A 263,845-nucleotide genomic window follows, 5' to 3' on the forward strand; every position below is an offset into this window, starting at 1 on the left:
TGAGTCCTTACCTAAAGAAAACAAAAACACTAATTTGAAAAGATATATGCACCCCTCTATTTATTGTAGCATTATTTATAATAGCCAAGATATGGAAGCAATCCAAGTATCTATCAGTAAGTGAATGGATAAAAAAGATGTGCTATATATATATACATTGGAATACTACTCAGCCATAAAAAAGAATGAGATATCACCATTAGCAAAACCATGAATGGATCTGAAGGTCTAAGTTAAGTGAGATAAGTGAATCGGAGAAGGACAAATACCATATGACTTCACTTATGGGTGGAATTTAAGAAACAAAACAAACTAACAAAGAAAAAAGAGGCAAAATATGGACTCTAAATACAGAGAATAAACCGGTGCTTGCCAGAGTGGGGGGGAGGTGAGTGAAATAGAAAATGGGGATTAAGAGTACACTATCTTGATGAACACTGAGAAATGTATAGAATTGTTCGATCATATTGTACACCTGAAACTAATGTAACACTGTATGTTAATATCATATGTTGAACTGAAAAACAAACAAAAAAATGAAACAACCAAAAAACACCCATCGTACTACATAGATCTTGACGAGGACACTTGTTAACAGTTTGAGAGCTGAAATCAGAAGGCAGAGTGTGTCTCTTGTTTGACCTCATCTGGGAACACCCATATCAGGCAACTCATTTTTTTTTTTTTAACCATTCTATTCTGCACATGTAGGTGCGAATTGTTGTTTTAGGTGTTACAGATAATTTTTAGCAAGTAGGCAAATTTGGAAATGAAGAATCTGTGAATAGTGATGATCAACTGTATACTGTTTGGTAAACTTGGAAAGTCCAAGAAGGTGAAGAGGTTGTCAGACATGATTGGATCTAAGAGTTCTAGGTCTCTGTTTCTCTTTCTCTATCCATCTCCTGCCTTTTCTTGGCCTCATCTCTGAACAGGGTCCCTCTACTAGGTAGCACAGCAGCTGCTAGTAATTCCAAGTACATAATTCTCACTTTACCCACAGACTGAGAAAAGAAAAAAAACTCCTTTATCTCCTGCACACTATGTACGGGATGATTCTATTTGGTTCTTCTTGCACCTGTTCTCCTTTTGGCAGGAGGGAGTGTGTCAGCCTCACCTGACCCACACGGACAAGACTTCTCACTGGGAAGGGGGCTCTGGGACCCCAAGAAAGAAAATGGGCTCAGGTGGGCAAAACCAACAGGGATTTATTATAGTTGACACATTTTTAGAATTTCCTGCAATGAAAAATGAACAATCTCTTAAAAATATAATGTTTAAAAAGTATAATTTTAAATTATAAAATTATAAAATTATAAAATCAACAGGGATTAATTATAGTTGACACATTTTTAGAATTTCCCGCAATGAAAATGAAAAATGAACACTCTCTTAAAAATATAATGTTTAAAAAGTATAATTTTAAATTTTAAATTTTAAAAAGCATAATTTTAAAAATAGTATATTTTAAAAATATAATATTTTAAATATTATTTAATATTTATTTTATTTATCTATTTATTTATTTTATTTAAATAGTATATTTTATTTACTATATACTATTTATTTATATACTATTTATTTAAATAGTATATTTAAAAAATAGTATTTTAAATATTAAAAAACTATATTCACTTGGCACACCACTTCACATATGTTCCACATGAGGCAGGCACAGTTCTAAGCATTTACATCATTAACCCCTGAGGTAGGTCTTATTCTCATTCCATCTTAGATATGAGGGAACTGAGGCACAGAGAGGTAGAGTGAAGCATTCCCAAGTCTACATAGCTAGTAGGCAGTGGAGCCAGGATTCAAACCCAGCCAGTCTTTCATCTACCACTCAGTGCTATCTCTCTTAAAAAATCCAAAAATAATACAGAGACAGCTATGCATCTAGATCAAATATATCTTTATATTTTGCCACTTTTACTTGAGAGCAGTTTCTTAAAAATATACAACTGGGGTGCCTGGGTAGCTCAGTCAGTTAAGTGTCTGCCTTTGGCTCAGGTCACGATCCTGGAGTCCCAGGATCAAGCCCCAAGTCTGGCTCCCTGCTCAGTGGGGAGTCTGCTTCTCCCTCTGACTCTCCCCTTCGCATGATCTCTCTCTCTGTCTCTCTGTCTCAAATAAATCCAACAATCTTAGAATACATATATATATATATATATATATATATATATATATAAAAACAGCCGCAGCACATGCCCTGCCCTGGCCCCATTCCTTTCTGTCTCCCCTTCCAGAGGCAACTACTATTCATCGGTGTTTTCTACTTGGACTATATATGAACGTATCCATTAAGAATATATCAATATATCAATTACTCTGTTTCTAAATTATATATAAATATACCCTAGTTTGTAAATTATTTTGCAACTTGCTTTATAACTTAGCATTATGTATTTTTTAAAGTATACAAGTTGATACATGTAACTCGGATTTAATTCATTTTTTTTTTTTTTTTTTTTTAATATTTTATTTATTTTATTTGACACAGAGAGAGAGATCACAAGTAGGCAGAGAGGCAGGCAGAGAGAGAGGGAAGCAGGCTCCCCGCTGAGCAGAGAGCCCGATGCGGGGCTTGATCCCAGGACCCTGGGATCATGACCTGAGCTGAAGGCAGAGGCTTAACCCACTGAGCCACCCAGGTGCCCCGGATTTAATTCATTTTATCTGTTGTTTTTTATTCTGCTATATGAATAAATGAGTTTATCTGCCCCATTGCCAAAGGAGAGTTAGAATGATTCTGCCAAATTTTATTAATCTACTATTTCAATTTCTATAATTTCGTAGTGCATCTTGTCATCTCAATGTAGAGCAAGTCCCCCTCAAAATATGTCTACTATTCTTAGGCCTGTACTCTTCCATTGGAATTTTTTTTTTCTCAGATTACATCACAAACCTGGCTATGGGTTTGAGTCTAACTAGAGTTATATTGAATGTGTAGGTTAAGTTGTGATCACTTGACATCTTAAGAGGGTTAGTATTCATACTTAGGGACGTGGCAAACCTTTGCATTTATCTAGGGTTTCTTTAAACTTCAATAAAGATTTTAAATTTATCAATAAAGATCTTGCACATCTCTGCTGGATTTATTTATAGCTATCTAACTTTTCTTTAACAACATTTGTCAAACTGTTGCCATGCCATGGGGAATGCAATGGATTTACTGTATTTAGCTTAAATCAGCCTTGCTAGACTCTCATTAGTTACAATCGTGTCTTGGATTTTCTGTGTAGATAATCATATCATCTATGAAGAATTACCTTTTGCTTTTCCCTTCCAATCTTTACACCTATTTTTCTCTTGTCATCTTCTTACTACATTGGCTGGATCTGTCAAGATAATTTTGAATAGAAGCAATGATGTTGAGCACCAGTCTTATTAGGTCCTTTGAAATATTATTTCTAATATTTCACCATAAAATATAGTATTTGCTATACATTTTTATAGCTATGTTTTATAAATGTAAGCAAGTTTCCTATTCTGAGTGCTCACAGGGATTTTTTTTTTTTTTTTTTACTTTATCTAACTTACCACTTTTAAATTTAACAACTGGATTTAAAAATATATTTTTAAAATCACCTTGAGATTTTTTTTTTCTCACCCTTTGCTTATTTCCTCCCAACCAGATCACAGACCATTCAGGTCATTGATAACCTTAGTAAACATATCTCGTTTGGAATCAGTTTGTACAAGAACTCCTTTTCTCCTGCATCTTTAGGAGGATCATACTGTTTTTCTCCTTTAACCCACTGATTCAGTGGATGTCATTAATATGCTTTCCTTCTATTTCTAGCACAAATTCTATTTGATCTAGAGTAAATGTAGTCATCCTTCACTCTTTGTCTTTCCTAATCCACATCCAATACATTAAATCCATTTGCAGACCTACCCAAATGGCGCTTCCTTCAAAATATATCCTTGGGGAGCCTGGGTGGCTCAGTGGGTTAAAGCCTCTGCCTTCGGCTCAGGTCATGATTCCCAGGGTCCTGGGATCGAGCCCCTGCATCGGGCTCTCTGCTCCGCAGGGAGCCTGCTTCCCCCTCTCTCTCTGCCTGCCTCTCTGCCTACTTGTGATCTGTCTGTCAAATAAGTAAATAAAATCTTAAAAAAAAAAAAAAAAAAAAAATATATATATATATATATATATATATATATATATCTTTAATCTAACCACTTCTGATTATCTCTGCCATTGGAATTAAAGTCATCATCATTTGCTGCCTGGATTGAATCAATGATCCATTCCCATTGTCTCTGCCTTATGCCTTGCCTCTCTGTAGTTGACTTTCAAATTGCAACTGTAATGATCCTTTTGAAATGTAAATAAGATTATGCCCCTCCTCTGCCTAGCGCTTCATAAGACTTCCCATTTTCCTTAGCATGAACTCACAGTCCTTTCAGTGGCCCACATCTACTATTCTCCCCTGTTCCTAGTTCTTCCAAATCAGCCCCACTGGCCTCCTCGCTGTTCCTTGAACATACCAGGTGCACTCCCGCCTCAGGGCCTTTGCACTAACTGATTCCTCTGTTTCTGCCTGGGAAATTCCCTCCCACAAATGTGTACATATTATCTCTATATCTACACATATACTAATATATGGATACATACTGACATACTAATAGATACAAATATACTACACATCTATATTCATATAATACTAACATATACATACATAGTAATAAAAGTCTACATTTATACATGTCTTCGCATAGATGTCTACATATAGGTCTGCCTATTTTTTTTAAAGATTTTATTTATTTATTTCACAAATTGAGAGAAAGAGAAAGTGAGAGTACAAGCAGGGGAAGGGGCAGTAGGCAGAGGGAGAGAGAGAAGCAGTCTCCCCACTGAGCAGGAAGCCTGACATGGGGCTCAATCCTAGAACCCAGGGATCATAACCTGAGCCAAAACAGACACTTCATCAACTGAGCTACCCAGGCGCCCCTAGGTCTGCCTATATGAGTATGTTTACATATATGCCCTCAGCTTCAGGTTTTCGCTCAGATAACACCTTCTGAGTGAGATGTTTCTGATATTTTGGAGAACTGCAATCAAGCTCCTTTATTCCTTTACATCCTTCCTTGCTTTTTCTCTATAGCAGTAATCGCCATCTGACATACGATGTGTTTGCTTATTTGTTTATTGTGTTTCTCCCCCATTAGAATATTAGCTTCATGGTGGCAGAGATGTTTGCTGGTTCTGTTCCCTGTTACATCCCCAAGGGCTTATAACAGTGCCTGCACACGCCAGTCACTCAGTAAATATTAAATGAATGGGCTATTGTTTTATTCACTGTTTGCCTCAAAATCTGCCTCCATCTCCCCCCATGGTTGTCAGTTTATCAATATTTTATTTAGGATTTGGGGAGCTATGTTTCTTACAGTTATTAATGCCTTTTCACCATATCTCCTTCAAAATAGAGTTTTAGTATTTTACTTACTTTTGTTAAATCATTAAATGTAAGGAAATGCATGATGTTATTTTAATTTGCATTATTTATTTACTAAAATTGTGAATATTTTCTTGGTCTACTCTATATTTTTTCCTGTAATGAGTTGTTGGTTAATACCCATAGAAATTTGTTAATACATGAAGAATGCTTTGACAATACTGGTATATAGTAAAAGTTCCAAATAAATGTTACTTGTTCTCCTTGTTATTCCTGTTAAAATATTTTATTCTTTTTTACTGTAATTGTCCCTGTACTTAAAGAGGCTGGATTTAGCCCATTGATTTTTACCAAATTTCTCCTTTCTCTATTTATTTTTAATATATTTTAATTTTTTACAGTAGTTTTAGGTCCACAGTAAAATTGAGCAGAAGGTACAGAGATTTCCTATATACCCCCTGCCCCAACACATGCATACCTTCTCCATTATCAACATACCTCACTAGAGTGATACATTTGTTACAGGTGGCAAACCTACACTGATGTGTCATTATCAGGCAAAGTCCATAGTTTACATTAGGGTCTTCGTGTTGTACAGTAAATGAGTTTGGACAAATACACAACGATATACAGCCATGGTTAGAGTATCATACAGAGTAGTTTTACTGCCCTTAAAATCCTCTGTGTTCTGCCTAGTCATCCCTCCCTTCTCCCTAACCACTGGCAACTAGAGATTTTTATCGTCTCCACAGTTTTGCCTTTTCCAGAAGATCCTATAGGTGGAATCATACAGGATGTAGCCTTTTCAAATTGGTTTCATTCACTTAGTAATTAACACACATTTAAGTTTTTGCCATGTATTTTCATGGCTTGATAGCTCATTTCTTTAACACTGAATAATATTCCATTGTCCGAATGTTGTACCGCAGTTTATCTGTTCACCTGCTGAAGGGCATCTTGGTTGCTTCCAAGTTTTGACATTTGTGACTATGGCTGCTATAAACATCCACATACACATTTTTGTGTGGACATAAGTTTTCATTTCCTTTGGGTAGGCACAAGGAAGATGACTTCTGGGTCCAATGGTGAACATGTTTAGTTTTGTAAGAAACCACCAAACTATCTCCCAGAGTGGCTGTCCTCTTTAGCATTTCTACCTGCAGTGAATGAGAATTCCTCCACATTCCCTTCCACATTAGCTGTTGCCAGTTTTCTGGATTTTGGTCATTCTAATGTGTGTCTAGCTATTCTCATATGTGTCTCATTCTAATTTTCATTTTCCTGGTGACATATGATATAGAGCATCTATTCATATGCTTATATGCCATTTATTTTTTATTTTTTTAAAAGATTTTATTTATTATTTATTTGACAGACAGAGATCACAAGTAGGCAGAGAGGCAGGCAGAGAGGGAGGAGAAAACAGGCTCTCCATGGAGCAGAGAGCCCGATGAGGGGCTCGACCCCAGGACCCTGGGATCATGACCTGAGCCGAAGGCGGAGGCTTAACCCATTGAGCCACCCAGGCGCCCCTTATATGCCATTTGTATATCTTCTTTGGTGAGGGTCTGTTAAGGTCTTTGCCCATTTTTTAGTAATTAGAAGTATGCATTAAAGTTTTTCTCCCACATTTGCCCCATCCACCTCATCTCCTCTATCTTCTACGAGCTGATCACTTTTATTGGTTTCCTATGTTTTTTCCAGTGCAGGTACAAGTGAGAAGTGAATGCATTTTTTTTTTTGTATTTGAATAATACCATGTGTGTGTGTTTGTATGTGCATGTGTGTATGTATTTTATTTTATCATCTGATGTTAGTCACCATACAGTAAAGATTAGTTTTCAATGTAGTGCTCCATGATTCATTGTTTGTGTATAATACCCCGTGCTCCATGCAATATGGGCCCTCCTTAATAACCATCAGTGGGCTCACCCAACCCCCACCCCCCTCCCCTCTGAAACCTTCAGTATGTAGAAGGAGCCGAGATGACCTTCAACAGATGAATGGATAAAGAAGATGTGGCCCATATACACAGTGGAATATTACTCAGCCATCAGAAAGGATGAATACCCACCATTTGCATCGACATGGTTGCAAACTGGAGGGGATTATGCTAAGTGATGTAAGTCAAGCAGAGAAAGAGAATTATCATATGGTTTCACTTATTTGTAGAATATAAGGAATAGCATGGAGAATATTAGGAGAAGGAAGGGAAAAAAGAAGGGAGGAAAATCAGAGGGGGAGACAAACCATGAGAGACTATGGACTACGGGAAACAAACTGAATGCATATTCTTTACCTTCTTTTGTTTCATACAAGGTTGCATGCCTCAGACCTGCCTCTGCAATTTGTGTAGACTTGTGTGTGTGTGTGTGTGTGTGTGTGTGTGTGTATGTGTGTGAGTTTTTCTAGTATCTTCCTAAATATGCCCCCTACCCTACCTACTACCAACCAGTTTTATTTTCTGGTCTGAGTGATACATTTAGATCACAATTAATGCGCTGGGTTGTGGAGATGAACATTTTGAGACTGGTCAAGTAATAAAAAGTATATGTTTGAAGCACTCAGTGACTCATTGTCCACACGTTCCAGCATGTAAAAGATCAGGTCAGAAGGCACGAGTCCCCATCTTGGAACCGAAGGTATCGTCTTATTGAACTGATTGCTCCTGGTTAACTATGCTAAGAAGCCTGATCCTTTGTATACCTGCCTAGGGACTCATTCCTTCCTTATTTCCTCCGTGTTCTCTGTCTTCCTTTCCTGTGCCCTCCTGGGTTGTGTGAGATCTCTTTTACTGGCTCAATTTCCCTTATGGAAATGTGCTTCCTAAGTTCCCAACCACTTGTCCAATTCTTCAGGGCATAATCAGTCTGTCTGTGGCTCCCTGCCATCCCTTCCCACTGCTCAGCACTCTCGTACTCCTTCCAGACACATTCCTGTTCTTATATAGCCTATGTGGTCTTTAAGAATTCTACTCCTCCCTGCAGATTGACCCTGCGGAAGAGACATGAAGCCCCTGATACTCAGGAGCTGGCTTTACGTTCAGCGGGACCAGGGCTTGGTGCTCCCCTGTTGATCATACACAATTTCACAGAACGACAATATCAGACAAGGTCACTCTGTGACCAGGATGGACCAAGACAGAAATAAGCCCATGCTGTAGTCACGTCTGTACACAGAAAAAACATGAACATTGCCCGAATAACAAAAGTGACCAACCAAACCTGTCTTCCCCAATAGGAGTGACTGCGGCTTCTTCATCAATTTCAGCTTTAGCTTTCTTCTAGTCTTGCTCCTTCCGGATAAGATTCACTAAGATACTAATTACAGGTAACGTCCTGCTTTCTGACAGCCTCTAGTCTAGAGCAAACTCCCAGTTCCTTAAACTGTCCCTAAAATCACCTAACAAGAGCCCAAATCTTATAGTAAGTCTTTTCAAAAAAACCATGGTTACTGAGACACACACCATGGTATGCTGTCTCCCTCACCCTAGTTAGAAGCAATTAACCTGACTGTTCTGCTTCAGGGGCATTCCTACTAGTCTTTGGCTGGAGAACATGAATGTCAGCAACCCTGATTCAGCATCCGTGGTCTTCAAGATCACTCCCAGGATCAAGGAAAAGTGGTAGGCACTGTGTTCCCTGCAGGTAATCTCTGGCTCCTGCCTCACCAGTAGGGGCCAACAGCAGGACTCAGAGGTGAGCTGCAGTGTCTGTTCACCTGTCCATTAATGGACACTTAGGTTGTTTCTATGGTTGGCTATCGTAGATAATGATGTGGTGAACATGGGCGTGCATATATCTCTTGGAGATAGTACTTTCATTTCCTTTGGATATATACCCAGAAATGGGATTTGGGGATCATATGATAGCTGTAGGGAACTCCATACTATTTTCCATAGTGGTTTACACCAACTTAACGTCCCACCAAGAGTGCACAAGGGTCCCCTTTTCTCCACAGCCTCACCAACACTTGTCTCTTGTCTTTTTGGTACTAGCCATTTTAACAGGTGTTAGGTTATATTTCATTGTGGTTTTGATTTGCACTTCCCTAACATAGTTGAACATTTTTCACACACTTGTTGACCATGTATATATTTTCTTTGGGAAAATGTCTACTTAAGTCCCTTGCCCATTTTTAGAAATGAGATCATTTTTTTTCCTATTGACTTCTTTGAGTTCATGATATATTTTTGATATTAATACATTATCAGATAGATGGTTTGAAAATATTTTCTACAACTCTGTAAGCTACCTTTTTATTTTGCTGATTATTTCTTTTTCTGTGTAGAAACTTTTTAGTTTTTTGTCCCACTTTTTTATTTTTGCTTTTGTTGTTTGTGCTTTTGATGTCACATCCAAAAAGTCTTTGCCAAAAGCAATGTTAAGGAGTTTTTTCTCTCCGTGTCCTTCTGGGAAGTCCTTCTTGACAGTTTCCCATCTTATATAAATCTTAAATCCATTTCAAGTTATTTCTGTGAGTACTATAAGATAGGGTTCCAACTTCATTCTTCTGAATGTAGTTATCCAGTTTTCCCGGCACCATTTACTGAGGAGACTATCCTTTCCTGATTGAGTCCTCTTGGCTCCCTTGTCAACTATTAATTGATTGAACTATTTCCATTTTGAAAGAACAAAAAGGCAATGCAGGGTGAAAATACAGGGGAAAAATATGAAAAACTGGCCCTGTGATGGCTTCTGAATGTGAAAAGGAACTTCCATCCTAATCCAGCATTCCATAAAGTATGTATTTAGAGAAAATATAGTCATCTAAGCTCAAGTGAAAGAGACTGGTTTGGCTAACCAACTCCTTATGGAGCTGTCCTCAGTGAATTTATGTTCTGGAGAAAGAGATAATTAAGTGGATCATATAAATTCATAAATAATATATCATCTTCTATTTTAGAAACTGCATGTCCAGGCAAGCATTTCTAATCCAAATTCAACATGAAAAAAATGTTTGCACAGGGGCGTCTGGGTGGCTTAGTTGGTTAAGCATCCCACTCTTGATTTCAGCTCAGGTCATGATCTCAGGGTTGTGAGGTCGAGCCTATATCGGGCTCTATGCTGAGTGGGGCGCCTGCTTAGGATTCTCTCCCTCTCCCTCTGCCCCTATTCCCCCTCCGTCTTCACATTCTCTAAAAAAAAAAGTGCACTCTTGAGTTTGGAGAGTTAAACTTTGTTATCACTCACATGTAGAACTTAAATATGAAGCGGGGGTGGGATTTACTTCTTTTCAAAAAATTACAATACAGGGGCACCTGGCTGGCTCAGTCAGTAGAGTGCGCAACTCTTGATCTCCGGGGTCATGAGTTCAAACTCCACGTTGGGCACAGAGCTGACTTTAAAAAAACTACAACTCAATGAAACTGCATATAACAGTGTGTGTGGAAGGTGTGTGTGTGTGTGTGTGTGTGTGTGTGTGTGTGTATTTAAAGACCATTGATTTAAAGTCTTTTTCTTTCCTCTTTTTTTTTTTTTTTCTCATTTATCAGCTAGTTTACACAGGGCTACTGTGCCAAAGAGCTGATTTCTTTATGTTGCATAAATGAAACTATTTGTACATTTAAAAAAAATTTAAACCCCTAGATGATTCATTACTTTCTTTGTTAGTTCTTCCTACCATATATAATCTTCTAGAATGATAAAAAGATTGAAGTTCTACTCACAATTAGCTTCAGCTGTCAGGAATAATGAAACATCTTCCTTATTGCCAGGAAGGGTGTGAACCAAACAGAAGACAACTATACACGTTAGGCTGGTGGTTTCCCTCATTTTGATGCTACAGTGCATCCCAGCTCTGAAGAGGAAAACTGCATTCTGGGATAGAGAAGGGGATCAATTTTCTGCCTACTCTGAGGTCTTCCAGCAAGAGTTATTTTGCTTGAAGTTTTGTTTCCAAAACATGTAGACATCAATCCTCAAATATAAAATTCTAAACACGAAAGTCATAAATTATGAGGGATTTTTGAGGCAATCATTCTTCATAACCATCTTTCTTTCCTCTGCTAGCATGGATAATTTGGAGTTAACTATAGAGCTGATACTTAGGAAGTAAATCCCACATGATTTTCAGGTTAAAGGTGAGAAAAAGGGGGAAAGGGCACTTCCTATACTTTGATGAAACATTTTATTCCATCTGCAGAAGTAGCTGTAGCTCACACACATGACTCACATTGAAACAGAGGACTAGCATAAAAAGGCATCACGTGCTGGCAAACAGTGTGAGATGACAGGCCGTTATCTCCCTGAGCTGACACAATCCTGGAATTTCCTGAATTGAAATGCAATTTAGAACCAGAGGGAGAGGACTTGGCTCTATGGAGGTTAGCTGATTTTGTCTTTTTTTCCTTTTTTTTTTAAGTCTGTTTTCTTACATGTGAAGTTGTAATTGCTAAAAATTACACTGTGTCAGACACTCATCTAAATGTTTTACTTTTTTTACCTTCATAACACTGCTACCAGGTAGGCTTTCCATTTTACATATTAAGGCAACTGAGATTCAAAAATCCTATGTAATTGCTTTAGGTCACACAAAAGAAAATGTAGGACTCTTCTTTTCTTTTCTTTTTTTTTTTTAAGATTTTTATTTATTTGTTTGACAGAGAGAGATCACAGTAGACAGAGAGGCAGGCAGAGAGAGGTGGTGGGGGGGAAGCAGGCTCCCTACTGAGCAGAGAGCCCGACGCAGGACTCGATCCCAAGACCCTGAGATCATGACCCGAGCTGAAGGCAGCGGCTCAACCCACTGAGCCACCCAGGCGCCCCAGGACTCTTCTTTTCAAGACCTCTGTTTGAGCATCTTTGCCTTCAGTGCTCAGGTTGTGTTTAAGTCTGCCAGGAAAGACCAGGCTCACTGTGAGCTCTGACAAACATGATATTGCCACCTCAGTAAACTCAGTGCCGTGGTTATCCATTTTTCAGCTCAAAATTGGAGCTTTCCTTTAGGTATATTAGAATTTTATTCTTTTAATAAATGATTGTTTTGGACTGCTTTTGGTACTTCAAGACTGTCGTTAGGGTTTTATCAGAAAAGGGTCACCATCTAAAACCTGCCCACCTTTTTAGGATTTAAAGAGTAGGGTTGACTTATTTACTATTTGAGGTTTTAAGATTATCTTCAGGAAAAAAAAAAAGGAAATGATCCAGTCTTAACAATCTTTTATAACTCATTATTTTGTTCTGGGTTTAATACCAATATTTATATAAATACAAGGCTAGAAAAAAAAAACAGATAAGGAATATATTGGTTTGATGATTAACTTCAGACTCCACAAAATTAAAAATCTGTATGCCCTGCACTTCGTATAGGAATGGAAGAACCTATTTTCATACAAGAATGAAAGAAACTTATTGTCATATAAGAACGGAAGCAGGGATGCCTGGGTGGCTCAGTGGGTTAAAGCCTCTGCCTTCAGCTCAGGTCATGATCCCAGAGTCCTGGGATCGAGCCCCGCATCGGGGTCTCTGCTGAGCAGGGAGCCTACTTCCCCCTTTCCCCTCTGCCTGCTTCTTTGCCTACTTGTGATCTCTCTCTCTCTGTCAAATAAATAAATAAAATCTTTAAAAAAAAATAAGAATGGAAGCAAAGATGTAATGGGGCCATGTTAATGATGGATTCCATTTGGCCTTGGATATTTTGGTTCTACCTGGTAGATACACCAATCTAAATTACATACGCCCACTGGCAATCCACTAGGAAAGCAAGAAGCACAGAGCAGGTATAGACTGATTGCTCAAACGTACTACCTGGATCCCAGGTGTCTAGGACAGACCACCCCCTAGCTAGGGATAGAATTAGATACTCAGAGCTAATTCTCGCCTGAATCTCTTTTACACCTCCTTTACTCCTGAACAGAGTTCAACTGTTGTTCCCACATGTTCCTGGAGTTACTAGAATGTTTCAAAGGTTAATGTCAAGATTCCTTGACCTCACCTATAGTGCAAGGTCATTGTCCTTTAGGACCTGTGGCAAGTACTACTTCAAAGTTCCTTTCTCATCTACCAAGACTTATATTTGTTATGTCATTTCTAGTGAATGGAGGATAGACAGAACTCCTCTAATACAACTCTTATATTAGAATATAAATTCTGATTAAATACAAAGTATGATTTCTAATTACATATATACAAAGAACCCAGCACAACTGATTCTTCATTTATTGCTTATTTGAAGACAAATTCCCATCTCTCCCCATCCTGTGACATGTTAAATGTAATCAGTAGACTTACAATTTTAAGATGAAATAGTATCTATAAGTGGGCCTACTGATGGAAAGTGAGCTCATTTGCCCCAAAGAATCGTGGAAATGCTCAGGAATTAGAAGGGCCAAGTACCTCAGAAGGTAGAGGGTAAGGTGTGTGAGTGAGCACATTTGTATTTGTGTGTGTGTGTGTGTGTGTGTGTGTGTAAGGAATAAAAGCAGGGGGTTGCTTGAAAGTCTGTATAAGTAACAGTCAGATTCCCAGGTTATCATCCACACTCCATGTAGTCAGCCCCCCTCCCCCAACGCTTATAGCAAAAAGGATGCTTTGGAGAAACTGGACCAGAGCCTGTGGACTTGAGGGCATCAGGAATATAGTAGAGTGTGTATGAGATGGTATTTGAAACAAGGTAAGTGATTTTCTGCATACTTAAAGGTAAAACCTCTTTCTCTTTCCCCTACTGGGTTTCAGAAAAACAATAACCATTTTATAAACACCGGCAGGAGATGGAAGCATGGACAGCCTTAAGAAAAAATGTCTATGTTTTGGGGGTTACACAAGGAAGAAGGCAGCTGGCCATGTGACTGACCTAGAGTGAAGACTATCAACCAACAAGCACTATTCATTCGTATTACTTGAAATAGATATGAAAAAAATACATGTAAATATATATACATTAAATATGTGTGCACGCATGAGCATATCACAGTCAATAATGTAAAATACTGAAAAATGGGTTTAACCAGAATTTTTGAAAAAACTGTATTGGAAGGGGCACCTGGATGGCTCAGTGGGTTCAGTCTCTGCTTTCAGCTTGGGTCATGATCTCGGGGTCCTGGGATCGAGCCCCACATCGGGCTCTCTGCTCAGAGGGGAGCCTGCTTCCCCCTCTCTCTCTGCCTACTTGTGATCTCTCTTTCTCTGTCAAATAAAAATAAATAAATAAATAAATCTTTTTAAAAAACTGTATTGGAAGAATAGATTAGGAGAGAGTGGGGGAGTATAATTCCTTTTCTACCGTGATAATGGATAATTTAGAATAATCTCCACAATTGATGAATAAATAACAAAGTTTGCATATTATTTGGAAATATGAAAGTAAACGTTAGAAGAAGCATAAGGATAAGAATTAAGGAGTTATATCTAAGAATGAGAATAAGATGAAGAAGGCAGAGGATTTTTGTTTTGTTATATGCTTCTAACAATTATACATTATTTTAAAACCATGGACTAATATTACTTTGAGGAATGAGATAAAATATGCAGTTAGTAGTAAATTAGACTATTCCTTTTCATTGGATAATTTTGAGGGTGGAACTTTAACTAAACACATCATAGGTAAAATAACCCTGTTTCTTTGCAGAAGGAAATAAATTGCCCTCTTTAAGGATACTTCTCATACAGGGGCTAACCCTTTAATGAAAGATAAAGAGATTTCCCAGTAAAGTAATTCTGTGAAGACACAAGAACCCAGAGAAGGAAAGCAGAAGACTATCTTGCAGTTGATGCATCTACTCTTTCTAAATTGCCTGGATATCTTTGCAGTAAGTTGTTATTATATACCTACAAATTCAAATTCTTCCTTATTGAAAAGTGTTATTGAGCTACAGTCTAAGGAGATAAATTTAAAATTGCGGAATATCACGCAAACAAAAATATTTCAAGTCTTTGATTAAATACATTATTTCTTCATTAACTATACAGGGTGGAAAGATTGGAGAAAATCCGTAGGGTCAGGAGACATAGGTCAGGGCTTTCTTATCTGGTTATTCAGTACAAAGTCTTATTTAAAGACCCCTTTGAAGAAAAATGGATAGTTTTTTTTAGACTCTTCTTCTCAAGGAGTAACTAAACATTATGACTGAAGTGGAGATCCAAAGAGACAGGCTGGTAAATAAAATAAGTCAAACATACTCTATTTCCTCATAAATTCACCAAAACAAATTTTAATTCAATTGACTCATGTCTTTCCCTATAAAAATGATCTCCTAGTTTAAGTGGAGGTTCTCTCTACTCTCAGATTATAAAGTGATCTTAAATAAATCAGAATAACCAAATGTGATGAGCAAATCTCTAACCCCAGACATTTTGATAAAACCTTTAAACCATGACTCTGTTTAACACCATCTTTCTGTAGTGGCTTTGCAAGATATGTTAGTAAAGAAATGGTTCATCAGTGCAGGGCTTGAACTCATGACCCCAAGAACAAGACCTGAGCTGAGATCAAGAGTCAGCTGAGTCACCCAGGAGCCCTTCATCAAATATTTTTCCAAGTCATGCTGTCATTCATGAAGTAGAAAGGATCAAAATAAAGCTCTATAGTCAGTAATAATTTCAAAGTATAAAAATGTCTCAGCATGTTTGTGGGGTATACTGAGATAGTATTCGGAGATTTTTACCTTGGATTTGTCTCTGAAAATCACTATTGATTTTCACGTCTCCACACGTCTCCACTGAAAACCAGTTGGATAATGGCATTTATTGTTCAATGAGGGCAGACACTACCTTCAAAGAAATAATTCAAATAATTTAATTGAAGGGCGAATGGATTTTTAAATTCACACCTGGCAAAAAAGTCTGAAATTACAGCATTTTGGATTTGTATGAACCAAGCCTTTGATGTAGAAATGGCTTTGTTTTGAATTCAAAGAGGGCTTGGTTCCAAAGTTTGAACCAGATTGGAGGATCAGAGTTAGGCTTTTTAAAAAGCAACCATAGAGTAGAGAATAATACACTCTATGACTCATGGGCAATTTTTCAAGACCCAGGCAGGAAAATCAAAGAAATTTCCTGGGCTGAGAGAGGGGAATCAGAGAAAGAGGGAAAGGAGAGCCAGAAAGCTCCCATGTACAAAGGGGCCCATTTTCCCACTCCCCTTCTGGGAGCAGTCAGACCTGTGGTGGGGGCATAGGTTGATGAAACTGGGTTCAGTGATCAGAGCAGAAGGAGCCTATGCCTCACTTCCCACTTGAGGCCCTGATAGGAGACCCCGGCAAAGGGCCCACACCACCTTGGGTAGCCTCAGTAGAGGAGAAATGGTACTGTGATACGTTTGGTAGATGAAGACATCCTGAGTTGTCCGTCTCCCATGACCTAGAAAAGATCCATGTTCCCAAGTAAAAGTGGAACTCAGAACACACAGACCAGGTGTGCTAAGTGGAGTTACACACAGGATAATGAGTGGAAGAAAGGAAAGAACACATTCTATTTAAAATTTCTTTCTTGGACTCTGAAGAGTTTTTTAAAAAACTGAATCTATTTTCAGAGAGTTAAAGACATAAAGCATTAAGCAAATTCATAAATCAAGGCAGGCCGTATCAGTGGAAACTTGGGGGATATTTGGAAAGCCTTGTCTTTGGGAAAAGAGACAAGATTTTATGGCTAGGCTTGAAAGAGAGCCCATGGCTAGTGACGTGGAAGCTGAAAAGACCTGGGGCATTCTGGGGAGGTAGAGTGGACACAAGGGGAGGTCACATGGGCCTGGGGAGAGTATTAGCTAGGAGGTGCCCACAACTGTTTCTTAGCCACAAGCCAAGGAAGATACTGCCTCCAGAAGGGAGAAGAGAGCTTTGGGTTAAAAATCAGCCCACACTTTTTGTTGTTCTCAAGGAAAGACAATAGCTCGCCTTATTCACGTGAAGGGAGGGTCACCATGTACAATCATACTTGAAGTGGGGGTCATACATACAGACTAGGACAAACGTGATGCCCAGGACTGTGCAATGTACATCCTGTACTCCTCTACTTTGGGGTCCTGTCTAAAGGCTGCCTGAACCTTGCCTCCCACTAGGGAGGTCTGTCTACACCATAGTTCAAGCTCTCTGAGAGCTGGAGGTCAGTGGGAGAATAAAGGAAAGCCACTGATGAAGGAATGTGAGGATTTTACTTTAGACTAACATCACCAAGGTATGCCTAGAGGCCTCTAGAGAAAGATACAAGACAGACTCTACGTAGAAGCCTTCTGGAACTGGGCACATCTAATTGAGTGTAAATGTCTTTGTGGGGACCGTCGACAATTCACTAAAAGAAGAAATTAATTTGGAATTTTGTATGTTACTTGGAAATTGTAAATGAGTATTTGTTTTCTTTCCAAAAATGATAATGTTGCCTGAGGATTCTTTACTCATTAGAATGGCACTCACTGCTTTAGGGAAAGGCCTATTCAACTAAAACAAAGAAGTCCATTGAAGGGCTGAAAGGTAGTGTGTGTGTGTGTGTGTGTGTGCGCGCGCGTGTGCGTGCGTGCACGCGTGTGTGTGGACATGCATGTGTGTACATGCATGTGTGTCTGTGTTCTCTGTGTGTGTGCAAGTGTGGAGTCCGCATGTTTAAACTCAGAGCAGGCACAATTGCCTGAAACCCTGCCTGTTTAATATGTTTGAAGTTTATGGTCATAATGACTCAGATGGAAAAAAATGTAACTTTTTTTTAATTGTCAATAAAAATAGAAAGAGCCCCTCATTTCTACAAATGGTGGGAAACATTTCATTCTGTCCTTTTAAGGTAACTCAGACATCTCCAGTTTAAAAGTTCATCTCTTTTGCAAAAACTAACTGAAGTGTGGCAGAATATCTCACCCCTAAATATGCCACTTTGGCATAAGGATTATTTTGAACTGAAGGCAATTAAGAAAGAGATATTAAAAAAAAAAAAGCTCCCCCATTCCTCCCCCTATTTGCCTAAAAGCAGGACATACATTTATAAAGGTGTCCCTCCTCCTCTCACTACCAGGAAGGACAAAAGTTAATCTCTGGAGACTTTAGACCCTACCAGCCTGGAGATGTTTCCAGAGGAATCTCTGTAACAACTTTACTACCTAGCCTTTATCTACCATTAGTTTCCCCTATATTTGCCCCTACAATTTGCCACCTCTGGAGACTAAACGTCTTTTAATTGTCACTTCTCTAAAATTTTTTTGTTCCTTTGCTAAGACACTCTACAAAGTCAAGTTCTAACCACACCTTTGAGTTGCTGGGGAGGGGGGGTCACCCATGCATTACACACATGACACACACACCCATAATCTGTCTTCTCTCATTACTCTGTCTCCTTTTATAGGAGTCCTAGCTAAGAACTTTGAAGGGTAAAAGGAAAATTATTTTTCCTCCCCTATATAACCAGTTCAGGATTCAAATGTAGTTGATTCAAAGTCAAACTCCATATTTAGGCTTTTCTAAATCTTCCTACCCTTTGTCCCCAGGGCTGCACCCAGGGCCAGGTGGCAGGTGGCACGCAGCCAGGGTTGCGTTGTGGGGAGGAAGGAGTGTCTGGCCCCCCTGCAGATATGCTGGCCTTTGTGTCTTGCTGGCCAAAGGTGACACTTTGCTCAACGGAGGTGTCTTACTGTCTGCTGGGTGCACCACTGGCCACCACCTGCTTGGATCCCCTGCTATGTGGCCCTGCCAGAACCTGGTTGGAAGCCCAGGGCGCCTCCTTGGCCTCCCTGCTCCGGTTGGACGCCATCCTCCACTGGAGTCCAGTCATTCCCCAGGAACTTCCCCTCAGCAGTTGTGCAGCCCACGTGGAGGCCTGGGCCTCTGGTTCTTGTCCAGGACACACCCAAACCCAGAAAGCCCACAGAAAGCCACAATCACAGATTGTTTCTGGCCCTAAACACCCCACCCCATCATTTCTACTCTACTGTCATTCTTGTGTTGATGTGGAACATTCTTTAGGGTGGCATCCTTCCAAATGTTCAGACAGAACATCGCGTATGAACCCCCTGCTCTAGGAATCTCAAGCCTGAGCCCCACATAACCCCATTCACTGTGCTCCCTCCTCAGCCTTTTCTCCAAGTTCCCCTTCCTAAGCCAGGAAGGATTTTTATTGCCTTTTTGTGTGACAGGAAATTGCCATGACCTCATGTCCTAAACCCTATGGTTTATATTAAAAACTCTAAACTTAGCCATCCATGCTTTGGATCTAGAGATTTAAAGAGAATGTTTTAGAATTTAAAAACAAAACAGAACAAAACCTTGTTCTATCTCAAATGGCTGGCCTCGGTAGCCGGTGTGCAGATCCCGGCCTGTTTGCTCTCCAGTCTTGCCCTGCCTCTACCCCTTCTCTGGTCTGGGGGCCCCATGCCTGCAGGCCCCTGGAGGGGGCTGGTTCTGGCTGGGTTCAGCCCCTGGGCAACACTGGCAGGGGGTGGGGCTAGGATAGGAACGGAGAAAACTATTTCCCTCTGCCACAGACGTGTCTCTCGCAGGAGCAGCCTTCCTCCTCTGTGGACCTAGCTGCCTGCAGGAACAGTCTCTTCCTAGTCTCCTCCTGTCTCCAGTCTTGCTGATGTTCGTAGCTAGGTGATGTCACCTCTCTTTGGTTTCTCACTTCTCCATCTCCTGTGAGTCTAATTACCTCTATTAATTCTCCTCTATTGTAAATCTGTAGATAGGTTTCTGTTTTCCTGTTTAGACCCTGACTGTACACCCAGCTGTGAGACTCTTGCTTTTGAAATGAGAGTCAAAGAGTTAAACAGTGACTCTGTGTTGCTACGGTAAAAATTTTTATTCTTCTTAAGGCAATGGAGGTTAAATTAGGGGGAGCGTCATAGTCAAAGAGGTACAAAAATTAAAAACACATTCACATATTTTCTAAAAGATTTTACATATTTTATTTAAGAGGGAGAGTGAGAGAAAAAGAGCAGCAGAGGGAGAGGGAGAAGCAGGTTTCTTGCCGATTAGGGAACCTGACATGGGGTTTGATCCCAGGACCCTGAGATCATGATCTGAGCTGAAGGCAGACGCTTAACCAACTGAACCACCCAGGCACCCCACATTCATATATTTTAAATTATCTCACCACCAAAGCATCCACTGTTATTGCATTTATTGTATTGCTACTTGGATACACATTTTTGCTGTCCTCATATAATCATAGGGCGAAGTTCTCAGGTATTCCAATAGTCATAGGCTCTTTCTTGGGTCCTACACTGTGACTCCTACCTCTCACAAGAGATGATACCTCTCACAACTCACTCAGCTTAATGAGGTAATGGCAAATATACTCAGTTGTAACAAAATTAATTTTACATACTAACCAAAAGGTGGGTGCAGGAAAGTTCAGAACACTGAAGCGTAATGACTGGTAATGACTAGTCCGACAAAGATACTAAGATCTGCAGATCTAAATGCGCAGACACAGAAATCACACAGATCAGATATCTCTGGGGCCAGACAGGAAACACAAATGAAAAAGTAGATCCTGTGTATTACATAAGGGCGCAGTGGAAACTGGAGAGCACTTATGTTATTGAACAGGGAAGTGTTCCCTACCCAGCTCCAGCTGATTATCCCATGTTAAAATGGAGACCTCTTGCTATGAAATTTTACAGTATTTGAAGAGAAGCCAGAAACCTACATTGCAAGAGAGAATCTCATGGTCTGTAAAGTAACATTAACTCAAAAAATTTTACATTGTGCAAATTTAAAACATGCCTTGCTCTAGATAGGACTTCAAGTCAGCTAACAGGACATTACACTTTGGAGCAACACATACTATGTATTCAAATAATGCTGTCTCAACTCAAAAATATTTGTGGATACTTTAGAATTACCTCCATGACATGGATTATTCTTTTGAATATTCTCATTCATGTGAAAGATACATTCTTTAATGGTATGCCAAATTTTTGAAAATAGCCAAAATAATAATAATAACATGAATACCTTGTAGAAACAGAGAAAAAGTAGGGCTAGTGAATCGGGCTTATTTTTTCTCACTTTTATTTTATTATTTAAAGATTTTATTTATTTATTTGACAGAGAGAGTGAGAGAGCACAAGCATGGTGGACAGTGGAGAGAGAGAGGGAGAAGCAGGCTCCCTGCCAAGCAGGGAGCCCAATGTGGGGTTCGATCCCAGCATCCTGGGATCATACCTGAGACGAAGGCAGACGCCTAACCATCTGAGCCACCCAGGCGCCCCTTTTTCTCACTTTTATTGCCCTCATACATAGTTTATTTTAAAACTAAAACATCTTTTTTTTTTTAAGATTTTATTTATTTATTTGACAGACAGAGATCACAAGCAGGCAGAGAGGCAGACAGAGAGAGAAAAGGAAGCAGGCTCCCCACGGAACAGAAAGCCCGATGTGGGGCTCGATCCCAGGACCCTGTGATCATGACCTGAGCCGAAGGCAGAGGCTTTAACCCACTGAGCCACCCAGGCGCCCCTTAAAACTCAAACATCTTTGAGTTTTAGTAATATCTCTGGTATCTGAATGCTACCATCCCAGTTCAAGTAATGAACTCTAGCAAACCTTTCAAATAACTTTCATTTCTCTGGGCTCCCAGGCTTTCTTATATGCATCTTATTATAGAGCAGCTAACATGTACCTAGCACAATGCTAGGGACTCAAGGAAACACTGGAAAAAGTCTCTGCCCTCCAGAAATTCACATTCTAGAAATTCTAGTAGGTAGGAGGGCTATGTCTTTGGGGAGGAAGGAGTCTCAACTCTGCCTGTAGGAGAGAATGGGGTTGGACAGAACCTGGCTCATTGACCAGTCCCTCAAAGAAACCGGGGGCTCTGCTATCCCAATCACTGATTGAGTTAGTTATAAGCTGTGCCTCTCCGAATTTAAAACAATACAGCCTTGTATTTCAGGTTTTATCTTTGCCAAGAAAACTGTACTGCTTGGTGTTCCATGAACACATAACCATGCTTTTCTGCCTCTGTGTTTATTGACGCAGCACTCTCCACATTGGCCTGCTAAAATGCTGCTTGAACTTCAAAACTCAGATACTACCTCATCCAAAAATCTTCTGCTAACTTTGCGTTAGTCTCTCTTTTGAGTTTCTACAGAACTTCTTGACTGTATTTTGACACTTACATTCTGCATTGAAATACAGATTCTTGAGTTCTGGTCTCATCCCACAAGCTGACAGGGACACTTGAGTGTCATCTGCCTCTCATTTTTGATCACCTGAGCACCTACTTGGCATTCAACTTTGCACAGAGTAGACGCTGGGAATTTTTCTTGTATTGGTGAGGAGGTGAGTTCTCCATCTAGTGGTAAAACTGAAAAATTGCATGCAGCTTTCGCCTTAGGTAACACAATTATGATTACAATACACCGCCACCGCCCCCAGCCTCATTGATAGTACAGATTGCTTAAGCTTTAATCTATATTGAGGAATGCACCTTGTTACTTCTCAAGCAGACATAAAGCTCTCTTAAAGAATGTTTGATCAAAACATTCAAATCAAGGGGAGCCTGGGTGCTCAATTGTTTAAGCATCTGCCTTTGGCTCTGGTCATGATCCCAGGGTCGTGGGATAGAGCCCCTCATTGGACTCCCTGCTAAGCGGGGAGCCTGCTTCTCCATGTGCTCCTCCCACTGCTCCTCCTTTCTCTCTCTCTCTCTCTCAAATAAATAAAATCTTTAAAAATTTCAAATCAAAACAAAATCAACCAATATCAAAACAAAAATAATTGTCTAACAAATTTCTCTAGATGATAAAAGGTGATACAAAGAATCATATAGATCCCTTTAAATGGGCAAATTTTCTTTACTAAGTCTAGGTAAGTGTCCCCATTGCTTTCTGACCCATTACATAAATATCTGAATAAATTCAGATAATCTCAGACTCTTCAAGTTCAGCAAACTTGTATTTGTGGGAATTTGTGAACTAGAGGATTCTCTACAAGTTCTGGTTCTTAGTACAGTTCTAACTGTTGACCATTCAAGGACAGGTCCAGAAAAGCTAAGGTTAACACTCTGAAATGTAGAGTTTTGTCTTTTTTAAAAGATTTTATTTATTTATCCGTCAGAGTGAGCACAAGCAGGGGGAATGGCAGGCAGAGGAAGAAGCAGGCACCCTGCTGAGCAAGGATCCTGATGTGGAACTCCATCCCAGGACCCTGAGATCATGACCCGAGCCAAAGGCAGAAGCTTAAACAACTGAGCCACCCAGGTGTCTGAAATGTATACTGTTACAGAAGTTTTTAGAGCAGGATTTCTACTAAATCGGGACCTAACCAAAGATCAAGAGGTTTTACCTGCTTGCTGCTTTCCTATGACACTTTCTTCTTATTCTCTTTTCCCCAGGTTTAACAGGATTTCAGGAGAAAATAGCTCTCATCAGCAATGGTGTCCAGACGGGGTGACTTGAGACCTGAGAAAATGTTTGGTAACTCATAAAACAGTTTGGAACACTACTTCAGCATTTGATATCTTTCTTTTAAAATGGGCTTTCCAAAAACAAAGAAAAAAGAAAGTTAAGGTCATTTTGATATTAGGGCTAAAATAAAATGATGATATAATGCTTTCATGAGATTAATTTTTAAATTTCATATATTTTATTCATAGACATTCAATCTAGTTCTGCTGTATTTAGCACTTATAATTCCTGGGCAAAAATGTCTGGAATTTGACTACAATTTTTGTGCTGTGGTGATAGATTAAAAAACGATTTTCAGCTTTTCTCATCAGTAAGGTAAGAAGAGAAACTATTCAGTTCTCTGCTAGTTCCCCATCTCTTGAACCCAGTTTGCTATTTGACTTGCTTTGACCAAGGGAGGGGAGAGGCACTGAAGATTGAATTAATTACCAATGGCCAATGTTTTAATCAATCATGCCTACAAAATGGAACCTTCCTAAAATGCCTAAACTATGGGTTCACAGGTGCCTGGGGGGCTCAGTCAGTTGAGCGTCTGCCTTTGGCTTGGGTCATGATCCCAGGGTCCTGGGACAGAGCCCCATATTGGGATCTCTGCTCAGTGAAGAGTCTGCTTCTGCCTCTCCCTCTGTACTCCCTCTGTCTCTCTCAAGTAAATAAATAAAATATTTTAAAAACAAATAAATAAATAAATAAATAACATAAACTATGTGTTCAGAGAGCCTCTAGGTTGGTGAACATGTCCAGGTGCCAAGAGGGTATACACCCAGCTTCGTGAGACAGAAGCTCCTGTGCTCAAGACTCTTCCAGACCTCACCCCATGTTTCTCTTTCTTTGCCTGTTACTGGTAATAAACCAGTAATAGTAAGTAAGTGACCAATTTCTTTGGGTTCTGTGAGCCATTACATGAAATGATCAAATCTGAGGAGGGGGTCATAGGAACTCCCAATTTGCAGCCAACTTAGAAGGAGGTATGTATATCTTGGGGACCCAAGAAGCTTGTGATTGACATCTGAAGGTGGGGGCACCCTTGTGGGACTGAGCCCTTAGCCTGTGGGTCTGCACTAACTCTGGGTAAGTAGTGTCAGAATTGAATTAAAATATGGGTCACCCAGTTGACATCCACAAGCACTGGGTGGAAAACCTACACACTAGGTATCAGAAGTGGTATGACTCTACAAACTATTTTCCTTTAGCCAGGAATCTTCCAGCTCTTCATCTGGGTAGCAGAACATCTTTCCATGTGGCTTGGAGCTCTAAGAGGGCAAAAATAAAAGTTGCACAGTCTTGTAAGACCTGGCATAATGTCCCTTCTATTGCATTTTATTTGTCAAAATGAGTCACAAAGCCAGTCCAGATTCAAGGGGAGGGGAAATAGACTCCCATGTCTCCATGTGATGAACAGAAAAACCATCTTTAATCTTTCATCAGCCACAGTCTACCTTACGGCCATAAATTATTTGTATTTTTCCTGCAGGCAAAATCTGTTGATCTCCTCCCTAAATCTCCCAAAGTCTCATCCAATATGGCAGCAGCTCAGCGTTCAGAATTTCACCATCTGGATTAGGTGTGGATGTAAATGAGGTGGCTTGGGTGTGGCTTTTTTCAAACTGGAAACTTGTGAACTAAAAATTCAGGTTATCTGCCCCCTCCCTGCTGAACCCCATACACAATGGTGAGAGAGGGATAACAGCGATTGACACCATTTGCAGAGGAAGGAAACTGAAGGCACATGGCAGCACAGGTCCTTACCAATTCCAAAAACCAGCCACACAACATGTTGCCAGTTCCCCCGATCCAGGGACTGTTACTTGATTAGGGCCTGCTTCTGTTCCCAGCTACTATTCTTGGCTGTTGGCTCTGTCCTCAGCTATCTTTTTCCTTTTCCGTTAGAACTGGTGCATGTTTACAGCTGAGTAATTTCTCAGTCTGCTTCTTGCACGTGAAAAGTTAGGGGCCCAGGAATCTCTTCAGTTTGAATCAACTTTGTTCCTTTAGTCTGTGTACAATTCCTTTAAAAATGCTGTGGATTGGGGCACCTGGGTGGCTCAGTGGGTTAAAGCCTCTGCCTTCAGCTAGGGTCATGATCCCAGGGTCCTGGGGTCCAGCCCTGCATCGGGCTCTCTGCTCAGCAGGGAGTCTGCTTCCCTTCCTCTCTCTCTGCCTGCCTCTCTGCCTACTTGTGATTTCTGTCTGCCAAATAAATAAATAAAATCTTTTTTTAAAAAATGCTGTGGATTTTCTGTACATTAAATTTTAATCTACTTCATTGGACAAAAGTCACTTCCCCATTGGAGACAGGCCCTCTCTACTTTGGACTGGAAGGTCTTAAAGGAGGTCCTACAACCACAACCTCAACTTGGTCATGACTAAGGTCACATTTAGCTGGTAGCATCCTCAGGCCATTTCTAGCTCTGAAAAATGTTGGGGGGCGGGGCAGGAGAGGTTAAGAAGAAGAAGAGTTTTTCCAACCCAGTGAGCCCGGGGTTGCAAATATTTTCTCTAAATTCTGCTTGAATACTAAACTGCTCCTTCTTTTGGTTCATGTCTCCTCCCATATTTTATCATGGGCAGTGAAAGGAAGCAAGTTAGCCCATCTGGCACTCTACCTTGAAATATCCTTAGGCCAGACCCACAAGTTCATTAAGTACATTTTCCATCTTCTATATTACCGCAGTCATGCTCTACTCCTTGTTCAATTAAAAAAAAAAAAAAAAAAAAAAAACCACAAATCAGGGCACCTGGATGGCTCGTTGGTTGACTCTTGATTTTGGCTCAGGTCATGATCTCAGGGGCCTGGGATCAAGCCCCATGTCTGGCTCCACACTCAGTGAGGAGTCTGGGGTCTGCTTGACGATTCTCTCCCTCTGCCTCTCATGCTGCTGCATGCTCTCTCTCTTTCAAATAGATAAATAAATAAATCTTAAAAAAAAAAAACCCAAACCACTAATCAATCTCTCCAGCCTCTAATCATAATTCTCTCACTGCCTTTGCCACACTTCAAGCCTTCTGCTGTGGCTCAGTCTCAAAATCACTGTTTTTGGTTTCTGTCACAGCAGCACCCCAACTACAGGAACTACTTTCTGTTTCAGTCACCTATTGTCATGTCATAAGCCATCCCAAAATGCAATGGCTAATACCAGTGATTTATCATTTCTCACCATTTGGTGGGTTGACTACAATTCTGTGGCTGCATTCACCTAGCAGTGGGCTGGATCCACAGTGCACTCTCATCCTTCAGAGTGTGTCTCCAGGTGGCCTCCTACCACTTGGTGGTCAAGCCTAAGTCACTTTACAGCATGATGACTATCTTCCAGAGAGCATTCCAAGAGGACAAACCCCAATGTGCAAGAGCTTATCAACTTTCCTTCCATCACACAGGCTAATGTCCTGTTGGCTAAAGCAAGTCATACAATGAAGTCCAGAGTCAATGTGGAACATGATACCATGGGCATGAATACCTAAAGCAGGATTTATTTGGGGGGGGGTCATTGTCTACCACATTCTCCAGGTTTATGTCTTACTTGTTTCTCCCTTGTTCACTATGCCAAACTTAAACTGTGTACCTAGCTGTTTCCTGACACAGAAGTCTCTTCCTTGCCTCAGATTATTTGTTTTGATTTTCTCTACCTAGACTACTTTATCTCCTCTTCAAACTGCTGTTTCTTTTATATTCTTCTAGTATCAGCTGAAATGTCACATCTCCCCCCACCTAGGGGTGCTATCATATTACCTTGTTCCTTTCTTTCTTGTCATCTGAAATGATCTTGAGTTTTCTAAAGTGTTCATTTTTTCCTCTCTCTAACAAAGCATCAGATCTGGTGGTGGGTGGTGGTGGGGTGTCTTGTCTACGTTGTTCACAGCTATAGTCCTACCACTCCAAATAGGGTGAGCACATAGTAAGTACTTAGTACATTTTTCTGAATGCATATAAACACATGGGTGGATGAATGAATGAAGCAACCAAATCTTGGTGAAAAGGAATTTATCAGTAAATATTTTTAGTTTTACAGAAAGTATATTGAAATTTTAAACAGCTGTTGACTACTAAAAACAAGGAGTGATCTAAAAAAGCCTTTTTTGAGAACTGAACTTAATATCCATTATAGCTTCTTGAGTATTTAAGATAAGTGATATATTTGGAATTTGCTTCAAAATAATCTGGAGGATGTGGGGAAATGGGTTGGGGTATGGATGAAATGAGATTGATTGAGACTTGATATTTACTTAAGCTGGGTTAAGAGTACATGAAATTTCATTATACTGTTCTCTTAGCTTATATATTTGCTTGAACTTTCCATGATAAAAAGTTTTAAAATTACATGTAGATTATTAAGGAAGTAAAAACCATTAGAAAGATTCCAGAATTTCTCACAGCTATGAACTGATTTATTAATATTCCCACTTTCCCTACTTCTTTTAAAAAGAGATTTCTAGGGGTGCTTGGGTGGCTCAGTCATTAAGCGTCTGCCTTTGGCTCAGGTCAAGATCCCAGGGTCCTGGGATTGAGCCCTGCATTGGGCTCTCTACTTGGTGGGAAGCTTGCTTCTCCCTCTGCTGCTCCCCTTGCTTGTGTTTCTGCTCTCGTTCTCTCTCTCTCTGTCAAATAAATAAATAAAATCTTTAAAAAAAAATTCTATCCTCATTTGATAGAAGTAGGCATTTTTAAACATCGTCTAGAAATGTCATTGGCTACATGATTTTTATTTAGATATTGCACATACACTGTAATAGACCTCATTTTAAGATATTCCTGGAACTTGGCACACAGAACAGATTTTTGTAAAGCAAATCATTTCCCCATTGATTTTTCATTCAGTTTTGAAGGAATGCTCTCCGACCTCCTGTTGATTTCCCTGTCTGCCAATTAGAGCTCAAGGCAGGAGATGGGAAATGCAAAAGCTCACGTAAGCTGTGACATTTTGCCTTGATCTGCAGCTCAAGGCAGGTATCTGATACAAAAAATTTTTCGTTCTGTGCCTGGATCAAGAATAACCAGGAGAAGAGGAATTTGCTCCAACAGATGCTATCCTCAAGCTGACAGTCACTTTGCCTGGGTTTGGTATCAATCCAAGGAGCTGCTCAGCTGTTGGAAGAATTCAATAAATGAGAGACTTCAAATTATTATACACCTTTCATACAAGTCTTAATTTGGGGGAATATAAAAGAAATGTGTCTTTGTCTCTGGTGTCAATGAGCCTGAAGACTAAAAGACTTCAGGAACAAGTCCATCCTTAAAGCATTATCTGATATTTTCCACCCAGAACTAGAAGGAAACCAATATATGGTTGAGGACTTCCATATCCTGAGCATTCACTTAAGGAAAAGGTACCCTGGGGCCAAAATCCTCCAACTACAGAGCCTACTCACAAATGAGCCATGGAATTGAAGATACAGTTGTTTGGACAGAAGACCAGGTGGCTGGTTTCCAGACAGAGCAGGATGTTGGCTCTTCTACTCCTAGAGACCCCCCTACCCCAGACTTATTACCAGGAAAATGCATTCAGGAAGACCATTCTATTGGGCATCTCTGCCTCTGGAATAGAGATAAGGAAACAAACATGAATTTGTTTAAATGGAAGTCTCTTTGCTAGGACTTGTCCTCACCCATAACTCACACACCCCCTTCATACTATGCTGTCTGATTACAAAGGAGGAAAGGTAAGACGAAGAAATGGAGGAAAGAAAGCTGGGGTCACAGGGGCACATCAGGTGATGGTGATTTTGGCACTAAGTAACAGTGGACTATAAGTGTGGGTTGCTTCCTCTAGTGTCACTTTCCCAGGCAGCTGCACATTCTCGGGGAGGCCCTGAATTTGTAGCAGAAGAAGCACTGGTCCCAAGGCTAAGTGGTCAGAGTATCGGTCTTGACTTACTAATTTCCAAACACTGCTTTCCCATCTGAACAAGGAGGGAAACTTCTAAATTCTCTGAGATATCAAGTTCTAAAAGTCCAGGAATCAATAAATAAGTGCAAGGTAAAAACTTGTAGACTACTGGCAAGGGGCAAATTTAGGAAGGGTTTGCAGTAGGGCCTCTGGAGAACAAGAGCTTCCTCCAGGTGGGGTGGGTAGCAGATCTTTGCAGTTGTGTTCAAAGACCCACACTGACCTTGGCTTTTTGCAATAAGTTAAATGAAGGTATCTACACAGTGTTCAATGAATGTGAGTCTCCTACTCCCTTCCTATGGTGAAGCCAACCTTCCCTCTGTAGGACCACCTCACCAGACAAGAAAGAGAAATACTACTGATTTGCAGATGCAAATGTAGGTCTATGTCAAGACTTTTTCAGGGTGCCTGGGTGGCTCAGTCGGGTAAGTGGCTGCCTTCAGCTCAGGTCATGATCCCAGGGTCCTGGGATCGAGCCCCACATCAGGCTCCCTGCTCAGCAGAGAGCCTGCTTCCCCTCTCCCTCTGCCTGCTGCTCTACCTACTTGTGCTTTCTCTCTCTCTGTCAAATAAATTTTTTAAAAAATTATTTTAAAAAAGGCTTTTTCAAAAAGGGGCTTATTAAGGGGCACCTGGGTGGCTCAGTAGGTTGGGGCCTCTGCCTTTGGCTCAGGTCGTGATCCCAGGGTCCTGGGATCGAGCCCTGTGTGGGGCTCTCTGCTCAGTGGGGAGCCTGCTTCCTCCTCTCTCTCTGTCTGCCTCTCTGCCTACTTGTGGTCTCTGTCTGTCAAATAAATGAATAATCTTAAAAAAAAATTTTTAAAAAAGGGGCTTATTAAAATTTTTTTTAAAAATATATTTGCATAACATAATTTTACAAAGACTATAGTAGAGTTCAATCACCAGATTAAAAATTAAACTATACAAATATATTTTGTTATAATTCAGTTGGATTTGAGAATGTTACCACTCAAAGACTCACACGATAAAATAGTAGCTAAATCAAAGATTCATTTAATGCAAATATTTGGCCTCCTACCAGAAAGACCATAAGGCTATTGTCAAATCAGTTAAATTTCTGTTACAAGCAGTAAGGGTGGCCATCTGCTATGGTTGGCAAAGAAATGAACATATTTCAAAATGTAAACACATCTCAGTCTTCTACCCCTACAGATCTCGAAGCAGGCATCTTGGCTATAGACAATTAGGATATAATATTTAGTATTCAATTGAAATTATAGCCAATGTCTTTAAGTAGGCAAAAGTTATTAGATAATAAATGTCTATTTATTTGCTATTATGAAGGTTGACAATTTCTTAGCTTGATACTTTGTGCCTTCTTGAGAAAACTCTATGTCAATTCAATTCAGTATACAAAGATGGTACCGCTAGAAGTCACTGGGCTCTATGCTTTGAGGCATACAATGAAAGGGCCCTTTAAGTGGCTTCCATTTTAGTGGGGGGATATGGACACACACCTTTGCCCACACACGGCAGAATACTACCGTGGAGGCCTGAGTCCAGTGCCCTAGGAGTCTTCTTATTTTATAGGAAGTGGTGGCAAAGCTTTCCCCCTCAGATGGCAGTTGAGATGGATTTTGAAGCAACGTATGACTGTTATTATCAAAAACTACAGAGAACAGTCTGAGCAAGAATTAGAGGCTTAGGAGTATGTGCTTTTCTCAGGAAACAGCAAGTGGTTTTGTTTGGCAGGATACATTTTGTAAGATGGAGTTCAGAAAGTCACGTGGGAACAACAGTGAGAATCTATTGTGTTTTTTGCCTGGTTTTGACTCTGTTCTGGAAATAGCATCCTGATTTTCCTTTAGGGAAGTGATACCTGCCCTCTTTTCAGCTCATGTAACTTGAAGGAGTTGATAATACAGTGCCATGAAATCCATCCAAGGGAGCTTGGACTTAAATTTTTATATTTTAAATCTCTTATTTAATAATGGGGAATCAGAAAAACCTTTTTAAATGAAAAATGTTCATATTCAGAAGTAAAAAAACCGAAACAATGACTCTCTATAAACTCATATCCAGCCTAAACAATTATCAAGATATTATCATTCTTTTTAAATCCTCCTCTCTTTTACTGAAGTTTTTTTTTTTTTTTTTAAGATTTTATTTATCTACTTGACAGACAGAGATCACAAGTAGGCAGAGAGTCAGGCCGAGAGAGAGGAGGAAGCAGGCCCCTTGCTGTGCAGAGAGCCAGATGCAGGGCTCGATCCCAGGACCCTGAGACCATGACCTGAGCTGAAGGCAGAGGCTTTAACCCACTGAGCCACCCAGGCGCCCCTACTAAAGTAAATCTTGGACATCCTGTGTTTTCACTTCTACATATTTTAGAATGCATCTCTTTTCTTACAAACAAAATGCCATAATCACACCTTATGATTCCTTGGGATAGATTAATACCCAGGCCACATTAAAATTTCCCTGATTATTTTGGGGCACCTACGTAGGTGGCTCAGTTGGTTGAGAGTCCAACTCTTGATCTCAGCTCTGGTCTTCTTCTTCTTCTTCTTTTTTTTTAAAAAGATTTTATTTATTTGTCAGAGAAAGAGAGAGCACAAAAGCAAGGGGAACGGCAGGCATGGGGAGAAGCAGACTCTCCCCTGCTGAGCAGGGAGCCCAATGCAGAGCTCGATCCCAGGACTCTGGGATCATGATCTAAGCCAAAGGCAGATGCTTAACTGACCGATCCACCCAGGCATACCTCAGCTCAGGTCTTGATCCCAGGGTGATGAGTTCAGGTACTTCATTGAGCTCCCTGATTATCTCAAAAATGTCTTCTTAAGCTGGTCTGTTTGAATCATGTTCTAAACAAGGTCTACACATGGCATGTATTTTTTTATAGCTCATAAGTCTATTTTAATCTATAGCAGCCCTCCTCATCTCTCTTTCTCTTTATGCACTTGACTTGTTGAGGAAACCATGTTCAGTTTTCTCTTAGAATGTTCTTGCTTCTGGATTGGTCTGGTTGTTTCCCTGTGGTGTTAACTTGTTTCTCAATCTCCTGTATTTCTTATAAATGGAAATTACCTGATGTCTGCTTGTCCCACATTTATTAATAGTAATCCTAAGACTGATCAGTACATTCAGGTGGGGACAGCTGGATCCTTCCAGTACAAAAATTCTTATCTATCTACTACCTATTGGTTTCATTCATTGATGATCTTTGCCTGAATCTTCTGTTTCACTAGGGGTTGTATAGTGGTGATTTTCTAATTTTATCACTCTTTCCATACTTATTACCTGGAATTTTTCACTATAGAAACATTTTTTCTGGGTCATATAGAGCTATTGGGTTATCTTAAATACAGTTGATATAGGAAAGGCAAATTTCCTTATATTGTCAATTTTTAACACATTAGTTGAAAAAAAATTAAACTGCAAAATATAACACAGATATGGAAAACCACATAATATTAATGCCTTAATAAATTGTTATAAGAAAACACCCTTGTAACCACCACCTGGATGAGGATATAGAACTTTGGTACCTACCTCAGAAACTGTTTGTGTCTACTTATTTTGATTTTTATGGTAACCATTTCCTTGCTTTTCTTTGTATTTTATTACTTTCCTGGACTTTGGATTTTACTGATATATCCCCATGATACAATGTTTCATAATCTATATACTTCCTATTAATTGGTAATTGGATATACAAACTCGATTAGATTTCAATTTAATTTTTGGAGGTAAGACTACCTCACTGTGGGTTATGTTCTGTTCTGAGTCATATAACATTTGTTTGCCTTTGTTTTTGTGAGGTTAGTAGCTGTTGATGCCTATTGTTTAGATCATTTCAATTCATTAGGGATTATAAAAGGATGCTTTCTCAATTTTATCACCCTTCCTCATTTTGTTAGCTAGAATATTTCTGTACAGAGGAACTCCCCCTCATCTATAATTTGGTTATCCATTGATACAGCTCACATAGGAAAGGCAGAATAAATATTTTATTTTTTCCCTTTACCCAACTTTAAAAATAGTGCTTGGTTGACTATTATCTCTAAGAGATCAATTAATTTTCTAGGATCATTACAACTCATAGATTAAAACATTTAAAATATGTTACACTGAAATTATTATCCTCACTGAACAATGATCTCATCTTTGGCCAGTGGCAGTTTCTTCAAATTGGCTCCTCAGTCCATCTGACATGGCCTCAGTAGTCTTTGAGCGCTTCCTTGCTCTTGTATGGCAAGATATCCCCTGAGTTCTTCCTGATACTTTCAATTCACAGTCAGACTATATTGTTATTACTTAACATCTCAGGGACCAGAAAACGGTAGAATTAGACCATCACCATTATTGTTTACATTGTCTTGCATTGTACACACAACAGTCTCAGCAAAATCACCTATTCTACCTCCACCAACATTATCTCAAAAGTTAAAAAGTTGTTTGCATATACCCCTCCATTTTCTACAGTTGTATTTTATCAACATTTTACAGACATATATTCAATATATAGTATATTCTTTCTAACCCTCGTGTGGTCTCTGTTTTATAAGTAAATAGCTATTTAATGCTCACCATCAATCCTTAGGTCAATGTCTGTCTAGTCATTTGGATGTCTGATGTTTGTTCTCCAGTAGATTCCTCAGGAAATGTGCAAGGAAACAATATTGAGTGGCCATACCAACACAGTGTTTCCAACAGAGGATACTATAACCTTAGATTTTTTACAAACCTGATAGGTGAGATATGGTAATGATCTAGTTTTTTTTAAGTTTTTATTTATTAACTTGGTATGGTTTTATTTTTATGTTCCCTTTTTATGAGATTTTGAACTTTTTTTTCATGCTTAAGAAGTATTTCTTTTTCTGTGAGCTGTCTATTCATATTTTTGCCCACTTTTCTATTTGGTTGTAGGTTTCCCTCCTTCCTCTTTTAAGAGCTCTTTCCTAATATTAGAGTTATTACCCCTTTTAATGGGATACAGTTTACAAATATCTCTTCCTACAATTTTTTTGTTTGACTTTACTTACAGAATTTTGGTATGTGATTCTATAATATGCTTAAAACCTTGTAGGATTATTCCCTCAAACACTGCTTTTTTTTTTTTAGATTATTTTTGTGACTATAATTATGTTCTCATTTTAAATGTATATTTAACCCATCTAGTTCCAGAAAATACTCATTCTCATTTTTGTTGGGATCATGTTAAATTTAACAATTAACTTAGGGAGAGTTGATATCTTTATGATATTAAGTCTTTCCATCTAAGAACATAGTCTCTCATCTCATTTTCTCTGGTCTACCTTGTGTCTTTCAGTAAAAGTGTTTTTAAAGTTTTCCTTACATAAATTGTGCATGTTTCTATTAATTTCATGCCTGGATATTTAAACTTTTTGGTTCCTACCATAGAAAGGGTCTTCTCTTGCATTGTATCTTCTAACTGGTTACATATATGAAGAATACAGACTTATGAATATCAAAGTTTTTTGAGTTAAATATTTCTATGGTGTCACTCTTCAGAAATTACTAGAGAAGTGAGGGGTCAGTCATTAAGCGTCTGCCTTTGGCTCAGGTCATGATCCCAGGGTTGGGCTCCCTGCTCGAAGGGGAGCCTACTTCTCCCTCTCCCGCTCCCCCTGCTTCTGTTCTCTCTCTCTCTCTCTCTCTCTCTCTATCAAATAAATAAATAAAAATTTTTTTAAAAAAGAAATTATTAGAGAAGTAAGAGAGAATATAGTGTTTCAATCAAGAAATGATCCATGTACAAGGCAAGGATCAGGCGGGAAAGGAAGGAACAAAGAGGTAAGTACCTCAAAGGTACAGGACTGGGAAACTAAACTGATGTTGAAGAGAGGATGAAGGAAAGGGCACATGAGGTTTCAGTCGGGTGACTGCAATAATGATAATATTGTTAACAGATAGTAGGAAGAGGGGAAGGTTGGGAGAAGAGAGAATGAATTTCAAATTGGAAGCATGTAGATTTTGAGATTAAAAGTCAAATCTGTGAGAGGTCAAGTCTGAAAATTTAGATTTAGAAGCCGTTGGGTAGAGCTATAAGAGTGTGTGAAATGACCAAGGAGAGAGAGTAGAATAAAAAGAGAAAAGCCAATCATAAAACATCAAGAGATTTCTATATCAAATGATAGGCAGTGAAAGCCGATCCCTGAAAGAAACCAAGAATGGCAAGTTTGGAGAGGAAGTGAATCAGAATACAAAGTCATAGAAATGAAAGAACAATGTCACTGGGTTTACCAATTATGGAATCACCAGTAATTTTCGAGACAGTCATTTCAGAACTCTTCTGAGGGTGCGGTAAGTTTGTGAAAAATTATGAAGAGATCATATTGAACTAGGGGTGGACTTGTACAGGATATTTAAATCGTACATATGTCACATACGTGAAATCCAAATACAAGAGGTCTCATGATTTAAATAATCTATGTAGATATCAAACAAATGTGCTCCAATGACAACAGGTTGGTCTAAATTTTATAAAGTTATTACTTGTTTATGGCCATATACCTCAAAACAAAGTTCAGCCCTTTGTCTGAATATACATTTTTATTTTAACTCCTGATGGATGTGGGTTTGTGGCTTCAAGTAAAACATAACACTTATGTGCTAAAAAGAAAAATATTTTCCCTCTTCTAGATAAATGTCTGCCCTTTTGTAACAATCATAAGAGCTTATACGTAGGCTTTACAAAGTATTGTCATATCCTACTAAACTTCTTAAAAGATTCTTGGAAGTAACCAGTACAGTGGCCATTATTCTTAATTAAGTACAGAAAGGGGGAAAGAATGACAGAACCAGGTCTAGATTTCAGATGTTCTTGACTCCTACAGGCATATGCTAAGAGATAAGTGCAGGAAATGCTTATTCTAGGTATTTTAAGCAGAAAAAGATTCAATGCAGGGAATTAGGTGCTTATACATAATTCTTAGGCTTTGCCTCAAGAAATCACTCCCAGAATAACCTGGTAGTTGACTATTAAAGGAATGAGTTCATACCTGGAATCACTCCAGAGACCACGAAGGTAGACCAGGAAGCTGCTGATATTGCTTGCTGCTACCATCACTGCCACCACTTGACTGAATCTTGACATTCACAGAATTGGTGGCTTGGCAATGGAATGTGGACCCTTGATATGTAAGAATCTCAAGAATGAACTGAAGAACACTGCTGCTGGAAAACTTTGTGACTGTGAGCTTCTTTGCAAGGAAGTCACTGGAGGCAAGTAGGAAGATAGCTTCTGCTTCACTTTCATCTTCCAGATCTTTCAGGAATGCACCTGATAGATGGAATATAATTCATATTCAGAACCTAAGCTGTGAAGAAGTCAAGAAAATGTAGTTTTTGGCTTCCCAGGATCTGCATAGCAGAAAAACTCTGGGACAGAAACTGAGCAAGCCTGCTCACAATATTTACCATAGAAAACATTGTCTTCATTCAAGATATTGGCAAAAATAACAAATGGTCCAGAACCATGTGGGCCACCACTAGGAAATACTCTCCAGATGGATATCATAACTCATATCTAAGTAACTTGCCCAGGTTATAAATGGCAGAGCTGAGACTTAAAACCAGGTCTGAAACCAATGACCACAATGTTGTAATGCCTTTTACTTTGATTCATTAATTCTCTTCAATTATTTAAGTAGTCTGTAATCCCCCTAATCTTATCTTTTATCCTTCTCTGTCTCTGTCTCTCTCTCTCTCTCTTTTTTGGACAGCTATGAAACAGTATTCAAGTGCTGTGCTAAAATCAGGGTATTCTTTCTTAAGAGCCTCTCATAATTTACCAGTTCCAATGAAAAAGAGATGCAGTTTTTGCCATTCTTGAGGGGAATCCATGATGGTTTAGTGATCCTCAAGCTAATCTAATATTTCCCGTCACTGCTGAAAACTTGTTATAATTTGGATTTATGTTTTGACAGAACAGTCAAAATAACTATATGAGTTAAACCAGTAAGAAATTTCTCTCTTGGGGTGCCAGGGTGGCTCAGTCCATTAAGTGTCTGCCTTCGGCTCAGGGGGGAGCCTTCTTCTCCCTCTGTCCCTCCTCCTGCTTGTTCTTGCTCTCAAATAAATAAATAAAATCTTTAAAAAAATTTCTCATGTAAAACACATTCAGAGGCAAGCTGTCACGACTAGCAGGCAGTTTCCCTGTCATGAGGGCCTCGGTCTCCTTGTCATTGTCACTCCATCACCTGTAGTGTGTGGCTTTACCTCAAAGACCAAGGGAACTAACCAGAGTTCTAGTCATCACAGGTGCTTTCCAGGCAGCAGGGAAGAAGGAGGGCAAGTACACTTCAAAGAAACTTGCACACAAATCTTTTGATGACATCCTTCTGGTTGAGCACTTTTAAGTGGCTCCACTTAACAAGGGACGCTGGTAAATGTAGTCTTTCATGCAGATGGCTAGGAGGATGTCATCAGTGGCAAACAGCCGTCTCTGCTATAGTGAGCGCACTGCATCCGGCAAGTCTGTTCATTTGCTTCATCATTATACTGTAAAATCTCAAAATGTCTTTTTTAGCAACTGGCAAAGAGACTGACATATTTTAGGTGCTTTATCATTTATTCAACAAACAGCCTAGTTTTTATTTCCTGATGAAATGTTAAGTGGTTTAAAAATAAATGATTAGGTATACCTCTAAGAAATGTACTTGCAGGGGCACCTGGGTGGCTCAGTGGGTTGACTCTGCCTTCGGCTCAGGTCATGATCCCAGGGTCCTGGGATGGAGCCCCACTTCGGGCCTCTCTGCTCAGCGGGGAGCCGGCTTCCCCCCACCTCTCTGCCTACTTGTGATCTCTGTCAAGTAAATAAAAAAAATCTTTAAAAAAAAATGTACTTGTGAAGTTGTGTGTAAAACCCAATTTTGTGTGTAAATCTTATTTTCTCCCTTGACTTCCAATACATTATGGCATGTATTTCCACGCTGGGAAGGGAGAAAAACGAACTAAATAATTTAGGGGAAAGTTACAAAACACAGGTGAAATCCCAAAGCAACAGAAGTGAAAAGGAAGTATAAGAGATAGAGGATTAGAGGTTTAAGAGAAATAAAATCCCCACAAAATCAAACCTAATTCTAAATTTTAGATTATTATTTTTTTTAATTTGACAGAGATCACAAGTAGGCAGAGAGGCAGGCAGAGAGAGATGGGGGGCAGGGGGAAGCAGGCTCTCTGCCGAGCAGAGAGCCTGACGTGGGGCTCCATCCCAGGACCCTGAGATCATGACCTGATCCGAAGGCAGAGGCCTTAACCCACGGAGCCACCCAGGCGCCCCTAATTCTAAATTTTAAACCAGAAGAAAATTTTCAAAAAAGCCACCAAATAAAACTACGTACTACCACAGTAGGTAGTTTGAATACATATCTTAAGTATAGTATAATGGTTACAAATAGGCTTTGGAATCAAGTTATAACCCTGGCTCTTCCTGCTATTAGCTATTATCCCTACCAGTTAACCCCAAGCCGAAATTTTCTCACCTGAAAAGGTATTCTTTCAGAATTATTCCGAGGTGAGGAAATGAGAATATGTGCAAAATACTTAATAGAAGGCCTAGTGCAAGAAAATATTCTATATATAGTAGTGATACCATTGTCATGATACAGTTGTAAAATTTTCCCTTCTCTCCAAAATGAAGTACTTCTTAGAAAGAAAATCTATCTTAAAGTTTGTAGTCAGTTTTTCCCTTTCCATCCTTAGATGCAGACTATAGCTCCAGGGCTGGTCATATCCATATTTAGAAAAAATCTCAGATTATGTAATATTGATAAATGATCCCATTCTAGTTATTTAAAAATTCATTTATGGCAATGGACATAAAAATCAATCTCTGCTTCATATATTTAACAAAATAAAAATTTTGGTCTTCTATCATGGTAACAGGTGCTTATGCAATTTGCATTTATGATACTAATACCTGATTCTTTAACTCAGAGAAGGCAGGATATCAGTTAAGGGTTTACACCAGTTAACAGCTATTTCTAAATGTAGTCCCTATACTATGAACCTTCTTTTGTCCTATTCTTAGCTCCTCAGTGTGAACTGTCACTTCTGTTCTTCTATACAGCATATTGTATTGGGACATACATAATTATGAAAAGTATATACACGTAGTTTGAGAAGTACATGTAATTAGTTCTTTAAAAACTGTGAGCCCCTCAAAGGTGGGAACAAGATCTTGAGGCTTTGGTATCTTTCCTGTTATGGAACTCATTAGGTGGATGACCAGAGATGGGCCCCTTCCTCTAGTTACAGAAGGATGAATCAAGCATCTAAACTGATCGGCTTTCAGGTGGACCTTTGAACTTGTTTTGTCCAAAGAGACTAAAGAGGGCCTGGAGGGTGAGGAGGCAGTTGCAAATGGGAGATTCTGGTAAGGATTTTTTCTCTTTGACCAAAGGCTGGGAGCTGCCCTTACCACCTTGTCTGGGATGTATGAAGATATAAAGCTTGGAGCTGTGATAGGCATCTTGTGACCACCATGCAACACACAGAAAAGCAAAGCTAATGATGCAGCAGGAAGAGTTCTTGAGAATACTGAGCCCCTGAATGAAACCCTGATCTCCTGTCTTCAAAATTAAGCTAAAAGTAAACGTCTTTATGGTTTAAGCCAGTGTTGGGTTTTCTGTTACATGCAGCCCAGAGCACCTCAGATACTACACAGTATTCCACCCACCCCCCGACCTCGATTTTCTTATTGGTTCACTGTAACCACTGGCTCTTGTTTGCTTGCTCTTGACCGTTTAAAAAAAAAAATGTCACTGAGGATCCTAACATATCTATTTTAAAGTTAACATCCAGGTAGCTCATTACTTTTATCTTAAGTGCTGATGGTCTTTCTTAGGATTAGTTGTTTTCTTCCAGTACTTTAGAATTTTGGTTTGTAGGCTCATTTTGTGTGGGAGGCCTCCTGCTTCCTATCTCTGCCCTTCTCAATCGCTACTCTCTTCTTTCCTCTTGTAATTGCTGCTTCCACCTGTCCACAGTCAGGGTTGCAGTCCTGGGGTGACAGTGGGGCTATCCCGGTTCTACACAGATCTGCATACACAGATGAGCAGACTGTTTGGCTCAGATCCTGACTACAGGAGAAGTTATGGTCCCAGGCACTGGTTATTGCTGCATCTTAATCTCAGGAGTGAGGAATCTCCATCTCAGATCCTGGTGTCATTACTCTGGAGGAGTTGAAATTTCTATCTGCTCATTTCTGATTCCACACCTACAACTCCTGGGTCCTGCTTCATGAGTTTCAGTGCATTTTGTATTTTCGAGTTCACCAAAATGCCTATGCTGCTTTGGGGGCACAGCTGTTCTTTAGAATTTTCTCCACTTTCCCTACTATTTTTCTATTCAAAGCTTCAAAATTATACATATCCAGGTACTCCACAGACTAGCTGTTGAAAGTAAAACATTATGTGAATAAGCAAAAGCAGAGATTTTTTTTTTTGGACAACATGAAGCTCCATGCCATGTCCAACTCAACAGTAAGAGGACAGCAGAGTTCTGATGAATAAAACAAGATCTGTGTATCCTTCTGGATTAATAGTAAAGAGCAAGGTGTTCAGCCTTGTGCTGATTTTTATCCATTTTTATGAATTTCATGAGACCTAAGGAAGAATGGCATCAGGTCTGTTTGAAAATGGCACGCTGCCTGTATAAGATAGATCCCACAAATCACCTTAAGACCCAGTCAGTTTAATATAAAATGTTTTTAATTGTTTTTGAAAACATTTAAAAAACAATTTTTGAGCACTTTCAATAAAAAAAGAGAACTGAAATGCTACTGCAATATTCAACTACTGTAGTTTCAGCAGGTACAACAGACAACAAAACACTGGGGAAATCTGACTTTTTGCACTAAATGAAAACATGAAACAGGGCTTGTTTTTTTGTCATTTATGGTGTAGTAAAGCACATTATAGTACAAGACTATTATATGAACCTCAGATGCACTGCACAAAAAAAAAAACTTTCCTTCTTTTCAGTTCAAAAGTCAGTGCTTATTGCAATTATATGCAAAATTATTTACTTCATGAAGTCTTATCATGATAAACAGTATGAAAAATGTTTTAAACATGAAAACAATGAAAATAATTTGAGAAAAAAACATATTCAACAGTAACTAAGCAGAATTAGTAAACATAAAAAAGTAAATAACTTGTGAATAACTATGCTTGCCTGGTTAACACTGAACCAGTTTTAATACAGCCAAGAAAAAAAAAAGTGGTTACAGGAATACCTAGTACTGTACAAGATAAGTCAATAACACTCATGCACATTTTGTGATCATGTATTAACATGGTGAAGCAAACTAAATTAATTCTTCCTGCTGTAATATTCTCATGTAAGAGAATAAGAAATAGAAATATCTCATTGAGATCAATGCACATTGCTACATAAGACAATTTTATCTGTCACTTTGATGACATTTTGTCTTTTCATAATGAAACACATTTAAAAAGTTTAATCTGTGGACTGTATTGGTTGCATTTATCCTAAGAGATGTGCCTACCACAGGTTCAACAAATTTAGTGCAATATATGAACCCCAGAAAGTTTGCTGGACGAATTCAACCAAATTTAAAGTGTTTGCTGCAATACTGTACAGAGGGTTAAAAATCCTCCAGTCTTTTATATTTTTATAAAAAAAAGATTTCCATTATTTTTATATTAGTAGGAAGCTAATAATGTAAACAAGGGATTAGAATGGCCTCAAAATCTCCTTTTCAGAGTATCTCATATAGAAAGGCTCCCATCATTTGTTAAGAGAAATCACACAGTTTCCTTTGGGTATTGCATACTTTGGTGTGCAGTAGTGCTGTGTCTCAATGTACAGTGAAGAAATAACTAGCATCAAGAAAAAATATCTAACAGATCATTAAATCAAGATAACAGCAAACACACACAAATGCCAATAACTAAGACATACCAATATATAAACCTCTGAGCCAACCCTAGCACCGTTTATTTATCAAAATATGTTAATACCCTACCTTGCAAATTTATTGAACAATGAAACCTTATTAAATTAAACCCTTCATCACATTTGTTAAATATTCATTGATTGTAGTCTTCTGATTGGCTTACTAATTAAGGTAAAGGAAAGCTTAGCTAGCTAGGTTCAAGGTAGCATAGCAATGATTTAATGTTAGCTTTAAAAACTTAATGGCAATTTTTAAATCTATTTGAAAGTAACCGTAACTTCACTCAAATGGAGCTGTCAACTAGTGAGCAGATTTGTGTCAACAAGAGATTCATAAATAATTATTCATAAAACAAAATGGGAGCCATACAGAGAAACATTTTAAAACACATCCTGAGTGCTTCTTTTGCAATTGTGGTTATCACAATAAATAAATTAAGCATGTAATAAAATGCTCCTCTTCTTCAAGTACTATTGATATCCCCTTTGTTTTATCAGCGACATAAAGATTGTGGCTTCAGACCTCAGGTGGTGAAATGTTTTTGTTTGTTTTTTCATGTTATCTCCCTCCGGTTTATTTGTTTTTCAAAGGGATCCCATGATCAACTTGTATTACTATATTCAGGAGCGAAAGAGTCAGTCACTAAATCGAGGACTTAGGAATATTATAATTAAAAACTTCAAATTAAATCTTACATAGAATTTTAATATCTGCATTTAGCCACTGTGATGAAACTAAGAAAATGCTTTTATTTTCCCTCTAAATTCTCCTACCTCAACTACCAAATAACAAAACATAAAGTATTTTTCTAACACGCTTGTATTTACTCTATTAAATTATAATATTTGGAGTTATTCACTTGTCTGTGTGTGTGAGCACACATACACACGTCTCTGTGTGTTTGCTGGCTCCATATTAAAAATAAATTTTAAAATAAGACTAATGCAAGGTCACAAATAGAAATGGCTACTAGTTTTTCCTTTAAAAAATTTTAGTGCAGCTTTTGCTTTCCTTAAATTAATATTTAATTTCCCATTATTTTCTCCTATTTAAGCCCTTCAAAATGCAGGTGCAAATGGTACTGAAGTCCCAGAAAGTCCTACAGAGATTTTTTTTTTCATTCTACAGTAGCTCTATGCTTCAAGCCTAAATACCGATAATAACCTGAATATTATCCCTGCTTCAAGGAAGACCTTCTTGTCTACAGTTTACCTTAGCTATGATTTCATATCTAAAAGATAATGCCAACAACAACAAAAAATAGCCTAGACCTAAAATCAATGGTTTCCTCTACATTCTGTGCAGATCAACCGATGAATTAAAACGAACTTATACAAAATAAAGATGGAGACTGTTCTTGTAAAAGCTGGTTAGTCAACTGTTTACTAGCAAACAATGTGATTAAATGGGGAAACACTACAAAATTTAAAACCTAATACTTGCTCTTCTACAGCCTACTGTCTTCAGAAACTTGTTAAGAACTGAGGCGAGTCTAACCATTTCCTACTGAAGAAGAAACCACTTCTGCAGCAAACTCTTTTAAAATGTCACAATTAATAGTTAAGTGTTTCTGCTGCGGGAGGCACTTCCATTAAGACAAATACAATACATATGTCTTTAGATACAGTGTGCTACATATTACAAAACACTATTTAACCCAACATTTCAACAGTAGGATGGTCCTTGCTTTCTATCCACTCAAAACCTGATGAAGTCATAGAGCTCATGGATTCACTGCAAATTTGTTGAAATAATGGGTCATTCTTTAATTCTTCCAGTGTAGCTTCATCATCTTGTCCCTGCTGACGACCTGGATCAAACAGTAGGTTTGGGTCTAAAGTGTTCAAATCATTGATGCTGCCTGAGAGCTCAGAAGACAACCTGATATCACTAGAGAAATCAGATGCAGTATTAGTGAGATCAGATGCTACCTGACCTACCAGCTGCTGGTTGGTTTGCAAGCCGTCTCCACTCAACAGGTCTTTAACAGTGCTATTGAAATCTAATTGTTGCTCTCCGATTTCTGATTGTGCTTGATTATCTCCAGGAGAAAAACTGATCTGATCGGTGCTATTACTTTTAGTGAGGTAAGATGGTGTTTGGAATTCATAAACAGAAGTGCTGGAATCGATCATATTCTGTGGATTGGCACTAGGAAAAACAGTGGAAGTTTCCAAAATCTGAGTGAGATTCATGCGGGCTGTGTAATTGGAGGGCAGGTTGTTCATGCCCAAACCTCTCACTGCATCGTCATTGTCAGAATCAAGTTTACTCAACAAAACGTTGGTTATCTTTTTACTGTTTGTTTGCTTCTGAAGAGCATTCGGGAAGGCTGTCTGCATCATGACTGTCAACGGAACTGACTGACTTCTTTGAGCTATGTTGTTGGCACATGCATCTGTGTGAACATTTGTGAAAACGTGAACTTCTGGGGTTACCGGACTTCCAAAGGGGGTCACATTAGACCGGGGGATATTAGATACTGGATACAGGGTGCTTCCACTAAGATTACGTTGGCGATGAACAGCAGGGCTCACACTCCGGCATCTGAAGTTGCTGCTGGCAGATGAGTTAGTTCCTTTATTATCAAGAGGGGCAGGAACTGCAAAACCCTCCTGTTTGTTGGTGTTATTTACAGTGGCACCTTGATGCTGCACAGGAGAGACAGGAGTCAAACGACCGAAATGAGTGTCATGATGTCTGGATTGAGACTGGTAAGACTGTCCAGGCACAGCAAAAGCATGAGGTTTCCTGAAACGGTCTTCCACTAGTTCCTGATAGCTTGGGAGAATGCCATGGCCAGAAACCGATGAATTACTAACCCCACTATACCCATTATTCATCCATTCAAGCTTGGTTTTGTCAGGGTGTGTGGCCATGGGTCTTTGCATCGGTTTCACAGGACTACTTGAGATAATGCTGGCATCATGGTACGCCATACTGGAGCTTATTGGGGTAAATGCAAATGGATTCCTGCATTCAACAGGGCTGGGAGGGACACTACTGCTGCAGTTAGAATGTGGAGTACCGATGGGTGTGTGTCGGCTACTTCCTAAAGCACTATCCACAGGTGTAGTCTGGGCTAGCCTGGAGCAAGGGCTCTCCCGTGACAGACTCTGAGAGCCAGCAATCATTTCTGACGTTGGGGTTGGGGTTGGGGTCGGGGTCGGGGTTGGGGTAGGAGTGGGTGTGGGTGTGTGGATTGGAGTGCCATTGCTATGGATTGGGTGATAGAAGTGGGTACTGGAGGCATGAGATGACATTGGAGCTCCTGGGGTTACAGACTGACTCTGAAGGCTCATTCCCAAACAGTTACCGTAAGAATGAGAATTGTTCATTGATATTTGCTGCTCCATAAGCACCAGCTCTTCCACAATACTATCTTGTGTAAGCTCATCATCAAAAGGAAAGTAGCTTTCATTTGTTTGGGAAACAGAAGGCTCAAACTCTTTCAGTTCAGACTGTAGAGGTAACTGATCTGAAGACTGTGCTTGTATTTGATTCAAAGAAGATTCTTGTATCTGGCTATGCAGCTGCTGGGTATATGTGTCCTGTGGCATTCCTTCTAATTCCCAAACAGATTTCTCTAAGTCATTGATATCAGAGTGCTCAGGAATTGTCATAACACTGATATCTTGCTGTTGTTCACAGCCGGCAGATATAAACTCAGAATCCTTACTGACCTGTTGCCATTCATTTGAATTAAAGCTGCCATCTGGTTTTGAATCACTGTCCAAAAGAAAGACATTCCCTTCAAGTTTTACTTTTATATCTGGAGATGATGATGGTGTTTGCTGTTCTGAAGCTGAATCACCGGCAATGGGAGCAGAAGAATTCAAGGGTCGATTTGCCACATGTGAGTTGACATCTATTGATACCTTGCTAGGAATCTGAGCACCGGCTGTTGAACTTTCTATTTTCCCTGAATGTGGAACCTTTTGGTCCTTCTCAACACTGCCTGGTTTCTGACCTTCTACGATAACTGCAGAAAGCTGTTCCACAATTGGTTTCTTTATGGGAGGCACCTGGGACTGTTGCAATGCAGAAGACAGTCGCTTTCTTGGACTTTTAGTGCATAATTTAGGGTCTTTATTTATTGAGTCACCATTAGCTGGTGAGCTGGTGCTGGTGAAAGTTAAGTTCTGAGTGGCAACTGAGAGGGTGACAGTGCTTGGATTATTGCCTGTTGAAGTGCCTGGCTGAGTTTCACTACAGCGACTTTTACATTTGGTCCTCTGGTCACAGACCTTAGTTGCTTTTACTTCAAGGACACCTTCATTTGAAGGTTTTTGCATTACTCCATCTGTATTACTTTTCTGTCCCAGAAGGGCACCAGCTGCTGTTTTGGGAGCTTTAGTACCTTCAGAGTTCTCTTGGCACTGCCCAGGATGCTCATCTGATGGTGTTTCAGGTTCCATTTTGACTTCCACGGCAGATACTCCCCCGCTGCTGCTGGTCCTGGACCCCGGTGACTGAAGCGAAACAACAGAACCATTCTTGATCTGTGGAATGGTCCTTGATTCTTCTGTTGTTCCTGTAGCACTGTTTACTGAGGCAGAATGTTTAAGAGGGGCACTACTGTTGCTGGGCGTGAGGGATATTGCTGTCATTTTCACCACATTTAGAGAACTCACATGTGAAGTGGGTACAACAGCAGTTTTGATGGGACTGCTAGTAAAGAGGACAGTAGTTGGGGAGCGAATGGTGAGTGCACTGGTGTTGGCTGGTTTGGGTAAGATCTGAGGGTAGCGGTGCCGGGCAGAACGATCCCCACCAGGACTGGCCGGAACATTCTGAGGAGTCTTTGGTGCCTGTTTCACAGACTGCATGTGCTGAGTGACCACTTGTACATTGAGGGGAAGAACTTTGCCGTCAGAAGAACTCATTGGACTTGGTGAAGTTACCAACTGCCTGGTTCTCTGGACCTGTTAGAAGGTAGAAAACAAAAAAGATTTAACAAGTCTAGGATACAAACAGTAATTCACATATTTGTATAGTATTAAGGCATTTAATAAATGTAATGTTAAAAAGAACACTTCCTCTGTTAGACAAGAGTTCTATATCTATTTATCTATCTAGATATCTATAGGTATCTCTATATATGTTAGATCCAGTTCTATACAGACACATAAATATAAAAACTGCAACACAGTGCAATATAGTTATAAAATATAATAATACATAAGAAAAACATTAAGCTACCTTTCAAATAAACAAGATTAAAAACTTCACATTTGTGATGAATGCTTGCCAAAATCATCATTTTTAAGGTTATAGGAAGAGAAGATAAAATCTTGAAAAAATATGCAACTATGAAGGTATCTACCTCTGGGCCAAGAAAGTGACTCACTCAAGGGGGGACTGTCATAATGTCATTGCACATTAGTAATTAAACCACTGTGGATACGGCCTCAGATAAAACTACTGTCTTCCCAAGTTTGCTCTACAATGAACAGCATACGAGTGTGGTTACCACATACGCAATGTTTTATTGACATGATGATTATGATGATAAGAAAAACAAAGATAAAAAGATCTCCTTAATGATATCATCAATAATAACATAAAAAACCACCTTGCTTTAGCATGATGCCCTCTCATTTTAAAAGCCCCTTCATCATAACCTCAGTTGTGTGAGACAGGAAAGGAGACTATAACCTCTGTTTGGAAATAAGGAAACAGATTCAGAACAGCTAAGGGACTTGTCTAAGGTCCTATGTCCAGCAAACCATAGCAATACATCTATATTACAGTGTTATCAATCTCCATTACAACTCTGCTCCATCTGAATGTTAAAAAGAAGAAAAGTTTAAACCAAAAAAAAGTTTGCACTTGATCATCTTGGCTTAGCTAGGGATGACAATTCTAAAAATGAGTCATCTCTTACATAAAGCTCTGACTGGTTATGTGTGTATACTGTGCACGTCTCAAATCTTTGTATTTTCACTTGTGTTCATTTTATAGCTTGCTTTGTAATCAACATCATATATTGCGAAAAAACAACTGACAGGGCGCCTGGGTGACTCAGTTAGGTGTCTTGATTTCAGCTCAGGTCATGATCTCAGGGCAGTGTGATCGAGCCCCGGGTCAGGCTCTATACTGAGTGGGAAGTCTGCTTGAGATCCTCTCTCTTTCAGTCTGCCCCTCCCCCTGTTCATACTTGTGCACATGGCTCTCTCTCTCAAATAAATAAATAAAATCTTTAAAAGACCACTGACGGAAGCTGAATCTATCTGTACTCACAAAATCAGTCTGTAACTGAATCTGTACCCGTACTTGCCTCCTTCTCATGGGCCACTTTTAATTAAACAAATGATCTCCCACCATCCCAGTGAGGTCTAACACTATTTAATAATGATATTACCGGAATGGGACTAGGGACAGCTGCCACAACGATACCAATAGGCTGAGGAGAAAGGATTGCAGGATTTCCATTAGAAAGATTAGTCACTCCATTGGTGGTAGCGCCTTCTGGTTTTTTGCCTGAGGATTCTCCTGGCAAAGGGGACTGTAGTTTCTGTTCTTGCTGCTTCTTCTGAATTTTCCGTTGCAATTGCTGTTTAGCATCAATAGGAGAAGGCAAAGTCTTCACTTGAGGCTGAAAAGAATTACTCTCAGCTGTAGGTATAAAAGCAGACGGCTGAGTAATTCCTTTAATTCCTGAAAATAAACAGAAAAGAAAGCTAAAATAAATACTCTGTTGTATGGAAGGCAGTCACGACTCAATTTCTTTGACTATATAGCCATCTACCAGCTATATAAATCCAAATCAGCAAATTTTAACTCACAATCTCTTTATAAAGCTTAAGTGTTAGACTTCCAGTTTAAAAACATTTGCCAATATGGTTTTAAGTGACACATTAAAATATGGTTCAACTCAGAGGATGTTTCAGTTAAATCAGCAATAACAGATGAAGATTTTGAAGAGTAGTAGCTATGTTCTAAATATGCAGAAGTTAAGATAAATAAATATACCAAGGGAGCATGTTTCACATCTTATCAGATGTCAGAAATTTTCTTCCCCAATTCTCTAATTAGAAATGCATGCATTTTTGTGATTTAAATATTCAGCTTACATGGGGCATTCAATAAATATCTGCTGAAATCATTCACATTTAGAAAAAAAGCATATAGGGAAAATAAGTGTTTAATTCTACCAATTCACAAAGAGGTACTATTTTAACTGTTACTATACAATTATTCCAGTATGACACAGGAGTAGTTAAGCAGAGCTTCTGCATAAAACTAAGGTTAAGATATTTTGAAACAGTGTCACTGAGAAAACTTTTCAAAGCAGTAGTAAAGAGCAACACTGAGAAAAAAAGGAATGATAAACTAAGCAAGAGATACATTTTAAGAACAAGTGATGATACAATACAATTAATTTTTTGAAAAGCTCATTTCACATTTAGGGTATATCATTACGATCATCACAAAGTAAGCTGTGGCTAGTAAAAACAGTGGAGAAAAAAGGGGAGGACCACACCATCCTTCTGGTATACCTTCCCCTGGCCCACTTTTTGCTTTTCCTCTTGTGAGGGGGGACAGGAGGGAGAGAAAGAAGTGACTTAAACTCTTTCCCACATACTCACTCCTCAATAATCCCTCATCTTTTGACCCCCTTTTGATCACCTAAGTACCATTTTTTCTCTTCAAATCCACCTCAAATTGTACTGCTCCCTCTTGGCCCCCAGCCTAGGCTCTGGCTTCTCAGCACCTGCACCCAAAAGCCTCTGCCAATGGCTCAAAGCTCAGCTGCCTCCCTCCTGCCAGAGTTTCTGGACAGGAATGATTTCCAAGCAGCTGACTTACAAAAGGACATTTGTAACACAACCTGTTCTTAATATGGAGACTATATTTATAAAAAACCAAATTCACCTTCAAAGGATAAAGATTAATCACCAAAGGTATTAAGAAAAAATATATGGCAGTGGTTGGGAACAAAACTTTAAGAGTCTAAAAATGTTTTGAGTAATGATGTAATTGCTAAACTACTGAATACTTTCACAAAGTGAAACATGTTTACATATGAAATTTTTAGTATTTTTGTTTAAAAACACCCTTCTTTACACTTACACTTTAAAAATTCATTCATCCCATCATTCATCACTTCTTTCAGTCAAAACTTTGTGAACAACGAGGAAAATAAGATGGAGATGTTTCTTTTCCCATGATCTCCTCTAAGTCCTCAGTTTGTTCAAGTACTAATTTGGGTGTCAGTAGGGGTAAGAAAGAGAACACAGGAAGCTGAAGGGCCCTATCTTTTAAAACCCTATTTCACCAGAAGATAAGAAGACAGCATGATGTAATGCAGTTAACCTGGGCTTTTGAGACCAACAAACTGGAATTCAAATCCTGGTCCCACTGCTTATCTGGCCACGCACAAATTACTTAACTTCCCTATGCCTATTTCCTGATCTGTAAAATGGGACTTAATATCACCTGTCTCAGAGGACTACTGGGGGAAGAAATGAGGTAACATATGAAAAGTTACCTAGCTAGATAAGGCTACCCAAGTGCTCTCCTGTTCATGTGTAAGTGTAAGTGAGCAGATTTAAGTCACACAGTTTACAATCTAGTCAAAACCATGACAAAATTATTGTCAGAGATTATTTTGCTGAATCAAGTCCTCAAATGACAATAAGGTGAAAGGATAAAACACTTATATACCGCCCCCACAAAATACACAAAGCTTCTGATAAATATAAACTGAAAGAAAAAAAATTGTTAAAATTATTAAGATTTTTAAAAAGTGAAGTTATTTAAGAAACTATAATTCTGGCTGGGAGAAATCTATTATGATTTTAAATTATTTATATTTAATAATCAGAAGACTCATCTTTGGAAAACAAGTTTCAATTAATATATTTTCACAGAAATTATAATTTCCTAGAGTAATAATAAAACTTACTTATTCTTCCTTAGGTTTATAAGGCATTACCGAAATGAGATATTTAAAAACTGCAACAGAACAGGTACTTCACACAGCTACTAATTTAGGAGGGAATTATTTATTCCAGTACTGTCAATTCCTAAAACTATCAAATGAAAAAATCCCTATTTGAACAAAAATATTCTATCTGAATGTGTATTTTTTAAAAAATCACTCTTGCTATTTTATAAAAATGCCTCATATACTTTGCTTTTTGACACTAAGGCACCTCTCACACTATCCAAAGATCATTTTATTTGTAAGTATTAGTTTCTAACAAGAAGACAGCACATCATTTTAAAATTTTAATCTTATCTAATATTTATTAATTTAGATACATGTATATTTAAAAGTACATATACACACATTCCTGAAATTTTAAAATAGCAATGGAAAAATTAATGAAATATCAACTGGTGTATCATAGAAGTTTCATGTTTTAGCAGAGCAATATACTATAGAAAAACTATAGCTTTAAGCTTTATAATGAAATAACTATAGCTATTAATATTTTTGTTAGCTCAATGAACCATCTGAACTTAGAGTTCAGTGAAGTGAGGGTAAACTCACACAAACACTAAAAAGACAAGGAAGTTCTCTGGTGAAACTCTTCTTTTGCTACCAACTCTAAAATGCAGTAACACCTCTGTCCTTTTTAGTGTTAGCTTGTTAGTGGTAATTTTGTACCTGGTGGTGCTGCTGCCATTACCGTTAGAGCTGCCATCGACTTGGTACCTATATAATGACTTTTTACAAGGAAGCGGGCTAATTCCAAGACTGTGTCAAATGGCTGGCTTAACACTTTCTGGGCCCATTCACACACAAGACGGCAAGCAGAAGAGATAACTTCCTCATCAATATTTTGAAGCTGCCCAGAAGGTTCAGTTCCTTCCAACTAAACAAAGGAAAAAGGAAAAGTTAACTTATAAAAGTTCAGAGCAATTAAACTAAAGCACATCGAAGACATGTATTCTTAATTAGAAGATGTAATCTAGATCTGTCAGGTCCAAGCTGTATAAAATGCCCTGTTGGCAGGCATAGAAAAGCTATGCAAGTACAAGGCCTATGCCTACACCACCCGCCAGGGCACAGCCGCCAGCAGCACTGGGACTGGAACACTGAAATGCTCGTTAAATATATATGAAGGCTAAGGGATCTTAAGAATCTTTCTAAAAGCCTTTTCTGACATCAATAAAACAAACTTTGCTACTAGCTGTATTTTCTCTTCTTAGTACTTCTGGCCACCTCAAGTCTTTTGTACACCTAGGTGGTATTAGATAGATAAGTAAATCAAAAAGGGGGAAAAAAAGATATTCATACTATATTACCCTACAACTTAATTCTTCCTCTTGACAATATATATATTGTCAACATACATCATGGATATATTTCAAAACCAGTTTAGACCTATGTTCCTCCTAATTTTGTGAGCCATGTTGACTTAAGTCAGATATGTTAAACATTTTCAGCCAGTGTTAAATTTTTTGTCTCATTTATTTTGTAAAAAGCATAGTTCCTGGCCCCTGGTTTTACCCAAATGAGACTATGCAGTATGCATTTCAATGCTGATATTGAAGTATAATTCTACTTATTTAAAAGGAAAGGCAGAATTCTTACCCCATCTCCAGTTTTGTGAAAATCAAGATTGGGCAGTGTTGGCATATGAACAAAGGCTTTTTTCCTTAGTCCACTATAGCAATATGTAATAAACAGTTAAGGTTTAAAGCATTCTAAATTGAATAAACTGGCTTATATATAATTAGCACTTGAGAAGTAACCATATATGAAGTAAGTATAAAGTCAACATGAGATAACATCTATTTCAGAATTCTTCAGTAAGAGAAACCTCAATATTATAAATTCAGGACATTTTCACTCTTTTGAAACTGGAACAGTCTTTGTAGAATGGTTATTCTCTTAAATGAAACAAAAATGATTCTCATCTGTTATAAATTTTATGAATAAATGTTCCTAATAGGTTGTGCCAACCAGCAGTAACAAACAGGTCAGAAGGAAAAGAATATCCAGATGGAAACCTGGCACAGCACAGGGAAACTTTAGCCCAGGGCACTGGGACAAAAACAACTCTTAAGAGTGTCACAAGGGCTTTAACCTTTTCAGTTCTTTTTCCACTGAAACATGCAGGATTATCGCCTCTAACATGCCAAAGACCCATCAGGACAATTTTGCTTGCACTCAGAAAATAAGGATGGGTCATGCAACAAGTGAGCAGAAAGCACCTGGAGCTGTTCTAGAAAAGGAGTGCCCCCTTCTTTCCCCCCTCTCCTCTCATCTCCACATCAACGGGTTTCTGTGCTTTGAAAAAGGCCAAGGGCTAAGTAAAGAGAAATAGTATTTTTCTAATACAGAGACCCTCTATTTTACAATCTTCTGCCAAGAGTCGGAAGGACTTTAATAAATTCTTCATTTTCATCTCCTTCTGTTTGCTTATACTAAATATGTCTCTGTCACAAGAGGGATCTTTCCTATGCTCTGGCTTTAATTTTAATGCAGGCTTTAAATGGCTGGCTGAAAAAATACTTAAAAGAGAATATAATCTTCTAGGACAAGCTCCACAGGAATTTTTTCCTGAATGGTGTATATTTTGCCAAGGAGATCCTGATGTTTCTAAATTACAGGAAGAAGATAGCTAACCTCTTTCTTCACTTTTATTGATATGATTTACAGTAGCTGCCCTGTGACCTATCTCAATTAATTCTTATTGTTAAAGAAAAGAAGACCAGACCATGAAGAACACACATTACAGTGACAGAATATGGTGACATCTATCATAATCCTAAAACCACTATTTGTTATTTCTCTTGCAGTTTGATATGTAGCCAGGAAAACAATGTCTACAATTATTCTACTAAGAACTTCGAGTTGTTTATATTTGTTGACTTAAATTTACTTCTAAATATAGTTGCCAGTTGACCTACAACAGCAGATGTTCTAAGTGATTACTAAAGCTATTACTAAAAACCATTCTGGTAAAGGATATTTAGATTTGCCTCTTGTGCCCAGACGACGTGCCTTCATGTTTGGAAAGACATTTTTCATGATCTTTCCAAAGTCAGCAGCACTTAATGGATGGTAACCAAGATTGTCACAATAGCTCCTGAAAAAGAAGGAGGGACCAATTTAGAGCAACAGAACTCAGAGTTACACAGGACAGTGCTATAATATATATAATTTGACCACTTTAACAAAATTTAAAACCACATCTTCGAGTCACTCACCACAAATTTCACTGGCCATAACTTTTTGGAGACTAACTCAGGTTTAGTTAGCTTGTTTCATCCTCAGGGTACACAGTACTCCTGCTTTCAACAGCATCCCAAAAACTCACTGTAAGAGATAACCCCAGTAGAAAGTCGTCCAATTACAATCCAACCCTACACTCTCTAGAGTATGTCCAGCTTGACCAGTAGGGCTCTACACTTCCAGAGAAGTATCAAATTCATATACTGAGATAATTTCCAGTGTACACATTATGTAAGTCAGAAAAAAGAAACAAAACTATATGGTTTAAAATGTAAACATATTGCTTAAAAGGGACCTTAGGGATCATCTATACCAACACTCTCATTTTACTGATAAGGGGGAAAAATGGAGGCACAGAGAAAGATTCTAAAGGTCCAGTGTTCTTTCTTCACCCCTACCACTGCTATTATTGCCAGGAAAAAGTACTTTGTAAAGCAGTAACTTCAAGTGGGAACAGGGAAAAAAGCCAAGTCTTAACTACCACTGGAATCAGGTGTTCTGTTTTTCTCTGCATCTGCCAGTCATAGGTAAGAAGCCAATCCCTCCTTTGCCAGTTCAGCAGCAGGCCAAGGCCACGTCTTGACCTGGCTACCAAGGCCTTTGAGAGAACCACTGCCTGAGCAACACCAAAGAGGAAGTCAGAGGAACTCCCTGGGAATCCAGTGCTATTTCCCTACCTCACCTCTTTTTCAGCACTGACCAGAGCAGCTTCTTGATAATATCATGAAGTGGAGAGCCAAAAAGAGATTTAGGAAGAAGGAACAGAGGAAAACAACTGGAAGGCCTGTGAACAGGGTATAATGGTAACTGGGACTTTAGTTCTTAGAGACTGCTGAATATGCTAGCTGTTGCTAGTATATGAAAACATTATACATACTTATATGTATATTTATATTATATTGTATTATATATGTAATAAAATATATATAAGTATATACTTATATAGTACATTTCTGAAGTGACCTAAATTTAAGTCAAATTGGATGAGACTTAGGACGAGGTAGGGACTCTGGGAAGCCTTAACAGAGATACTAGGGGCAGGTTTTGGAGACAGTGGTATTATTCTTGACTGTGCCCCTCCAATACCCACACCAAATTCCACATACCCCTGGTGCAGGTGTGGGGAGAAAGGAGCAGCCCAGCAAACACATTCCCAACAATGTTGAAGAGGAGGGAGAAAGGAAAGGAGCTAACATGTACTGACAATTCCCTTTACAGGAAGTATTAGATTAAATATGTTATTTTTAACTTGAGACTACATGTAATACTCTGAGTGGTTCAGGGGTCAAGGTTTAAGGTACAAAGTGAAGAGGTGACTATTTTCTGGTGCTGACAATTTAAATGAATTGTATCAAATCATAACCATTTCAGTATGAAGTTAAATCAGTCAATTTTATGGTTTAAATCAGCACAGAAAGAAACCGTAGATGAAGTTCTTTTTGCACCTCAGGGACTTGACACGTCCCCTCTACCTGGAAAAATTACTTTTCTTATTCTTGAAGTCCCAGCTGAAATGTTGTTTCAGAAGTGTCTCTTAACAACGACCCTATTGAAAGCAGCACCCTCCTATGACACCCTCACCGTATTTACCTATCAGTGTACTCTGTTTTTTTCTTTTCATGACTTATAATATTATGTAACAGCCAATTTCCTTGTTGTCTCTGTCTCCTCCCTTAGGCTGTATGTTCAACCAGGGCAGTGACCATAACTATATGGTTCACCACTATATTGTCAGCATTAAGAACAAGATTTAAGGGTCACATTAAGTCTTAACACGACATTATGTCATACTTAAAATAAGAAACTTTAAAGAAACACATAAGGCAATAAGGAAAACACAGTCCACTGGGCTCCTCTGACAGCATTGGCGTATATGGGCCTAAAAAACCTGACACCAAATAAAGAGAAGGAGGGCAGTGAGTCTAATGAGAAAAGTTATACAGCTATCCTATTCTCCCTCTGGGATTTAGGTTTTAATGCTTTTTCATTACACTAGTATACCAAAATTCTTTACTTTGGCAAAAGGGATGTGTGAAAGGTCAGCAAAGTTAAGTATCAAAATGACCAATGCAAAATTTGCTTGTTAAATTCTGGGTGTGACTTCAGAATGTGACATATTTTTTGATTCTTATTTATTCCACTAAAAGAGGAATTCTGGGGTGCCTGGTGGGTTCAAGTGGTAGAGCATATGACTCTTGATCTTGGAGTCATGAGTTTGAGCCCCATGTTAAGTGTAGACATTACTAAAAATTTTTTTCTTTAAAAAATAAGGAGGACATGTAAAAGAGAGGAATTCCCCTTCTGGAAGAATGCTTATTATTATTTTTTAATAATGAACTTATCTTTAACAAACTCTTTAGTAGATAGGTATTAAAAAGTACCTTGCAGATATATAAACAGCTTAAATTATTCCTCCTAAAAAAATAGTAGGCACTGTTAAGAATAAAATTGCTAATAATTCAAAATTCTATACTTTGACATCTTACATGTCAAAGAGAAAAAAAACAGAGTCCCAAATTAAAAGCAACCATAACTGGAGCAGGACCTCAATTTCCTTAACTTTATGAACTCTCAGAACTGGCAATGAGTTTAGAAGTTGTAGGGTTCAACTTCTTGATGGATGTGGAAATGCCATTCTCCTAACTAATGGGTTACATCAATGTGAATACTTCCCCTGAGAGGGAGGACTCTATATTGTAAGATGGCCTATTCAATTTGTAGTGGTTCTAATTTTCAAAGAAAAAGTATTTCCTTATCAGGGCCCATTCTCCACTGGGAAGATACAGATATTCAATGATTTTGTTTTAATCTGAGGAAATATTTTTAGATTACTTATTCATAATTTTGAAACCAGTGCTATGTAACAAGTTATAAATTACTCGAGGTCATGTGGAGATCTTAGTTAGTTTACATCTGATTTTCCTGGTTCATAACTTAAACTGCAGGTTGATCAAGCAACATATGGTATCAGGTATGGTCAGAACGGCTAAAATTAACAACTCAGGAAACAAAAGATGCTGGCAAGAATGTGGGGGAAAAGGGGAACCCCCTTATACTGTTGGTGGGAATGCAAACTGGTATAGCCACTCTGGAGAACTGTAGAGGGTTCCTCAAAAAGTCAAAAATAGAAATACACTACAATTCAGCAACCGAACTACTAAGTATTTATTCAAAGGATATAAAGATAGTGATCTGAAGGGCACATGCACCGCAATGTTCAAAGCAGCACTATCCACAACAGCCAAAACATGGGAAGAGTCCAAATGTCCATCAACTGATGAATGGATAAAAATGTGGTGTGTGTACACACACACACACACACACACACACACACACACACAGAAATATTACTCAGTCACCAAAAAGAACGAAATCTTGCCATTTGCAATGATGTGTATAGAACCATAGTATGTATATATGCTAAGTGAAATAAGTCAGTCAGAGAAAGACAAATACCATATGATTCCACACATATATGGAATTTAAGAAACAAAACAGATGAACATAAGGGAAGGGAAGAAAAACTAAAGACAGAGAGGGAGTCTCATAAGAGACTCTAAACTGTAGAAAACAAACTGAAGGTTGTTAGAGGAGAGGTCAGGGGGGATTCGGAGTAACTGGGTGATGGGCTTTAAGGAGGGCATGTGATGTAATGAGCACTGGGTGTTATCCGCAACTGATGAGTCACTAAATTCTACATCTGAAGCCAATACTCCACTACATGTGAACTAACTTGAATTTAAATAAAATCTGAAAGGAAAAAAAAGAAAAGATTAAGTGTCAGTTGATACCTAACTCAGTGTCAGATTATATTTACCCAAGACTTAAAAAATGGGAAGGAACAATGGTCCATTCACAGGATAACCAACATTCCATTGCCATTCTTAAAATGAGATTTTTTTTTAAAAGGAAATTAAAAAAAATTTTTTTTAAAAATCTCATTTTTTTTTTAATAGTATGCTTTTAAGACTTTGAAATGAAGCCCAATTTCAACATGATCATCAACACATCACTCAAAATCTTTGGAAGCAAGTGAATCTTTAATGTTTATTCATGCCATTTACAAATTAACTATAAAAGTTAAACATTGCTTAAAGTTACAAAAATATAAACAAAAGTCATGGAACACTAGGGGCAAAAATACAGCCTTAGGCTACCTTAGCTTACACACCTGGACATTTTTGAGTGCTCTGTATGCATTACATTATTTAATTCTCCCAATGACCTTGAGGCAGGTTTTTGTTTTTTTTTTTTTAACCATGCAGAGTTGTTCCTAAACTCCTCTGAGACACTAAGTCTCAAAACCATTAAATAGGAGCTCTAGTTTTCTTATAGATGTAAAAACAAACAAACAAACAAAACAAACAAACAAAAAAACGCCATAGCATAATTTATATGAAAACATGCACACACATTTCATTACATGTAAAATATGTATGCATTATTTATAGTGCTGGAATTCAATAAATGTCAATGATGAGGATGGTGAAACAACAGTCTCTAAAATGCACTTAATTAAGCTGTCTCACTGCAATAGCACATTACCACCTATAAAAAATGTGATGCAAAAAGGTTACCCTACACTACCAGGTAGAAAATCAAGGAAGAGAGTATTGCATGTGTATAAAATGTTATAAAGTATAATTACTTTTACTTATAAGAACATACACTTATTTTGGGTAGCAAAAATTTGAAAGGGAATAGTGTCAGCCATGGATGGCTATAATTCATGGCATACTACTGTCTTCACGCAAGATTTCAAGATCCACACTTTTGATCCCCTTCACCCATTTCTCCCACCCCCACCAACCCTTGCCTTTTTGCAATCACCAGTCAGTTCCCCGTATCTATGAACTATTTACTTTTTTATTTTTTTAAGGTTCCACATATGAGAGATTATATAGTCTTTGTCTTCCTCTGTCTTAATTCACTTAGCATATTGCCTACAAGGTCCACCCATATATTGTCTGAACTGGCAAGATTTCACTTGTTCTTTGGTGAATAATATTTGTGTGTGTGTGTACACCAGAATTTCTTCCTCCATTCACCCATCAATGGAGACCTAGGTTCTTTCCCTATCTTGGCTATTGTGTAAATAGTGTGATGAACACTATTTACTATTGAGTTGGCTTTTGTGTATGGTTGAACATAGTAGCCCAGCTTCATTCTTTGACTTGTGGCTGTGTTTTCCCCACACTATTTACTGAAGAGACTGTCCTTACCCAATGTATATTCTTGGCTTCCTTTGTCACATTTTAATTGACCATATATGCATGGGTTTATTTCTGAGCTCCCTACTCTGTTCCACTGATCCATGTGTCTGTTTTTATGCCAGTACCATACTGTTTAATTACTAGACTTTTTAACAGAGTTTGAAATCAGGGAGTGTGATGCCTTCAGCTCCGTTCTTCTTTCTCCAGACTGTTTTGGCTATTTGGGGTCTTTTGTGGTTCCATACAAATTTTAGGACTCTTCATTCTATTTCTGTGAAAAACACCATGAGAAATTTCAACGGGATTGCATCAAATATGTAGATTGTTCTGGATAGTATAGACATTTTAACAATATTATTTCTTCCAATCCATGAGCATGGACTATCTTTCCATTTGTTTGTGTCTTCAATTTTTTCCTTAATGTTCTGTAGTTTACAGTATACAGGTTCTTTCACCTCCTTAGCTAAATTTATTCCTAGGTATTTATTCTTTCTGATACAATCATAAATGAGACTGTTTTCTTAAGTTCTTTCTGACAGTTCATAATTACAGAAACATAACAGATTTTTGTGTATTGATTTTATATCGTGCAACATTACTGAATTTATTAGTTCTAACAGCTGTTAGATTCCATCAAGACTGATGGAGTCTTTAGGGTTTTGATATATCATATCATATCAACTGCAAACTGTTTTACTTCTTTTTCAAATTGGATGCTTTTAATTTCTTTTTCTTGCCTAACTGCTTTGGCTAGGACTTCTAATACTATGTCGATTAAAAGTACCGTGAGTCTTGTTCCTAATCTTAACAGTATGATTCTAGCTGTGGGCTTGTCATATACGGCCTTTATTATGTAGAGGCATGTTCTCTCTATACCCACTTTGTTGAGGGCTTTTTTTTTTTTAAATCATGAATGGATGTTGAATTCTGTTAAATGCTTATATTGCATTTACTGAGTCAACCATGATTTTTATCCCTCAATTTATTAATGTGGTATATCATATGTTGACTGATTTGCAGATACTAAACCATCCCTGCATCCCTGGAATAAGTTATTGATAGGAATGTACTTAACGGCCATGTTGTTAATTGTTTTCTGGCTGTTTTTGTAGTTTCCCTCTGTTCTTTTCTTCTTTCCTCACTCTCTTTGTGGTGTGATGGCTTTCTTTAGTAATATGTTTATACTGCTTCCTCTTTATCATGAGTATTTACTATAGGTTTTTGCTTTGTGGTTATCAGAAGGCTCACATATAACAACGTATCTGTACAGTAGCCTATTTTAAGCTCATAACAACTTAAGTGTGATCACATTTTAAAGCTCAACATCTTTACTCCTCCCCCTCCATATTTTATGTTTTTATATTACAACTATCTAATGTACCCCTTAAATACTGTAATCATAGTTATCTTTACCTTTGTTTTCTATTCTTCACACTAATTTATGATTATTCCACTATGTTTAGTATATATTTGCCTTTCCAATGAGATTTACTCTTTCATATGTTTTCTTGTTATTAGTTAGTATCTTTTCTTTTCTACTTAAAGATGTCCCTTTAACATGATTTAGTGGTGATGAACTCCTTTAGCTTTTGTTTCTTTAGAAATCTCTTTATCTCTCCTTCACATCTCAATGATAACTTAGCCAGGTAAAATGTTTTTGGTTGGAAATGTTTTTCTTTTAGCACACTGGATATATTCCACCACTCTCTTCTGGCCTGCAAATTTTCTGCTGATGAATCTGATGGTAGCCTTATGGGGGATGTGCCACATACATCTTTTGTATGTAGCAAGTTGCTTTTCTTTTGCTGCTTTAAATTCTCTCCTTGTCCTTAGACATTTTAATTATAATGTATCTTGGTGTGGGTCTATGAGTTCATCTTAATTTGAACTCTCTGAATTTCCAGGATCTGGGTCTCTGTTTCCTCCTCATGTTTAGGGAGGTTTTCAGCCATTATTTCTTCAAATAAAATTGCCCCTTTCTCTAGCTCTTTTCTTCTGTGACTCTTATAATGTGAATGTTAGTCTACTGATTTTGTCCAGTAAGTCCCTTAAGGTATCATGGTCTCATTCTTTTTTTATTTGCTGCTCTGATTGGTCAAGTTCTACTGCCTTATCTTCAAGCTCACTGATCTTTTCTTCTGCTTCATTTAGTCTTTGTTGAACCCCTCTAGTGTATTTTTCAGTTTGGTTATGGTAGTCTTCAGCTCTGTGACTTCTATTTGGTACTTGATTACATTTTCCATCTCTTTGTTGAAGTTCTCACAATGTTCATCCATTCTTCCCCCAAGTTCAGTGAGCATCTTTATGACCATTACTTGAACTCTTTAACAGGTAAATTACTTACATCTGAAAAAGTTCTTCTTTTTCTGAGGTTTTACCTAGTTCTTCCCTTTGGAACATATTCCTCTTTTTCATTTTGCTCTACTCTGTATTGGTTTCTATGCATTAGATAAAACAGCCACCTCCCCCATCTTGAAGGAGTAGACTCACGTAGGTGAGCCTTGTCATTCAACTCTGCCCTACTTCTTGGCTATCTCAAACTTCTGTGTTTGTCCGAGTAGTCTGTATAATTTTAATAGCTTCCAGTAGTTAAATATATGCCAAGACCTGTCAGTGCCCCCAAAAGGAGGATTTCAACACCTAGAATCAAGGTAGTGGGTGGGAAGCCAGATCCTTAGGTAGCAGCTTTTAAAAGTATGCAAACATACATTGTCCTATGAAATTACAAGTGTAGCCCCACTGCCTATCAGAGCCAGCAATGTGGAGGTATTCTTTGGGGGACAATTGCAAAAATTACAGCTCCTGATAAGTTTGAAACCTCTTTTCTGAAAGATACTAGTGAGCTGTTCATATTCTGGAAGAACAATATTATAAAGCCAAGTCTGGGCATAGCTGAAGTCCACTGGGCTCTGGCATTTGGAAAGAACACTTAGAGAACACCAGAGAAGTGCATAGTGTAATGTATGTGATGGTTTGGTGTCTCAGAGGACAGCATACTGGAAAAGCACAGTGTAAGTTTGTTAGGTTAATTATAGTGTCTTTTAGCCTAAACCCTATAGAGAAATTTATAGAGTTGTTAGTAATATTACTAAGTCAAGCTTAGAGTAAGATAAAATATCACTTTTGAAGTTCAGGTAATCTTATTTTTGTGGTAAGCAACTAATAAAGAAACAATGTATCTGAAAGATTACTTTGAAGTCAACAAAACTAATTTTTAAAAGAGTTAAATTATAATGTACATGGAAGTAAGTATTATGTATGATCATATTAACCAGGTGTTTCCTTCCAACTTGTCTTTCCTTTTTCAAGGAATTAATACCCATGATTTTAATTCTTTTTAAAGGTTTATTTATTTATTTTAAAGAGAAAGAGAGCGAGCGTGTGTGCACAGGGGGAAGTGCAGAAGGAGAGAGAATCTTGAGTGCAGAGCCTGATCTCATGACCTGAGACAAAATCAAGAGTCAGGGGCTCAACTGACTGAGCCACCCAGGTGCCCCAATTATTACACATGACTTTGGTAATAATTCCAAGAAAAAAAAAGGAATTTGTGTTCTTAACTATTTAATCATTGTAAAAAAGTATTTGGGGTGCCTTCATCTGAGGTCATTATCCCAGGGTCCTGGGAGACACCACATGGGTCTCCCTGCTCAGTGGAGAGTCTGCTTCTTCCTCTCCCTGTGATCCCCTCCCCCAGCTCATGCTCTCTCTCTCAAATAATAAAACCTTTAAAAAAAGGTCAATAGTTCTTTTATTATTTCTTTTTTTTTTTTTCTTTCTTTTATTATTTCTTAAGAAAGGCTTGATTTCTGACTATTGCCTATGAGAGCTACTTAAAACAACCATTATTTTGGTCAATTTGGATAGTATCTTTTTAAAAAATGAAGACATACACACACACACACACGTGAACATATATATATATACATATACACACATACATATATATGTTGATCACACTCTGTATGTAATGCTAACTTTTTTGGTACCCTTACTTTTATTTTTGAATTGCTTCTGTTCTTCATTTTAAATTAACTTAATATAGGGGCACCTGGGTGGCTCAGTGGGTTAAAGCCTCTGCCTTCAGCTCAGGTCATGATCCCAGGGTCCTGGGATGGAGCCCTGCATCAGGCTCTCTGCTCAGCGGGGAGCCTGCTTCCTCCTCTCTCTCTCTCTGCCTGTCTCTCTGCCTACTTGTGATCTCTGTCTGTCAAATAAATAAATAAAATCTTTAAAAAAAATTAACCTAATATAAAATGTTCAGATTATATGAATATAGATAGTAACTGCCTACAGTTTAAAAACGAACAAAAACATTGAAGTACCAGGACTTGGCTCAATGAATTCCTGATTAACCATCTCTTTTCTCTCAATTTCCATCCAAATCCAATCTTACTATACTAATAGTTCTTCAATAATTTCAAATATTTCTGAACTGTTAGTAAGAGGGTAAATTCAGACAGAAACAAGGTTGTCTACATTAACAACAACAACAAACCAATAAGCTCCATATCACTTTGTATAATCATACCATTTTGTAGATGAGGAAATTAAGGAACAGAGGAGTAAAGACGATTTGCAAGGGTAGTTAATTAGTGAATGGTTCTTTATACCACTAATGAGCCAGTTTTATGTAATAGGTATTTCATACATAACAATGGCGGCACTGCAAAATCTTCAAAAGGCTCCTTCTTCTTCCCTTTTTCTTTTTTTTTTTAAAGATTTATTTATTTGAGAAAGAGAAAGCTTGCATGCAAGTGAAGGGAGGGGCAGAGGGAAAGAATCTCAAGCAGACTCCCTGCTGAGTGCGGAGCCCCACACAGGGTTGGATTTCACAACCCTGAGATCATGACCTGAGTGGAAATCAAGAGATGGCTGCTTAACCGAATAAACCACTCAGGTGCCCTAAGGCTTCCCCCGCCCTTTCTAAAGAAAAAAAACATTTTATTTATTTATCTGGGGTAGGAGGAGAGCAGAAGCATGAGCAGGGGGAGGAGCAGAGGGAGAAGCAGGCTCCCTCCAGAGAGCCCTACATGGGGCTGGTTCACAAGATTCTGGGATCATGACTGGAACAAGGCAGACACTTTCCCAACTGAGTCACCTAGGCTAGGCAACCCCAACAAAGCTCCTTCTTAATAATACTCATCAGTTTCCAATTAGATTTGTTGCATAAAATCTCAAATCAATACATACATATAGATAAAATATGTACAATATGGCATTCTTCTAGAAACTATGTTAGCAGAAAATAAGTGAGATATGTTTAACCTGCCTTTAATGTTTACACAGATGAGAAAAATGGGCAAAGACTTAAATACATTCTCAAAAATAGCATAGAGCTAATTGGCCAAAAACACATATAAAAAGGCCCTTAACTTAAGTTCAAGGAAATGCAAATGAAAACCCAAATTGGGGGGGAAAAAGCCCCCATGTTCATACACAATAGAATGAACAAAGAATATATATTCATAAATGGAACAGTGAACAGCTATTAGAATGAGTCAAAACCACACAAAACAAAATGCATGAAACTTATAAACATGTTGAGTAAAAAAGAACACAGATACTAACTTCTTGTATAATTTCATTCATAAAATTTTGAAAAAATAAACAAAGCTAATCTGTGGTGACAGAAGCCAGGAGAGCAGTTACTCTTGTCAGGTTTATATAAAATAAGATTTGTATCATCTAAGGCCAAAATGTTGGATTGTGGGAGTCTGAATAATAACAACTGCTGCCACATATTGAGGGCTTACTATGTTCCAAGCATTGTGATAAACATTTTACATATATAATTCTAAACCTTAATGAAAAGAGTATGATATTTTACAGAATGACAGAAAGCAAACTGACACTAAAGGTTAAGGACTTGCCTACACGTACAAACCCCAGCATATGTCTAAATTAGGATCAAACTCAGATGTGGCTAGTTTCAAAGTCTAAATCTTTCCCTACTGTAAAATTATGCCTTTCTCTGAAAAATAAAGGCTTTGGACTTCATTCTGTAACAAAGGGAACTATAAAATACAATTTGGAAGAAGTCCTTATTATAGTTTACACTTTTTTATAGACCTTTAAGAAAGTCTTTATAGAGGTTTTTGTCTTCCAGGTGAGCAGTTTTTATTTCTTATGATTAAAATGGCTATTCCATTTGCTGGCTCATTTCAGTTAACTTTTCAATGAAGTGTTGTGGTTAGAACTGCACATAACATTTCTGGTCCTTTAACATTCATGGATTTCAAAAATTTGCCCTGTTAAAGAGCACTGAGATCCACTTCTCCATAAAACAGTGGCAAAACTGGCAAAGCTGGTCAATATCAACTTTTCAAAGCTTTGGAAATTAACCCAAGACTTGCAGTAAACTGGAGAGCATTTATCCAAGAAAAAACAGGCTGATTTTCAATAAGAACAGCTTTGTATCATTTTAACTTGCCTTAATCTGATTCCCTCATGATCAAGCGGTAGCCTTGAAAAGTAACAGTCCAATATTCCCAGTTCAGTCTGGTGGTCAGAATGAACATAACACAGCTGGAACTCTCTCAAGGCCACATCCTAAAGAACTGTCATTATTTGTCTCCTGTGGTAGATTCTTGTAAGACCTCATCTTTGGCTATATATGACCTGTCTCAGAACTTGCCTACTCCAAAAAGCTTTCTCTCTTGAGGAGATGGAAGGGTACAGAGGGGAAACTGTTAAAAAGAACTGTAGGCAGGGGTACCTCAGTCTGTTAAGTGTCTGACTCTTGATTTCAGCTTAGGTCATGATCTCAGGGTTGTGAGACTGAACCCCAAGCTGGGCTCTGCGCTGGGCGTGGAGTCTAATTAAGATGCCCTTTCTCCCTCTGCCCCGCCCCTCCCCCTCCTCTCTCTAAAAATAAAAAAATAAAATAAAATAAATTGTAGGCAAATGTCTTAACTTTAGTGGATAATAGTTGGGCAGGTAACAGACTAACCAAAAACCTTAAAAGGAAAAACTGGTAAGTAAGATTTCCACAGAAGCTTTGAAAAGCTCCATTTTATTCCTGGGACTCTAGAAGGTGATGCATATGCAAAGGGCTGTGTGTGTCGCAAGATCCTAGAAGACCCCAAGCTCTCAACTCTGGCTAAATCTGAGGCTCTACAAATGTAGGAAGTGGAGGCTAAAGAAGGGCTGTCAATTGCACGACTGAGTGTTTACAGCATACCCCAACATACACAGAGCCCTTTGGCAAAGACTGGGAGATTTATTGCTTTAAGGTGTTTAAAGGAATATCTGTCCAATCAATACCTGACCACTTAGCTAACTGAGTAGAGACTTCAATGGTCAGACAAAAACATCAGAGAATTCATCACCAGCAGACTGGTTCTACAGGAAATACTAAAGGGAGTCATTCAGGCTTAAATAAAAGAACACCAAACAGTAACTTAAATCCACATGAAGAAATAAAGAGCACCAGTAGAGGTAACCACAAAGTAAATATAAAATTCAGCCTAAATGTATTTTTTGCTTGTAACTCCTTTATTCTCCTATCTGATCTAAAAGACAACTGCATAAAACACCAAATACAAATCTGTGTTGATGGATGCATAATTCGTAAGATCAGTGGGGGTATGGGAGAGTGTATATATATATATATATATATATATATATATATAAATACACACACACACATAAACAACAGATACACATATATAGGCAATAGATTTTGTATACTTTTGAAATTAAATTGGTATTAATCCAAACTAGCTTTTTATAAATTGAGGTGTTAACTACAATCTCCAGGATAACCACAAAAGAAAATAATTTTATGTATCTATATATCTATATCTATATCTATATCTATATCTATATCTATAGAAATAAGGGAATTAAAATGGTTCATTATAAAATACCCATTTAATACAAAGTCAGTAATGGGGGAATTGAGGAACAAAAAGAGACATAAAACATACAGAAAATTAGCAAAGATGGAAAATGTACATCCTATCTTATCAGTAATCACATTAAATGTAAATGTATTAAACTCTTCAATTAAAAGCAGGGAGAGGCAGAATGGATTTAGACTAAAATATTATCAAACTATATGTCATCTACATATTACATATATATTTTAAATTCAAAGAAAAAAATAGGTCAAAGTAGAAGGTCAGAAAAAGATATAGGATGCTGAAAGCAACCGAAAAAGAGAGTGCCTATACTAATATCAGAGAAAATGCCTTTAGAACAAAAATTGTTACTAGAGACAAAGAAAGGAGTTTTTCATGATGAAAGGGCCAATCTGCCAAGAAGATGTAACAGTCATAACCTATTATGCACCTAAGTACAGAGCTCCAAAACACATAAAACAAAAGTAATCAAAATTGAAGGGAGAAATGGATAATTCAACAATAATAATTATAGATTTCAAGACTCCATTTTCAGTAATGGATAGAACTAAGAATAAGATAAATAAGGAAAGAGAAGACATAAATAACAGTATATACCAACTACCTAAGAGATACTCATGGAACACTCCAATACCCAGTGATAGAAGAATGTATCTTCTTCTCAAGTGCACATGAAACATTCTTCAGGACAGATTGTATATTAGGCTGTAAGATGAGTCTCAACATGTTTAAAAGGAATAAAATCATACAATGTATTTTCTCCAACTATAATGGAATGAAATTAGAAAGCAATAACTAAAGGAATGGGAAATTCACACATATGTAGAAATCATAAATGGGTCAAAGAAGAAATCACAAAAAATTTTAGAAAATTCTTCGAGGTGAATAGAAATGAAAACACAACATACCAAAACTTATAGAACAGTGAAAGCAGTGCTGAGAGGGAAATTTATAGCTGCATATTTAGTACATTTAAAATGGTCTCAAATGAATAACCTAATCTTCCATGTTAAGAAATTAGAAAAGAGGAAGCCAAACCTAATGTAGGCATAAAGAGGGCATTATAAGGATTAGAGTGGAAATAAATGAAATAGGGGATAGAAAACCAATAGAAAAAAAATTAACAAACCCCAAAGTTGAGTATTTAAAAAGACAACAAATCTAATTAATAAGCCTTTAGCTAAATTGATCAAGAGTAAAAAAAAGAAGGCTCAACTAAAATCAGAATGAAAGAGAAATATTACTACTAATCTTATAGGTAAACTTATAGAAATAAAAGGTACTATAGAAGAGAATACTATGAAAAACTGTATGTCAACAGATAGGATAACCTACACAAAATACATAAATTCCTAGAAACACACAAGTTACCAAAATGGACTCAAAAAGAAATAAGGCAATCTGACCTATAAAAAGAGACTGAATTAGTAATTTAAGAAGTACCCACAAAGAAGAGCCCAGGCCTAGATGGTCTCACACTGTTGAATTCTACCAAACAGTTAAAGATCAAAACCAATCCTTCATAAATTCTTTCATAAAAATGGAAGATGGACTCTTTCCCTCTCCAGCCGCTTGAAGCTCGGCCACCATCATGAACGACACAGTAACTATCCAGATCAGGAAATTCATGACCAACCGACTACTTCAGCGCAAACAAATGGTTATTGATGTCCTTTATTCTGAAAAGACAACAGTATCTCAGACAGAAATTCGGGCAAAACTAGCCAAAATGTACAAGAACACAACAGATGCCATATTTGTATTTGGATTCAGAACCCATTTTGGTGGTGGCAAGACAACTGACTTTGGCATGACTTATGATTCCTTGGATTATGCAAAGAAAAATGAACCCGAACATAGACTTGCAAGACATGGTCTATATGAGAAGACCTCAAGAAAACGGTGAAAAGTACACAAGAACAGAATGAAGAAAGGGGGACTGCAAAACCCAATCCTGGTGCTGGCAAAAAGTGAGCTGGAGATTGGACAACAGAAGGAGTAAAGATGCTGCAGTGGCTTTATCTGTGGTGACTGTGCAGATTTTTCATGAGAGGATTAATAAACTAAGAATGTTAATTTGTCAAAAAAAAAAAAAAGAAGAAGAAGAAGATGGAATAGTTCCAAAGTCATTCATTCTTTAAGGTCAACATTACCCTGATTTCAAAATCAGTCAAAGATATCACAAGAAAGAAAAATAAAAACCCAGATCCCTTATGAATATAGATACAAAAATCCTTAACAAAATATTAGCAAATTGAATCTATCATCATATTTGGAAGAGTATACACTATGACCAAGTGTGATTTATCCTAGGAATACAAGATAGGCTCAACATACAAGAATTAATCAAATCAGTAATATAATATACTCTATGAATTGCATAAGGCAAAAATTTGATATGATCACCTCAACATTTGACAAACTTGAACATCAATGTGGTAATGGAATGTAAGTTCCTCAACCTGATAAAGATCATCTAATGGAAAACCCACTGCTAACATTGTACTTAATGATGGACACTGAAATCTTCCCAATTCAAACTGGGCAGAAGAGAAGGATATCTACTCTTACTATTTCTATTCAACACTGTACTAGAGATTTCAGCCAGGGCAATTAGGTAAGAAAATGGAATAAAAGCCAGATAAGAATGAGATAAAGCTATCTTTATCCTCAGGTGACACAATATTATATACAGAAAAACCTAAGGAATATACTAAAAAAACTATCATAGAGGTAACGTTCAGCAAGACTGAAGGACAGTAGATCAATATATAAAAATTTCTTATTCCTATACACTAGCAACAATCAAGAATAAAATTTAAAAAGTAACTCCATTCACAATGTCATTAAAAAAAACCTTAGAAACAAACTTAATAAATAGAATGAATCTGGAAGATTCACACTTTCTAATTTCAAAACTTACTGCAAAGTTCAACAAATCAAGACCGCAAAAGACTAGTATAAAGAAAGATATACAGAACAATGGAACAGAATTCAGAGTCTAGACATAAGCCCATATATCTATGGTCAACTGATTTTTCATAAGAGTGCCAAGACCATTCAATGGGGAAGAAATAGTTTTTTGGACAAATGATGCTGGGACAATTGGGTATCCATGGGAAAAAGAATGAATCTGGGTACCTATGCCAAACTGTGTACAAAAATCAACTCAAAATGTGAAGACCCAAAAGTATGAGCTAAAACTATAAAACTCTTAGAAGGAAACAGTATACATCTGCATGACCGTTGATTAGGCAATTAGACCGTTTTAGGTATCTTTAGATCTGATACCTAAAAACACAAGCAACAAAAGAAAAAATAAATTGGACTTAATAAAAATTAAAAACTTATTCGTTTGAGGATACTATCAAAAAAATGAAGACAACCTACAGATGGGAGAAATATTTGCAAATCATAATATACCTAATAAGGATCTAGTATCCAGAATATATAGAAGAAACCTAACTAAACAATCAAAGAAAACAACAAATAAAAATGGTAAGAGAATAAGTATTTCTCAAAGAGAAACGATTATTTCTCCATAGGAAGAGAATGAATTTCTCCACAGAAAGTATAGAAATGCCCAATAAAGTATAGAAATGCCCACGAAAAGATGCTCATCATCATCAGTCACCAGGAGAATACAAATCAAAACCATGGGCTATTACATCACATGCGCTGGAATAGCTATAACAAAAGAAAAATGTGGGCAAGTAACAGCAAGAATGTGGAGAAATGCAATCCTCTTATGTTGTTGGTGGGAATGTACAATGGTGCTGCCATTTTTCAAAAACAGTTCGGTAATTCCCCAAAAACTTAAAACATAAGAGTTACCATTTGATTCAGCAATTCAACTCCTAAGTATATGCCCACAAGAAATGAAAATACATGTCCATACAAAACTGTAGCAACTTCATAAGCAGAAAAACTTCAGAGAAGCATTATTTATAATACTAAAAAGTGGAAACAACACAAATGTTCATCAACTGATGAATGGATAAAGAAAATGTGGTATATTCACATGGTGTAATGTTATCTGGTTACAAAGGCATGAAGTACTGATATATAATATAATATAGATAAACTGAAAACATTTTGTTAAGTCAAAGAAGCCAGATAGGAAAGGTCACATACGTATGACCCATTTATATGAAAGGTCAGAAAAGGCAAATTCATTAGCCATGAAGTAGTTATTTGTTGCTAGGTCCAGGGAGGAAGAATGGATAATGACTGCTAATGGATATGGAATTTGGGGAAGTAAAGAAAATATTCTGGCATTATGGTGACTGATGCACGACTTTATAAATGTACTAAAAGAAACCCATTGAATTGTGCAATCTTAAAACAGTGAATTTTATAATATGTGATTTTTAGCTCAAAAGATAGATTCTAAAAAGCTAAACAAAAATTTTTAATTTCACCCATCTGTGAATAATTTTCTTAATCTATGACATACAGTAAATTGAGATTTTTTTTGCTGCTACATAAATCTGCATCATACGCTTTAAGATAGAAGTGGAAGTGACTCATTTGTTGGGATATGAGCTAGCCAATCATATTTGCATCTCAGTAAGGTTTCACTGTTCTCAAATCATTAAGACATGTAGTCTTCAAAAATGACAAAAATGTTTTTTCTGTGTTAAAAATAGCTCTAAACCAGAGAATAGATGGAATGTAGAACTGTTAATTTTCTTAGATGTGATAAAAATATTATAGTTATAAGTAACTGTCCTTATCCTTAGGCATATCCACAACTTACTTTCATATGGTATAGGAAAAAAACTTAAATCTAGGTGGAGAATATCTGGATATTCTTATATTATTCTTTCAAATGACCCAGCAATTGCACTAGTGGGTATTTACCCCAAAGATATAAAGGTAGTGAAAAGGGGGCCATATGCACCCCAATGTTCAAGCAGCAATGTCCACAACAGCCAAACTGTGGAAAGAGCCAAGATGCCCTTCAATAAATGAATGAATGGATAAGGAAGATGTGGTCCACATACACAATGGAATATTGGCCATCAGAAAGGATGAATACCCAACTTTTGCATCAACATGGATGGGACTGGAGGAGATTATGCTAAGTAAAATAAGTCAAGCACAGAAAGTCAATTATCATATGGTTTCATTTATTTGTGGAACATAAGGAATAACATGGAGGACATTAGGAGAAGGAAGGGGAAAATGAAGGGGGAGAAATCGGAGTGGGAGACGAACCATGAGAGACTATGGACTTCGGGAAACAAACTGAGGGTTTTAGAAGGGAGGGAATGGGGGGAATGGGTGAGCCTGGTGATGGGTATTAAGGAGGGCACAGACTGCATGGAGCACTGGGTGTTATACACAAACTATGAATCATGGAGTACTACATCAAAAACTAACAATGTACTGTATAGGGACTAACATAATAAAAATATTATTCTTTCAAAATTCTGTTACATTTGAAATTTTTTATAGTAGGATGTTAGAGAAAATGCCTTGAAAACAAAGCTATTCTTCAAAGTAGATGATGACAGTAATGAACAGAAAGTGAAGACATCTAAAAGAGTAATGATATTCCCCAAATTAAGAATTTGTTAAGATCTTGCAGTGTCTACTTGGCAAAGTACCTGGCAGCATTACGGTTTTCTAAGATGGTGAAATGTTAGTTTGCTGGTTTTGTGTTTTTCTGATGGTATCCACTATAGTTGATCTTTTAGACATGGCACAACACTGGGCTGCTCTTTCCAAGAAATTAATGATAGTTGAAAACTTTCTATCCTGTAATATAGCTTATTTTCTTAAATATACATTCATATTTGCCCACAGTGAATTTTCCTGATTAAAACGGCTTATGTGGTCTTTCCCCCCCCAACCAAAATGGCTTAAGACTTTTGTTTCTATAGTTAATTCACTGTTGGCATTCTTGACTTACTAGAGCTCAGTATAATCTGCTTCTCCTCTTCCATGGTCCATGGAGGACTACCTTGCTGTATGTACTTCTCCTTTAAACATGTATTCTTTTCATCCTTGTTTAATTTCCCTATCACTTAGTAAAGTGATCCAGTAAAAATAAATAAATAAACAAAAATAAATCCAAGCACATTATCTTGTTAAAGTCTTTTTGGAAAGTTGGGAGTACCCTTTAACCTTCAATCTAAACACAACAATATGACCTAAATACAACAGCAAATTTAAAAGAGTAAAATAAAAATGCTGAAACAGTGCCTATGTAATTTCTTAGACTACTTTTATCTTAACTGCAAAAACTTACTAGGCACATAGGATATAATGGGGGCAGAGAAGAAAAATTCCACATCAGGAATAGCCCAAGTTAGAGAGCTATCCAGTTAAATGAGTTTGACCTTGTCAGCATCTTTCTTCCTTTTATCCACACCTATCATTACAGAGCTCAATTAGATAGACAAAAACAATAGAGGGCATTTTTCTTAAGTTGTTATAATTCAGTTTACCATTAGCATTCCTTCTCACCAAATTTTCTTTTCATTTTTTATTTTAAAAGATTTATTTATTTTAGAAAGGAGGGGGGAGAGAAAACACATAAGCAGGGGGAGGGGCAAAGGAAGAGGGAGAGAGAGAATCCTCAAGCAGATTCCCCACTGAGCACAGGAACTCTGAGATCATGACCTGAGACAAAGTCAAGAGTCAGCAGCTTAAACGACTAAGCCACCCAGTGCCCCTTCTCACCAAATTTTCTGAAGTTAGGCAGCAATAAATAAAAATTCATAGATACTTTAATGTATCAATTAAATTTTGAATAATTATGTATATTTTTTCAAAACAGTTCATTTCCAACCATCAAAACAGCTATTTGATAAAAAGAGGCCACTTAAAACATGCAATGAAATAAATATGAAGATTCCTGATTATTAACATTATGTTACAATTACATGGTTAATTTAGTTAACTGGCTTTTTAAGAGCATCAATACCAAGGAAAAACAAAGGACATTCAAGGTTTAAAGAGACTTAAAATATCAGTGATACTGCTATCACCTATATATATATACATATATATTTATATCTTAAGTCTCTGAGATGCCAGGCTAGAGTCACTAGAGAATACAGAGTATCTAGCTTGAACAAATTCATAGATTCAGTAAGAGCTCCAATAAAATGGTAATTGCTACAGAACTGTATGAAGCAGGTTTCTTAACAGCAAACTACTGACATCTGGAGCTGGATAGTTCTTCATTGTGCGGAACTGTCCCATGCTTCGTGGGAAGATAAGTAGCACACTTGGTCTGCACCCTGTAATAGATGCATGCAATAAACTGCAATTGTGAAAACCAAAAATGTCTCCAGGCACTGCTAAATACCCCCTGGGGGGCAAGACCCCCTTCAGTTGTCAACCAATACTCTCAAGAAACAGGTGTCAATCTTGGTTTCGTGGTAAAACACTTGGTGAGCTTTTAAAACTCCCAATGTCCAGCTGCACCCCACAAAAATTAAATCAGAATATCTGGAGGGAGGGGGTAGGAAACAGACTTGTTTTGAAAGCTCCCCAGGTAATTCCAATTCTTAGCTGAAGTTGAGATCAACTACATTAAAGTGACAATTTTATCTATATAATACTCTCTCCACTGCAGGGTAACTACGAACTCTGACAGAGTACAGGTGCATTAGAGTCCTGAGCAGACTCTATGCTGAGTGTGGAGCCCATACAGGGCTCAATCTCTCAACTCTCAGATCATGACCTGAGCTGAGACCAAGAGTCAGATACTTAACTGACTGAGCTGCTCAGGCACCCCATCCTAACACATTTTTTAACCAAGTATTTTGAAATTCAACAGTATTGCTGCTTATGGTCAAGAAGAAGGGGGGGTTCTCTGGTGGTGAGGGAGGGGTGCTGGAGGTAAAGTAAATTAGGAATATATTTCCAAAGATATGCAGGGATGTTGTTTCTTGATAATAATTTCTTTCCATCAGGTGTGAGAGAAATGCATACAAACATGCAACTAATAAAGTTAATTTAAGGTTCTTCCGCATACATTTATAATGCTTTTACTATATTATCTCATCAAATTCATGGGCTTGAATTATTAAAGAACTTAATGATCTCAGCCTATAAAAGTTTAGTGAAGAGAGAATGCAGTGAGCTACAGAATAAACAGGAGGTGAGGAAGAGAACTCTACTGTAGGACCCAAGCCTGTTAACAGAATTGTCTCACAGATCTAGAAGTTACTCTGCCTTAGGCTGTCAGGATATTCATTTAACTGTTTAAGTTGTCTACAAGGTTACTATGGGGAGTTAAAATCAGTCTGGAAGACAAGTCTGAAAGACAAGAAAACTTGAGATAGTTATATAATCACATGCTGTGTTGTACTTCCAAATGCCAAAATAAAGAAGGATTCTGTCTAAATATGATGGACAGATCATATGCTTAAAAAAAAAAAAAAGACAAAAAGAAAGGAAAGTTAGTGTAAGGAGAAAATACCCCCCTCTCCCCTATTCCTCAAGGCACAGAGTAACAGCAGCCAGAAATAAATTCCTCAGGCAGGATAACAATACTTTGGAGAAATTTTAAAGGAGTGGGTAGAAGTCAGAGACAGCAAAGGTGAAGTGGAAATCTAAAGCCAGTTTGGGTGGCAGTGGGGAGGGGAAGAGGGAATACATTGAGTGTGTAGATGTGTTTAAAGTCTACCAAAAAAAGAGTCCATCTTCCCCTTCCCAAGGGGGTCCAGGGTCCAGAACTGCTACCAGCAGCCAGTGTGTGCTTCCCAAACAGAACTCTAGAGGGAACTTTCCGAAGAACTGAATGATCCCTGGAGAACATACAGACATCTAGAAATCTCTCAATATAAAGCTTGATCACCTAAAAGTCAAGCCCAACAGCAGATAAGCTCTGGCTATATATGGAACTTAACCTGCCATTTAAAAATATGAACAGATAGGGGTGGCTGGGTGGCTCAGCGGGTGAAAGCCTCTGCCTTCAGCTCAGGTCATGATCCCGGGGTCCTGGGATTGAGCCCTGCATCGGGCTCTCTGCTCAGTGGGGAGCCAGCTTTCTCCCTCTCTCTCTGCCTGACTCTCTGCCTATTTGTGATCTCTCTCTCTGTCAAATAAATAAATAAAATCTTTAAAAAAAAAATACGAACAGAAAACAAAGAACCCACCAGACACACTGAAGAAAATCTCCAACACGAAAATTAAAAAAAAAACCCCAAACTTCCAATAACAAAAAAAACACAGAAGACGCAGAGATAATACAGGAAAGATAAAAAAAATTCACATCTCTATGTACCGAGTAACTTTTATCTAAATTAAAAATGCACAAATCCTTAGTAATTTCACATATTCAAATTTCTCACTGATATACCATATTTATTCATAACAGCATTGTTAGTATTACCAAAAGGCTAGAAACAACCTAGATGTTCATCAATTGTGGTCTACACGCATAATTCATAGGACAGAATAAGATGCAGCCATTCATGATTAATAATTATGATTATGTAATTATAATTATTTAGGTATAATTCATGCTCTGTTATGGAAAGATCTCAGGATCTGTTGCCGGGTAAGTGCAAAGCACAAAACCAGGTAAATAGTATGCCACCGTTTTTGTTAAAAAATGGGAAACTAAAGTATCTAATAGTACTTACTTGTATACTATTACAAAATATTGCTGGAATGATACAAAAGAAACTAATTAGAATTGTTGCCTATGGGGACAGAAAATGGGTGGCTGAAAGGCAAAGGTGAAATGCAATTTCTTCCTTATATATCTATATCTTTTGACTTACAATCACATGAATATAGTAACTACTCAAAAATTAAATTAAAATAGATAAAACTACAGGGGCATATGGGTGGTTGTCAGGTAAGCATCTGACTCTTAATTTCAGCTCAGGTCATGATCTCAGGGTCATCACACTGAGCCTGGAGATGGGCTCCAAGCTGGGGGTGGAGCTAGCTTAAGATTCTCTTTCTTCCTCTGCACCCCTCCCCCAACCACTGTGCGCACAAACACGCTCTCTCTCTCAAAAAAAGATAAAACTATAGCTTTTGATCCAACAATTTCCCTTCTAAGTAGTCCATACTTCAGTGTTACTTTTATACAAGTACAACAATATATAATTCAAGGTTGCGGAGTACAGTATTATTTCAATCATAGAATGTGTTTGTAAATAAAGAGCCTAAAAAACACACACCATGGAATATTTATGAAATACTGTGCAGCAGTTAAAAAAAAAAGAAAAGAAAAGAAAGAAAGAAGGAAAAGAATGCAATAACTCTCTATATATACAGGCAAAAAAAGCTACCTAGGACATATTGCTGTAGTGATAAAAGTCAGGCCTATATGTATGGTATAGTTTAATTTGAGTTAAAAAAAATAAAATTTAGGAATAACTGACATTACGTCTATGTATCGAAATATAGAAAGATGGGGCACCTAAATGGCTCCATTGCATCAGACTTGGTTTCAGCTCAGGTCATGTCATGGGATCAAGCCCCACAAGGGGCTCTGTGCTTGGAGGGAGTTTTCTTGAGGATTTTTTCCCCTCTGCTCTTCTCCCCACTCACAAGCACATGTATGCCCACTCTCTGAGTAAATACAGAAAAATAAAGCTATTGGGAATGTTATAATCTCAGGGGGATGTGGGATGAAGAAGAGTAAAGAATGATTTTTTATTTGATGCTATACTTTTAGACTTGCAGTTTGTTATAATGAGCATACATCTGTATATGATTATAGAATTAATAACAAATTAATTAATTTGAGTGTCTTATACAAGCTGTTAATATCCAGGACATAAAAAGAACTCCTACATTAAATTAAAGAACTCAGTGACATTAAAAACAACCTAATAAAAAAAAAATGGGCAATGGGCTTGAATATATCTCTCCAAGTGCGTACAAATGGCCAACAAGCACAAAACATACTCAATACAACCTCACACCCATCAAAGCGTCACTATAAAAAACCTAGAAAATAACAAGTGTTGACAAGGATGTGAAGAATCTTGTGCACTGCTGGTAAGGATATATAATGGTGTAGCCATTATGAAAAACAGTATGGTAACTCCTCAAAAAATTAAAAACAGATGATCCATCAATTACATTTCTGAGCATAAAACCCAAATGATCCATCAATTACATTTCTGGGCATACACCCCAAATAACTGAAAGAATATTGTGAAAATATATTTGCACATCCACATGCATAGCAGCATTATTCACAATAGCCAAAAGGAAGCAACTTAAGTACCCATGAATGGAAGAATGGGTAAACAGAATGTGGCATATACACACAATGGAATATTCTGACACGTTATAATGAATGAACCTTGAGAACATTGTGCCGAGAGAAATAAGCGAGTCACAGAAGGGCAAATACTGCATGATTCCCTTTAGATAAGTGATTCCTAAAGTAGTCAAATTCATGAGATAGATAGCATGGTGGTTTCCTGGGGCAGGGGAAATGAGAACAGGTAGAGTTTCAGTTCTATGCATAGAAAAGAGTTCTGTCGATGAGTGGCGGTGTGGTAACACAACAATACAAATGCACCTAACACTACTGAACTAACTACACACTTAAAAATGGTTAAGATGGCAAGTTTTATACATTTTACCACAAATTTAAAAAAGTAACAGAAAACATTGTGGTTTTATTATAAGCAAGGCTTAGTGTAAGGTTTAAAAAGTAACTTGCCTATTTGGGAAGAGGAAACAAACATTATATTTAAATGGCAATTTAAATAGAAAAACAGCAGAATATGACAGAATGATTAACTTTAAATAAGTATCACAAATCAATGATTTTCAATCTTTTTCTTCCTTCCTTCCTTAATGCATCTGAATTTTAAGTCATTTATTTTTCCTATCAGCCACAGTAGCTCATTTTACTTTATTTATTTTTTTAGATTAGCACCTTCACAGTAGCTTATTTTATTTTACATTAGCATCTCCACAGTAGCTCATTTTAGAAGGCAACAAATAAAACCAGGCTAAGGCTTATAGGTGGTAGAGTAGGGATTCAGAAGGAGCCTGGGTTCCCTGCTAGTATCACAGAGCTGCTAAAAGGAAAACTGAATTCTTTCTTCTTAAAACTACTGTTCAGGGCCTCCCGGATGGCTCAGTCATTAAGCATCTGCCTTCGGCTCAGGTCAAGATCCCAGGGTTCTGGGATCGAGCCCCGCATCAGGTTCCCTGATCAGTGGGAAGCCTGCTTCTCCCTCTCCTACTCCCCCTACTTGTATTCACTCTTTCTCTGTGTCAAATAAAGAAATAAAATCTTAAAAAAAAAAAAAAAAGAAAGAAAGAAACTACTGTTCATTGAATGTTCTGTTATATACAAATGAATTTAATCTTTACTGGGTAAGACTAAAAAATATATATATATATTTGTTTACTCCCCCCTCCCCCCACTTCTACTTCTTCGTTCTCCATCCCTTAGAAAACCCATCTGTACTCACACCTATAAACCTTTTAGAGCATTGCAATCAGGCTTCATTCCTCAGTATAGTATGTAGACTGCTCTGGCAATAGATCCCAGCGGCTTATTAACTCACATATAACATGGCTCTTTTTCTTGTCTTCCTTTTACTTTAGCTCTCTGAGGCACTGGAGACTGGACTAAACTCCTTAAAATCTCTCTTATCTGATTATAACATGCTTTCTTATTTGTGTTTTAAATTCTTACCCATTTTTGGAGAGCTCATGTTCTTCTGCCTAACCCCTAAATACCAGTTTTCTCCCTGTCCTTATCATTTCTTATTTTCTGAGATACTATTCTATTGTTTAAATTTTCAATAACTCTCCAAGACCTACACATGGAAATAAGTCTAATTTTCTTGGCCTGGTCTCTGAACTCTGACTATAAGCTATCATGCATTTAATAATACACCTTCCACTTAGAATGTCTTTCTGAATCCCTAGTCTGCTTGGTAAACTTAGTTTTTACGATTTTACACAACACCTCTTGTGTGATGCTGGCCCTTACTCTATCAGGTTGATTTGGAAACTCTGTTCTTTTTATTTAGTGATCTGTTTCTCCTATTTGAGAGTAGGGACTATGTATACATGATTAATGCATATACATATACATGTATACATGTACACATAAATTAATGCACTCAAATAAATTTACTTTAAAATCATTTATTTTAATTTGTTGATCGCACTAAAGCACTACTAATTTCTTCAATGATCTCTTTGTCCTTGGGAGCGGTAATGCTTAAGTCTTAATTGCCTTAGTTTAAAGAAAAGTACTAAATATCTCCCAACTGCCATTAATCATGCTGGGGCAGATAAAAAAAGTTAAGGTAGTAAGAGTAGTGACAAACTGATAACTAAAGATTCAAAAATATATAATGACTGGGCTCATAGTCATATATGGGTGGGAGTACTGGAAAAGACTCTGATTTTAAATTAGGAGACTTGTTTTGTATTTCCAGTTATGACTACAATGTATTTAGTACGGTGAGTGTGATTTGGAAAAGTGAGTCAACCTTTCTACAACTGTGTCATATAAGAGAACCAGTTCCTTCCGATATAATATCACTTTTTTGTGGCTCTATTCTGCTACTCCTCTATTATTTATACTTTTTTTCACTAAAGAGTTAAGAAGTTAACTGAGGAATCTGTGAAAGTACAATTGGTCAGAAACAGAGAATGTGAGGAAAAGCAAATGATTTAACTATCCCCTTGAAAGTCAAGTCACAGAAACACAGAGAAAAGAGAAACTGGGATAAAAACTTGTAAGAAATAGACCATACCAAGCAAGTGTGGAAAAAAACAATCTTACCTGAAAAGTAATAATTTAAACATTAGACAAAGTACTTAGGATAACAACTCAGACACTGTTAGAATAAATTTCAACGGTAGAAATCTTAAACCAATTTTTATCTTAAGACATATTTAATATCCATATTTAACTGTCAAATATGAACAAAAAGTAATGTTGAAAAAATTTATCTCTTTTATGCTTTAGCTTATTTCTAACCAGTTAGAAATCTTTAAAATATAATTGCGGCATGGCAAATGCTGCTCCAAAAATTTTAATTTTAAAAAGATCATCTGGAAAAAGTTTCTAAATGTCATACGGATTAGTGCAAAAAGAGCCAGCCTTGAAGTAACAAAACCTAGGTTCAAATCTGCCTAGTTATTTCATTTCTTTGAGTAACCCGTAAAGGGAGGGATGGATGGTATTTGTTTCCACTTATTTTATACAGATGCTATAACATTAAACAATATATTATACACTTAATAAATTTACAAATTATGCATACATGCTTAGATTTAACATAGATTTAAGATAGGTGTAAAACATTTATGTATCATTTAACTTATGAAGTATTCACTATCTTAACACCTTTTTTTTTTTTTAAAGATTTTATTTATTTGTCAGAGAGAGAGAGCACAAGCAGAGGGAGAGGCAGGCAGAAGGATAAGCAGGGTCTCCACTGAGCAAGGAGCCTGATGCGGGGCTCTCGATTCCAGGACATGAGCTCAGCCCAAGGCAGATGCTTAACCAACTGAGCCACCCAGGTACCCCATCTTAACACTCTTAAAACAAGTATTTGTAGGATCTGTTTCTGTCTTCAAGGTTGTCCTAAAAGTTTCATTTACATTAGTTAACAGAACAGAAACCACAAACTTAGCTGGTAAGCACCAAAGTAACATACATATAAAATTAATGTTTATACACAAAATGGCTATATAAAATTAATGTTTATACACAAAATGGCTATATAAAATTATTTATACACAAAATGTCTATATAAAATTTATATTATACACAAAATGGCTATATAAAAAAATTAACACAATCAGATTAATTAAAATATTAGAGAGAGTTTTTTAAAAGGGATTTAGAGAGAACATTTGTGTACCAGAAAACACTGCAGCCAAAGTTGTGAAGTTTACAAATCTGAGAGTTTTTGCTTCTACCCAGAATGAAAGCAAAAAGATTTTCAGGAGTACTAAAACAGGCCATGTATTATTTAGTAAGAAATCCGTTTAAGATTAATGCTTATGTTCTTTCCGAGGCAACAGGAAAGAGCAGCAGCAGCTACTACTATCCCTATGGCTAAGTGTTTCTAACAATACAGACTTTCTAGATTGGTTCATTCTATCAGCTTCTTCTATTGCTCAGATTTCAAGACCAGAAACAACTTTAGAAACGTAATATAAAACAGCTTACATAAAATGACACAAATGGCTTGAAAAAAAAAAAAAGATGGGCAAATATATATATATGACAGATACCCAGAATGGGTCAAAAATATTCATATCATAGGAGAATTTAACACAAAATACACTTAATATGACACGGGATCATTTTTTGTTGACAAAACGCCAAAACTATAACAAAGATAAAAATCATGAACCTTTTCTTCTATCAAACAGCCCAGAAATCTATAAAACAAAACCCATTAAAAATATTAAGAGGAAAAAAAAAATTAAGAGGAACTGTAAGAAATGTCACTTTTGTAAGAGATTAACATACTACTCATCTTCAACTGATTAAACAGAAAAAAAGGATTTCACAGAATTTGTAGGATTTGAAAAATACAAAAAAGTGGATTTAGCACATATCAATATACTTGAATACACAGTGATATAAAAAGAATGTCCAGAAGTACTTATAGAAACTGATAATTCGTTACGCTGAAAGTAGACCTCAACAAATATAAAAAATTCAGAAATTGAATGACTTTCACTCTTTGGTCACAATATAATGAAGCCACAAATTAATAAAGTGCAAAACAAAAGAAAATGAAAGAACTCTATTAAGCACATGAAAAGTTAAAAAAAAAAAACCACCAAACTTCTATTTTGGGTCAAAGAAGAAATTAGAGCTATAAAAATCACACTATAGAACATAATGGTAATTTAACAAATCATATCCATACCTAAGGGATACAGCCAAAACCATAATCAGAGGCAAACTCATAGATATAAATGTTCATATCTTAAATATGAAAAGAATGAAAACAAAGAATTCCATTTAAAGAGTAAGAAAAAATCCCAAGGAAATCAAGAGAAGGAAAAGAAAGGCACCTAATAAGTAAGAAAAAGGACAAAAAATCCACCCAAAACCAAAACCAAAACCCACTGACATATCTTAACTTCATTTTTTCTGGGAAAAAAAAAACCAAAAAAAAAAACAAACCAAAACCCCCAAAACAAACCAAACCAAACCAAAACAAAAAAACAATAGAAATAAACTACAACTAAGTATAATTTGAAAAAAAAAAGGGAAAATTCAAATGTTTAAAAACTAGAAACACAAAAATAGATATAAGAGATACAGAAGATAACTCAATTTAGGAGAGAATAATATATGTAATGCTATGCTGATACATTTGAAAATGTGACTGAATTCAAGGAAAAACAAATTACTAAATTTGACTAATGAAGTAAAAACCTAACCAGAAAAAACCCACAAAAAATTGTCAAAGAATTACCTCCAACAAAGGCTCCAGGCCTAGATGGTTTTATAGTTGAGTTCTTTAAAACTTTCAAGAACAAATAAGTCCCATGCTATATAAACTGTTCCAGAGCACAGAAATTTAGGGAAAGAGTTCCAATTCATTTACGAAGCTGGCCTAACCCTGATATCAAAACCTGACAAAGATAGCACAAAAAAAGAAAATTACAGACCAAAATATTCACTCATAAATATAGATGCAAAGATCCTAAATAATATACTTGAAAACAGAGATCAACAGCACACTAAAAGGTTACACATCTTGATATGAAGAGAACATTCATTCTAGAACTAAAAGAAGGGTTTATATGTTAGGTAATATCTTTATATATCACATCAATAGGTCAAAGAAAAAAGCACTTCATAATAATCTCAATAAATGCCCAAACGCATCTGATAAATTTCAATATCCATTTCTTACAAAATAGCAAATAAAGTCCTGATAAACTATAAATGATACATCCTTAACATCAAAGAACTGTAAGAGAAAATGATGCCTATCATTGTTATTATTTAAAATCAGAAGGAAAACCCATTACATGTAATAAAATAAAGAGAATGAAGAACACATACAGAATAAACTTTACTTGAGTCAAAAGTAACAACTGAAAAATTCAGTAAATATAAAATGTACAACATAAATAGAAGTCTACAGATATCCTATAAATCTAAACAAATCAACAGTAAAGCAATAGAAAAAATATTTTTAATATAAATAATACTATAAAAATTACCAAGGAATAAAACTTAATCAGAAAAACAAGTGGACTTAATTGAAGGGAAAAAACTGAAAAGGGCACGAGAAAGATGTAAATTAAGAAACATACTTCTAGCTCTGAAATTAATTTTTCTAATATAAGATTTCGCATTTAATGTATTTTGAATCAAAATTCCTTTGAGGTTTCCTTTTTTAAAGTTAGAAAAGTGATCCCAAACTTGATATGAAAAACATTAACTGGTCTGAAAATAAAACCAAGGAAATTTTTAAAAAGAGGGATAGGATAGTAAGAGGAGACTGGTCCTACCAGTTTTTTAAATAGTTAATAGTTAAAATATAAAAAATGATATGGTACTGGAATAAGAACAGAAAATATCAAAGAAAAAAACCGAGGCCAAAAAGGGCTTTAGTAAGTTCAAAGTTATATTACAGATTACTGTACTAAAGAGAAAAAAATCATTCAATAAATGAGGCTGGAATAATTAGTTAATAATATTCAGGAAAAAAATGAAATTAGTGCCTATCTAATGGCATTCACCAAAATAAATACCAGATGGACTAATGGATTATACATGAAAAGTGAAATAAGAGATATCTTTTAAAAAATCTAGGAAAAATACATGGGTATTCAGCTGCTAGTGGCATGGGGAAGTTCTAAGCATAACAGCAATGCTACAAGCTGTAAAGAAAGTGGCTAAATCAGACTACTTATAAAGAGATTTTAAAAAAAAGAGAGTAACTAAAACAATAAACAGTAATCTTGAAAAAAATTTACATTTTAATAGTTAATATCTTTAATATATAAAGGTCCATAAGCCAGCAATCTCAATTTTGATAACATATACTGAATTATATCATCAAGAATGTTCACTGCAGTGTTATTTGCCACTGTTCCCCCTTCAAGTATTGTGTAAACCAGTGGGGCCAAATTTAGTTAAACAATAACAAGAACATATACACAAGAAGAAGGTATTAGAAAAAAATAAAAAGAAAAAAACCAAAGTGGTTATTTTTAGATAGTAAGATTTACTGGTACCAGTTTTTTTTTTTTAAATACATTTATAACTCTTCCCCAAAACTGTAATGATGAATACATACTACTTTCATTATTCAAAAATAATATAAACACATTAATGATCATTTTCATAAACATGAGATTATCAGAATTCAAAAGTTTCAACAAATATAAAAGTTCAGGATCATGTGTAAATTAAGCTGTTTTTGCATGCTGAAAGCCCCTTAAAGCTTTCTGTTCCTATTAGTACTTAATTTAGCATGAAAATAGAGTTAAAAGAAGTCAGTCAGTGCTGTCTTAGATTATACCTTCATTTTTTCTCTCAAAGGGATTTTGATTTTAATGACTGTAAAAGGGATTAATTTCACAAAAAAATACATCTGAACATCACTGCAATAAATTATACAAGGGTCTATATACAATAGAATCGTTTAAAATAAAGGTATATTTAATAACATTTTTTTCAGTGAATATTTAAAATAGAATCAATTTAAGACTGGTCATTCTATGTTAAGGTTTTTTTGCAGGAAACCTCATTAAGGTACTCCAAATAGGAAGATGATTAATTAGTCTAAAAGGCCATTAGGGAAGGACAAAATTTCTCTAAAAATATTTTCAGAGAAAAATGCTATTTTTTGATTAACTGAAGTCTCTTCTGTGATTTAAAACTCTTGTACTTAAAAAAAAAATGTAGTTATACTACATTTTGCTTTCTTTGGACAATACACTTAAAATAATTTAAAAACTTTTAACGAGTTATTTCCTGATATGTTGATCTTGCCTGTCTATAGTCCTCCCACATTTTTCATCTCTCAAGTTTTTTAAACCCACATGGAAAATTATGGTTTAGGCAATGGATAATCAAATGAAAGAATGATTTGAATCCGGAGCGCCCACGGGCTATGAGGATGTGGCCCCACAAATATACTTTCTTCTCAGCCCATGTCATGCTAATACATGTTACTGTGCTATATCTCTTATCCCAGTTGTATTATTTATAGTATGTATACTAACTGTATGTATACTAATTCGTATTTTGAGCAGATTATTTATTCAGCCTAAGGAGAAGTCATAGCCAACTTTATTTCTAAATACTTGACCAACCTTTTCTACCCAAGCAGTATGCTATCACTCAAATTTAACAAGTGTGCCTTCTCACCCATTATGAAACACTCACGGAACCTGAGTTCTAGCCCTATATTGGCCCCTAACTAGTTTTGTGACACTGGGAGAGTCACCTAACTACCCTGGGTTTCAGTGTTTTCATCTATACAATGGGGACAAGAATACACTAGAAGACTTAAGTCTCAAAACACTGAAATTTTATTATCAATGTCAGGGATCAGAGTCCATTCTAATTGCTCTTAATATTAAATTAGTGTCTAGTACGTGGAAACCCTGTAGGGAATACAACAGAAAATAAAGTATATTCTTAGTGAAATGGTTTTTGAACTAAAATACCCAGACTGAGGTATAGTACTTTATAGTATTCTAAAGAGGCATAATCATTACCACAGTTCTTTCACATTCCATAAACAGAACATTTCTTTCCCAGTCACATTATTATAAAAAATTTCCCTAAACTACTACTTCCCCTTTCAACTCTAGTCAAGGTCCCTTTCTTTTATCTGTGCTGTTCTCCACTACCACTGCAACTTAATTACTCAAAATTGAAGCTCCCACTGCTTTCACACAACGATGAAATGCTTTATTTCTTTTTTGTTTAGGAAAAACCTGTAACTTTTCAGAATGAAAAGAATTATGAGGGTCTTTGGGAATCTCAGAAAATGATTTAATAGAAAAATAGAACAATTCTTTGTCAAAGGCAGGAAACCTTTAGGAACATAAGGACTGCTTTAATGGGCCAGAATCACAGTTCCACAAAGACAGGGTACGGTCTCTAATGACAATGCAAAAAAGGGTTCTACCGTGGAAAGATGTCATTTCAAAAAAATATATGAATACTTCAAGTTCTCTGATTAATTCATTATGAAAATGTCATATATTATTTTATCCATTTTTGCCTTTTGGGAAACTAGCAAGACATCTCTGGATAACTGGTTCCTCAACATTTCCTACTTCAGACAACTTTTAGAGAATTTTAAAGCTATAAGAAACCTCATACTTCTTCAATTGCCTCACTTTATAGATAATGCATCTGACAAAAAGAATTGTTAAAACAACTGTCTAGGTCACAACTTTAATGACAGAATCTATTCTGTTGATACTCAGTCCAGAGTTTCTTCAACACATCACATGTTTACTGATATTAACACCCTTTTAATTAATATTTGCTTCTTTGTAGTTTTATAGGGTTATCTGTTTTAATTAGTTAGGTTTAGTGAAAAATTAATACTTAGTATAAATACAAACATATTTTTCATGAACGAGAGGAGCTGTCTCTTATTCATTATATCCTCAGCACTTATACAGGGTCTGGCACGAGCAGATATTCAGCAGATTGTTATAAGTTAAGAGAATGAACCTTATTATAGACTTGGGTCACACGCATTCTTAGCTTTAATTTTCTTAAAGAGAAAAAAATCTAAAGCTCTTCAGTTTCACGTTGTTCCCTTGATCATTTCAGACATTTGTCTCTCGACTTTCTCTAGCTCCATTATGTTCCTTAAAGTGAGGGAATCAATTTTGAATGAAGGTAGAGGTTTTCTTTCTAGATACCAAAATCTCAGTAAGTGTAAGATCTTACAAGTGTATGATCTCAGCATGATCTTACACTGGTTAACAATAGCATTTATCTGACACTTTTCTTTCAAACTGTATAAATACAACACATGAATGCTTGCTGGTTTGACACTTAAATACTCTTAAAATGTTGGTTTTATTTACTCTGCCAGAATAAATTCTGTCAAAAATGTTAAACAAAACTAGACTTAGCAACCATTACATTGTCTTTATCCAGAAGGCCCATTAGTCTCTTTATTTTTGTTTCCTGTATTTAAATAAATTATCTGTACAAATGACATTATTTGAATGTCTAATATGTACAAGCCACTGAACTCCCTCATTCATGAATAAGTATTTCACAATATTCTAGAAACTTAGTTTTTTTTTTTTTTTTTTGGTTGGTATAGAGAAGCATTAGAAAAGTTTTGGACATATGAAAAAGGAAGTAGGAAGTCTAAATAAAAAACATGTTTTAGTTTTCCCTTACACACTGACTTATTTATTGCCTTCCACTATTCTTCTAACTCCAGACATACCCTTCCTTTCATCCTTAAGAACTCTATAAGATCCCTTTCATTCATCAATCCTATATCATCATCATTCTACCCTCAAACATCCCTCCTATCATCCAAAGAGAAATCCTTTTACTCAGTAATTTGTCCTTGACGATATATGCTACCAGAGAAGCTTAGAGATGGAAAGAACCTTAGAAATCTCTAAGTCAAAATCCAACATACCACTGTGATATTCACTAATGATAAAACAAATTATTATGGCCAATTATAGTACTTAAATGGTTTAACACATCAGCATGCTTAATGTATGCACATGATACTTACTTATACTCATCATAGACTTCCTGTTTGGGCAATGAAGTTTCAGGATGTTCTTCTAGCGTATTTCGAATCCAGGAAAAGGCATGCATTTGCTGTGCCCGACTAGATGACACGGCATTCTGATCACTGATTATAAAACAAAAACATGTTTTAGCTGATCCAGACAGCAACTGATTGATAATTTTTGAGCCAGGCCTATAAGTTCCATTAAAGAACTGTGTGTAAACACACTATAAATGACCAAACCAAACTCAAACCGTACAGCAGATGCCCAGTTATGTATATGCAAATTGCCCACCTGTGGTTGTGAGCCGTTTTCTACAGCTAGTGACTGACTGAAGTTATTGCTCTGCTCCATCCCTCCCGATGGTCTCTATAGAGGCACAGGTGATGGAGCACTGACAATGTAAGGTATTCGTTTTGGTGAAAATGACCTCAAAGTGGTTATTTGTTCACTTACTTGCCTGTTCATTTGCCTAAATTTGCCAAATCATCAAAGTTTTAAAGAAAGCTATAGAAAAAATACCTTCTATTTGCTTAGTATTTTCAAGTAACTACCTTTGAGCCCTCCACGCTCCAGAATGCAATTCACACCAGACATGTTTTGAGAGGACAAACTTCCTCCTACGGTCAGTCCTTCTTATAACGTCCTGCAACAGTCCTTCCCCAGACCAATACTTCTACTAAACATCCTAAGTTTTTACTATATGGCAGAGTCATTTATAAACTAAATCCATAAAATGGACACCCAAGATAACATAAGGGAAGATCCTCTATTGATTCTGACATTCATCCCAGCTAACTAGAACAATAACTTATTTAATTCCAAAGAAGATAGTGAGCAAGTTTCTGGAAAAAAAAATGATTAAAATGGTTATAAAATTTGGTTTGAGGGAGAAGGGGTAAAAGCAACAGAATTTTCCTGCCGTTTCTTTTTATACACAATTTTAAAGTAACAGAATTTTAAGTATAACTTACATGAATGAAATGAACTTTGAGAAACTTAGAAGAATAATGAAACTTTTAATAGCATGCATGAGCTAACATCTTTATTTTCTACATGAAATTATTAAATATTTTGAGTAATGAAAATACAGCAATATTCTCAAACACACTTAAAGTATCTTATATTTACAATAAATTCATGTTCCATATATGCAATTTAACTTTTTCTTTTTGATATTCTGTCAACTGTTCACCTAGCAGTACTACAAAAACAAAACTCCTGTAGCTTCATTGCTTATAATATGCATTATTTATTTTTTGCTTTTCTGCCTAATTTTTACAATCCTTCACACTGCATAAATATATTGATCTGTTTAAAAAACAACCCAAATTACATTTCATAGCATTTACCCAGATGTAAAAATGAATCAGCAAAAACTATAAGTAAACACTTAACCAAATATGATCAAAGACTAAAAGATCTACTATTTTGCCATTCTGTTTTCTGATGATTTTAGGAATAGCACACAACAATAACAACCATGACACACACCCCACACACCATAGGGATGTCCTATTAACACTATAATTAAAGCAAAAGCAAGAAGAGATATACCTTTTCTCTCCATTGCTGAGACCAGAAGGCAGCTGAAGGTAGAGGTAGAGTTTCTCTAGGTCTGTAAAATTCTCAACTTCTTTCTAGTTACAAAAGATGAAAAGGAAAACATTTTTAAAACCTTGTTTATCCCTCAACAAAATTTACTAACACCCATGTACTGTTGATAGGAATGTAAATTGGTGCAGCAATTGTGGAATACACTGTGGAAGTTTCTCTAAAAAGAGAAATACCATATGACCTAGTAATTCCATTGAGTATTTACCCAAAGAAAATGAAACCATAAATTCAAAAAGATATATGCATCCCTATGGTTACTGCAGCATTATTTACAATAGCCGAGGTATGGAAGCGACCTAAGTGTCCAGTGATAGATGAACAGATAAAAAAGATGTGGTATAGATATACAATGGACTATTACTCAGCTGTAAATAATAATGAGATTTTGCTATTTGCAACAACATGGATGGACTTAGAGGGTATTATGCTAAGTGAAATAAGTCAGTCAGAGAAAGACAAATACCATGTGATCTCACTCCTATGTGGAATCTAAAAAATCAAACAAACAAAAAGAGTAGGAACAGACCTGTAAGTACAGAGAACAAACCGGTGCGTGCTAGAAGGGAGAGGATGGGCAAATGGGTGAAGGGGAGCAGTAGATACAGGCTTCCAGTAATGGAATGAGTAAGTCATAAGGATGAAAGATACAGCATAGAGAATATAGTCAATGGTATTATAATAGCATTGTATGGCGACAAACGGTAGCTACACTTGTCAGCATAGCATAATGTATAGAAACTTGTTGAATCACTATCATACACTTGAAACTAATGCAACATTGTGTGTCAACTATACTTCAATAAAAAATAATAATTAAAAAATACTGACTGTGTATATTTAAACCAGATGGAATGAATCACCTGCCAAAGAAAAAATTTAGGTTTTTTTCTCATCAGTAAAGTAATAGTTAAGTTGTTTGATAAATTTATTGCACATAAAAAGTTACTAAGAGAAAATGGTAATTTCCTTTTTTTCTTTTAAAAAAGATTTTATTTATGTATTTGACAGACAGAGATTACAAGTAGGCAGAGAGGCAGGCAGAGAGGCAGGCAGAGAGAGAGGAAGGGAAGCAGGCTCCCTGCTGGGCAGAGATGCGGGGCTGGGCTCGATCTTAGGACCCTGGGATCATGACCCAAGCCGAAGGCAGAGGCTTTAACTCATTGAGCCACCCAGGCACCCCTGGTACTTTCCTTTTAATTCTTATACTCTAGATACAAATAAAATCAATGTTTAGACAAAAAATTTCTCAGTTTTAATCACATTTAAAGAAGGAGTACTGCACAGGATTACAGGAAAAGTTCTAGACTAGAAGTTAAAAGAATATTCATTAGTTAGTCTTAGCTTAACCATTTAACAACTATGAAGATTTGGTGCTCTGTCAAATTTTCCTTACAAATGCAAAATGGGTGAGATGACTTCTATGATCCTTTTCTAATTCTCAAAAACCTAGAACACATGACTGATGATGCTACTGACACATGGAGATAGAACTGAGGTGTAAAAATACTGAAGTACTACCAACAACCCTTTCCACACAATGCAGATGTGATTATTCACAGAGCTGCAGCAGGAGCTGCTATTTGGAGGACCTATTTGTAAGACTCTCTATAGCTTTTCTGCAACTATATCCTTTAGTCTCTAAACCTATCCTTTAAAATAATTTCTGCTATACTGAGGACTGTATATAGCTTTCTTTCCCAGCTCTGTTTGCAACAAAGTAGCTTTAAATGTGCCACAAACCCCTGTTACAGTAAAAATATCATAGTGAAATTCTGGTAGCCTAATTCAAGCGAAACTTCATTGCAACTGAAAACGTGGACAAATTATTGGCATTCCTGGTAACAGAATTTATCTTCACATAATAAAACACAGCTTAAACACAGATCCAATTTAAAAAAAAGTTTAAAACAATGTAACTTAGCCTATTCTTACTCTCAAGAGAATTCATCTATAAAATAATTTAGTCCTAGAATTCATCCACAAAATGATTTAATCTATCAATTACATGCAAATAGCTCCCAAATCTACTTTTTTTTTTCCATTCCACTGTCTTATGGGGTCTTTTTCCAATTAGCTCTCACTCCAATACCTAATAGATTTATCAGCAATATCCTGTATAACTCTCCTCTCAAAGAAAATAAAACAAAACAGGTATTTTCTTTCCCAACTGTTACTTAACACCTTCCTTTCTTCAGTTCCCTATTGTGTTCAGTTTTAGAGTATGCTTAATTTTGTTCCTCATCATACACTCCACTTTATTTAGCCCTCTTAACTCTTTACCCCATATACTTCCAGGCTCTTTATTTTCCTTGTCACTATGTAAGTCTAGGTGTTTAGCTTTCTTTTAACAGTAAAGAATTCATTTACTCATTTATTTATTTACTGATTTTATTTACTGCCATGTTCTACAAATGATTTGCAATAATTACAAATTCAAAATGAACCTACAAAGACTGGAAATACCAAATGAACAACACGACAGTCCTTGCCCTAAGGAACTTAGAAAGATTTGTAATCACTAAAAAGTACAACACGAGCTGGTTTCCCTATCTCCAACCTTCCCTTACTTGAATCTATCTTAAATATAGTTCCTAAAATACTTTCTGTTCAATATTATTAACAATACCCACCTAATCTCAACAATGTCTATCATATTAAATCCAAAGTAGACTAGGTTACAACCCACATAAGAAGTTAAGTTCTCAAAGCAAAGTTATTGAAACCAATTTCAAGTTTAGGGGAAATCTCAAATATTACCAAGTTAGTTGAATGAACTAAGGTGATAATTTCCTACTATTATGGTTGAAGACCTTTTCTTCTTCTTCTTCTTCTTTTTTAAAAGAGGGAGAGAGAAGGGGCAGGAAGGAGAGGGAGAGAATCTCAAGCAGGTTCCACACCCAGCTTGGAGCCCAACATGGGGCTTGACCCCACAAACCTGAGATCATGACTTAAGCAGAAATCAAGATAGGACACTTAACTGACTGAGCCATCCAGGTGCCCCAAAGATCTCTTCTGAAAACTTATGAGGACTTTTCTCACACACATCTCAATCTTTGTAAGAAGATACACAAAAGGATATCGTTAAAATAAAGTTTGATTTAAGAAATGTCAAAAAAACCTTCCAGGAAACCACCTCAAACTTAATTTTGCATGTGACCTAGTTAGTGCTTTGCTCTTTCACATCCTGAACAGAAAAGCCTGTAGCAAACAATCAAATTCAGCATTCAGTTTGATATCATGTAATCCTGAGTGGGGGAAAGGTATTACACAAGATAAGCAAAATCAAGTTACTTTTGGAGGTTCAACATGGAGTTTGGCGTTCGAGAGCTACCACTGAAAAATTCCCTTCCCCTCCCTTCCGAAGTTTTGGCTGATAAAAAATATTCATTCACACCATGAACTAGTAGCATGGAGCTATCTAATTCCTTCTATAAGGTGCAAGTAAAGTGCTAAAGAGAACATGAAACAGAGACACTGCTCATCAACATTCCATTTGCTCACCTACATTTCTCAGTTTCCTTTGCAGCTAGTATAGGACCATGAATGGAGCACCATGATATATTTCATTTCTCAGTTAACAGAATTAAGAATCAATGTTCCATTCTCTTTCTCCCTTTGTGCACCTTGGAAGCCATGTCTTTCACTGGTGAAACGACACCATGCCAGTGTCTTAATGTGGGTTCCCAAGGGACTATGTGGAGCAAGGACCTCCAGTTATCTTTGCTGTACATATGATGTGAAAGAAAGTAAATTTTTGTGCTTACGCTACTGGTATCAGGCTTACACTGTTATGGCAGCACAGTCTAGCCCACCCTGATTAATACAGAAAGTTAGACCTTTCTCTCTAGCACTTCTGAGAGAACTGAAGATCCCTGTTCTATATGTAGATAAAAATGGGAGAAGGGGGAAAGGACTCTTCATTGTAATCACAAAATCTTTTATTCAATTAATTTTAGAATAGCATTTATTCTTCTTAAATTTATTTATTTTTATTTTTTAAAAAAGATTTTTATTTATTTATTTGACAGAGAGACAGACAGCAAGTGAGGGAACACAAACAGGGGGAGTGAGAGAGGGAGAAGCAGGCTTTCCGCTGAGCAGTGTGCGGGATGTGGAACTTGATCCCAGGACCTTGAGATCATGACCTGAGCTGAAGGCAGACGCTTAACGACTGAGCACCCAGGCACCCTAGAACAGTATTTAACTTATTGTGAAATTTCAAATTAAATTAACTACAAATATAAAATATTTATCAAAATGGAATATGAGCTAAAAAAAAAAAAAGGTTGAGAAGCATCACTTTAGAATATAGAGCCTTCATGTCCTCTTCTACTTAACTTTTATTTCTAGAAAAAAACAAACAAAAACAAACCAAAAAAGCCCTAACTTTAAGAGCCTGGATGGCTTAGTTGGTTAAGTGTGTGACTCTTGACTTCAGGTCAAGTCATGATCTCAGGGTTGTGAAATCAAGCCCTGTGGGGGGTTCTGCACTGGGCATGGAGCCTCCTTAAGATTCTCCCTCTTCCTCTGCACTCCTCCCCAACATCCCCGCCCCCGGCTAAAAAACAAAACACAACACAACACAACAAAACAAAACCAAAGACCAATTAAAAAAACAAAAAACAAAAAAAGTACTTAAAAATTCAACTCTAATAATTTTGGATACATGATCCTATAATATGCCTGTTTGTCCCTCTACTTTGGGCCACAGCAATCAGTCAAGAATTTATACTCAATTAGTTCACATTTCCTGGGGTTTTTTGCATTTACTATTCAAAAATGATTTTCAGTGTCTAGTTATACCTTCCCCTCTCAATTAGATTGAAGATTCTGGTTTGTGCAAATGCAATCACCTTTAAAAAAAAAAAAAGATTTATTTACTTATTTGAGAGAGAGTGTACAAGCAGAGGTGGGAGGAAGAGTAGGGAGGTAGGGAGAGAGAGAATCCTTAGGCAAACTTCCCGCTGAGCACCTGGAGCCCGATTTGGGGCTTAATCCTAGGATCCTGAGATGATGACCCAAGCTGAAATCAAGAGCCAGCTACTCAACCACTGAGTTGCCTAAGTGCCCCAAACTCAATCATCTTTTGAAACAGAATCCTGAAAGATGGGACAAAGTGAGATGGGAATCCTTTTAATATTTTAATATCCCATTTAATTTTTTAAATTTCAGACAAAGTACAGTAAGTAGGTACACATGCACCACTATTCACTTTTTTTTTTTTTTTTTAAAGATTTTATTTATTTATTTGACAGACAGAGATCACAAGCAGGCAGAGAGGCAGGCAGAGAGAGATGGGAGGAAGGGAAGCAGGCTCCCCGCTGAGCAGAGAGCCCGATGCGGGGCTCGATCCCAGGACCCTGGGATCATGACCTGAGCCGAAAGCAGAGGCTTTAACCCACTGAGCCACCCAGGCGCCCCCCACTATTCACTTTTAAATGATGCTAACTTTTTGCCATATTTGCAAATTCATTGACTTTAACAGATTACATAATAGTTGCCTGGATTAAAACCAGCTTATTCATTCTTTACTGATAGACAATTATCATAAAATTTTATTATTTCGAATAGTGCTACAATAAAAATCCTTAATTTTGACTGGTGTATCTTTGTGCTAGAGTTTTTTTCCTAGGGTAAATACTTAAAAGTAGAAATACTTGGTCATCAAAGATGCAGATCTTCAACTTTATTGGGTATTTCCAAATTATTCCCTGAAACCATTATGCCAATTTATATTTCCAAGAGCAAAACTACAATTTTTCTATATCCTTGTTAAAATTTAAGATTTAAATGTTAGCTACTCTTATGGGTATGAAAAAGTATTTCACAGTCTTAAATTTTCTGGTTGAAGATAAGACTGAATATTTTTTCATATTATTTATCATTTGAGTTTACTCCAACACAAAGGCTATCAAATTCTAGCACACATCAGAGTCACCTGAAGAGTCTGTTAAAGATTGCAAAACCCCACCTTCACAATTCCTAAATCAGTAGGGTCTCAAGTGGGGGCCAGAGAATCCTGATTTTTTAAAAATATTTTATTTATTTATTTGACAGAGAGAGAGCGACAGAGGGAATACAAACAGGGAGAGTCGCAGAGGGAGAAGCAGGCTTCCACCAAACCAGCAGACCAACTCGGGGCTCGATCCCAAGACCCTGGGATCACGACCTGAGCCAAAGGCAGTCACTTAATTACTGTGCCACCCAGTCACTTAATTACTGTGCCACCCAGGTGCCCAATCCAGATTTAATCGTTCCCACTGATGCTGATACTGGTATTCAGGGAATCTCATCTAAAGAACCATACTGTTCAAGGAACCACACATTTGAAAGTGAGAGTATTTATCATGTAGTCTATATACTAATTCTCCGTTGGCTATACATGCTGTGATTACATTCTCCTAGTTGTAGCTTGTCTTTTCATTTTGTTTTTGGAGTCTTTGATGCAGAGAAGTTTTTAATTTCCAGGAAGTAAAATATATCAACCTTTTCATTTATAATCTGTGTTTTCTGTGTCTTGTTTTGAAATCCTTTCCTATCCTAATGTCATAAAACTAGCCCTTGTTTTCTTTTTAAGTATTGTTTTTCACATTTAGGTGTTTAATATCCCTAGAATTTATTTTTCTATAAAGCAGAGTTCTAATTAAAAATTTCTCACAAGTTTAGCTAATTGTCCAATATAATTTATTGTAGTTCACCAATTCCCTTCTCATTTTTTCATACCATTATCTATTATGGGATTCTTATTTACTTACAGGTTAACAAGATATGCCATCTTTACTTTTAGTATTTAAAAACATCTTTCTCTAAGGTGTAATTTAATTTAGAAAAAATCAACGATTTATCCTCAAGAGTAATATAGCAAAATGTATGATTCACTGGTCCTTCTTGAACTTGTATCACAGATTTTTCTATAAAAATATTAACCAATAACTGATTAACACAGTAATAAAGCAGCTTTGATAGAGCTTTTATAAATCTGACTTTAACAGGCAAGTTTCCTATTGATAACCAGTATGAATATATGACCTATATTATATATTAAAAGCAAATGAAACAGCTGCTATTTGAGCTTGATAGACTGACCCTTCAAATCTAATCTATCTAAAGCAGTAAGATATAGCAGCAGTGAGGTGCAGAATATAGAATTAGAAGGCTTAGAGCCAAACTCCAGATTTGCACTCATTAGCTTTGTGATACTAAGCGAGCTGTTCAAGCTGAGTAATCTATAAAACCATGATAAAATGCTCATAAAATTTTTGTGAGGATTAAAAGTAATTTATAAAATTTATCTATGATAGATATCATTATTATATAAATATTATTCTGAAATATATAACTGCTTAAGAGATTTTGGTAGAAGAGTTTATTATTTAAGTTCTATCAACAAGTACATAATCTTTTATTTGAAAAAGCAAGATGTCTTGTAGGAAATATTTTAGCCTGGTGACCTCCACTAACTTAGGAGGTACACAGAACAATGCTCCTAGATTTCATATATGAACATCACACTTGCCCCTAAGTTACTGAAGACAATTTTCCACCAGCACTAACTTTCCACAGGGTGAATGCAGAAAAAGGTAGATACTATTCCCTCCTAAGCAACCAAGATGAAATAGAAATTAGAAATTACTTCTGACAACAACTGTGCTACTAGAGAGAAAGAAATCAATTTAAGCAGAATAGGTCAGAAATAAAAGCTTTTCCTAGGCTGGATATGGAATGAAATGTGTAACTTTCCACTTGTCTTCTATCATAAAAAATACTTGAAACAATATACTATATTTCAAAAACTGGGTTTATTTTTAGCATTCCTGCTTGTATGCTCAAGACATCTACCTCTGAACTATCAATATAAACAGGATGGATTGCCGAGGATCAGGTTGAATTTCAAATGTCTGACTACCAGAACTTGAAGCCCTTCAAGCAGATGGTTTGTATTTACTGCCATGGAATATAGTTATAAGGTAGTCTGAATGGAGAGATCTGGTCCTGTTTTGAGGGACCATCTTGGATTGGGTTTATGCTATAATTTCTCAAATGTTAATAAAAAGGAATTTTTTCCTATTTGAAACCAGTTTTGCTATAGTGATGTGTTTCCTGTTATGAGACTTCCCTCTCAGATGTTATTCAGGTTTGTTTGTAATAAGATCACAAATAAGACCCCCCCCCCCCACCGTAAGGGCGATACTTACAAAGACTATAACAAATTGAAGGCTCAACTGTGAAGCTTTATGCAAATCCATGGTGAACTGACATCTGAGGATCATTATCTTTATTTCCAGAAAAAGCTGAAACTCTTCCACTGAGATGTATAAATACCCTTCAAAGAACTGGCTAGGTTGACAATGACTGAATTCTGGTGGAAGAGGACCAACCACGGTATCACATCCATAATTAGTTCTTTAAACTTTACTTTTCAAAGTGGTATCAGAAGAAGGCTTTTTAAAAAGTTTTAACTTAAATTTGTATGTAGAACTTAAAGCTTAAAATCTAGAAGCCTACATTCTTCAGTTTGACTGTTTCTTCAGTTAACCATATATGGATGGAACATATATACACTGATAGGATAGTCATGCTTGAATTTGCGTTTGATTTTATAAACTACAAAAACAAAGCAAAAAACAAAACTTTAAAAAAAAAATCTAATTTTTTTTCCTCCTCAGATGACACTGATTCAGAAGCACCGCACTAAAAGACCTTTTTCACAAGCATCATTGACAGAAGGACTAAAAGGGGGAAAAGTAGAACCTTATTCTATAGCCTTTTTAAATTTATGGAAACAATCAATATACCTGATATTATATTCTCTCGGGCCCCAGCAGTTGTGAAAGCTGTCCTCCCAAAGGATTGAATAAGGAAGACAGAGAAAAAGGTCAAGGTATGAGGACTCTAATTTTCAATGCTTATTGCTTAGAATTCTTAATTTCACTTTCCTAACCTGCTATGATAGAACTATGGTGGGGATGGGATATGATTTTCTTTTGAGCTACTTGCTACAAGCAATGTAAAAGGAAGTTGTTTTCCCACTCTCAGTTCTAGAAAGTATAAATCAATTGGGGAGAGTAATTTTTATTATATTTGTATTATTGTGGGAATTTACCCTATTTGTAAACCTACTGAATTAGACATAAAATGAAAATGGTTTAATTTTCTTTTTAAAATATTCTGCTCGGAGATTAAGAATGTGATCTGAGTCCATTTGAAAGACATCAATTACTAAGGCACAGCTTTAAAAAAGTAAGCAAGGCTGACAATCAAACTTCAGTGAAACCCTAACTTTGTTTCTTACTTTTTTCTAATTCTGCTGGGTGATCTAAAGAATCCATGACAATCTGAAACAAACTAACAAACAAAAAACCCCTGTCAGGTTGCTTCAACTACAATCTAGTTGAGAAATTCTGACATCAAGATGCCCTGAAGGGCTGCAGCAGAAGCAGTGGGGAAATCACACTCCAAGGCACGTAAGTAAGGGATTTCTCAGTAGATTCTGTGGAATATATTAGGAAAGGTCCGCAAATAAAATTGGAAATAGATTAATTTATGGAAGAAAAAAGCTAAAGAGATTGCCATGGACACTGAAACATCTAATTGTATCTAACAGTGGTCATCTTAAAGAACAGGCTTTAACATAGACTTTTTTTTTTTTTAAGGACTTAATAATAAAGAAGGAAGCTGCATTGCTGAAACTGAAATAATAACATGGTATCAAGAATCATGCCTACATAAGTGCCCAGAAGACTAAAGACCAAATAAAATGCTGAGACAAGGGCACTGTTAAAATATTCATATAGCAGGCACAAGGGTTCAAATAGGCAGAGGGTACATAAAGTGATAGATTTGAGTCACTTTTAAACAGAATTGAGGAGAGTCATCTCTAGGGAGAACACTCCCACCCATAGTTAAATTATACAAAAAGTGACCATGATACGATCACGTAATACTATTCTGGATCACTTAGGTGAGGTCTCAGTAGAGGAGTAGGCCAGAAAGAGGAACCTTCAGTTCTATAATTGGTATTTCCATTCCTAGTAACCTCTCCTTGTTTTGCCTAGTTTACTTTTCAGAATATAAGTTTGAAATGACTTAAAATATACAAAGATAGAAAAACCACGTTACTATAAGAATTCATTTTTTTCTATCAGACCACACTTTTGTGTATTATCCCATTCTTATGAATACCAAGATATTAATGAATATTGAGCTTCTTTCAGGTAGTGGTAGGAGATTGCCATTATTCTTTCCTATTTTTCTTTTTGACAATAAAATGAATCTGAAAGGTAGTTGACAATGGTTAGGGCATTCTTGATAATTATGAGAGAAGAGTTACTAGAACTCATGATTTGGGTCTTACTGGCAATTTAGTCCACTGGAGTCCCTAACAGGAGGAAAAACAAAACAAAACAAAACAAAACAAAACATTATGACTGTACTGTCCTCCCATACAAAGGGAAGATGAAGTAACTCATGATTAATGTAAAAAAAAAAAAAAAAGAAAAGAAAAAGGTTCAATATCCTCTAAATGGCCTGGCTCCATAGATTATTTCTTTATGATACTAAAAAAACAAAACCAGCTATTTAAATCTGGCCCTTTTGTCAAATCTTCCTCCCTGCCCCAGTAAATGCTACACAAAAATGCTCTTTCTTTTGAAAGTTACCCACTTCTTCACCAAGTGACTGAAAGGAAAAAATCGGATTCTGAAATAGGTCTTTGCTCACTAACAGTAACCCTAGGGCCACATCACAAGATAAACCCCATCTTCTATTCTAACAATGAAAAGGGCATTTCATTGCTACGATGTATTTTAATTAGATACTGCAAACAAAACTTTCAGTTTTAATCAAGACTGAGTTAGTAAGTTGACCTTGGTCATCATTTAGCATTCATTACAGCAAAGATCTGAGGTGAGAAAGCATGCTTTGCCCCATAAAGGATGGAAAGGAGGAAGAAGTCTCCCAATTGTAAACACTTCATATATGCCCCCTCAATGACATATTATATTACATATCTCTGGAGGGCAGGAGAGGACAAGTGCCTCTTCTTTAAAAATTATTCCTTGAGTGAGTTACTCAAAATTATGCCTGGCAGTGTATCATCTATCTTAGAACTCTAACATCACTGGTCTGGTTCTCAGGCAGGAGACAAACCACACTCTAACGTTTCACATATCTTTTAGTTCCTGTCCAATCTTTGCAGCAGTAATGGCTTCTAACCTAAGACATTAACCATGGGACAGACTTGAAAAGTTTAAAAATTACATGAGAACATTCATTCTTTCATCCAGCACTGAGTGTCTACCATGCTTTAGGCACGACCTTAAATCTTAATACTAGGAGAGAGACAATCAACAAAATTTAAAAGTAAAACATATGTTATATGATTATGATAAATGCTATGAAGAAAAAGTGCTGGGAATGGAAATTTAGATGAGAGTGGTAAGGGAAGGTTTCATTGGGAAATAAGAAGATAAACTGTTTTGCATGATGACTAGTCAAATGGGAAAGACTCAAAAGAGCTACCATAATTCTTTGTTCTACCTTACTTTTGCTTTTCTATTGACAGTTGTTGTAATGGCCAGCCAGGGCAAGAACTGACAGTAAAGACAGTCCACATTACTGAGAGATAAAAAGAGAGGCTGTCTTCTCATTATCTGTCCTCATACATACTACTGTGGCTCCCTCAACTCTGTAAAGAATGACTCTCAGAAGAACCCTGACCCAAAAGAATGTAACACAGAAGTCACAAACCCAAATGCCAGCCAGGTAATGCAAATGATTAAGGTAGACTATGGAGAAGAAAAATACCTATGTTGAGGAGCTAAAAGCCTGGTGGGGATTGAGAGACTGAAGAGTTCAAGTCATGTTTTAAAGAGATGGCTGCTACGTCGGCCCAGCCAACTGCTGTCCTGTGGAAGTAAGGACTTAAGTGTCCCGAATTTTGAAGAGAAACCAAACACACAACTTTTTTTCTGTGAACTCTTCCCAATTTTGAAATACAGCAACCAATCAAAAAATTTAAAAATGTCAAAGAGGGCCAAACAAAACACCTCTGTGGAATAGATCTAACCTGTGGGTCTCTAGAGTAGTTCCTCTGGTCTACAAGGTCAAGGACAAGCAGGGGGTAGAGGGGGGGCAGAGGGGGAGAGAGAATCCTGAAGCAGATGCCCTGCTGAGTGTGAAGTCCAGTGTGGGTGGATCCCAGAAACCTGAGATCACCACCTGAGCCAAAATCAAGAGCCAGTCACTCAACCAACTGAGCCACCGAGGCGCCCCCTAGGCTGTTAATTTTTGTTCATTTCCCTAGGGAGGACAAACACTATTCCAATGGGAGTGGGTGATAAAGAGCAGTCTCTGAAGGATTACCGAATCAATATTCAGAAGGTAGGATACACTAAATACAGATTCAAACTCACATCTTCACTTTTTCTGCTCTATTCTCTTGTAAGAGGACCCTCCTCAGAGTTCTCCCCTGGAAGGAAAGTGCCTCACTACTCGAATAATTTAAATGATAGCATCTGTCAACTAGTTTCAGGTTTCTCTAGCCCTCCAAAAGGAATAGTATTCTGGCAATTTCACATCACTTTCCACTTCTTCCTAATGATAATCCTACAAAGCCCACTTTTGGTCAACTTCCATGAAGAAAACCCTACTCAAGTAGAGCAGACTTAGGTCAGGAAGCCTATAGACTCATTGATGACAAGGAACTCTAGACATACTCACATTTTGCCCAGGTCAGTTTACTTGACCTAAGTGCAGAGCATAGTATGCTCTGTAAAACATTGCTTTGTTAGGCTAAGCTAAGTCACCAAAAAAGGGACAATCAGTGCAGCATTTTTTTAGACTGAGAAGTCTCTGGCAACACATAAGAGTCCTCTCTTGGACTGTTGATCAGTTAGAGCTCTAGAAGTAAGGCCATATACACCTCCTGAGAAGTTTAAAATATGGACACAAATGGGATTTAAAATACCCTCCCTTAGTCTTGGTTGTAAGCCTTTTATCTCTCAAACTGATGAGAAGAAAGGTAGGCAAAGACTGTCTAATCTTACCATTTTATATTCTTACCAGGATTGCTGTTGAATTGCCAAGTCTATGAGACATATATTTTTCTTCTTGCTTTCAACTGATTTCCTGACAAACTGAATGTTAATATTTACATTAGCCTTTCCTAACAGTAACCAAAATATATAGTCTTTCCTGCCCCCCTTTTGATCATTATTAATTCTAATAATTTCAAAGCAAAACTAACCATTTCGGAGACCTGAACATGAGAACTGGTAGAAATATTGCTTGCTGGTGGTGCAAATACCTAAAATACAGTAACATAAATAGGAAGTTCTAAATATCCTGGTAATTCTGAATGATAACATATGGGAAATAATTTCTCTTTCTTTCTTCTTTTTTTTTTATAATTTCTCTTTCTATTCTAGAAAATTGCCTATAGATTTTACCAATCATTTCCTCAATAGTGTGGCCTAGGAAATTAGTTTCAAGGTTAAGTTTTAGAGGGTAAAAATTTAGAAGACACTGAATACTTAAGATTCATGATATATCTAACAGCGTATTAATAGCTCTTAAGACACATTTTAATCCAAAGTTCATGAAACATTTTTGACTTCTGGAACTTTTTGTGTAACATATTAACATCTTCTGGAACTATTCTTCCAAGGACCATATTGTGGGAAACACGAACTATTATTTCACGATCACAGCCTGCTGTGATTGACTTTAACCAAACAAGGTCTTTTCTACACCAAAAAACTCATGGTTATTTCTCTCACATTTTAGGACTTCCTACAGCTGTCAGGTAGTCCCATTTAACTGAACTAAGGTGACTAAGCAATATGGACTGAATAGCTTTCAAATTCTGCTGGGGTCTAGCTAATCCTCTGGTATTGGGTATATATCAAGGGTAAAATTTTATCTCGACTATTAAATTGGTTGTAGAAATATAATTGGATCAGCTTTACAAACGTATAATGACATTATGGATCTAAAAGTGCTGTAACTCATGAGAAATTTAGTTTAAGATATATTTGCTATTTTAAAGTAAAAATCAACTGTTTTCACTGCAAAAGCATTAAAACATTAACAAAAAGTTTTATTCACAATTATATCACTACAAATATTTTCATTTGTCTTTAAACAGGCAAAATTCTGGGCTTTAAAAATAGTACAGATACAATTTTATATTTTTCACTTCTATATTTCATAGTTGCACAGCTTTCACAATCAGAGTTGATGTAAATAATTAGAATAATTTTAGCTATTTTGTCTTAGTGAGCATGTCCAGAGTTCTTTAAAGGGCATACAAACATGCTGCATGCAAAAAATAAATTGCATTTAGGGGCGCCTGGGTGGCTCAGTGGGTTAAAGCCTCTGCTTTCGGCTCAGGTCATGATCCCAGGGTCCTGGGATCGAGCCCCGCATCGGGCTCTCTGCTCGGCAGGGAGCCTGCTTCCCCCTCTCTCTCTGCCTGCCTCTCTGCCTACTTGTGATCTCTCTCTGTCAAATAAATAAATAAAATCTTAAAAAAAAAAAAAATTGCATTTAGAATTACTGGCTACTTAAATTCAGTAAGATAATGAAATTAGCTTTTAATTTCCTCATTTCAGATTTATTTTAAAGTTAGAAAATAATTTTCAGAAACATTTTCTTGATTAAAATTTTAAAAATTCACATATAAACTCATATTTCAGATGCTTTAAAAAATGAAATAGTGTATACAGTTTTTAACCGCCTGGGATCTGGAGTCAGACTACCTAGATTAGAAGTCTAATTCTATCAATTATCAAGTTTTACGACCTTGGGCAAATTACTTAACAATCCGAGCCTGCTTCTTTATCTGGAAAATGAAGATGAAAACAGATGAGGCAAATTAAGCAGATTAAATGATAAAACATGTAAAGCACTTGTCTGGCATCTGGTAATAAATACTCAATAAATACTATACAACAACAACAAATACAAAGGAACTCTCTGTGTGGGGACATTATATACATATTGTATATTCTATTTAATAATTATTGCTTGTGAATAATCATTCAGGAAGTGTTTACTGAGTATATTCCACATTCTACACACCGTGCTAAACCCTGAGGATATAAAGACCACAAGACAGTCTTTACTTACAAAATCTTATTTTTGGAGAAGAAAACAAATTAATCTGGTGATAGCATACTATGTGGTGAGAGCTTTAATACGAGCACAGAACATTTTACGGGATGCATGAAAAGAGGGGCCCTTAACATGAGAAGATAAGGCAGATAGGTTGAACTTGTATGTATGTATGTGTGTATATTCTTCTTTGTCTTTTCTCTGGTATAGAGGCTACAAAACAAAAAACCCCTCCATGTTCCAGTTTTTTGCATAGCTGGGAGTATCCAAGTGACATTACTCTGGAAATTGAAGGTTCTGAAGTGGGTTTTCAGAATAGAAACAAATATCTTAAAATAAAAACAGAGCTTCTCTAGAAGGCCCTTTTGCCCTTCCTCCCTTCTTCCTGCCTCACCATTTGGACAAAGGCATATAAGTGCAGTAGCCATCGATGATGTGAATGGGCAAAAGATGATACAAAAGCAAAAAAGAAAGAGCCTAGAACTCTGGTGGCATTGCTGAGCACCACTCTAGAATGCCTAACTTCGGACCTGCTAGACAACACAAACTCTTAAAAATTCCTGTAAGCCACAAATAGTTCCGTTTTCTGTTATCTGCTGTTATCTGTTATCTGAATGCATTGCTAGTAGAAAAACAAAACTTTCTGAAACGGTTTCTGAGCTGAGTCCAAAAGAAAGAGAAAGAGTGATCCAAGTGAAAAATTTGAGAAGGGCACAGCTGGCAGAGGAAACGGCATCTACAAAGGCCCGGGGGAGGAGGGAGTATGGAGTGTCGATATCGGCATCTGTTCTACAATATGCACCTTCTGGCTTCTCGGATGGCTTTTGCCAGGAGATTCCCAACCTTTTCCATCCTCCATTCACTATGTTTCAGGGATTCAATACTCTCCTCTCAGTGGTTCCATATGGGGAGCATTCATTCTTAAATGGTATGTTCTGTGATGATGAACATAAAACATGTCTTTGACTAATGTTTAGACTTCTTGAAACAAATTTTTGGTAATTTAAGTCAATTACAACCACGTTGTCAATTTACACATATAACATCTTCAACTAAAGCTGCCATATGTGCTTACTATGTGCCAGGCACTGTATTTACATTAATTATTTCACTTAATATTCTCAACAACTCAGTGGGTTAGTCACTATTATTATGTCCTTTTTTACAAAAGTGAATTAGTTAAATATTGTCCAAAACCAAACAGTAATGGTGATAATGGCTAGGGCAAGGATTCAAACTCAGGCCTATTTCATTCTATAGCCTTAATTCTGAGCAATTCTAAGCAATTCTGCTATACTGCTCATCAGTTTCCTTAGTTTTTGGCCTCTTGGTTCCACTTCACTTACTTTAAATCCTTCCTGCATCTATGCACTGAAGTTTTAGTTCCCCATCTGTACTCCATGGATTAGAGTGGTGATGGTTCAGGCTGGTTATCTCGTAATAGGAAAGGATGGAAGGAAGAGGTATATGCAAAGCAGATAGAACAAGGGAAAAGGGGAGAATGTCAGACAAAAAAGTTCTGTTACTCTCAAGGAATGAAACAAGTTTCTGTTCTGTGAAGTAATTCCAAAATTACTGTGAAGTAATTCCAAAAAATAAACTCAAACATTTTATCAAGTGTAAGGTGTCTAAAAGGCCTAAATTGAAGGTAGCAACCCTTCTTTATATTTTAAATTGCAATGTTTAATAATTGATACTCACACACTTAGCAAATATATATTGATCATCTTCATGTACCTTTGAATCATATTCCAATGAATAGGTTCTTATACTAAAGAGGCTAAGAACAAATAAAAAGTGCTTATTATAATGATCTTAGAGGTGACTACATAATACCAAGAAAGGTAATTAAGCACAGGTTAATATAGGACAGAAGATGTATCGAACTCAGACTCGAGAAATCAAAGATGCCATTCCAGAGGGGGTGATATCTAAAATGTATCTTAAAATATAAGTAAGGATAGCCAATAGAAAGAAAAAGAAATATCAAAAAGAAGAAATTGTCTACCACAGTTTCTCAACTTCAACACTACTGACAATTTTGGGATAATAAGACTGTTACGAGGTGATGTCCTGTGTTTTGTAGAATGTTTAAACAGCTTTGTCTTCTACCTACTTGATGGTGATCACACACCCTGCGTATGAAAATAAAAAATGTCTCCAGATATTGTCAAATGTCCCAAAGGGGGCAAAAATGCCTCTGGCTGAGAACCACTGCTTTAGACCTGCGCTATGCAAACTGGTTGTCACTAGCCACATGTGGCTATTTAACTTGAAATTAATTAAAATGGAATAAAGGTTCAGTCAGTCACATTAGTCACATTTTAAGTGTTCACTAGCCACATTTTAATGCACAGTGCTAGAGAGAAAACATATTCTCTTCTCTTATTTTACAACAATTTACTACAGCTTAATGATAGCCTGTGGATGGAGTGGAGAATCGTAAGATTAAACAAGAGTAAGACCTGAGTACAAAAGGTCTCCCAAGCCTAAGACAGAATAATGGGGAGCCAGTGAGAGGTTTGAAGCAAGGGTGTAAAATAAGCAGATGCACATTTTATTAGAGCTGATTTTTCAAAAAAAGATTTTATTTATTCTTTTAAGAGAGAGAGAGAGAGAGAGCAAGAGCATGCATGCGAAGTGGGGAGAGGCAAAGGGAAAGGGAGAAGCAGACTCTCCACTGAGCAGGGAGCCTGACACAGGGCTCAATCCTCCGGCTCAGAAATCATGACCTGAGCCGAAGGCAGACTCTTAACCATCTGAGCCACCCAGGAGCCCCTTTAGAAAGCTGATTAGGTAATGGTGCTGTGGAGAATGGAATGAAAGTGGAGGGTCTAGAAGCAAAAGAATAGCTGCAGTATTTCCAACAAGCATGGTGATCCGGAATAATGCAGAAGCAGTAGGGACAGACAAAAATGGAGCAATTAAGGAGGCAGAATTGATAGGACCCAGTGATTGACTAGATATGAGGTAGGCTGAGGAAAAGAATGAAGTCAAGAATGACTATCAGGTTTTTAAGATGGATGAGTGAGTACATCCACTAAGACAGTATGGTAGGTAGAAAGAATAATGGTCCTCCAAGATGTTCATGTCCGAAACCTCTAATCCCTGGAACCTGTAAATGTGTTACCTTCTATGGCAAAAGGAACTTTACAGATGTGATTAATGACCTTGAGATGGAGAGATTATCCTGGATTATCAAATAGGCCCAATGTAATCACAAGTGTCCAGATAAGAGGGAGGCCGAGGGAGCTTTGACTACAAAAAAAGGGAAGTGTCAGGGTAACACAGTGGAAGATAGACTTGAGCAGCCATCACTGGCTTTGAAGATACAGTAGTTAAAAGCTAGAAAAGGCAAGGAAACAGATGCCTTCTTATAGCCTTCAAAAGGAACATAGCTATACTGATACTTTCACTTTTTCCTAGTGAGACCATGTCAGACTGCTGACCTACAAAGCTGTCATAAATATGTGTTGTTTTAAACAACTAAGTTTATAGTAATTGATGGTAGCAGCAATAGGAAACTAATACAGATAGGTTTAGAATGTGGGATAGAGAATTTGGACACAGTGAGATTGGTTCTGGAAAAGCTGAGTTTGAAGTGACTCTGGGACATCGTGGTAAACTGGTCAGTTGTTGACTAGTTGGATATATGAATCTGGAGCTTAAGTTGGGCATGTCAATTAATTGACATTAATTGAAACCATCAAAGTAGATGGGATCATCATGGGCAAACAGAGGAAGAATGCAGAGGACTTAGGTAGAGACATAATAGAGGCCCTTGAGAAACGTACAACAAAACAAAACAAAATACCCAAGTGGAATTTCTAGACCTGAAAAATTCAGGCTCTAAAATAGATAATCCACTCAATGGGATTTACAGCAGATTAGACAGAAAGAATCAATGAAAAATGTTAGGAAATATGATAATAAAGAAATATAACCTACCCAAAATGAAGTAAAAAGAGAAAAAAATAACTAAGCATAGCCTTTGTGACTTACTTGGAGTCCCAGGATGGCAATGAAGAAGAATATTTAAAAGGCTAGGAATTTTTTTGCAAATTGGTGAAAAATAAAAACTCACAGGTTTGAGGAGCTCAATGAACCACAAGCAGGACAGAAACAAAAGAAATCATACTAAGGCTATTATAATAGCACTGCTGAAAACCACTAATAAATAATCTTACAAGAAGTCAAAGGAGAGGAAAAAGATAGGAATGTATTATACACAGGGCAACAAGATTAACTACAAACTGTCCAATGGAAACCATGTAAGCCAGAAGAAAGTGGACTGCCACTGCTAAAATGCTGAAAGAAATAGAATTCTGTATCAAAAATGCCTTTTGAAGCAAGATGGCAGAGGAGTAGGAGACCTAAATTTAGTCTAGTTCCCGGAATTCAGCTAGATAGTTATTAAACCATTCTGAACACCTACAAACTCAACAGGAGACCAAAGAGAAGAATAGCAGCAATTCTATGAACAGAAAAGCGATCACTTTCTGGAAGGTAGGATGTGCAGAGAAGTAAATCCGAGGTGATATATGGGAAGACAGACTGTGGGGGAAGGGGCTGGCTCCCAGCAAGTGAAAGAGCAGAGGAGCACAAAATCAGAACTTTTAGAAGTCTGCTCTGTGGAGGTACATTGCTCCAGTGGCTAAGTGGGGGGTGGAATCCTCGCTGGGTCGGTGTGGTCTCAGGACCCTCAGGGTCACAGAAAGATTGGGGGTGCCTGAGTGTGGAAGAGCACCCAGGTATTGGAGCAGGGAAGCTGGCTGCAGAGACGGAGCTAATGAGTGGGGTCTCAGCTCAGGGCTGACATAAACTGTGATCCAAGGCATAGTTGGGCCACTACTCTTTAAGCAGAAACCGCACAAACCGCACAAGTGGCAGATCCAGGGAAAACCCATCTCCACCCTTCCTCTACTGGGAGGAGCAGTATAGGAGTGCACTGCAGGAATCTGCGGGATTTGGAGACTCCAAATGGGGCTGTGTGCCAGAGAAAGAAACAGGAAACAAGGGCAAAAATGAACTACTGGGTCTTCATCAAGATCAAAAGCTTTTGCACAGCAAAGGTAACAGTCAACAAAACCAAAAGACAACCAACAGAATGGGAGAACATATTTGCAAATGACATATTAGATAAAGGGCTAGTATCCAAAAATCTATAAAGAACTTATCAAACCCAAAGAACAATACCCAAAGAACAAATAATCAAACTCAAAGAACAAACCCAAAGAACAAATACTTCAATAAAAAAATGGGCAGAATGGGGCGCCTGGGTGGCTCAGTGGGTTAAAGCCTCTGCCTTCAGCTCAGGTCATGATCCCAGGGTCCTGGGATTGAGCCCCACATCGGGCTCTCTGCTCAGCAGGGAGCCTGCTTCCTCCTCTCTCTCTGCCTGCTTCTCTGCCTACTTGTGATCTCCATCAAATAATTAAATAAATAAATCTAAAAAAAAAAAAAAGAAAGAAAGAAATGGGCAGAAGACATGAACAGACATTTCTGCAAAGAAGGCATCCAAATGGCCAACAGACACATGAAAAAGTGCTCAACATCACTCAGCATCAAGGAAACACAAATGAAATAAAACACAAAAAAACCACAATGAGATACCTCCTCTCACCAGTTAGAATGGTAAAAATTAACCACTCAGGAAATGACAGGCGTTGGTGAGGATGTGGAGAAAGGGTAACCCTCCTGCGCTGTTGGTTGGAATGCAAGCTGGTGTAGCCACTCTGGAAAACAGCATGGAGGTTTCTGAAAAAATACCCTATGACCCAGCAATTGCACCACTAGGTATTTACCCAAATGTAGTGATCCAAAGGGGCACGTGCACCCGAATATTTATAGCAGCAATGCCCACAATAGCCAAACTATGGAAAGAGCCTAGATGTCCATCGACAGATGAATGGATAAAGAAGATGTGGTGTATATACACAATGGAATACTATGTAGCCATCAAAAAACCCCCAAATCTTGCCATTCACATAACATGGATGGAACTAGAGGGTATTACACTAAGTGAAATAAGCCAATCAGAGAAAGACAATTATCATATGATCTCACTGTATTAGGAATTTGAGAAACAAAACAGAGGATCATAGGGGAAGGGAAGGAAAAAAATGAAACAAGATGAAACCAGAAAGGGAGACAAACCATAAGAGTCTCTTAATCTCAAGAAACAAACTGAGGGTTGCTGGAGAGGAGGGGTATTGGAGGGATGGGGTGGCTGAATGATGGACATTGGGGAGAGTATGTGCTATGGTTAGGCAAAAAAAAAAAAGTCCTTTGAAATGAAAGGCAATTAAACACTTTTTTCAGATAAACTAAAACTAGGAGAATTAACAGTAGACCTACAAGAAAATAAATGGCAAAATCTTAGGTGTAAACTCAACCATACAAGTAAGAACAAGATAAAGCTTGTCAAACTGGATAAGAAAGACATAAGTATATGATGTCATCAATAACAACAAAACACTTTAACTATAAAGACCTAGAATGCTTAAAAGTGAAAGGACAGAAAAAGGTATGTCATACAAGCAAACACTAATCATAAGATGGAGAGCTATGCTAATATTAGACAAATCAGACTTCAAAGCAAAATACTACCAGAGATAAAAATGGAACTAGCATAATAATAAATGAACCAATTCAAAAAGAAAACATAATAATCCTACATATTTATGCTCCTAATAATATTCTTATTTATTTTTTAAAATATTTTATTTATTTATTTATCTGAGAGAGAGAGAGAGCGCATGAGAGGGGGATTGATCAGAGGGAGAAGGAGCCTCACCGCTGAGCAGGGAGCCCAATGCCAAACTCGATCCTGGGACTCCAGGATCGTGACCTGAGCTGAAGCCAGTCTCTTAACCAACTGAGCCACCCAGGCGTCCCTATGCTACTAATAGTATTTTTAATACATGAAGCAAAACCTGGCAGAATCAGAAAGAAAAAAAAAGTTAACAATCACAAGAGAGACATTTTAGCACTCCTTTCTGTTACTGAAATAAGGGGGAAAAAAACATGTCTTTAAAAACGATAACCAACTGGATCTAATTTTTGGATAAAGAACATTCCATCCAATGACAGGTGAATATATATTCTTTTCAAGTATATACAAAACATTCACAAATACAGACAATACACAATTTTTAAAAAAGATTTTATTTCTTTATTTGAGAGAGAGAGTAGGAATGGCGGGGGGAGAGGGAGAGGGAGAAGTAGATTCCCCACTAAGCAGGGAGGCTGACATAGGGCTCCATCCCCTGAGATCATGACCTGAGCTGAAGGCAGATGCTTAACCAACTGAGCCACCGAGGCACCCCCAAAATAAACAAGTTTTGATAAATACTCAACTATTTGGAAATTGATCAAGATTTATCTAAGTGTTCCATGGGTACAAGGATAAATCAGAATGGACAATAGAAAAAAAAATAATTGAATGATAATGAAAACACTACATAAAAATTTATGGAATGCAGCTAAACCAGTGCTTAGAGGCCAATTTATAGCATTAAAAATGCTTACCATAGGAAAGAAAAAAAAGTTTCAAGTTTCCATATTAAGGAGCTAGAAAAATAAGAATAAATTAAAACCCAGGTAAACAGAGGGAAAGAAATAACACTTACTAGAAGAGAAACAAAATGGAAAACAAACAATGAAGCCAAAACTCAATTCATATGAAAAGAACAATAAAATGACTAAACCTTTAGCTAAACTGATCAAGGATAAAGAAAATACAAAGGTCCCTCATCAGGAATCAGAGATAACTGCTACAGATTCTAGAGACAGTAAAGAATAATAAGGGAATATTATAAGCAATGTTATAACAACAAATTCAGTAATATAGCAGAAATGAACAAATTCCTTCAAAGACTAACATACTAAAACTGTATCAAGAAGAAACAAAATAGCTCTGTAATAATGAAAAAAACTAAGTTTGTAACTAAAACCTTTCCCAGTTTTACTAGTAAAATCTATAAAACACTTAAAGAAAAAACATTAATTTTAAATAAATTCCTTCAGAAAAAAGAGAAGAACACTTTTGAACTCATTAAATGAAATCAATATTATCCAGATACCAAAAACAGAAAAAGATTTTATAAGAAAAAAAGCATATCCAAAGCCCTAATTAACACAAAAACAGTCTTTAATAGCAAATCCAATGTAGCAATATATAAAAGTATCATGCAACACATAAAGTATAAAGCATCATGTAGAGTTTATCACAAAGACTGTTTTCACTTGCGAAAGTCAATCAGTATAGTTCACCATGTTAATAGAATAAAAAAGTATCATGTGACTATTTTGATAGTGCAGAAAAATAATCTCATAAAATACAACATATATTTGACAAAAAACCTCTTAGGAATAGGGAACAGAAGGGAACATTCTCAGTTTGAAGAGAGCATCCACGAAAAAGGTAATGTTAATATCACATTAAAAAGTGAATGAATGAATGGTTTTCCTCTAAGACTGGGAACAAGGGAAGGGAATCCACTCATACTATTTCTATTCAACATTGTCCTGAAGGTCCTAGCAGTGCAATGAGATGAGTAAAATAAATAAACATAAGTTTAAAATGAAATGCAATCAAACTTTTCTTTATTTATGAACAACTTCATTATCAGGTAGAAAATCCAAAGGACTCTACATATAAACTTCTAGATATACTATGTAAATTTAATATATTTGCAGACTTCAAGGTCAATATAAGTATTAGCAATAAAACATTGTATAACAAGTATTTTTAAATGCCGTTCATGACAGCATCCAAAGCATAAAAATATTTAGGACTAATCTGAGCAAAATATGTATAAAACCTATACACAGAAAACTACAAAACATTGCTGAGAAAAATTATGAAAGCCCCAACTAATATGGAGATATACCATGCTCATGGATTAAAAGATTTGTCATTAAGATATCAACAACCCCAAATTGATCTATAAATCACCGTAATCCCCATAAAAAAATCCCAGTAGACTTCTATTTTTTTTATAGAAATTGACAAATTTATTCCAAAATCTGAATGGAAGTGCTAAAATTAATCTGAAGCATTATAAGACCTGATATCAAGACTTTCTACAAAGCTACCATAAACAAGACATGTGATGATGTCATAAGGAAAGATATAGCAATTAATGGGGAAAAAGAGTATAGAAAAAGACACACACATAATGACTGGGAAAGGGTAGGATTTTCAGGTAACGGTGTTAGGAAAATGGATTATCCAGTCATATGGTAAAAGATAAACAATGCAGTTCACCTCAGACAAAACACAAATTTAAATCAAAATGGTTAACAGACCTAATAGAAAAAGCTGAAATTATAAAAATTTTTATAAGAAAACATGATAAAATCTTTTTGAGAAGGTTGAGATATCTAGAAAAGTTGAAATGAATAGGTCAGCAAATCCTCACATTGAAATAACTATAAAATAGTATAAATGGCCAAAAAAGAACTATTTTAAGGGCTTTGGAAACTAATGGCAAATGGCATGTTAAGAAATGTTTGGTCATTAAAAACTTAACCTTAGTTCAGTATTAACTGTTCAAAGTCTGTCACTCCTGCCAGGGGCTGTTCCCGTGACCTATTCCACATGGTTTGGACAGTAGTACTGCCAGGATGAGGCTGCTTGTGTACACGGGAACACATGATGACAATGAATCAAACACAGAGAATCTTAACAAAGACAAAAAACCAGAACACAGAGAAAGATAATCAGAGAAAAAAATGAACAAAAGCTTCAGAGATTGGAGGGATAACACTAAAATCATTTCAACATGAAAGCTTTGGAAGGAGAGGGGAATCCAAGGGACAGAAAAATATTTGAAGAAATAATGGATAAAAACTTCCCCAATCAGAATAATCTACACTTGCGAGCTCAGCAAATCCAAAGTAGGATAAACACAAAGTGATCCATACTTACACATATAATAATCAAAGCAAGAGTAAGTGGGTGAGCAAACAAGAAGTTAATGAATTTCAACAAATCTTGATATCAACTAGAGAAAAACAACTCACCATAAATACGAAAACAACGAAGGCTAAGGGCAGCAGAATGACATACTCAAAGAGATCAAAGAAAACTTCTTGATCAAAAATTCTATTTCTAGCAAAACTATCCTTCAAAACTGAAGGCAAATAAAGACATTCACAGATAAAGAACAAGAGAATTCATTACAAGCAAACCTGTTTTACAAGAAATACTCCAGGAAATCTTTTGGAACAAAAAGGAATTATCCTTGATTCCTTTTTGTTTCTCCCTGCACATTCAATGCATCAGCAAGGAAGGCCAATTAGCTTTATATCCAAAATAAGCCTTGAATCCATCTATCTGCTTTTTTCCATCTTCCACTGCCATCATGTAAGCAAGAGCCTTGAATTTTCACATGGACTTCCCCATACCCTAAATGGTTTTCCTGCTTACACTCATCCCCCAAGACCAGCCCATTTCTCAACAACAACCAGGGTGTTTAAAAACAACTGGGTCAGGGCGCCTGGGTGGCTCAGTGGGTTAAAGCCTCTGCCTTCGGCTCAGGTCATGATCTCAGGGTCCTGGGATTGAGCCCCGCATCGAGCCCCGCATCGGGCTCTCTGCTCAGCAGGGAGCCTGCTTCCCTTCCCCTCTCTCTGCCTGCCTCTCTGCCTACTTGTGATTTCTGTCTGTCAAATAAAAAAAAACAACTGGGTCATACTATTCTACTTAAAACCTTTTAATTGGCTCTCCATACACTTAGTATGAAATCCATACTATTTGCCATAGCTAAATAAATCCTACAAAAATTTCTCCCTACCTGAACTTTTCTTCTATCATTCTCTCTCTTCTATAAGATGCAGCGACACTGCTTTCTTTGTATTCTATAAATATCCCCAACTCATTCCTGCTTCTGAATCTTTGTACTTACTCTTCCCCTCTGCCTAGTCCATGTCACAGACAACTCATCACACAAGGCTGGGTTCTTATTATTCAAGTATCCCTTCAAATGCCGCTTTCTCAAAGAGGTTTTTCCTAATCATCCAACCTACCCACCATCACTTGCTTGCCCTACCCTACCCACCAACACTTGTTTGCTTTTACCTTTAAAAATTTCATAATAGCATTTAGCATTACCTACCATTATAATGCTCATTTATTTGACTATTCATCTAATGTCTACCTTATTCAAAAAACTGTAAGGTTCATGAGGATAGAAATCTTACTATCTTCTTCATCAAATATACATAACTTTAGACCTCATGCTAAAATAGAAACAATTCTGAACTTGAAAGATTTAAAAGCCTTTTTCTTATTTAATATTTAATAAATGTCCTATCTTAAAAATTGTACTAGTCTTCTGCCTCAAAAGCTGAATAATCCTCCAACACCATCTTGGGTATTGAAAAGAATGCAATATGCAGTAACTTCTGAGGGATAAACAATGAGACTCTTGAGAACTGGGATATCAAGGATATCCTCTGGGGACTGGGGTCAAAAGCACCCCTCCATCCCCAATTACTACCTTCCTAGGTCTTAACAGCATGAAGCATTTTAAAAAGCTCCCATTTAAATACAATTTTTAAAAGTTCTGTTCAGTACAACATAAATTAGAACTATTATTGTGGCTTTAATTCCTAAATTCTAGCAATCTATATATGGACAATATGCTATCAAAAAAATTAACCCATCAAACATCTTAAATCTTTTCCTTCAACAAATTCTTACAGTCAATGGAAAAGAAAAAGAAAGAACTTTATTAAATGCATAAGTGATCTTTAGAAAACGCCAGTAAGTTTCAAAAACATGCAATAACCTCAGACTGTGATTTCATTATTGATGAGATATAGGAAAGTAGATAGCTTATACCTAATTCACCCTTAGGGTTGTAATTCAATATCAAATTTTATTCTCTAAAATTGAGATATTTACAATAAATATTTACTCAAGGATAATATATTTTATACAGTGGTAAAAACCTTATTACAAAAGAACTTGAAGATTACTCATTTTACTTACCAAAATGCAGTCCACTTTAGATTGTACAGTTTTGCTAAAAGAAAAAGAAAGTTAAGTTAATAAAAATGATAAATATTTAAAATAGTAAAATTCCTTTTAAGATTAGCATCATACCTTAAAACTGCATTTTTCACAAAGCCAAACAAACATCTATTCCCATTCACTGCACTAAATTTAGTCCTAAAGCATGATCAGAACATCTTCTGCTACATAGAATCAACCTACTGTTGTTACATTGTATCATTTTAACAGATGCTTTGCATAAACAATTAAGTTTTTAGAGATACATAAAAATGTAGTTAAGTATTATACAAAGAAATAGGACACAAAGTTTATAATGAATTACAATTTTTAATGTATGCCTGCCACTCTGGAAAATAATTTGTTTAGCATTTAAAAGCCATAATGGTGTAATATAATCTGTAGTTCTAAAGACTTATAAAGTAGATTGTCTCCTCCCTCCCTCCCTCTCACATATGTACATGTGTGCACACACACTCACACAGGCTAGGGAAAGGAATCCCTAAACATAACTGATATGATAATGAATTGGAAGGGGAGAATACATTTAGAAATAACCCAAAAAAGTGACTATATATCAATTTACCAAATAAGTGAATTACTGAATAAGTGAACTATTAACATATAATACAAATGAAGCCAGTATAAAACAGTTAAACCATCACCTGGATTTTGTTATAACACAGTAAAGTATAAATGCAGTGAAATAATGTGTAAGTTCAGAGACAGTTTATATCTTAAAAGATGCTACAAACCAAATTATCTTTCATAAAAGGTTCTACAGCAAACAAATGTCAGAAAATTTGGTTATTTGCCTCTGTATATATATCTATACAATTAGAGTAAAAATCAACATTTAGAACTCATTTGTATTAATACAATCAATAACCTCAAAACTTTTCATTTGTACTTAGATCTCAAATTTCATTTTTTAAAGAACAAAGTATAACTAGGTTAAGTTCAACTGCAAAGATCAGAATGACTAAAAGGAACAAGAAAAGCAAATGATACCTCCACTTAAGAGGAAATGAAATCCCCTTCCCACAATCCCACAGAAGACTTTTCAGAGGTTTTTAAGTCTTTTGGGATCGTTCGTATAGCTTATAACTCATTCATTAGCAGCTAAAGTCTGCTACTTTTTTCTCTTCTGAGTAACTCCCAGTTTCCCTGAGGTAAGAGAGTATTGATTAAGAATTGCTCCTAAAAAGTAATGCATCAAGAATCCAACCACTGTTCACCACCTTCTTCTAAACAACCCCCCCTCCATTTCCGGTCTAAAGTGTTGCAGTAACCTAACTGGTCTCCCCCCGCCCCCGCACCCCCAACTAACTCTGTGGGCTATTCTGAACAAAGTGGCCAGAGTGATTCTTTGTCCAAACCACATTAGTTTTCTGCTCCAGTCTTGATCATAGCCAACAAAGTCTTGCATGACCCAGCCTTCTGCTATCTTTCCAATCTCATCTCTTACTATTTCTCTGTTCTTCATTCATTCAGCTCCTGCCACACTAGCCTTCGTGCTCCTTCTCAAGGCAAGAGCGAAGCCTTTGTATGGGTTTTTTCTGTCAGCCTCTAAGATTCTTCTCCCATGTAACTTATCTGTTCATTTTCTTCATGACTTAGCAAGATGTTTTATTTTACAGATAGTTCTTCCCTGACTTTCCCATATAAAATATTCCGCATCATTCTATCCTTCTTGCTCTGCTTTGCTTCTTACTATTGCACTAACCACCAATCATTTTATATATATATTTTTAAAGATTTTATTTATTCATTTAAGAGAGAGAGAGAGAGGGGAGAGAGAAAATGAGTAGGGGGAGGAGCAAAGGGAGAAGTACACTCCCTGTTGAGCCAGGAGCCTGATGCAGGACTCAATTCCAGGACCTTGGGATCATGTCCTGAGCCAAAGGCAGACACTTAACCAACTGAGCCCATTTTATATTTTTATTAATTTATTTGTTTACTGGCTATCTTCCTTGACTAGAATTTAAACTCCATGAAAGCAGGCTTTGTCTGTTTTGCTCACTGCTGTTATCATCTGGCACATGTTAGATGTTCAAGAAAATCTGTTAAATGAATAAATGACAAAAACACATTCAGCCCCCTATACTGGGACCACTTAAAAAAAGGTTTTTAGAGAAATTAATATGAAACTGAAAATGTAATTATTTTTTAAACCACAGCTCTAAATATACTCCTTTTCTACCAGAAACCTGCTCTGTGGAATATCTGAAGATGACTGTTCTTATTACAAACAACTTGGTAAATCTAAAAAGTATGTGTAAAAGATAACCTTTGAAAAAATAAACTTAAAAGGTAAAATGTAAGTGCTTCTAAGCTAGATATGAATTTTGGCAATCACTTGACCTAGCCTTTTGATTATTTTTACTTCATACTTGACATAGGCGTTAACAGAAGGATATAGATTAAGTCGCCTTTGTTCTTCTGTCCAGTCTCATACCATTTCACTACCTTCCCAAAGATAACTATCATTAATTTGATGCGTAAGCTCCCCAGTTGATATTTTAATACTTGTATTAGATATACAAGTCTATAAGCAACATATACTGCTGTTCCAAGAACCTTTTAAATGTTTATATAATTGCCTTTACATTATATACATTCTGCAATTGTTTTCATTCAACATTATTTTTGATATCTACACTTAAGAAGTTCATTCATTTTAACTGCTGAAAATTATTCAACTGAGTGATTATATCAAAAATATTCATCTATTTCTTTACTGAAAGCCAATTTTACACTTCCCAGTTTTTCTTACTAACAATGTCACAATAAACTTTGTATATGTCTCCTGGTGTACACATGTGAAAATCTCTCAGTTACAAAATCAAAAGTTAATTTTCAGGGGCTCATGGATGTATCTTTTCAATTGTATAATATATTATCAAATTCTTCTCCCAAGCAGTTTATATCCATTTACACTTCCATCAGCACCACATGATAGTCTATATTTTCCTACTACTTTGTACAATTATTTGCCATTTATACATGATATCTAACACACATGTTAAACACTATCTTAATGGATATAAATTTTTTGAATTTGTCATTTTTCCCAATTGCTAGCAATATTTTTCATCTGCTCACTGGCCATATGGATTTTCTCCTCTGTAAATTGCTGGTTCATATTCTTTGCCCATTTTTAAGTGGAGTTGACTATTTCTTATTAAGTTGTAGCTGTTCTTTATACACTATGGACAGGAATCCTGTTACATATACTTAACTTTGCTAATTATATATTTTAGTGATAGCTTACTAAAGTTTAAATTTTTGATTTAGTCAAATTTATTAATTTTTTCCTTTATGATCTGTGTTTTTTTTATCTTAAGACATCCTATCTAGCTAAAGTTTTAAGGACATATATCATTCTAGTATTTCTGAAGTTAGCTTTTTCAAGTTTGGTCTTTATTTGAATTAGGATTTACTCTTACGGGTGTGGTATAATACATATTTTCTCTCTGGTAGGCCGACTGCTCCCTATTTTATTATGCCCAAGTTTGCATGTATGCTTGAATCTATTTTTGGCTTTTTTTCTGTTTAATTATTAATCTATCTTTGCACCACCACTCTAAATTTACCTGTGCTTTAAAAATTAGGTCTAGTTATTTGCTTAAATGACTTTTTTTGACCATTTTCAGAACAGTCTTGATAATCCTTAGGCTTTAAATATTCCAGGTTGAGTTTTTGGTTTTTCCAATCATACAAAATTCTTGCTAAGATTTATATTGAGCTGCACTGATGTTATAGATTGAAGTGGAGGAGTTGACTCATAATTTGATTTATTTTTGCCTGTCTTTAAAAATGTCTTATAATTTTCTCTGTATCTTTTTAAAATTATACTTTCTAACTTACTAATGTACATGCTGATATTCACAAAAACTATTAGTTTTCTATGCTGACCTTTTAGTTCTAACACTATATAGATTCTCCTGTAGATAACCATTTCACTCACAATTAATGAAAATATTTTTCTTCCTTTTCTGTCTCTATACCTCTTTTCACCTCCTTTCTTATCTAATTACTTTGCCTAAAATCTCTGGTCTAAAGATGAAGAATTACAGTGACAGCAGACATCCTGTTCTATTTCCAGTTTTTGTTTCAAAATTTTAACACGATGTATTATAATATTCCATTTAGTGGGCATTTTATTATTTCCTACAATATTCCTGAATATTCAATATTTTTACTGACTCAATTAAAATGATGCTTCAATATCCTGATGTTCTGCTTCAGAAAATGACTTCCCACATGTAACAGTGATACACTGTAGACAAAATATAAAAACCGGGCATCAAAGTTAGAGTGACCAAAAGCAGGCAGCAACTAGAGGGAAACATCCTTAAAAGAAGGGAACTGTGTTAGGTAGGATTTATCATTATAAGGCTATTTGTCTGAGGGCACTGATCCACCCATGCAACAATGATCACTGAAGAATAAGGCAGAAATCTGCTCTCTTGCCAGCTGAGGAGGCAGAAGACAATGTCTGGGATTGCCAGAGCCACTGTAACATGAAAGATGAAATCATAGAAAGGATGGCGCCACAAAATTTCTTTATAAACTATGCCCAAATCTTTGGATGACCTTCCTCTGGGAAAGACTCCAAGGCTTCCAGAAAAAAGCAATGGCTGGAAAAAGTGGCAAGATCTGAGTTGAGTCTCCTTGCTGCTTATTATAGGAGTAATAATGCTGGAGTTTGAATCCCAACATGTTACAGAGTACCAGGACAAAAAAATCCAAAACACAAAAAACCCCACAACACTCAGAGAAAAATAACAGAATCCAAAGCCTACAACAATGTATCACCCACAATGCCCATTACACGAGCAAAATATACCAAAAAGAAGAAACAGGAAAAAGAGATCCAGAGTCAAGACAAAAAGCAGCTCACAGAAACCAAATCCTCAATGATCCATATGTCAGAATTAGTCAAGGATTTCTAAGCAAGTATTATAAATATGCCCAAGTATTTAAAGGAAAATAATGTCATAAGAAATGTATACATGGCAGGGGAGAACCTCAGCTGAGAAATGGTAGTTATGAAAAAGAACCAAATGGAAATTCTAAAACTAAAAAGTAAAATGTCTAAAATGAAAAATTCATTGGATTACCTTAACAGCAGATCAGATACAGCAGAAAAAGGGTCACTAAACTGGAAAATAAATCAATACATCTTATTGAATCTAAAGGAGAAAGAAAAAGATTTTCAACATAATAAGCAGAGCCTCAGGGATCTGTAGTATAACATCAAGTGGTCTAACCACGTACAGTTGGAGTGGACAGATAATGGGACAGAAAAATATCTGATAAATGACCAAAAATTTCCCCAAATTATGTGAAAAACACAAACTTACATATCTAAGTTCATTAAATTCCAAACAGGATTATTACAAAGAAAACCACACATGGGCACATCATAGTCAAAGAGATGAAAACACGAAGATGAAAAGCAAATTTTGAGGTCAACTGGATGGAGTAAAGTTAACATTATATGCAGTAAAAAAGTGGTATGAATGATAGCTGACTTCTATACAGTCAACTGATTTGCAACAGAAGTTGCAAACAGAACTAAAGCATTTAAGCAATAAAAGAAAATCCTTTCAACAAAGGCTGAAGGAATAACCGGATATATCTATAAACAAATGAACATAACTCATTCGACTAATTTTGAGTTGGATCTTAAAATTAACCATAAAAATATAAACTATAAAATGCCTACAAGAAATCACAGACTATTATGACCTGAAAAATACACAAAGATATCTTGGGATGCAATAACCCTTAAAGAAAAAAAAATAAATTAAACTCGATCAAAATGAAAATCAACTGTATTCATCAAAAGACATCAACTAAGCAAATAAGCCATCACACAAAACCAATATTTGCAAAACATACACCTAACAAAGGACTTATGCTCAGAATATGTTATAAATTCCTACAACTCAACAGTAAAGTCAATTAATAAATAAACAACTGGAATAGACAGTTCACACAAAAAAAGGAATATACAAATATCCAATAAGGAAATGAAAAGATGTTCAACATCATTAATCATTAAGGAAATGCAAATCCAAATCATGATGATTTACTATTATATACTCACTAAGATGGCTAAAATTAAAAACACAGTTTGGAGCAACTGCAACTGTCATACATTTCTGGTGGAAATGTAAAAGGTAAAACCACTTCAGAAAAATTTAGTTAAATATAAACTTATCTTTTATTGTGGCAATTCTACTCCTAGGTATTTATATTAAAGAAATGAAACTCTGTATCCATGAAACAGGCTTGAACAATAATGTTCATAGAATCTTTAGTCATAATAGCCCCAAACTGAAAATAATCCAAATGGCAGTCAATGTAAGAATGGATAAAAACATGGTATAGTCATAGTACTCAGCAATTAAAAAACAAACAAAAAACAACTTATAATACATAGAAACACATGGATGAATCTAGTAGATATTACAGCGAGCCAAAGACACCACACAGAGAAGTTCACTCTGTACAATTCCATTTATATGAAGTTCTAGCATAGACTAAATTAATCTATGGCAAAAAATGTTTTATAAACATTTTAATTAAATAGTATCAACCTGGTAGTTGGTATTAGACAAAAATAATGAAATATCAGTATCATAATTTTGCTGTGGTATTGTAACAACAAATGTTATGGAACATGCTAATCATTCATCTTCCACATCTGTCATTTCAGGCTTTGCATATCAGGTCAGATCAACACAATATTAAGAAGTAAAAATCTTAACCTAGACCTACAGAGTAGGGAAAAAAGGGAAACATAGCAGCAAGGAAAGCATATACTAATTTAATAAAGAGAGATACAACTTGAGAAAGCATATTTTGTTTTCCCTAAACTGAATTACAGAGTGAAGCTGGGGAAACTTTCTTACCTAATGCGGTTATACAAAAGAGACAATAATTTTAAGAAGTATATGTTAAAAAAAAACCCAACAAACAAACAAAAAAACTTAGTCTAAGCTTACTTTACCTCAAAGAAATAACCATGAAATAACCACTTTACTTCACAAAAATAACCATGTAATACCCCTTTTCTTCAGAGTTCAACATGCCGCAATAAATAGATTACTAGTCATGGGCCAAACATACACAGACTATAATACATAGAATGTATTATATGTATATGTATATGTATATGTATATGTATATGTAACAATACATAGAATATAACACATTGTAAGTAACAATATGCCTGAAAGAATAGAGATGCTTTTTACAACTGTTCCAGAAACTTTGTTTTCCCAGTTTCCACAAACTGTTTATTAAGTATTTATTACTGATATCATTCTAAGAGACTCCCACTCATCTCTCCAGTAACAGGTTTGGCTTCCACCCAAAAGTTCAATACTATTTCTTCTACATTTATTTAGAGTCTCCAAGTCTGAATTCAGAATGACTCACAATTCCTATATACTTGATTCAAAATTCTCATGTTGCAGAAATTTTGATCTACGAATACCAGATATTACACTTCACCTATGGAAAATCTGAAGTAGAGGAGGTAAGTGTAATACATCAACTGTAAGAAGCTCTTACATTCTAGCCTAGTCAGGATAAGTCAAACTCTTAGCTTCCTCGTCCTGCAAAATAGTTAATTCTATTAAAAGTATATTGACTTTAGATCCTTTTTGTGGATTATGACTTAGCTCACAGTCCATCAAAGTAAAAGATGTTTTTATCTTATACTTTTCTAAAGCATTTACTTTTAGTTTGCTCAAAAGAGAACAAAAAAAAATTTTTGTTTTTAAAAATAACCACAATAGGGGCGCCTGGGTGGCTCAGTGGGTTATGCCGCTGCCTTCGGCTCGGGTCGTGATCCCAGGGTCCTGAAATCGAGTCCCGCATTGGGCTCTCTGCTCAGCGGGGAGCCTGCTTCTCCCCACCCCCGCCTGCCTCTCTGCCTACTTGTGATCTGTGTCTGTCAAATAAATAAATAAAATCTTTAAAAATAAAATAAATAATAAAAATAACCACAAGAGTAGTGGCTAATTCTATAAAAGTTGAAAGATAAAAAATATATATATAAAGCAAGCTACTCTTAATCCCATCATCCAGAAATATTTATTTGTACACTTACTTGTCTTTTTAAAAAAGATTTCATTTCTTTACGTGAGAGAGAGAGAGAGAGAGAATGGAGGTGGGGGCAGAGGCAGAGAGAGAAGCAGACTCCCCTCCTTCAGAAGGTCTTATAATCAGAAGGTCAACAGGAGCCTAGCTCTATATCATGATGGCTACATCAGTCACTGCACTTCATCTCATCATGTAAGCATTTCATCACCCTCATATCACCACAAGAAGGGTGAGTACAGTCAGATATTTAGAGAGAACATATTCACCTAATTTTATTATAGTATATTGTTATAATTGTTCTATTTTATTATTTGTTGTTAATCTCTTACTGTGCCTAATTTATACACTATACTTTATCATAGGTATATATGTACTATGTATAAGAAAAAAACATAGGTACTATCCATGGTTTCAGGCATCCACTTGGGTCCCTGTTGGAATGGGGACGGGTAATGTATGTCACTAAACAATATGAAGCAGTTTTGCTTACTTTATAAACATGGAGTTATGATGCATGTATTAGTCTACCTTCCCCCCCCTTTTACTTACGGGGCTTTTAGAACGTGTATCTTTTTATTCATTCTAGTTTATCTGTTTTAACTGTTACTAGTGTTATGGGTTGAATTATATATCAATCTCAGTACCTCACAATGTGAACTTATTTGGGGACAGGGTCTTTACAGAGGCAATGAAGTTAAAAGAAATCAGTCATGCGGGTGGGCTCTAATCCAATACCACAGCTGTGCTAATAAAATGGGAAAATGCAGATATGAAGGCACATAAGGAAGGAAGAAGATGTGAAAAGACATAAGGAGAAGGCCATTTGCAAGTCAAGGAAAGCAAACCCCTCAGGAGGAATCAACATTATGAACACCTTGATCTTGGACTTCTAGCCTCCAGAACTGTGAGAAAATAAGTTCCTGTTGCTTAAGCCACCTACTCTGTGGTACTTTGTTATAGCAGCCCTAGAAAACTAATACACATAGCATCCCATTGTCTGAACATACCACTTTTCATTTATACATTCTTTTACTGAAAGATACCTATGGTGTTTATAGCTCTATACTGTAACACAGAATGTTGCAACAAACATTTGGCATACAGCTCTTGTTATGCAACACTTTTTCTCAGACACATACACAAACACATACACAAACCTTGCAGGGGAATTCTGGTATGTTGATCTTCAACTTTCTAATTATTGCTAAATTGGCCTTCAAAGTATACTCCATCAGTTGTATATGAGAATAATTTCTTTACCCTCTCCAAAATCTGGTAATGACAGACTTTTGCCAATGTAATGTGTGTGAAATTATTTCACTGCTTTAATATGCATCACTCTATTAATGAGGTTTAACATCCTTACATGTTTATTGAACACTATGCTTTCTTATATGTACTGTCTACTCATAATCTTTACCCATTTTCTACTTTGTTGTTTACTATTATTATTTTTATAATAATGAGTCCTCTTTATACTTTGATACTAATCCTTTGCCAATTATTTAATTACAAATATTTTCTCCCCATCTGCAGCTGTTTTTCTTTTTATGGTGTTGTTTTACAGAAAGCTTTTATTTTAATGTATTCAAATTTATTAGTATTTTCCTTCATGAAAAGTGTTTTTGGTGTCTTGTTTTTAAAAACTTTTCCTTTCATGACATCACAAATCTATTTTCAGGGTGCCTGGGTGGCTCAGTCAGTTAAGCGTGTGACTCTTGATCTTAGCTCAGGTCTTGATCTCAGAGTCATGAATTCAAGCCCAGTGTTGGACTCCATGCTTGGGGTGGAGCCTACTTAAAAAAAAGAGGGAGAGATTTATTTTCTTATAAATGCTTTTCACATTTGGTGCTTGAGGTCCCTTGGATTCTTTGTGTGATACATGTATTTTTTTCATATAGATAACTAAAGGTCCAGTGGTCCACCCTTCCCTTGCAGACAAGGCTGCTGTTTTGTTTTTGTGTTTCCTAAGTCTAGCACTTTTCCTGGTACACATCAGGCAATGTGTGCTCAATAAAATGACAGATGGAGGGAAGGAAAGGGAGAGAAAGAAAGGTGAGGCAGGGATAGGAGTGTGGGAAAAAAATATTCAGATCATGGTCCTTAGTGCAAACTTAAGTATCAAAACCATACAAGTCTAAGGGTATTAAAAACAGACTCAGGGGGTGGGCTGCAGGCAAATGGGCTTTCCAGACTCTGGAATGCTGGAGGCAAAGATATTGATCATGTAACTGGGTAACCACTCTGCTTTCTCTCTCCCAGGCTGAGACTATGGCCTTGCCGGTACTGAACAGGTTTAAAATCCAAAAAACTGTGATGTTTTATAACTATCACTTGATTATTATTTTAAGTCTTGGCAGAATTTTAATGAAAGCCTAAGTATAAAAGGCAATGATATATCATACATTTGATCCAGCTGAACTCTTCCTAAAGGTAAGGTAGCTGTACGCACACAAGAAACCCCAGAGAGACTGAAAAAGCTGTTTAAAGATACGCTGCATTTACTATTACTCAGAATAGTCATTTGACTTCTGTATCCTTAACTACATAAAACAGGAACATACAACAGGTGAGTAGTCTCTCCCCAAGAACCCCTACCTTTAAGGTCAAATGGAGGGGTAGGGGAGGGCACAACAGAAATAAGGGGAAAGAAGAATAGGACCTACAATGACTTCTGCTTCGGTGACGCTCAACAGAAAAATAGCTCCCTAGCGCAAGATTATGATATCTAGTGCAGCATAGCTGAGGAAATACATTCCATAAGAGTAAAAGGGGGCTTAGCCTCTTGATGAATGTACACTAAACCATCTATGGAGTATTCTTGCCAAAACATTAAACCCTGTCTATGTACTGAACCATATTTATATCTAACTAGCAAACATAGAAAGTAGAAATGAGAAAGATCCTAAAAAGCAACATGTGAATGAAATCAGCAAAACCCAGACTGCAGGAAACTCCAGAGGACAAATGATAGTTTCTTCAACAGAAAAAAACAAAACTACAAGAAAAATTTTAAAAGAAGACCTATAGATTAAGAGACATTCAACAAACAGCAATATAAGGATACCAATTAAAACAAATTACAAAGGAAAAAACTGAGACATGAAAAGGAGGAACTGTATGCTTGCAGATATTGAAGAATGACTATTACTTTTCTACAGTTATATTTATTTGCAGATGATATGATATCCAGGATTTTCTTCAAAATAATCAATGGAGATTTTATAAATATAAATATAAATACACACACACACATATATATTTAGCTATGAGACTAGTTGTTGATGATGAACAATAAGGACATGATGGTTCACTGTATTTTCTCTTTCTGTATACAATCGTATTTTTTCAAAATAAAAAGTTTTAAAAAGGGGAGTGCTTAACAGCTCCTTTCCAAAAGAAAAGCACATCATCAAATATGCAGGTCCTAGAACTAAGAGACTAGTTTAAGACCTGAAAATCATCTAATGTTAATTCAAACTATGAACTATACTCTATAAAACTACATAGAAAACTAAGACTCACAGATCCAGTGCCTACTGAGTTAGTTTATAATATTTATTGAACAGCCATTTAGTGATACAGATTATGTTACTAGTATTTCAAAGCTTAGACTATGATTCATTTTAGTAAAGTTATTTTCCTTGTTTTGCTATTCTCCACATATAGACATCTTTTATTATACGATTGCTGGTTATCCCAAATGCCAAATTTTACTATTAAAATTTGCTCTAAAAGGACTGAAAAATCTGTACTTTGGGGAGGCAGGGTATTGAACAAATTGAGTGACTTTCTTTAGTACCAATCTATGCATTTGCTCATTTTTTCAATGCGCAGATTTTCAGATTTGTAAAAAAAAGTTCAAAGTAGTCAAATGATAGGAAAGGATTTGTTCATGTAACACGCTTTTTAAAAGTTAAAATGAGGGGTGCCTGGGTGGCTCAGTGGGTTAAAGCCTCTGCCTTCGGCTCAGGTCATGATCCCAGGGTCCTGGGATTGAGCACTGCATTGGGCTCTCTGCTCAGCAAAGAACCTGCTTCCTCCTCTCTCTCTGCTTGCCTCTCTGCCTACTTGTGATCTCTCTGCCTCTGTCAAATAAATAAATAAAATCTTTAAAAAAACAAGCAAACAAAAAAAGTTAAAGTGAACCATTCAAATAAATTTATCTAGTAAGAAACACCCCAGCCTGTAGCAGGAAAAAAACAGTTTATGAAAGAAAGAATTCCAATTCTTCCATCACTATCTGTATGCCCTTTACTTAGATGAACTCTTTTTTTCTTTAAGTATAGGATACCTCCTCTAAAGTACTTTGTGAAGATTAAACAAGATGATCTACATAAGTCATACTGCAGTAACACATAGGTGACAGATTTTTTTAAAGATTTTATTTATTTGAGAAAGAGAGTGAGAAAGAGCATAAGAGTAGGGTGAAGAACAGAGGAAGAAGCAGACTTCCAACCCAGCAGGGAACCCAATGTGGGACTCGATCCTAGGACTTCAGGATCACTACCTGAGCCAAAGGCAGACGCTTAACCAACTGAGCCACCCAGGCGCCCCAGGTATCAGATTCATTATAAGTATTAAATGAAAGTAAATCTAGTCTAACCTTTTCATTTACGGTAAGAAAATGGAGAATCAAAAGGTTAAATGACTTGTGCAAGGTCACACACTGATTTTTACTTGGCCACATTATCTATTAAAAATGCTCCTTTTATACCAGATAATCACAGCTCTATTCTACACTGGGATTTTTATTAACAAGAACAAAATTGTGTCCCAGTCTCATCATTTTGGAACTTCCTTCTCCAAAAAACATGAAGTATTGCCAGTAAGTGAGCTAGATGAAGGTTCTGGCTAGCTCCTAAGTCATATACTTTTTGCTGGGCTTCAATGCCACCTAGTGCTGAGGCATCCTCCTGTTCCAAATACAGGCAAATTTACTTGATCTATAGGCCACGTAACAATGTCCATGAAAACAACGAAATGAAACATGAGGCAATGAGACCCATTTATAAGGATGACTCTGTTTTCTTTGGAAGAGGAAGTTTTGAAGAGGTTTTACTTTCTTTTCAAAGTTTCAGAAAGCTTTTTACACTCTCTGTTCTTGTTTGAGTTTGTATAATAAACCCATAAAACTTTAAAAAACAAACTAAAACACGAGGCAGGACAGAATCATGTTGACAGCCCAGTAAGAATTACTCCTCTTCCTTTACCACATAGCTTCAAAAAAAGAGTGACACAGCCATGCAGCTTAGTATCTTCTTATGTTACATTATGAGAAAGCCAGGTCAGAAATAAGGAAGTTTGTTAAAATAAAAAACACATGGGGATAAAATAAGTGCCCTCATTTTCATAGGATGTACCTCAGATGTCACCAATAGGTGATGTGTGTGTAAGACTTTTTATTTATTTATTTTTAGAGAGAGAGAGAAAGTGTGAGGGTGTTGGGAGAAGCATAGGGAGAGGGAGTGAGAGAGAATCTTAACCAGGCTTCATGCCCAGTGTGGAGCTCAATGTGGGCCTCAATCCCATGACTCTGAGATCCTGACCTGAACTGTAATCAAGAGTCAGATGCTTAACTGACTGAGCCACCCAGGTGCTCTTGTGTATAAGTCTTTTGAAACTGAAAAGTATTAAGCCAACCTATTATTGTCATATGCTTATTAGATTCTTAACTGAGATCCTTAAACAAGGAAACAAAAGTGGGAATGGCTGTAAAAGACCAAAGTTAAAATGAGATTTTCTCTAAGAAGCCAGACTCAGGCAATGATGCTCCATATGCAGACCAGAAATTATATTAATGTCTTATATAAACAGCTATAAGAATATTTCTTAAAATTGTAATTGAAATGACTCGTGTATAGTGCCTTCACTCTTGAGACAGAACTACTCTTTTCTAGATTTTATTAGGATAGCAAAGGGTTCAGTATCCCAATATTTGTTCCAAAAAATGCAGCCACCATACCATGTTCAATGCCCTTGTCCTTCACTTAACCCCAAGAACCACAGAACTTTTTGTCATCATAAAAGGCAAAACACATGAAAACTAATTTGATAGTTGTTACTAAAATTCTCTCCCCAAAAGTGGAGACTGATCTAAAAATGTTGCAGAAGTCTACCTAAGGAGGTCAAAGAATACTCAATTTTCAAACGATGGTTTAGAGAGGAAGATAACAAGATGGATACATTTTAAAGGTAAAACCATTTAAAGGTAAAACCCATGGAAATAGGCAAGATAAATTATTAATGATAGAGATAGAAATATCTAGATTTTTCACCTTTCTCTCTGTGCCTAAAGCACAATTCCATGTAGTAGATCTGGTAGTGATCTCTTAGGATGCTTCAAAGAGACTTAAGAAATAAAAGATCATGAGATCTTTGGCCAAAAGTTTCCAAAACAAAAACAAATTCTTTCCTGGGCCAGAAAGCTTTATAAAACTTTAATGAGTTTCAGTCTCTGAGACCTGTCAGTTCATGGGGAATATGTCTGTCCAAAAGAAATAGAATACAGGCCACAGAAGTAATCTTAAATTATCTAGTAGTCACATTAAGTTGTAAAAAAAGATGATTAATGTTAATAAAATGTTTTATTAAAACACCAAAATATTACCACTTCACAATATTACCACTTTAATATGTAATCAATATAAGAATTGCTGTAATATTTTAGATTTTTCATATTAAGTCTTTGCAATCCAGTATGTAGTTAATAACACATTTCAATATGATTTAGCTACATTTTGAGTACTCAACAGCCACATGTAGCTAGTGGCTACTGTAGTAGGCAGTGTAGGTCTATGGCACAGTACATTTCATAGGCTATACTTAAAAGAATATAAGAAAAATTTGATGACTCTTTCAGAGGTGAGCATGCAGAGACAAAACAGCTTGTTACTCTTTAATTACAGGACTTTCTCCTTAAAAAGTACGTATAAAAATGCACATTTCTTAGATTGCCTTCAATCATGATATATGCAGGGTAATTCCTTACTAGATTTTACTAGAAAAGTAATCAGTATTCCAATATCTGTCCTCCAAAAAAGGGACTAATTTAATATCCAATTGCCCTTTACTTAAAACCAAGAATCACAGCCACAGATGATAAAGCAATTATGTTTTACATTCAATAACACAACATAGGCAGAAGATAGGTGTTAAGTATAGAAAGAGTACAAAAATGTTAGAAGCCAGCCTTACAACCATCTGGAACAGAGAACTGCAAGGTGAGTACACACTAGTGATATATTACCAATATTCTAGTATTTTTTTTTTTGAGGACTCTTCCTCCCAATATGAACAGGCACCCCATGGAAAAAGTGGCCAATATTCAAGTCAATATAGGAATTGGTGAATTAAGCAACATTAAACATATTCTAGGTTCCTTCATCCCTATAATAACTGACTGTTCAAGGATCTTAATATGCCAATGAGTACTGTGTCCATTTAAGAGGGGTTTAAAAAGAGGGCTAACAGTACACGGCATCTATCAACTAATTTGGTGAAGAAATGTTATTTTCGTGCATCTTGAGGAACAAGTACCCCAAATTGGAAAATGATGATCTAGAAGCACAGGTAAGACTATTCCCATAAGTCCAAGGAGAATCAATGGTACACAGGGTATTGGTAAGGCCTAAGCTGGCTTTGAGGATCTAGTTCCTAATAATATTCTAACGGAAGATCTGAAGACTAAATTATCAGGAAAACCTTTTTTGATTGTCCATATAAACAAGACATTGATCTATATTATTCTATCTATAGAGCTATTACACTCAACCCCCATTCCTTCATTCAAGTAATAATGGACATGAAATACAAGACTGATTTAATTAAAATCCTACCCAAAAAATCTCATTTTGGTCTTATGTTCCTCCAGATCAAAAAAGAAAATTTATGAAATCAAATGGGAATGAGGGTCAAAACTCATCCAATTGATTCTAAAGCAGCTGCAGTTAAAATTAGACGTTTGCTGTTCACAAAGTTTAAAGAAATAACCAAGGAACCAGAATAATTAATGTACATAGAAACCTCTAAAATAACCACATTGTCCAGAACCAAAAGGGATCTAAAGTACATATAAGGGTGACAATTAAGACAATAAAAGCAGAGGGGCGCCTGGGTGGCTCAGTGGGTTAAGCCTCTGCCTTCAGCTCAGGTCATCATCTCAGGGTCCTGGGATCTCTGCTTGGCAAGGAGCCTGCTTCCCCCTCTTTCTCTGCCTGCCTCTCTGCCTACTTGTGATCTCTGTCTATCAAATAAATAAATAAAATCTTAAAAAAAAAAAACGACAATAAAAGCAGAAAGAGAGTTATTTCCCCTAAGGAGGAGATTTTTTTCTAAGACTTATGGAAGGTGCAACAGGCAAAACAAAGAACACATTCCAAAAAAAATACTGTGATTTCTCCAAATCCCTAATCTGAATTCCATGCTCCCCCAACAGGAGCAAAGGAGAGAAAACAACAAAATGAAGGGAACACTCAGGGTAGAGTTTTTTTTATTTATTTTTTTAAGTCTTTATTATTAGTTCTGCTCCGAATCTACAAGGTATTTAAAACATAAAAACATATATAGTCCAGCTTTACTTTTTATTATTAAAGTGGTCTTTGGCTCTATAATTCTATATAGAAAAGATTTATCCAATAGCCAGGAGGACATTTAATTTTTGCCAAGTCTGGTGGGTATAAAATATTGTCATGATTTGCCTTCCTCTGAAAACTAACAAGTCTGAGCATGTTTTCGTGTTTTTTTTTAAAACCATGTATCCTTTTAGTGAAATGTCTGATTACAGTTTTTGCTCAAATTTGTTTGCTTCTCTTAGCAATCTGTAAGACTTTTGAAATACTACTCTTCTTTCAGCTGTGTCCTATCTTCTCTTAGTGTGTGACTTGGGCTTTCACTCATATTATGTCGACACAGATTGACAAAACTTTAGAATTAAATATAAACGTTCAGAAATGCTAGAGAATTTACCAAACATTTAAGAACACCAATTTTGTAAAATTTTTTCCAGAAACTAGAAGAGGAAAAACTTCCCAATTCATTTTACAAAGCTGATGTTATCATCGTATTGGCAATAATAGACACAGCAACAATGGAACATAACAGAGCACCTAGAAACGGACCCATTCAAATACATTCAATTGATTTTTGACAAAAGATGCAAAAGCAATTCAATGGAGGACAGATACTCAACAAATAGTGCTAGAGCAACTGAACATTCATAGGTTAAAAAATGAGACAGCACCTCATCGCCATCAGGATGGATTAAATAAACACAACAAAGTAACAACTGTTAACAAGGATATGGAGAAATCGGAACTCTATGCCATAAAAACTGTAGTCATAATTAGTCTTGGCACTAGAGATTGCAAGGGCTTAACTTTTTCCTTCAGGAGCATCTTGCCTATTACAGGCCATTTTCTATCTAAAAAAGTGTAAGATCTGATTATATGGTTTTATGGAAAACAATGTTTTGGTTAAAGTTGTATTGAATCTGTAGACTTAATTGGTAAGATATGAAAGAATTTTTATGGTAGTAGTACATTTCTCCATTTACTTAGGTTTAAATTACTTAAATATCTTTCAATAAGGCTTTAAAATCTTCTAAAATCTCAACTTAGATTTAAAAGAACCTATTTATTTTTGTTTTTAAATTATATATTTTTATGTAAAAATTTTATTGTATATACAAATGCAAATGACTTTTGCAAGACTATTAATAATTTCAATTTTTATGTACATTGAGTTTTCCATACAAGTTAACGTAGGATAGTTTTGTTTCTTCTAATTATTCCTAACTTTTACTTGTTTTTCCCTTTTATTTCTGAATGTGCAAAGACTCTACAATATGGGTAAGAGTGATAATAAGCACCCATAAGTTGTTTCTAATTTTTAAAAGTGTTCTAAATGACATAAATAAAAGAAAGGACAAGAACCACGTGATCCTCTCAGTAGATGCAGAAAAAGCATTTAACAAAGTACAGTATACTTTCTCGATAAAAACTCTTCATAATGTAGGGATAGAAGACACATACCTCCAATATCATAAAAGCCATCTATGAAAAACCCACAGCAAACATCATTCTCAATGGGGGAAAACTGACAGCTATTCCCCTAAGGTCAGGAAGATGGCAGAGATATTCACTATCACCACTGCTGTTCAACATAGTACTAGAAGTCCTAGCCTCAGCAATCAGACAACTAAAAGAAATAAAAGGCATCCAAATCCAGAGTCAAACTCTCATTTTGCAGATGACATGATACTCTATGTGGAAAACCCAAAAGACTCCACCCCCAAATTGCTAGAAGTTATATAGGAATTCAGTATAAAGTGGCAGGATATAGAATCGATGTACAGAAATCAGGTGTACTTCTATACACCACCAATGAGACAGAAGAAAGAGAAATTAAGGAGTCAATCCCATTTATAACTGTATGTCAAACCATAAGATACCTAACAAACCTAACAAAACAGGCAAAGGATCTATACTCAGAAAACTATAAAACACTCATGAAAGAAATTGAGGAAGACACACAGAAATGGAAAAACATTTCATGCTCATGGATTGGAAGAACAAATATTGTGAAAATGTCTATGCTACCTACAGCAATCTACACATTCAATGCAATCCCTATCAAATACCATAAACTTTTTCACACAACTGGAACAATTAATCCTAAAATTTGTATGGAACCAGAAAAGACCCGGAGTAGACAAAGGAATGTTGAAAAAGAAAACCAAAGCTGATGCTATCACAATTCTGGACTTCAGGCTCTATTACAAAGCTGTAATCAAGAGAGTATGGTACCCACACAAAAAAAGACACTTAAGTCAATGAAACAGAATAGAGAACCCAGAAATGGACCCCCAACTTTATGGTCAACTTATTTTCAACAAGGCAGCAAAGAATATCCAATGGAAAAAAGTCTCTTCAACAAATGGTGTTGGGAAAATTGGACAGCCACATGCAGAAGAATGAAACTGGAACATTGCCTTATACCACACACAAAAATAGGCTCAAAATGGATGAAAGACCTCAATGTGAGATGCGAATCCATCAAAATCCTTGAGGAAAACACAGGCAAGAACTTTTTCCGACCTCAACCACAGCAACTTCTTCCTAGCAACATTGCCAAAGACAAGGGAAGCAAGGGCAAAAATGAACTACCCCAACAAGATCAAAAGCTTTTGCATAGCAAAGGAAACAGGCAAAAAAAAAAAAAACAAAAAAACAAAAACAAACAAACAAACAAAAAAAAAAACCAAAAGAAAACCAACAGAATGTGAAAAGACAGTTACAAATAACATATCAGATAAAAGGCTAGAATCCAAAAATCTATAAAGAACTTACCAAACTCAACACCCAAAGAACAAATAATCCAATCAAGATATGGGCAGAAGACATGAACAGACATTTCTCCAAAGGAGGCATACGAATGGCCAACACAAACACGAAAAAATGTTCAACATCACTCTGCATCAAAGAAATACAAATCAAAACCACAATGAGATATAACCTCACACCAGTCAGAATGGCTAAAATAACAAGTCAGGAAATGACAGATGTTGACAGTGTGGAGAAAGGGGAACCCTCCTACATTGTTGGTGGGAATGCAAGCTGGTGCAGCCACTCTGGGAAACAGTATGGAGGTTGCTCAAGAAGTTGAAAATGGAGCTATCCTACGACCCAGCAATTGCACTACTGGGTATTTATCCCAAAGATACAAATGTAGTGATCTGAAGGGGCATGTGCATCCCAATGTTTATATCAGCAATGTCCACAATAGCCAAACTATGGAAAGAGCCCAGATGTCCACTGACAGATGAATGGATAAAGATGTGGGGTGTGTGTGTGTGTGTGTATACATACATACACAATGGAATATTACACAGCCATCAAAAAATTAACATCTTGCCATTTGCAACGACGTGGATGGAACTAAAGGGTATTACGCTAAGTGAAATAGGTCATTCAGATAAAGACAATTATCATATGATTTCACTCCTATGTGGAATTTAAGAAACAAGGTAGAGGATCATAGGGGAAAACAGGAAAAAAAAAAAAAAAAAAGGAAACAAGATGAAACCAGAGAGGGAGACATACCATAAAACTTTTAATCTTAGGAAACAAAGCGAGGGTTGCTGGAGGAAAGGGAGATGGAGTAAGGGGAACAGGTGATGGACACTGGGGAGGGTATGTATTGTAATGAGCACTGGGTATTATATAAGACTGATGAATCACAGACCTGTACCGCTGAAAAGAATAATACATTATTTGTTAATTGATTAAATTTAAAAAGAGGGGATGTTTTAGATGTTTTTTTACTAATCAGTATGCTTACTGTGGCTTCCTTGTAGACATTATTTATCAATTAATTTCTATTCTTAGCTTACTAGGAGTTTTATCACAAACATGTTGACTATTATTATTAAGTTCTTTTCCTACATCAATTCAGATAATCAAATAATTTGTCTTCTTTCATCTGTTAAAGTGATACATTATATGAACAGATTTTCTAATGTGCTAACTTTGTACTCTAATATATTTAAGCTGGCTAAGATGTACTCTCCTGTTTTATACATCTTTGGCTTCGATTTTCTACCTTTTTTTTGGACTTTCTGTTCCTATGCTTGTATGGAATAGTAAAATTAAAGGCCATTTTTATATTCTATCTCGTTTGGGTGCCTAGCTTATACTACCCTCACAAAATGAGCAGGAATGTATATGAGCTACTGCTGTGTAATAAATTACCCCCAAAACTGTAGTGGTTCAAACCAACAAACATTTACTAACTAAAAGCTTCTGGGTGTCAGGAACTTGGGAGTGGCTTAGTCCAGTGGGTTCTAAGGGTTTCTCATAAGGTTTCAGTCACGATGTCAGCAGGGGCTAAAGAATCCACTTTCAAGATGGTCCACTCACATGCTGTTGGCAGTAGGCCTCAGTGTTCCACCATGTAAGTATCTCCGTAGGCTTGAATGTTCTCATGATAAGTCGCTGGTTTCTCCAAGAACAAGTAAACCAACACAAAGAGTGAGGAAGAAGCTGTACTGCCTTTTATGAACTATTTGCTCAAGTCCCACTCATCATTTTTTTGTTACTGCTTTTAGAATTGCATCATTAGGTCCAGCCCACTCTCAAGATGAGGGAATTAGGCTTCCACCTCTAGGAGGGAAGAGTATCAAGAGTTTACACATATTTTGTAAAGACCATGGAATATTCATTCCCTCTCTTTCTAATTTGTAAATTTGTGTAAGATTTTCCTTGAATATTTGAGTGGGTTTCACTTCTAAAATTACTGGGACTTGCTATTTTATTTGCAGGGAGTTTTTAAAGAACCCATTCATCTTCCTTAGTGGTTAAAGAGCAATCTGGTTTTCTATTACTGAAGTAATTTAAAGTTCTCTTGGAATTTATCCATTGCATTCAATTTTGTTTTTAAAGATTTTATTTATTTATTTATTTGACAGAGCAAGAGATCACAAGTAGGCAGAGAGACAGGCACAGAGAGAGGGGGAAGCCGGCTCCCTGCCGAGCAAAGAGCCCAATGCAGGGCTCAATCCTAGGACACTGAGACCATGACCTGAGCTGAAGGCAGAGGCTTAACCCACTGAGCCACCCAGGCGCCCCCACAGCATTCAATTTTTTAAACTATAAGGACATCAAGGTTGCTTACAAATTCCCTTATTTTAATCTCTGCTGCATCACATTTATGTCTCATTTTTCATTCCTAATATTTTTTACATCTACATTTTTCTTCATCTATCATTCCTGAGTCTTGACCATTTAACAAAATTTTTCAAAGACACTGACTTAGATGTTGGTGATCCCATGATAGCTTAGTTTCCTATTCATTTTCCTTTATTACCTTTTTACTTTTTTCTTTCTATTTTTTGGGGGTTAACTCTTAATTTTTCATCTTAAATTGAAAGCTTATTAGTTCATTAATTTTCAATTTTTCTTTTTCACCTGGTACAAACCAGTAAATTTCAAATTTCTCTATCAAGTACCAATTCGGTACATCTATATATTCTGGCAGAAAATATTTTTATCACATCCAATTTCTCAGCATTTTCTAATTTTCATCATGATTTCTTTTTTTGAAGGTTATTTACTTGTTTTTAAGGATTTTATTTTTAGTAATCTTTACACCCAATGTGGGGCTCAAACTCATGGCCCTCAGGTCATGAGTCATACACTCGTGAGCCAGCAGGTATTTTAAAAATTGCCAAATGCATGCAAATATTCTCCAACTATTTATTATTAAAATATGAAAGAGAACTGTACACCTAGATTCAACATTTGCTAATTTATTTTCTCTTTAGCATAAAGTACACACATAAAGTACACACACACAAACATACACACACACTCTGACACATGTATTGTGCTGTGCCAAGTTAAGTTGTGGACATTAAAACATTTGATCCCTAAATAGTTTGGCAAGCATTTCAGTTTGGCAAGCATCTCCTATGAAAAAACAAATTCTAAATAACCACAATTCCATTATGTCACCTAAGAAAATTAACAATTTCACAATATAGCACATAGCCCACATTCACATTTTCCCTAATTATCACAAGACTGTCTTATAGAGATCTAACCTCACAGATAGATCAATCCAAGTTTGTGCATTTTTTTAAAGATTTTTTTCTTTTATTTGTCATAGACAGAGTGCACGAGTGCACAAGCAGGGGGAGTGGCAGACAGAGGAGAAGGAGGCTCTCTGCCCAGTAAGGAGTCCAATGTGGAGAACTCGATCACAGGACCCTGGGATCATGACCTGAGTGGAAGGGAGATGCTCAACTGACTGAGCCACCCAGGTGTCCCAACAGGTTCATGCATTCTAAGTGGCTCCTGTCTAGAACAATCCTTCTACCTTTTTTCCCCCATGATAGTCCCTTTTTGGAATCCAGTACAGTTGACTTGAGAATCTCACATACTCTGGGATTTGTGTGATTGTTTCCTTTTGATGCCGTAAGTGAACGCATGGACTATTCTAAAGCAAATGTTTTATCTTTTCTACTAAGCATTTTAAGTCAATGTCCATATAACTTGAGCACTAGTTGTCTGAGTACACATTAACTGAATTGTATGATATGTAAGATTTGATTTATAGCTTTAACACAAATTTAATGATACGTATAATTGTTTTTCGTGGCAACGTATTCAAGCATGAATACTAAATATCTCATGTAAAGGATAGTAATCAATACGTTCTTACTCAACCAAATCAATTTGTCATAGTTTTCTTTCATTTTTATTATTTCTTCAGTAATGAGCCTGTACAAACATTTATTATATATAAGCAACAGCATTAAGACTTTAATCCTCACAATTATCCACATATTAAGATATCCAATATTCCTTGTTTCTCCTGCCTTCCTCCCTTGTACAGTTATGATTCAGACTTCATCTTGTCTTTCACTATATTTTCTCCCAAGAAAGGAATCCTAAGGAATCCTTCATGTTTCACTGACTATGACTACACATCATTTGTTTCTTAAGCCTTAAATCCAAAACAGAAGAAACATGGTATCCCTACTTTGCGAAGAGCCAATTTGGAAAACCAGAGAGGGGGCACTGCATTGCCAGGCTGATTATTTGAGAGACTGCAGAAAAAATGGTAAAATGGATATACAGCATCTGGGCCTCTAGAGGTGAGAATAACTAAGTAAAGTACAGCTATTCCTTAATGGAGAAGGAAGTAGAGACCCAACTTTAACAGCATGTGCAGTGAGCAACAAAGGTGGCTCCAATCAACTCCATCCAAAGCAACCCCCAAAATACTAACACAAAATACTAAATCTCTTCCAGGTAATAACACTGTTGTGTATTTAGTGCAGCTACATAGTACTTCAAATTTACTGCTTATAAAATGAGGTGCAAAGAAATATAAATCTAGAAGAGGAATCAAAATTTAAATACAGATCTGTTTTACTATAAGCTTATGCTCTATTTACTGATACCAGATAAAAGAACTAACTGCTCAGAGAGTTAATGTACATCAAAACAGTGAATAAACAAATGTAAATGAGTGAAGGAATTCAATTCAGATAAAAAAAAATTAGTGAACAAAATGTCCCCTTTCTGAAGTTCATTATAAAAAGCTAAAATATTGTTCCACAGCTAACTGGCTGGCCTACAATATTTGCTTTGATTTCTTCATTTAATTGGCTCTTGTGTCTTGTATAATGAAGCTCCAATATATAGTACAAATACATATTTGGGATTTTATGTCTTTTTGATGAACTGGTTCTTTCATCATCATGAAATGTTTCCCTTCATCACTGCTAATACCCTTTGTCTTGAAGACTATTTGTCTGATACTATTAAAACTACTCCAGCTTTTTTTTTTTTTAAAGATTTTATTTATTTATTTGAAAGAGACAGTGAGAAAGAGCATAAGAGGGGAGAAGCAGACTCCCCGTGGAGCTGGGAGCCTGATGCGGGACTCAGTCCCGGCACTCTGGGGATCATGACCTGAGCTGAAAGCAGTTGCCTAACCCACTGAGCCACCCAGGCGCCCAAAACTACTCCAGCTTTCTTATGATCAGTATTTGTGTATTATGTCTTTTTCCTTCCTTTCACATTTACCCTGTATCTTTACATTCAGAGTACACCGTTTATAATAGTTTTTGATGCACTCTTGCATTTTTATCCAGTCTGAAAAATCTAATTTGTAACTTGTAGTGTTCAGTCAATTCACATTTAAGGTAAAAATATGGGTGGATTTGCTTCATCTGATATTTTTTAGTATTCCATTTTATTGCTTCTGTTGGCTTTTAGCCATACAACTTTGTTTAGTGATTGCTTTAGGGATTTGCAAATAGAGATCCTTAACCTGTAACTGTCTACTTTCTGTTAGTATTTTATCTTTTCATCTTACAACAATACAATTCAATCTACCTTCTTACTATCCTGTGTTACTGCACATTATAAGCCCACAACACATTAACATTTTTTTCAGAGGCAATTTCTAAATGTTTTTATAAAATATAAGAAAAAAATGTCATTGATATTTACCTATATGAAGACCAATTCTGGCTCTCCTCATTCCTTTATTTAGAGCTGTGTTTCTGACTAGTCTATTTCCTTTAGCATAAAGAACTTACTTTAGTATTATTTGTAGTGAAGTCTAATGGGGAAAAGTTCCTTTAGCTTTTGCTCAAATAAAAATGTATTTATTTTGCCTCCACTGCTGAGAGATATTTTTGATGGATTTAAAATTTCAGGTTGATTAACTTTGTTCTTTCAGCACTGAAAAAAAGATATTCCATTGTCTTCTAGTCTCTATTATTTCTGATGAAAATTAAGTGTTCATTCCTATTACTGTTCCCTTATGTATGATACAATGTATCTTGTTCCCCCTCTAGCTGCTTTTAAAATGTTCTCTTTAAGTTTGGTTTTCAGCAATCTGACTTGATGTTTTAGTATGGTTTTCTTTGTTTATTGTGCTTGGAGTTTGTTGACCTGTACAGGTCTGTGAAATTTATTTTCCAAATTTTAATCAAATTTGGAAATCTTTCAACTATCATATCTTTAAATATTTTCTTGCTACAATATCTCTTCTCTCTGGGATTCAATTTACACATGTGTTCTACCATTCACTGTTGGCAGGGGATCTCTGAGGCTTCTTCTCCCCCTCCCCCGCCCCAAGTTCAGTCTATGTAAGTTTTCTTCTGGCAGTTTCCTATTTGCCATTAAACATATCCTGTGAGAAGGTCTAGAGTCAAGATGGCGGAGGAGTAGCAGGCTGAGACTACATCAGGTAGCAGGAGATCAGCTAGATAGCTTATCAAACCATTGTAAACACCTACAAATCCAACGGGGAGATCGAAGAGGAGAAGAACAGCAATTCTAGAAACAGAAAATCGACCACTTTCTGAAAGGTAGGACCCGTGGAGAAGTGAATCCAAAGTGACGGGAAGATAGACCGCGATGGGAGAGGCCGGCTCCAGGCAAGCGGCAGAGCAACGGAGCACAAAATCAGGACTTTTAAAAGTCTGCTCCACTGAGGGACATCGCTCCAGAGGCTAAACCAGAGTGAAGCTCACACGGGGCCAGCGTGGCCCCAGGTCCGCGGGGTCACGGAAGGATCGGGGGTGTCTGAGTGTCACAGAGCTCGAAGGTATTAGACCGAGGAAGCCGGCTACAGAGACAGAGCCGAGGAGTGAGCTCTCAGCCCGGGGTTACCTTGAACCGGTCGCAGGCTGGGTGAGCTCGGAGCGCGGCAAGAGGCCAGGGACACAGGAGTGATTGGGCTCTTTTCTCTGAGGATGCACTGAGGAGTGCGGCCCCGAGCTCTCGGCTCCTCCGGGCCAAGAGATTGGGAGGCCGCCATCTTCATTCCCGTCCTCTGGAACTCTACGGAAAGTGTTTGGGGACAAAAGCTCCCGAAAGTGAACCCGAGCAGATTACTTAGCCCGGCCCTTGGTAAGGGCGGTGCAATTCTGCCTCAGGCAAAGACACTTGAGAATCACTACAACAGGCCATTCCCTCAGAAGATCAACAAGAAATCCAGCCAAGACCAAGTTCACCTACCAAGGAGAGCAGCAGAATTCTAGAGGAGGAGAAAACAAAGCATGGAACTCATGGCTTTCTCCCCATGATTCTTTAGTCTTGTGGTTAATTTAATTTTTTTTAATTTAATTTTTTTTCTTTGCTAAATTTTTTTAACTTATACCCTTTTCTTTTTTAACATTTTTAAACTAGCTTATCTAATATATATATTTTTTTCTTTTTTATATTTTTTCTCTATGTGTTTTCTTTTTTTAATTTTTTTTTTCCTGAACTTCTTTTTATCCCCTTTCTCCCCACCACGATTTTGGGTCTCTTTTGATTTGGTTAAAGTGCATTTTCCTGGGGTCTTTGCCACACTTTTAGTATTTTATTTGCTCCTTCGTATACTCTTATCGGGACAAAATGACAAAGCGGAAAAACTCACCACAAAAAAAAAGAACAAGAGGCAGTACCGAAGGCCAGGGACCTAATCAATACAGACATTGGTAATATGTCAGATCTAGAGTTCAGAATGACGATTCTCAAGGTTCTAGCCGGGCTAGAAAAAGGCATGGAAGATATTAGAGAAACCCTCTCTGGAGATATAAAAGCCCTTTCTGGAGAAATAAAAGAACTAAAATCTAACCAAGTTAAAATCAAAAAAGCTATTAATGAGGTGCAATCAAAAATGGAAGCTCTTACTGCTAGGATAAATGAGGCAGAAGAAAGAATTAGTGGTATAGAAGACCAAATGACAGAGAATAAAGAAGCTGAGCAAAAGAGGGACAAACAGCTACTGGGCCACGAGGGGAAATTCAAGAGATAAGTGACACCATAAGATGAAACAACATTAGAATAATTGGGATTCCAGAAGAAGAAGAAAGAGAGAGGGGAGCAGAAGGTATATTGGAGAGAATTACTGTAGAGAATTTCCCTACTATGGCAAAGGGAACAAGCATCAAAATCCAGGAGGTGAAGAGAACCCCCCTCAAAATCAACAAGAATAGGTCCACACCCCGTCACCTAATAGTAAAATTTACAAGTCTTAGTGACAAAGAGAAAATCCTGAAAGCAGCCCAGGAAAAGAAGTCTATAACATACAATGGTAAAAATATTAGATTGGCAGCAGACTTATCCACAGAGACCTGGCAGGCCAGAAAGAACTGGCATTAGATATTCAGAGCACTAAACGAGAAAAACATGCAGCCAAGAATACCATACCCAGCTAGACTATCATTGAAAATAGAAGGAGAGATAAAAAGCATCCAGGACAAACAAAAACTGAAAGAATTTGCAAACACCAAACCAGCTCTACAGGAAATATTGAAAGGGGTCCCCTAAGCAAAGAGAGACCCTAAAAGTAGTAGATCTGAAAGGAACAGAGACAATAACAGTCACCTTACAGGCAATACAACGGCACTAAATTCATATCATTCAATAGTTATCCTGAATGTTAATGGGCTAAATGCCCCAATCAAAAGACACAGGGTATCAGAATGGATAAAAAAATAAAACCCATCAATATGTTGCCTACAAGAAACTCATTTTAGACCCAAAGACACGTCCAGATTTAAAGTGAGGGGGTGGAAAACAATGTACCATGCTAATGCACATCAGAAGAAAGCTGGGGTGGCAATCCTTATATCTGATCAATTAGATTTTAAGCCAAAGACTATAATAAGAGATGAGGAAGGACACTATATCATACTCAAAGGGTCTGTCCAACAAGAAGATCTAACAATTTTAAATATCTAAGCCCCTAATGTGGGAGCAGCCAATTATATAAACCAATTAATGACAAAATCAAAGAAACATATCAACAATAATGCAATTATAGTAGGGGACTTTAACACTCCCCTCACTGAAATGGACAGATCATCCAAGCAAAAGATCAACAAGGAAATAAAGGCCTTAAATGACACACTGGACCAGATGGACATCACAGATATATTCAGAACATTTCATCCCAAAGCAACAGAATACACATTCTTCTCTAGTGCACAGGGAACGTTCTGCAGAATAGATCACATCCTGGGTCATAAATCAGGTCTCAACCGGTATCAAAAGATTGGGATCATTCGCTGCATATTTTCAGACCACAATGCTCTGAAGCTAGAACTCAATCACAAGAGGAAATTTGGAAAGAACACAAATACATGGAGACTAAAGAGCATCCTTCTAAAGAATGAATGGGTCAACCAGGAAATTAAAGAAGAATTGAAAAAATTCATGGAAACAAATGATAATGAAAACACAACGATTCAAAATCTGTGGGACACAGCAAAGGCAGTCCTGAGAGGAAAATATATAGCGGTACAAGCCTTTCTCAAGAAACAAGACAGGTCTCAAATACACAACCTAACCATACACCTAAAGGAGCTGGAGAAAGAACAACAAAGAAAGCCTAAACCCAGCAGGAGAAGAGAAATCATAAAGATCAGAGTAGTAATCAATGAAATAGAAACAAAAAAAACCCCAATAGAACAAATCAACGAAACTAGGAGCTGGTTCTTTGAAAGAATTAGTAAGATTGATAAACCCCTGGCCAGACTTATCAAAAAGAAAAGAGAAAGGACGCAAATAAATAAAATCATGAATGAAAGAGGAGAGATCACAACTAACACCAAAGAAATACAAACAATTATAAGAACATACTATGAGCAACTCTACGCCAACAAATTTGACAATCTGGAAGAAATGGATGCATTCCTAGAGGCATATAAACTACCACAACTGAACCAGGAAGAAATAGAAAACCTGAACAGACCCATAACCACTAAGGAGATTGAAACAGTCATCAAAAATCTCCAAACAAACAAAAGCCCAGGGCCAGGCGGCTTCCCAGGGGAATTCTACCAAACATTTAAAGAAGAACTAATTCCTATTCTCCATTCTCCTGAAACTGTTCCAAAAAATAGAAATGAAGGAAAACTTCCAAACTCATTTTATGAGGCCAGCATCACCTTGATCCCAAAACCAGACAAGGATCCAATCAAAAAAGAGAATTACAGACCCATATCCTTGATGAACACAGATGCGAAAATTCTCACCAAAATATTGGTCAATAGGATCCAACAGTACATTAAAAGGATTATTCACCACGACCAAGTGGGATTCATTCCAGGCCTGCAAGGTTGGTTCAACATCCGCAAATCAATCAATGTGATACAACACATTAATAAAAGAAAGAACAAGAACCATATGATACTCTCAATAGATGCTGAAAAAGCATTTGACAAAGTACAGCATCCCTTCCTGATCAAAACTCTTCAAAGTGTAGGGATAGAGGGCACATACCTCAATATTATCAAAGTCATCTATGAAAAACCCACTGCAAATATTCTCAATGGAGAAAAACTGAAAGCTTTTCCGCTAAGGTCAGGAACACGGCAGGGATGTCCATCATCACCACTGCTATTCAACATAGTACTAGAAGTCCTAGCCTCAACAATCAGACAACAAAAAGAAATTAAAGGCATCTAAATTGGCAAAGAAGAAGTCAAACTATCACTCTTCGTAGATGACATGATACTATATGTGGAAAACCCAAAAGATTCCATTCCAAAACTGCTAGAACTTGTACAGGAATTTAGTAAAGTGTCAGGATATAAAATCAATGCACAGAAATCAGTTGCATTTCTCTACACCACCACCAAGACAGAAGAAAGAGAAATTAAGGAGCCAATCCCATTTACAATTGCACCCAAAACCATAAGATACCTAGGAATAAACCTAACCAAAGAGGCAAAGAATCTATACTCAGAAAACTATAAAGTACTCATGAAAGAAATGGAGGAAGACACAAAGAAATGGAAAAATGTTCCATGCTCCTGGATTGGAAGAACAAATATTGTGAAAATGTCTATGCTACGTAAAACAATCTACACATTTAATGCAATCCCTATCAAAATCCCACCCATTTTTTTCAAAGAAATGGAACAAATAATCCTAAAATTTATATGGAACCAGAAAAGACCTCGAATTGCAAAAGGAATATTGAAAAAGAAAGCCAAAGTCAGTGGCATCACAATTCCGGACTTCAAGCTCTATTACAAAGCTGTCATCATCAAGACAGCATGGTACTGGCACAAAAACAGACACATAGATCAATGGAACAGAATAGAGAGCCCAGAAATAGACCCTCAACTCGATGGTCAACTAATCTTCGACAAAGCAGGAAAGAATGTCCAATGGAAAAAAGACAGCCTCTTCAATAAATGGTGTTGGGAAAATTGGACGGCCATATGCAGAAAAATGAAATTGGATCATTTCCTTACACCACACACGAAAATAGACTCAAAATGGATGAAGGACCTCAATGTGAGAAAGGAATCCATCAAAATCCTTGAGGAGAACACAAGCAGCAACCTCTTCTACCTCAGCCGCAGCAACTTCTTCCTAGGAACATCGCCAAAGGCAAGGGAAGCAAGGGCAAAAATGAACTATTGGGACTTCATCACGATCAAAAGCTTTTGCACAGCAAAGGAAACAGTCATCAAAACCAAAAGACAACTGACAGAATGGGAGAAGATATTTGCAAACGACATATCAGATAAAGGGCTAGTGTCCAAAATCTATAAAGAACTTACCAAACTCAACACCCAAAGAACAAATAATCCAATCAAGAAATGGGCAGAAGACATGAACAGACATTTCTGCAAAGACGACATCCAGATATCCAACAGACACATGAACAAGTGCTCCACATCACCCGGCATCAGGGAAATACAAATCAAAACCACAATGAGATATAACCTCACACCAGTCAGAATGGCTAAAATTAACAAGTCAGGAAATGACAGATGCTGGCGAGGATGCGGAGAAAGGGGAACCCTCCTACACTCTTGGTGGGAATGCAAGCTGGTGCAACCACTCTGGAGAACAGCATGGAGGTTCCTCAAAAAGTTGAAAATAGAACTACCCTATGACCCAGCAATTGCACTACTGGGTATTTACCCTAAAGATACAAACGTAGTGATCCGAAGGGGCACATGCACCTGAACGTTTATAGCAGCAATGTCTACAATAGCCAAACTATGGAAAGAACCTAGATGTCCATCAACAGATGAATGGATAAAGAAGAGGTGATATATATACACAATGGAATACTATGCAGCCATCAAAAGAAATGAAATCTTGCCATTTGCAACGACGTGGATGGAACTAGAGGGTGTCATGCTTAGTGAAATAAGTCAATTGGAGAAAGACAACTATCACATGATCTCCCTGATATGAGGAAGTGGAGATGCAACATGGGGGGTTAGGGGGGTAGGAGAAGAATAAGTGAAACAAATGGGATCGGGAGGGAGACAAAACGTAAGTGACTCTTAATCTCACAAAACAAACTGAGGGTTGCTGGGGGGAGGGAGGGAGGGGGGTCGGGAGAGGGGGGTGGGGTTATGGACATTGGAGAGGGTATTTGCTATGGTGATTGCTGTGAAGTGTGTAAACCTGGCGATTCACAGACCCGTATCCTTGGGGATAAAAATACATTCTATGTTTATTTAAAAACAAACAAACAAACAAAAAAACATATCCTGTGAATTTTTCATTTCAGGTATTGAATTTTTCTATTCTAGATTTTTTTCCATATGAGTTTTATTTAAATTTCCATTTTTCTTAAGATGTATTTATTCAAGAGAATGAGAGTAAGTGCAAGTGGGGGTGGGATAGAGGGGGAAAGAAAGAGAGAATCTCAAGCAGACTCCCCAGTGAGCACAGAGCCCTAGGCTTGTTCTCATAACCCTGAGATCATGACCTGAGCAAAAACCAAGAGTCAGACATTTAGCTGACGGAGCCACCCAAGCTTTCCTAGATTTCCATTTCTGTTTAGTTTCCCTATCTGGGCATGCATCATGCCCATCTTTTCCTTTACTTAAGCCTATTTGCCAGAGACAATTTAAAATATCAGCCAACTTTGTCCACATTTTGTCTTTTGACTCTGTTCCTATTGTTTTTTTTTTTCCCTCAAGATGAGTTACATTTTCCCACTTCATGTCTAGTAATTTTGTATATAGCCGGAAATTGTTGGTACTGTGCTGAATGTTTGGAGCTCCTTTCCAGTACCCAGCTTCACAAATTCCAGCTCCTTCAGCAGCTATACACTCCAGTCACTGTTTTCTCCACTGCACTAAAGCTCTGGTCTCTCTTTTGGGCTCTCCTCCTGAGCTGCAGTTTGGAAAGCCAGTGTGAGCTTACCTCTTGGGTTTTCCTTCTCAAGGATCACTCCCCTATGCTTTGTTATCTAATGTTAAGAAAACCTCAATTCCTATGGATATTTTATTCAGTTTTATGGCTGATTTGGGAGAGAGGATAAGTTCAATATCCATTACTCCATTTTGGTAGGACCTGGAAGTTAAGATGTATCAAAATTAATTTTTAAGTACTTTTTAAGATTATTTTAACATATACTCATTAAAAGAATTTGAGAAATATAAAAATGGAAAAAAACCCAAGACCATACCAGCAAAGAACTTCTGCTAAGTTCTGGTTCTAATTTTCTTCTTGTTACACTCATATATTTATACACATATATGTGTATAAGATCTTTTTTAAAGTTAGGGTGAAACTAGTTTTTTATTTTGCCTTTCCCATTTAACATTGCATGGTGGGCCTTTTCCCAAGTCATTATACATTAACTGACACCAGAATCTTTTTAAGGTTATATAATAAAATCTTGATAATAATTTAAAAATAATAATAATCATTCTCTTACTGTTGAACACTTAGGTCCCACCATTATAAATGAAGGCTTTGTCTTCAAATATCTATATGACTCACTCTATAATTCAGGTCTTTATTCAAATATTACCTTGGTGAGGGCTCCCTGACCAACCTACTTAAAACTGTACTCCTCTCCCTGACATACAACTCCTCCTTCTTTCCCTGCTTTGCTTTTCTTCTTCTGAGAATTTATCATTATGTCACACAGTATATTCATTCTTAATTTATTGCTTTTTATGTCTCTCTCCAATAAAATACAGGCTTTATGAAAACACATCTTTTTAAGTAACTTATTTACTACTATAACCCCGGAGTTCTAAAAGAATACTTGCCTAATATTAGGTACTGAGTATTAGTTGAATAAATGAATAATTATAATGAATGAATATTAAGGAAAATGACAGTATACAATATGATTTAAGTGAAGCAAAACCAAAAAATTATAGGGAAAAAGAATCTAAAGAAACATGTATGTTTCATGCAGATGGTAGAAATAAGTTATATTTTTACATTTTCTATAATGAATATCCTTTGCTTTTACAACGTAAAAAATAAATCTGTTTGAAAAGATGGTGCATTAAGATTATATATCAAGGGGCGCCTGGGTGGCTCAGTGGCTTAAGCCTCTGCCCTCAGCTCAGGTCATGATCTCAGGGTCCTGGGATCAAGCCCCACACTGGGCTCTCTGCTCAGCGGGGAGCCTGCTTCCCCGCCCCCCCCCCGTGTCAAATAAATAAATAAAATCTTAAAAAAAGATTATATATCAAATAAGAAATGCATGTGGGTAAAAATGGGTTTCTACATCTTTTTACTAGTGATTCAAACTGTGACAAATCATTGTTTAAAATCAACATAAGACTATAAATATTTGCTAACACAGCACTGTGGGAGATACAAAGATGAATAAAACATGCTTACTGCCCATCAGGGGCTCAACATCTACTGGGAAAGACACATACAGGAGAAAAATACAGTACACACAAACTATGATAAATGCTATACTGGAAGTACAAGGTAAAATGGGGTGAAAAACAGTGGAGAGAACATGGTAAACTGGGGTGACCTAATTATGGTCTTGAAATCTGCCTCTGAATATGCAAAGAGAGGAGGGAAGCCTTGCTACTAAAGGGTAAAGCCAAAGCCAAGGAAAAAAGATGGAAGACTATACACCAGACCTTTAAGAGAACATCAAATACTCCAAAATACTTCTCAGGCAACAGATACAAACCAAGGATATCCTTCATGGATGGGCAAAAACCTCACTATGTGATACAGCTAGACCTAATACAAATAAAATGTAGTGGGTCACATAGTAAAATGGAACAAGTTGAAGGCATTCACAACATAATTTTTGTAAAATTTTGTAAACAGCACTGTGCTAGTCCATGGGAGAGAAACTGTGTAAGAGAAAGGAGGGCAGAGAAGGTAAGCTGGAAAGTCCAGCTAGAAAGTAATTATGAAGTGTTTTTTATAAGCAATTTCAAAAAATATTTTTAAAAGTTGCTTATTTTAGAAAAACACATACAATTTTTGAAAATCACCCCTATTACCAATCCCAACATTATGGAAAGGCAATATTTTGCTGTGTTTTTATTCCACTCTCTTTTTCTACAATTAGGGTTGTATGTATGTGGTGTGTGTCTGGCTGTGTGAAACTGTGTGACTATACAGTGATTTTTTTTTCTCATATTCTATCAAAAGAATTTACTCATGTAATGATATGCTTGCCTTAAAATTTTTTAATGGCAGTATAACCATAAAAATTTTATTCTGTTCTGATTTGTCTTTTAATTTGGACCTACAGGTTAAAAAAGTTTAATACCTAAAAGTGTTTGTTTTTTAAGTAGTAAAATCTTTTTTGTTTGAGATGTTTCCTACTACTTCTAAGAGAAAAAAATATTATGCTCCATCATAGTTTATTTCTAGTTTGTTCTAGTTTTTTTTTTTTTATCATCCCAGTTTTCTTTCACTGAACCATTTATTCACCTGTAATTGTTCTGATGACCTGCTGTTGAGTTGAGGCTCTACATTTATTTCTTCTGTCCTTCAAACAGCTAAGCAATTACACTGATAACATTTCTTAAATAATCCTCCTGCTGGTTTGTGATGAACCCTGTAGCATATATTTGTAAAATTAAAATTAATATACACATGATTCATTAATATTACATTAAATATATTGTATATAAATAACATAAAACAGTATAAATATAAAATTAAAATACAACTTGATTATGATCCTAAGTTTGGAAAAAGAATATGGGGATGCCTGGGTAGCTCAGTCTGTTAAGCAACTGCCTTCAGCTGAGGTCATGATCCCAGGATCCTGGGATTGAGCCCAACATAGGGCTCTCTGCTCATTGGGGAGCCTGCTCCTTCCTGGGCCTGCCGCTCCCCCTGCTTGTACTTGCGTGCTCTCTCTCTCTCTGACAAATAAGTAAATAAAATCTTAAAAAAAAAAAAAGAACATGAGTGACAGTAACAAACAAGATTTCATCATTAAAGAGTACTGAATGTTCACACTTTTGTATCTGGAACTCAAGGGATGAGCTACAATCCAAAACAACCAAAATACAGAAGTCTAAAATTTAAAGTTTTATTTGGTTTTTTTTAATCTCCCACAATCACTCCAAAGCCCATTCATTTCTTTAAAAGTAATCAGAAAGATAAAAACATGTGTAACCTCAGCTATATAATCAAGTAGCAAACACACTGTAGAACGGACATCTAAAACAATTTCCTACAAAACTGATTTCTCCAGGTGGATTTTGATTATAGACCTTCACAGTTCATTGTCTACATCTAGATAAAACAGTTTTCTAAGCAACATCTAACTTGTTCATACTGCACTGTCAATGCTGGAATACACATTCCAACTTACTTAAAAAAATGATTTTAAACCAGGATGGAGAACTTATTCTATTATTTAAATAGAGCAAGATGTAAGTTTGTACTTCTAACCAAATAGAGTATTCATTACATTTTACATCTCACTTCAGGAGTTAGGAATCCCAAAGTGTCCTTTTAGCTTCATTCCTCTCCATCTTCAACTGGTTGGAATTATATTTGCAGACCAAAGCAAGCAAGCAATCAGCCTAGCACATCCCTTCCTTTCCTTCTATTAAACTTGCCTGCTGACTCACACCTTCCCTACAGTACATTATTAAATGATTTTATGTAATCTTTTTCATAGCAAAAGCTCATTACATTTCCTTAAACAACCTCATTAGGCTTTCAAATAACCTGATAAGTAGAGAGCTTACAACTTCCAAGATTCCAAATGTGAGAAATGCAGAAGATAAAATTTTGACAAATTACACAAGTAAATTTTTTTTCTTTTGTATTGGGGAGAGGAAGACAGGAGACAGAGAAAAAGGTAAAAGGTAGAAAGGATAAGAACAAGAGAGGACAACAGAAAAAAAGAGATGGAGACAAAATTCAGGGAGACAAACTAGGAAATTCTGAATTATCTGCTATAAACACCTTGTACTCTATTAACCTGAGCTCTGTAAAGAAATACTTCCCTTCACATTTTACTTGTGTCTTGTTACAGACTAGATGATCCACACTGAACACAAGTTTAGATGTAACAGACTAATGCAGAGAGTCTGCCTAGAGTAATGACTTGAAGGAGAGGTCAGAAAGTGGTGGTTAACTATAAATATTAAGAGGAAATACAGGTATAGGCATCCAACATTAGTTATCCAGAGGGAAGTCACCTAGGGAAGGACAGAAAACACGGAAAAGCTTTAGGGTCACAAACAGATGGTACATGTCCACTTCAGGGGCAGAACTGGAGAAAAAAAGAAAGTCATGAAAGGAACTGAGAAAACTGGGACTTAAATGGGCTAGAAGCAAAGATGGAACAAGAAAGTAATAGAAAGAAAACTATAAATACTACAGACTTTGTTAATAAGTGCCATTTAATACAACAAAAGTAGGACCCTGAAGTAATACATGCACTAGTATTCAAGTGTATTCAAAGTTTTCCAAACCACCAACCAAAAAACACAAAGGAGCTTTCTTTCTGTCTGGAGATTCTTCATATCCATTTTTTTTTTTTTAGATTTTTTTTTAATTTATTTATTTGACAGAGATCACAAGTAGGCAGAGAGGCAGGCAGAGAGAGAGGAGGATGCAGGCTCCCCGCTGAGCAGAGAGCCAGATGCGGACTCGATCCCAGGACCCTGAGTCCATGACCTGAGCTGAAGGCAGAGGCTTAACCCACTGAGCCACCCAGGCGCCCCCATATCCATTTTTATGTAGGAAAAACTTTCTGGAATTCTCTGGACTTTGTTTTTTAAAAACTTCAAAAATCCCCTAGGAGTAAGAAATAGTGAATAAAACTCTTGAAGAAAACAAAAGTGATCAGAAGCCACTAGGTGGCTTAGTCAGTTAAGTGTCTGTCTCTGGCTCAGATCATGATCCCAAGGTCCTGGGGTCAAGTCCAAAGTTTGGTGTGTGTGGTGCTCCTTCTCCCTCTGCAGCTCCCCCTCTCTCAAATAAATAAAACCTTAAAAAAAAAAAAAGGTAAGCGTTTAGTTAATAGTGAATTCTCTGGAAGTAGCCTTCAAGAAAGAAATCACATCACCCAAAATTAAGCCTTAACAATCACAGCTAAGTACATAGGTTGTCAATATGCCAGACGTTCCTCATACTTTATTTTCAACAAAAAGTCAGGCTATACTAATGTGATGTCATCATTTTCAGAGGTTAAAAATAAAGAAGTATGGTAGTGACATCACAAAGCTGTTTTTTCTCCTGCCCCATGTCACCGGTGAAAAACGATAAAGAATTTTAAGAAATCTCTAGTAAGTACACTGAACATTTCTATTCAATAAACATATGTTAGTACATATACCAATACAATATATACCAGTAAAACCCACCACACTGGGAGAAAAGGATTTAGGGGAGTTTCAGAAAAATGTTGCATACGTCAAGCTAAAAAGAACCCAACAATCTGAGGTTATACATACTAATTTAAATTCTGGTATTTCTCTTTGGTAATGTTGTCTAGTTTAATAAATTACACATTCAAAAAGGTCATCTGTAAACAAAAATTTACAATAAAGCTATCTTTTTGCACCGTTGAAAATGGTGTATAGAGAAAAGATTTTTATTGGTAAAAATAATAAAGTCTGGGGGCGCTTGGGTGGCTTAGTCAGTTGAGCATTTGCCTTCAGTTCCCAGTCCTGGGAACGAGCCCTGATTTGGGCTCCTTGATCAGCGGGGAGCCTGCTTCTCCCTCTTCCTCTGCTGCCACTCCCCCTGCTTGTGCTCTCTGTCAAGTAAAAAAATAAAAATCTTTTAAAAAATACTAAATTTTGCTATTTTTATTTATAACTTCTACTATACTTAGTAACTTATAACTTAAACACTACACAGGGGAGTAAACAGTGTTACATGGGAGGGAGAACAACAGGAAAAACTGCACCAGACCTGCAACTGACATCTAAAGGAAGTTTGGTAGTTAGAGAGTTAGCTCATGCATTCATGCATACTTTCATTCTGCACTAGGGAATCTCTAAGTGAGAGACATACAATTCCTGTCTTTATGGTGCTGATATTTCAACAAAGGAGACTATAAATTTATACAATTATTAAGACTGTAACGTACAGTAACAAGAATTAGAATCTAGGGGGAGACTGATTAAGTTTACCTAACTATGGTAAAGATTCAGGAGACTCTTAGGTCATTTATTCAAAATTCCTGGTGCTTCATTACATTCCAAGAGACGTATTCTGAACATTTCATCTTTCTGACGGCAAATTTTTCAAATTTTAGTAACAGCACCTATGATATCGTACTTAATATGCAAGTATGTCCCTCTAATCAAAGAGCCTAATATGTTACATAATCTTTTATTATCACAGATCTACTTAAAATGGTAACAGTTATGTTTATCATTACAAAAGTACTCTTTAAAATCTTTTAGAAAACTAAAGTATAAAGAAAATGAAATCACTCATAGCTAAGTGCAACACCCTGAGACCACCACTTACTGATATTTAAAAGTAATACTTCATCTTTTACATGCACACACACACACACACACACACAAACACCCACCCCAGTGTAAAATGTCAGTGACCCAGCATAGCCTAGTCTCACTGTTTTTAGCCCTTGCCCCTCTAGTTTCTTCTCCACACAGCAACGTGGTGAGCCTTTTAAAACACCAGTAAGGTCATGTTACTCCTCTGCTCAGAGCCTTCCAATAGCTCCCACCTCACCCAGAAAAAGAACCTAAGTTTTAGTGCTTACTAGACCTGCAAGGCCCGACACAAATCCACCTCTCCTTTACTTCTGACTTCACTGCTGCACTCCCGCACACTCGCCACACTCTGACCACTCCAGGGCCTCCTTGCTGCAGCCTTTTCACCTTTGCATCTGCTGTTCCCTCTCTGCCTGGATAACTCTTGTCTCAAATGTCATGGTCTCCACTGCACACAGTAATATAAGAACAAAGAAGTAATCATAGTAACAGATGGTGTGTTAAAGAGAAAAAGTTCTTTGAATTTATTGTGGTTAAAAAGTAACAGCCAACATTTATCAAGTTCTTACCATGTGCCAGATTCTACACTAAGTGTTTTATATGAGTTATCTCTTTTAATCTTCACCACTTATGTTACAAGGTAAGCACTATTACTATTTCCATTTTACTGATAATGGAATCAACTTCTAAAAGTTATGTGACCGGGATAGCAAACCCAGACAACTAATTTCAGAATGCATTTTTAATGATTATAGTGGGCTGCCTCTTTGTGATGCTGATTATTTTTTTTACTTTAAAACTGTTAAATATGTAAGTTTTTTAAAAATAAAAGTTACTCTAACTTTTATGTTTAGCAGAGAAATTTCCTAACCATCTTACAGAAAATCAATTTAGGAAAGTACAAGTATTTATCTGGTTCAAAATATGTTACAGAAAAAAGTAACAGCTGACATGCTAGGTTCTATAATTACAAACACGTAAAATTGAAATGTCAGAAAATAATGTATGCCATAGTAAGACTTAAGTATTTGACCAGTTATGGTGAAGGTTAAGGCAATATTGAGACAATCCATTTTTTTTTTTAGCAGTAAGCATCTAAATAGAAGAAAACTTTTAAACATATCATTTAAAGTAATGAAAGACTGCCCCACAAAGGATAAAGGCAAGGAAAAACCAAAGAGAAAAAGAATTGAGCAATTACAACTTCATCTTTTGAATTTCTGCAAATCCGCATTCTCTTGTTAAGTCTCAATAACATGTAAAACAAAAACACTACACTTTAACGGCTCCTACTGCCTTTGAAACTTCAGAATTATGAATCGATAAATAACCTTTCCAATTCTAATCAATCCAGCCAATATAATTCACTTTTCAACTGCTTTAAAAAAAATCAAAATAGACTTAAAATTAGATCATGATAATGACTGCACAACTTCCAAAATATACTAAAACCACTGAGCTGTATGCTTAAAGCAGGTAAATGTAATGGTATATAAATTAACTCATTAATACTGCTTAAAAACTGTACATAAAAATGCTCAATAATTTCTTGTAAAAATATTTCTAAACAGAGAAAATTAAACAGTTTATACACAAAACTGGACACAAAACACGGCCATTTTTGAGGATGTGGAGAAAAAGGAACCCTCATACCCTGTTGGTGGAATGCAAACTGGTGCAGCCATTGTGGAGGTTCCTCAAAAAGTTAAAAATAAATCTACCCTCCAATCCAGCAATTGCACTAATGGGTATTTACCCAAAGGATACAAAAACACTCATTCAAAGGCATACATGTACTCCCTATGCTTACAGCAGTGTTATCTGCAATAGCCAAGCTATGGAAGCAGACCATGTGTCCATGTGTCCAATTGATGAACAGGTAAATAAGATGTGGTGTATATATAATGGAATATTATTCAGCCATAAAAAAGAATGAAATTTTGCCATTTGCAATGACGTGGATGGAGCTAGAGAGTATTACACTAAGTAACATAAGTCAGTCAGAGACAGACAGATAGCATATGATTCCATCTCTATGTGAATTTAAGAAACAAAACAAAGAAGCAAAGGGGAAAAAAGAGACACAAGCCAAGAGAAAGACTCTTAACTACTGAGAACAGACTGATAGTTATCAGAGGGGAGGTGGGTAGGGGGATAGGTAAAATAGGTGATGGGGATTAAGGACTACACTTGTGATGAGCATTGGGTGATGTATGAAACTGTTCAATCACTGTACTTTACACCTAAAACTAATATAACGTTGTATATTAACTAGCCAGAATTTTTTAAAAAATTAAAACCCCACAAAAATGGCCATTTTCCTGAGCTCTTTATAATTAGCTCTTTATAATTAAGTATCTCATCATTTACTTGCAACTTTTAGGTTCTCAAATTCAGTGTTACAACATACTGGTGAAGAATGTTACACAGAACTGGTTACTAAATTATAAAGCACCAAAGCGTGAAGGGTATACCTGTAGACAACATATAGTTGTCTTGCTTTGTCTCCCCCTCAACTTTTATAAACCCATTATTTTCCATCAACCTTATGTCCATTTTCATTCTCTTTGTAGAAGAGGAGCTTAAGGCCACTCAGTGGATGTTCCCATACATTCAGTGGCCTGAGAAGCAGAAGCTGCAGCCCTGTTTTCAGTGGTAGCCAAGTGTTCCAGTCTTGGGTAGGGAACTGCTGAAGGGGCAGAAGAGAGCCTCTACAAGCCTCCATGACCAGTCTGTGACTCCAGGTTGAGTCACTGTGAACTCAGGACCTGGAGCCAACCAATCACCCCGAAATTCCTCTTGGTTACAGCCTTTTCAGCAGTGGCCTGCTCTTCCTTTTCAATCTCTTCAGGATCTCTGTAGAAGGAGAGATTGGGCACAACCTTCTAGGAGCATTCATGGGAAATGGTGCCACCCATGTGCCAAACTTCTGGGGCAGCAGCCACCATATCAGTCCAAGTGAGCTCCCTTGTTGTTGTGCAAGGGATGGCGATGTCCATTGGCACAGAGGAGTGTCACACAGAGCAACGGTAGGCAGGTTAACACAGGACACCTCTGTGGGAGGCTGGTGGTCAGCCCTGGGATCAGTAACCACCATAAGTCTCAGCTCACATAAGGTTGCCTGGATCTGGTTAGTGAAGGTTCCAGGAGTGGACAGCAACATAAGTGGCTCCAATGGCAGCAGGAAACTTCAGCACAGCTAATTGGCCAATATTCCCAGATGATAGGACACTGACATCAGCTGGGTTTTTCAATGGCAGCAATGGCATGAGAGGCCTGCAGAAGCTTCTCCCTAGTTCTTTCCAGATTTATAATGTGGATGCCATCATTTTTCTTTCTGTAGATGTCCTGTTCCATTTGGAAGTCCAGGCTGGTGTCACCTAAGTGGTGACAAGGAATGACATGTGCTGCAAGGAATTTGAGGACATCTTCCTCCCTCATTTGTAGGCTACTAAAGGTTCTGGACATCTTGAAAGTTTCCCTTGAAGTTATGAGGGGAAACCCAGAATAACACTGTGTGGATCTCTCCCCAGGTAAAGCAGAAACAGTTGTTTTGGTCTTCCAATCTACTCTAACAGTCTCTTTCAATTGGTGTTTTTTGAACATGCACACCTAAACTGGTTATTGGTATAGTTGGATTAATATGTACCCTATTTTAACTATTTATTATACATTGCCCTTTTTCTTTGTTTTCTTTTTTTTTTGTCTTCTCTATTTCTGCCTTCTCTGGTTTTATTTGAACATCTTTTATGATTCTATTATCTCTACACTTTTAGCATACTAATTACACTTCCTTTTAAAATCTTTTTAGTGGTTACCATACGGTTTGCAATATACTTTTATGACTAATCCAAGTCCACTTTCAGAACAAACACTATACCACTTCAGTTACTGTAAGTACTTTTAATTTAAGAGTATTCCCAACTCCTCCTTTCTGTCCCTTATAACTTCACTGTCATTAATTTCACTTATCTATAAGCTATAATCCAAAATACATTATTTTTAACAAACTATTATGTTAGATCAATTAAATGTAAGAAAAATAAAAGGTTTCATCTTCATTTATTCCTTTTCACTCCTTCATGTAAATTTAACTTTCTGACCTACAATATTTTCCCTCTCTTTCAAGAACTTTCAACATCTCTTGCAAAGCAACTCTACTAGTTACACATTCTGTCAAGTTTTGTCTGTCTGAGAAGTTTTTATTCCTCCTTCACTTCTGAGGGGTAATTTTGCTAGATACAGAATTCTAAGTTGGTGATTTTCTTCTTTCAACTCTAAATACTTTACTCTCTCCTTCCTTGCTTGGTTTCTAAAGAGAAAGCTGATACAATTCTTAACCTTGTTCCTCAAGCAGCTTCTTTCAAGATTTTAACTTTGTCTTTAATTTTCAGCAGATTGGACACAGTACACATAGGGGCAGATCTTTTTGTTTTTATTTATTCCGCTTGGTATCTCTGAGATTCCTGGATCTGTAGTCTGAGGTCTTTAATTTTGGAAAATTCTCACCTACTATACTTCAAATACTTCTGGTTCTTTTTTCTCTTTCCCTTCTGACATCCCAGTTATGCATATGTTACAACTTTTCTAACTGTTACACAGTTCTTGGATACTGTGTTCCAACTTTTTCATTTTTTTTCTTTGCATTTTAGTTGTGGAAGTTTCTATTGCTTTATCTTCATGCTCACTGATTCTTTCTTCAGTCACGGCCAGTTCTATTAATGGGCCCATCAAAGGCATTCTTTGTTTGTTACAGTGTTTTTGATTTCTAGCATTTCCTATGGATTTCTTAGAGCTTCCATCTCTCTGCTTACATTACCCATCCATTCTTAGATGATGTCTACTTTTTCCATTAGAGCCCTTAGCATATTAATCATAATTTTAAATCCACAGGATGTTAATTCCAAAATCTATGTCACATCTGAGTCTGGTTCTTACGCTTCATTTGCCTCTTCAGATTGTGGGGGGTTTTTTGTCTGTAAGCATGACTTGTAATCTTTTGTTGAAAGCCAGATATAATATTGGGTAAAAGGAATTAGGTAGAGAGGCCTTTAGTGTGAGTTTTATGTTTATCGACTAGGAGTTAGGCTGTGTTTATTGTTTGCTGTAGCCATGGGGTCTAAGGCTAAAATTTTCTCTAATGTCCTTGGTTTTTATCTCCCATGTTCTCCTTGGGAATCCTTAGAGACTCTTTAAATAAAGTGTGAGGCTTACACTTGTTTTAGAAGCCCTACTGACATGGCGGTAAAGTTGGAGAGAAGCATTCTACTGTCTTATGATTAGGTCTCAGTCCTTTAGTGAGTCTATGTTGGGTATTTCCCTTCCCCCAGGTCAAGCAGGCATTGGCAGAGCCCCTGCTGGTTAGATGCTTTCTAGATGCTACTCTGGTAAAATACTTTTCCTTGAAACAGGCTTTGTTAAAGAGAACAGAGAGCTCTGGTTATATTTCAAAATGATTACTTTTCTCCTCCTCCCTCCTTGGCCCTACCTGCAAATTCCCCACCCCCTGAAATCCTCCCTCACTATGGAGGCAGTTAAAGATTTTTCTCTGATCTTCACAGGGAGAACCTGGTAGGGCTCCTGAAGTAAGGCCCAGGAAAGTGAGTGCCCCCCACCCTAAGACTTCTTGGTTTTCAACTCTCAAGCTAGCCCGCCCAGAGCCTCCAGCAGTTAATTCATTAATTAAGCTTAAAGTGCTCCTACCTACACTGACTTCAGTTGTGGGGCTTCTACTCCTAGACTTCTGCCACCCATAAGCTTTGATTCTCTGTATCTGCCTATCCCAGGTTTTCCAGGCAGCAGTTTGCCCTGAGACCTCAATTCTCTTGATGCATCTAAGAAGAACTGTTGATTTTCAGTTTGTTCACCTTTTTTTCTTGTTGGGATGACAGAAATGAGGACTTCCAAGCTCTTTATGTGTCACACCAGAAATGATAAGTCAATATACTTTATTATTATCATAGGTGCTAAGGTAAGACTATCCCTGGAATACAACTCTTACTTTTTGCATTCTAATTTGCTTTATACATAATCCTGGGGTTACCTAAGGGAGAATTATAAGACAATTAATATCAAGCAGGTGACTGTCATCCACCGTTTGTCAATAAAAGGGAGTTAAGATTGAAAACCATTACTTTATTCTTCAAGTAGTTTGGAATACAGAGGTCCACAAACTACTGCCCAAGGGCCAAATCCTGCCAGTAATGGAAAAATCCAGGCATTCATTCATTTGTTCACACACACACACACACACACACACACACACACGTTGTCTTTGGCTACTTTCTTGATAACAATGGAAGAGTGGAGTAGTTGCAACAGAGACCCTATGTCCTACATAGCCAGAAATATTTACCATCTGGCCCTTCAAAGTAGAAGCTTGCTGGCTCTGGGTTATATATCCCATACTTCCTTGCACATGTGATCTCTGATATTTTGTGTGTATGTGTGTCTGTTTGTCTTTTAATTGTTGACCAAGGCTGAGTGCAATGATGATTATCCACTACTTTTCATTTTTATTTATCAATTCATCCATCAATTCATTGGCCCCAACATTTCAGCTGAGAAGGCCTACCATGAGCAGCTGTCGGTGGCAGAGATCACCAACACCTGCTTCAAGCCCTCCACCCAGATGGTCAAGTGTGACTTTCGCCATGGCAATACATGGCCTGCTACATGCTGTACCGCGGGGAAGTAGTGCCTAAGGACATGAATGCCACCATTGCCACTGTCGCCACTATCAAGACCATGTGCACCATCCAGTTTGCAGACTGGTGTCCTACAGGTTTCAAGCTTGGCATTAAATACCAGCCCCCCACAGTGGTGCCCGGGGGTGACCTGGCCGATGTGCAGCGGCCGTTTGCATGCTGAGCAACACCACAGCCGTCGCCGAGGCCTGGGCCTGCCTCGACCAAAAATTTGACCTGATATACTCAGATTGCTGAGTACGTATGACCTGATGTACTCAGAAACTCAGGTTGCAAATAATAAAAAGGTTGTATTTAAGTTGAGGGTTTAGTGATCTTTTTGATTTAATCTATAATTTACAATTACTGAGATTAAATATAATCTCAATTCCTGAGATTTAATATACAATTCCTGATTTTAATATACAATTTCTGAGATTAAAGAATCCAGTTTAGTGGAAATCTTTTGCAACACAGTGCAAATAATGGTATTAACAATTACATTCAAATACCAGAAAATTAAAATAAAGGAGTTATTAACTCTACCTGGGGTACTCAAGGGTTGAGAATACTAAAATTCTGCCACAGAATTTCTGTGGCATTCTGTGGCTTACTATTGCTTAGTAGAACATACACTCTCTAAGCAAGGGATTCTCAAACTTCAGTGTTAGAATCACCGGAAGGGCTAGTAAAACAAAGACTGCTGGATCCGCCCCCAGAGTTTCTACTGCAGTAAATCTGAGGTAGAGCCTCAAAATTTACATTTCTAACAAGTTCCAAGGTGATACTAGTATAATGCTAACATAGAGAACAACGTTCTAAAAAACCAAAAAGCATCATATAAATACAATTTTAAAGCTGAAAGGGTCTTTTAAAAACTAGTTGAATCTCTCTGAAAGAAAGAATATCAGGCTAAACAAAGAAACAAGTCTCTATGTCAGATAAATAGAAAGATCCAACAGACTGTTACCTATTTTATGAATCTGAAACACTCTGGGCCTTCAGAACTGCTTTCCTATTTTATTCATTCCCTTGTTACTTCCTAATCAATCCACCTCCCTCAGTTAGTTATTTACCGTAACTCACAGGTTTCCTTTGCCATCTTCAGGCTTTGGCCATGACTCAACAAGTTACCTTTGCCTTGGGTCTTGGCTCCTAAAATAAGTAGGTCAAACCCTCCACCAGAACCAAACTTTAAAGGTGCTATCTCCAGGTCAATGTTAAGGGGTTCTTCAAAATTCCAACTTTATCTCTTGAGAACTAGGTTGGAATGCAGATTAGCCCACAAACCCTGACTAAATACTACTGCATACTCATTCACAAAAGGTTACTAAACTATGTATCAGTCATTTGCTCAGTATTTTTAAAATGAAGGACACAGCGGCTCTCACTTGGGAGGTAAATTATTTTTTAATATTAGATATATAGTAAAAAAAATTTGATTAGTAGTACTGAAACTCTAAATAAATGATTACTTCAGTTTCACCAATGCAATTTTTAAAAAAAATCAGCCACTGTCAGTCCTCCATTCTGTAAAATACAGCATGAATTTAATAACTTATTTGGGGAGAAAATTACCACATCAAATGTATCAAATACAGAAACATTAATATGTAGGAAAAAATCAAGTGTTTCTAAGAATGCAGTAGACAAAAATAGTATTCACTAGTACTTACTGCTAGATGAGAAACAAAAATGCAAAAGGTGTTGGCCCTAGCTTCAAAGAACTTGCTGTTTATTAGAACAGCATAGGACAAAAATTAAAGTGATTAAGTGCTTAATTGTTAGACATCACTATACAGTTCGAGGTCAAGAAAAGGCCAATGTAGAATAGAGTAGCTAAAGAATGTTTTATAGTACAATGATTTGAACTATGACTTCAAAAATGGTTAAAACACGACTAAGCAGGATTTGGATACAGGCAAGTAGAGATTCCAGAAAAGATATAAAGTGGGACTAAAAGGAGGGCCACAAATTTTAAGGTAGACGCTGAAGTGCTTGCCTGACAGTTCAATACTGGTGAACAGAAAGAAAGCGGGTGGGACTGACTGTATGGGACTAGATTACACAGGCCTTTGAAACCTGACAGAAATCTTTAGATGACAATATGGTGGGCAAGATGAAATTATTATAGGTTATTTGAATGAGACTACATGGAAAAGGATTTTTCTGAAGACTTATTTTGGCTGTAATATACAGCATAGTCCAGTGAAGGGAAAGGCCAGGGACAAAAAGCAACTATGGTGCCACTGTAATAATCCAGAGATGGTAAAGTACTGAACTATGGTCCTGGCAGAGGAAACAGAGGGAGTAGAAGACAGGGAGAAACTTAAGTACTTGACACTACAAACTTGACAACTTGCTAAAATATTGGGCACAGGGATAAGAGAGAAAAATCCATTACGAAACCAATATTGCTAGCCTGATGGAATGAAGGAACAGGTGCTATCTACTACACAAAGAAGTAGATTAGCTAAAAATGAAAGCCAACTGAGGTAGCAAGGCACTATGGCACAGAAGGATTACTGTGAAAATGCCAAGTTTACAATGACAGTGGTAGCCACCAGTATTCTAGCAAGTGTATCAGTAGATGTGATTAGAGTTGTCTGGTCAGCCCATCTATTTCTGACTTTGGCAAAGAAGTGAACACAGAAAAAAAATAGGTGGCTGAGAAGTGTCTCGATATTCAAAATTAAAGCGCATCTAGAGGAAAGCTGCAGGAAAAATAAAATGTTCATCAGAAATAAGATCCATGAAAACAGGGATCTTGCATCTTTGCCCATGGAACCCCCAATGCCTGACAAAGTAGCTGACAAAGGCAGCTCTCAAAAAGGAATGAATGAGAATTCCCAAACTGCAAAGGAATCACAGTAACAAGAAGAGTTGAAGACAAAATGAAAGCTAACGACTGAAAAAGGCCACTGAGTTGGCAAGAAGAACAGGAAGCCAGACTGCAAGAGTCAAAAAGGACAAGAGCAGAGAGAAGATCTAGCAGAGTGGGGGTGGTGAGCTGATAGACAGATGGCAGCTAAAAGGAAGAGCAGCAGGATAGACAAAGCATTATTTTACTTGTTTGGATTTTTCTAAACTCAAAATAATGCCTGCTCATTCAAGAAAATTTTGCGAATATAATAAAGAAGGGGGGCATACATTTGTTCCACCACCCAAGTGCAAAACCAGTTAATACTTTTAAAAATGTATGTTCACTTATTCCACCCACATATATGACTGGCCTTACATATCACACAACAAGATAATAAATGAAGGATCGGAGGGGAGGGAAATGAGCAAGCAAAACAATAAAACTAGGGGTGAGATTAGCTAGCAATGGTTACCATGTTTCTTAAATCTTCTCTTAGTGGTCAAAAAAAAATAGTACTTCTCTGCTTTATTTTTTATTAAAGAATAAGGATTTTTGCATTGTTAACTGTTTATATTATTATAAAATGAGTATTTACATTCTTCATTCACTTACCTAATGACTTTTTTTCTTAGCCTATGAATGAGCTCTTTAGGTCACTGAAAGATCAACTTTTTGTTTTACTGCAAAAACTTTTCTCCAAGGTTGTTTGCTGCTGCTTTAAGGAAGTCATTAACATGTATAAAGTCACAGGAAAAGTAGCCTGTGGAAAAGAACAGTTTGATGATGCTGACAGAAAGGGTATGTATTAGAACAAATTCCCTAAATATATGGACAGGGATGAATCCAAAGGGGAAAACAAACTTCATCCTATAATGGGAAAGCACACAAATACAGATGCTAAGACATAGGAGCCAGAATAAGACTAAGTGAGGTATATAAGCAACCCCACATATAGTAATATTCTAAACCTCGTCATGAAGTGGCCGTTATTCAAAAAGAGTCAACTCAGGGTACACAGCCTTCTTCTAAAACTAACAGAGCATTTCCTGGTCCTCTGCCCCAGTTCTCAACATGCCTATCCTCTTCTTCCCTATTATTACTTTATATTCTTTCTTCTACCTTTGCATTTTGATGAGAAAATTGTGATTGGTGGAAACCCCACTCCCCAATCAAGCAAATTTTGACCTAAGCTATTATCTTCCCGTAATTATTCTCATTACTGGCAAGGCTTACTGTCATCAACAACCGTGACTCTAATTCCTGCTAGTGGGAATAAAGATTTCCCAGTAAGCATACCATTAAGTGTATCCAGATCAACAGCCATTTTTGTTAAGGTCACCATCCTGAATTTTGCCAACAAGAATATTATATCCTACTGAATCCCTCTCTCATCTATTTTTTTAATACCATCAATTATAACAGACTATCACTGCATTCAACAAAATCTTACTTTTGTTAAATTCTACTGATGATGCATGCAACTACTATACAAGGGATTAATGTTTTAAATGCAGAGTAGTGTTTATTACTTTTACATTATCCTGTGCCTGTACATAGTAGATATTAAAATAAAGGTATATGGAATTCAGTTTTTCTTGACCACTTGACTGTAAATTCAGGATTAGTTCTTGATCTTCTCACTTCTTTGAAATGTATATGTACAGAATTTGGCCAAATACAGATTGTTAATGTCTCCTGCTTCAGAAAAAGGGATCATACATGTAATAATCTGACAATTATATTTTAGATCACAGATTGCTTACATACATGTGCAATTCAAAGATCGAATAACTGCAATCAAATAAGCAAAGTGATTCACTTAAATTAACTGAAGCATCTTGTTCAAATACATTTTCCTAGGAGCTCAGAAGCACCAACTTTACTTCAAGCAAGATGTCACTAAAATGACACTCTAATCCAATTGAATTTTTAAAATTTCATACTTACTGCAAAAACAATGTCATGTACTTGGCTACCCCACATAAATAAAATACTTTACTATCATTTTGTAAATTAATTATGCAGTGATTGTTTTGTTTCAGATATATTCAGTCTCTGACTTCCTATGACCTTCACATATTAAAAAATGAGAATGTTTCATTTAAATTCAGTACAAATTAAGTAAAACAGGCTCATCTCTGGTAAGGCCAGCCTAAATCACTGAAAAAAGTTAATTTACACAACTCAGATCATTGTTCTTTGACAACTGAGAAAAATTTCACAAAAACAGTAGCAATATGAATTAAACCTTGAAGTTAAACCCTTGTATCCACAGGGAAAATAAAAAGTTTTTAAAGTAGTAGGTAGAAAGACTAGCACAGGGATAAGCAGAGAAGCAAGATAATAAAAGAAAAAGAAATGGGTTAGTGCAAACTGCAGTAGCCACTTAATGCAGTAATCCCCTGTTCTCATCTTGTAGCTACTTGGTAGTACAAGGTGATCAAAGAAGGAAAGCCACAGATAAAAAAACAAAAAAACAAAAAAAACCCACCCAAGTACAGAAAAGAAAAACACAAACCTAAGTGCTCTCGTGCTTGGTTTGTATCTTAAAATGAAGCCTCACAAAATGCAACACCATAGCCCTAGAGACTAATACCTTCCAAGACACCAATATTTCACTTCTATCCCCATGCACTTGGGAGGTATCACTAATCAATCAGATTTAGCATGTAAATTCACACCAATTTGCTAATCCTGTGTTGGAATGAATGTATGCTACCTGAAACCTTGCTATCTAAACTCGGATTATGAATGGGTTTAGGTAAAAAAAATTTTTTTTTTTTTTTTTTTTTTTAAGATAAGGCTATTTGGAGGACATGGTATTTCACACCATATGGACTCTGACATAACAGACTGGAATCTGTTACTCTGACCTCTCACTCTCTGAATTCAGAAACCAAACAGACTCAAGTAGCAAAGAATATCTTTATGTTTTCAGTTTGTTCTTAGATATGAGGAATATAAAACCACCTCCCACACAACTTTTCATAATATACATAGAACCTATTAGAATAGATGTCTGATAAAGATATGCATAATTAACCAAACCTAGTTGTTTTCTATTTCCTCTTATAAGGAGGAGATATTATAGTCCATAAACAGAGAAAACTAAAAGTCTCAAGAAAAAAAAAATAAATCATGTTTTAAAGTTTCTATTCATATTGGTTAAGTGTTACTCGTAGTCAGCAACCGAATGCATTAAGGCCTCAGAGCTTATTGTTCCTTATTTATAATCCTGCCCAGGACAGGAAGATCCTTCCTCCTTATGGTCCATGCTGCTCATCTTAACCTGAACTCTAAGAACCTTCAATAAAGCAGAAGAGAAAGCAACTAATACACAGAAACTGGTGGGGAAAAAGGCACTGGATAAGACTTGCCTAGTTCTGTCAGAGATATGGAATAACCATCTTATTGTCTTGTTCTTTAATAGGTATAAAGAACTGTCACAATTACACATTAAAAAGTCTACCCTGGGTGAAGAGAAAAAGTTGTGAGGTTCAACCCTACACTAAATTATTCTGAAAATACACCTTTCTTATTTACATACCCAAATTAACAATATAACATCTACTACTGCCTTAAAATATACATTATTACAATAGGAAAAAGTTCCTATGTGAGGTGCTTTTAAGTATTGAGAACCTCTTTAGAAGCAAAACAAAACAAGGACACAAATAGTCCCTCTAAGTGCAATCTCTCAACTAAACTCCCCAACAAAAATTGCTGTATAGACTTGCACAGCTCTTAGAATATTTTAAATGTAATACATGCTCAATAAATATTTGCAAACTGAATCTCACATAACAGAAATCTTGCACAAGGTAACAAGAAGTGCATAACACCTTAGATTGTCCTCCTGGGCTAATACCCAAGGAAATACGGACAAATCCTAACAATTCGTCCATTGAAAATGTTTTGATTTCCTGTGATTAGTTAATTCTATTAGTCTTTCACTATGGTTATGGTATGTTTTATTACTGCTGTCAATATTAATTTAGTAACAGAGTCATAGAAAGTTAAGCTAAAGGAACTTGCAAGGTCATCTAGTATAAACCTTTCATTTTACAGACAAGGAAAGGAAGGTCTACTTTTCTCACAATGAACACTTTGGCACTTGTCACTTCTTTCCCTGGTTCCCTGACCAAAGAAAAGAGTTTTATTGCACTTTTTTGCTTAGGTTAATATTATAAGGCTAACATTACAAGAGAATGGGCATTCCTCAAATGCCAGTCTCTAACATAGCACTTTGTATACAGCAGGTACTCAGGAGAGTACTTATACATTGTTCTTGCTTAGTATTCAAATTTGAGCAAATGACAATGTTCATTTTACTTATTTTCATTTGTAAATTTTAGTGTGCAACATTGTTTCTCTAATATAAAAAGCAATGTGACACAAGTTTTTACTAAAAGCATTCTTTCCTAACAGATAAAAACACTTCTCTGTCTTTTCCACCACTGTGAAGTTCATTTCCCCCAATAATACCAAAAACAAATAGTGAGATAGAACCAAATCAGTTTTGCACAGAACATTCAAGACACCTCCCAGTGGGGAGAGCAAATTGGTAAATTATTTATACACACACACATCCATTACCTAAGGGCTAAACATTAGGCCAGAAAATCCAGGGGCTTCAAATTGCTTAACTTGCCTTCCTGGTCAAGAGGGAAGACAATTCGATTAGTTTCAAATCACAGAGGAGGGCAAGGAACTGCCTTCTTTCTGGAATCACAAACAGTAAGTGTTGGGATGCAACCATCACAGCTGGCCTCAATATAGACAAACAAAAGCACCCTTGGTGTGCCTGGTATGGAAGACAGGCTAAACTCAGGGCAAGCAGCATGTTCAACCAACTAATCAAAAATATATGAAAGCCAGCTAATGTACTAGTCAGTCTCTAATTTTAACACAAAATGAGGATCAGGGACTTATGGTTAAAATAAACTCTGAAGTTGTAAGCTTTACAATAAATGTTTCCCACTGCAGGAGAAGGAACAATAACTATTTCTCAGACACAGCTAATAAATGCTCTGACCCAGAACCAAGGACAAAATGGAACTGCTGAGTTCTAGTATATGGGAAAGAATCAGATCTAATATGGTATCACCATGTAAACCTTTTGGATCATCATACTTTGCTCACTGTAACTAATAAATAAGAAAGTAAAACAAAACTGCTGAATCTGGGTTTAAATTAGAATTTAAAAAACATCCAAATGGTCCACATACATAATTCCACTTTATAATTTTAAGTCTAAAATGTATGAGATTTGGAAGTCTATTATGACTTACAGGACTGAATAAAGACAAGGAACTCGCCACGGCACAGCTTCCAGGGTCTGATGATGAAAGAGAAGAATCCTAGTTTTCCTGTCATTCAATTTATCTGTTTCCAAAAAGTGGGTACAACAATGATACATCCTACAGGACTGTTTAAGAATGGCTTATACAGTCTTACTTACAAATAAAAGCTTATATAAATAAAAATAAGAACTGATAATTAAAGAATCCCTGACTTCATCTGTTGAGTAAATACAGTATTAGAATATTTTCGACCATAAAACATCAAGGTTTCTTCTGAATTTCTAGGCAAAGGTTTGTTGTTTATGTTACGGCCTAATTACGAATATGTTAATCACTCCCACCCATGAAAGCATGATTATTTTTATAACTAATCATAGACAGATAACAAATGTAATTTCTTCTATCCTATTTTTTCCATAGCAATTTTATTCTATCAGGGTTTCAAGTAAAACTGCTTTAAAATGGAAAAGAAAGCACTTAGTATACACATACATAAATGTAAACTAAATATAAATTTTCTTTTTTCTCTTTTAAACAATGAAGATACTGGAGATATGAGGAAAGAAAAACTTGTTTTGGTATTCTCTTTTTAAGTAATTGAACAGGGGTGCAATGTAAGTTCAAGAAGTTTGCAGTGAGGTTAGTTGTGGCTGTTTTAGGTTGCTAGTTTTCTTTTTTTTAATGAAAAATTTATATTAGAATCTATTGTTTAGAAAAGATACCATTTTCATAGCACTTTCTGTATTAAAACATATCTCCTAAATAAATCTCCCTTCAAAAGCACTATTAAGTGATTTGGACCTTGTCTCTGGAGTGGGAATAAGGAAGGTCAAGAATACAGCAGGCTTGTTAACTTGGATTTAAGTTGATGATATTCATAAAAATATTACGCAAATACTACAACACTATCAAGTTGACAGTATCTTTATTTTCTAGAACTACCTTAAAAATTATAAATTATATTTCCAATTCTTACGAAATATAGTTTCTGTTCTCATTAGATACCATGATTTCAACTTTAAACACTTCACCTTTTTTTCCCCAAAGGCTAATTTAATGCTTGAAATTACAATGGACATACTTTTATCAAACAGCATTTTAGTTTTTTAATAAACAGAATAAATTATGATCTGAAATAATAAATAACTCTTCTAGCTTAAAGACCTGCCTCACATACTATATGTATATATTTGTTTAATAGGAAGACAAGTACAGACTTGTTTGTGATCTGCAAGTTAATAATTTAGAAACTATGATCAACCTAAATGCAAAACCCTTTTGATAATTTTTAAATGCCACATATTGGTTTAACGTAATTTTAAATTCTCATTAGTAATGATACTAAAGGTTGATGTGGAAAGGAGTACAAAACTGATCTCTCAGAGCATTATCAAGTTATAAAATAAATAATAAAAAGATACTGTTCCCTCACAAAATGTGAAATGAGATACCTAAAGAACTATAATTTTATCTATTAAAAATGGTTTTAATTTAGCATATATACACTAGTTAAAGGAGGTGGTGGTGAAGGAGCTTTCACTTTTTAGTGTCTTTATTTTATAATCACTTGATGAATAATATAAATCTAGTCTTATAGAGCAGGAGCTATGAGACTATATATTAATTATACCCACTAATGCTGTTTATGATCCACTAATGTTGTTTATTCCAAAGTTCTAAATACAATATAAAGAAATCATTTTTGCAAATAGGAGTTCTACACTTGAAAATTAAACACTAGTAAGTGTGCCATTACAATTTTAAAATAAAGATATAAAATTGTATATTTCGGGATTAAGGTGTTTGTTGCCTGCTATTTTTTTCTGAGCAAGTAGCAAAAAATGAACCGTACTCTACTTCAGGATAAGTTTTTCCTCACATTAGAGTCAGTGCAGTCAAGCTGTAATGAATATGTGTAAATATAAATTATCAATGAAAGAATAATTAAATCACATGACTTACCAAAAAGAGCACTCCGCTATCATTATTATTCAGTCAGTTGGCTATACAATTTACTCCTATATTAAAAATATAAAGTGGAGTTTTCTTTCCCCTATTGTTCTCATATTAAGTTAAAATATACATTACTAATTCAACTTTTAAAATGTGCCTTTCTTAAAAGATTTAGTCCTTTAATTTGGATGTCCCTTACCTTAAATGTAAAAACCAAGGTGTTTAAAGCCATTCAATGACACTAAATTACATCAAGTTAACAGGGGGGGAAAAACCCCTACTGATTTCAGGAAACCTTGAAGGTAAGCAGAAGATTAACAATCTCTCCCTTTAAATAGAAGCTTTTAAGAGGGCGTGAGGGTATCCATCAAAGAATAAAGGCTTCTCTCAGTCTCTGTTTCACACATACATAGAAGACAATCTTACTTATCTGACCTATTCAAGTTGCCAAAACATGACTATTGATTATGAAAGCCAAAAAAATTCTCCTTCGAAATATCTAAAGTTCATCTTAAAATTAAAACTGAAAGCAAAATACTCAACTGCCAATTACTATGTAGTAAGAAACTATTAAAGCCTGCACTGACCTACTTCATATTAGTATCAGGACAATATGGATGTATGCCAAGAAATAATAAAAATTACTACATAACAAACCTTAATTTTGTATTTAAAAATTGTCACTGTTTTTAAATGTCTAAATACTGTACTGCAATGCTTTTATGATGCATTTACTTTAAAACTGCAATGAAAGTAAGGGGTTTTGATATTTTAGTAGTCATGTTCAATGATGGACATGCAAGATTTCATTTTTAAAATCAGAGCTTGCTCTACACCACATTCAATTCTATTTTAAAACTTCTATTAAAAGCAATCTCTTAGACCAAATTCCAAATATTACTTTCCATTTTTAAAACAGCACTATATTTCACAAAATGTCAGTTAATGAAGAATCCTACAGAAATGATGCAAGTTCATGTTCAAAGAATATTTACAATGGCTCTAACAGAACACAGACTTAACTCAGTGTATTTAATTATTAAAAGACTGCCACCAGTCTTTCAGAGTTTAACCTAATGCTGAAATATTGTAAATTCTCATACAAGAAAGTACAGAAATAGCAAAGGATATCTCATCTACGGTTTCTAAAAAAGACACGAAATAACAAGACATTTTAAATTAAAATATGTTTTTAAATTAAAAAATCACTTTACAGTGTAAGCTACCGCCTTAAAATACCTTATACTAAAGAAACCCTTTCTTTACAATCATGCAAATAAACTCCCTGGAAAGGAAATTTAATCTCAGAATAAAGAAGGCAAAAACATCCAGAAATAGCAGCTAAACCAACGGAAAGGAAGAGACACATTAGGTTTTGTGCTGCATGTTAATATTCTTACGCACAATGTCTGGTGAAAATTCACAATACACTTCTTCCTCCCTGAATGCTTGCAAAAAGGAGTAAACACATTTCACATTCCTCCGTCCCAAATTCATGCCACCATCATGCAATATGACTTAATTTTGACCTATAGTCCTCTTACACCTAAGTGGAAAACACATATAACTTGTTTATCTACACTCACAATTGAGGAGGGGGTAAAGGCATTTTTTGGCTATGGAGACCAGAGGCTGATGCAAAGTCCCCACACCTCCAGAGGTCCTATAAATATGCACCCGACTCTGGATACCCACATTCAATGAATGCATCAGCCTCCTCCTCCGCCCGCCGCCCCCCACCCCCTTTGCAGCAGAAATGTGTCTGGGCTTTTTCACCCCAGCGATGGAGGATCCTCTTACCAGATGGAGTTCTTGATCTTGTGTTGCAGCGCGCTGGCCTCTGTCCCTGGCAGCCCAGGCACAAGGGCTGGCAGAGCCACCCCCGAGTTGGGGGCGCCGGGGGGAAGCTGCTGATGGGCATCAGGCTGCTGTGGTGGCGGCTGTTGTTGTTCCTCTGCCATCGCTGCTGGAGGGGTGGGAGGGAGGGAGGGAAGATGGGGGCGCGGGGAAGGGTGAGGGAAGAGACGGGGAGGGGAGGACGAAGGGGGAGAGGAGGAGGAGGGGGGAAGGGAAGAGGAGGAGGAGGAGGAAGGAAGCTGAATAAGCTAGGCCTTTACCCCAGGGCTCGAGTGAGTCGCTTTCGCCTGCCGCCTGGGGGACATCACCGGGGAGACCGAGCGGCTCCTCACGGCAGGGAAGCTTCACCGCGGGAGAGGCATGGCGGCGCTCCTCAGCCCCCCGCCGCCGCCGCCGCCGCCTCCTCCCGTCAGCGGCCGGGGCTGGGGGGGATGAGGAGGGGACGTCTGAAGACGAGGTGGGGGGGCAAGGCTCCCCCAAATCCAAGAACGGCCGCTCAGTGATTTCGCGGCCCGGCCTTCCTCTCTTGCCCCCCGAGGCTTTCTACGCCCGGGGCCCTCACTGCTGCAGCCCCAGGCTCGGCTCCACGCCACTCCCCACGCCGCCGCCGCCGCTCGCTCCCGGCCCCGCCGCCACCGCGGCCGCCGCTGCCCTGCCAGCCCGGGAGGCAGCCTAGTGCGCGCAGCCGCACTGCGGCCCGGCGCAGACGGCAAAACACCTACCGCTCCGCCGGGGGCGGGGGGGGGGCGTGGACCAGCGTGTGCGGGTTACGGGCGCGGGCGCGGGCGCGGGCGCGGGGGGCCGGGAGGGGGGCGCACGGGTGCGCAGGGCGGGCGCGGGCCGGCACGACCCGGAACGCGCGCCGCCGGGGCCGAGGAGGGGACTGGCCGAGCTGGTGGAGGAGAGAGCAGGAAAACGTGGGGGAGGTGCTGGCGAGAGAAAGAGAACTTGCGTGAGGAGGAGGAGGAGGAGAAACCAAATATAATATTTGGCGTGGAAATGGGATTTGGGGTTTTTTTTTGTGGCATCTTCAAATCAGGAAAAGTGCAATTAATCAACATTTTCCCCCCGCCCCTCGACAAGTGAGGACTGCTTTCTTCCTGGGTAAGTGAAGAGAATTGAAGCAGGTAAGAGGCTAAGCTGACTTTCCAGAAGCCCCCAAAGAAGAGCACCCTTTGGAATTAACCACCCTTTAGGTAATTCAGTCTTGAACGGAAATCGCAAGTCAGGATCTGGGTTGAGTGCTTCTCAGTCGGGCATTCAAAGCCCTCCAAATCTGGCCCCACTTTAGTTATCCAATCATAGCTGCCTCCATCCCCCTGCAAGAACTCCCGGCTCCAATCAGTGAAGTCTCCATGCCATTCTCAACGCGCAGCAGATTCATTCTTCCTTCGTGCCTTTGCTCATGCTGTTCCCCTCACCTCCCCACCCCACCCCCTTTCCAGGAATGCCCTCCCTCCCTCCTCTATACCGCTCTCAAGCCAACCCAGGCTCTAAGGCACAGCTCAAGTCGCGGCTTGTCAGGGTCCCTGGCAGCCAAGGCCCCTGCCTGCCTCTGAGAGAAAGGCGTGCAGTTCTCGCAACATGGAGGCTCAGGCTCTGGCCAGAAGCACCTTCCTTTGAAGCCCGTTGAACCCTTGGACGCACTCTCTGCGCCCTTCTGCCCATTCATACTTAGGAGACAGTTTGGGCCAGTAAGAATAAGAGTCTGCTAGGAACAAGCAAGTCCCCTTTAAGAGCAGAAGAATTGGCTTTTCTAGGTGGGGCTGATCAGGGAGGCCTAAACTGCTAGGCTGTAGAAGACAACAGCCAAGGCCAGATCTGGCAGCAGATGGAACAGCTGCTCAACTCACACTGACCTTTCTCTGGGCCTGTGGGTGTTGTGAGCTCTTCAGCTTTGACTTTTCTGACAGTTTCTATCAGGTTTCTACCTATCAGGTTCTCTGGCCACTTTCCTGCTGTGCTTGGACTTTGGGCCACGAGGCTCTGCCACCTTTTAGAGTCCTGGGTGGGGAATCTGATTGGCTTGGGCTTCCTGGCTTTGGAGTGCTCTGTGTCCTGCCTTGCCCTGGAACTCTCTTGCTGTTGCACCAGGGTGCACTCAGCCCTGGCTCCCAGATTCACCCTGAATACTCACAGATGCAGATGGCTGGGTGTGGAGAAATGGGAGGGAGGAAGGACACCTGGGTATAAAAGACAGCTCCTCCATGAGGATTTCAGGCATCCTGATACCCTTTGCACTGCTGTTTAATGCAAATTACCTAAGGTCATTATTAGCTTAGCCGCTTTAGGAAAATATAGGTTGTTTATGACTTCGTTTTGCACTTGTACCTTTGTGTCCTATCTAAAGAGTATTTTTCTGTACCAAATTGATAGACATGGTGTGTACTAGACAGGAACTTTGAAGAAGAATAAAAATAGCTAATGTTCGTTGAGCACATTATACATTATCATAGTTTATACATTATCATAGTTATTCCTTCCCAAACTATATATACTGTAGGTGCTATTATTCACCTATTATGCAGATGAAACAGAAGCTTAGAGAGGTTAAATAACATTCTTAAGGTTATCCAATAATGAGGGAGCCGGGAGTTTGATCCTGGAAGTCTAATTCCACAATCTGCAACCCTTGCTGGAAATGATGTAATACTGAAAAATCTTGAATGTATATGTGAACTCTATGTCCATGGGGAAGATGGAGGGGGAAAAAAAAAAAGGCATTCAGGAAAGTTGCCAAGTCCCCCAGATTCTCATTTTTTACTCGGTCGGGAAAGAATGATGGCTTCACCTTGCCACACCCTGGGAGGGGGAGATCTTAGGGAGCAGGAGATCTCATTCAAGAAAGATAATGTTTCTGAGACCCGCCAAAGGTCTTAGGAAAAGGAAGCTGAGAAACAAGACTTTCTTTTAAAGTATGCTACTGGGTGTCACACAGGCTGGCTTCCCGAGTACAACTTTTGAGAGCTTTTTTATCCGTTCCATGAAAGAGCCACGTCACCCCAGTTGCCACTAGAGGGGTCAGCAGAGCTGCAACCCTGAGCTGCCCTGCGGTCCTGTCGAGAGGGCATTGTTGAGCCTTTGGGGCCTTCAGGGACCAACGGGCAGTTGGAGGAGACATCTGGAACTCTTGGGTTCAACCAGCAGTGAAAGGGATGGCGGAGAGTATCAGACTGAAGAGACCTGATTGTCAGAATGAGACATCTTTGCAGGGAGGAAAGGATCAGTCCCACTTCTCCCTCAACATCTGGGAGTAGAGTGTGTTTTATTGCAGTCTTCAGAGAGGACTATAGATAAAATAAGCTTAAGTTTAGAAACCTAAAAGAAACCTTATAAAATTACCCAAAATCTTGAGTAGGGACTCACACCAAATCCAGGCACCCTGAGTAAAGGTAGCAGTGCATGTACTTCTGAAATTGTGTGCATTTCCCTGTAGTCATGAAACCCTGTGCTAAGGTCCCTGAAGCACCCAGAAACAATGTGGCTCATTTTCTTAGACCTTCAGTCTGACTCAGTGAGAAGTAATGGAAAACATTAGAGTAAGCACGGATTTTTAAGATAACACTAGATTTTGAGCTTCTATTTCCCAACCCTGAGGAGTATAAGTCTATTCTCCCTGTGAAAGTGTACTCCAGTGGAAAATTTTGAGAAACATTGTTGTAGTAGGGTAGAAAGACTCTGGTCGTTGAGTCAAGAGACCTGGGAATTCAAACCTTCTGTGTCCATCTCTATAAAAATGACAATAGTGACCTACTTCACAGGGTTGTTATGAGGAACAACATGTAAATTGATGTATAAACCATGGAAGTGCTGTACACATAGAGAGACAATCCACGAGGTGGACTGTGAGCACCTCAAAGGTAGTGGCTGTGTTTTATTTATCCTGGTAGTCCTGGGATACAATTCTTAACTCCTAGGTATTGAGTAAATATTTGTTGAATGCAGGAGAAACTTAGCCTTGATTTTCTTAGCTCAATACATTATACCATCATGTTCTTCTATATCTGTAAACCTTGTCTCTTTTTGTAAACTTTTCATACTGTCCAGACTATAGCATATACGTTTATCATATATTTGTCATGCCTGATATGTAATAGTATTGGCCCCCAAAATATAAATACATATGTACATACATACATATATAAGAACCTGGTCCCAACTTGAAATAGTTTACATTCTTTGCAACAGAGAGACATAATAACATATATTGATTGTGCAAGGTGATGAGTTCTACAATAGAATCATGTCTACTAATGTTACAGAGACATGGTGGAGGGAGGGATTGGTTTTGTTTAGGGTAAAACAGCTGTTTACAGAAGGCCTCCTGGCTAGCATTTGAATTGAGTCTCATTGGATGAATAGAAGTTCAATAGGCAGAGCACTGAGGGAGGGGGATTTTAGCATAAGCACTGGTATGAAGCCATGACAGAGCACATGGGATGAGTGAATAATGCATAGCCCAGTGTTAGCTCAGTGCTCAGATCCTTGATGGAGTGTATAGGGGAGGGAAAGGAAGGAGAGTGGGACACAAGCCCATTTTACAGGATGTTACTCTGTGTTATTAGTTATGATCGTTATGACAAAAGATGAGGCCTAAAATGGGTTTCATCGATAGTAAATATTCGTTAAGTGCCTAAGGTGTACATTTCATTTCCGCAAATATGGTGGTTTACAAATATGGAAAAGATAACTTTGGACCCTATTCTGTTTTCCTTCCCTTAAAAATGAAAAGTATCTACTCATCCTCTTTTTCCTTCATTCCATCCTCTGCCTCTTCTATTGCAAACTTTTCCTCCTAAGAGGTGAAAGTAGAATATGTAATCACCCACATGTTATTATTTATGGGGATAAGGAAGGAAGGCTTTCCACCTCCGAAAACTCTGTATCAGAAAGCGATGGATCACATATTTGGGCTAGGCTGCTGTCTTTCAAAATGCATATAGTCTTAGAGGAGCTGATGTATTCAGTTTCAGTGCTGTAATGTTATCGAGTTTTCAGTCTTACTACGATTAGAGGAAGCGAGGTGGTGGGAGGGGAAAGAGGACAAGAAAGAAAGCAAGATTATAGAAGAGGCAAGTTGGAGGGTTCAAAACCAAGTTTGATAAATTTGGATAAATTTGGATAAATTTGGATAAATTTTGGATAAATTTTGGATAAATTTTTTGGATAAATTTTGGATAAATTTGGATAATTTTGGATAAATTTGGATAAATTTGGATAAATTTTCTCCATGCCATACTTACTAATGTAAGTATGATGCGAAAATTGGAATTCTCTTGTTAGAGCACAAATATTCCTTTATATCATTAAAACAATGGTTTGTTAAGGCAAAGTAGCTAACTATTCAAATACCAGGCAAGGCAGTAGGATGTTAACACTGTCATTACCTGGCTCTGTGACCCTATCTATACAAGCCATTCTTTCAGATTATTTCTAAGGATTAATGGGATAAAGGCTCTCAAAGTGTACTTGGCTCTTCAAGTGAAAGGTACTATGAAAATGAATGCCAGGTACCGCTTTGATTTCACTTAGAAATTCTCCACTGTTGTTACCATATACATGGTTAGGTTGTGAACCTGCAATTCTCTTTATATTGAAAAAGGTTCAAGTTAATATCATCTGGCTGAGTGTTAAAGGAAGTGTTTACTTTTACTTGGGGCTAGAAAGGTCCCAAGTAGAAATTTGATATCTTGGAAATTCAGCCTAGCAGCAGCTGTGAACATAAGGAAGTAAAGAAAAAGCATATTTAACAAATCCTAAAAGTGACAATGAGAAGACACTAAAGCCAACCCTACAATGAGAAGGTCAACACCAGTGCTGTCCGGACTGGTGGAGCCTAATCAGTGATCCACGAACTCTCTCATTCCTCAATTCATTTCAAGGCACATTTAAGTACTTTTATTATTATTATAATGGGACGTCAGAAAGATTTAAAAATAAATGGTAAATAAAATATTGTTTGAATCTTCAAGAACTTAATAATTGAAGACTAGAACTCTCAGCGCACACATATTTTTTAAAGTGCAGTAAAAATACAGGGTACCAAAAATAAATAAATAAATAAATAAATAAATAAATAAATAAGTAAAGGTGTGTAACAGGATAACTGATTGGGCTATTAATTTGGTTTATGTTCTTATATTTTCCTCTTCTCTCCATTCCAAACAGGCTTCAGGAAAGTGTTGTGTTCCTGTCTGACGGGAACCATTCACATTGAAAATGAAGCCTCCTGGGCCACAAGACCTTAGAACGAAGTGTCAGTGTTATCCCTGGAATTGTGCCTGCCAGTTTGTTTTCCAGGTTCCTTGCTCCTTGAGGAGATTTCGTTGGAGGGTTAAAGAAGTGGAGCATCTGGGAAGCAAGGGAAAGAAAGAAGGAAGGAGGGGTTATGGATGGATGGAATTGTAGAGAAAAAAAAAATTTCCCCAAACTTCCAAAGATGTCAAAGATCAGGGCTCCAGTAATAGAAATACCAGTTTTGCTTTCTAGAATACCCCAAGAGATATTCAAACCTCAGATGGTAGCACGATGACACTCGTGTGGCTGAATCCCCCTGCTACTTTTGTTTCATGAGCAGAGCTGTTACTTGGCTTCTAGGGGCCATATATCCCTGAACAATGAGTATGTCAAAGTCCGTCTTCCCCCATATTCTAGGCTTAACATGAGTCTTTCAGGCTCTAGTGTTTGCCTAAGGAGGAAAAGAGGATAGCCCACTAATAACTAAGATTGGGTTTCCTTCTACTCCAACATTTGAGGCTGGATCAGTTACGTCTGAGGTGAATTTAATTTGATTGAATCAAAATAAAGAATTGTGATATTTCTTGCACACCCAGATTTATACTTGCAAATTTATACCCACTAGTGGTGGATACTAAATACAAAACAGTGTTAGGTGAGATCTGTAAGGTTAAGAATTGCAGTGACTAGCCCAGCTAATAACTACTGAGGGAGTTTGGAGAAAGAGAAGAGCAAAAGAAGCTAAAATACAAGGCAGTTTCATGGAAGGCTTGGATAGAGCTGGAGTGTAAAGAGAGAGACAGAGATTATAAGGTGGGAGAAGGAGTGGAGACAAGTCAGAAGGGAAAAGCAGTGTGAACAGAAATAGGAAAATGAACATGGATAGGGAAAGACAGGAGACTAACCTAATTGGAGATAACAGCTGGTAAACATTATATGGGGTACCAAATTCCAAGTCTGCTTCCATATTGGCAAGGCAGGGTTCTGTCAGGTTCTATCTCCTACAATCAGTAGGAGATACGTGTGTGTGTATATATCTATATCTATATCTATATCTGTATCTGTATATATAGACGGATGCATATATACATGTATGCATAATAACTTACTATAATATCTATTACGACTGCATATCTGTTATGACTGCTTATCAAAACATTTATTATAATTATTTTATTATAATATATAATTTAAAAGAGTAGGCTTACCTAATAGTGGCAGTTAAGTGCAAAATTTGTAAGGTAGACCAACAGGCCAGAAGCTCTTGGATAGGAATGGACACTGGAATCCACAGTTGGGATTTCTTCTTCCTCAGGACAACCTCAGTTTTGGTCATAAGGCCTTTCACCTGGTTGGATGGAGCCCACCCAGATTATTAATGATAATCTTCTTTACTTAAAGTCAATTGTAGATGTAAACCACATCCACAGAATACCTTCATAGCAACACTTAGATTAACTGACATGAGCCTAGCCAATTTGAGCATAAAACTGACCGTCATACTCTCTATGGTCTTTATGTTGTATACTGTGTCCAATTTTATTGAAGAAAAATTGAGATACATCACTGTGTCAGTTTAAGGTATACAGCATGGTTTGATTTGCACCTATTATGAAGTGATTACCACAGTCGGTGAGCTAACATCGTTCTCTCGTATAGATACAATTATAAGAAAAAAAGAAGAAAAGGAAACAGGAAAAAAAATGTTCTGCTTGTGATGAGAACTCATAGCATTTGCTCTCTTAACTTTCCTTATATAGCAGTGTTAGCTGTAGTCATCCTGTTGTACATTATATCGCTAGTACTTACTTATAACCAGAAGTTTATGCCTTTTGACCACCTTCCCCCAGTTTCCTCTCCCCCACCCTCTGTCTCTGGTAACAAGTCTGATCTCTTTTTCTATGACTTGTTTTTTAGATTCCACCTGTAAGTGAAAAAAAAAATAGAATATTTATTTTTCTCTTTCTGTTTTTTTTTTTTTTTAAGATTGTATTTATTTGTCAGAGCAGAAGCATGGAGAGCTACAGGCAGAACATGCAAAACAGGCAGAGGGAGAAGCAGGCTCCCTGCTGAGCCAGGAGCCCTATGTGAGACTCAATCCTAGGACCCCGGAATCATGACCTGAGCGGAAGGCAGATGTTTAACCAACTGAGCCACCCAGCCATCCTTGACTTGTTTCAATTAGGATAATGCCTTCAAGGTCATCCATATGTTGCAAATGGTAAGATTTCCTTATTTTTTTTTTAAATGATTGAATATTATATATTTCATTTTATATATATATTCCATGTATAATGTAATATCATATATTCCAATTGAATATATACATTACATATGTATTTATCACAACTTCTTTATCCATTCTTTCAGTCATTGGACAGTTAGGATGTTTCCATGTCTTGGCTATTATAAATAATGCTGCTATGAACATGGAGGTGCAGATAGCTTTCAAATTACTATTTTTATTTCCTTTGGGGGGTATATTCCCAGAAGTAGAATTCTGGATCATATGGTAGTTACATGTTACAATTTTTGAGAGTCCTGTATACTGTTTTTAATTGTGGCTGTACCAATTCACAGTCTTACCAACAGTGCGCAAGAGTTCCCTTCTCTTCACATTCATGCCAGCATTTGTTATCACTTGTCTTTTTGGTGATGGCCATTCTAACAGGTATGAGGTGATATCTCATTGTGTGTGTGTGTTTTTTTAAATTAATGTATAATGTATTATTTGCTTCAGGGGTACAGGTCTGTGATTCATCAGTCTTAGACAATTCACAGCACTCACCATAACACGTACCCTCCCCAATGTCCATCACCCAGCCACCCTATCCCTCACCACACCCCAGCAACCCTCAGTTTATTTCCTGAGATTAAGTGGTTTTAATTTACATTTCCCTAATGATTAGTGATGTTGAACATATTTTCATATATCTGTTATTCTTTCATACATCTTTTGGGAGAAATGTCTGTTCCAGTCCTCTACCCATTTTTTAACTGATTTTGTTTGTTTGTTTGCTATTGAGTTGTAGGAGTTTTTTATATTTTGGATATTAAACTCTTATCAGATACAAAGTTAGCAAATATTTTTTTTCCTATTCTGTAGGTTGTCATTTCACTTTATTGATTTTTTGTTTGGTGTTTTTTTTTTTTAAGAATTTATTTATTTATTTGACAGAGAGATCACAAGTAGGCAAAGAGGCAGGCAGAGGAGTTGGGGGAGGCAGGCTCTCTGCCGAGCAGAGAGCCTGTGCAGGGCTCGATCCCAGGACCCTGAGATCATGACCTGAGCCAAAGGCAGAGGCTTAACCCACCCAGGTGCCCCTGTTTGGGTTTTTTTTGATGCCCCAAAGCCTTTTAGTTTGATGTACTATCACTTGCTTATTTTTTATCTTGTTGCTTGTGCTTTAAGTGTCATATCCAAAAATCATTACAAAGGTCCTTTGTCAAGGAGCTTTATTTCTGTGTTTTCTTCCAGGAGTTCCATGGTTTCTCGTCTTACATTTAAGTCTTTAATACATTTTGAGTTAATTTTTTTGAGTGCTTTAAGATACGGGCCCAGTTTCATTCTTTTACATGTGTGTATCTAATTATCCCGATAGCATTTATTGCAAAGACTGTCTTCTCCATTGAGTATTCTTGGCTCTCTTGTCAACTATTAGTTGACTAAAGTGCTTGAGTTTATTACTGGGTTCTTGATTCTGTTACATTTATACATTTTTGTATCAGACTTTTACGATTATACCTTTATAAAATAGCTTGAAGTCAGAGAGTGTGATGTCAGGGATGCCTGGGTGGCTCAGTTGGTTAAGCGTCTACCTTCAGCTCAGGTCATGATCCCAGAGTCCTGGGATTGAGTCCCACGTTGGGCTCCCTGCTTACTGGGGAGCGTGCTGTTCCCTCTGCTTATGCTCTCTCTAATGAATGAGTGAATAAATAAATGTGATGTTTCCTGTTTTATTCTTCTTTCTCAGGATTTGTTAGATATTCAGAGTCTTCTGTGGTTCCATATAAGTTTTAGAAGTATTTTTCCCACTTCTGTCAAAAATGCCATTGGAATTTTAATAGGGATTGCATTCAACCCATAGATGACTTTTGGTAATAATGACATTTTACCAGTATTACTTCTTCTAGTCTTTGAACATGGGATATCTTTCCATTTAGTGTCTTTGATTTCTTTCATCAATGCCTTGTAGTTTTTGAGTAGAGATCTTTTACCTCCTTAGTTAAATTTATTTCTAAGTATTTTATTGTTTTTGATGCTATTGTAAATGGGAATGTTACTGATTTTTGTTTTGTTTTTAAAGATTTATTTATTTATTTGAGAGAGAGAGGGAGAGGAAGCAGGATAGAGGGAGAGGAAGAATCTCAAGCAGACTCCTAGCTGAGCACAGAGCCCAATGCAGGGCTCCATCTCAAGACCCTGAGATCATGACCTGAGCCAAAATCAAGAGTCAGACACTCAACTGAGATACCCAGGTGCCTCATTACTGATTTTTGAATGTTAATCTTGTGTCCTGTAACTTTACTGAAATCATTGGTTAGACCTAACGGTTTTTAGGTTGAGTCTTTAGAATTTTATCTATAAGAATCATGTCATCTGCAAATAGAGATAATTTTACTTCTTCCTTTCCAATTCTGATACATTTTATTTCTATTTCTTGCCTCATAGCTCTATTTAGGACATCTAGTACTACAGTGAATATAAATGGAGAGAGTGGGCACCCTGATTGTTCCTGATTTTAGAGGAAAATTTTTCATCATTTCACCACTGAGTATGATGTTAGCTCTGGGCCTGTCATATATATGACCTTCATTATGTTGAGATATGTTCGTTCTGTGCCTCAGTTTTTATCATGAACTAATGTTGAATTTGTCAGATGCTTTTTTGGTATCTATTGACATGATCATATGATTCATTCTGTTAATACGATGTATCACATTGGTTGATTTGTGTATATTGAACCATCTTTGCCTCTCAGAGATAAATCTCTTTTGATCATGGTGAATGGTCCTTTTACTATGTTTCTGAATTCAGTTTGCTAGTATTTTATTGAGAATTTTTGTGTCTATATTCATAGGAGATTTGAGCCTATAGTTTTCTAGTAGTGTCCTCTTCTAGTTTGGGTATCAGAATAATGCTAGCCTTGTAAAATGAGTTTGGGAGTATTCCCTCCCTTTTGACTTTTTGGAAGAGTTTGAGAAGGATTGGTGTTAATTCTTTAAATATTTGGTAAAGTTCACCAGTGAAGCCAACTGGTCCTGGGCTTTTCCTCTTTGGAAAGTTTTTGACTACTGATTCAGTCTCCTTACTCAAATGTTCTGTATACATTTTCTATTTCTTCCTGATTCAGTCTGAGTAAGTTAAGAATGTTTCCATATCTTCTAGGTTATCTGGTTTGTTGGCATACAGTAGTTTGTAATAGCCTCTTAGGAGTCTTTGAATTCCTATGATGTCTGTTGTAATGTTCCCTTTTTCATTTATAATTTTGTTGATGTGGGTCCTTTCTCTTTTTTCCTTGGTTAGTTTATCTAAGGGTTTGTCAGTTTTGTTTATCTTTTCAAAGAACCAAGTCTTAGTTTGCTTTAACCTTTTGTATTATTTTTCTTTTCTCCATTTTATTTATTTCTGCTCAAATCTTAACTAGTTCCTTTCTTCTGCTAACCTTGGGCTCCGTTTGTTCTTCTTTTTCTAGGTCCTTGAGGCATAGAGTTAGGTTGGTATCTTTCTTGCTTGTTAATATAGACATTTATTGCTATGAACTTCTCTTGTAGAACTGCTTTTGCTGCATCCCACAGGTTCTGGTGTGTTGTGTTTCCATTTTTGCTTGTTTCAAAAAAATTTTTATTTTTACTTATTTATTTTTAAAGATTTTATTTTTAAGTGATATCTGTACCAAGGTGAAGCTTGAACTCACAATCCAAGATCAAGAGTCCTATGCTCTACCACTGAGCCAGCCCGGTGCCCTGCACTCATTGATTTTTTAGGTGGGTTCATGGAAATTTTTTAATTTTCCCTTTAATTTCTTTTTTGATTCATTGCTTCTTCAGAAGAGTGATGTTTAATTTCCATATATTTATGAATTTTCTAGCTTTTCTTTTGTGACTGACTTCTAATTCTATGCCATTGTAGTCAGAGAAGATACCTGGAGGGTTTTAACCTTGTTGAATTTGCTAAAATTTGTTTTGTGACCTAACATTTGGTCCATTCTAGAATATATTGCTGTGTGCCTGAGAAGCATGCATATTCTGCTGTTGTTGAACAGAATGTTCTGTATATATTTAGGTGATTTGGTCCATAGTGTTGTTCAAATCTGCTATTTTCTTATTTATTCTCTGTCTGGATGACCTATCCATTGTTGAGAATGTGGTATTAATGGCCCCAACTATTACTGTAATACCATTTTACTTCCTTTTTTTTAGCTTGGTTAGTTTTTGCTTTATGTATTTAAGTCCTCCAATGTTAGGCACATAAATATTTATAACTGTCATACCTTCTGGATGTATTGACCTTCTTTGTCTTACTATTTTAGTTTAAACTCTATTTTGTCTGATATAAGCATAGCTACCCCTGCTTTTTTTTATTACCATTTGCTTGAAAAGTCTTTTTCTATCCCATCTTTCTATCTTTGTGTGTCTGTAAGGCTATGGTGAGTCTCGTAGGCCACATAATTTTGGATCTTGTTTTTTTAATCCATCAGTCCTTCTCTGTATTTTAATTGTAGAACTTAATTCATTTATGTTTAAAGTAATTGCTGATAGGTAAGGACTTACTATTGCCATTTTGATATTTTCTGGTTGTTTTGTAGATGTATTGTTCTTTGTTTCTTATCCTGCTGTCTTTTTTATTTGTTTTGATGTTTTTTGGTATTAGTATGCTTTGACTTCTTTATTGTTTTTTTATAATGACCATAGTCTTGCGTTAAATATCTTAAACTTATAACATTCTGTCTTAAGCATATAACAACTTTGATTGAACTTGTAAACTTTATACTTTCACTTCTCCTCTCCCTCATATTTTCAGTTATTGCTGTTACAGTTTGTATGTTTTTTAGATTGTATAGCTCATAACAAATCATTATAGCTATGGTTATATTTCCTACAATATAATACTTTTAATTGATAGAATTATAAGTGAATTATATACCACTATTACTATATTGCAGAATCTAAGTATGATTTACCATTATTAGTGAGATTTACACTAACTTTTTATGTTTTTATGATGTTAGTGTATGTTCATTTGCCCCCACTCAAAGAATTCCCATTTAACATTTCTTGTAAGGCAAGTCTGGTGACAATGAACTCCCTCAATTTTCATTTGTTTGAGAAAGTCTTTATCCTTCGTTTGTTTCTGAAGGTCAGCTTTGCCAGGTATAGAATCCTGGTTGACAGGGGTGTTTTTTCAATATTTTGAATATGTTATCCTGGTCTCTCCTGGCCTGAAAAGTTTCTATTGAAAAATCCACTCAAAGACTTATGGAATCCGTTTCTTTTTTTTTTTTTTTTTTAAGATTTTATTTATTTATTTGACAGATAGAGACCACAAGTAGGCAGAGAGACAGGCAGAGAGAGAGAGGGAGGAAGCAGGCTCCCCTCTGAGTAGGGAGCCAGATGTGGGGCTCGATCCCAGGACCCTGAGATCATGACCTGAGCTGAAGGCAGAGGCTTAACCCACTGAGTCACCCAGGCGCCCCTCAGTTATTGTATTTTTTAACTCTTGGATTTCTCTTTATTCTTTTGATGATGGTTGCTGTTTCCTTGTCAAGCTTCTTATTTTGTTCATGCATTGTTTTCCTAATTTCATTTAATTGTCTCTGTTTTCTCATAGGTCACTAAACTTCCTTTAGAGAATTATTCTGAATTTTTTGTGTGCCAGTTCATGGATCTCCATTTCTTTAGGGTCAGTTATTGGAGTTTTATTAGTTTCCTTTGGTGGTGTCGTATATATCTGACTTTTCATAATCCTTGATTCCTTATGTTGGCATCTGTGCATTTGCGTAATCTGACTCCTCTTCCAGACTTTACAGGTTTGCTTTGGCAGAGACAGTTCTTCACCAATCAGTTCAGTTTGGGTGTCTGGGTGTGTCTGCTGGTATTATCCTTTGGCAGGTGGGGTCTGCTATTATGGTCTATTCGAGGGCAAGGCAACTATTTGAAGTCTGAGGACAGGAATGAGGGGGTGCATCACTGGTTGAGAACTGTTGGATAGGACTACTGGCTTGACTCCCTAACCAAGTAAGTCTATAGGATGAGCTCTGCGTTTGCCTGGACTTTCTAGTCAGGCTTACTAAATGGTCAGGACTGGGTGCTATATTCAGTAATGGATGGGACTATAAATTACCTTTCTTGCCTCGTCAGGACAGCAGGATAGAACCCAGGGCTTGTACAGCACATTGTTTGGGGACCAAATCAGACCAGAGTGTTCACTGAATTCACCGGTTGAGTGAGGCCACTGCTTTTGCTCAACATATAGGGAAGCCGTGGGTTGTGCTATCTGTTCTAGTGCTACTATGTATAGGGTTGTTCAATGGGCTATGCAGCATTCCATATGCTCTGTTTGGGTTCCCTGTTCAGACAGGCCAAAGGTTATAGTCAGTGATGAGCAGGGCTATGAATTTGATTCCCTGCCTGGGCATAGCAGGAGAAGCAGCTCTAATGCCAGTAAAGGTCTTTGTTGTCTTAACTTAAGCCAACCCGCACCCCAGGTTCCCTGACTGAGCAGGGCCATTGTTTGTTATGTAAACTATCAGCTCTGCTCACCTGCCTCTCAGCACAAGTGCTATTGGGCCACACAGCTTCCAGGTGTTTTTGCCAGCCCTTCTGGTCAGAAGACACTCAGCAGAGCAGGTGATGCTGTGATTCAGATCCTTGCTTGGGCTAGAGGGGAGAGGCTGTTCAATTTCCCAAAGTCTCTCCAGTTGGGAGGGGCTGGGAGCTCCCCTAAGCCTTGGCTGTGAATTGATCCTCCATCTGTTCACAGCACCAGAATTCTCCATGCTGGGCATTGGCTTTGCTCTGTGGATGATCAGTTGTGCTTACCTGCCCCTTACTTTGAGTGCTGCTGGGCCACACGGTTCCAGTTGTTGCCAGCCCCTCTGGTTAGATGGGGCTGGAAGGCATTCTCTATAGTGGGTGGAGTTGTGATTCACCGACTTGTCTGGGTGTGGGCAAATTTGGCTTAGCACTGAAAAAACTTTTGAGGATCAGAATCAGGCAGATCTGCACCCTGCTGAGTTTCCTGGTAGAGCATCCCTTCTACTTGCTTCTGTGGATGAGCAGAGTCACTGATTGAGATTACTACCTGGTCACTGGTCTGCCAAGATTTTTGTGCTGGTTGTCGCCGGCCCTTCTCCCCTTCTCTATCACACATTCCCAGTGTTTATCCTCTGCAGATTGTCCTGTAGTCTCTATGAGGTGAGATCAGAGTAGGGGCTCCTGAAAAGTTACCCACAGTACTGGGGGCAGTGGTTGTTCCCTCTGAGTTCTCCTTTTCCACTGGAGGAACCAGAGGCTCAGGGGAGACCTCTCTGCAAGGTGCTGTACTGGCCTGGGGGAGGGGCATGTGGTCAGTGTGTAGGTACTTCTTTTACCCTTCTAAGGCAGTCTGTCTTGGTCTCTGAGGTACAGTGGGGTGCTTCAGTCTCACCCTTTGTTCTAGGATTCTCTCAGTGGTGTCCAGTTCTTGTTATTCTTGGAGGGAGAGCAAAACTCAGGAACAACCTATGTCATCATCTTCGTGACATCACTTCCCACCTTGTGTATTTGAGGAAAGAAAGAAGTCTTTGGATAATATTCTTAAGCACCTCAGAAAAGACCATTTCCTGTCAGGTAGGTCAACTTGTCTCCTTTCCTTGGATGTACTTATTTTCTGTGTTATTTCTTGTAAATGCTTATTCCCAGAAACTTTCTATTTTTCTTCATCCTTTTTCCCCCCTTACTGTTGCCTGAAGTTAGCCAAGGGACTATTATGGTTGATGTCAGTATGTTTTTTGCTTTTCCATTTATAGTGGCTCAAATGTATCTGTAGCATCATTTTCCTCAGTCAGCCTAGCTTTAGGTTGTCTACTATATCCTTGGCTACCTTCTATGTCTGCCCTGTAAATGGCTCTATTGTTGTAGACCAACATCTTTGTCACTTGTAACCCTGGGCCCCTGGTTGAAACAGGGCTCAGCCCCAACCTGAAGGCAACCAATCCCCTGGCTAGACAGTGACCTATGAGTTAACCAAATATTAGAGCTTTGCCCAAGGAAGAGGTTAGTAATTATTAACAAACTGGTTCCTTTCTTGGAGAATACAAATATGATAGAGGGTAGGCAGTGGCAATAAAAACAGTAGCTAAAAGACACACATGAGAAGGCAGACCTCAAAAACCATTAGACCACAGCAACAAGCAGAGGCAATAAGTAAACTGAAATTGTGAGTAGACAGGCTGAAAAGGCTTAGTAATAGTAGGAGCAATAGGCCTAGGGGTTGAGGGGAACAGAGTAGGTTTCCTCATCGAGCTCCAGGGTAAGAGGGCACAAATGAGGAAGAACAGATTATTGTCCTGGCCTTGGGGAAATCCAGAATAACCACCCAGAAACCTAGGAACAGACATACAAGTGACCTCATAGAAACTTAAAGACAGCTAGGAAACTAAAAGTTTTTTTGGGTTCCAAAATAGTTCTAGCAACTGATTTATCTTCTCAGACCCCCCAGGAGAAGGTCCCCATTGCTCTCTTACTTTGGTGTGAATCCCTCTTTCTCCTAAAGAGTTTTACACATACAGTATGGTCCTGATCATCTGAAGGGCTCAATCATATGTCAAGAATTGCATCCTCTTGGAAGTCTTGCCTTATCCATTCCTCAGCCCACCCCCAACCTGGTTGAGTTAGCTCTTTTCTCTGTGATCCTATAGAAACTTGCATAGCCTTATGTCAGAGATATGATCACATTATAAGTTAATTGTAGGTTTACTTGTGTCTGCCCTCCCCAACCCTGGCTCTCAGGACTATGAACTATATGAGGGCAGGAAGTATGTTTTCATTCTTCTCTGTATCTTCAACATATAGGGACAACATAGCCCCTACCATAAAGTAGCCAAACAGTATATGTTTGTTGAGTTCAGTTATTGAATTGGAGAGAGCTCCTTTTATTTAGGCCAATAAGGGAAAAAAGGCAGAATGGGCCAATAACAAAACTTACTGGCTGGGCGCCTGGGTGGCTCAGTTGGTTAAATCACTACCTTCAGTTCAGGTCATGATCCCTGAGTCGAGGGATTGAGTCCTGCATCGGCTCCCAGCTCTGCGGGGAGTCTGCTTCTCCCTCTGACCTTCTCCCCCCTCATGCTCTCTCTCACTCTCTCTCTCAAATTAATTAATTAATTAAAAAAAAAACTTACTAGCTTGTCCAAAATAGTACAGGAACTGAGAACTTAATTAACCCATACTGAAAATTTATGTCTCCATGACTCTACAAAAATTTCCAAACTGGCCAATTTTGTCTGTTCAGTCCGACTTCTGGTCCTACAGTTCTTCAGTGTTTTTGCTTGTTTGTTTTGGGGTGTGTGTGTGTGTGTGTGTGTGTGTGTATGTTGTTTTGTTTTGTTAGAAAGGAAGAGAGAGAGGGGTGGGGAAGGAAAGAGAGGGAGAGAATTTTTTTTAATTTAATTTTATTTTTTCAGTGTTCTAAGATTCGTTGTTATGCACCTCACCCAGTGCTCCATGCAATACATGCATGGTGCAATACCCACCATCAGGCTCACCCAACTCCCCACTTCTCTCCCCTCCAAAACCCTCAGTTTGTTTCTCAGAGTCCACAGTCTCTCATGGTTCGTCTCCCCCTCCAGTTTCCCCCAACTCACTTCTCCTCTCCTTCTCCCCATGCGCTCCGTGTTATTCCTTATGCTCCACAAGTAAGTGAAACCATATGATAATTGACTCTCTCTGCTTGACTTATTTTACTCAGCATAATCTCTTCTAGTCCCATCCATGCTGATAGCAAAAATTGAGTATTCATCCTTTCTGATGGAGGCATAATACTGCATTGTACATATAGACCATATCTTCTTTATCCATTCGTCTGTTGAAAGACATCTTGGCTCTTTCCACAGTTTGGCAACTGTGGCCATTGCTGCTATGAACATTGGGGTACAGATGGCCCTTCTTTTCACTACATCTGTATCTTTGGGGTAAATACCCAGTAGTGCAATTGCAGGGTCATAGGGTAGCTCTATCTTTAATTTCTTGAGGAATCTCCACACTGTTTTCCAAAGTGGCTGCACCAGCTTGCATTCCCACCAACAGTGTAAGAGGGCTTATCTTTTTTCACAACCTCTCTAAAAGTTGCTGTTTACTGTCTTGTTAATTTAGGCCATTCTAACTGGTGTAAGGTGGTATCTCAATGTGGTTTTGATTTGAATCTCCCTGATGGCTAATGATGATGAACATTTTTTCATGTGTCTGTTAGCCATTTGTATGTTTGGAGAAGTGTCTGTTCATGTCTTCTGCCCATTTCTTGATAGAATTATCTGTTTTTTGAGTGTTGACTTTGAGGAGTTCTTTATAGATCTTGGCTATCAGCCCTTTGTCTGTAGTGTCAATTGTGAGTATCTTCTCCCATTCCGTGGGTTGCCTCTTTGTTTTGTTGACTGTTTCCTTTGCTGTTCAGAAGCTTTTGATCTTGTTGAAATCCCAGAAGTTCATTTTTGCTTTTTTTTCCTTTGCCTTTGGAGACATGTCTTGAAAGAAGTTGCTGTGGCTGATGTTGAAGAGGTTACTGCCTATGTTCTCCTCTAGGATTTTGATAGATTCCTGCCTCACGTTGAGGTCTTTTATCCATTCTGAGTTTATCTTTGTGTATGGTGTAAGAAAATGGTCAAGTTTCATTCTTCTATACATAGCTGTCCAATTTTCCCAGGCCATTTATTGAAGAGACTGTCTTTTTTCCACTGTATATTTTTTCCTGCTTTGTTGAAGATTATTTGACCATAGAGTTGTGGGTCCATATTTGGACTCTCTACTCTTTTCTACTTGTTTATGTGTCTGTTTTTGTACCAGTACCATGCTGTCTTGGTGATCACAGCTTTGTAGTCAAGTTTGAAATCAGGCAATGTGATGCCCCAGTTTTGTTTCTCTTTCTCAACATTTCCTTAGCAATTCAGGGTAGAGAGAGAGAGAGAATCTTAAGCAGACTCCATGCCCACTGCAGACCCTGACACAGGGCTCAATCTCACAACCCTGAGATCTCAACCTGAGCCAAAACCAAGAGTCGGACGCTTAACTGACTGAGCCACCCAGGCGCCCCCAGTTCTCCAGTTTTAAACTTTGGCCAGCTCTGTACCTTTCAAGAAGAGTTATGTTCTCCTTTCAGCTCTAGTTTCTCATTTGCATTCAGAGCCACGCTCTTGGGTGAGCCAGGCTTGAAGCTTCTTCTCTGGCAGATCCTCTGGGCTTTGGAGCTTACAGTCTAGGATCCATGTCCCAGACCTACTGCTTGCCACTTTTGTAGTCACAGGTAAGTTCCTTACCTTTCTGAGCCTCAGTTTCCTAACTGGTGAAAGTGGGGATAAGGACAACTCCCTTGTGCAGTTATGCTTGAGGGTTTGATGGAAAATATTTGTGAAAATACCTAGCATAAGGCACACAGTGAGCACACAGTAAGAGCCAAATAATATGAATTTCCCTTTTTTCCCTCTTCCTAGGGAGGTTAAAGAGAATAAGGAAAGACAAGGGGTGATGGGAGAGTGCAAGAGCCCCAACAGTGATAGGAGCCCTGAAAACCAAATGTATCCTGGTGACCATGTACCACCACTTTAAAATCTGAGGAAGTACAGGTTGTGGTTACCAAAAGCTATCCTGCCCCTGAGGCAGCTGCTTCAGGAGATAACTTGATCAGAGCATGAAAAAGTATTCACACCCTTCCAGGCTGAATTTGGGGCACAGCAAATAGTGAGATAGGCACCATTCATTGCAAGGAAAAAATTTTTACCCACAACTAACAAAAAAAATTTGGGAGGTTCATCAAATTCTATCTCAGAAAGCTCTGGGAGTATACAGAGGTGTCTGACAGCAAACTCTGGCAACTAACAACTCTGGGACTGGAAAAGGAGAAGGACTAGAAGTTGTTAATAATCAGTTGGGAAAACTCAGAGTAGTCATAGGAATTTCAAACATATTCATCCCTTTTAAGGTCCCTAAAGAAAGCCAAATGAAACCAGCTACTCTTATTTTCAGGGACTTCAAAAACCAGAAAGGGGAGTGGGCAGGGTCAGAGTCTATGCTTTCTAGCTACTCTAGGAAGAGTTCCCTTAAATCAGCATTAATACCGTTAAAGTTAATTTGTGATGTATTTGGAACAGGCTACTCAGCAGTCAAGGGATTGCGTATGGCAGGATAAGGGTAGAGTTCCAAAACAGGATGAGCTTGATAGCCAAATTTTCTGACTACAAATGTCACTGATTGCTGCTGCCTAATATGTTAAGATTGTTATTAGCTGGAAAAACAATGTCTAAATGACAACAGCTCTTCTGCAACCACTGCCCCTCTTCCTCATGAAAGAACACTTTTTAGATAAGTAGACTCCCCAACCTATTTTTTTTTAAATTTTTTATTTATTTATTTGACAGACAGAGATCACAAGTAGGCAGAGAGGCAGGCAGAGAGAGAGGGAGAAGCAGGCTCCCTGCTGAGCAGAGAGCCCGATGTGGAGCTCGATCCCAGGACCCTGGGATCATGACCTGAGCCAAAGGCAGAGGCTTTAACCCACTGAGCCACCCAGGTGCCCCCCCAACCTATTTTTATTTTTTTATTTTTTTTTTTTAAATTTTTTTTATTTTTAATTTATTTTTTTATTTATTTGACAGAGATCACAAGTAGGCAGAGAGGCAGGCAGAGAGAGAGAGAGGAAGGGAAGCAGGCTCCCTGCTGAGCAGAGATCCCGATGTGGGGCTCGATCCCAGGACCCTGAGATCATGACCTGAGCCGAAGGCAGAGGCTTTAACCCACTGAGCCACCCAGGCGCCCCCCCAACCTATTTTTAAAGACAAGTGACTTAGGACTAAATAGCCCTTTCCACTATAGTTGGTGAAAGTCATTTTAATAATAGTCATTTTTAATACCCTCAAATATATTGTTGAAGTAAGGCTTCAGTTTCCTTTCTGCATCAAAGATACTCTTTCTGAATATCTTTTAAAATGTTTTGATATAAAAACGATTCGATCTTAAGTTACTGCTCAGAAATAAATTGTATTTAATGGTGTTTTGAAAGAGTTAATTAGAGAATCCCATATATGAAGATTAAGTCAAGATATCAGACTGAGGGAAACTTAATCTTTACCAAATCTTATGAAATGACAGAAAAGATTGAGAGATGGGAGGGGGAAGGGAGAGGGAAATAATTGGTAACGGGATGGGGGACAAAAAGTGTCATCAGTGTATCAGAAATTTTTAGGAGATGGTGGTGTCAGAACTTGGATGAACAAACTAGAGCAAGTGAACCTCAAATACTCAAAAGCTTAAGACAGCTAAGGAGGTGGAAGCAATTTCAGGGAAGGTCCCAGCTCAGAGAGAGCAGATTCAATGAATAGGAGGTGCTAAGGTAGTGACCAGAAGGATTGAGACCCTGCATGTGGAGCAGTTAGACTACTGATCTCCTTCCCTTTTACTGCTTATATTGGTCCACATATTAAAGCAGTGAGGCTGTGGGGTGACGGGAGCCAAAGAATAGCATAGGAGAATGGATCTCAGGAGGGAGAGGGAGACTCCTCACTCTGAAAATATCCTGCTTAGCAGTATGTCTTTCCCTTTCCCTATAATCACAAAAGTCAATCCACATTAAGAAGAAATAGAGGGCTAATAGGGATTCTTATTAACAAAGTACAAGAATAATCTGCATTTGAAGAGGCACAAAGCTCAGTAAATTCTGAAATAATACCTGAGGAAAGAGAGCTAATAAATAAAATAAAAAGATAAGTGTAAATTTATTTTATAAAAGTTATCTTAGAATTTTAAGAAAAATAAAATTATTATAAGTAAAATATATAGTTATAATTATTACAAATATATGTTATCCTCGGAGAGACTGAGGGTGTTATTACATCCATAAAAATGAAACAAACCACAAACCACACTTAGAGTTTAAAAACCAGGATTTTTGAAATAAAAAGCCTTAGAAGTTATGTATCACAATCTCCTTGAAAGTAGACTAGAGGGGCGCCTGGGTGGCTCAGTGGGTTAAAGCCTCTGCCTTTGGCTCAGGTCATGATCCCAGGGTCCTGGGATTGAGCCCCACATCAGGCTCTCTGCTCCGCGGGGAGCTTGCTTCCTCCTCCCTCTCTGTCTGCCTCTCTGCCTACTTGTGATCTCTGTCAAATAAATAAATTAAATATTTTGAAAATAAATAAATAAAATATTTTTTAAAAAGGATGAACTATAACAAAATAAATAAGGAATCTAAGAAAGATGAATATGTTCAAGAAACAGTGAAGAGAAAAATTATTTAACTTGTAGTTATCTAAATATGGTGTATGTTTAGAAATCAGTAACATAAAATTAAAATCTAGATTAGACGTTCTCAAACTTTTCTGTAAAATACCAGAGAGTAAATATTCTCTGCTTGTGGTTCATTCAGTCTCTGTTACAACTACTCAACTCTACTGCTGTAGACTGAAAGCAGCCACAGATAATATGTAATTGAATGGTCATGATTGTGGTCCAATAAAACTTTATTTATAAAACAGGCAGCAAGACCGATTTGGCCTGCAGGCCAAACCCTATTCTAGGTGACGACAATAGAAAGACATCAGAGACAAGGCACGATGAAGTGAGAAGAGGGAAGTTCTAAAAGCATGACAAAAAATACATGCACGCATACAACCAGATGGCAGGAAAAAAGTCAAGCCATCAGTAATCATTTGACAGTGAATACAATATATGACAAATGGAATCAATTTCTTCAATAAAGACAGAGAATCTTAAGTTTGGTAAAGCAAGAGCACATCTAGCTCTAAGCTATTTAGAAGAACTACAACTAAAAAGAAGGTTATAAATAAAAGCACATGCAAAGATATATCCTGCAAGCATTAAAAATAGATTAAGTGTGATAACAATGTTAGACAAAAAAAAAATTAATGCAAAGAGAATTTAACAAGATAAAGAACATACATGTTGATAAAAGAAAACAATTCCATAAGAAGCTTTATTAATAATGAACTTTAACAATCCTATCAATATAAAAACAAAAATTATGCTTGTAACTTATAAAGTAAACCCTGGTAGAAATACAAGTAGTATTTATGAACACAAATACAGAAATCCTAAGTATTAGCAAAGTGAACCCAGAAATGTGTTTTTTAAATGAATACATTTATATAGAAATGTAGAAAAATCATAACTAAGTAGGATTTATCCAAGGTAGTCAAACCTGATTCAAAATTCAGGATATTTATTAATACAAATCATTATACTCAAAGAAAAAAATGATATAATTATCTTAAGAGAAGCCAAAAAGTGTTCAATACAATTTGACATCTATTTTTTTATTAGGAAGAAAACGATTTTAGCAAACCAGATGTGGGAAAAACTTCTCAATTTTAATGAAAGATATCTGTATACACAAGCATCATGCCTAATCATAAAATATCAGAAGTTTTCACACTAAAGTTTTTCAATGCTGTTTTGAGAGTCCTAACCAGTACTATGTGATAAGAAAAAGAACAGTTAAAAGTGACAAACCAGGAGACAATATTTTCAACCTGTTTTTGAATACATTTTACAATATGTAATAAACACCAAAGAATCAATAAAGAAAATATAAACAACCTAATAGAAACATGTATGAAAAATATAAATAATCACTTCAGTGGAAAGAAATATAAATAATGAATAGAAATATAATTTTTTAATTGAAATATAGTTGACACACAATGTTACATTAGTTTCAGGTGTACAACATAGTGATTGAATATCTCTGTACCTGTGCTATGCTCACTGCAAGTGTAAATACCATCTGTCACAGTACAATGTTATTACCATACCATCGATTATATTCACTATTGCTGTACCTTTCATCCCCATGCCTTACTCATTTCATAACTAAAGACCTGTATCTCTCCCTCCCCTTCACTCATTTTGCCCATCCCCTTTCCCCCTCCCTTCTGGCAACCATCAGTTTTTTCTCTGTATCTATGGTTCTGTTTTCGCTTTTTTTGTGTGTTTTAGGTTTGACATGCAAGTAAGATCATTTGGTTATTGTCTTTGTCTGACTTAAGATGTGTAATTTAAAGTAATAGTGAATTGCTTTTTTTTCTTTTATATCCTTAGAACTGGCAGAATTTTAAAAGATTGATAATAATTTTTAAAAAGATTGATAATATTTATATACACCTGAAACTAATATTACACTATATATTAACTAACTAGAATTTAAATAAAAACTTTTAAAAAGGTTGATAATATTTAGTGTTTAAAAGATGTGGGGAATCAGGTATTTTTATGTATACTTGGTCAGAATATAATTTGTAAGGCTTTCTGGAAAGCAATTTGGTAGAATTTACCAAACTTTTTTTATTATACAATTTTCTTTTACTCAGCAATTTTGTTTCTACAGTTTTAGCCAAAGTAAGTTAATTGTTCATAGTGTACCGTGAAATACTTATTTGTGTGCACAAAGAAAACTTAAGAATGTTTGGTGCAGCATGGTTTTGAAGAGTGAAAAAATAGGAATAATCTAAATTTCCACTAATTGGAAAACTACTGAATTTATTATGTTACCTTGATACTACAAACATTGTATACCTTTAAAAAAAATTTAAGCTGATCTGCATTAGACTTAGAAAGAGCTTAAGATGTATTTTTAGGGTAAAATTAAAATTATAGAATTATTGTGAAGCATTAATGTATATTTTTTTAAATGTTGCTATACATTGGCATGTATTTGTGCATGTATATGCATAGAAATTGATTTGGAAGTAAGCTTACTTGATTCTTTTCTTTAGGGAAGACAGCAAGAATGGGAGAGCAAGACATGAAGGTAGGATTAATATTTTACTCTTATGTCTTTCAGTGTTATTTGAATCTTTCAGTGGAAATATATTCATGAAATTTCTATGATTTAAAAAAATTATTTTTGAGTTTTGACATACTGAAATTAAAATGCACAAATTTTAAATATATAGCCCAGTGAATTTTTATATATGTATTACTCATGTAACCACTATCCCCAGAATGCTCCATTGTGCCCACAACCATAGATTATTTTGTCTGTCTGAAATTCATAGAAATAGAATTTTGTGCCTGGGGTTTTTTGTTTGTTTGTTTGTTTGGTATTATCTGTTACACTTTTTAAAAAAAATATTATCTTTATTTTCTGTTATACTTATCCATGTTATCAGTTCTTTTTAACTGCTTATATTATTCTATTCTGCCACAATTTATTCACTCTACTGTTAATAGGCATTTGAGTTATTTCTAGTCTCGGGCTGTTATGAGGAAAAATGCTGCAATAGTCTTGTACATGACTTTTGTGTAACATGTTCATGCATTTTCTCTCATATACGATGCATTTTCTCAGTTGGAACTGCTGGGTGATAAGAGAAGCTTTAGTAGACCCCAGAGATTCATAGTGACTGTAACAATTTATATTCTCATTCCAGTCCTAGTTGCTCCGTATCCTGGCCACCACTTCATATTGTCAGTCTTTTTAATTGTAGCCATGCTGAGTGTGTACTGATATTTTATTGTAGCTTTATTTTTATTTGCATTTCCCTGATGACTGATCATAAAATACATGTTTTCAGATTCTTATGTCCATGCTTAGTAGTCTCTGCAAAGTATCTCCTTAGGTTTATTGCTCACTTTGTTTGAGCTTTCTTCATTGGGTTATTTATCTTTTTCTTAACTATTTGTAGGTATTTAGATATTGTGGCTATGAGTGATTTGTTGGATACATATGCTGTATATATGATATGGTATATATGCATACACAGATACATATGCATATTTATCATGAATATCTTGTTTTAGGCTGTGTCTTGCTGTTTGACTCAATGCTGTCTTTTCAGAAATAGAATTTAAGAATTTTATCAACCTTTTGCGGTTCATATTTTTGGGGGGAGTCTTATTTAAGAAATCACTGCCTACCCCAAGGTCATAAAATTCTTCTGTGTTATGTTCTAGAACAGGGGCAGCAAATGATGGCCCATGTGGTCTGCCCACAGGTTTTTGTAAATATATTTTTTATTGGAACACAGCCATTTCCATTCATTTATGTATTGTCTAAGGATTCTTTTGTGCTAGAACAAAAGAGCTGTAGAGTTGCAACAGAGACTATGTCACCCATAGTCACCAAAAATATTGACTATCTGGCCATTTACAGAAAAAAAATTTATCAACCCCTGTTCTAGAAAATTACTGATTTCCTTATATATTAGGTCTTTAGTCCAGTTGAAATTAATTTTTTTTAAAGATTTTATTTATTTATTTGACAGACAGAGATCACAAGTAGGCAGAGAGGCAGGCAGAGAGAGAGGAGGAAGCAGGCTCCCTGCTGAGCAGAGAGCCCGATGTGGGGCTCGATCCCAGGACCCTGAGATCATGACCTGCGCCGAAGGCAGAGTCTTTAACCCACTGAGCCACCCAGGCGCCCTGAAATTAATTTTTGCAAGTGATGTAAAATAGTGTTAAGGTCTGTTTGTTCCATACGAATCATGCAGCTTCACTTATTGAAAAAAAAATCTTACTACCGTAGATTTGGAGTTGCACCTTCGTTGTACATTAGCTTACTATTATATATGTTGCCCTATTTCTGGACTCTCTTTTTGTTCCACTGATCTGTTTTATCTGTCATTGCTGCAATATCACCCTGTCTTAAATATTGTCACTTTATGCCAAGTCTAGATATCTGATAATGTAAATCCTCCAACAATTTCTTCAAGCTGATTGTTTGGCTATTATAGGCTATTTGCATTTACGTATAAATTTTAACATTCTCCTTAAAAATTTCCAAAGAAAAACCTGCTGGAATCCTGATTGATCCTGCACTGAATCAGTAAATTATTTTGAGGAGAATTAACATCTTTACAATATCGAGTCTCCAAATCCTTGAACATGGTATAGCTATCCATTTATTTAGGTCATCTTTAATTTTTCCTGGCAGTTTTACAGTTTCACAGTTTTCAGTTTCGTGATCATGAATCCTTCATTGGATTCATTCTTAGATATTTGAGGTTTTCCAAAACTATTGTTAGTGATATTGTTTCTAAAGTTTAATTTACTAATTATCTTTTCTAATACATAGAAATATAATAGATATTTATATATTGACAGCTTAATTCATTTATTAACTCTAATAGTATATATGTTCTTTTGAGTTTCCCTATTACTTACAATAATATCACCTGGCATGACAGTTTTACAGGCTCCTTTCCAATATTTATACCATTTAATTCTTTTTTTCTTGTTTTGTTGTACTAACTAGTATCAATTAGTGAAGTAATAAAATGAATAGTAGAATTAAAACAGAAGTACTTCAGTTGTTCTTGAACTCAGGGAGAGAGCACACAACATTTCACCACTAAATATGTTAACAGTAGTCTTTTTATATATAAATTCAATCACGTTAAAGAAATTTTCTTCTATTCCTAGCTTGCTGAGAGTTTTTATCATGAAATAGCGGTTAACTTAATTAGATGCCTTTTTGCATCTGTTGAGGTAATTATATGACTTTCACTTTTATTACCTTAATGAGGTGAATTATATTGACTAACTTTCAAAATTCAAACCTTTTTTTATTCCTAGAATAAACCAATTTGGTTATGACCTATTATCTTTTTAATGTATTCTCTGGGTTTGACTTTCTAACAGTTTGCTCTTATTTGTGTGTCTGTTAATATTATAATTTTGTTGTTATATTTTTATATCAGGTTTATGCTGGCCTCATAAAATAAGTTATGAATAAATGTTCTCTCTCTATTCCTTGAAGAGGTTGTGGAAGATTTGGAAGATTAGTACTATTTCTTTCTTAAATGTTCCAAGAATTTACCAGTAAAGACCTCTAGGCTTGACATTTTCTTTGGGGATATGTTTTTAATTATAGATTTAATATATTTAACAACTATTGAGATATTTTTCTGATTTTTCTTGTGTCAATTTGATAAATCGTGATTTTTAAAGAAAATCTTCCAGGGGTGCCTGGGTGACTCAGTTAAGCATCTGACTCTTGATTTCAGCTCAGGTCATGATCTTAGGGTCCTGAGATCAAGCCTTGCACAGACCTCTGTGCTCAATGGGGTGTCTGCTTGAGGATTCTTTTCTCTCCCTGTGTCCCCCCCGCCTACACACTGTCTAAAATAAATAAATAAATCTTTAAAGGAAATCTTCCATTTTACTTAGGTTGTCACATTTATTTGTATAAAACTGTTCATAATTATCTTGCATAGAGTTTATCAAATTTATTGGTATTCTAAAAGGACAAAATTCTGACTTTGCTGATTTTTCTCCATTTTATGTCAGCTTTCTATTTTATCAGTTTTTGTTTTAACTTTTACTCTTTTCCTTCTATTTTCTATTCTTTTTCTATTTCTTAAGATTGTAACTTAGAAATTGATTTTTTTCTTTTCTAATATATGTATTTAAAGTAATTTTTACTGTAAGCACTATGCATCAATAGGTCCAATCAGGAGAGAGAAAACACACAGTAATTTGAAAAAGTTTAACACAATAAATGATTGACTAACATAACATAATAAAAAAAGAAAAGAAAAAATAAAAAGTTATTAATGCTACCAGTGGACTGGAGTAATGATGGACTGGTCAGCAAAACGTAAAGAACATTCTACAGCTACTACCTCTACAGCTGAGAGAGCACACCCAAGAGAGAGACCCCCCTCAAGGCCTGAGATCCAGACCTTGTTGTGGAAGGTTGCTGTAGCTCACTGAATGGTGAGCTACAGCATTTTACCATTTTACCAACCATTACCAATATGGTTCTTACAGCACCATATTGGGAAAAAGTGTGCTGGAAATCCACCCTCTGAAGTGCCAGGAAAACCTCAGAGCAGGCACTTTGCTACAAAGCTGCCCAATGGAGGTTCAGGGGAAGCTCCTGGCCATTGTGAACTGCAGAAGCCTAGTGCTGGGGAAAGTAATGTGTCCTGGAGAAGCTTGCCCAGCAAGCATACCAGAATGAGGAAGCAAAAACAGTTTCCCCCTGCAGTGTGTTTCCAGTGCCCTCTAATGACAAAGTTCTAGCCAGCAAGGAAAAATATTTAAAAGGACCCACACCTGTTTACAAAAAGCTAGCAAATATGTGGAATTTGGAGCAGAGAGGCAAAAAATAATAAATAGCACACACTGCTTTTACCATATCCCATGAATTTTAATGCGCTGAATTTTTATTATCTAATTGTTATTGTGCTTTCTTGACTACTGGGTCAAGAAATATATATTTCTTTATATATTAATATATGTTTAATGTTAATGTATTTAATATTCAAATATTCAAATAAATTCAATACATTTAAATAAATTAAATTTAAATATTTAATAATACAGTTTAATATTCTATATATTTGTATTAATATATTATTAAATTTGATATATATTTCATAATATATATTTATATATAAAGTAGATCAAATTTGTTAATTTTGTTCATATTTCTATATAATTTATAATTTTTGTTATCTAGTCATTCTATGGTGTCTAATACACCAGAAGTAGGTATATTAAACTATAATTAGGGTTCTACTTTTCCTTTACTCTTCTATTAATACTTAGGTACACTGTCTCAAGCTATTTTAAAACAGACATAAAAATTTAGGATTATTTTGTCTTCCTGTTGAATTGCCCCTTTTAGCTTTAGGAAATGCCACCTTTTATTTGTGGTACACTTCTTGCCTTAAAGGTAACTTTGATATTAATATAACCACACAAGCTTTTTTTAGGTTACTGTTTGCATGCTCTATCATGTCCATTCTTTTGCTTTCAATCTGTGTACTTATATTTAAAGCATAACAACATATACTTGACTTGTTTTTTTAAATCCAGTCTGAAAATCTTTGCCTTTGATTTGGGAGTGTTTAGTCCATTTGTACTTCATGTAATTACTCATATAACTATTTTTTTAAGATTTTATTTATTAATTTGACAGGCAGAGATCACAGGTAGGCAGAGAGCAGGCAGAGAGAGAGGAAGGGAAGCAGGCTCCCTGCTGAGCAGAGAGCCAGATGCGGGGCTCGAACCTAGGACCCTGGGATCAGGACCTGATCTGAAGGCAGAGGCTTTAACCCACTGAGCCACCCAGGCGCCCCTCATATAACTAATTTTAAGTTTACCATCCTTCTTGTATATTTTTCCTCTTATCCTTTCTTTCTCTTTTCCTTCTTTTCTGGTTTTTTATGTTATTATTTTATATTACTTAGTTTATTAGCTTTTCTTAAATTCAGGCTTATTGAGGAATAATTTCCATATAGTAAAATTCATAATTTTTACTATATAGTGTTATGAGTTTTGACAAACATAACAAATTGTGAAACCACCATCACAAGGGACTTTGGAATTCCATCCCCCCCAAATTTACTTGTGCTTCTTTGCAACCACTACTTCCCCTTAGCATACTCTGGCAACCACTGGTTTCTTTTCTATACCTCTAGTATTGCTTTTTATATGACATCATATAAGTAGAATCATATAGTATATGTCATTTTGAGTTTGTCTCTAACATGTTATTTAACATTATGCATTTCAGATTCATTTTGTTGTTGTATAAGTCACTTGTTCTTTTTTATTGCTGTGTAGTATTTTGTTGCATGACCATACCAGTTTGTTTATCCATTTACCAGGTGAAAGTTATTTGAATTGTTTCTGCTTTTAAGCTGTTATGGATAATGTATTTGACTTGTTACCAATTTCTGGTGACTTTAAATAATGTTATTATGAACATTTGTGTGCAGGTTTTTTGTGTGAACATGTTTTCCTTTTTACATGGTAAATACCTAGGAATCAGATTACTGTGCCATGTTAAAAGTATACATTTAAAGTATTAAGTAAGATGGGGTACCTGGGTGGCTTAGTTGATTAAGCATCTGCCTTCAGCTCAGGTCATGATCTCAGGGTCTTGGGATCGAGCCCCTCATCAGGCTCCCTGCTCAACAGAGTGTCTCCTTCTTCCTCTCTCTCTCTCTGACCTTCCTCCCCACTTGTCCGTTGTCTCTCTCTCCCTCCCTCCCTAAAAAAGAAAGAAAAGGAAAGAAAGAAAAAAAAAGTGATGATAAGTAAGAAATTGACCATTCATTTCTGAAGTAGTCATACCATTTTTTTGATTACCACCAATAATGTATTATTGAATGATTTCACATCTTCATTAGACTTTGGTATTGTCAAGTTTTTGTGTGTGTGTGTGTGTTTTTTTTTTAAACATACAATCTTCATTAGATCACCAGTATCAGGATTGGGAACATCTTTTTTTTTTTTTTTAAGACTTTATTTATTTATTTGTCAGAGAGAGAGAGAGGGAGAGAGAGCGAGCACAGGCAGACAGAGTGGCAGGCAGAGGCAGAGGGAGAAGCAGGCTCCCCGCCAAGCAAGGAGCCTGATGTGGGACTCCCAGAACACTGGGATCATGACCTGAGCCGAAGGCAGCCGCTTAACTAACCGAGCCACCCAGGCATCCCTATTGTCAAGTTTTTTGTTTGCCATTCCAATAGATGTGTAGTGGAGTTTCATTGTGATTTTAATTCACATTTTCTTAAGGATTGCTGATGCAGAGTATCTTTTTATGTGCTTATTTGTAATCCATGTCTGTTTTGATAAGGTATCTGCTCAAATCTTTTAATTTTTTTCCTGGATAGTTTGTTTTCTTCTTACTGAATTTTAAATATTTAGGACATGAGACCTTTATCTGATATGTTTTTCAAATATTTTTCTTCCAATTTGTCATTTATCTTTTCATTTTATTATCATGGTCTTTGGGAGAGCTGACATTTTTAATTTTGATTGGAAAATATATCAATTTTTTCTTCTATGGTTCATGAAATATTGACTGAGAAATCTGAGACATTTGCATGATCTAAGGACACAAAGACTTTTTTTAAAATATTTTATTTATTTATTTGACAGAGAGAGAGAGATCGCAAGTAGGCAGAGAGGCAGGCAGAAAGAGAGGGAAGCAGGCTCCCCGCTGAGCAGAGAGCCCCATGTGGGGCTCGATCCCAGGACCCTGAGATCATGACCCGAGCTGAAGGCAGAGGCCCAACCCACTGAGCCACCCAGGTGCCCCAGGACACAAAGACTTTATCCCATATTTTATTGTAATTGTTTTATGGTTTAGATTTTCCATATATCTATAATTCATTTGACCTAGTTTTTTGGTATGGTCTATGTCATGGTTTGAGGTTTTGTTTTGTCTTGTTTTTCAAATGGATATCCAACTTTTCCACCCTATTTGTGGAAAAGATCATTGATTCTTTATTGAATTGCCTTTACAATTTTGTTGAAAATCAATTGGTTACATATGTGAAGGTCTATTTTTATACTTCTTGGCTTCATTAAGTTACATGTTTATCCTTTCACCAAAATTACAGTCTTGATTATTTGATTATTTACAGTAAATCTTGAAATTGTATAGGAAGAGTCCTCCAACTCCGTTATTTACAATTTTGTTTTTGTTGTACTAGCTTCTATGCCTTTCCATGTGAATTTTCTACGTTTTTTAAAAGCTTGGGTCATTGATCTGAAGTCTTTCTTATTTTCTAAAATAAGCATTAATGCTAAAAATTTCCCTCTAAGGACAGCTTTATCTGCATCCCAATGGTTTTGATATATTGTAGTTTCACTTTCATTCAGTTGAAAATTTTTCTGATTTTCTGGCAAGATTTTCTTCAACCCATTGTTTATTTAGAAGAGTTTTTTACCAAATTTCCAAATAGAATATGTTTTCAAAATCTTTTTTTGTAGTTTTCTTCTGTTTTGTATTATTTAAAATATTTCAAGTGTATTTTGTTTGCTTTATGCCCCAGAATATCATTTCTCTTGGCAGATGTTTCATATTTTCTTGAAATGGATGACTAATCTACTATGGTGGGTGGTGTGTTCTATGAATATTAATTGGGTCAAATTGGTTGATAACCTTCAAGTCTTCTAATTTCTTATTGATTTTTGATCTAATGTTTTGTAGATTATAGAGAAAAATATTGACATTATCAACTATAATTTTGGATATAACTGTATTTTTTCAATTCTATCAGATTTTGCTTACTGTATTCTGAAGGCTATTTTGTACATGTAATTTATCATTTTTGTATACTTTTGGTGAAATGAGCCCTTTATCATTATATATTTTTTTCCTTTTCCCAGGAAATACTCCTACTCTGAAGTTCAATTTTCTGATATTAAAATTGCCATTCCAACTTTCTTTTTTAAAAATTTTTATTTTAAACATTTAAATATAATTAACATATAGTGTTATATTAATTTCAGGTGTACAATATAATGGTTCAACAATTCTATATACTACTTAGGGCTTATCACAAGTGTACTCTTAATTTCCTTCACCTATTTCACCTATTCCCTCACCAGCCTCTCTTCTAGCAACTTCCAGTTTGTCCTCTCTAGTTAAAAGTCTGGGTTTTTTTGTCCATCTCTTTTTTTCCTTTGTTTGTTTTGTTTCTTAAATTCCACACATCAGTGAAATCATAAGTTTATCTTTCTCTGATTGACCTATTTAACTTAACACTATACCCTCTAGATCCATCCATATTGTTGCAAATGGTAAGATTTCTTTCTTTGTTATAGCTCAGTAATATTTCAATGTGTGTGTATATGTGTATGTGTATATGTATATCTTCTTTATCCATTCATCTGTGGATGTACACTTGAGTTGCTTGCATATCTTAGCTATTGTAAATAATGCTGCACCAAAATAAAAAGCACAGCAAAGGAAGCCATCAACAAAACAAAAAGACAATCTACAAACCAGAGAAGATATTTTTTTAAATTTTTTAAATTTTTTTTTTAAAGATTTTTTTTTGACAGACAGAGATCACAAGTAGACAGAGAGGCAGGCAGAGAGAGAGGAGGAAGCAGGCTCCCCGGGGAGCAGAGAGCCTGATGCGGGGCTTGATCCCAGGACCCTAGGATCATGACCTGAGCCAAAGGCAGAGGCTTTAACCCTCTGAGCAACCCAGGTGCCCCCAGAGAAGATATTTTTAAATGACATGTCCAATAAAAGGTTAATATCCAAAATATATAAAGAACTTATGCAACTCAACACTAAAAAAACCCCACCACATTTAATTAAAAATGATCAGAAGACATGAATAGACATTTTTCTAAAGACACATAGATAGCCAACAGACATGTGAAAAGATGCTCAACATCCCTCATCATTGGGGAAACGCAAATCAAAACCACGATGAGATATCACCTCACTGTCAGAATGAGTAAAATCTAATTGTTGCATTTGGATCATTGTCCTGATGCAACCTTTTAAATTCTACCCATAAGTTGTGTGTGTGTAAATGTATATATTTAAGGGGAGGAAAGCTGCACACATGTGTACTAGCGACAGGAATTTTTTAAAAAATGCTTTAGCTGATGCTTGCATTTGGAAATATGCTTCAGGGGTTTCATAGTTTTCTCACGTTTCATGGTATTTGAAGCCACCTGCCTTCATATTTTTTGAGAAGAGCTAAGGGGAGAATAACATCTAAGGGCCTTTGGTCTTGAAAGTGAACTCTGTATTAAACTTGAGAATTGTCGGGGCGCCTGGGTGGCTCAGTGGGTTAAAGCCGCCGCCTTCGGCTCAGGTCATGATCCCAGGGTCCTGGGATCGAGCCCCGCATCGGGCTCTCTGCTCAGCGGGGAGCCTGCTTCCCCCTCTCTTTCTCTGCCTGCTTCTCTGCCTACTTGTGATCTCTGTCTGTCAAATAAGTAAATAAAATCTTTTAAAAAAATAAATAACTTGAGAATTGTCAAAGTACAATTGTTTACAAAATTAAGACTTGTTTCTTATACAAATATTATAGTGGACAGGTGTTAAGGATTTCTTAACTCATTATTGGGAGAACCATGAAGAGATAAAGATGGTTCATGGGAGAATTTGAAATACCTAATAGTTATGCAGTGAAAGAAAAGTTGAAATGAATTTGCTAACATGTACAAACTAGTTAATGTCCTACAGGGTAAGGAAACCATAACCATCAGACTTACCTGAATTCCAGAGAGAAATCTAAAGTTAAAGCTTAATTTTACAAAATCTAGTCCCCAATCATGAGTAAATAGTAGTTCAAACAAAAGCAAAATCCCCTTATTTAGTTAAATAATCCTTAGAGCCATTAGTGCTTTCAAGTGACATAAAAATGGTATGTAGTCATGCTTTTGCCTTATTTCTAAATATCAGAACATTTTTCTTAACAGAATTTTATTAATGCAAAGCAAACTTCTCAGAAATATTAAGTTTATATACAAAAGAGCAGAAGATGTAGTGTGACTATAAACATTAAGAGATAATTTGAGACTTTTTTTTCTCCTATAATCCTTGCTTAACAACTTCAGCTGGCCTTGTTGGAAGTGACTTTGGATTAGAGAAATCGAAGGTATTATTTATTTTTTGTTAAACTTTCATATTGTGTAAGCCTTGAAAAAGATATATTTCTTTTTTCTCAATTTTAAACATACAATTTAAACCATTTTCACAAATGCTTAGATTTGTGTAATCTTCACCACTACCAAGACAGAATATTTCCATCACTCCAAAGAGTTACCTTGTGCCCTTTGCAAGGTAATTCATCTCCATATCAAAGCAAACAGTGAATTCTGTCACCATATGTGAATTTGCTTTTTCTAGAATTCATGTAAACATGCGTTATATTTTGTGTTTTCTTTTTTCACACAGCATTAGGTTTTTGAGATGGCTATGTATTTTGGTAGTTTGTTCTTTAATAATATTGCTGAGAAGTGTTCTATTAAATGAATAATATACCACAATGTTTTTCCAATGTCCTGTTGATGGATACCTGAATTTTTTGTAGTTTTTGGCTAAAACGAGTAACATTTTAATGATCATTTTGCACAAAGCTTAATGTGGATATGTGTTTCCAGCTTGAATAAATGCTGGGTGGTGCATTGCTGAGTTATAGGGTAGATAGAGCTTTTTAAGAAATTACCTGCCAAACAACAATGAGATTATTATGAGCGTTCTGATAATATTATGTCGTGGGTCAGCAATGTTTTTCTATAAGGGGTATCAAGTAAGTATCCTAGCTTTGTGGGCCATATAGTCTCTGTTGTAATTACTCAGTTCGCTGTCGCAGTGAGGAAGCATGCGCAGAAAATACATGAATAAATGGGCATGGCTGTGTTCTAATAGAGCTTTATTTAAAAAGGCAACACATGGATTTAATGCATGGGTCATATTTTTCCACTCTTGCTCTGCATCATCTCCAACATTTGGTATCACCAGTATTTTTCATTTTAGTTATGTGGGTAGATGTGATTTTAAAAATTTTGGATTTCCCTGATGACTAATGATGTTGAGCATGAAATCTTATGCTTACTGAACATTTATACATCTTTCTTTCTGAAATGTCAGTTCCAATTTGTTTCTCATTTTTATCTTCTCATTATTGGGGAGCAGACAAGTCCATTCTTAAATGTATATTTGTAAATATTTTCTTTCACCATGGCCTAGGTGTTTATTTTCTTAATGCTAGGTCTTCCTGAACAATGTTTTATTTTTGCAAAAGTTCAAATTATAAGTTATCTTAAAAAATCCTTAGTGTTTTCCCTTTTCTCTTTACGAAATCTTAGCTTACTTATGATTGTGAAGATATTCTCCAATGAGTTTTTTTCTAGACATTTCATAGCTTTGGATTTTACCTGTTGATCTGTAATCCAGCAAAAGAACTGATTAGAGAAGACATCCTTGCCTTTTCTCTGAACTTAGAGGGAAACACTGTCTCTCGTTATAATATATGACATTAGCTATTTTTTTAAGATGCCATTTACTGAGGGTTCCTGGGTGGCTCAGTCCATTAAGCGTCTGCCTTTGGCTCAGGTCATGATCCAGAGTCCAGGGATCGAGCCCCGCATTGGGCTCCCTCTTCAGCCAGGAGTCTGCTTTTCCCCTTGCCCTTCACCCTGCTCTTGCTTTCTCTCTTGCTCTCTCTCTCGCTCTCTTTCTCAAATAATAAATAAAATCTTTTAAAAATGCCACTTACTGGAGGAAATTCCATCCTATTCCTATTGTTGATAGTTGTGTTTTTTTTTAATATTTTTACAATCCTATTTCCTTTTTTAAAATTTAAGATCAATTAAACATATAGTATATTATTGGTTTCAGAGGTAGAGCTCAGTGATTCATCAGTCTTTTATAAAACCCAGTGCTCGTTACATCATGTGCCCTCCTTAATGTCCATCACGCAGTTACCCCATTCCCCCAGCTTCCTCCCCTTCAGCCACCCTTGGTTTGTTTCCTATGATTAAGAGTCTCTTATGGTTTGTCTCCCTCTCTGATTTCATCTTTTATTTTTCCCTCCCTTCCCTTATGATCCTCTGTTTTGTTTCTCAAATTCTACTTATGAGTAAAGTCATGTAATTATCTTTCTCTGATCAGTTTATTTTGCTCAGCATACTACTCTCTTGTTCCATCCACGTCATTGCAAATGGCAAGATTTTGTTTTTTTGATGGCTGAGTAATATTCCATCATGTACGTATATATACGTATATGTATACCATATCTTCTTTGTCCATTCCTCTGTCAGTGGACATCTGGGCTCTTTCCATAGTTTGGCTATTGTGGACATTGCTGCTGTAAATGTTGGGGTACAGGTGCTCCTTCAGATCACTACATTTGTATCTTTGGGATAAATACTCAGTAGTACAATTTCTGTGTTGTAGGGTAGTTCTGTTTTCAACTTTTTGAGCAACCTCCATACTGTTTTCCAGAGTGGCTGCACCAGCTTGCATTCCCACCAACTATATAAGAGGGTTTCCCTTTCCTTGCATCCTCGTCAACATCTGTCATTTCCTGACTTATTAATTTTAGCCATTCTGGTTGGCATGAGGTGGTATATCATTGTGGTTTTGATTTGTATTTCCCTGATGCAGAGTGATCTTGAACATCTTTTCATGTGTCTATTGGCCATTTGTATGTCTTTCTTGGAGAAATACCTGTTCATGGCTTCTGCCCATTTCTTGATTGGATTATTTGTTCTTTGGGTGTTGAGTTTGGTAAGTTCTTTGTAGATTTTAGTTACTAGCCCTTTATCTGATATGTCATTTGCAAATATCTTTCCCCATTTTGTTGGTTGTCTTTTGGTTTTGTTGACTGTTGCCTTTCCTGTGTAAAAGCTTTTTGTCTTGATGAAGTCTCAATAGTTTTGTTTCCCTTGTCTTTGGAGACAAGTCTAGCAAGAAGTTGCTGCAGCTGAGGTCACAGAGGTTGCTGCCTGTGTCCTTCTCTAGAATTTTGATGGATTCCTGTCTCACCTTTAGATCCTTCAATCATTTTGAGTCTTTTTTTGTGTATGGTGTAATTAAAACGGTCCAGTTTCATTCTCTTGCATGTGGCTGTCTTTTTTCTGTTGGATATTCTTTCCTGCTTTGTTGAAAATTAGTTGACTGTAAAGTTGAAGGTCCATTTCTGGGCTCTCTACTGTGTTCCACTGGTCTATGTGTCTGTTTTTGTGCCAGTATGATACTGTCTTGATGATTACAGCTTTGTAATAGGACTTGAAATCCAGAATTGTGATGCCACCAGCTTTGGTTTTCTTTTTCAGCATTCCTTGGTCTATTCAGGGTCTTTTCTGGTTCCATACAAATTTTAGGATTATTTGTTCTAGCTCTGTTAAAAATGTCGTTGGTATTTTGATAGAGATTGCACTGAATGCATAGGTTCCTCTAGGTAGCATAGACATTTTCACAATATTTATTTTTCCAATCCATGAGCATGGAACATTTTTCCATTTCTTTGTATCTTCCTCAATTTCTTTCATGAGTGTTTTATAGTTTTCTGAGTATAGATCCTTTGCCTCTTTGGTTAGGTTTATTTTTAGTATCTTATGGGTTTGGGTGCAACTGTAAATGGGACCGACTTATTAATTTCTCTTTCTTCTGTCTCATTGTCCTTGTATAGAAATGCAACTGAGGGGCGTCTGGGTGGCTCAGTTGGTTGGGCGACTGCCTTTGGCTCAGGTCATGATCCCGGAGTCCCGGGATCAAGTCCCGCATCGGGCTCCCAGCTTCATGGGGAGTCTGCTTCTCCCTCTGACCTTCTCCCCTCTCATGCTCTCTCACTCTCTCTCTCAAATAAATAAATAAAATCTTAAAAAAAAAAAAAAAGAAATGCAACTGATTTCTGTTCATTGATTTTATATCCTTCCATGTTGCTGAATTCCTGTATGAGTTCTAGCAATTTTGGGGTAAAGTCTTTTGCTTTTTCCACAGAGTATCATGACATCTGTTAAGAGTAAGAGTTTGACTTGTTATTTGTTGACTCAGATGCCTTTCTTTTTGTTGTCTGATTGCTGAGGCTAGGACTTCTAGTACTATGTTGAACAGCAGTAGTGAGAGGTGGACATCACTGTCGTGTTCTTGACCTTAGGGGAAAAGCTCTCAGTTTTTTCCTGTTGAGAATGGTATTTACTATGGGCTTCTTGTGTATGGCTTTTATGATATTGAGGAATGCACCTTCTATCCCTATACTCTGAAGAGTTTTAATCAAGAAAGGATGCTATACTTTCTCAAATGTTTTCTCTACATTTATTGAGAAGATCATATGGTTCTTGTCCTTTTACTAATGTAGGGTAGCACACTGATTAATTTGCAGATGATTGAACCACCCTTGCAGCCCAGGAATAAATGGTGAATAATCCTTTTAATGTATTGTTGAATCCTATTGTTTAATATCTTGGTGAGAATTTTTGCATCCATGTTTACCAGGGGTCTATAATTCTCCTTTTTCATGGAGTCTTTTTCTAGTTTTGTGATCAACATAATGCAGGCTTCACAGAAAGACTTTGAAAGTTTTCCTTACATTTCTATTTTTTGAAAGAGCTTCAGAAAAAAGAGGTATTCATTTTTAGACATTTGATAGAATTCCCCTGGGATGTTATCCAGCCCTGGACTCTTGTTTGTTGGGAAATTTTTGATTACTGATTTAATTTCCTTGTTGATTATAGGTCTGTTTAGGTTTCTCTTTCCTCCTAGTTCACTTTTGGTAGTTTATACGTCTCTAGGAATGCATCCATTTCTTCCACATTGCCCAATTTGTTGGCATATAGCTGCTCATAATATGTTCTTATAATTGTTTGTATTTCTTCAGTGTTGGTTGTGATCTCTCCTCTTTCATTCATGATTATATTTATTTGGGTCCTTTCTCTGTGCTTTTCGATGAGCCTGACCAGGGGCTCATCCATCTTATTACATCGTTCAAAGAACCAGCTGCTAGTTTCATTAATCTGTTCTGTTCTTTTGGTATCTATTTCATTGATTTCTGCTCTTATCTTTATTAATTCTCTCCTGCTAGGTTTAGGCTTTATTTGCTGTTCTTTCTCCATCTCCTTTAGGTGTAAGGTTAGGTTGTGTATTTGAGACCCATCTTATTTCTTGGGTTTTTTTGTTGTTGTTGTTGTTGTTGTTATTGTTGTTGTTTTTGTTTTAGCTTGTCTTATTTCTTGAGAAAGGCTTGTGTCGCTGTATACTTCCTTCTTAAAACTGCCTTAGCTGCATCCCTAAGATTTTGAACAGTTGTTTCATTTTCATTTGTTTCCATGAATTTTTAAAACTTTTCTTTAATTTCCTGGTTGATGCATTCATACTTTAGTAGGATGCTGTTTAGCCTCCATGTATTTGATTTGTTTCCCCAAATTTCCTCTTGTGAATGTTCAACTTTCAAAGCATTATGGTCTGAAAACATGCAAGGAATAATCCCAGTTTTTTGGTACCAGTTGAGACCTGATTTGTGACCTGGTGTGTGATCTGTTTGGAGAATGTTCCATGTGCCCTTGAGAATAATGTGTATCCTGTTGTTTTAGGATGGAATGTTCTGAATATATCTGTGAAGTCCATCTGGTCCACTGTGTCATTCAAAGCCCTTTTTTCCTTATTGATCTTCTGCTTAGATGATCTATCCATTGCAGTGAGTGGGGTCTTAAAGTCCCCTACTATTACTTTATTCTTATCAACATGTTTCTTTAATTTTGTTATTAATTGGTTTATATAATTGGCTGCTCCCATGTTAGGGGAGTAAGTATTTCCAATTGTTGGATCTTGTTGGATAGACCCCTTGATTATGATATAGTGTCCTTCCTCTTATTACAGTCTTTTGTTTAAAATCTAATGTGTCTGATATAAGGATTGCCACCCCCGCTTTCTTTTGATGTCCATTAGCATGATAAATGGTTTTCCACCCCCCTCACTTTCAATCTGGAGGTGTCTTTGGAACTAAAATGAGTCTCTTGCAGACAACAAATCAATGGGTCTTGGTTTTTTATGCAGTATAATACCTTATGTTTGGGGCATTTAGGGCATTTACATTTAGAGTGACTATTGAAAGATATGAATTTAGTGCCATTGTATTTCCTGTGAGGTGACTATTTCTGTATATTGTCTCTGTTCTTTTCTGGTCTATGTTACTTTTGGGGTGTCTCTTGGCTTAAAGGATCCACTTTAATATTTCTTGCAGGGCTGGTTTAGTGATCACAAATTCTTTTAGTTTCTGTTTGTCTTGGAAGGTTTTTCTCTCTTTCTGTTTTGAATGACAACCTTGCTGAATAAAGTATTCTTGGCTTCATATTCTTCTTCTTTAGCACCCTGGGTATATCATGCCAGTCCTTTCTAGCCTGCCGGGTCTCTGTGAATAGGTATGCTGCCAGTCTAACATTTCTGCCCTTGCAGGTTATGGACCTCTTGTCCCAAGATGCTTTCAAGATTTTCTCCTCATCTCTGAGATTTGCAAGTTTACTATTATATGTCTAAGTTTTTGACCTATGTTTCTTGATTTTGAGAGGCATTTTCTCTCCTGGATTGATGCCGTTTCCTTCCCCAGATTAGGGAGGGTGTCAGCTATGATTTGCTCCAGTATTTCTTCTGCACCACTCCCCCTTCCTCTTCTCCTGGGATGCCCATTATTCTAAAATTGTTTAACTTTATGTTATCACTTATCCAGTCGTTGTTTATCTCTCTTTTTCTCAGCTTTATTCTCCATGATTTAGTCTTCTATATTGTTAATTCTCCCTTCTGCCTCATTTATCCTAGCAGTTAGAGCCTCCATTTTTTCTTGCATCTCATTAATAGCCATTTTTATTTTGGTTTGATTAGATTTTAGTTCTTTTATTTCTTCAGAAAGGGATTCTCTAGTGTCTTCTGTGCTTTTTTTCAAGCCCATCTAGTTTTTTCATAACTGCTATTTTGAACTCTAGTTCTGACGTGTTACATATATCCATACTGATTAGGTCCCTGGCAGTCAGTACTGCCTCTTGTTCTCTTTTTTTGAGGTGAGTTTTTCCATCTTGCCATTCTATCCAGAGAAGAACAGATGAATGAGAGAACAAAATACTAAAGTGGCAACAGTGACCCCAAAGAAATATACACTAAACAAGTCAGGAAAGATCCAAAACAGAAAAAAAAAAAAATTGAAAAGGGAGAGAATATAATCACCCAACTGAGCAGAATGGACCAATAGACTGAATCCTGTGTGTATGTTGGTCTGTTTTTGAAAAAACTAGACCCCAAAATTGTAAAGAAAGGAAACTTACATATGTACAAAAATAAAGTTAAATACAATGAAAGAATAAAATGTAACTGTAAAAATGAAAATTACAAGAAAAAAAGAAAAAACATGAACAGGTGAAGAGAACAGAGTAATACACTATATCCCGTGTATATTTTGGTCTGTTTTTTAGAAGAAACTGCATCCCAAAATTGTAAAGAAAGGAAAACACAAAAATAAAATTAAATACAATGTAAGTATAGAATGTAACTGTAAAATGAAAATTTAAAAAGATTTTTTAAAAAGTTGATCAAATAAGAAATTGGTTGAAAAAGAGAAAAAATTAAAATTGAAAGACTAAAGAGTTGGTGGGGGGTGGGGGGGACATGAATTCTACACACTATTTTCCCCTAGTGCTGGAGGTTTGCAGTTCTCTATGATTGGTAAATTTGGTCTTAGCTGGATGTTCTTGCTGATCTGGGGGAGGGGCCTGTTGCACTTATTCTCAGGAGTCTTTGCACTGGGTGGAATTGCACCAGGCTAATTAAGCAGCTCTGGATTGCTCTACATGGCTTTTGTTCCTTGAAGACTTTATATGCAGCTTTAGAGAATTAGAATGGAAATGGTGGCCTCCTGGCCTCCCAATCTTGAGCCCTGGCGCTTTCTCCGGGACCCCTCTCCTCGGTGTGCCCTTAGGGAAGAGCAGTCAATCACTCTTGTCTCCCTGGTCTCCATCCACATTCTGTGCTCACCTAGCCTGTGACCAAGCATTTCTCTCTCAGGCATGTGACCCAGCTTCATGTCTCCAAACCTTGTAGACTCCTGCACATACCAGTTCTGCTCCTCACAGGGGATAGGAGGGGGTGTCTCGCTATAGTTCTGCCACTTGCTGGGACCCTGCTCAGAGACCAGTCACCTGACTGTGCTGGGGTTCCTGGTTTATGGCAACCCCGAGCTGAAATTCCACTCCTGGACTTGCTGATTACATCTGGCTTTCCTGCTCCAATGCCTGGGAACTATGTTGCACCCCTGTTCTTTCTCTGACCCCAGGGATCCTGAGACCACACTGTCCCACCTAGGATTCCGCCCTGGTTTGCCATTTGAATGCCTTTCAGGCAGGGGCATCCCTCACCAGAGCAGACTTCTAAAAGTTCCGATTTTGTGCTCCATTGCTATATCAATTTCTGATAGCCAGCTGACAGAACCCCCTCTCCACCCCCCATGAATTATCTTCCAATATGTCACCTCAGATTCACTCCTTTGCACCTCCTACCTTGCAGAAAGTGGCAGGTTTTCTGTAGAATTCCAGCAATTCTTTCCATAGATCTCTGGTTGAGTACCCAGGTGTTCAGAATGATTTGATAGCTATCTAGCTGAATTCCTGGGACCAGACAAAACTAAGGTCTCCTACTCCTCTGCCATCTTGGAAGGTCCAAAAAATATGTATGTTCTTATGCAGGAATAATTTTGACAGAGGAATAGTGCTCCTTCTGTTTTCTGAACACCCTACCCAAAGGCAAAGATTGGAAGGGCAATTATAGTTGTAATTTCTATTGAATAAGAAATGTTACATGAACCAAGTAATATAATGCATATATGAATGTAGTTGCTACCAATAAAGGCAAGGTTATGCCTATTCTGGCCATTTTCAAACAGATTAGTAAGAAAACAAAACCACATCCACAAGAAAGTTACAAAATAACATAACTCCATTAGGATACATTTAATTTCAGAGAACTGAAATGCTGAAGATGGTCATCTGAAGAAGAGCATAATAGAACAGTGTACCTGGGAATGATTTCTATGTCTTTCAATCCCTGGCTGAATCATTTGAATTCTCAACCCAGATTTTATGCCTAGGAGTGAGCATTAATTCTAAAAAACAGTGTTGATATAAAGCCAGATGAATAACTAATGCCTGGTTTAGATCTGCTTAAGTAATTTCAACCTAAGATTTGTATTGGGGTATCATTAAGTGAACCAGAAGCTAAAACAAAGTTGACCTTTATAGCTTCAGAGGGACTTAATGAGTTCAAAAGTAGTGTAGTGGTTTGTTGTTGTTTTTTTTTTTTTTCAGTGATTGGTAAGAAAGTTACTGTGTGTAATAGAAACCTTGTATTGAAGAGATTGAATGACATTAGAGTTACTGACACATTGCCTTCAGCATTATAAAAGTGCTGTTATTTCTGAATATAAGAGCTACTAAATCTTGATATGCCTTAAAAGACATTTGTTTCACAAAATGGAAATGGGAAAAATAGAACCCTTTTAAGGCAAATGAAAGGAAAATCCCCCCAAAAATATTGGTTAATAGGTTGTCATATAGGTTCAAACCCTCAGATAATCAAAATAACTTAAAAGCAGTAAAAATCTCTGGTATCTATTTTGTGATGTTTTTGCACTTTGAAAATAAGTTCTTTGACCTAGGAACTTGTAGTGAGAATTGGTGTAGTGACTTCTTCCAATCAGTTCTCATACCTATTACTTAATATTTCTGCCCCAATACAGTATCCATTCTGAAGAACTATGGATTGAGGGATTTGATTTGATTCACCAGGGAAAATGAAATGATATGGGTTTTGCTAATCAAATTCACAGGAGGCTGCTTTTATCTTTCAGAGTATCAGTTGTTGTTAATTTATGATGTAAAGCATTTATGGCATAAGTAGAGACTACCTACCTTCTAAATGTTGAGGTTCATTTATTCTGAGAGATTTTTGTCAAATCATAAAAAGGATATTACTAACTTTATTTACAAAAAAAAAAAAGTGCTTTCTCCCTCTGCCTCTGCCTGCCACTCTGCTTGTGCTCACTCTCGCTCCTCTCTCTCTCTCTCTGACAAATAAATAAATAAAATCTTTAAAAAAAAAAAAAGTGCTAAACAAAATGTGAGGAAGAGAAGGCAATAATATGTATTTTAATGTACCAGAACCAAAGGGATTTTATCCCAGAAAAGCAATCCAGATTCAACATTAGGAAACTTTTTCTGTGATATATTATATAAATAAGTCATATAAAAAATCACAATCATCTCAACAGATACCAAAAGAGCATTTTAAAAAAATCAAAATCGTTCATATTCCCTAAAATAATAGGGCTAGATAGTCACTTTCTTAACATTTTAGACAATACATATTTCAAACCACCTGTAGACATAATATTTAAAACAAAAGAGGAAAGGCATATTTGTTCAAAGTAGACACAGTATCAGGGTGTCCTCTATCGCTATTATTACTTAATATTGCACTGGAAGTTCTGATTAATGCAGTAAAGAGGAAGCAGAAATAGATAAACTCTTGTTATTTGCAATTATATTAGTAGACATCAAGAAATTTCATTAGAATTTCCAAAAACTGTAGAATTAATATGGCTTTATTGAGGAACTAGATATAAGAAAAAATGCAAATAATAAGGTTTTCAGGAGAAAATATCACAAGTTAATACCCCAAATGTTGTTGAGAGTTACCAAGATGCAGAGGCAGGCATAAAAGGCCTGAAGTACATGAAAGTATTCTTTCTATCTAAGGTAAATTCCAAGGAACAAGACCAAGGAACAAGAGGAAGCACTTGATGGCTGAGGAAGTAAAAAAAATTCAAAATACCTGTTAGTGTGTGTAAGATTTGACGCAATTCCAGACAAAACTTCAACAGGATATCTTGGAACTTCACAAGTTATTTTAAAGTTCTTTCCAGATAAGGAGTATACTACTATTATGAAAAGTAAAGTGAAAAAACAAGTGTGAGAACTGAATGTGTAGTATGAACCAATTTATGTAAAAATTGGTGGTAAGGAAATAGATACTATGTATGTTCTTATAAACATATACATGGACAATTTCCGGAGTTAACAGTGGCCCTTGTTGGAGGGGACATAGTGCATGGTGAGGGGGAGGACTTTCTCTTTGTGTTATACCCTTCAATATCATTTGCATTATTTTTATGACCATGTTGTGCTGTTATAATTTCTAAAACTTCTTTATATCCATGTTTTAAACACAATCAGGGAATAATTCTCACTGAAAATATTTGTAGAAGTAAAACAACAAATATATGTTTGAAAGCCATCTGGTTAAGTGTTGGTCCTAGAGTATTAAAGCATATTATAACATAAAATTATAAATACCTTTAAATGCTGGGAAAAGAAGACACTGCTGGTGACACAAAATATCCCAGAAATAAATTTGAATATAATATAAAATCAATACAAAGGATATATCACTAATAAATGGAAAAAAAATAAGTTATTCAATCTGGAGCAATAGTTTAACAGTTTGGGGGGAAAAATCATGTAGATTCTCACCTCATATCAAGCATCAAAATAAATCCCAGATGGTTCGAGTTAAATATATAAAAACAAATCAAAACAGAAAAAATAGATGTGAATATTTATCAAACTTTTGAAAGGAGACAACTGAAAAGCAATGGAAAAAATAGTAAATGTTTACTTATGTGAACATTTGAAATTTCTATCCTTGCCCAAAGAAGAACCATGACTACAATGAAAAGACAAACATAAACCTGGAGTGGGGAAAATCACAATTAATTTGATAGCACTGTTATAAATTTGGTAAAATACCAAGACTTAAATTGATGTTGATATTCAATTGAACCATGTATATGCTATGTTTTTTTCCTACACATCTATACCTACATATATATAATGATAAGGTTAAATGTACAAATTAGGCACAGAGGTTAATAACTAATAATAAAATAGAAAAATTATAACAGTGTATTATAATAAAAGTTATAGGAATGTCGTTTCTTTTTCTTTCTCTCAGTATATCTTATTGTGCGATACTTAACCCTTCTTGTGATGAGATGATAAAATACCTACATGGTGAGATGAAGTGAGATGACTGATAAAGGCATTATGATATAACAGTAGGCTACTCTTGACCTTCTGATGTTACATCAGGAGGCAGATCATCTGCTTCCAGACACAGTTGACTGCGGGAACCTGAACCCAAGGAAAGTGAGACTGCAGATAAGGGGGGACTGCCGTACAAGGATCATAAGAGACTACTGCAAACAAGGAAAAGCCAACAAATTAGATAACCAAGAAAAAAATGGATAAATTCCTGGGGACATACAAGACTGAGTCTTGAATAAATAGAAAATGTGAACAGACCAATAATGAGTAAGGAGACTGAATCAGAAATCAAAAGCCTCTCAACAAAGAAAAACCCAGGACTAGATTGCTTCACTGATGAGTTTCGCCAAACACTTAAAGAAGAATTAAGTCCAGTCCTCACTCTTCTGAAATGTTGAAGAGAAACAAACATTCCCAAACTCATTTTACAAGGCCAGTATTATGCTGACCCCAAAGCCAAGTAAATTCACTACAAAAAAAGAACATAATAGGCCAATATCTCTGATGAATTTAGATGCAAAAATTCCTAAATACTAGCAAATTAATTTCAGCTACACTTTAGAAGGATCATACACCATGATCAAGTGGGATTTATCCCTGGGATCCAAGGATGGCTCAACATATGCAAGTCAATAAATGTGATACATCACATTAGTAAAATGAATGATAAAAATCATATGACCACCTCAACAGAGGCAGAAAAACTATTTGACAGAATTCAACATCCTTTTATGATAAAAACTCATAACAAATTATGGAAGGAACATACCTCAACATAATAAAGGCCACTGTGACAAGTCTACATCATACTAAGTGGTAAGAAATTGAAAGCTTTTCCTTGAAAATCAGGAATAAGATGAGAATACTATCACCACTCCTATTTGGCATAGTACTGAAAGTCCAGCAAGAGTAACTAAGAAAAAAAAAGGCATCCAAGTGAGAAAAGAATTAAGTAAAATTGTCTCTGTTTTCAGATTACATGATCTTACATATAGAAAACCCTAAAGATGTGACCTCAACAAATTCGGGAAAGTTATGTATACAAAATCAACATATAAACATCAGTTGTGTTACTATACACTAACAATGAACTGTCTGAAAAAGAAATAAAGACAACAATCTCATTTATAATCACATCAAAAATAATAAAATACTTAGTTATACATTTAACAAAGAAGGATTAAATAAATTTAATCAAGAATCTGTACATGGAAAGTTATGAGACATAGGTAAAAAATTGAGAGAGACATACGTAAATGGAAAGATGTTCAATGTTCACGAATCAGAAGAATTCTGTTAAAATGTGCATACTACCCAGAGCAATCTACAGATTCAATGCAATCCCTATCAAAAACCTCTGTCAAAATTCCAATAACATTTTTTTCATAGAAATAGAAAAAAATTCTGAAATAACATATGGAATCACAAAAGATTCTTTATAGCCAAAGCAATCTTGAGAAAGAAGAACAAAGTTGGAGGCATCAACTTCCTGATTTCAACCTATATTACACATAGACCAATGGAAGAGAATGAAGAGCCCAGAAATAAACCATGCATATATAATCAACTGTTTGAAAAAAAGAGTCAAGAATATTCAATGGAGAATGGATAATCTTTTCAATAGAGTTGGAAAACTGGACATTCACATGCAAATGAATGAAATTTGACCCCAATTGCACACTACTCACAAAAATTAACTCAAAATGGATTAAAGACTTAAGTATAAGACCTGAACCTATAAAACTCTTAGAAGAACATATAAGGTGAGGCAAACCTAGGATTCTCCTATTATTGTCCATCCCTAGGCTTGCCTCATCCCTCAAGCACAACTAGATAAATATTAAGTCATTCTGAATACCCAAGAAATTGATCTGAGGACTTAGAACAAGCTATATAACTAGAGGGAGAGAGGAGACCACACACAGAGATGTGGAGATGTGGTATAGGGGAGAAATGTATCATAGGTGCTGCAGAGGGAAGAGAGCCCAGGTAGCAGAGAGAAGTGAGAGAGGAGCCCACAGGGAATTGCACAAGGAAAACACTTCCCCAAAGCCACTGACTGGGAAAATAAAAGGGGCTAATTTTCATGACTCTTTTTCAGTTAGCAGGGCATAAAGACTGGAGTTTTAGAGATTTATGGTGTGGCTGGTAGAGAGCCATGAGGACATTGCAGTGCTCCTGAAGAGAAGGCAGGCATGTAACCTGGGGGTACAGACAGGACTATCTGAGGATCTCCTGAGATGCACTGGGGAAGATGGTTCCCCCTTCTTGGAGCACTGAGAGAGGCGGCATTGCCTCTCCAGGGACAAAGAAACCCGTGGGTGACATTTCTGTCTCCCACCCCTCATCATAGGCACAGAGACACCTGCTGAGGGTGGCTAATGCAGATACTGGCTGCTTAGTGTGTTTTGCTCCAAATTCCATGTTCCTGAGCTCTAGTGCAACTGTGCCTCTGGGTCAAACCAGCATCAATCCCAGCACAGCAAGACCTTCCCCCAGAAGACCACCGCAGGTCTCTGCCACACCAGGTCCCTAAAGTTTGGAGCTTTAAAACTCAGCTAGCATGGCTTCGATAGAGCCCAAGGTACACTACACTGGGGGCAAGCAACCCAGACAGTGTGTATGTAGCAATCTGAGGAACACCTGGGACACATGAGAGGAATCTGTTATCTCTTCTAGGATCACTTCCCTGATAGCAGCAAGTGTGAACTCCCCTCTCCCTCTCCAGACAAAACAGCTGGCTTATACCATTTCCCTCCCCTGCCTCTCACCATAAACTAACTTCAGTAACTAGCAATGTGTGAACACTGGCTGCCTAAATTGCTTACACCAAGCCCCACTCCCCCTCCACCCCACTGCTCACCTGAGGCTTTTCTTGGACCAGTGTGCCTGAGAACCAGGGTAATGTATCCCTCCCCCAGAAGACCAGCACAAACTCCTACATGCACCATATCTACTGACCATAAAGTCCTGCAAAGCTTCAGCTCTAGTGAAAATAGCATCAGGTCTCTTTTAACAAGCAGACCAGAGCACACCTAGTTAAAACTTGCCACGCTCTGGCCAAGGCCCAAACACTCCTGACTGCAGGCAGGGAGAAACTCTGAAGAAGGCTGATCTGAGGTACATGCAACCATAATACATGCAGCACACACCAGAGGTAATTCCTGAAGCACCAGGTCCTGGGTATTGTATGACCTCTTCATAGAGCCATTACTCTCAGGAGCAGGAAACAGGCTTTTTTAACACAGAGATGAAGACAGAAACCTAAACAAAATGCCAAGACAGAGGACTTTATCCCAAAAGAAAGAAAAATAAAAGGTCATGGCCAGGGATCTAATCAAAACAGATAAGGAATATGCCTGATCCAGAATTTAAAGCAACAATCATAAGGATACTAGGTGGGCTTGAGAATAACATAGAAGACACTGGGAGTCCCTTACCACAGAGATAAACAAACTTAAAACCAATCTGGCTGAAATGAAAAGTGCAATAACTGAGATTCAAAACTGATTGGATGTAATGGCCACAAGATGGAAGAATCAAAAGAATGAATAAGTAATATAGAAGATAGAATTATAAAAGATAGAAATAGATCAAAAGAGAAAGAAAAATCTTGCATCATGAAAGTAGACTTAGGGAACTCAGTGACTCCATGAAACATAATAACATCCATATTACAGGAGTCTCAGAAGAAGAAGAGAGAAAAAAAGGGCACAGAAGGCTTATGAAACTTGAAGTTAACTACAAGAAAAAATTTGGAAAGATCAAAAATACATCGAGATTAAAGAACATCCTATTAGGGGTGCCTGGGTGGCTCAGTGGTTTAAGCCTCTACCTTCCACTCAGGTAATGATCTCAGGATCCTGGGATCGAGCCCCACATCAGGCTCTCTGCTCAGCAGGAAGCCTGCTTCCCCTGCTCTCTCTCTCTTTTTTTTTTTTTTTTAAGATTTTATTTATTTATTTGTCAGAGAGAGTGAGCACAGGCAGGCAGAGGCAGAGGGAGAAGCAGACTCCCTACTGAGCAAGGAGCCCGATGTGGGACTCGATCCCAGGATGCTGGGATCATGACCTGAGCTGAAGGCAGCCGCTTAACCAACTGAGCCACCCAGACGTTCCTCCCCTGCTCTCTTTGCCTGCCTCTCTGCCTACTTGGGATCTCTCTCTCTGTCAAATAAATAAATAAGATCTTTTTAAAAATCCGATTAAAGAATGAATGGATCAACCAAAAAATTTAAGAAGAAATATTTTTAAAAATGGAAACAAATGAAAATGAAAACATGACAGTCTAAAACCTCTGGGATGCAGCAAAAGCAGTCCTAAGAGAGAAGTATATAGCAATACAGGTCTACCTCAAGAAGCAAGAAAAATCTCAAATACACAGCTTAACCTTATACCTAAAGGAGCTAAATAAAGAGCAACAAATGAAACCTAAAGCCAGCAGAAGGGAAATAATACAGATTAGAGCAGAAATAAATGGTACAAAAACAAACCAAAAAATAGAACAGATCAATGAAACCAAGAGCTGGTTTCATTGAAATTATTAAGTAATTAATTATTATTAATTGAAAAAATTAATAAAATTGATAAACCCATAGCCACACTTTTCAAAAAGAAAAGGACCCAACTAAATAAAATCACAAGTAAGAGGAGAGATCACAACTAACCCACCAAAATACAAACAATTAAAAGAGAATATATGAAAAATTACATGCCAACAAATTGGTTAATCTGGAAGAAATGGATAAATTCTTAGAACATAAACTACCAAAACTGAAACAGGAAAAAATAGAAAACTTCAACAGACTGATAACCAGCAAAGAAATTGAATCAGTAATCAAAATACTCCCAACAGAGTGCCTGGATGGCTCAACCGGTTAAGCATCTGACTCTTGGTTTCAGCTCAGAACATGATTGAGCCCTTTGTTGGCCTCCACACTCAGCAAGGATTCTTCTTACCCTCTCCTTCTGCCCCTCCCCACTCCTGCTTGCATGCTCACTCTTTCAAATAAATAAAACTTAAAAAAAAAAAAATCTCACAACAAACAAAAGTCCAAGGCCAGATGCCTTCATATGGGAGTTCTATCAAACATTTAAAGAAGAGTTAATGCCTATTCTTCCCAAACTTTTCCAAAAAAATAGAAATAGAAAGACAACTCCCAAGCTCATTCTGTGGGGCTAGCATTACCTTGATTCCAAAACCAGACAAAGACCACTCTAAAAAGAACTACAAGCCAATATCTCTGATGAATAAGGTAAGAAGCTTCTGCACAGGGAAGGAAACAAACAATGAAGCTAAAAGGCAACCTTCAGAATGGGAGAAGATATTTGAAAATGATATGTCTGATAAAGGGTTAGTGTCCAAAATACATTTTTAAAAAACCTATAAAAGTCCACACCCCAAAACCAAATAATCCATTTCAAAAATTGGCAGAAGACAGGAATAGAAATTTTTCCGAAGAAGATATACTAATGGCCAACAGATACATGAAAATATGCTCAACATCACTCATCATCAGGGAAATAGAAATCAAAACTACAATGAATTATCAACTCAAGCGTGTCAGAATGGCTAACATAAACAATACAGGAAACAAGAGATGTTGGCAAGTATATGGAGAAAGGGGAACCTTCTTACACTGTTAGTGGGAATTCAAACTGCTACAGTCACTCTGGGAAACAGTATGGAGGTTTCTCGGAAAGTTAAAAATAGAGCTACCCTAGGATCCAGTAATTGTGATACTAGGTGTTTATCCAAAGGATACAAAAATACTGACTAAAAGGCATACATGGGTCCTGATATTTATAGCAGCATTATCAACAATAGCCAAATTATGGTAACACCACAAATGTCCATCAATTGACGAATGTATAAAGAAAATGTGGTATATATACACAATGGAATAGTACTCAGCCATAAAAAAGAATGAAATCTTGCCATTTGCAACAACATGGATGGAACTAGAGAGTATTATGCGAAGCAAAATAAGTCAATCAGAGAAAGACAATTATCATATGGTCTCATTCATATGTGAAATTTAAGAAACAAAACAGAATCATAGGGGAATGGAAGGAAAAATAAAATAAGGTGGAATCAGAGGGAGACAAATCATAAGAGATTCTTAATCAGGGGAAACAAACTATGAGTTGCTGGAGGGGAAGGGGTTTGGGAGTTGGAAATGTGAGTGATGGACATTAAGGAGGGCACATGATGTCATGAACACTGGATATTATGTAAGACTGATTAATTACTGAGCTCCACCTCTGAAACTAATAATTCTATATGTTAATTAATTGAATTTGAAGTTAAAAAATCACTATGATGAATACTGAATATCTTACAATTTTATATGTCACTTATACCTCAGTAAAGCTGAGATTTTTTAAAAAATTTAAAAAATGGAATCTTGCCATTTGCAATGACATAAGTGGAGGTAGAGGGTATTGTGCTAAGAGAAATTAGTCTGTTAGAGAAAGACAAATATCATATGAGTTCGCTCATATATGGCATTTAGGAAATGATCATCTATTCATCATAACAGATGAACATGGGGGGGGGGAGAGGCAGCACATGTAACAGACTCTTAGCTATAGAAAACACAGTGAGGGTTGCTGGAGGGGAGGTGGGCAGGCACTGGGTTAAATGGGTGATAGGTATTAAAGAGCACACAGGTTGTAATGAACACCAGGCATTGTAAGTGATGAATCACTAAATCCTACACCTGAAACTAATATTACATGGTATGTTAACTAACTGGAATTTAAATAAAAACATGGAAGAAAATAAGTAAATAAAAATTTTAAAGAAAATTTTTCTAAAGATTTTATTTGTTTATTTATTTACAGACAGAGAGCTCAAGTAGGCAGAGAGGCAGGCAGAGGGAGAGGGGAAGCAGGCTCCCCGCTGAGCAGAGAGCCCGATGTGGGACTTGATCCCAGGACTCTGAGATCATGACTTGAGCCGAAGGCAGAGGCTTTAACCCACTGGGCCACCCAGGCGCCCCAAAAGAAATTTCTTAATTAAAAAAATTTTAGGAAAAATATATAGGGAAAAAAATGTTTGACATTGACCTTGGCAATGATTTTTTGGATATGACACCAAAAGCATAGGCAACAAAATAAAAAACAAGCTGGATTACATCAAACTAAAAATCGTCCGCACAGCAAAAGAAGCAGTCAGTGAAATGGAAAGGGCAATCTACAGAATGGGAGGAAATACTTGCAAATGTGTGTGTGTGTGTGTAGAACACATATAACTCAAGAGTAAAAATCCAATTAATAGAATTTTAAAATGGCCAAAGGACCTGCATAGACACACAAATGAACAATAGGCACATTAAAAGGTTCTCAGTATCAGTAGTCAATAGGGAAATGCAAATCACAACTACAGTAAGATATGCCTTCACACTTGTTAGTATTGCTACCATGAAAAAGACAGGCGATAAGAAGTGTGGACAAGGATGTGAAGAAAAGGGAACCTTTGTGCACTGTTGGTGGGAATGTAAATCAGTACAGCCACTATGGAAAATAATATGGAGATTCCTCAAAATATTAAAAATAGAAGTCCCATAAAATTTAGTAATCTAATGTTTGGGTATATAGCCAAAGGAAATCACTGTCTCACAGATATCTTCACTCCCATGTTCACTGGAGTATTATTCACAATAGCCAAAACATGGAAACAACCTAAATGAGTATCAATGGATAAATGGGTAAAGAATAGGTGATAAATATCAGATAGGTTTAGATGAATATGTGCTTATATATTATTATTATCAGCCATAAAAAATCCTACCATTTGTAACAACAGGGATGAAATCCTGCCGTTTGCAACAACATGGGCATTATGTTAAGTGGAATAAGTCACAATGACACTTGCTGTATGCTGTCACTTAGATATGGAATCTAAAAATTGGAACTCATAGAAACAAAATAGATTGGTGGTTACCAGGGGCTGAGGGACAGGAAGAAAGGAGAAATGTTAGTCAAAACAGACTTTAAGTTGTAAGATGAATAAGTTTTAGGGATCTAATATACAGCACAGTGACTACAGTTCAAAATACTGTGTTGTTATAAACACACACACGCACACACAAACAATTCTGTGTTGCATTTTTAGAAGTTGCTAAGAGGATAGATCTTAAATGTTCTCACCACACACACACATACACATGCACACCAAAAGGCAACTATGTGAAGTGAAGGATGTGTTAACTAAAAAAAAAAAAAAAATTTTTTTAATGTTAATAATAGCAGAAACCAAGTGGGGAGAGAGAAGATTGAGGGAGTATAGGGGAAGTCTCTGTACTTTCTACCTCAGTTTTCTGTAAACCTAAAACTGCAATAAAATAAAATAAAAGCTATTAACTAAAAAAAAATTCTCTACGTAATTTCAATCATGTTAGAGTCATTCAGACTTGCTTTATAGCCCAATTTTTTTAATAGCCCGGTATTTTATAATGTTTCATGTGTGCTTCATACAAAGTGTGTATTTTTTTGAAGATTTTATTTATTTATTTGAGAAAGAATGAGCAAGCGAGAGAGAGAACACAAGCCATGGGGGAACTGGAGAGGGAGAAGCAGGATTCCCTGCTGAGCAAGGAGCCCAATGCGGGACTCGATCCCATGACCCTGAGAATACGACTTGAGCCAAAGGCAGCCGCTTAGCTGACTGAGCCACCTAGGCTTCCCACAAAGTGTATATTTTATAGTAACTCTTTATTTAGATCAATTTTCATTACTTATATTCCAATCATAAATACATATATTTATTTTTGTCTGCGTATTACATAAATTATTGAGAGAGGTGCATTACAAATATCTCAGTATGTGAATCTGGAAAAAAATTTGGCTTAAACATTTTGAGCTATATTATTAGGATTATACAAATTTAAAATACTTATATCTTCTGTCCAACTGTACCTTTTCATTATGAAATTATCTTTAAATCTAGTAATGCTTTCTGTGTTTGCATTTATTTGTTTGATACTAATACAGCAACAGCTACACTGGCTTTTTAGGAGAAGTTCAGTATTTGCAATAGTATCTCTTTTCCCACGCTTTTATTTAAATCTTAATGTTTTAGATGTGTTTCTTGTAGACATCTTGTAACACATAACTGTGTTATTTTACCCAGCTTGAATCTCTTAAATCTATCTTCTCATCCTGTGATTTCTACTTGTCTCACCTTTTCTGTTTCTTTTTCTTGACTTCTTTTGAACCACTTAATCTTTTCATCTTATGCCTTTTCTAGAGTGGAAATTACACATTAGGCTTCTCTTCTTTTAGTGGTGACACAAAAGAAACTTAAAAATTTATGCCTAACTTATCAAAGTGTAATCAATACTTCTACTCTCCTCCATCACGATACCAGTTTCTTGGAACACATTAACTTCATTTTCCCATCTCCCATTGTGTGCTTTAAATATATAATTCTGTGTTATAATTTTCTTTTCTCTCACAGGATACTGTCTCTCTTAAGTCATTGTTCATTTAGATTTACCCATGTATGTTCTTTATTCCTTCTTTGTCTCAGACCTTCCATTTGAGATTACTTTCCTCTTGCCTAAAGTATGACCTGAAGTATGTCAGTCTCTAAAATGTTTTCTGTTGATACATGGAATTCTAGGTTGGCAATTATTCTCTATTAATTATTTAATTAAGAACAGTTGAAGATATTCTACTGTCTTCTGGCTTCCATTGAACTATTGAAAAATAAGTCATAAGTACAAAAGTTACTCTTTTGAAGGTGCTCTTTTGCATCTGGCTTCCTTAAAGAGTGTCTTTGGTGTTCTGCATTTCACCATGAAATACCTAATGGTGATTTCTTTATATTTCTCTTTCTCTCTTTGAATCCATGGATTGTTGTCTTTCATCAGTTCTGGAAAATTCTTAGCCATGATCTTTTAAAATATTACCTGTGTTCATTCTCTCCTTTCCTTCTGGAATTCTGGTAAGTGTGTTTTAAATCTTGCCAATCTATCCTAATGTTTTTAATGGTCCTTTCATAGTTTTAAGTCTTTTTGTGTTACATACTGTATTTCTTCTAACTTATTTTTTGGTTCACTTATTCTTTCTCCAGCTGGCTATAATCTGCTGATAAACACATCCATTGTATTTTTAATTGTGGTTGTTATGTACTTTACTTTTTCTTTCTAGAAGTTTCTAATTGGTCATTTTTGGTCTGTTTTACATCTGTTCTTTACAGAAAAATTGAAATTATCTTTCCTTTCTTCAAACATAGACAAGGTTTTTAAAATTTGTCTGATAATTTTTATAGCTGAGTACTTTCTGCATCTATTTATTCTGTCATTTCTGCTAGTTTTTATTCATTGTATCTTGCATTTTTCTGTGCTAGGTATTTTGATGTGTATACCTCATTTTGTTCTGAGAATTATTTGTGGGGATTCTTTAAGACTTAGAGTGAAGGCATCTATATAAATTTCTTGTTGCTGCTATAACAAAATAACAGCAAACTTAGTGGCGTAAGACAACACATTCTCTTACAATTCCGAAATCTGAAATCAAGGTGTCAGCAGGGCTGCGTTCCTTCTAGATGCTCTAGGGAAGACTGTTTTTCCTTGCCTTTTTTAGCTGCTACAGGCTGCCTGCATTCTTTGGCCAGAGCCCTTTGCGTTACTTCAACCTCTGCTTCCATGATTACATCTCTTAGGTCTGATTCTGACCCATCTGACTCCTTCTTATAAGAATCCTTGTGATTGGGGCGCCTGGGTGGCTCAGAGAGTTAAAGCCTCTGCCTTCGGCTCAGGTCATGATCCCAGGGTCCTGGGATCAAGCCCCACATGGGGCTCTCTGCTCAGCAGGGAGCCTGCTTCCCTTCCTCTCTCTCTGCCTGCCTCTCTCCTTACTTGTGATCTCTGTCAAATAAATAAATTAAAAAAAAAAATCCTTGTGATTACAATGGGCTCACCTGCATAATCCAGACTAATCTCCTGTCTCAAGATTCTTAATTTAATCACATCTGCAATATCCCTTTTGCAAGTAAGTTAACATATCCACAGGTGCTAGGAATTAGAACATGAACACCTTTTGTTTTGAGAGAAGGGGACATTATTCATTCCACCACAATACCTTCTTCAGGGAATATTTGTGTTTCTGCCAGGCTCTAAACCAGGACCATCCCAAAACAAATTCATGGCTTGAGGTTGTCTGGACCACTAGGTGATACAGATCCAGGCTATACATCTGTTAGAGGATATACTGGGTAGTCACAAATTCTCATGGAAGGTTTAATCCCTTCTTTTTTTTTCTTTTCAGCACCAAAAGCTGTGTTCTTTGCCATCCACTGGAAGTGGGAATTAGTGCAGATTTATGTGGGTTTTTTCTTTTTTTTTTAAGTTTTTATTTAAATTCTAGCTAGTTAACAAAGTGTAATATTAGTTTCAAGTGTACAATTTAGTAATTCAATATTTATAGCACCCAGTGCTCATTACTACAAGTGTACTCTTTAATCCCCAATCACCTATTTCACCTTTTCCCTCCCCCCGCCTCCCTTCTGGTAACCATCAGTTTGTTCTCTATAGTTGAGAGTCTGTTTCCTGATTTGCCTCTCTCTTTTCTCCCCCTCTGATAATTTGTTTTGTAAATTCCACCTATGAGTGAATTCATATAGTATTTGTTTTTCTCTGACTGACTTATTTCACTTAGTATAATACTCTCTAGCTCCATCCACATTGTTGCAAATAGCAAATTTCATTTTGTGTATGTGTGTGGCTGAGTGATAGTGCATTGTGTGTGTGTGTGTGTGTGTCTGAGTGATAGTACATTGTGTGTCTGTGTGTGTGTGTCTGTGTGTGTGTGGTGTCTGTGTGTCTGTGTGTGTCTGTGTATACCACATCTTTATCCATTCATCAGTTGATGGACATTGGCCATTTGGGCTATTTCCATAATTTGGCTATTGTAGATAATACTACTGTAAACATCAGGGTGCATGTATCCCTTCAAATTAGTATTTTTGTATTTGTCGGGTAAATACCTAGTAATGTGATTGCTGTATTGTAGGGTTGTTCTATTTTTAACTTTATGGGGCAACTCCATACTGTTTCCAGAATGGCTACACCAGTTTGCATTCCCACCAACAGTGCAAGAGGGTTTCCCTTTCTCCACATCCTCACCAACACCTGTTGTTTCTTGTGTTATTGATTTTAGCCATTCTCGTAGGTGTCCCCACCACCCACTTGGAGTTTGACATCTGTCCTCATCATGTTACAAGTTTACCAAAACCCGATTCAAGTTTCTCAGGAATGACAAAAACTCTCAGGCTAAAAGTGGCTTTGGTGTTGTGACTTCTCCTTCTGGTTCCAGCTTTCCTTTGGATTTTGGCCTGGCAGTTCCTTTTGATATTGTCAGTTCTTCAGTGCTCTTAACTTAAAAATATGCATTTTATTCAGCATTTTTGTTGTTTTTCGTAAATTGTTATCCAGCATTTTGGTGTTGTATCCTTTACTTACTTTAGCAAGTGATACTTACCTGCCATGCCACAAAATCTAAGTCCCCAAACAAATTATTTATACTGAACATACATTAGTTTTGCAATTAAAAAAAGAAATGGGCAGAAACCTCTAGATATTTGAAGAGCAAGGTAAGTCAGAAGATAGTACATGATTATTACTCCCCAAAATGAAAAGAGTGATAATTATTTTCTGTGACTTCAGAAGAAAATGAATTCATCATAGTCTGAAGCAGTTTGATAAGTTTAATGGCAGAAGTATGATTTAAAGTGCAAGATAATATTCCATTGTATGCACACACCACATCTTCTTTACCCATTCATCTGTTGATGGACACTTAGGTTTCTTCCGTATCTTGGCTATTGTAAATATGGCTGCAATCAACATAGGGATACACATATCTCTTTGAATTAGTGTTTTTGTTTTCTTTGGGTAAATACCCCAATAATGCCATTATTGGATCATATGGTGTTTCATTTTTAAATTTTTGAGGAACCTCCGTACTGTTTTCCACAAAGACTGTACTAATTTACTTAGCCATTAAAAAAGAAAGAGATCTTGCCCTTTACAACAATGTGGATGGACCTAGAGGGTATTATGCTAAGTGAAATAAGTCAGATAAAAACAAATACCATATGATTTCACTTATATGTGGGATCTAAAAAACAAAGCAAGATGAATAAACAAAAAGCAGAATCAGACCTATCAATACAGAAAACAAACTGATGGTTGCCAGAGAGGAGGGAGGTTGGACAATGGGCAAAATGGGTAAAGGGGAGTGAGAGATACAGGCATTCCAGTTATGGAACGAATAAAAGGAATAAAGGGAATAAAAGCATAGAGAAAATAATCAATGGTATTGTAAAGGCTTTGTGTAGTGACAGATGACAGCTGTACTTGTGGTGAGCATAGCATAATACATGAAGTTGTTGAATCGTTATGTTGTATATCTGAAACTTGTGTAACATCATAAGTCAACTATATTCAAATAAAAAAAGAAACCATGCTATTTTATTGGCTACTCAAAAATTAAAGGAAAAATTACAATTGAATATTCATGTAGTATTTTTTCCACTCTATGTAACCTGCCGAAAAAATCCAGCATTAAACATCTGTCACTCTTGAATGAACTGAATAGATTCCTAAGAGGGGGGAAGAATGTGCATGTGTGTGTGTGTGTGTGTGTGTGTGTGTGTATGCAAGATAGACCAATAGATTTTGATGTCATAGAATAAAAAATAGCTCATTAATTTTTACAGCTTCACCTTTATTCAGCTCATGATCAAATCTGTGTGGCTCACTTGCGACGATGTGGATGGAACTAGAGGGTATTATGCTTAGCGAAATAAGTCAGTTGGAGAAAGACAACTATCATATGATCTCCCTGATATGAGGAAGTGGAGATGCAACGTAGGGGGTTTGGGGGACAGGAAAAGAATAAATGAAACAAGATGGGATCGGGAGGGAGACAAACCGTAAGAGACTCTTAATGTCACAAAACAAACTGAGGGGGGCCGGGAGGAGGGGGGTAGGGAGAGGGTGGTGGGGTTATGGACATTGGGGAGGGTATGTGCTATGGTGAGTGCTGTGAAGTGTGTAAACCTGGCGGTTCACAGACCTGTACCCTTGGGGCTAATAATACATTATATGTTTATTAAAAAATTAAGAAAAAAGACAAAAGAAAAATCTGTGTGGCTCTAAGTTATTTTGGGATGTGAATCTATGGAGTTTTTCATCTCTGTATTTCCCCTCTTCTCACCTCCCATTCAAGCATGTAGCACGTTGATTATTGTCTCCAAGGAAGTATGCAGCAGAATGGAAAGCAGAAATAAGCCACAGGTCTCCTTGGCTTTTGCATTCCCAAAGTGTAAGACCTTAGAAAAACTAAAAGGGGAAGTTAGAAGAAGGGAGAATAAAATTTCCAAGCATAAGTGGCATGTCTCAGAAGAAACGTGAAAGAATAAAGGTCTAACTTGGACTAAAATGACATTCTGTTGGACTGAGGATAGGAGATGAAAATAATAGCTGTGGAGTCCAGAGCTTAGACACTGGGGTGCTGCTTTCAGCTAGTGCTAACAGGTGGATAGTAGAGAGAAAGAAAGTAGCTAGAGAGAAATGGCTCTGCGGCCATCCAGGGAGATGGAACATAGGCAGTCTAAAGATGATTCCCAGGCACAAAAATCAGCAGAGACCTTCTAAAATAGGAGGGACCATGCACATAGGACACCCTAGTGATAACTATATAAGTTCTCCTTACCCTGGCACTGTATTAGACCCTAAAATCACAGTATGATTCAAGGAAAAGAGCATACCCCTGAATGGCTGTGGACAATTTTCCTGTCAGTCCAGTGGAACAGAGTCAGAGGGTAAATAAGTATCAGAAAGTAAGTTGAAATGCAGAAAAAGAATTAACTGGTATATCGTAGCCAAGCTTGTAACTGACATTCAAATTACTTCATCTTTATCTAGTCCTGCCATTTTTCTCAAGCTCCATGCAAGTGCTTCCTGAAAATTTCATGCTGGGTATTCTAAAGATTTTTTTTTTTAAATTTATTTATTTGACGGACAGAGATCACAAGTAGGCAGAGAGGCAGGCAGAGAGAGAGGAGGAAGCAGGCTCCCCGCCGAGCAGAGAGCCCGATGCGGGGCTCGATCCCAGGACCCCAGGATCATGACCTGAGCTGAAGGCAGAGGCTTTAACCCACTGAGCCACCCAGGTGCCCCCGTGCTGGGTATTCTTCTGTCACCTCAAATTTGGCATATTTGTGACTGTACCATGAAGCCAGCTGAGACAATTACCTCCATACTATCCCTCTTGTAATCAGGGAAGAAACCAAAGGATAGGAAAAGGCAATTCAAGCAATGTGAGTGTCCTTTATTATTACTTCATGTCAGAATGCTTTGTATTTAGCAAGCCCTTCTTTGAATGAGGCTCTGGATATCACAATTTCATGTCCACAACCCTCCACTCTGCATTGCTCAAATCTACTTCTTGAAATACGTTCAGAGAGAAGTTCCTCTAGGATTCTGGTTGGCCTGCTCTACTAGGGACAACTTACAAGAGGAATGTTAATGAGATGAGCTACAGCTTCCATAATCGCAGCTGCTCTAGTGTCTCTCCTCCTCAGCTGACACCTCTGCTGTTTTTGGACGTAACTCCCATGTGAGAAAGAGACACTATTCTTCAGGATACTGTATTCATCATAAACCGATATCCAACAGCACCCCCCCAAAATATTTCGATAGCCCCCTTTCCCCAATATGTATGTATCTGCATAAATAGCCATAGTTCCCCCTGCGGAGTGATTTTACCAGTAGATTTGTTTTTCTGTTGTGCAGCTAGTTCTTACTTCTGAGAAACTGGCATCCTCTGGGTCCAAAAAAAAAAAAAAAAGAAAAGAAAAAAAAAGTATTCAATACTGAAAATTGGGCAAAAGATCATGAAGTTTTACTGGAAAAATTGCCTCAGCCTCCTATTTAGCCATCCTTGATTTCTTCTAAGGGTACAAGTTGAGTAATACCATGAATTTTGTCCATCTGTTTTGGTCCTTGGGATGCAGTTTTCTACTAACCATCTCCATAACTCTTTGTGGATCAGTCCCCTTGGCTGCCAGTCTGAACTTGCCACTCATTACAATAATTGCATCTACCAAGCATCTAATTAAGTGCTACCATGTGGTCTCTATCTTTTTGGAGATACCACTTATCATCACTGTTACCCTAAGTAAGCCTGGTAGTTATCATCACTTATCACTGTTACCCTAAGTAAGCCTGGTACTGTAACCATCTCTTTTGTTGTCAGACCTGGTATACAAAAGAGAACTAACACTGAATTTTTTATTCATTGTCTTCCTTTGACCAGGGCATCCCTATGGTCTTGTCAAATTGTGTATCCTTCGGGTCTTCGCATGGAACAGAATCATTTAGGGAGATATTTTTGTGATACGGTATATGTACTCCAGCATGCTCATTTTCTTATGCCTTTCAATTTCCTTTTCCATCTGTCACAGGGATTCTGGCATTTTGACCTCCCTTATTGTGGGCCATCATCTTTCCACGCTCTTAGGTGTTACCCAGTTGGTGAGTTCAAAGAGATCACAGAGAGTACACAGAGACCCCCGCCTTGGGATCTGTGTTATAGGTGTTAAATCCTGTATCACGGGGCTTAATAAAAAACACTTTTTCCATCTTTTGTTCTAATCCCCTTAATCAAGTACTCAAGAATATAGCTTCAGGCATACTTCCAGCTCTTCCCACCACATGCCATCTGGGTCCTGCATCTCCTTTCTGTCCTCTTTCATGTCCCAACATGTCCCCAACTGGATTATGCTATGACGCCCATCAAAATCTTTCCCAGCTACCTACCTCACAGATTCTGAGATGGGCACATATTGTCTTGCAGGGAGTAGAAATCTGCATTTTCTTAAAGCAAGAGGAAGTGGTAGCTCTGAATAGGGAGGTCTGGGCTACTTATGCAGGATCATAACTCAGGGAAATCTAAGAGTTCAAGATTTTTAGGGATATCAACCCAAATGTCCCTGCTCCAAGTGTTAAGGTCCAATTCTTTCTCAGACAGAGCCTAGAACTTAGTATAGCAGACCTGTCTTGTTTGAAAGTTGAACTTTTTTTGCAAAGTACCTATTCTGACAATTAAGTTCTAGGCCTAATCCTAAATTTTCTCTGCCTTCTTGCTACAGAAAGCCGCTTTTTATGTTGCTAAGGGGCCCCCTCGTTTTCCACTTGACATTCAATTGCCTGTTAATTGTTCTCAGCCTTTTACCTTTTTCTAGAGCGTCAATCCAGTTTGGCATTGGCTATGGAATTCCATTGTCCTCGTAGTTACTACTGTATCCCTGTTTTTCAAATGTCTGATACATCAAACCAGCCAGAGTATTTATTTCTATTACTATGCCATTGCAGCTCACTACCAGTGGAAATTTGAACAACTGCACAGCTCTCTGCAACCAGAGGCTGTTGTTGCTTCATTTATCTTCAGGGACGGCATCCTCTTTACCAAGCAAGTAGTGAATGAACTAGCTCCAAATCCCCATCTTACCTGTTTTATTAGACCACTCCTGGCACCAATTCTTGCAGGTTGGATTTTCTAGGAAGTACAGTGGATTGGAGTTTAGGGTTCAGGGTGTTTATTAGGAAATGCCATTGGGATCAATACCTGTGGAAGAAAGGAGAAGGAAGCAGGGTTTTGGAGATGGACAAGTTGAGCTGTGATGCAGGCCCAAATGACAGCTTCGATGGAACCCATGGAGAAGCTTCGCCCATCAGAGTTTTCCCTGCGTCAGACCCAAATGGCAGGGACTTTATACCCGCCTGCTAATGAGTCATTTTAACCTAATGTTAGAAACAACAATTGTTGGTGAGGATGGAGATAAAAGGAACCCCCATGCGCTGTTGGTGAGAATGTAAACTAGTACAGCCACTGTGGAAAACAATATGGATGTTTCTCAAAAAGTACAAATAGAAATACCATATGATCCAATAAGTCTACTATTGGGTATTTACCCTGAAAAAATGAAAACACTAATTTGAAAAGATATATGCACCCCTATGTTTACTGTAGCATTATTTATAATAACTAAGACATGGAAGTAACCTAAGCATCTATCAATAGACAAATGGATAAGGAAAATATGGTACATATACAACGGAATATTATACATCCCTAGAAGGATGAGACGGTGCTATTTGAGACAACATGAATGACCTAGAGGGTATTATGCTAAGGGAAATAAGTTACACTGAGAAAGACAAATACCTTATGATTCCATTCATAATGGAATCTTTAAAAGTGAATAAACAAACAAAAAGCAGAATCAGATCTATAAATACAGAAAACAAACTGACAGTTGACAGAGGGGAGGGAGTGAGGGATGGACAAAATGGCGGAAGGGGAGAGGGAGATCCAGGGCTCCAGTTAGGAATGAGTAAGTCACAGGAATAAAAAGCAGAGCATGAGAAATATAGTCAATGATATTGTAATTGCAATGTAATGGTACAAATGGTAGCTATACTTGTGGTGAACATAGAATAATGTATAAATATGTCAAATCACTGAGTTGTACACCTGAAACTAATGTAATATTGTGTGTCAATGATACCTTAAAAAAAGGAAGAAAACCTATTGTTGACCCCATAGCCTCCCTGCCATATAAGGAAGTGACTGCCACATAGTTTCTTCCTAAATAACCTCCCTAATTAATGTTCTTACGTCAATTAATGGTGGCATCAGTGTCCTAATCAACCATACTTTAAATGATAATATCATGGCTTACCCTTCTCTCTAACCTTTCCAATCAATTAGAAAGCCCTGTGTTTTTGTTTTTTGTTTTGTGTGTGGTAAAATACATGTAACATAAAATTTACCATTTTAACTATTTAAAAATATACAATTCAGTGACATTCCCAATGGTATGCCATTATCACTATCTAGTTTCAGAACATTTGCATCATCATGAAAAGAAAACGTGTACTCATTAAATAGTCAGTCCCCATGATCTCCTTTCTCCAGTCCTTGGCAACCATTAATTTGCTTTTTATCTCTATGGATTTGCCTACTCTGGATATTTCAAATAAACGGAGCCATACAATATTAGTATTTTTATGTATGAATTATTTTATAATGCCTATAAGGTTTATCCATGTTGAGGCATATATCATTACTTCGTTCCTTTTATTTGCCAAATAATATTCCGTCACATTAATATACCACATTTTATTTATTCTTTCATTATTTGTAGAGTTGGTTACATTTTTTTTATTATTAGGAATAGTGCCACTATAAACATGCATGTACAAGTTTTTGTTTGAATACCTATTTTCAATTTTGAGAATATACCTATGGGTGGAATTGCTGGGTCGTATGGTAATTCTATATTTAACTGTTTTAGGAACAGCCAAATAAGCCCCATGTTTTGAAATGGGTTTCTCATGTATCCATTATTTCCATTTTTGCTATCACCAATATGAGGGTTTATTCTTATTTATGCTTGAGGTCCTTCAAAATTAATTTACTGGTATTAGTTCTCCTGAAAGTTCTGCTTAATGCCATCACACATCTTCCTAAAATAAAATTTTGGTAACATCAATTCACTTCCTTAACCCCAGCTAGAACTTCTGCTCAGGATAATATCCTAATTCTTACGATACTAATTCTTAGATTGGCGTGTAAATCCTCCACATTTACATTCCAGATTTAAGTGTCACATCTCATTCTCCAAACCCTACAGATAAACTAGTTCACTTGTCCTCTGAATACATCTTGAGTTTTTCCAGTTCTTCTTGTTTTCTTGAAATCCATTTCCTCATTCCATCTAATGCATGGGTGGGTTGCAACCTAGCCATGATTTAATTACAAAGCCATTTCTCTTCCCAGTTTGTCCCACCTCTGAACTTCCAAAGCTTGTAGATCAGGTTGGAATTTTATTTTGTCTCTTTGTTAGAAAGTATTGCTAACTCCTGGAACAAAGAATCTATTTTTCAGAAAATACTATGCAATTTTAAAGAGGATAAGATTTCTGGGAGTGGGGGGTGGGGAATGATGTTATGTAAAAAGTGTAAAGAAAACAACAAAATCAAATTAATGGTGAGTAGTTAAAGTAACTTGAATTTGGACTCTCTTGTTGAATCGAGTGAAGAGAAAGATTTCTAAAGATACATGCCAGCCCTGAGGAAAAATTCTCCTCAGATAAGGTAGATAATGCAGTAATGAGAAATACAACTATGAATTTAAGTCTCACTAACAAAGAGCTGAAGATAATCTGAGATTGGAATCTCTGAAGAGGAGACTTTGTCCTTTCCGGTTCCTCTGGGTTTGGACCTGAAAAATGGGATTGTCAAAGTTAGAAATTTATTTTACTTTAAATACAGGAAAATGAATTATGGTATTAGGACTAGAGTATCTGTAGAGGAATATGGTTCAAAATATGAAATTCTTATAAATATGAAATTATCACTAATCAATCATTAATTATTTCATTGGGAAAATGAGGTAACTGGCACATAAGGAAATAAAATTAGGTATATAAGGAATTTTGTGATTAACTCAGATTTGAAATGATCTTTAAAAAATAGACATCTGACAGAATGGCAGATAATTAAAAGACAAACAACATAATGTGGCATGAATCTTCAAAACTGGAACGCTGGAATTCCAATGGGTAAGAAATGCAAAAAATAAGAAAAGTGCCCCTCTCTACTTCTTTTTCTAATTGAAGTATAGTTGACACACAATGTTACATTATTTTCAAGTGTATTCTACTTTCTTTTAAGATGTTTACATTATTGGGTTAAAAGAATTGAAAAGGCACACTTTAGCTGTTTTAGGCAAGATGAGCAGTGTTTACTAAGGAAGGCAGGACTGGAATGCCTATTTTCCTTCCATTTTATCAAGCAAATAGCAATCAAAGGTAAAACGAACTTTAAAGTGGAAAAAGAATAGAAGCCTCTGATAAGAGAGGAAAAGGTCTTAATGCACCTAAATGCTTTAGATAAATTTAGAATTCTTCATTTATATAGATTGTGATGTAGATTAGGACACTTTGCTTAAATACATACGTGAAAGATCTTCTGGGTCAGAGATGTTGTGATCTGAGTAGGAAAAGAGGGATACTGTTGACCTTGGCCGTGACCATAGCATATGGTATGGAACTAAAGGGCCAAAATGCTTGTTTTGCTTGGGATAGTTGAGGGGAGCATATATACTCCATTGAGTATCCTTTTGGTTTCCTTGCTTACATAGATAATGTCCACCTTTGAAAGACCGAAGATTCATTTTTACTGTGGTGGTTCTGGGTATGGGTGTGTTTTTCTTCTTCATGGAGTCTGCTCTAACTCTACTCTTTGAGGGATCACAGACTATTTGATTTACTGATATAAGATCCCACATAATATCTCCTTAGAACAAAGGAGATGGTGGTTTTGTTTGTGTGTTTTTCAGTATAGTTAACACACAATATTGCATTAGTTTTAGGTTAGAACATAGTGATTTGACGAGTTTATACATTATGCTATGTTCACAAGTGTAGCTATCATCTGTTGCCATACAATGCTATTACAATACCATTAACTATATCCCCATACTTTTTATCCCTGTGATTTATTCATTCCATAACCAGAAGCCTGTATCTCCCACTGCTCTTCACCTATTTTGTCCATCACCTCATTTCCCTCCCTTCTGGACACCATCAGTTTGTTCTCTGTATTTGTAGGTCCAATTCTGCTTTCTGTTTATTAATCTTTAAAAAAATTTTATTTATCTATTTATTTTAAATCAAGGCCAAAGCCCTGTTTTTCTTTTGTTTTTATTTTTTTTAAGATTTTATTTATTTATTTGTTAGAGCAAGGCAGAGCACAAGTAGAAGCAGAGGGAGCAGCAAAGGAAGAAGTAGGCCCCCCACTGAACAGGGAGTCCAAGGTGGGACTCAATCCCAAGACCCTAGAATCATGACCTGAACCAAAGGCAGATGCTCAACCAATTGAGCCACCCAGACATCTTTTTTTAGATTTCACATGTGAGTGAAATAATATGGTATTTACCTTTCTCAGTCTGACTTGTTTCACTTAGCATAATGCCCTGTAGGTCCATTCACATTGTTTCAAATGGCATTATCTTATCCGTTTTATGGCTGTGTAATATTCCATGTGAGAGATAGATGATAGATAGATATCTCATATTTTCCTTATCCATTCATCCATCAGTGGACACACTTAGGTTGCTTCCATATCTTGACTATTGTAAATAATGTTGCAGTCAACATAGGGGTGCATATATATTTTTAAACTAGCCTTTTCATTTTCTTTGGCAGTTCCCAACAGTGGAATTACTGGATTATATAGTATTTGTATTTTTAATTTTGGGGGAACATTCATACTGTTTTCTGTAGGGTCTGTTTCAGTTTACATTCCCACCCACATTGTATGAGGGTTCCTTTTTCTTCACATCCTCACCAACATTTTTTTTTAACTCTTGTGTTTTTTATTTTAGCTATTCTGACAGGTATAAAGTAATAGCTCAATGGGGTTTTGATTGCATTTCCCTGGTGATTAGTAATGTTGGGAATTTTTTGGTGTGTCTTTTGGCTATGTGTGTGTCTTCTTTGGGAAAATGTCCATTTAGGTCCTCTGCTCATTTTTTAGTTGGGTTATTTGGTGCTGAGTTGTATAAGTTCTTTATATATTTTGGATATTAACCCCTTATTAGACATATCCTTTGCAAATATCTTCTTCCATTCAGTAGATTACCTTTTTGTTTTATTGGTGGGTTTCTTTGCTGTGCAGAAGCTTTTTATTTTTTTTTAATTTTTTATTTCTTTTCAGCGTAACAGTATTCATTGTTTTTTCACCACACCCAGTGCTCCATGCAATCTGTGCCTTCCCTAATACACCTGGTTCCCCCAACCTCCCACCCCCCCCCCCCTTCGAAACCCTCAGGTTGTTTTTCAGAGTCCATAGTCTCTCATGGTTCACGAAGCTTTTTATTTTGATGGAGTTCTAGTAGTTTATTTTTGCTTTTGTTTCCCTTGCCTTAGGGGGCATATCTAGAAAGATATCACTACAGCCATGTCAGAGAAATTAACAGCTGTGTTCTCTTCGAGGATTTTTATGGTTTCAGGTCTCACATTGAAGTAGGTCTCTAATCCATTTTGAGTTTATTTTTATGTATGGTGTTAGGAAGTGATCCAGTTTCATTCTTTTGCATGTAATTTTCCAGTTTTCCCAGCACCATTTATTGAAGAGACTTTCTTTTCCCCACTGTATATTCTTGTCTCCTTTGTCATAGGTTAATTGATTATATAATTGTTGAGTTTATTTCTGGGCTCTCTATTCTGTTCCATTGGTTTATGTGTCTGTTTTTGTGCTGGTATGATACTGTTTTGATTACTACAGCTTTGTAGCATATCTTGAAATCTGGAATTGTGGCACCTCTAGCTTTGCTGTTCTTGATTTCTTTGGCTCTTTGGGGTCTTTTGTGGTTCTATACAAATTTTAGGTTTATTTGTCCTACTTCTGTGAAGAATGCTGTTGGTGTTTTGATAGGGATTTCATTCAGTCTGTAGATTGCTTTGGATAATATGGACATTTTAATAATATTAATTCTTCTAATCTATGAGCATGGAATATCTTTCCATTTGTTTCTGTCATTATATTGTAATGGCTTTTCAAAGCTTCTGCTGAGGTGCTAGCTTAGAGATGACTCTCGTGTGAGAAAGGGGCATTATTCTTCAGAAAGGTATATATATCTTAAAGTGATGAATATTATATGGTCTATGCCCCCGGTAGTTAGAATACATAGGTTCAGGAACTAAGGCATATAGTATATAGTAGTATCCCCACTCAACATCCCTCCCACTGACCCACTTGGAGAATTTGTCTTCTTTTCCTTTCAAGTTTAGAATCTGTGGGTTGAGAGTTCTAAATTTCCATGACAATGGGATCTTTGCACATAGAGTACCTCTATGTGGTAACATGGAGTAACATAGAGTACCTCTAAACTTAAAGCTATAGCTGCATTCTGGTCACTTGGCACTTCTTGTCCCTCTACAGCAGCTGGTAAGCAAAGAAAGTAATTACTGCACTGGCAGTGGTAACTGACCTTAATCATTTGAAGAGGTAGAACTATTGATACATAAAGGAGCAGGAAGAAATTCAGATGATGCACTGTGGCATTCTTGGTATTCCCAGACTGATTCTAACTATGAATAGGCAACAATAGCAACCACAGCTTGAGAAGGGTCTTACTGCTATTCCCGCCAGTGTCTGGGTTATTCTACCTTATAAACCTTTACCAGTGAAAATGCTTATCAATGGGGAGAATAATTAAGAATGGAGCAGTAGGGGAGGGACATTGTAAGTATCTGGCCTTGTGATCACATATAGCAGCTGGGGGTGGAAATCTGTCCCATTGATCCTCCTTTTGTAACTTTCCCCAGAAATTGTGATCAACCAGAATCCTAGAGAAGCTGTGACTGGGAATAGTGAACTCACTGTGACAGGCAAGCTGATCTGAGCCATGGAAGGAATGGAATCTAATAAATGCTACTGATGGCCCACCCATCCTACCCCCTTTTCCAGGTCAGCGCATCTATCTTCGAGCTGCTGCCAGTGTGGCTGATTGATACAGGCTCACAGCTGCACCCAATTTTGGAGAACCGCCTTGGGCCACTAGTTGCTGCATTATCCAGAAATGCCTGGGAAATAATGCCCCACCACTTTTTGTGGCCTACAGCCAAGGGCTGGCTGATATGAGGGTATAAAGCACCTCTTAAGGTATGTCAACTTTGAGGTACAATCAATCATGCTCAAGAGCTTCTGGTAGAATCTGGCTATGACTAGACTTCAGCTGAAACTATTCCTTCTGCTTAGTATGTTCCCCTGTACTATTGTGCTTCACTCAAATCCTGATAACTTTCTCCCAAGAACGCTCCTTTAGCAAATCACTTACCTAAAAATCTTAAGTTCTGTTTCTGGGAATCCTAAGACAGTTCCTTCTCCTCTATCTCCAGAAAGAAAACTCCTGGGAAAGAATTTTGATTTGCCTGGTATGTAGTAAAGAATTAACCTTATCCAAAGAGAGGTCCGCCTTTGTCCCCAGACTACCAGGAGGTGACTCTCGGCCCCTGGAACGTCCTGCTGATAGAAGTATCTTTGCTTGGGGGCTTTGACCTATGCAGTATCAGTCTAAAAATGTGATTTATATTATGAAAGTTTGGGGCCACTTAGTATCAGGTTTACCTCCAGAAGGGCTTAGAGACTAAAGATACCAGCCTATCCTCCAAGTGGGGCTGGGGACTAAAGGTCAACCACACAGATGGTATGTGATGGGGTCCCAACAGAAACTCGAAACACCAAAGATTGGGGCAGGCTTCCTTTGCTGGCCAGGCAGATCTTCACATGTTGTGACTAGAAGTTAACACTCCCCATGACTCCATGTTGAGAGGACAAGAAGCTCCTCAGACCCTCCCAGACTCTGCTCTATGCATCTTTTCTCCTGGCTGGTTTTAACCTTTGTAATACCCCATTCACTGTGGATATAGCAGTTTGTAGTGCATTCTGAGTTTTTCTAGCAAATTGTCAAAACTGAGGGTGTTTGGGGGAGCCCGCCAAATTTGTAGTTGGCGTCATAAGTGGAGGCAGTCTTGTGTGGACACTGCTCCTCCTAACTGTATGCTTGGCTAAACTTCACACCTGACTTGGGCTCATTTCCACCTCTGGAGCCATCCTTAAGGTCAGGTACGGTCAGATGGGAGAGATGGGTTCTGGTAAGGTAGACTGACAAAAAGATGTTTAATTGTCACCAGAATTTTCTAGGACTTCGAGTCTGTCCTGCCTTGATGAATGTCTGCCTCTCCATTCCAATTATTGTGAATGCTGCTGCTTTGCTTTTCTTCCCCTCCCTGCACCTGGGAGAGACTTTCCCATCCTATCCCTAAACTTGACCTTCATTCTCCCCTTAGATACTCAATGTATGCTTTTTATTTGACATGTCTGATATTATGTTGCTTGGAAATCAGTGAACTCAGTACTGCAGCCTTCTTTATGTGATGCACATTTTTACATATTACAACTATACTATTTTTATCCCTGGAAATTGATTTTCTAATTAACACTAGATGTTAATTATAAATGTTCCTTTATAATGATACTTCTTTGTGAATAGATGTAGCATGGCATCCATAACATCCTCTTTATAATGTTAAGAGTTTGTAGTAATTTTCTTTTAAATTTGTATTATCCTTGCCAACAATATTACCTCATTCCTTAGATTTTCCTTTCGTCAGGTGTTAGTTGATATCAGTTGCTTGAGAGTAGCTGGGAGGAGGCTCCACAGTAATGTTTGGGTGTGACCCACAGTCCTGAAGGAAATGTAAGTTAGAATTTAAATACCAGCAGATTTTAAATACAAATTCCATTTCACTTAGGATTAGCATAGGAACTGAGGTAATGTATCTGTAGACCAACTGGGGGAGTAAGAAGACAAGCACTAGGAAAACCAAGACAGAGATTGAGAAGAACAGACACTATAAACATTTCCCTAATATCTGAATGAGAAAGGACCAGTTAGCATTAGAATATCACAGTAGTAAAGCTTGTGTTTTGTTTTCATTTTGCTATGTGTACAGGTATACTAACATAAGCTTAACTATATATCCTTTTTTTTTTAGCTTAAGTTAACTGGCAATAAATTGTATATATTTTATTCCATAATATAAACCTATTTCTTTTCAACTGCTTTACTGGAACCAGACCCAGTTCAGCATGTTAAAGCTGAGTGGCTGGGGACCATTTACTGTACTTCTCTGACTCATCTCCATGTCTGTAAAATGGTGATAATAGTCTAACTACCTTGTAGGTTACTGGTTTTTTTTTTTTTAAGATTTTATTTATTTATAACAGACAGAGATCACAAGTAGGCAGAGAGGCAGGCAGAGAGAGAGGGAGGAAGCAGGCTCCTTGCTGAGCAGAGAGGCCCATGTGATGCTGAGCTTGATCCCAGGACACTGAGATCACCACCTGAGCCGAAGGCAGAGGCTTAACCCACTGAGCCACCCAGGCACCTTGTAGGTTGTTGAGAGCATTGTAGAATGCTTGGCCCAACAGAGGTGCTCTGTAAATGTACCTATTACTATTAGCTTTCATAACATTTTGGGTTCAAAAAAATTAGCTCACCAAGTACCCTGAAGCAGGCAACTCTCTTGTGTCCTAACTGGATATACCAGTTAAGCAGCACCTTCTCTCTGAATGTTTCCAAGTACAAACCATCCCTTGTTGAGTATTCTATTCTTTCTATGTCATGAATACTTTCTTAAAAACTGGGGTCTTACTGGTTTTTACCTTCGCTTGTCCTGTTCTTTTAAGGCACTGGTATCCTCAGTCTGACATGCAGCTTCATCACCTTCCTGACTACCTTGCAACCATTGATTGCTTTTATCTTAGTACCTAAGAGGCACTATTTTATCAGATTCAAACCGGAACCATGGGAGTATGGGATTAGTCTCAACTGCTTTGAGCCTGGGTTTTGTGTGCCTGGGGAGAGCTGGCTTCTCGTATGCCCCCAAACCACGGCCTCTCCTCATCCCTCTGTGTTATTCCTGTCATTTGACTGGATTTCTGCCTCAGTTAATTCTTCAGAATTCAAGATCCTCTTGGAATAGGAACACTGAACCAAATCCATGTGAATGGGATCCTAACAGAATTCAAAATCCTAACAGAATCAAGATCCCCCTTGGAATAGGGAAACCAAATCCCTGTGAATGGGGTCCTAACAGCCTGTTCTTGAGGGGCTGAATCCTGTGCTCCATAAACCCAAGGCTTTGTTAGACTTCTGCTCCTGAAATCCAAAACCACCACTTCCCCTGACTTCATTATTTTCTACTCTCTATACACTAACCCACGGGAATGGACCAAATTTCAATACCAGTTGGGTCAGTAGTGGATCTGTCATTTGGACACTAGCTTGCTGCCCCACAACCCAGCGTTATCACTGGCTCTGATTTTCCTCCTGTCCCAACCTGGATTCAGGCCCCAGTTATACCTCAGGGTCAAGCTTGTCCAAGGGTCAGCACTGCTAAATGTACTCTGGTATTATCTTTTTAAGAGTCACATAAATTGCATTCCATTTTATACCTTGTAGACCTACCTATTTTCTACTGTATTACATGTGTGCTTCTTTTAAAACCTTTTAATTATCTAATTTTCTGACAGTCATTCTAGTTTGTTACTGAGTTTCAAATTCCATTTTGTTTTAGAGCCCTAGGAAAATTGCACACATTGCTTTAATTAGTATCAATTTGGTTGTCAAATTTTCAAGATGAAGCCATTGTGTTTCAGCATTATTTAAAGCTAGGGCATTAAAATTAGCTGGGGATTTTTCAAGAATCACTCATTATGACCCAATTTTAAAGTTATTTTAAATGTAACATTTAAGAGGGTTATTAACAAATCTGTAGTCTAAGTCTTTGGGATACAATATTGCAAAGTTATATAAAAAGCTAATTGCTAGCCAAAGGTATCACTTTTCACTGTGTAAAATATAGTGGCAACTCAGTTGTCTGTATCAGAAGAAGTAGAGGTTCAGTAATCCAAGAGTAATTTATTTGTCTTTTGGATGCTTTTGCCCTTAAATTTGAATATGAGTGAATCCAAAGTCTAGGGAATTCATGTCAAAATAATGAAGTTATAAAGATCTCAAATCAGGAAGCTGATGAGTTCAATTATTCTGCCTTCCCCCCACCTCTCCCCCACCCCCCACCCCAGGTTGAAAGAAGCAAATAAAGCTGAGCTCCAGTCTTCTTTGGTAGATTAGAATATTGAACACAGATGTTAAATCACGGGTCTGGGAAGAATTCAGTAGCAGATTAGAAGTTGCTGAAGTAAGGATTTTTAGATTTCTATTGGGTTATGTGATTAGAGTTTAAAAAAAAAGAAACGGGGGAAACAAAAAAGGAAGATAGATTATATTATAGAAAAAAAATTTAGAGGAAACACAGCAGAAATTCTATAAAGAGAACAGAGAATGACATCTGGCCAAGTGTTATGCTGGCCTGAAAAATACCTATCAAGTTCTTCATATTGCATACCATGGGGATTGAAGTAAATCACAGTGATTTTTTTTTTAAAGATTTTATCTTATTTATTTGAGAGAGAGAGAGAGCATGAGAGGAGAGAGGTCAGTGGGAGAAGCAGACTCCCTGCCGAACAGGGAGCCCGATGTGGGACTCGATCCCAGGACTCCAGGATCATAACCTGAGCTGAAGGCAGTCGTCCAACCAACTGAGCCACCCAGGCGCCCGGATTGAAGTAAATCAAAAGAAATGCAATAATAGGGTAGTGAAGTAAAAACTAGTGTCTTTGAGAATTAGGGCATTCTGGGGTGCCTGAGTGGTGCAGTCAATTAAGTGTCCAAATCTTGGTTTCAGCTTGGGTTGTGATCTAGGGGTCTTGTCTTGGGGTTGTGAGATTCAGCCCTGCATTGGGCTCAGTTCTGAGTGCAGAATCTGCTTGGGATTTTCTCTCCCTGCCCCCTCTTCAAATAAATAAATCAGAAAGGAAAGGAAAGGAAAAAGGAAAGGAAAGGAAAAAGGAAAAGAAAGGAAAGGAAAGGAAGAAGGAAGAAAGAAAGAAAGAAAGAAGGAAGGAAGAGAGGGAGGAAGAAAGAAAATTAGGGTCTTTCTTGTGCCCTGGTATGTAAGAAATGCATGTGAACATGATATATAAAAATCATCATTTGAATCCTTTTTTACCATACGGATCTTTTATCTACTACTCAACAGCCACAAACTTGAAAATTGACATCTTGAATTTGAAAATATATAGAATTTGACAGTAACAGAAAATGTTTCTTCTAATAAGTACCTCTCTACCTAGCTAGCTTAGTTTTCCTCAAAATTTCTAAATTGAAAGACAGCTTGCTTTATCTTCTCCAACTAGACTGTACATGCCTTAAGGCCAATTACTGTGTCATAATTGTTTATATCTATCACAGGCTAAAGAAAATATATGAAATAGGTGCACATTTTTTGAATGAAGGCATGAATACAGAGTGTGTGAATATCTCTAGTTAGGTCTGGATGCCCCAAATAACAAGAACATGGCAATCTGATCACTTCAGCATTTTTAATGCCCCACATTGCCTCTGTCATGTTGGTTGTGTGATCTGCAAGGCACAATTAGAGCTTTGTAAGTTATTTCATTTATATTTCACCTTGTTTATAGAAGAATACTTAGATGGTACCAAAATTGCTCTGTTGACTATACCACCCTGGGTTGTTTATTTTTTTTAACTTCTTTTTAATCCTAACCATTTTCTTTTCTTCTTTTTAAAGATTTTTAAATTTATTTTAAAGAGAGAAAGAGAAAGAGAGAAAGAGAGAGAGCATGAGCAGGGAAGAGGGTCAGAGGGAGAAGCAGACTCCCTGCTGATCAGGGAGCCAGATGCAGGACTTGATCCTGGGGACTCCAGGATCATGACCTGAGCCAAAGGCAGTTGCTCAACCAACTGAGCCACCTAGGTGCCCCTAGCAATATTTTAATAAAGGTAATTTGTTTCCTGGCATGTAGATAGCCAGGTCTTTAAAAGATGACTCTGGTTTTTGTTTTGGTTTTTGTTTTTTTTTCCATTTCTTAACAATCACCTTTCAGAGATGACCTTTCAGAGAAGCTAATACATTCATTCATGGTTAATATCTTCCTGGCACTGTGCTTGGCTCTTTAACTGCCTTTGCTTTATTTATTTTTATTTAAAAATTTAACTATATGCATATATAATTTTCTATAAATTTATGGGTGTGCTGATCCCCTACATGGTGGGAAGAGTGTGAGGGTAGTGGAGCTTTCCCTTCAGCTGAAGGCAAGACAGAGGAACTTAGGAAACCACTTAAAGAGCTTATTACATGTCTCCCACAGTTTGAGGGGACACCCAAGGCTGGTGTCAGAATTATCCCTGAAAAATCTAAAGGATGAGAGCTCCAAGGAAGTGGTCAGTGGTTGTTGTTTGGGACGTAGCTGCCCTTTTAGAATCTGTCACAGCACTAACAGTTGTGATGTTTCCCAAGGTCCAGATCTAGGTGGATAATGGGGGTAAAATCAACCTGGCATGGTCTTAGTTACTGTCCAAGTGGAAGCCTCAGGAGCAGAAGGCCAAAAAAAGTGGATACCTCAGGGTATGGAAGAAATTACAAATGACTAGCTGGACTAGAGATGGGTTAGTGATACCCAATAGTAGTAGTGGCAGTGCTGGAGGCAGGGTTTGCAAAATGACCCCAACGCCTTCTAGGGAGGGAAAAGCAGGTTTGCACATCTGCCATGTCTAAAAGGAGCCGTTAGCTGCCACTATCAGTTAAGTGAGAATTTTTCTGCCCACTTTCCTCTCCTTCCTCTCTGTGCTCCAGTTTTGGCGAGCTATGAAATAGTGGGAGGAGCCGAAGAATGGGTAATGGAAGGAAAGAGAAGTGATTCATATTCTCTTCCCTGACTTCTGACTTCTGGCTTCTCTGACTGCAGGCTGCACTAGATGGGGCAGATCTGAGCCAGATATAAGGTGAAGAAGCCTAAAATATAAATGAAGTGTTGTACCGGAGTTTTCATGTCTGAGAGACCACCAAGGAGCCAACACCGATGCAATCACACGAGGGTTTATTTAACAAGCTTAAGCTTGGGCCCAAGTATACCTGACACAGCGGAGTAGGGACTTGGACCCTGAGCTTAGTTAAGGCAGGGGTATTTATGGGCTCCTGTTACTAAAGCAGGGTGGGGCTTCCTGTTACTAAAGCAGGGTGGGGTCTCTGGAACTAAAGCAAAGTAGGGGAAAGTTCAGCCCTTGGGCACAGGGGTCTGAGATGGCTGCTGGAGCTAAGATGGCTGTACTTATGCTAAGGCTAAACCTGAGGTGGGATGGCCTTAATTTTTCTCGGCCTCCACATGAAGTCCAAAATATTTAAAAAAACATTTTATTTATTTATTGGGGGGGTTAGGGGGAGGGGCAGAGGGAGAGAAAGTCTTAAGCAGACTCCTGCTGAGCATGGATTCCCATCCCCCCCTCCCCCACTCCATCTCTCAATTCTGAGATCAGGACCTGAGCCTACCACCTGAGCCAAAACCAAGAGTCAGTGGCTTAACCAACTGCACCACCCAGGCACCCCTGAAGTCCATAATTTTGATTATTACATGGGAATAGAATTTTTTTGTGTCTGCTCCTGTACATTTTTTTATTTTGTTATTTTTAAAATTGAGACATAATTGACATAACATTATGCTAGTTTCAGGTATAGAACATAATGATTCAATATCTGTATACATTACAGAATGATCACCACAGTAAGTCTAGTTAACATCTGTCACCACACATAGTTACAAACTTTTTTATTGTGGTGAGATCTACTCTGTCAACAAAAGTTTATTGCTGTCAACAAGGAAAATAATTTCTAAGCATTACAAGTGGCTTCTGTCACTTCCATACTTTTCCTTCAAACTTGACATCTGTCATAAAAAGACAAGTCACTTTTTGTCCTTTCCTTCTTTCTTTAATAGAAATGTACTTTAATAAGTTAAAAATCTAAATTGTATACTAGCTTTTAAATAATTTAGTATCTTGTTTTCTTTGATCTGAATCTAGGCAGAAAATGTAGATTTGTAGTTTGTTTATTTTTATTTAAAGATCATATGCCAGGGATGCCTGGGTGGCTCAGTGGGTTAAGCCTCTGCCTTCGGCTCAGGTCATGATCTCAGGGTCCTGGGATTGAGTCCCACATCAGGCTCTCTGCTCAGCGGGGAGCCTGCTTCCTCCTCCCTCTCTCTGCCTGCCTCTCTGCCTACTTGTGATCTCCATCTGTCAAATAAATAAATAAGATCTTTAAAAAAAAAAGATCATACACCATTTTATTTTTTTGTTGTGCTTTTCTGTTCTTCCAGACTATCTACATTAGGCCCATATTAAATAATCAGAAAAATAAATTTCTATAATTTTTTACCCTGCCTATTCCTTGGGCTATCTCATCTATTCTTCCTTTTGCTGCTAGACTTGGAGAAGGAGCCCACACCCATTACTTTCCCTTTTTCACTGTGCACTCACTGTAATCCTTCCAATTCTAGTTCACCTCTCTAATGAAACTGCTTTTCAAAGGCCACTGTTGTCTTAGTCTAAAGCTTCAAAGCCTCTTCCTTAGGTTTTATCTTTCTAGATCACATTTGTGACAGTACTTAATACACGGTGCCCAGTAAACAATCAGTTCTGAATATATTTTAGTTCTGTTCCCACAAGGGTGTGCTCAGTGGTACAGATTAAATCAATAAATAGACAGTATTCTTTATCTGCATAAAATATTGCATCGAATGAAAATTTAAGCAGTCTAGTTGTATCTGGTGTACCTATTGCTAATCCAGCACAATGAATTACCACAGTCTTTTTCACTCATACCCAGGGAAGGGAACCAAATATTTTAGAAACTCAACTCTCCTTTATTGTTCACTGCCATGCTTATTTATATATATAATTATTTATCTAAAATAAAAAATAAATAAGTTCTGGGGATCTAATGTACATTTTGGTGCCTATTTAACAGTGTGATATTGTACTTTTGAAAGTTGCCAAGAGAGCAGACTTTAAAAGTTCTCATTGTAAGAGAAAAGGTTGTAACTATGGGAAGTGATAGATGTTAACTAAACTTACTGTGGTGATCATTTCACAATATATACATATATCAAATGAGCATGTTGTACACCTTAAAGGAAGAGTTATATGTCAGTTACATCCATGAAACCAGAAAAGATAGAGTTTTCCTGGCAGGAAAATGATTAGATCAACTTGAGTATAAGCAGTGGGGTGCATCTCCTTGCTCTATGAGAAATCAAGCTAGTAGCCAAACGAAACTTAGACGGGGGAATGTAAGAAGCTGTTCATTGAATTAAGTTGCCTCCAGATTACAAGCCACTGTTCTCTTGTCTCAATTTCTATTCTCTATTCTCCCCCCTATTTTATTGTCTGGAATGGCCTCTGGTGAGGGAATCTACATCTCTTCCCTAATTTTGGATGCCTCATTCTTTACCAGCCCTTTCCCCCAATCCAACAACCTGGACAGCTGTTTCCAATTTCCTTCACTGGCAGCCCTCAGGCACTCCTACCTGATCCTGCAAGAGGAGAAAAACGTTGTTAAACCCCGGGCAGGAAATAGCCTCAGCTCTGTAATCTGAATTTAGGCTTATGGGAATGAGACCAAACAATATTTATTAAATGTCTACTTTGTGCCAGACATTTGGAAAATAACAGCTTTATTGAGATATGTCACATGCCATAAAATTCACACTTTTTTTAAAAAATTAAGTTTTATTTTATTTGGGTTTTTGCTATTTATTTATGACAAATATTCCACATCTGTGATCCTCTTCAGTCGAAAGTTTTTGAAATGGTGCCATCAGCCTTAGCCAATAGGAGGATGGAATCATCTGATTCACCCATCTTGCTAATGGTCCCACAGACAGCTTAGGTTTTAAACTGGCCTTTGAACCTGTCTGTCACCCTGTCAACTGGGCCACCTTCATCTGAATGGATGCGTGGTCCCTGGTGCTGATGTTGTGGTCGCTCGCCAAGCGTTTCCACTATACATAGAGGTCCACAAACTTGCCAGTGTCCTCCTGCATGTGGAGGGTGCAGTGGCTGTCACCACAAATTCATCCTTTTAAAGTATACAATTTAGTAGGATTTAGTATGTTCCTAGAGATGTACTATCATCACCATGATCTAATTTTAGAATATTTCATTATCCCAGAAAGAAATCTCATACTCACTAGCATACACTTAACATTCTCCCTTCCCTGGAAACCATTCTTCCACTTCCTGTTTATATGACTTTGCCTACTGGACATTTCCTGTAAATGGAGTAATATATAACTTTTTGTGTCTGGCTTCTTTAAGTTGGCCTAGTATTTCTAATATTTGTCTGTGTTGTGTGCATCAGTAATTCATTTCTTTTTATAGCATAGTAATAATCCATTGTGAGGATAGATCACATTTGTATATGGATTCATTAGTTAATGGACAATTGGGTTGTTTCCCCTTTTTAGCTATTATGGTTACTGCTACTCTGAACATTTCTGTACGGATTTTTCTGTTGACATGTTTTTATTCTTTTCAGTAAATATCTAGGAATGAAAATACTGATTGGTATGGTAACTATATTTAACTTTTGAGGAATTGCCAAACTGTTTTCCAAGGGGGCTACATCATTTTATATTTTACCAGCAGGGTATGAACCTTCCAATTTCCTCATATTTTTGCCAATACTTTTTATTGTCCATCTTTTTTATTATAGCCTTCCTAGTGAGTGTGAAATGGTACCTTGGGGTTTTGATTTGCCTCTGCTGATGACTAATGATGTAGAACATCTTTACATGTGCTTATTGACCATTTGTTTGTCTTTGGAGAAATGTCCATTCAAGTCCTTTGCCCATTCCTTAATTGGATTGTCTTTTTGTTGTTGAGTTGTGAATGTTCTTTATATATTTTGGATAACTAGGCCTTTATCAGATACATGATTTACCACATATTTGTAAATATTTTCTCCCATTCTTTGGGTTGTCTTTACACTTTCTTGATGGTGTTCTTTGAAGCACAAAAGTTTTTCATTTTGATCTCTAGTTTATCGACTTGTTCTTTTCTTGTTTGTGCTTTTGGTATCATATTTGAGAACCCATTGCCTAATCCAAGGTCATGAAGATTTACTGCTATGCTTTTTTTCTAATAGTTTTATAGTTTTAGTTCTTATATTTAGCTCTGTGATCCAGTTTGAATTATTTTTATATATTGTGTGAGGGAGGGGTCTAACTTTATTCTCTTGAACATAGATATCCTTTGGTCCCAGCACCATTTGTTGAAATGATGAGCCTTTTCCCATTGAATTATATTGGACCCTTGTTGAAAAATCAATTGACCATAAATAGAGGATTTTTATTTTCTGGACTCTTAATTCTATATGATTCATCTGTGTGCCTGTCTTTATACCACTAATACATTGTTTTCATTGGTGTAGCTTTGTAATAAGTTTTGAAAATGGAAAGTATGAATCCTTCAACTTTGTGCTTTTTTCAAGATTGTTTTGGCTACTCGAGATTCCTTGTATTTCCATACGAATTTTAAGATCAGCTTGTCAATAAGAACAAAAAACAAAAACAAAAACAAAAAACTAGCTGGGGTTTTGATAGTGACTGTGTTGAATCTGTAGATCACCCTGGGGAGGAGTATTGCCATCTTGATAATATTAAGTCTTCTAATTCATTAATGTGAGCTGTCTCTCCATTTATTTATATCTTATTTCTTTCAGTAATGCTTTATAATTTCCATTGTATAAGTCTTGCTCTTTTGTTAAATTTATTCCTAAGTATTATACCCCTTTTAATGCTATTGTAAATGGAATTCTTTTCTTAATTTCTATTTCAGATTGTTCATTGCTAGTATATAGAAAAGTAATTGATTTTTCTATATCGGTCTTGTGGTCTGCAACTTTGCTGAATTCTTTTCTTAGTTCTAAAGCGCATTGTGTGAATTCCTTAGCATTTTCTATGTATAAGATTGTGTACAAATAAAATAAAATAGAGATAGTTTTGTATTTTCCAAATTTCTTTCTGCTATTGATTTCTAATTTTTTTAGAAACAACTCCATTCCAATCCTTTTAAATTTGAGGTTTGTTTTATGGTCTAACACACGATCTTTTCTTGAGAATGTTTCCTGTTCACTTCAGAAAAAAGTTTCCTTTTTCCCCCTCATAGTTAACATCTGTGTGTGTGTGTGTGTGTGTGTGTGTGTGTGTGTGTGTGTGTGTGTGTGTTTGTGTGTATTTTAGAGGCAGATACAAAGCTCTTGGTTCTTAGCACTAAGAATTCAGATTGCAAGCAACATATCCAGGTTATTTATATAATCACTAATTTGTGTAGGAACTAATTTGTGTAGCTGCTACACTCCAGCTGAAGTCAGAAGAAAGAATTCTATACTAACTCATGGAGACAGAAGTTATAGCTGTGAAGGAGGAACAGTGGTCTCATTTGGATCTGGATGTTGTATGGCAGAGCACATATCAATAATTGCTTTTCTGGAGTGAAATACATGAGATTTATTTCTAGAGTGAGTTATACTGGATTTTGAACCTCCAGGGACATCATCTAAGATGATATTAGCGGTATGAGTAAAGGCGGTAATATTCTTCAGATCCAGCACAACTGTCAGAATGAAAACAACTTGCATATGATTAAATAATAATGCTTATAAGTGGCCATTGCTTGGCTAGGACTGAGGGGATATGAAAGCCTCATAATTTTGTCTGATTGGGGGACCCATTTTTAATACTGACTGCAACCGGAAGTGATACTTTCAACCCTGGGGAATGTTGTCTATAACATGTTGTCTACAACTAGGGTAGGGTTGCCTGACATAATGCTATAACCCTCTAACCTCACATGCTCTTCTTCCTACCACATGCTATGTTCTCAGTAGGGGATGTGACCTACTTCTGAATACCAGAACCTTCTCATGTTTCAGAAAGCAGGCTGGAAGGACAGGAGTTCTGCAAGAAGAACTTCTGTGCCCAGAAGAGGGAAGAGGGCATGAAAGCCAGGACTCCTGCCACTGAGAAGTAGAAATTGGGTTAGTTTTTCATTTGTTTGTACATGGCAGGAAAGATGATACAGAAGAGATCACAAAGACAAACCTTGAAGGTATAAAAAGGAAAGAGAATTCATGCTGCATGTGTGTGACCTTTAGTGCATGATATGATGGTTCTGAACACTATGGTAGGTGGTCCGAAATGACTCCTAGAATTTGGCCAATCAATCTTCATGGAGCCAGGAGACTAGTGAAGCATGGCTTCCCTGAGAGGACTTCTCCCCAGCTGCTCATTCAGTGTTTTATCTTTTATATACTTTTTGCCGTAGATATTGTCTTGAATGAACATAAAGTGCCTCTCCTCCCCAGGAGTTTGTTGTATAAACTTGAGAATGGTAAACATAGATGCCTTCCTAGAAGAACAAAGGCCATATAGTCACACAGCTGGAAGAAACCTCTGGTGACTTCTAATGTAAGCCAATGCTCTCATCGTGTCTGGAGATAAGGAGCCTCAGGCTCAGAGAAGTTACATTATTTCCACAAGGGCATCCAGATACTGGTAGATAATGGTAGAGGGGCCTACCATTCAGTATTTTATTACAAGTAAGAAATATATCAACCAGTTACACCCTAGCTCAGCTGGCTCATAAATACAATAGCGAGAAGGAATAAACGAAACTAAAAGTCAAAGGAACAAAAGTGTCCTCAGCGTCTGATTCTTTTTTTTTTTATTTTAAAGCTTATTTTATTTTTTTTAATTAAATTTTTTATTTATTTTCAGCGTAACAGTATTCATTGTTTTTTCACCACACCCAGTGCTCCATGCAATCTGTGCCCTCCCTAATACCCACCACCTGGTTCCCCCACCCTCCCACCCCGCCCCTTCAAAACCCTCAGGTTGTTTTTCAGAGTCCATAGTCTCTCATGGTTCACCTCCCCTTCCAATTTCCCTCAACTCCCTTCTCCTCTCCATCTACCCTTGTCCTCTATATTATTTGTTATGCTCCACCAATAAGTGAAACCATATGATACTTGACTTTCTCTGTTTGACTTATTTCACTCAACATAATCTCTTCCAGTCCTGTCCATGTTGCTACAAAAGTTGGGTATTCGTCCTTTCTGATGGAGGCATAATACTCCATAGTGTATATGGACCACATCTTCCTTATCCATTCATCCGTTGAAGGGCATCTTGGTTCTTTCCACAGTTTGGCGACCGTGGCCATTGCTGCTATAAACATTGGGGTACAGATGGCCCTTCTTTTCACTACATCTGTATCTTTGGGGTAAATGCCCAGCAGTGCAATTGCAGGGTCATAGGGAAGATCTATTTTTAATTTCCTGAGGAATCTCCACACTGTTCTCCAAAGTGGCTGCACCAGTTTGCATTCCCACCAACAGTGTAAGAGGGTTCCCCTTTCTCCACATCCTCTCCAACACACGTTGTTTCCTGTCTTGCTAATTTTGGCCATTCTAACTGGTGTAAGGTAGTATCTCAATGTGGTTTTGATTTGAATCTCCCTGATGGCTAGTGATGATGAACATTTTTTCATGTGTCTGGTAGCCATTTGTATGTCTTCGCTCAGCGTCTGACTATTGATTTTGGTTCAGCTAATTGTCTCAGAGTTGTGGGGTCAAGCCCCACGTTGAGCTCTACACTGGCCATGGATCCTGCTTGGGATTCTCTCTCTCCCTCTGCCCTGCCCCCCTAAAAAAAAAAGAAAAAGAAAGAAAGAAGCTATTTTAAGAGAGCGTTTTGTTAACAGTGCTGTTTATCCGTTTCTTTTTTCCACTCTGGATATTGGAATCATTATTGTAAAACCCAGGTTGGGCCCACCTAGCCCAGTGAAGCCTAGTTAACTCGGGATTTTATGAAACTAGTGGTAGATGTCTTGAAAATGACCAAATAGTATAACACTGGAATGAGAACCAGCTACATTTTAATATATTTTAAAATATATACCAGAACTGAGAACACCATAAAACAGTGGTTACATTTTTGGACCTTTTTGAGAACATGATGAAAATTATTGACAGGTCTTCCAGAAAATTTTATATATACAAGAAGTTTTAGTTATGTTTCATGGAAGTGACATAGATCCCAAAGTCTATCAATGAACTCAAGATAAGGACCTCTGCCATATAATTACTTCTGCTATAATCTTTCAGGGCCTCCTTCAACCATGTTAGCTAAGGAATTGGTCTCTGTTCTGGTCCAATCTAAAGAGCTTCCT

At 37.0% G+C, this 263,845-nt stretch overlaps 1 protein-coding gene and 1 pseudogene across 2 annotated transcripts; both read right to left on the reverse strand.

The window, feature by feature from the left end:
* Positions 1-41,276: 41,276 nt before the first annotated feature.
* Positions 41,277-176,869, reverse strand: RFX7 (regulatory factor X7). The gene is made up of 9 exons (XM_080808777.1): positions 176,187-176,869; positions 118,221-118,254; positions 91,046-91,128; positions 89,488-89,610; positions 54,434-54,568; positions 53,068-53,140; positions 52,138-52,345; positions 48,883-49,178; positions 41,277-47,443 (listed from the first exon to the last, which is right to left on the reverse strand). Exons 1-9 carry the CDS (start codon positions 176,345-176,347, stop codon positions 44,171-44,173), a joined length of 4,386 nt encoding a protein of 1,461 aa, XP_080664903.1. The 5' UTR covers positions 176,348-176,869; the 3' UTR covers positions 41,277-44,170.
* LOC308346031 (small ribosomal subunit protein uS2-like) lies at positions 160,231-165,605 on the reverse strand (annotated as a pseudogene). Its single transcript has one exon. The product of its transcript is annotated as a small ribosomal subunit protein uS2-like (transcript).
* Positions 176,870-263,845: the final 86,976 nt, after the last annotated feature.

This window comes from Martes martes (assembly GCF_963455335.1).
Source record: "Martes martes genome assembly, chromosome: 7".
Lineage (NCBI taxonomy): Eukaryota > Metazoa > Chordata > Mammalia > Carnivora > Mustelidae > Martes > Martes martes.

What these genes read in the sequence shown, in the direction of transcription:
- RFX7 (XM_080808777.1), bottom strand. Translation starts at nt 176,347, where the DNA reads ATGGCAGAGGAACAACAACAGCCGCCACCACAGCAGCCTGATGCCCAT. An exon ending in CTAAAGTGGACTGCATTTTG is followed by an intron (nt 91,129 to 118,220) that starts GTAAGTAAAATG and finishes TTTTGTAACTAG; the next exon opens with AAAGAAGTTGAGAATTTTAC. An exon ending in AATGGCAGCAGCACCACCAG is followed by an intron (nt 49,179 to 52,137) that starts GTACAAAATTAC and finishes GTTTATTTTCAG; the next exon opens with GAATTAAAGGAATTACTCAG.